Here is a 288358-nt window from a genome sequence, read left to right as displayed (position 1 = left end):
TGCTTTATTTCTTTTTGTTCATTGTTTTATATGTATTTTGAAATAATTGCAGAAATTTTTTTAAAAAATGGCAAAAATCATAGGACAGGTTTTGTGCTTTAAAACATCTTATTCTATTTTTCCTAGCTTTTTAAACTCATTTTTATTTACTTGCTTTAAAAATAGGGACAGGTTATTCACCCTCTCTGCATGGTGTACAAAATCACCAGAAAATTAAATAATGTATTTATTCAAAGCATTTGGAAATGAACCTTTTGCATAGTGCATAAAGTGCTTTTTCGTGTTCCATGTTCATTTCATGAAAAAGAAAGCTAGTGTGCTAACTGAATGTGGAGAAAAACAGTTTTTTTAAATGTGAATCATCTTAATTCATAATTGGCAGCACTACTCTAGGAGTAATTGAGGCTTAAACCCACACAAGTACAGCCCAGAAGTATACTCTTATACATCTTTGTCTGAAATGGTATTGCGTTTCCTGCCTGAGCAGGGGGTTGGACTAGACCGCCAACGTCCCTTCCACTCTGTTATTCTGTTATCTTTACTAAGGCCCAATATAGGTTTTTCTGATTTCAGTTGCATTTCCTCTTGGTATATAGCCATAAGATAGAAAGTTTGACCTTTAATATGATTAGAATTTTCTAGCTAGTCCCAATATTGCCTCTTACATAAATGATCTTCAGATGTGAATAGCACCAATAAGCCCGGCCTCAGTGATGCCATGCATGTGGCAACAGTTTAGAATAGATGCCCATTTTATAGAGCACATGTGAAGAAGCATTTATACGTATAGTATATATTGCTTACTCTTTGAGGACTCCTGGCACTTAGCAAATGTATTAACCTATAACAAAAGATATGCAAATTGCATTTTTAAAAGGCCATAACATTACAGAATCAATCCATTTCAATACCCTGACCTTAATTGCATCCTACACAAGTAATTCATTGCAAAACAATTCCATCCATCCTCTTTAAAGGCATCCAGATGGGCACTATTCAGATTTCTAGCATAGACTTTTCCATAGAAGCAGAAATTAAAAGATCTGTTCTCTTCCCCTCTCTCACCAAAATCCTGACGTTCTGGGCAATTCTCTACATCCCAAATCAGGAACAGTGAACCACACAGATTAGTTCTACCTGAAAGAGATAGCTACCCTGATTTCCCCAAAATAAAACATCCCCTGATAATAAGTCCAATCAGGCTTTTGAGTGCATGGCAATAAGGCCAAGCTCTTATTTCAGGGTTCAAAAAAATATACAGTAAAACAGGGTCTTATTTTCAGGGAAACACGATATCAAAATACTGGTGCCAAGCCATATATGACTTTATAGAAGATTAAGTCACTATGAGCTGTGGTGGTGCAGTGGTTAGAATACAATATTACAGGCTGACTCTGCCCACCACCGGCAGTTCGATCCTAACCAGCTCAAGGTTGACTCAGCCTTCCATCCTTCTGAGTTGGTAAAATGAGGAGCCAGATTGTTGGGGGCAATATGCTGACTCTGTAAACTGCTTAGAGAGTGCTGTAAAAAGCACTATAAAGTGGTATATAAGTCTTAAGTGCTATTGGTATTGCTAAGTGTTATTTTGACTTGTACTTAGAAATCGAAACCTAATAGAGAGCAATGCAGTAACCGCTAAAACAATGTCACTTCTCACCTGTTAATAACAACATTGCTACTGTCATGGCTTCAAAAACACTCCCAAGAACAGAACATTGCAGTGGTCAGCCAGGGTGTGAATTACAGTCACCGGGGCCTATTGCTACAGGAAAGACTGCAACTGGACTTCCGGATGCTCCTTCAGGAGCTCCAGCCCCGTGATTCCGTTTGCCGCTAGAACAGCGAAAATCAGCTGTTCTAGCGGCTTGAAACTCTCCCCCAGGGAAAAAGGGGGTGAGAAGAGCAGAAGGGTCTGGGTAGAGCTCCCCTAGACCCCCAGGCTTTTTTTTTTTTAAGCTTGGGGCTTGCAGGGTGAGAGCTCCCTGAAAGCCCTTCAGTGCTCCGGGTCCGGGACGATTCTGCTTTGTGCAGAACAAGGGGTCGCGACCACACCAGCAGTGCAATTTTAAGGATTATGAGAAAATTTGAATCTGGATGCTGGCAGAGCAAAATCAGGAGAACAGAAAATGCAAGTATTAAACTTTAACTCCGTTTAAAACAAAGAAAAAAAGATGGGGCTTAAGGGCGGCAAAACGAAACTTATAAGTGAAAGTGATCATTAAAGCAGCAACATTGTAAAAGTTACTGGATTACCCAGCAAGAAAAAGGATTTAAAGTGCTAGTGAAATGAAAAAGACTATGGTATTGATTCCAACTACTTTATACTTCTAAATTGTGTGAAAATTATTGGATTTATTGACCTGATAGCTGAATAAATTTAAAGTGGAAATTGAACTATGGCTGACATCAAGGATGGAGGATCATTACTATATGAGCCAGCAAATTCACAAGTTGTGACTGTAAAGATTTTACAAGAACTTTTAAATTTCTATACTTCTGCTATATTGGAATCAATTGAAAGGACTATTCAAAATTATAATCTGGAGAACAACAATGTTTTGCTGGCTGGAAAAGAGGAAGAAAATCAACGTATTTCGACTTTGGAGCAGGGAAAAGAACCAGTCAGGATCACGATGGAAGTTGGCACACTGAAAAAAGAGGTTTTGGCAGAAGCTTCTATGCAGTTAACTGAAAAGCAGCAAATAGACTCTTTCCCGTAGACTGTTTCAAGGAAGGAAGTGACTGATTATATAAGCAGGAAGAGTCGAAATGGAGATTTTGAATTGAAGGAGATAACTTTTAGAAGAGAACAATTTCCAAAGATGCATCAGCCTCAAATCTATATTCAAAAATTTTCGAAAATAAAAGCAGGGGGGGAAGCAATGTTGAAGAAAGTACTATTTCAGAAGAAGGACTGGAAAAAAATATAGAAAGAAAGAAAGAATTGAAGATTAGTTTCTTTTGGGGAGGATTTTAATACTAAATTTGAAAAGTCTACTGAAATTAGCATTTTTTAAGTTTAAGTAAAAATGTTTAACTAAAAATGGATAGCTTTTTAAAAAATTATCAAGGTATTAAAATGATTAACTTTAAACTTAATTGATAACTTTCTGAAAGTTTTGAAACAGATTTTGAAGGATGAACTCAAGAGTTAGAAATAATTTAACTCAATGGATTAATAGTATTTTTAAGGTTATATTTTGAAGAATATTCTATTGAAGTGTTTAAAAAAAACTTACTGAAGTATTAAAATGGTTAATTTAAAATTGAATGGATATGAAATAATATTTTTTTTCTTAAAAGATATGCTTTAAAGAAAGTTTTATAATGTTTAAATTAGAATTCTAAAAGGGGAGGCTGATGAACAATTTTTAAAAGAGGAGTTAAAGAGTGTGAGGGGGTTTTGAATCTTGTAGTAAGTTAGTATATTTTAGCTTATGTTTGTTTAATGCTATACCCTGTTTTTGCTCTGGGAAGTCGGGGGTGGGGGCGGGGAAGGGGGGTTGAAGGTTGTGTGGGGATAAAATGGTTGTCTAATTCTTAATAAAATTAAAAGATAGTTTAATAAATAAATGTATTATTAATAAATGTATTAATAGAGAAGTAAGAAAAGTGGGGGAAATGTTATAATAAAGGAAATGATAATATTAAGATACGATAAATATTGGAAGAACAGAAAGAAGACACAAAAGATATATTCAGAAGATATATTGACTGATTATGTATGTGTTTGTTTGTTTATAAAATAAAAAAACTTTTTGAATTAGGAAAGACTGCAACTGGCACACCAGCTAAATCAAAGCAAAGCCAAGGGTCTCGGAGGGCCTCCAAGTGATGGACTTGCTCCTTCAGAGGAAGTGTTCTTCCTTCCAGAAGTAGAACAAGAGCATTTCAAAAGCCCGATGGTTTTTGAATAAAAGTGACATTGACTTGATATTCAACTTCAGCTTATTACTATACATCTAGTTCCAGTCACAAGGTTGACATTTACTATATTTCCAGCCTGGTCTGAGGTAGAAATCTATAGCTGTGTATAATCAGTATACTGATAACACCTTATCCCAAATCAGTGGATTACCTCTTCCACGACTCCATGGAGACATCAAATAACAGTTGTAAAAGAGCCAAACTCTGTGGAATCCCAAAAGAGGGAAACCCCCAGCTGACCTCTGCTCATTGCCACCAACTGGAATTACACTCTCAGGAAGGAATGGAATGATTACAAAGCAGTGCCCCTAAACCATAATAGTGTGGGTCACAGAACTAGAAAAATAGCATACGTGCAAAAGATTCTCTTCCCCACCCCCCCCCCCACCCCCCATCTACCACAAATCTCACATTTACCATCAGGATGCTCTTTGTTTTCTGATATTAAATCCAATTTTTAAGTCATTGTGTTGGAATCTACAGTTGGATTTTTCCTCTAAAGAAATAGTGGGAAGAACCTAGTGTGGAATAGATATTCCAATATTCTAAATACATTAAGGTTTCAGTGTTCTGTAACATGAAGACAGAAAATATAATATTTGTAGAGCACTGTACATTGCTTGATTAAACTGTGTTATGATTGTTTCATGTAACTAACAATAATTATCCTCTTGCCTCTTGTCTTGATTTGTATTGCATATAAACTGCTCTCTAGATAACCATCTGGAGTCAAAGGAGACAAGAATTCTGGAATCGTCTTTCTCTAACCCAGAGGCTTTCTTCTCCAAATTGACACCACACTTCCCAATACAAGAACATATTTCTTGCCTATCTTTCACAATAAATAAGAGAAACCCAAGATTAATTTTGCAGACCAAGAGTAAAAATAAATAGCCCAAATTCTTTTTAGTTTTTATTTCTGTTCTGGTATCTATTACCCCTTCTCATGGTTTTCAGGCTTTCCTAGAAAGATATTCTAGAAGTCCATGAAATCACGGTTCTTTAAAAACATTTTGCCAAAGGTTGGAATAGGACAGAGTATTTATTGGAAAAGTAAATTTTGCCTCAGACTGTTGACTCCGAGTCTTGTTGTTGAAGTTTTACCCTTTTCAAGCTAGCTAGAGAAAATCTTTGGTGCGTTTCTATCATCCAGTACCTGGATTTTGTAATCCACCCAGACTCTATTAGACTGGGCAGGTGATATCTGTCTGTCTGTCTGTCTATCTTTCCATCCATTTTATAACCAGCAATGTAAAATCAAAGCATCCAGTTCTTTAGCTTTAGCAAACTTTAGCTGAGTTTGGCTTTCGTATACATCAAGTTATTCCCAGGAACCTAGGATGTTGTAACATATCAGCATAGTATAGGTGTGGATCCAAGCATTATGTTCTTTGGTAACTGATAGATGGAAATTTGGTCAATGCATATTAAGGTTGGTTGCACAATCAGCCACATGTTTATACATTTTTATCCACCTCAAGTACTTTCCAAGGATCTGGGATAGGCAGATATTTTGTTTGATGGTGTTAAAGGTATCATCACAGGATATAAGCTGTTTCAAGAAAAGCTGTCTTTCATAATTGACTGAGGGTGATTTGGTAAATGCTGATGGTATTCAAGTGGTGTGCTCTAGGTGTTTTGGGATTGCACCAAAGGCACCTATAACTACAAGGTTTGCCACAATTGTTTTACTTTTATTTGTAGGTCTTTACATTTTGTGATTTTTCTCCAGTTCTTTCTCTTCCATTCTGTTGTCTCCAAGTACTGCAATGTCCATTATCCATATTTTTTGTCTTTCTTATCAACAGTCCTTAAATTTGGTATATTACGTGGCAGGAGTTTTTCTGGTTGAATTGTAAAGTCCCAGAGTACTTTAGCTTCTTCATTTTCTAGCCTGTTCTTTGTCTGTTTTGGTAGTCCCACCAGTTCTTGCTTGCAGGCAAAATGTAATTTCTCATTGATCGTGGGTCCGGCGGTCAGGTATGGGTTAATGCTTTCCGATGTTGCTGGATCGGGTCTGCTAGTTGAGAAGCTCCTCCTCCTCCTCTTGCTCCCCAGCTTTCAGACTCGATCCGATTTGGATCAAGACACGGAATTTGAGCTGCCCTTTGATCGCTATTCTGACAATCATTTCTTTCTCAAATTTTCCCTAATTCCTTTCTAATTTGGCTAGTTTTGGTTTGCAATTATTCCTGCCTGACAGCTCCCCTCTGGGTTGAGCTTACCAGCGAGAAGGGCTTCCGCCTGAGCCCGCTGACGACTGCCTGGCAGTGGGGTTGTAGGCTCCCCTTGGGGTCGAGAGGTTAGGCCAGGCCAGCCTGCTGGAAAAGAAATGTTTTGATGGCACGGCGGAAAGCACGCAGGTCCAGGATCCTCCGTATCTCTGAGGGGAGCTCGTTCCAGATGGCGGGTGCCCCCACAGAGAAGGCTCTCCCCCTGGGGGCTGCCAGTCGACACTGTTTGGCCGATGGCACCCTGAGGAGCCCCTCTCTATGGGAGCGTACTGGTCGGTGAGAGGCTACTGGTGGCAGAAGGCGGTCTCGTAGATACCCCAGTCCTAAGCCATGGAGCGCTCTAAAGGTGGTAACCAAAACCTTGAAGCGCACCTGGAAGACCACTGGGAGCCAGTGCAGCTCGCGCAGGAGGGGGGTCACATGGGAGCGCCCCGTCGCTCCCATAACCACCTGCGCAGACGCATTCTGGACCAGCTGGAGCCTCCGGGTGCTCCTCAAGGGGAGCCCCATGTAGAGAGCATTGCAGTAGTCCAGGTGGGAAGTGACGAGGGCATGAGTGACTGTATTTAACGAGTCCCGATCCAGAAAGGGACGCAACTGGCGAATCAGGTGAACCTAATAAAATGCCCTCCCGGCCACAGCCATCAAGTGCTCTTCTAAAGACAGCTGTGAGTCCAGGAGGACCCCCAGGTTGCGAGCCCTCTCTGTGGGGGCCAACGACTCGCCCCCAATAGTCAGTGATGGCACCAACTGACTATATCGGGATGTCGGAAACCACAGCCACTCGGTCTTGGATGGGTTGAGCCTGAGTCTGTTTCTCCCCATCCAGATCCGTACAGCCTCCAGGCACCGGGACATCACTTCAAGGGCATCATTGGGGTGGTCCGGGGTGGAGATGTACAGCTGGGTGTCATCAGCGTACTGGTGGTACTTCACCCTGAAACCACGGATGATCTCACCCAGCGGCTTCACATAAACGTTGAACAGAAGGGGCGAGAGAACTGACCCTTGTGGCACCCCACATACAAGGGGCCTCGGGGTCGACCTCTGCCCCCCTGCCAACACTGACTGCGACCGGTCGGAGAGGAAAGAGGAGAACCACCGCAACACGGTGCCTCCCACCCCTAACTCTTCCAGCCGGTGCAGCATGATACCATGGTCGATGGTATCAAAAGCCACTGAGAAGTCTAAAAGGACCAGGACAGAGGAGCAACCCCTGTCCCGAGCCCTCCAGAGATCATCAACCAATGTGACCAATGCCGTTTCCGTGTTGTACCCAGGCCTGAAGCCCGACTGGAACGGATCCAGATAAGCCGATTCATCCAGGTACTGAGGGAGCTGTCGTGCTACCACACTCTCAACAACCTTCGCAACAAAGCGAAGATTGGAGACTGGATGGTATTTAGCCAATACTGCCGGGTCCAGGGAAGGCTTCTTGAGGAGAGGTCTCACCACCGCCTCTTTCAAGGCAGCGGGAAAGACACCCTCACTCAGAGAAGCATTTATAATCCCCTGGAGCCAGCACCAACCAGGAGGGACACGGGTCCAATAAACATGTGGCAGCATTCATGATGTTGTCAACCTGAAGGATGCACAAGTATTTGTAGTGAATTTCACTGAGTTTTTGATCTTACTTCCATAGAGCATCTTGATTTCTTTATTTTTCACTATTTTTCCCTTGTTAATGGTAAGTATGGCACATTTATCCAGTTCAAACTCCATTGCAATATTTTGGCTGCATATAGAGATGATGTTGACAGCATTCTATTTCTGATAGTATTTTTCCATATGGTTTCAGATCACTCATTTAATCCTATGCATAGTCAGGATCCTACAACCAACAACAGTCTATGAATGACTAATACAGAAAATGTATGAATTATTTCAACATCTATTTATCAAGTTGCAAGGACATGGTTTATTTATGAATGTGTTAGACAATTGTGGCTTTCTTTTTCCTCTCACTTTGCAGTTAAATAGATTTTTCAAATTATTCTATGAAAGTATCGAATAGCTTTCTACAAAGGCTGCTGGTATAACAATCCTAGAAAGGATTTATGTGATAATAACTTCTTCAGTCTTATTCAGTAGTCCTGATTTAGTCCTGATTTAATATGTGCACCTTTATACTATATGTGCATCCCAGTCATTGCATTCTACAGGACAAACCCCAAGATCAGACCCACATTAAAGGCATTACAGAAATCCAGTCTTGAAGATACCAATACATGAATCCCTATGGCCAATTGTTATAGTACTTTGTAGAATTGTGCTAAAACAGTAACCCACCCTAAAATAGTAATGTAGTGCATTATCAAGAGAGATTCATATCAATTAATAATCCCTCCTCCCTCTCTGGTTGCAGCCCCCAGAGAAGTAATAGTGCACGATTGTGCTATTTCTCCCGTCTTTTTCTTGATCTGATTATTTTGTCCTCTCTTTGACTCCTGCTACAAAAACAAGATTTTAATTTTGTTTCTCTGTTCACATTGTGGAGTTATAGATATTACTGCTTCATTGCTTGGTGCTAATAATTAAATGTCTATAGGACAATATGAAGCATAGCATTTTCCCTATTGCAAAATCTATAATAAGAACAGTAGATGGTGCTACTGATTTAACTGAGGCTTGCAGAGGATCTCTAGATAGAAGACTATTCTCTCTTCTGTTCTCTGCTACTTTCATCAGAGTGCAAACAAGAAAATACAGAGAACAGTTTTTCTGCTTTCTTTACTTTAGTACAACCATGTAACCTGAATTTCCCTCCCTTTTTTTAGCTATGTAGCAACCTGATGCCAGAGGTAAAGTGATACAGTGCTGTCTACTGCTGTAACATTACCATTAATTGATTGATTTTCAAGCTCTAAGGAGACAAGTGGTCTTATATGTTTCATTACATCATGATGAAAATGCCATACAGGTAGTCTTTAGTTAACAATGGTAATTAGGACTGGAATTTTTATCACTAAACAATGCAGTCATAAAGTGCAATGTCATGTGACTGCATCATTTAATGACAGCAATCCTGGCAATCTACTGCTTTCTTTAAGCAAGTTTTGTGGATTGTTAAGTGATTCCCATGTGGCTTGCATGCAGGCCAGCAGATAGGTAAGGCATGGCATGAGGCATGGCACAGTGTAGTGAGACTAGGCGTGGCTGGGTTGCAAGGTGGGAGAGGGTGTGCAGGTAATCAGGGCTGGCTGCTGTCAGGTAGGAGAAAGTGTGCAAGTGGCCCGTTAAGTGTACCATGAGTGTGGCTGAGCAGGAATGGCTCCTGCCAGGGAGGAAAGAGTGCAAGTAACTTATAGGAGTGACTTGTGACCTTTCCTACTGGCTTCCCCATTAACTTTACTTGTGGGAAACCAGCAGGAAAGGGTGCAAAACAGGGGTGGGTTCTAAAAATTTTTACTACCAGTTCTGTGGGCGTGGCTTATTTTGTAGGCATGGCTTGATGGTCATGTGACAATTCTTTAGGATTTAGCAGAGGTACTGGTCTACCAGGCTTTTAACTGCTTGCAGAGCTGTACAGGTCTACTCATTTGTTTTTGGAGGCACTGGTCTACCCATTTATTTTTGCAGGCACCGGTCTACTCATTTGTTTTTGGAGGCATTGGTCTACCCATTTATTTTTGCAGGCACCGGTCTACCACCACACTGCCTTTTAACACTGATCAGCTGTAGGGCGGCCCTTTGAAGCCCCACGGCAAGAGTTTAAACAGCTTTTTCCTTCTAGCCGATCAGCTGGGACTCAGGAGGCAGCAATAGATTGGGGGTGGCGCCAAATAAAAGGTAAGAATAACGCAGGGGAGCGGGGGGGCAGAACCAGTTCGGTGACATCATATCGTCACCGCTACTGGCTCGGCGGAACTGGGCCAAACCGGGAGGAACCCACTACTGGTGCAAAAGGTGATCACATGACCATAAGATGCTGCAACTGTTAAGTTGAGCTGATTGCCAAGTGCCCAGATTGTGACCACGTGACCACAGGGATGCTGAAAGGTTGGAAAACTAAGGTCCAGTTGTAAGTACCATTTGTTTAGCACCCTCATAGCTTTAAACAGTCGTGAACAAGTGGATATTAAAAGAAGATTACCGTTTTGTTTTGTTTCGTTTCATCATAGTCTTCCTTCTGCATAACGATGCTTAAAAATGATAAGATATTTATATGTTGTATGTTATGTGAATGTCATATATGTGTTATAATAAAATTACAAATTTTATAAAAAAAAAAGAGGATTACCTGTACTATGTATCATTTGTATCATTATATGACTGACACAAATTATACAGTTCATATTATTTTCATGATGGTATCGTAAAGCACATTACATCATCATGACTTTTATTAGATGTGTATAAAGTTTGGTATACTTGGCCAGATTTTAGGAAAAACATCTTATATACTGTATGTTGCATTGTTTATCTCCTGCTCACTCTGTTAGAAACCGACTAACTGACCTTGACTGATCTGGAAAGCTAAACTGGGTCAGACCTGATTAATACCTGAGAAATACCAGAACTGTAGCTTAGACTGGAAAGAGGAAGGGAGAAAGAGTGTCTGCCATATTGTGATCAAGAAAATGGCATAGATGTGTCCATGAAGGCACCAGGAAATATCAGGACTGTTCAGATCATTATTGTAGGGTATTTGTGCCCTTGTCAACTAAACCATTTTGGAAGAAAAGAAAAGAAGTGGCACCCTGATTCTATGACAGGTGTTATTTACAGTTTCCTCTTCCAATGAAATACAGTCAGGAATTATAGCCATGATTGACTGACAGCAATGGAAAAAATTATAAACATTCAAATGAGAGGCAGCCATGCATATGCAACTAATTTGGAAGCCTATTTGAATTTGGAGCTATTAATCCTGGTTAAAGCTCGCAAAAAGGATGTTAAATTAAAGTTAGCACTACTACATTCATAGCTATGTTTCATGCATACAATATTTGTTTAATCTACTGTATTGGCTTTGTAAAGTTTAGTCTGTAAGGTAGAATACTTCCACCCTGTATGAAAACCTCATCTGTAAAGAGAGAAATTGGTCTCCAGTCTTGATTCCATGCAGACATCTAGCAAATTTAGTCCAACAGGAAAGGGCTTCCCCTCCTCCTTCCTTCTCCACCATACTCCCTGCAACTAAATAAGGTTGATATTATCATCACAATTCCTCCTTAGCTCTGAAGGCAGTTTCTGCACTTTACTAATCTATATCTGTAGGGCTGCTGTGGGATGTTGCATGCAATTATCCAAAGCTTGTTTTTATTCTGTGCTCTCTCGCCTCACTTGGTTCACATTTACCATAGTAACAGGTCCCTTGTGTTAGCAGGCTATTTCTAGTAGCCTTCTCTTTTGCAAAACAGACTTGAAAAAAAGTATCTAGACATGCTGTGTGACTGTGCATGCAAATAACTTTTAGCAATATCAGTGTGTTCCAGATGCCTCTGACACATGACAGTTGTGCTATCATCAAGCGTGGGGTGGGAAGGATAGCTGCATGTTCAGAGCAGATCTGAAATAACAAAACAAGCTAACGTTGATAGATGGAAGAAAATAAAATTGTCATTTTTGGGTAAGATAGCCGCGATTAAGATGAACATCCTCCCCAAAGTACTATTTCTATATCAAAATATACCAGTGAACTTAGATATTTTTTTTTTCAGAACTAAACAAAATTATTAGGGAATTTGTATGGGAGGGGGAAAAGCCGAGGTTCTCTCTTAAAATTTTAAAGGGTAAAAGAGATATAGGAGGATTCGGACTTCCCGATTGGGAAACATATTATAGGGCAGCTAAGCTAGTTTGGATAAGAGATTGGGCCACCCTGGAAAATAAGAGGATTTTAACCCTAGAAGGCCACGATCTGCAAAGAGGGTGGCACGTATATCTATGGGACACAGAGAAGAATAAGAAAACATATTTCCATAGACATACAATTAGAGATTCATTGATACAAACATGGACTGGAATTAGGCAGCGATATTATAAAAAAGTCCCAAGATGGCTCTCCACGATGGAGGCCCTGATCTATCCCAATAGATGGGGAATGGAGAAAATGTGTAGGTATAAAGACATTTTAGACGAAGGAGGAAATCTTAAATCTAACGATGCCTTGAGAGAGCAAGGAATAAATTTAGATTGGTGGACCTATCTACAAATAAAATCCAGGTATCAGAAAGACAAAGAACAATGTGGCTTAGAACTAGGACATAATGGGCTGGATAAAGTCCTGATGGGAACAGGTAAAAAGATTCTGGCCAAATTATACAATTATTTATTAGATGAAGATAGAGCTGAGGATATAACAAAGAACCAAATGAATGCATGGGAGAAAAATATTGGACATGACATAAATTTTAATGAATGGGAAGAGGCATGGAATAAGAACTTTAAATTGACCAGAGCCGTGACATATAAGGAAAACCATTATAAAATGCTCCACAGGTGGTATTTAGCCCCGGCTAGGCTAGCAAAGATGTATCCTAACATACACCCAAACTGCTGGAAATGTGGCTATGGTCAAGGCACCTTCTTTCACATATGGTGGACATGCCCTGAAGTGAAAGGATATTGGAGTAAGATTAGGGGATGGCTACAAGAAATAATTGGGAAAGACATTGAATTGACACCGGAAATATTTCTCCTGGGAATAGTAAAGAAGCCATATGGAAAGGAAAAGAATCATTTAACAATACATATAATTACAGCTGCTAGATTGGCCTATGCACAATATTGGAAAGAGAAAACCCAGCCACCAGAAGAACTTATAACTAGGAAAATACTGGAGTGCGCAGAGATGACCAAACTAACCCATGAAATAAACGATGACGAGAATTCAGAATACTATACCGTGTGGGGAAGGTGGTATGAATGGGTGAATGATAAAGTGAAAGGAAGAGAAAAAGATGTGTTAAATAAAAACAAAAAGTAGCCTAAATGACACCAGGTATATATTTTGTACATATATATAAACACTGCACATCCGATATTAATGGAAATGTTAATTTATATATGTTTATAAATTCAATAAAATTTCTAAAAAAAACCCAAAAACTAACGTTAGCATCCAAACCATTAACATTTCTTACCATTCTTTTAAGTGAAATGGTGACCTTCTATTGACCCTCTTCTTCAGTTGGGACAAAAAAAAAATCCTTTTCACGATACAGAACTGTGAGAACATACATTGCATAAAACACATAGGTTGTGTTTGAAAACAGATACTGAATCACAGACCTGCTAACTATATTTTGGACCAATGATCTGCCCAAACCAGTCAAATAGTATATGGTTCCACAGCTGCTTTTATACCACACAATTAAACCATTGAAAGAGAAACAATTACTGTATATTCACACAATATACAGTATTAAGCTTGGTAAATGCTACTTATGGCTTTGCATATTGTGAGAATCCAGAGTATTCAGTTGATTTAAGGTTCAGGGTGTTCTATGAAGATAGAAAATAGTTTAATTCACTAACCAGGTTAAATATGCATACTCAAGCAATTGGACTGATGAACTATGGCTAACTTAACTATGAATACTACAGAAGAAAACAGTAGCAAACTACTTCCAGCTTGTTGTCAAGAAACCTCTATAAACACGGACATGAAATCACCAGGTGCTGAGTTCAATTTAAGCGAGTTTTTACTTGTTACTCTTTCCAACCCAATGGAATATTGGAGAAAAGAAAGTATGGCAAGGGGCACAAGACTCCAAAAGCTGAACAGAATGGAACCAAATTTGGTGTGTGTAATTGGGAGAAGCTGGCAAAATAAACATTGAGTATGAAAATACGCTACATTTGCTTTGGGATTGTGAAGCAAAACATTCTACAAAAAAAATCCCCCAATGTATCCTCTTGGGAAAGGCAATTGGGCAGCAGATCAGCATGCTACTAACATTTTAAATTTCCTCCCTTTTTCCTGGTCATGTGACCAAGAGTGGAGCTATTTTTAGTGGTTTGGAAAGAATTTCAGAATCCATGTTTGCTTTGCCTGCCATGTTTGGAATATAATGCTTATTGTGCTAGAGATTGTTGAGCTACTTTGCAAAATCTATCGTTGTAATTTTCTGCAGAAAAACTGAAGTGAACCATTTCATAAGTATGCTATATCCAACTGAAGGCCCACCAATATTGGCATTGTACTATCCCTAGGAACCAGCACATATCTCAATCTGAATCATAAAATATATGAGCTGGAAGGAACCTACAGCTCATCTAATTCAGTCACCTAACTCAATGCAGGTATCCACCAGGCAGTTCCCAACAGGTAATCATTAGGTCTCTTTTGAAAGCCTCCAATGATGAAGAGTCTACCACTAATGTGTACAAGAATGGCATCAAAGCAAGGTGAAGCCTTACACATCATACTTTCCAATCAAAAAGCATGCTATAAAAAACGATGGAATCCTTGTGTCTGACCATTGCACTTGAAATTGTCACATGTGAAACTCATTCATCTTTTGTTATTTTTCTCATATAGTATGTATGTGAGCTATTCATAATGTCTGAAACACACATTTCTACACTCAAGAGTAAAAATTTCATTCTTCCATCTATACTTTTGATATATGAAGCCTGCTATAGACATTCCTTGCTGGGGAGGGCATTCCAAAATTGGGGGGTTACCACTGCAAAAGTCTGCTCTTCAACATGGTGACCACCCAGAACAAGCCCTCCAAATATGATTTTAAGATATACGTTGGAATATGTACAGGAAAAGATATTCCTTCAAAAACTGTAGCCCCTAGCCATGAAGAAATTTATAGAGTAAAACCAGCACTATGAATTGGGATTGGAAATGTCCATATAATCCAGTTTCAGGATAGCTCTGTGTGTAACATTAATCTTAACAAGAAGTTATCAAAAGATGGATCTTTATAGCGAGACTAAGCTGGTGCCACACTCTAATCGGTACTCAAACCACACTAAATACCTAGGTTAAAATACAACTGGCTAGTCCACTGTGGATGGTGCACTGCGTTGTGCAAATACAGCCAACAACTGAATTAAGAGCATCTGGAACTCGAAGCAAAGCAAAGCAGCCCTACCTATGATGTCAGAATGCAGGTGCAGTGCTCTTTGCCAAGCAGACATATTTGGGGCAGGCAGGAGAGAGGGACAAGGAGGATTGCACAGTTGCTTCTTCCTAACCACTACCATAGTAGTTGGTCTGAATCCCATGAAGAATTCAGGAGAAGAAATCTTGGGATAAATAAATCTTGCATTTGATTCATAGCCATCACTGGAATTCTTTAACATCATAACAGAGTTGAAAGGGACTTTGGAGATATTCTAATCCAACCTCCTGCTCAGGCAGGAAACCCTACCATTCAGACAAATCTCTTCTTAAAAGCTTCCAGTGTTGGATTACTCACAACTTCTGGAGGCTGATTAATTGTTCTGACTGACAGGAAATTTCTCCTTAGTTCTAGGTTGCTTCTTGCTTTGATTAGTTTCTATCCATTGCTTCTTGTCCTACCTTCAGGTGCTTTGGAGAATAGGTTGTTAATAATATCTTATTTAAATTTCCTACAGTATATCTGCTTATCGCAGTACACGTGTCCTTAGAAATTTATTCGTATGTTTCCTGTCAGTTTCTTCTCCACCAAGAAAACTATGTATATATACCAGCTCTTTCTTAAAAGTTCCATGGTATTTAATATAAATATTTAGGTTTAGTCAAATGTTATGACCACACCATAAATGGTAACTAAACCATTCCAGTGAAATGCTACGACTTGTAAATATAATTTTAATTTCATAGGAGTATCATCTTAAGAAACCAGCCAGTTTATACAGATTCAGGTGAATTAATTGTTACATTGATAGCCTAGCTGCTCAGCTGAGGACATACTGGTACTTTCACTAGCTCCAGCATGAGTCTGAAAGCTCAGATGATTAAATCCCTGGTCCAGGTGACCAACCCAGATTAGATCCTGCATTCTTGCTTATCTCTATATTAGAGTCAATAACTGATGTGGGGGACATTTTTTAATCCATTATTTAGCAGAAAAATAACGGCAGGGAAGAAGTGATCTTTCACAGAATCATACTATTAAAGAATTAAAGAAGATATTTAGTCCGCTGCTCTGTGCAGGAATCCAAATAAAAGTACCCTCATAGATAGGGCTGCCTAGCCTCTGCTTGAACACTTAAATGAGGGGCATTTCACCTTCTCTCTGGATAATTGGTTCAATTGTCCATAGTGTTTGGACTTTTTCTGCCAAAAAATCTACCTTCCAGTCATTTAAGACTGAGTTCAGCCCTTTGGATAAGAGAAGAAATCTTGACCTTCTGTGTCTCATCTTTTCAAGTGTTTTATATTATTCAAGTACCTGAATAGTACTTCCTTCAGCCTCTCTTTCTCATGGCTAATAATTCTAAGTTTTTAAAACCTTTTTTCATGTGATTTAGTTTCTACTCCCTTCGTCATCCTTGCCCTTTTCCATACCTACCCCACTTTGACTGAAACTTTCTTACAATGTAGCGTCTAGAACTGGACCCAATTCTCAAAGTGGAGTTTAATAATGTAAAATAAATTTAAACACTTGCTTCCTGTGGTTTGAAAACTTTTTTGTAGTCCTATTTTGTAGCTATCCTGCTGACTCATATTCCGTTTATAATATTCCAAGATCTTTTTCACAAGTGCTATGCCAACTGAGACCTATCCCATTCCATACCTACCATATGCTTTTGATTTCTATTAAGAACATTTCATTTGTCTCTGCCCTGGTTCATCTGTTATTTTCATCCAATTTTTCTAATCTATCAAGATCATATAAAATTTTATCTTTTTTGTTATCTCACCAGTTTTGTGTCATCTGCAAATTTAATAAGCTGGTCCTCTTCTTTTAATTTAAATCATTAGTAACCATTCAGAATCCCAGGCTACACTTTGTGGAATTTCTTTTCATATTGATGAAGAGGAAGTATGATGAACACTAAATGTGATTTTTTTTTTTTTGAGTCACCTTGCGTCCTTTTAACCATTTCATTGTCATGCCATCCAACCTGATAATATTTAATGAGCCGGCTAATCAAAATTCAGCAGGTACTTCATTAAATACTTTGTTGAAATCAAGGTATTTCTTTTTTCTGTACAATATTCCCACATTTTATATTGGAAATTACCCAATAAAAGTGAAATAAAAGTCTGACAAGATCCACTTTTGATAAATTCAAGCTGACATGATAATCACTGTCTTAAAATCTGCTCAAATATTTCTTGCCACCTGGACTTAGTTGCCATTTATAGATCAGCCATGTTATAATAGATGCCCCTTCAACCTCTTTGTTGTTTGTCTAATATTCTTTCCCAGCCTCTTCACAAATTGTGAAATAACTTCAAAAGCATACTTTACACAAACCTTTGTTCAAGCAAAGCACCCTCTGAAGCATTGTGCAGTCCTAGTGTGTATTTTTCTTTGCCTTTTAACCTCCTGTGCTTGTTCTTTTTGTTTTCAGATCTTTATTGATTCTTTTGTGACAGGGCCACACAGGGTACTTCTGCTGTCTTTCATTCCCCCCTCACATTGCTATTATATTGTAATATTTCCTTTTTCAAGAATTCCTACCCAAACTTGAGCTTATCCCCCATTCTTTCTCTTGTTGTGGGATCTTTGCTTACTAAACTCTATCTTTTGAAGTTTCCTTAGTTTTATTTTTCTTCAGTCCAGAATCCAAATACAGTAAAATCATTCTCTCCCCCCGCCCCCATTCCAAGATTCAGCCTTATGTTCTTCCCTGAACGGATCCCATTCATAAACTTGAAATATGAATATCTAAACTAGCTTTCCTGACCTGGTGGCTTCCCGATAGGATTTCAGATCTTATAATTCCCTAGCCAGCATGCTGAAGACACCACGGTGGAGGAGAAAAGCTAACTGAAATGTTTCAACTCAGCACTGTGAATAGGCTTCCAGCCTGTGCTCCTTGCTGAGAAGCGGCTTAGGCATTAGTCTGATTCCATTTCTGAGGATCTGGAATCGGAAACCGCGAACTTATCCTCGGAAAACCGCGGCCTTTGAGACCATTCAGAAAGTTCGGCAAGTCATTTTGGTGGCCGCGTCGATCCATTCACCAGTTTTAAGTCACCGCCTGCGGCTGCGAAATCCGAGTGATTTATATATGTACGTGTGTGAGCCAGGATCGCGTCGCCGTGTCAAACGGTGCTCACGGTCCCCGCCGGCACCTTCAGCGTTTGGCGAGGCGAGAGTTCATTCCGTCCGTCCTACCCCACCTCCCCAACTCCCAGCGCTGTGAGCTCAGTTGACCCGTTCTTCGCTTGCGTATGGGATTTGTAGTCCAGCCACTGCTCCGTCCGCGCGCAGCCGCCTTCCTCAAGTCCGTCGCCAGCACACCGGGCTCGCTGTCCTACCTCACCTCACGGAACCGAAGTAGCCGGTGCACCGGCGACGGCTTGCACGTGTCTGCCGCTTTGGGCAGCGCTCGGGCTGCCTGAGGAAAAGCGCGCGCGCGGCTCCTTTAACAGGATGGTACCACCTCCGCCCCTTCCCTTCCCTTCCCTTCCTTTTCTTGGCGGCGGCGGCGGCGGCACAGCAGCCCACTGTCTGCTCCAGGCCCGGGTAAAGTCAAAGGACTGAGAGAGGAGCCTTTGCTGCCCGCTAAAGCCGGCGGCCCGGTGGGGCGCGGCCAGTGCATGAGGGCAGCGGGCGGAGGCGCAGAAGAAGGAGGAGGAGGAGGAGGCGGGGGCGGCGGTGAGTCCCTCCCGCTCGCCCGCCTGGGCACTGGCAGCCCCTGCCGCCGCCTCCGCTCCTCACCGGGCCCCGGGAGACTGAGGCCGCCGCGAAGAGCCCGGGACATGCGGCCTCTCCAGCCACAGCCATCGCCGAGGAGACGGAGGACATGAGGCTCCGCAATGGCACCTTCCTCACGCTGCTGCTCGGCTGCCTTTGCGCGCTCTTCTCGCTTTCGTGGTACGGGGCCTTCGGCGGGCACAAAGGTAAGGAAGGGGCTCGCGAGGGAGGGAGGGAGGAGCGCTCCCGCCTTGCGCACTGCGCCTGGCCCGGATGAGGGCAGAGAACCCCGGCCCATCCGGAGGGGAACCTAGAACAACATCCCAGCCTAAGGGAGCCTGAAACCTGCTGCCTCGTCGGTCCCCTCCTTCTCCCATTGCTTGAGGGAGACACCCTTAACCGGAACTTCAATGTGATCTCGGAATACCCCCCATCCCGAGTTCTTCAGTTGAACCCCCCGAGCCTGGAGCGCACCATCTCCTGTCCTGCTGCTTCCCCCACCTTTTTTTTTTTTTTTTTTTTTGCATAGGGCTGTTCCTCTCCGCATCCGTTTTTCTTCGTAGCACCCAAAACATGATCAGGAGATACTTTTCCCCCCCTCCTCTTTCTTTTAATTTGAGATGAGAGCCCCTGTGCGTTTTCGTGGGGCAAGCAATAGTGATCAATGACCTTTGCCCCCTCCCCATTTAGGAGCTTCATTTGTTCATTTGTGAGCTAGGGTAAAAAATGTAAAAAATTTGCACTTATCTTTTCCTGGAACAGGTAGTTGGTTGTCTCCTTTTTCTTCCACGCTCCTCCGCATTTCTGTTGTGGGCAGTCTCCATTTTTGCATTAATATTTCCCTAGGAAAGCATCTACAAATCTTATTCAGTTATACAGGATGCTTATTAGGTGTACCTTTTGATTTTTAACCCAGATTTGGTCAAGGAAAACATATGATTCTTCCTTTGTGTTCCTGGTGTGTCCCTAAACTTTGAAGCATTGAAAGTGAGCATAAACAAAGCAAGACCTTCAAATTGGGTCCAATGCTGTAGTTTACAGGACTGGAACATTTATCTGGTGCCCTTGATTCTATTTTCCCTCTTTGTTTTTATTAGTATGGTTCTGTATTGAACTGGAATATGTTTATTGTAAAGATCTCTCCCTCTTGTTTATATTATTTTAAATATTTCGTGAGAAATGTCTTCATCAGTTGGAATTGTGAGTTTCCTTGTATCAATAAAAAGAAAATGAAAATTAGTGGCAATGGCCCAAGGAAGAAGCCAGGTATAAGAAGGAATCATGGCTGAGGCGTGTTAATAAGGTTTAAAGACTATATTGCATCTAGCTTTTGAAGTTGTAAATGTGTTAATTCAGGAGTTTTATTCTAAGATTCATGTACAGTAAAACTGATGCTTCCATTGACTAAGTTAGGAAAGTATAAAAATTGGTTCTCTGATTATTACTTGTTTGTTATTAGCTACTTAGGGCTACTCAACACTTTGCACTTTTAAAACTAAAATAAAGAAACATGAAGGACAGTGACTGCCCCTATTTTATATAATGGTCCTGTATTACGTATATTTAGCATTGATATCTACTGCCAGCACAGCTATGTTAGACACCCATGCTACTGTGCCAGTATAAACTCACCATCAATTCTTCGGATGGACACTACAATATTGTCAAACAACAACCACAAACAACCCCACACCATTAACTACATTAACTCACAAGACTTTTAAAAACAAATACCAGTTAATTATCAAAATATATTGACAGTTGATTTGCATCAGCATCTTGAGATTATTGTATCTGCCAGCTCTGAAATTGAATTAATGGACTTTGTAAATATTGCCCTTTTGTATGACTTTTAACACATCCCGAGATAGTAAGTTTTACAATGGAACTGCAGCGCTTTTATTTCATCTAAACACTGAACAGCATCATCTAAACACTAAATGATAATAACAACCTAGAGACCATTCTATCTAGAGAAACAAATACAAGCTTTTTATCAGAATTATGAAACAGTAATTTTTCAGTGGGCTTTTTTTAGCTCAGAAAATTAAAATGGCACAAATGCAATATATTTTCTATCAGTTTTCCTATCAACATTCTCGATATTTACATGAATGTCAATATTTTTAATATTCTATACGAAATATTAAACTATTATAAAGTTTAATTTTTAATGAATTTGGCAAGCGCAGACGCATGTTACATCACAGACACTAAGTTAAATGGCTACATGTATCTTCATGTGTTATGATAAGAGAGTTGGAAAAGCCTGTACAGAGTTGAAGGACAGATTTGCCTTTAGGAAGCAACGTTGTTCAAAGTATCAGGACTGGTATAAATTCTATCAACTCAAGAAAAAAGAGGGGTTTTTTTTTTCTTTTCACTTCCTTCATGTATAGTAATTGTTGCTATGAAGTGTAAAAGGGAATAAAATGAATCTAATTCCCAAATCAATATTGTAAAACATAAATTTATATAAAAGCAATATACCACACAGGTACACATACAGGTAGCCCTCAGCTTACGACCATAGTTGGGACCAGAATTTCCATTGATAAGCAAGGCAGTTGTTAAGTGAGTCATATCCAATTTGACGAGCTTGTTTGCCATGGTTGTGAAGCAAATCACTGTAGTTGTTAAATCACACAGTCCTTAAGTGAATCTGGCTTACCCCATTGACTTAGCTTGTCAGACATTGTCTGGGAAGCTCACAAATGGGGATTAGGTGCTGCAATCCTTGCAAATACATGCTGGTTGCCAAATGCTTGCATTTTGATCACTTGACCATGGGGATTCTGCAAGATTGTAAGTGTGAGGACCACTTGTAAGTCACTTTTTTTCCAGTACCATTGTAACTTTGAACAGTGACTAAATGAATGATTGTAAATTGAGGACTATCTTGTACTAGAGCTGTAGAGTTCTTTGCCTTTGAAGGCAGAAAGTTGTTTCATGCATCTATCTGAATTTCTTATATCACCTCCCTCTGCTTCTGCGACTTCGTGGCTATTTTTCACAACTGATTCCAGGAAAAGGTGTGTTGGACTAAACCGGATTCAGACAGATGCTATGTATGATCCTCCTTGCATTTAGAAATACTTTTTACCTTTCCGTCTGAAGTGATATACACACTCTTTTACCCATGTAAAGCTGACTCTGCTTCTTATATTTCACCGTACATTTTTGTGCTGTAATTTTCTTTATTCTCCTTTACATGAAGATCTTCAATAAGGGTTTTAGGGATGATTTTCATCTTAAAACGTCCCAGTTTAACTTGTTATACCTGCTGCCCCTCTTCTCAAGTAGCATTAATATACAAAAGCAGGTATCGGTGATAATAATCTGTTCTTCATTGCTACACTGGCAATGTTTATACTAGGTAAAGGACTGTTGTATGAGCTAAATTTCTCCATCACTTTAAGATCCAAATTTCCAGTTTACCATGGTACATAATCATGCTTTAGGAACGTGTTCCCTCTGGTGTGTTGTATTTATCTTCAGTCATTATTTCATCCATTAGATTTTCCACTGAAAACACTATCCTACCATAGCTTCAAGGTTTGTAAAATATATAAAGTCAGACCTATGGTCTGATGACTAGGATGACTAGAGCAAAGCTGAAAGAACAAAAAACAATCACTTTGTAAAAAAAAAATCAACAACTGTTGCACCTGCAAATCAGGACCACAGAATTTGGCAGGGATTCATTACAGATACAACAGGGTTGGGGGGGTGGAGAGAGAGCAGACTTTAGGATGGCATCACTTTGCACAAACAGGAAAGTTGCAGAATGGTTTAACTCAATACAGTAGTAGGCAATGATGTGGTTTATTGGTTTTGGTTTGCTTTAATGTGTTGTTGAACCCATCCAGTGATTTCCTTTAGCTTTGCCTTTTTATTGAGCATTATGCTGTTACTGTGCTACTAGAAAACAAACCTTTCTTTTTAATGAATGTTAATATGGTTGTTCTGAAGGTTAGGTCTGGAGGCTGTTGCTAAACCTAGCCTCAGTCAAACTACTTAAGGAGAAGTCCTTCTTGTCAATGGGTTTCATTCTGGCAAGGCTAATGGATACTGTGCTTTGCCTACTGCTTAGCTTCTTTATTAACTTAGTGCCTCTACTTTGGCTGCTAGTTTCTACATTTTAGAAGTCATTAGGGCCATATCATCCATCTGTCTGGAGGCTATTTTACTCCCCCCTACCCATTTAAACAATGTGTCTTTGTAGCTCTGCATAATGGGTTTGGGCTGGGGATGCCCTTCCTTGCTTCCCTTGCATTACTCATCAACTAAAAGGTTCTTTCAGCTGTGGTATAAATCCCATTAAAACCTCCTCCCTACAGAGCTTTAAATAAACAGATTTGGAGAATGATACCAGTAGAGAGATTTCTGTCTATTCCTATCTAGGCCTTCTTGAAAACATTATATGTGCCCTTCTTTGTTCCCCTGTTATTTTAAACACTGGAAAAAACTGACTTCTGCTCCTATCTGTAATGGTTGTAAAAGACAATGGCATGTTCTTATCTATTTAAATAAGAAATGCCGCTTAGGTAATACTCATATGAATGTCAGTGAAATGAAAACAGTCTTTTTACACTTTATTCTTGCTGTTCAATTGGTAATCATTTCATGTTGTAAGATGGTGAATTCTAGTATTTTTCTCCTTTTGTTATTTAGAGTTGTAAGTCTTTCAGGTTTTTTTTATTTAAGTCTCAGAAAAATATGCATGTTATTTTCAAATAACAGAAAACTACTGGTATACATTTAGGTAAATGTTGAATGGTTTATTTAGTTATTTGTTTGCTGTAGTCATAACTCATTGTTTGTCTAGAAACTGAAGCTGTCTTATACAGTACTTTTGCCCTCTAAATGTTCTTGTAAAAAACAGGGTTGAGGAATATAAAGCAGTTAGGCTGAAAGCTAGTGACTGGGCTACAAGTTACCTAGTAACTTTATGACAGAGGGGTTTTCCACATTACAGCCTTAAGCTGATTGGTCCCTGGGTTATTATAAGCCATATGGAAAAAAAAACCTCAGCTTAAAAAAGTCCATTCCAGATTTTCTTCAATTTGGCCACATCATGATGTGTCCTTTGGATTGTGTTTGTGACAGCTCCTAATTGGTGGATTCCCTTGCTTTTTTTTTTTTTACTCTTTCTTAGCTGGTTAAAAAACAGAAAGAAAACAAATACAATACTTTGGGATGGAAGGGTGACTTCAACCAGAGGAAGAAAGTAGCAGAAGTGTTGAGATTTTACTTTTTTTTTTTTAAGGACAGATCCCAAGTTTCACTGCTTTATGGGTGAACTTGCCAAAGGCTTTTTACCCCTGGTGAACCTGTTTTTTTTTTTTTTAAATGATTGTGGACCAGTGCCTGGAGAGGTGGGGTATTCTTGAACAGTAGCTACTTGGAGCGAATCAATTTGCCTACAATGAAATGAAGCAGAGAAGCTAGAGAGAAGTGCTTGAACTGGCACAGACTGGAAAACCCAGCGAGCAGGAACTTCAGATAGAGGTTGCCTTCCATGGGAGCATATAAAGGATTACATCATGCATTCTTTACCTCAAGAAATGGTTAGTGGCAATGGTACAATGGCTACTGATGTGATGGCAAGAAGACCTTGGGGATGACCTGAGTGGGAATTTGAATTTGAGGTCTGCTGATCACTGCATATTAAATAGTTCAAAACAATCATCACAAGAATTAAGTTGCATCTAAGAAAAAATTATTAAGCATGCCTAGGCATATGGGAATGACTCGCTAAAATTAGCTGAGAATACTGCCCTCTATTTTGCAATATTTAGGAGGAGGAGGAGGCAAGTTTGCTATTATAAGAATCTTGACATAAGATATAAAAGCTGAAAGAGATAATGCATTTTATTCCTTTATGACCTTTATATCTTAATATTTGTATACCCACTAGTTAACATCTTTGCAACTTGGAATGAAGTGTTAGAGTTTGCATAATATGTGTTGACAGACTTTGGCTGACAATACTTTTATCAGGAAGGTTTTTTTTAAAAAAAAATTCCAGTAATAAAGCATGGAAATGAGAGCTGCTGAAATAATCAATACCTCTAGCTTGTAACTAAAGCTTACAGAGGAGTCCCAAGTTAGTGGTATGGGTGAGGCTGTGGAGTACTCCTTGCCTGAATTACAGATTGTAGAGACATAGTTAGAACTGGGGAGTAAATACTGTAGACTAGAGGCAGTCTCTCAGAAAAAAATTGGTTTGATATTTATGGGCAAGACACAGGTTAACCAGCATGGAACAAGATAGAAAATAGGTACCGTAACTTTGAACATTACTATTGTTAAAGGAGTTGCAATTCAGTTTTTATGTACTTAAAACTCCAACAAGCCTGGTGTGTATTCTGCTGCTTGTGCAGTTAGAGAATGTTGTGGGAGTTTCCAGAGAAGACTTAATTTTTCATTGTTTGGGCAGTTGGCAAGAAAGTATTTGGAGCAGGTGACAGGAAGCATAATTGCCCTGTTTCTTCTGTTGGTCTACAAAAGAGGTCTTTACTATAATAGTATCTGTGATACTGCAGATTTTCCTTTCTGATGCAGTTTGATATGAAATTCAGGCCTGGTCTATTAGCTGGTTTGTGATTCAGTTTGTTGCTGAAAACATTGCCTGTGAAGTTTTACCTGGTCTCTTTTTCATAGTTATAGACTGTGAGCATGGGGCATAAGAAAAAGGGGATTGTAAGAGGCTGAGGAAATGTAGGAAACCCAACAAAAATAAACTCTACTAGTCCCAACTGAAGGAGAAGCTGAATAGTCTTCTCATTTCACTTTCGTAACAATAGCAAACTTTTATACAAATATGGCTTATGTTCTGATTTTGTTTTTTTGGCTCTACATTGAACACTTAATTCCTCCCCCCCCTTCAGAAGCATAACTATCTAATGAGTTAAAATATTTATATAAGGGGTTTCCTAATGCAGGCAAAGCAATTCAGGTGTGGCATATGAACAGCTCAAACTATCTTCATCATTTCTTTCTATCACTGTTCAGTGTCCTAGGACAGTCTTTTTGAATGCCTTGTCAGATGTGATAGATGACAACTCCCATCAGGCAAGCATAATCAGATTGTAAGAGGCTGTCTGTTATGTCAAATTATAGTTGGAATTTTAAAAAATGTATTTATCATATTTATATGGCCTGTCATTTCAAAGAAAACAACTCTGGGCGGCATAAAACGATCAATAAAAGCAACAAATATGTGAAAACCATCATTATAAACATATAAAAAATCATTATTAAAAATAAGAAACCCTAGAAGTTTAAAATACTGTATATAAACCGCATAGAGACAGCAAAATATTAAATACAATGGAGCTATCTAAGGACTTCTCCAGCTCCCTGGGGATCCAGGCCTGGTGACACAACCAGGTCTTGAGAGACTTCTGAAATAATAACAGGGATGGAGTTAACCTGATTTCAGGGATGGGGGAGGGACAATGTTCTATAGGGTGCACCCTATGATGGAGAAGGCCTCTTGGGGCCCACCAAACTGCAATAGTTTTTTTCTAATTACTCCCATGGACCTATTTCAGGTGACTGGGTATGGATGGCTCAAAGAACCTTTTGCAAGGGCATGTGGAGGAATTTTCCCAGCATCTGTTGGATAAAAGTGCTCGGATTTCTTCTCATTTGGACACTGACTTGGTTGCAGGTCTTGTAGGGATGCTTAGGGAGGAGTCTTGCCCTGTTGTCTGAAAATAGTTTGACCAGCTGGACATGAGGAAGTGGATAGGATTCTTAGGGCTGTGAGCCACTTGCTGTTTAAGATTCACGCCCCTCATTGTTGATAAACACAGCCTGGTTGGGAGCGGGGAAGCATGTGAATGAGTTCTAGCAATGGTTAATGCTTCCTTGAGGGAAGGAATTGTTCCTTTGCCTGTTAAGGAGGCTTTCTTTCACACACACACACACCCCACTTCAAGAAGCCATCACTGGACCCCCACTACACTAGATAATTTCCATCCAGTATCTAATATCCATTTTGAGGAAAGACGATTGAGAAGGTGGTAGCACAGCAGCTTCAGAGAACGTGGAATGAAACAGATTATCTGAATTCCTTTCATTTGGGCTTCAGGTCATGATATGGGACAGAAATAGCATTGATTGCACTTTTGAATGATCTCTGGCAAGGGCGGGGTGAAGGTAGTGCATCTATCCTTACTTGATCTGTCTGTAGCTTTTGATACCATCTACCATGGTATCCTTCAGGATTGCCTCAGGATTGGGGTGGGCAGCACTGTGTTGTGCAGGTTCACATCCTTTCTCCAGGGCCAATTCTAGTCAGTGGTTGTTGGAGAGGAGAGATCCTGACATCAACCCCTGCTCTGTGGGATACTGCAGGGCTTGGTACTCTCCTCTCTCCTATTCAGCATCTGTATGAGACTGTTCATCCATCATCACCACAAGGTGAAGTATTATCAGGATGCTGATGATACTCAATTATATATCCTTGATCCTGGCAAATTAAGCAATACTGCAAAGGTCTTTTGGTGCCTGGGGGTTGTTAGGTTCTGGTTGGGGAACAAGAGGTTTCAGATGAATTCTGGAAAGACTGCGTGACTTTGGATTTTTGGGCCTTCTAGTTATAGGATTATACCATCTTTTGTGCTGGTTGGGGTGGCACTACTGTATGTCCTAGACTCATGACTCCTGCTCAAAAAGCAGGTAGCAATTATGGCTAAGAGGACCTTTGCATGGGTTTGTGTTGTGTGCCAGTTGTGCCCATTCTTAAATCATGAGGTTCTACTCACTGTAACTCATGCCCTTAAATCACTTTGTATTTGGATTTCTGTAATGTGTTCTAAATGAGGCTGCCCTTGAAGAGTATCTGGACGCTTCAGCTGGTGCAAAATACGGCAGTATGAGGAGTTATATATGCCCATAGAGCAGAACACATTACACCTCTGCTCCACAAGCGGTATTATTTGCTGATTTGCTTCAAGGAGCAATGGTAGCAAAGTGGTTAGAATGCGGTATTGCAGGCTAACTCTCACCCTGGCCTAGAGTTCCATCCTGATGGAGCTCAAGGTTGAGTCAGCCTTCCATCCTTCTGAGGTTGATAAAACGAGGACCAGATTGTTGAGGGCAGTATGTTGGCTCTGTAAACCACTTAAAGAGTGCTGTAAAGCATTATGGAGCAATATATAAGTCTAAGTGCTATTGCTATTTGATCTTTAAAGCCCTTCATGGCAGCGGGTTGGGTTATCTGAAGGACCACCTCTCCCCTATTATATCTGCCTGCCCCATTAGGTCCGGCAGAGAAAGCATGTTGTGGGTCCCATCTACCAGGGTGTTATATTTGATAGGTCCCAGGAAGTGGTCCTTCTCTATTGTAGCATCTGCCTTATGGAATATTCTACATCTTCCCCCTCTCCTCCCCCAGGAGAGATTAATTCCATTCTTCTCAACATTCTGCAAGTCCTTGACGACCGGCTATGTTATCAGGCCTGGGGCTCCCATAGGCCCAGGCAAATTTTGCGTTGGCTCTCTTACTGTGGTTGGTATCATCCTTCTCTTATTTTTATAGTTATTTCTTAATTGTGATTGTTTTATGTATTTATTGCTTAATTATGTGCTGTATGCTGTTCTGAGTCATTTTCATGTGAGATGGGCTACACAGATATGGTAAATAAATAAATAAATTTGCCCATCATGAAGCACTCAGAGGGGGAAAAATGTGATGAAATATTTAAAAGAAAATTAGCTAGATTCCAATTTTAGTTTAGCAGCACAGAGTTACAATTATTTTTAATACCTAAAGATTGCCAGAGCTATGTTGACTTACAGGAGAAAAATTATGAGTCACTGACATTTTTTGTGCATCAGGTGTCAAAATGAAGCAGCATGATGGTGCCCACGGTTGAAACTTGTTCATTAGGAACTGGACTGAAGCCATTTAATGGGCTATCAGGCATCCCTGACTTTAGCTAGGCAGCTGCCTGCACTGACAGGTCTGAATGATGATCTAGAAATCGGAAAATACTGCAGTGGCCAGGTAACAATTAAACCCTTGAAGCACACAATTCTATGGTAGCAACCTTTCGTATAAAAGAGTAACTCCCTGCCATGGCTTCTGAAAGATACCCAGCAAATCATTTATCAGAATTAGTACCAGTTCAAACACATTGTATTCTCTCTGCTTATTTACAACTTTATTACTGCTGCTAACTGGTAAACATTTATTATGAATGTCAGTCAGCTGTGTTTGTTTTTACATATACAATTTATTACACAGAATAAATGTACCCATTTATTCAACACTGTAAAACAAAAATTGGGTAGAATTATGCCTCACTTAATATATGATAAGTAACCGACCGTTCTGGAAACACAGAACATTCAGTTTTTGGGAAGATATAATGGATGTATTGCCAAATTACTATTACGGTAGAAAATGAAACAATTGGGAAGGAGCAGGCTACCCCTACACAAAAGGACAAAGGAAACTGTCCAAAACCTGAATGCCAAAGAGAACTGGACTAAAAGTTCCAAAGCACAATCATGTTCCTTTGAATGAATTGCTTGCATTTGCTTAACCCCTCCAATTCTATTGTTTTGGCTCAACACTCATAGCATCCAAGATCCACTTCCCCATGTCACTCATTTCTTTGTTTCTCTTTCAATCATGATCATTCCTTCCCATTTTTTTCTTTCATCTCCAGGAACAGCATCTGCTTTCTCTCCCCAGTTAGGTAGTTCTACAAGCTTTGCTAATGTCTCCCTGTGGTCCGTATATTCTTCACTACTTGCGCCCTAATTCTTGCATTTTCCTTACCAAGTTGCAATAAGTGTTCCTTTTATCAGGACAAACCCATATTCCCTCCTCACCAAGCAATGGTAATTGGATCTACGAGGACACTTTAAAGTGGGGCATTGACCTAGGAATGATTTCCTAGGAATATCTGATCTGATATCATCCAGAGGCATTTTGTATAATTATGAAAGCAGATTATGATTAGATGTTTTGATATTCTGGTGCCTTGAAAAGCTGTCCTTTAAGGTACTATGAAGATTTTTTTTAAAAAAGTCTTTTTTTGGTACATTAGTGCCTATGGCATGTTATGTAATTCCTAATAAGTTGTGAAAACAGACGTTTTATGTTTTCTTAATTTGGTCATTTCTAAAGAACTAATATGAAAACAAAATCTCCTGCAGAATCAGTTTGACTAATGAAGTCATTTTCTCCTCATTTCTCACCTTGTATCTTAAATATGAAATAAGTTAATAACTGAGACATTTATTTTCACTTTTCATTTCAGTATTTTTGTCTATGAGACTTTTCTGTTGCTCATGTTTTTTTGTGTTTCTAAAGTCACAGATTAAGTGGTAAAGGTACTATTTCCTCTTCTGCAGTAAAGTTAGATTTATTAGTAGTGCTTGCTTAATTGCACTTAACTTTTTCAATCAATGTCATTTTTGTAATGAGATTTTCTGTAGCCCATCATCACTGTCCGGAATACCTGCTGAATGAATTAAACCTCTTGCTATCCTAACACTGCATTAATAATCCCCCCCCCAATTCACTGTCTCTTCTAGGTTGGTTGAACCAGAATAATAACCATATCACAATTCTGATATGAAAAGAAACGAAGTTGACCTCTTTAATATTCTGTTATTTAATATGAATGTGTTATTTTACTAACCTCATTGAGATTCCTTACCTGCAGGGGCAAAAGTTATATGAGGGGAGGGTGGTCAGAAAAATTAGAACAAACTAACACCTCTGATTCAGTTTTCTGTAGCAGAAATAAGTATTGATCAGTTTTTGAATGATAAGCTAATAGACAGATGTATATGTTCGTAACTTTAAAGTCATGGTATAGATTCTCCGAATGCCTTCTTACAAGTGATATTAGTCTGGGTGAGAGAAAATTACTTGATCACAGATTCATAAGTTAAAGAGAGTCATTGTATTCAACTCCTTATTGAGTTCAGGAACTCACATTATAGCAGCCCAGACAGCTGCTTAGCTCCACTTAAATATATTCAGTAAAAGGAAGCCCACCACCTTTCTGGGTAATTGGTTTTCATAGTTGAATAGTTCCTTCTGTTAGGAAGTATTTTCTAACATTAAGTGAGAATCTGCTTCCTGTAACTTAAATCCAATATTCCATATCCTGCACACAAAAGCAAGAGAAAATAGATCTTCTGTTCCATATGAGATCCTCTCAGGTACTTGAAGAGCACTAATATATCCTTCTTTAGTCATCTTTTCTTAAGGCTAAATATAATGCCTTCAATCTCTCTTTCTAAGACTCAGTTCTTAAGTTTTCCGATCACTGTTATTGCTATTTTGGTATCTGTTCCAATTTCTCTGAGCATTTCTTTTAATGTGGTGCCCAGGTTTGGACACTGTACTTGAAGTGGAATCTGACTGAAGCAGAGTAAAATGGAATTATTCCTTCTAGCAATTTTGAAATAATTTCTGTTGTTATAGCCTAACATTACATTTGCCCTTTTTTTTTTTTTTTTTTGCAACTACTGGCTTGTACTGAACTGGTAGTCATCTATACTTCCAAGAACTTTTTCAAAATTACCAACTATCAACTGCTGCTAGCTGACCTGGTAGCAAGCTGGAATTGGGCTTTTTTTTATTTTGGCATAGCACTTCGGAAAATGTTCCCCAGAACTGGCAGCCTTAAAAATACACATGTGGCTATATCAGAGGTGAGTTTCAGCAGGTTCTGACCAGTTCTGGAAAACTGGTAGTGGAAATTTTGAGTAGTTCAGAGAACCAGTAGTAAAAATTCTGACTGGCCCCGCACCCATCTATTCTCTGCCTCCCAAGTCCCAGCTGATCGGGAGGAAATGGAGATTTTACAGTATCCTTCCCCTGCTACGCCCACCAAGCCATGCCACGCCCACCAAGCCACACCCACAGAACTGGTAGTAAAAAAAATTTGAAACCCACCACTGGGCTATATGTATGTGTAGGTATAATTATACAGATAGTCTCAACTTATGACCATTCATTTACTGACCATTCAAAGTTATGATGGCACTGAATAAAGCAATTGGTTCTTGCCCTTACAACTATTGCAGCATCCTTGTGGTTATGTGATTGCAATTTGGGCACTTGGCAACTTGCATGTATTATTATGGCAGTTGTAGTACACTCCATAGGACACTCCATAGCTGACTTCTGACAAGCGGAAAAAGCAGTAATAAAATTGCTAGTCACAGTCATATGACGTCTTGTTTAACAACCTGCAGTGACTCACTTAAGGACTACAGTGGAAATGAGGTTGTAAGCTTGTCACAGTCACATGATGTCTTACTTCACAACTATACCACTTAACAATGAGGTTTCTTGTCCCCATCCTGATCATTAAGTGAGGACTACCTGTACTTGGAGTAATGGTTCTAAGTATTAAAACACGAGTAGTTTTATCGATGTGTTAGTTGTCTGTTCATAATATGGAAATAATAATGTTCATGTACTATTATAGAAATGCACTAATTATAAACAAATAAGTAAGGGGTAAGGATCCGAGAAAGCAAAATGGGAAGAAAACTCATACATTAAATGTAGGTTATACATGGAATTACGTGGTTCATGCATTCACACAGCTTTTCAAATATTCAATTGCCTTTGGATAAACTACAGTTGAAATAACACAGGAAGGACGTCAGGTTTAGAAAAAAAAACATTTCATCCTTGTATGAACTATAGATGTATAGTTCAGAAATATTCATTCAGATACCCTGACTCTTTAAGACAGGGATGTCAAACTCGCGTCGTCATGGCAGCATCATGTAATGTATCGTGACTTTTTCCCCCTTTGCTAAACTGTCCGTGGGCATGGCCAGCGTGTGACACATCCGGCCCATGGGCCGCAAGATTGACAGCCCTGCTTTAAGAGGTGTTTAAAGTTACAAATAGCAGGAGGATAATGCTTGATATCAAAGCTGGGGCTCACTGGGAAGCTGCAGCTGGATCTGCAGGGCTGAAGAGCTACTCATTCCCATTTCACAAAAGTAGCTCACGGTTCAGAATCTTTCTACTAGGCACTGAAGCTTTGTGGAAATCTCTGATTGTACAAAAACCATTATCTCCAGATTATAACCTGGCAACAGAAGTACTGATAAAGTCGTCATCATCATCATCATCTAGCATCATCATCTTTTCCTGTGCGCTGCTCCCACTATCCATTAATGGGTTAACTTCTTCAGCCTTTGGCAATAACTGAGTGAGAGCTCAATTTCCCTTTCCTGTTGCCCTGCCACGCCCCTTAATCCCATGATCCCCAGTCTTCACTCAGTTATTGGCAAAGACTGAAGTGTGTTTTTGAGCTCAGGCTTCCAATCATTGCTTTAAGTGCAATTACACTGGAATTTTTAACCTAGTGAAGCAGGAATTTCAGACCAATCTCAGATTCTTGATGATAGAGTACTCTCCTTTGTTATAACTATTTAGGAAAGAAGAAACATGAAATTATGGCAAAATTAAGCCCGCTTGTTACCTTTTCTGAGGAAATAACATTTTCCTGGAGAGCTTTGAATTTGAAAAATTAGGGTTTTGAAAATATGGCAATATACTAAGCATTGATTTATGCAAACATTGAATTTTCTTAAGAATTCTAGGAATGTACCATCAGAAGCCGTAGTAGTGTAAGAGTGGGGGGAGTTATATGAATATTACTTCACAAAGCATAAATATGTAGTGGAAAGTGGTTGGTAATTTTTAATCTTGCTTATTAATGGATTGATTCAATGCTGGGACAGTGGTTTTGTTGGAAGATAGGTAAACAGGCAGCTTCAAAAATGCAATTTCTTGACTGCATTGTTTCAGGCCCTGAAAGATTTATTTTGGCAAATTAGAGGTTTGTTTCCTAAGTGCAAACACTTGTAGCAAATATTCTCATTATAACATTCCTTTCCAAAGCCTCCATGTGAGAGTTAACTTATGACCTGCAACAAACTATCTCTGAGATATGTTACATTAAGCCTGGCTCAGACTCAACTCTTTCATAATTTGTTTTCTCACATTTCAAAGAGCAGAAAAATGCAACTGACATTATTTTAGCTGTTTAGAATTTGATATTATCTGTATAGTTTTTTTAAACTAGTAAGTAAAGTAGGATTAGAGTATTTCTATGCTAATCCTACTTAGCAAGGATGTAAAAACAAGCCTTTTAAAAGGCACTGATAATAGAGTTATATTTTTATACCATTTGAAATAGTGACATGGTTATAAGGTATTTTAAAATTAAAGTAGAAGAAAAGATTGATTCGCATCAAACAAAATATTATGCAATTAATTATAATTACTCGTAATATGTCATAACTGATTACGGTATATCAGGGATGTCAAACTCGCGACCCCCAGGCCGGATGCGTCACATGTAGGCCACGCCCATTTCCAATTTAACGAAGGGGAAAAAGTTATGATACATCATGTGACAACAATATGACACCACAGGTGTGAACCCCCCCTGCAGTATATGGAAAGAAAACTACATGAACATGTAAATGAAATATCTTGGTTATTCACAACATTGTGAAAAGTTGAAAACCATATTTGCACCTAGGTAATAAGGCAGAAGTTAACTTTCAGGGGAATCCATTTTGAACATTTACACATTGGAAAATTATAGTCTGAAATTATTTAACAGTAACAGAGTTGGAAGGGACCTTGGAGGACATCTAGTCCAACCCCCTGCTCACGCAGGAGACCTGTACTAGGGATTCGAACCGATTAAGATGACATACCTTTTCTTTCCTACCATCATGAGCAGTATAAGTTTTGTATCATGCAAAGATGCGTTGAAAAGAGTTGAGTAGAAAATTCCCAGTGAGGATTGACTTGGAAACACCTGGTGGATCAAATGCTTTAGATCTGGAGTCCCCACCCCCAGTCTGTGGACAGGCACCAGTTTGTGGCAGCCTAGAAACTGGGCCATACAAACAAGCAAAGCCCCATTTGCTGAATGCAAGCAGCACGTGAAACCATACAAAGTCTGGTCCACGGAAAACCTCTTTCCATGGAACCCATCCCTAGGGCCCAAAAGGTTGGGGCTGCTGCTTTAGATAACAATTTTCATGTATAGCAACTGCAGAATCAAGGTATACTTGGATTTGGCTACATGTAGTCTACAGATGTCCATAAACAGCATTTGTACTCATTGTTCCAAATCTTTATTATTGTCCTTATTGTTATTATTATGCTGAGACTTTACTAATTTATATTTCTTGTAGATATATTTCTCTAATACTAGTAATGTACCACATTAATATTGTAAATTAACCTAAAGTTACTTGGTTTTAGGAATTCTTCACTATTTAGAATTTATGTTTCAAAGTACAGTATATTTGAGTAAAATAAATGGATAGAATAAAGGAGAAAAAATAATAAATTAATATGCATTTCTTCCTCTCATTTATTCTTACTATTGTTTTTCTTTGAGACTTAGCACACAACAACTGAGACAGGAAACTATTTGCTGTTCTAAAATAGTATTCTGAAGTCACGTACTTTGTGTGAATTCTAATCTCCTGTTCCTCATTTTACTGTATATTTTTTCTGCTATCCACTGTTGAGCTGTTTGTTCAGTTTGGGTGATGGTTGAGCTCAAGCAAATTCTTCCCCAGACACCTCTTTGTTAGATCAAATTGCCCCTGCTCTTTTACTATCCCCTTTGTTCCTCCAATAGTACTATTTGTTTTTCAGACTGAAATTGAATACATTCTTCTTACTCTTCTGTATGATCAAGATACTATTTTTCCTACATTTTTCTCTCTTATAGATGAAAATTCTACATTATCATAAGTCTAAAGGCTGGGAAATCTTTGAATATACTTTGCTTTTCAACTTGCATTTTAAGTGAGGAGATTGTGTATATAAACATCCAATTCCCTTCTTCCAAGCCTGACAATGAAATCTTTAAATTTAAGTCACAAGACCATTTCCCATGACTGTTCTCCTTTTTTAAAAAAAATATATTTTTTTTTAACTTCCCCATTCTTTTTTCCTTCAGAAGTTAAAGGAAAATTCTTGCAGCCTCAGCTGTTCCATATCCCCACCTCAAAACTAAATGTTATTGCTTTCCCAGATCACTAGAATATTTACAAAGAATTCTGTAATATATTCTTTTCTATGATGAATCCTCTTATACAGTGTTGCATTCTAAACACATAATCCAGGGATGGAGCGTCTGCCAAACCCTGTGAGTTGGGACTTGCCTTTCTTTCTTGCACTGCATAATGAAGTACCGAGTATGCTGGTAGCACTTGGCAAACAAACAAGGGCAGAATAAGCCTACTGAGGTAGTTGGATTACTTTAATTTCAGAAGTTCTCTCAGCTCCAAAGCCTTGCCAGCAGCAGGCGAGCAAGGCAAAAATGAGGGAAGAGAGATCTCTGCATCTAAAACTGAACTAAAAGGAAGAAAGCCTTTCTAGACTGGTTCTAGAGCTGGAGTTTTTTTTTTGGTCCAAGTAAGCAGAGGACAAATACTGTATACTGGGAATCCAACAGCTCTTTCACCTATTCTCCCCACACCTTTCCTGCCACACACCTTTTGTCTCTGTCCTTTTCTCTCCTTCAGCATTAGGGAACCAAGGACTTCTGAAGTATCTGCAGAGGTCAGGAGAGAGAATGAAGTGCCAGAATGAAGATTCATTTCTCCGTGTTTGGAGCTAAATCCAAATAAAGGAGAAATTATAAAACATCTTATGATCCCTGGGATGTTTAGCTTGCAGTCCGCGTAGAGTAAATGTGTAAATTACATTTTGGAGTATGTTAGAATGCATAAAATGGGTTTTGTTAAAAACCCAGGAAATAGGAAAGAATTTTCCTTCACTACCCTTGCTTTATACTTTATTAAACTTTACAAATTGGAATTTAAGATAAGTTGGACCCCTACTGATATCTTCAAGTATTTTGCTCCTTTATGTTACCTATTTCATTTGGATTTACTGTAAAAATTAAAGCTTTCACTATAGTGGAAAATGTCAGCCTCACTAGGTAGACCAGAACAGGAAATTAACTCCACAGGCACACTAAAAAAAAACATCCATTGAGATTGGCTATAATAACAATCTTGCAAGTCTGATTGTACTGTATCTCCTCCTCCTTTTTATACTTAAGTGAATTAGGAAGACATCTGCCTGAGCCGCTTCCAAATGTTATATCATTCTACAGTTTAAAAATATTTCAGCTCCTTTTGATACTTCAATATTTTCATCAAGGTCACCTTGCTTTAGTCTCTACAGTAAAGGAGTTCCTTGTTAGAACAAGCAGAGACACGGAAAACAAATGACTCCCTATTTTGAAGCAAGTACTATAGAAGATGGGATGAAACTCATTTCCCAACTTGAGTTAATAAGCAATGGGTAGTTGCAAAAGAGAGTAAGAACATATTGTCATTAAGCTATATTGCAGCACTAGTATTCAAATAGCAGTTCTTCATTGTGCCAATGAAGGTGAATCTTCTCATCTTGATTTTTGTTTCCCATGATTTACAATGTAAATCTTGTGTAACAGTTGGCACAGTTGCATTATAAATCCTTTGCTGGCATTCTAAACTCTGGCTACATTTTCACTAAAATATTGTAGAGGTACTGGTAATTGCACAAAGTGCACTAAATGGTTAGATCAAAGTATTTTGGTGAGCTATGGGACTAGCAGGGTATATTCTGTACATACATAAATATATCAAAAGCAAATAACCTACCATATTTTATGGACAAAAACAATGCAAAACATTTTTATTAGCTTCCTTGTATAGAAATCAAGGAAATATAAAAACATACTGAACCTAATTTCAATACCTGGGAAGATACTGGGGTGGGGGGGGCAGATCTGTAAACATCTAGAAACAAATAAAATTATAACTAGTAGCCAGCATGGGTTTGTTAAAAACAGATCATGCCAAAACAATCTTATTTCATTCTTTGACAAAGTGACTAAATTAGTAGACCAGCGAAATGCTGTGGACATAGCATATTTAGACTTCAGCAAGGCATTTGACAAAGTAGACCACAATCTAGTTCTCTGTAAGCTAGAAAAATGTGAGATAGACAGCATCACAACCAGATTGATTTATAACTGGCTGACAAACTACACTCAACGAGTAGTCCTTAATAGTACTACATCTACATGTAGGGAAGTTAGCAGTGGGGTATCACAAGGTTTCATCTTAGGCCCAGTACTCTTCAATATCTTCACAAATGAATTAGATGAGGGAATAGAAGGGGAACTCATCAAATTTGCAGATGACACTAAGCTGACAGGAATAGCCAACATGCCAGAAGACAAGCTCAGGATCCCAAAAGATCTTGACAGACTTGAACAATGGGCCCTATCCAACAAAATGAAATTTTAATGTGAAGAAAAGCAAGGTTTTACAACTGGGATGGAGAAACCAAAGGTACAAATACAGATTAGGCAAAATCTAGGTCAAAAACTGTAACTGTGAGAGGGACCTTGGAGTCCTAGTGCACGATCACTTAAATATGAGCCAGCAGTATGCGGCAGCAGGCAAAAAAGCTAATACAATCCTTGGTTGTATAAACAGAGGCATAGAATCAAAATCATGTGAAGTATTAGTACCACCTTATAAAGCCTTAGTAAGATCACACCTGGAATACTGCATCCAGTTTTGGTCACTACATTACAAAAAAGACGTTGAGAATTTGGAAAAAGTACAAAGAAGAGCAAGATAATCAAAGGCCTGGAGAATAAAACACATGAAGAACCATTGCAGGATTTGGGTTTGCTAGTCCAGAGAAAAGAAGGACTTGGGGAGGGGGCACATGATATCAGTATTCCAGTATTTCAGAGGCTGTTACATAAAGGAGGGGGTTAATTTATTTTCCAAAGCACCAGAAGACAGGACAAGAAACAAATGGATGGAAAGTAATCAAGGAGAGAAGCAACCTATAATTAAGGAGAAACTTCCTAACAGTAAGGAAAATTAACCAGTGGAACAGCTTGCCTTCAGATGTTGTGGGTGCTTCATCACTGGAGGTTTTTAAGAAGAGACTGGACAGTTACTTGTCTGAAATGGTATAGGATCTCCTGTTTGAGCAGGGGGCTAGACTAGAAGACCTCCAAGGCCCCTTCCAGCTCTATTCTGATTCATTATGAATAGGTACATAGAAATTAGGTTCCTACATTGTACTAAACCTTAGTGTGGTGTTTTTGTTTTTGTTTTGCATGTATGGCTTGTCCCTTATTTAGTAAATCTCATTTAAAACAATCAGTGGCTTAATATGATGCATATTTATGCATAAATATGGCCTAAACATGATCTGTTCTCTACTAGATAACTAGATAGAGAACCTAATTAAACATATAAGTCAAAAGCATGTTACTTGTTCATTTATTTCTTGAACAAAATTATTTAAAGGATATATTTATGGGTGACAAAAGAGCTGTAAAATGTTTGCTTTCAGTAACTAGTGTGCCCTTCTTGGGTAGCAACTGCAACTTTTCAAATAACTGTCAATCAGTCTTGCACTGAATTTTGATTTGAGTTGGATCAACTAAATAGAAAGATTTTTTAAAAATCTGACAAAAATAAAGGAACTGAAAAAGTCCTCTATAGTTGTAACCTTTTTTATAGGATGCTTAGCTATGAGGTGCCTTCATCACATGGTTAGCATTTTTATTTTCATTTGCAATTGACTGTCACACCCTTTGATTGTGGCAAGTAAAATTTCAAAATATTCTTCACTGTATACCTGTGCAATGACACACCTGATAATGACACTAAATATTATGGACAACATCCTATGCAGTCCTTTTGTCAGCAAATGCTTACTTCCACAGCCTTCCCTACCGTGTACCTGGTCTAAAGGTGGAATCACTCACATTCTAAACTGGTTTTTATGCATGTACATATATGTTAACTGATCAGATGATAGAATTGTGAAAGATAGCTGTTGCTCAGTTTTGCTAGTGGAAGAACTCAAAGTTTATGTAGTCGCCAGGAGTCAAGACACACAATTTACTAGATAAGCAACTTTTGGAGTCAAAGGTAAAATTCAATAAACTACTAAACCTCCTGAATACACTGCTACTGAAGCTGAGTAAAAGTGCAAGCTAACCTACAGAAACAGTTGCATTACTGGATGTTTCATACATTTTTGATGTGGATAAACACCTCAAAATGTAGTTACAATTTGCTCAGGTTGCCTATTCAATGTATATTTAGTGGGAAGTGCAAGTTTGTTCTGGAAAATGAACATGGATCTCTGGAATCATTTTTGATCCAGTATAAAATTGCAGTGATTCTTTGTAGAGGGATGGATAATATTCTAAATAATTTTACATATTAACCATGTCAGCTCTTCAAGGCAGTCCAGATCATAGAACCAACACCAAGAATATTAATACTGCCTATTATAAGGTTATTGTAACTCTTGCAAGTCTAAAGGTTCTTTTTCTCTCTTTCCTTTACACTCCAGAATACTAGGGACGTTTCTCTAGCCTATTCCTGGTTTGGACTTAGACTTACTCTGTTGTCTAGGTTGCAACTCTTCCTCCTGCCTCTCAAGATTATTCTTGCAACCTATTAAACTATGTACACGTTATGGTTTGCAGAGATCCAGGGTCAGTGGCAGAATGTGATTCAGAACATGCATGTGCCTGCATGTAGCTTCTGTTGGGAATATCTTAAAAGAGCTGTCCCTTTGGGGGGAGGGTTTTGATTTTAAATTAAAGATTTTAAAATAAACATGTGCAGTGAGGAGAAACGAATATTGTAAACAGCAATAAGCTTTTCTATATTTGTGTCTCTGGAATATGTGACTGAGAAGAAGATTAGACTCCGTTGAGTTAATATTATCTAGACTGACAGACATTTGTAACACTGATTATGTACAAAAGTGTAGAAAAGTCTGCCTATTGCTTAGAATCCAGTCCTCTTCAGCAGGAGTTCCCAACCCCTGGTTCACGGACTGCTACTGATCCGTGGCCTGTTGGAAACCAGGCCGCACAAGCAACAGGTAAGTGTGCAAAACTCCATTTGCACACGTGCAGGATTGCACGTATGAAAATACCCCCCCCCCACACACACACACCGTCCAAGAAAAGGGCCTTTATCACATCAGGAATGCTCCATAACTTTGCCAGGGTCTAAGTATTAAAAAAAGAAATTTGCTGGTCAGGACTAGAAAATACCACCCATCTATGATCTATCATCATACATACACCAGGGGATGACATTTTCTGTTCAGGATTATCTCTGCCATATTTTCATATGTTTGGGTATGTTACTATCACTTTTGCAAAATATATGGTTTTCTCTCTTCTTCCTTATTTTCCAGACCTTGTTTCTTAATATTTTATTAATCTGAGAAGATTGCAACTTTTTTTTTAACATTGTCCTCTCTTCTACATTATCATTTTATCTCCTTTTAATTTTTTTTTACTAACATTACTATACAGAAAACATGTGAGACTGAATGAAAAAATAAATATTAAGCTTAGATTATGTTTTCATATTTTCTGAAAGGTATTTCTTAAAAGAACTATATTGCAATGATTGTTATAAATATTTGAATATGTGACTGCAGTGAGAAGGACATTTTTGCTAGTGAAAATCTGACTATTTTTAATTGGCATTTTCCCAATAATTCTCATGCTTTTTTTAAAAAAAAATTAAGCTCACACTTGTCTCTTTATTTCCTACTATTGAGACACAATCTTTGTCAGTGGAGTTGTCTTCCTCTTTTGTATCTCTTTCTATTGTTCTCGCCTGCTGTCTTGGCTTTCTGTTCCTCCATAAATCCTCATTTCCACCCCTCACCCAAATCTGCCCTATGTTTTATCTAATACATAATTTGATTTCCCAACAACAGTCCTAACAGTCACGTTAGAAGATTTAGTTGATAGAATGCCTGCCAAGGAAATGTTTTATTGATGAGATATAATACATTTGATAAGAATATCAACCAAGATGGAGGGAACCAGTAACTTTTCCTGTGCGCTGATCCCACTATCCATCAATGGGTTAAATCCTTCAGTGCTTGGCAACAACTGAGTGAGAGCTAATTTCCCTTTCCTGCAGCCCAGCCACGCCCCCAAATCCCATGATTCCCCATCTTCACTCAGTTGCTGGCAAACAGTGAGGTGATTTTTGGAGCTCATGCAGTTTTTTGCTTTTTCCCTTTCTAAAGCAGCATTTAGGCTTTTTCTTTATTTTTGATTACTTTTTTCTTCTCGGGCTGCTTCAAGCAGCGAAGAGTGGCGAAGCGCTTATCAGATGGGAAGCGGAGCGGAGCTCCAGCCCGCCCATGCTCCAGCGCTTGGCAGCCGCCTCGCCAATTTAAACAGCGCAAAGAAGCGGCTTGTACAATCGGCGTCCCTTGGCGCTTCCTGGCAACGCGCCCATCAGCTGTGAGTCGGAGAAAGAGTGGAGGCGAGGGGAGCGCTCTGGGGAGCCGTAGATCACCGCGAGGAGCGGTTTCGAGCCCCAGGGGACAGGGGGCCGATCGGAACGCCACGGGCTGAACACGGCATTTGGTAGGACCTTCGGGCTGCCATTGTGAGACCGCAGCCTCCCCAGCCCTGCAGGATCTTGGTGCCACGTGCGCCCGCCATTTTGGGGGACCTTCGGGCTGCCATTTTGAGCGATCCTTAGCAGCAGCCTTCCACGACCAGGAAGAGCACTGCTTTACTCCAGGAGCTTTGGAAACGCCCTGAAATGCAGAATCTCATTTCTGGGCAGTTTGGGGACCCTCGGGCTCCAGCTCACTACAGGACCACAGTGAGCCCCTCCTCCCCCCCTCCAGTCCAAAGCCTCAACACCAGAGGGACTGGGCATATCTGGAGGTGGCAATTATGTCTGACTCCCCTCTGTCGTCAGACTTAGAACTGGAGCTGAGCCCCCCTCGCAGGGAGGCGGGGTCTTCCAAAAAGAAGAAAAAGACTGGCAGCTCCAGCCACAAAAGCAGGGTGGACAAGGCACCTCTCATCCAGGACAAGGATGCTCTGAGGCACCACAAGGCTCTGGAGCGCCAATATGCCAAAGCCCAGAAAGCTGCACTGGCCGCGACAGCCACAGAGCCTAGCCAGGCAAAAAGCATGTGGGCCTCAGGGGAAGCTACACCTGGAACTGCAAGCCTGGCAGAATTGGCTTTATCTCCGGTGATTCCAGACCTCAGCAGGTCGGGCCATGCTCTACTGCGCTGAAAGGGGGTTTCCCTATCGATGCCAGATGTGTCTGGAGCTGGCCTAGCATGTGCTCAGCAACGCACGGCAGAGGCAACCTTTAGCCCAACGGCGGCAGGCCTGTGCTCACCAGAGGTACCTATACCACCTTCTCAGCTGGACTTCCAGGCTATGCTGTTGTTGGCGTTCTCATCCTTCCTGGCTGCAGGATTACAGCAGAACTCTCAAGGCCCATTTTAAACTCTGGGGGGCCAAGGGTCTCTTCACCGTCAACAGCCGCCTGCCCAGCTGCCTCATGCCCAGGCAGATTCAGCCAATGACTCAGACCAAGCGGAGGAGGGATCTGAAAATTTGGAATTTTCTGAGGATGAGGGGCTGATGCCTGACTCCCCAGCCTTCACAGGCCTGTTCCGTCCAGCACTCTTTAAATCCCTCTTCCATAAAGCTTGTTTTACGACTAATCTGGGTGTACCCGGAGAAGTGGAGACCCCTACCAACGTGTCTGCAGGGCCCCATGATGCACTTTTCAAGTCCTCCAAACCAGAGAAGGCTGCATCCCCTGCCCGCAATTGTTTGCGGATGTCATTCAGAACCCCTGGGGGCAACCAGCGTCCTTGTCGACACCCAGCAGTTTGGTTAAAAAACTTTACTGCTCAGCTCCGGAGTTGGAGGATTTGCTAACTCTCCCATCGGTAGACCAACCAGTAACATCATTAATTTCTTCCTTGATGATTTCCACTGACGCCCTGGACGGTCTCAAGGCAGAAGACAAAAAGACTGAGTGGGCCTTTCACAAGTCTCACCAGGCGGCAGCTTGGGCCATTAGATCAGTGACAGCAACCTCCTTTTTCAGCAGGGCGGCCCTCATCTGGCTGCAGCAATTGCAGGAAAGGCTCCCTCCAGAGGACACCAGGCTGCATCAAGATATAAACAAAATCATAGCAGCCACGGAATACACTGCAGATGCCTCGCTAACTTCTGGAAAGTTCACATCAAGAGCGATGGCCTCAACCATCATGGCCAGAAGACTCTTCTGGTTGCGGCCTTGGAAAGCCGATCTTAAAGCAAAGTGGAAGCTAGCAGCAGCCCCCTACAAAGCTCCAGACTTATTCAGGGCAGCCTTGGAACCAGCCTTGATCGAGGACAAGGATAAAAGAAAGGTACTAACCTCAGCGTACCGTCGCCAGGAGCGCAGATTTACTCCTTACACTCACCAGCAGCTCTTTCGTCACAGCTCAGGGTCCAGGGGGCCCTTCTCACAGTGGCCTCAATACCAGAGCGGGGAACACCATCAGGACAGACAGCAATTCAGGGACCGCGGCTGCAAACAATTGTCTAAATGCCCCTTCTGCGGAGCTGGCTTCAAAACCGCCAGGAGAGGGAAGTGACTCACAAGCAGCGGGTCCCATCGGCAGAAGACTCCTCCTGTTCCACCATCAATGGGCCCAGTCAAAAATGTACTTGTGGGTTCAGCGCACAACCTCCTCAGGTCTTTCTATCGAATTCTCTGGACGGCCGCCCCATCGCTTCTCGCGCTGCACCGTCCCCGCCTCCAAGGAGCTCACACTCCTGATGTCACAGGAGATAGATCATCTCCTAGGAATCAAGGCCATAGAACCAGTACCATCGAACCAACGGGGCTCTGGCTTCTACTCAAGCCTTTTTCTTGTACCCAAAAATTTCGGAGGCTGGAGGGCCATTCTAAACCTAAAGCAGCTGAACCAAGCGGTCCAGTATTGCAAATTCAAAATGCACTCACTACATTCAATCCTAGCTGGGGTGAGACAGAGGGATCTCCTCCAGTCTGTCGACCTGCGAGAGGCCTACCTTCACGTACCCATTCACCCGGACCATCGTCAGTACCTGAGGTTCGAGTACGCAGGCCAACATTTTCAATACCGTGCAATGCCATTCGGGCTTTCCTCAGCACGCCGCACGTTCACCAAGCTGGTGGCGGTGGTGGCAGTCGCACTGCGGGCGATCCCAGTTCGAGTTCTCTGTTACCTCGACGACATTTTGGTCCTTTCATCGTCGCAAGACCAGGCGGTCAGGGATATGGAGCGGGTCCTGGAAGCTTTCCAAGCACATGGGTTCACAATCAACTTCGAAAAAAGTCATCTGCAACCCACTACCCGGCTCCTTCACCTGGGGGCAGTAATAGACTCGAACAAAGGCCAGGTCTTCCTGTCTCCAGAAAGAATCCAGAGCATTCGAGATCTAATCCAGCAGATCATGAAACGGGGGAGAGTCCCGGTGCTCAGCTATCCGGTCTCCTGGGGAAGATGGTCTCCTGCTTCGGCATCGTTCCATGGGCACGCAGACACTCGAGAGCCCTCCAATGGTTTTTGCTCCTGTTCCAATGGGCGGGCCAAGCCAGCTTGAAGCGCGAAGTTTTTCTCCCTCCGCAGGTCCGTCTATCCCTCAGGCACTTCTCAAGAGAAGCGTATTTCTAGACCCGACCAGATTGACTCTCACCACAGACGCAAGCCTGCATGGGTGGGGTGCGCACCTTCGCAACCTAGTGGCTCAGGGCCAGTGGTCACTGAGTGAAAGGAACAGCAGCATCAATCTCCTGGAACTCCGGGCGATCAGACTGGCTCTTCAACAGTTCCAAACAGCAGTTCAAGGCCACCATGTCCTGGTGCTGACAGACAACATATCAGCCAAGGCACATGTGAACAGAGAGGGGGGTACGAGGTCACAGACTCTGATGTACAAGTCCGAAGCCCTATTCAGCTGGGCAGAAACACACCTCCTCTCGATCAAGGCGGACCACATCTCGGGGTCGTCCAATGTCAGAGCGGACTGGCTCAGCAGAGAACTGATAGACCCGTCGGAGTGGCAGCTGCACCCCTGACTATTCCGAGAACTGGCCACAAGGTTCGGCATGCCAGTAGCAGATCTGTTTGCGACTCCAGCCAACACGCAGTTACTTCGGTTCGTGACTCGCTACCCAACGCCTCAAGTGGAAGATCACGATGCGCTTCGGTGCGAATGGCCAGAGGCCTTCTATACGCATTCCCACCGATTCCACTTCTACCGCGCCTCATCCAGAAGTTACTGGCGGAGAGGGCCTCTCTTCTACTAGTGGCCCCCAACTGGCCTCGCTGAGAGTGGTACGCCAACCTAGTGGCGCTCTCAGTGAACGAACCTTGGGTGATTCCACCACACCAGGTCATACTGCGCCAGGGGGAGGTCAGTCATCCAGAGCCCCAGTGGCTGCAATTGACCGTCTGGCATTTGAGCGGATCATCCTGAGGAAGGACAAGGTGTCAGACAAGGTCGCCAGCACCATTCAGGCAGCCAGATGTCCTTCAACAACCCGCATCTACGAGGCTTCATGGCGGGCATTTTGTCGGTGGAGCGCAAAACACCATGTGGACCCGACAGCAGCAGCGGTCCAGGATGTCCTGGAATTCCTGCAGTCTGGGCTGGACAAGGGACTGGCCCCCGCGACGCTGAGGAGGCAGACAGCAGCCCTATCAACAGTCATCAGGTGCGCACCATACCAGGCGCTAGCACATCACCCACTCATCAAGGGTTTCCTACATGGCGCCACAAACCTGTGCCCGCCCACAGTGCACCGCTACCCAACCTGGGATCTTACCTTGGTGTTGCGGGCCTTAACGAGGGCTCCCTTTGCACCATTGGACTCGGTGCCTCTCAAGCACCTATCTTTCAAGGTGGCATTTCTCTTGGCTATCACCTTGGCCAGGAGAGTGTCAGAGCTAGCAGCCCTGTCAGTCCGGAAGGATCTTTGTATCTTTAGAGATTCGCTGGTGATCCTGCGTCTGGACCCCGCCTTCGTACCCAAGGTGAACTCGTGGTTTCATCGTGCCCAGGAGCTCATCCTGCCGGACTTCTGCCCGTCGCCTCGTGACCATAGAGAGAGACAATGGCATACCCTCGACACGCGTCGGGCACTTCGCATCTACATCCGGAGGACGGCTTCATTCAGATGCACAGAAGCCCTACTGGTATCATTTAATCCAAGCGCTATGGGCTTGAAGATTTCAGCCTCCACGGTTAGCAGATGGATTAAGGCGTGCATTGCACTGGCATATGACTTGAACTCTAAACCGCTGCCCGGCAAGTTTCTACCACACTCCACATGCAGCACAGCCACTACCGCGGCCTGGGCAACACAGGCATCGGTGGCAGACATTTGTAGAGCGGCGCCCTGGTCCTCCCTATCACCATTTGTTCGCCACTACAAGATTGACGCCTTTAGTTCAGCAGAGGCGTCGTTTGGCCGTAGGGTGCTCCAGAGAGTCCTGTCAGAGGAGGACCCTAGAGGCAGTCAGCCTCCCGCCCATGGGGTTTGAGCTTGGGTATATCCCATTGATGGATAGTGGGAGCAGCGCACAGGAAAATGGACGTTGACTTACCTGAACGTCCCTTTTCTGGGTGCTGCGTACACTATCCATACCCTCCCTAGTTTCGGCTTCCTGCCAATTTAGTGTTCTTGGTTGTTTCTGTTGTGCAAAATAAAATTTGGTTCATTATTTAACGGTGTGGTTACTGCGCCTTCGTTCAGACTGGGGAATCATGGGTTTTGGGGGTGTGGCTGGGCAGCAGGAAAGGGAAATTAGCTCTCACTCAGTTGTTGCCAAGCACTGAAGGATTTAACCCATTGATGGATAGTGTACGCAGTGCCCAGAAAAGGGACGTTCAGGTAAGTTAACGTCCATTTTCATCTACTGGTACTATTAGATGAGATTTTAAATTCTGGATTCTGGAGACTATTCCTATCCTACAACTATCAAACTCTGATCTCTGATACATTGCATATACTTTAATTTATACATTGCATATACTGTAATTTGCTCGGTTCTGCTGATTGCTACATAGGACCAATTTGCAAATACAAGAGAGAGATTGTAGACTTTAAGAAAATGAAATTTAATAGAGTAATGATATGAAGTTTTCTATGGTAGATTAAGATAATGAAAAAAGAAATCTATAAATGGTAGTTTATGAAAAGTCAAGAACTGAAAACACAATTGCAAATAATTCTAAAATGAAAGAAAGACCGAAGAGGCCAAAGTTATTGCAGAAAAAGCTTAGTGAAGATAAAAAAACAAAGCAAAAGAATGCATATAAAAAATGGAAAAGACGGAGGGTTATCTAGAAAGAATATACCACACTAATTCAGAATACTAGAGATACAGTATTGTTAATATGAATTGAATTGTTGAAGGAAAACACAAAAGATGTTCTCAAAATAAAAGTAATAAATATACAGTAAAACTTCAGTAACAAATTTCACTTTCATGGAATTCAAATGCAGTAGACCAAATTTACATTCTTAATTGCTAAAGGAATGGAATGGAGGTCCATTGTTCCTTTTTTTTTTAAAAAAGTCCATTGCTTCTGAGCTCTGTTCAGACAATTTATTCAGTTTCACTGATTTGCATAATTATATGGTTGACATTTTATGTTTATGTCAATGTGTGTATGCCTTTTGAGTCAGTTTTGACTCCCGGTGACTGCCTGGTCAAGTCACTTGGTTTTCTTGGCAAAGCTTCCCAGAAGTGGTTTGCCATTGCCTCCTTCCTAGGGCGAGAGATAATGATTGATCCAAGGTCGCCTAGTTGGCTTTGTGCCTGTGGAGGGACTAGAACTCACAGTTTCCTAGTTTCTACCCAAGTATCTTTACCCACTATATCAAACTGGCTCTCACATAATTTGCATAAACGTGATACAAATGTCATCTTTGTCATATTATATAAATTACTCAAACTCTATATTAACAAACTTTTGGATTTATCAGGTGCTGCTTCTTAAAAGTGGTCACTTAAATAAGGTTTGTATGGTATCAGCTGCTCAATGATGATAGTAGAAGGGCAATAGGCAACAAAGAACATGGGTAACAAAGAAAGGTTCCACCTGGAAGTTATGAAAAGCAGAATAATGGAAGTTTGAGATTGATAAAAGCATGGTATGAGTTTGATTAATGCCATCTGTGCTGGAGTGAAAGACTCTTGTTTTAAAATTTTACATAAAAGACTCTATTTGGGAGTAACCTTATGAGCAGCTGTTTTGAACCCTACCCTATGTCCCTTCTTGAATTGACTTCTTGGGCTCTGACCCAGTTTGTACTTTGCTCCTTCTTATAATTTTTTTGACTGGACCTTATGTGGCTTGGGTGGTTTTTGGCCTATCTATAAACTATACCCGGCCTTTGGCTAGATGTGCAACATGAAGAAATTTTAACCCAACTCTGCTAAACTCCTTGGTTCTCACAAAACATTTTTCTTATTTGTTATGTTTTTATTCCATTTTATCTTTTTCAGTAGTTTTGTCCCATTTTTCTCTTCTTAAAAGCCGGGGTGATAGATTAGGCTGAGAAGTAATGATTTACTCAAGATCACCCAATAGTTGACCTTCATGTTTAAGTAATCATTTAAATCTGAATCTTCCAATTCATAGTCCACTACAGTTATTACCCCTTTCTTACCAATGTATCTGATGGCAGGAAATAGGATGCTGCATATATGACATACAATTTGAAATTAAGACAAAATGGAACATAATTATCTGAGATTCACTGTAGTCTTCCATGCTAAATGGTTATAATGTAAAATAATTGAAATTCTTAATATCTTGGAACCAGGACTCTGTTTTTGTACTCTGTTAAGTATGTTGCCAATCCGATTCCTGGACTGCGACATCAAAATTAAAAACAATTGCTTAGTTTTTAATTGGCTTACATGTTGTGTATTGAACTATGAAAATGAAAGTCACTTAGTTTGTAAATAATTTGCAGGTAAGATACTGTGCATATTAGTACTGATTAAAATCATTCAGGGATATGTTTCCTGTAATTAAAAATATACCCAGTGCTATCAGAAGTTCTCTCCTCACAAGTCCTGCAACTCTAATGAAACCCAAGGCAACTGCTGACAGTATTGCTAATAGGGGACAGTTAGGCTCAGCACCTCTCAATCCAGTGAGAGATTTAAGAGCCAACTGAATTACTGATACACTAGTTTTTCTTCCTGAAGGTTGTTCTTCTATTGATTTCAGGTTTGCTTGTGGAGTGATTTGGAGAAGGACTGCTTACTGGGTATCTGTACTGTATAAGAGTTTACTGCTTATAAGAAATGTCTAAAGAAATGTTCATACTGTAGTTTATGTGGGGAAAAAGAGCTGTATTAACAGTTTTACAAGTGGTTTTGCAGCTTCCTGTGACAGATGGTAAAATAAATTCCTAATGGAGAATTTAAAGGAAACTTGTCTCTGTTATCATTCATACCTCTTTTTCTCTTCCTCCTTCCTTTTTCATTGCTTCAGAAGCCAATATATCTAACTATGCAAATAACTCTCAATCAGATAAAGTTGCAAGGTTGCAGAATATATTTGCTAAATAATGTTCATGATGGGAGAACTCTTGAACCTCTTGAACTCTGTTATTTGATGTAGGCATCTCCTTACTCTAGACTGGTATGTGTATAGGTAAAGCAGAGGTGGTATTCAACAGGTTCTGACCAATTCTGGAGAACCAGTAGCGGAAATTTTGAGTAGCACAGAGAACTGGTAAATACCACCTCTGACTGGCCCCACCCCCCATCTATTCTCTGCCTCCTGAGTCCCAGCTGATCGGGAGGAAATGGGGATTTTGCAGTAACCTTCCCCTAGAGTGGGGTGGGAATGGAGATTTTACAGTATCCTTCCCCTGGAGTGAGGTGGGAATGCCACACCCACAGAACCGGTAGTAAAAAAAATTGAATGCCACCACTGATGTAAAGAAAATCTACTTTTAAAAAATGGGAAGAAGTACATCTGGGATTGTGTTATTTCCTATGGAGGAGAGGGACTATATTTGTGTACTGTATGAACAGTATTATTTCCTGTTATTTAGAAGTTCCATTATATTCAGTGAGGTCTGCTTAATAACTGTATATGGGACTGGCTTCCCCCTTTCACTCCCTTTGCATAGACAATTACAAGGCTGTTCTTCCCCCATGAGATATTAGATGAAAGGTAAGGATTGCACTGAGCAGAGCTCAGTTCCTGTGACTTCAAACGATCACTGAAATCAAAGCAGCTATTAGAACTAGAACGGCACGACCTGAGGTTTGGATGGCATGGCTTTCTGTGGTATGCTAAAGTTAAGGTTAGTGTAGCTTTTAAAAATCATTATAGTAGATGTGCCATATTGAAAAAATGGAATAGATATGAATCTAGATTGTGCCCAAAAATGCCTGCTTGAGTCTTAGCATAAATAGCATTTTATAGAAAAGAAACAGCAGGCAAATATAGAAGTGGTTCACATATAGAGAGAAAGGTAATTTATTTATTTATTTTATTTATTTATTTTAGGAAATTTATATTGCTAGCTATTCACGCATGGTGACTCAAGGCGGCTTACAGTAATATAAAAACCTCATATATAAAACAATAAAACTAATAAAAGAGAATAATCACATAATAAAATAATATAATAACCCCCTACCCCGTCGACAATACATCACAGGAGCCATTTAATGGGCTCCATCCCACTCTGTAATTATCCTCTCTGGGTAATAGAGCCTCCTATCCAAGTGCTATTCAATCCACATCTACCTTCCTGTAACTAAACTCCAACATTCTGTGTCCTGCGCTATGGAATGAGATAGAAAAGAGCTTGATTTTTTTCTGTGTGACATATTTTCAAGTCCTCACAGAGTGATATCCCATTTCCTTGAATTGTCAGGTTTGCTTTGTAATCATATGGAAGTTGTTTACTGTACTACGGTACATCTATGGGGACACTTGGAACCTTCCAGTCTCACCTGCTGCCCTGAGACTCCTTGGTAGTCATTCTCTCAAGTACAAACCAGAATTAAATTTGTTTATCTTTTGCAATCAGCCAAGGCTAACTAAATTATACTGAAAGGTTTCAAAAGCATGTTAATAAAGGATATGCATAATACCTTGGTTAACATTAACATGGCTGGGACAAAAATGAATACCGTCAAGAACCTTCCTCCTACATCTCTTCCACTAAAAATTAGGTTCTTGAGTTAGCTATTCATTAAAATATCAGCATTGTTGCACACTGTGTAATTTAGTAATTAGGTGTATAGTTTATATTCTAGGAAAGAAACAAGAACATGTTTCTTTTGCTAAGAAATACATTTATAAAAATACAAAAATACAATTAGAAGATTCCCTGCACATGTCTCACATTGCACAATAGCTTATCTGCTTTTTGTTTGGAGTAGATTAGCTAAAGGTTAGAGTAAATAAAGTGAAATTATGCAATTAATGGACTCAGAACCTTTCTCCTGAATTTAACAGGATGTATCAGATGTATCTGATAAGATTCCGATGTGAAATAAGAGAGGTAAGCCTTCCCATTTTCCCTCCTTTGTCATATTCTTTGTCAAATTCCCAGGTATTTAACTGGGAATTCAGTGAGTTAGAGCAATACTTTAGCTTCCAGCATTATAAATAAGATGGGCCTCATTGATCTTTATTTTAGATTCAACCATTGGTAAAGCTACACCATTAATTAAAAAGTAAAGAATGGATTTTTAATAGTATAAGGAGTGGAGATCAATAGACAATTAACAGTTTAAAAGTAGCTGATTAAACATTTTTATTTGGCTTTCAGTAACCGTAACGTATTTCCTTATGTATCGTTCTTGATTGCCTACTTTCACAATTAGAATTTAGTCACTATATCAGTACCAATGATACCTGGGTTTATAACTTTTTTTTTTTTTTGGAGATAAACAAGCTTTCTTTCTTGACCTTTTCCATACTTTGTCATGGATGACACCAGGGGCCTGGTGGCGCAGCTGGCTAATAGCCTGTTATTAACATTCAGCTGCCTGCAATTACTGCAAGTTCGAATCTCCCCAGGCTCAAGGTTGACTCAGCCTTCCATCCTTTCTAAGGTAGGTAAATTGAGGACCCAGTTTGTGGGGGCAATAAGCTGACTTTGTATAAATATACAAAAGTATGAAGGCTATTGCTTAACGCATTGTAAGCCGCCCTGAATCTCCGGAGAAGGGCGGCATATAAATCAAATTAAAAAAAAAAGATTGCTTAACATCATCTGGTAAATTTGATGGTTCCTATTCCAGTGACATGGGGCATTTATTAATCCAGACCTTAGTGGTCTCTTGCTTAATCTATGGGCAAGTCCTCCTTTATCCTCTCTTTAACTGAATGTTTTTTTCCCGGTGAGATCGGTCTATCAGGGCAACCTGGTCTACCCAATTATGGGATGGAGCAGGGGTGGGTTCTACTTACCTTTACTACCGGTTCGCAATGGGGAAGAAACCACAGAGTCAGGTAGTGCATTCCAGGCACTGACCACTCTGTTGCTGAAGTCGTATTTTCTGCAATCAAGTTTGGAGTGGTTTATCTTAAGTTTGTATCTGTTGTGTGCTCGTGTATTGTTGTGGTTGAAGCTGAAGTAGTCATTGACAGGTAGGACATTGTAGCAAATAATTTTATGTACTACGCTTAGGTCAGACCAAAGACGGCATAGTTCTAAGTTGTCTAAGCCCAAAATTTCAAGTCTGGTGGCATAAGGTATTCTATTGAGGGTAGAGGAATGGAGAACTGTTCTTGTGAAATATCTCTGGACTCTCTCAGTTGTATTAATGTCCGATATGCAGTGCAGATTCCAGACAGATGAGCTGTATTCGAGAACTGGTCTAGCAAATGTTTTGTATGCTCTAGTTAGTAGTACAATATTACCAGAGAAGAAGCTATGCAAGATTAGGTTAACAACTCTTAATGCCTTTTTGGCAATGTTGTTACAGTGGGTTCTGGCACTTAGATCTTTAGACATGATCTATACAACTGGGGCTTCTTTCTGCTTCCTTTTTGTGTGTTGCTCAGTCAGACTTGCATGCATTTCAGGAATTCAATTATAGAATTCTCTCTCTGCCTTTCACCCCCTCCACCACCCTATCTCACATACCCCGGGTGCATTTAAAAATGACTTAAAAATCTGTTTATTCAATAAAGTAGATTGATCGGTGAAAGTGGTTGTGAGCATTTTCTGAGAATGGCAGTAGGGCTAAATTACTGTAAATTGTATTAGTAAAGTTAAATAGTAGATAGGCTTAGACTTTTATACAATACTATAATACTTTTTATATAATACATTGTGATTTTAGATATATATTGATTTTATTCTTTTTGTATAACTTAACTGCTGCTTAACTTTTATTTGTTAATTTGTACCATGATTGAACCCTGACCTAGTGGAGGGCACCTTATAAATAAAATGATTAATAAAAATATAATATGCAGTTAGCCAAGTCTTCTGTTTTCAGATTTTTTTCTGAAAAAAAGATGTTGTATCCTTTAATTGGATACCCTTCTACTCTTGTACTTATGAAATGACTCAATTATCATCTGTTTCCATTACCATATGCTTCCATAACTTGTATCCTTCAACTTAATGGTATCGTTACAGTAGAATTCTATCACAGATCAAATAGTTCAACAAAATATATTTCTGCCACTAAGATATTGTTCAGATAAAATGACAGTCTCTTAAGAATTTAAATACTATCCTTTCCAAGTCTGTAATTTATTTCTTGAGTCTTAAATTCCACCTTATTTTATTTATTGATTTTAGCAATATAGCTATACAACACTTCCCTTGAAATCTAATGAGGAAGCTTTTAGAGGAAAAGTATTAGGGGAAAAGCTAATCCTGAAAAGTATGTAATCTTTGTCTGATACAATACTATAGAGATAATTCCAATCAAGACTGACTCTACAATAGAAAATAATTCTCAAACAATCCGCTTATAGTGTCCTCAGATACAGATGAAAGTCCTTAATGGAATAAAGAAGGATCCAGATAATTATCTTGGTTGCCTTAACTCTCATCCTTTCAGCAGGTTAGTTTTCACTGATGTAGTTTCCATTGTTTGGAAATCTGTCTTGAGATTTGCAAAATATAAACTGCCTATGTTTTTTCTGAAATATGAAGATGTTTCAAGAAATTATATTTATTTTCTGTGCATGTACTTAACTTGCAAAACTATTACAAGAGCATTAACTTATAAGAATAAACAAACTCAGAAGTGTAAGGTAAAGAAATTGGGAGTGTAGAGAAGTAGATTTATCTAATGAGAAAGTGATTCAGGGAAGAAACAAAAGTGTCTTAAAATAAAATTGTATTTTGGAAGTTTTAAGTAATTAATTTATTATTAGGAAAAGAGTGGTTTGTTTCTTCAGAAGTTTCTATCTTTTTAATAATTATTTTATTAAAGATTGTATATCTCTTTTAATTTAATTATTAAGATAGCTAGTTTCTTTTGTATGCCCAGTGTAATATCCTTTTCTATATCATTCTTGCAGTCTGTCATTTTTAAATCTACTTTCAACTCAGCTTTGATCTTTTAGGGAGAACATCTACCTCTTCCATAACATCTTTTAGACATTATCTGTCTATATCCTTCAATATGTCCAGTTAAAATAGTTTGCTTCATTCTGTACTTGTAAATCAAGTGTGACTATTCTTCTGCTTTAATTATAATCTTTAGTTCCCTCTAGTTCCCAATTTTTAAAGTTTTACTATTGTTTTTAAATTCAAAACAAACACATTTTGCACATTTTAGCAGAATAACAGAGTTGGATGGGACCTTGAGGTCTTCTCATCGTACCCCTTGCTCAAGCAAGAAACCATGTACAATTTCAGACAAATGGTTGTCCAATCTCAGTGTGGAGCACCCACAACTTCTGGAAACAAGTCATTTCACTGCTTAATTGTTTTAACTGTCAGGAAATTTCTCCTTAGTTCTAGGTGTGGTTTAGGGTTAGGGTTAGGTGTAGGTTATTTTCCCAAAAGCATTCTTTATAATTAATTCTAAAATCTTATTTCAAATTTATCTGGATCATTAGTCCATTTGTAACTTTCTAAAATCAAAGTTTCAGCCACCCTTTTGCAGTTTATTCTAATTTTTTTAAGTTCTTAAATTTAAATTCTTTCATTAAGGATTGAAGAAAACTCACTATCAAACTTGTCAATCCAAAGGTTCCTTATAGCTGAAAAGCAGTTCAAGGAATTTCTGAAAGTGATTAGAAAAGGAAATATTATTCAGATTACAGATTAACAGAGTTGGAAGGCACCTTATAGATCATCTAGTCCAACCCCCTGCTCAAACAGGAGACCCTATACCAGTGGGTCTCAATCTTCCTAATGCCGCGACCCTTTAATACAGTTCCTCATGTTGTGGTGACCCCCAACTATAAAGTTATTCCATTGACCATTGAAAATATGTGTTTTCCGATGGTCTTAGGCGACCCCTGTGAAAGGGTTGTTCGACCCCCAAAGGGGTCCCGACCCACAGGTTGAGAACCACTGCCCTATACCATTTCTGACAAATGGCAGTCTAATTTATTTGTTTATATATTTATTAGTCCAATTTATATGTCGCCCTTCTCCGTAGACTCAGGGCGGCTTACAATGCATTATAGCAATAGCCTGCATACTTTTTTGTAATACCTGCTTATTAGGGCTTTCGGTTCCCCCTAAACAGCGATGTTCTATACAAAGTCGGCTTATTGCCCCCACAATCCGGGTCCTAAATTTATCTACCTTGAAAGGATGGAAGGCTGAGTCAACCTTGAGCCTGGTGAGATTCGAACTTGCATTAATTGCAGGCAGCTGGCAGCTAAGTGCTAGCATTTAACAGCACTTTAGTCTGCTGCACCACCGAGGCTCTAATCTTTCCTTGAAAGTCTCAAGTGATGAAGCTCCCACAACTTCCGAAGGCAAGCTGTTCCATTGGTTGATTGTTCTCACTGTCAGAAAGTTCCTCCTCATTTCTAGGTTGAATCTCTCCTTGGCCAATTTCCATCCATTATTCCTTGTCTGGCCTTCAGGTGCTTTGGAAAACAGCTTGACCCCCTCCTCTCTGTGGCAGCCCCTCAAATATTGAAACACTGCTATCATTTCTCCCCTGGACCTTCTCTTCACTAGACTAGCCATATCCAGTTTTTGTAACCGTTCTTCATATGTTTTAGCCTCCAGTCCCCTAATCATCCTGATTGCTCTCTTCTGCACTTTTTCTAGAGTCTCAACTTCTTTTTTATAGTGTGGTGACCAAAACTGGATGCAGTACTCTAGGTGTGGTCTTACTAGGGCTTTACAGAGTGATATTAGTACCTCACTTGATCTTGATTGTATCCCTCTGTTAATGCAATTTAGGATTGCATTGGCTTTTTTTGCTGCCGCTGCACACTGCTGGTTCATATTTAGCTGATTGTCCACTAAGACTCCAAGATCCCTCTCACAATCACTGCTATTAAGCCTGGTTTCCCCCAGTTTATTTGTTTTTTTGGTTTTTCTTACCTAAGTGTAAGACTTTACTTTTCTTTACCTTGAATTTCATTTTGTTAGATAGGGCACCGTGTTCAATTCAATTATTATTATAAATTATTCAACCTCAATAATACTCGGGCAAACAATAAATACAAACTCAAGGTAAACCGCTCCAAGCTCGATTGCAGAAAATACGACTTCAGCAACAGAGTGGTCAACACCTGGAATGCTCTACCTGACTCTGTTGTTACATCCTCAAACTCCCACAGCTTCAACCTTAAACTGTCTGCCGTGGACTTCACCCATTCCTAAGAGGTCTGTAAAGGGGGCATGCATAAACACACCAGTGTGCCTACTGTCCTACCGTCCCCATTTATTTATTTCCTATGTTCATGACCATGTTTATACTCATACCTATTATCTTGTACATGTTTGACAAAATAAATAAATAAATAAAAAAGTACGCAAACTTAGTGTCCTTTCAAAGGCAATTTGAGCAAGATGACCATTCTGTCATCTCCCAGAGTTCTGCTGGAGATTGCTTTCTTGCAGATTCTTTGCGAAGGGCAGCTGCCTGAAGCACTTATGGACAATTTTAAGCTCTCTTCCTGTTTGGAACAGCTGGTTTACTCACTGACTTTATTCACAGCAGTCATAAAGTCTGCTTTTCACAAAACTGTCTCCAATCCATCATTTCTTTCCTAGAAATGCAGATTTTTTTTGTTATTTTGTTATATTACTTTTTATGACATTGGTTAAAGATGATCTCTCATAAATAGATATATTCCTTTTGCACAATATTGCACCACTTTCCAATTTCAGAAAATCCTAGAGCAAGAACAATATGATATATTGGTTACCATGTTGGACTGGTAACAGGAGTCCAGGAGATATTGATTCAACTTTAACTTCAGCTGTAGAAATTTGGGACCAGGGATGCTCTTAACCAAACCTGTTCTGATGAGGACAAATTGGAAGAGTTAAGAACTGTAAGAAAACTCAAAAGAATAATAATGAAAAAGAGAAAAATATGGGAGCATTTCTGAAACAGCAATTTTATATATGTACTCTGAGAAAATTTCCTGCTTCATGTTTAGTTTGGTTCTTTGCTGACTTCCACATTATGATGAAAAAAGCCCTTTCTTTCCCAAATGTGCATTTGATGAATCACCAAAAGCCTCAGATGGATTAAGAATGTTTAGCCGTTCCTTTTCCTTCACTTATCCCTGTAAATCCATCTCACCAGAGTAACACCCCCCCTTCCACATATGGGCTTAATGCTGGTTTTGGAGTCTGGAGAAAAATGCCTTGCCTTAAAGCATGTCTACATATGAAAGGCATTGAGTAAAAAAGAGGTAAAGACCTGACCTGCAAATGCAACTTTATAAGGAAAATAAGATTAAGTCCAACATCAACTGTTTTGTGGCTCTGAAGTCTACATATATCAGTTTTACAGAAACTTGGAGTAGGCTTTTTGATTTGATCTAATTACAGTGCAGAAATTGTGACTCACTGGTTCCTTTGATTTTGAACAGATTGGTTATCTAACAGCTTTTCCCTTTGGACATTAAAAAAATTCATCTATGGTCAAATTGGAGTAGGACGATACACTTTTCATTTGAATTATAGTAATGGTTTGTGTTGTGAGGGCTGATGGAGTGGAGGCCATTGGCAGAGCCAAGTTGGGCAATGCAATTCTCAGTGGAGCCAAGAAATTACAGTACATATTTCTTTTAAAAGTTCCTAAAGAAAGGTAAGCAAAATAGATCACAGTTAAAGAGCAATTAATAAAACATTGGAACAGAGTCTCATTCATAATGATTTAGAAGAAGTAGTCAGGAAGGAAGTTTGCATGGGAAAAACAAATGTAAGACTTCCACCAGTTCTTTCAATCATTTACCTCAGAATGTTTACTGAAACAAGTAAGAGCTTGCAGGGATTTTTTTCTTCAGATTTTGAACCAAAGCTTTTCTTCTTTCTTCTTCATTCCCTTTTCTGTATAGATTGTTACCTGAACAGAGACACTCCCTGAGTTCTTTTAAACAACTTGAGCAAAGAGTGTCTTAAATATGTTGAAAACAATACATAAAATTCAACTTCAGAAAGGTTTTTAGAGTGAAGAAGGAACAATGCATTTAAATTGTTAAAGCAAGTTCTTTAACTATATAGCAACTGTCCTATACATAGAAAGGACAGGAGTGACAGTGATCTTTACATTAAAATATGGATTTTGTATATTGTTTTCCAGAAAATAGTATATTGAAGTACACACACACACACACTAAGAGTATGTGACCAGCACATATGTGAGAAGGAGCACATAGAGGCTCCTTCAGGCTGGTAGTAGTAGCAGCCACAGAACCAGAGGGCATAGCTTGGTGAGTTGCTGGAGGGTGGGCATGAGAAGAAACAGGTGTGCTGTGTGCCAGAAATTTCTATCATGGAGAAATAGTCCCTACTGATTTGTTAGTATCTGGTTCCTGCCATCTGATTGGGTCACTGAAGTTCATAACTGCAAGTACAGAGATTTGCTTTCTCTTCTCTCCCTCTCAGGTTTTCATTCAGCATTGGCCCTCGGTGGCAAGTTTCCGGGTCCCAAAGCTACTGTAATTTGCCAAACGGTTAGGCAGGAAACAAGGAAAGAGGAAGTTGCTAAATGCATGAGATGCGAAAATCAAAACAGCTGCAGAAACTCAGTGTGTTCTCAAATGAGTGCCATGTTACATACCTCCCAAACAAACCTCAGTACAGCATTCCAAAGATACAACACAATTTTAGTGTTAAAATACCTTACTTTATAGTATCAATTCCAAAACTTTTTTTCTGTTTAGTTTTCTCTCCTTTTGCAATTGTGTCCTGTTGTGAGGTAAATGTACATGAAGATCCAGCCTTAGTTCTTGGTTAGAGTAGGCCAGAAAAAGACAGTGGAGTAAATCTAATTATCAGTGTTTGAAGTCTGGCTCAAGTCTAATATTTGGAAGATATGTTATTTCTGCTAGGGTGGAGCTAAAAAACCAGTTGCGGTTTTGGTTTTAGAAGGCATCATCTGTGCCAGGAATGATAATTTTTGAATCTGAGAAGAAAATACTCAGAGCTGGAGACATAGGACAAATGGGAACTATGTCAAGGGATGGAGCTGCTTTGAGGACAAACACTGCTTGCTTCTATACTAGCCTGTTGTCATGCTGAAATCTGTATTTTTAAATTTTTATAAATTTAATTCCCTAGCTCAACAGCCTCCCTGCGAGGAAAAAGAAAGAAAGAAAACTCTTTCTTGAAAATGAAAATAAAATTATTTTTCAGACCTGCTTCACTGACACCATGCTGCCCTCAGGCCAGACTTGCAGATTTTACTCAGTTTTCCCTCACAGAATATCTCTGGCTGCATTGCTTTCCCAGCGCCACCTGTTAACATATCCACAAAATTTCTTGCAGCCTGCTATTTTGGAAAACCTCATTATAGGTTGCTGGATATGGCGGTTATTCCCATCCTGGTGCTGCCAAGAAAATTTTCTTCATCGTGGGAGAAGCCTTTTGACCCATGATTTCATTGCATTTTTATTCCCATCTGCCTGTAAATCCCTTTGCTGCACTGGAAGGAAATATTTAGGAAGTAGTCTGCAAAGAAAAAATACACTTCAGACAGCTCATTAGCTAAAATGGAGAAAACAATTGGGTTCTCAAAGAAGCTGGTAAGAACTGACATTAACACAGAAGAAATTTATTGAATCCATGCCGCTATCTCTTTTTCTGCTACTTTAAGAGTAATTTTTTCATTAAAGGGCCTGTCTTTATCTTGTTTTACAATCCCTTGCAACTGTCTCTCTGCCTTGTTTCCCCTGTTAATTTACAGAATACAGCACTGCTGAGTTTTATACGCATTTGCAAAAGGTCTTAAATATGCTGCTGTAAATAAGAATCTACCTTTCCTCTTGATATATCTTTAGACCGACAAACTTTTTAAAATATTTCTGGATATATGAAACATTAAGAAAATCAAAAGAATAATAGTTTATTAATTGATTTACAAAACCTATATATTCTAATGATTGGTGCAAAAACGTTAATTCAAATTGCTAGCATTTTAATTGCCCCAGCCATCTTTTAGAGAAGTGATTAGGTGCATTCTGTGTGCACAAAATGGGAATTTTGATCCTGTTTTATTAGGACAAAGGTTATTAATTACAGTAGTACCTGTGAGCTTTCTTGTGTTTCAGTGTGATTTGCTGTGCAAGCAGAGCTGTTTTTAAGGAATTGATATTACATTTCGGCTAATTGTTTTAAAAATACAACTTAAAAGGTAAAGGTTCACCCGCATATGCGTGTTAGTCATTTCCTGCTCTAGGGGCGATGCTCATCTCCATTTCTAAGCCAAGGAGTCAGCGCTGTCCAAAGACGTTTCCAGGGTCAAGTAACGGGAGCTCACGCCGTTATGCAGCACTAGGGATTCGAACCACTGAACTGCTGACCTTCTGATCGATAAGCTCAGCATCTTAGCCTCTGAGCTACCACGTACCAAAAATACAACTTATGTGTATCTAATTGTTGAGATCACAAACACAATTTTTTATTATTCTTTAATAAAAAAAATGTAATGGGCTTCTTTGACTAAGCTATGATTAAAAACTTGATTCCAACTACTAATTAGATTTTTATTAGTTCGCATGCAAATTGGAAAAAGAATAAAGAGTGGAATTAAAATATGATATAATGTCTCTATTCTCTCCCCACCAAAGGAAAAAGAATGCAAATTCAGTTGTACAAGTATTTATTTATTTATTCATTCATTCATTCTATTTATATAGTTCCTATCTAAAGTACATGACTCAGGTCAGCCAATAACTAAAAAAATTAAAATATAGAAATATTAAAATAAAATAAAAAATAAACGCATAGAAGCCAAAGAATCATTAAAAAAAAAACCCAACATAACCAAGAAAAGAGTTATATCCCACAACAGAGACCCCAGCCTTGGACACAAAACCAGATTTTAAAGCCTTAGGAAAGGCCAGCGTGATGGGATCCAACCTAATCTCATGAGGGATGATGTTCCAGAGGGCGGGTTCTGTGACAGAAAAGGCTCTTCTTCAGAGCTCTGCCAGCCAATACTGCTTGGTTGATGGAATCCACAATATGTCTTTCCTTCCAGATCAGACAGGACAAGTAGAAACAACTAGAGCGAGACAATCCCATAACTCAGGGGTCCCCAACCCCCAGGCCATGTTCTATCTGTGGTAGTTAGTAGATTGGGGAGCATAAAGGGAAAATAGGCATATTAATCCTTGCACATTTTAATTTTAATTTAAAAAGGGGGAATTACCTGTAAAAATTTGGTGTCTTAATTATACTACATTTAGGTTGAGAGTCCAAATTGCTTTGATAGATTCTCAGTTCTGTTATGTTATCTTCTCAGCATAAAGATCTGTTCAGAGATCCAAGTGGCTCCTTTCCTAAGTACTAAGTACTTGACAAGTACACAGCATTTGAGGGGATGCCATGTGGGATATTTTGTTCTGCATCTGAGCCCTTGTGAAGTAGATTGTTTTCTCTTGCTTTGTGCAGCCTTCATATGTGTTGAACCTCCCCAAACATAGCCAGTCAGTCTGGCTTTGTTAGTTCGAGGTAATGAGGATTGCAGTTCAAATACACTGGAATTGGGGGCAGGCAGGGGCAAATAGAGGTGTTGTCAACCTCATCCAGGAAATGTAACTTTCCCAATTATTTGCCTGTTGCCCTGAGGAGAAAAGTTATGTGGCTGTCACATTTATGTTTGTTCTGTATACTTATCAAATGAGTATAGATGGCCAAAGTAGAAAAGAAATGATTAACTGGAAATGTTTTGGGTGAACTTCTTTATCTTTTTCTTTTCTTCTTTTCATAAAAAAGTTTTAATAAAAGAAGAATATAATGATGGTTTCTTCATTTGGACTTAGGGAAAGCTTTCCCCATACGTCTTAAATGCTACTTCAGCATTTACTAATGCTTGTTCAGTTGAATCTGCCCCTTGGTTTGTGATGGTGATAGGATAAGTATAATGTAAAAAGGCTCCACCCAAGGCCCACTTCTTGGGAATTTCAAGTCTCTTGGCCCTAATTAGAAGTGCATAACATTTTTTCAGACCAATAATAATAATAATAATTAATAACAACAACAATAATGCCTGGCCTGTGATGTGCCAGGAGCTACTCTTCAAGAAATGAATTGGATCAGATGTAGACAGAATCAGAAGGAATATTTTATTTAATAAAATTCAATTAATTGCATAAAATTAATATATACAAATATATTCATGAATATATGAATATATAAAATGAATATATATGAATCATTTGCTCCTGTCATATTAAACTAGAGGCAAATTTTGGAGGGCCACAGATAACTTTAATTAATTTGTATTAATCACCCATCTCAGCAAATGACTCTGGGTGGCACCAGTAGTAATAGGCACCTTGGATACAATCCCAAAACAACTGGAGCACTGGAACACCATTGGCATTGACAAATTCACCATCAGTCAATTGTAAAAGGCAACTTTACTCAGAACAGCTTATGTCCTGCAACAATACCTCTTAACACAATCTGCATCGGCCTTTCCCAGATCCTTGGGTAGAAATCAATAGGCAGACAAAAATGCCAAATCCAGTCTGAACATCTGGCTGACTGTTTGACAAACCAATATCAACATTAAAATACTTAGCTGAGAATAAAATACCCTTAAAACAAAGCTTGAGGATCCCATGGTAGAGTGGAGCTTTTTAGATTGTTTTATGATAGTTAATGAAATGCACCCTTTGTATGTTTTTCTGCCATTTTTAAAATTAATTTTCTGTTGTTTTTATTTTAATTTAAATTGGTTTTAATGGTGTTTTTTATAATGAAACCGGTCTCTGCATACCTTCTGGGCCTCAGAGCCAGGTCTTTGAGGACTTCCAAAATGTTAGCTGGGTTGGGGCCATCTGATCCATAAGGCGGGCACTATGGTAGAAAAACATGTCTTCTAGGTCCCACCAACCAGGGTTCCATAGATGATTGGACCCAGAACATACCCATTCTGCCTAACTGGAATGGACAGGTAGAATCAACTGAGAAAAGATCCGCAAGTAATCTCAAGATTCCAAGCTATGAAGGGCTTTAAAGGTGATCACCAGTATCTTTTTTTTTTTTGAAAAAAGTTTTATTTTAGATTAAAAATAAAAAAAACAAAAATTAAAAAAAACACAACAACAACAACATAAAAATATCATCCTTACAAACAATTATAGACAGCATCTCAATCGGTTGAAATCATTTCGTGCTTACAATTCTCCAGATCTTCTCATATAACAATTATTCTTTACTTAAACTAAAGATAAATATTTAAACATTTCATATATGTTATCTCATCTCCATACTTTTTTGTCAAACCATTGATAAAATATCTCCCATATCAAATAATATTGTTTATCTTCCTGTTCTCTTATTTCAAATGTCAATCTACTCATTTCAGCACAGTCCAACATTTTCATAATAATTTCTTCATCAGTAATTATCTTCTCTCCTTTCCAGTTTTTGGCAAATACAATTCTGGCCACTGTTAAGATGTTCACAATTAAGTATTGTAATTCTTTATTAAATGTCTCTGGTAAAATTCCTAATAAAAATATTTCTGGTTTAAAGTCAATATGTCTCTTTGTCATTTTTTCTAACCACGTGTGTATTTTAGTCCAAAATCTCCTTGCTTCCACGCATGTCCACCACATATGGTAGTACGATCCTGGAGTTTGATGACACTTCCAACATTTCTCTGATTTATTCTTAAACATCCTGGCTATTCTCGTTGGGGGTAAATGCCACCTGTAAAACATCTTATACAAATTCTCTTTATATGCTGTTGACATTGTCATTTTATAATTATGTGACCACAATTTTTGCCATTTCTCTAAATCAATACTATAACCAAAATTTTTCCCTCATGCTATCATTGATTCTTTAACTTGTTCTTCTTCCAGTTTTGCTTCAAGTAAATATCCATATAACTTTTTAATTATATGGTCATCTGAACCCATTAATATCTTGTCTAAACCAGTCGAAACACTATAAATACCTTCTTGTTTAAAGTCTTCTCGATATCTGGAAAGTATTTGCATGTATGAAAACCAATCTATCTTAATTCCCTGATCTTCTAAGTTTTGTTTCAATTTACGTTCACCCTTTTCATCCAATAATTCATTATATCTAACAATTTGCTCCCCTTCAAATACCACTGGATAAGAAAAAGCTTCAATTGTGGATACCCAGACTGGAATCTTCAAATAATGGTATTTTTTGATGTTCTCCCATGTCAAAAACAAAGCTTCATGTATCTGGTGCCTTCTAAAATACCCCTGAATTTTAATTCTTTTATACCATAAGAAAGCATGCCATCCCATCAGCAAATCATGTCCCTCCAAATTTAATAATCTAGTATATTTCAGTGTTACCCATTCTTTAATCCACATTAAACAAACCGCTTGATAGTATAATTCAAAATCCGGTAATCCAAAACCACCCCTCATTTTAGCATCTTGTAACAGTTTGAGTTTTATCCTTGCCTTCTTTCCCTGCCAAACATATTTCAAAACCATTTTATTTAAGTCTGCAAAAAATTCCTTACCCAGCTTTACAGGAATTGTCTGAAAAAGATACAAGATTCTAGGTAAAATATTCATCTTAATAGTTGCAATTCTACCAATCAAGGATAACTGCAAGTTTCCCCATTTCACCAAATCCTGTCCTATCTGTTCCTTGAGCTTATTATAATTATTTTCTTTAAGAGAACTACATCTTGCTGTTAATTGAATCCCCAAGTATTTTACAATATTTGTGGGAGAAATCAGTTAATCTGATAAAGAAGTCTTTCCTCCTGTGATTGATGCCGATGTTGCATTCACCATAGGTATAAATATGTGAATTAATCTTTTGTGTGAATCCACAATACTGCCTATATAAAGCATTGTTTTGTGACATGCAGTCCTCAATTAGCCTTAAGATCTTGACTGTGAAATTCAGGTCATCTTCTTACAATACAGAGTTATTCAGTCGGGTTGTAATTCTACTTTTATATTGTGTTTATTTATTGATCAGATTAACACCTCACCACAATCAGAAAATGACTCTTGATGGACCTTAATAGAAAATAAAATGCAGTAACGACAATAAAATCTTAAATGTATATTAAAAAATATCGAAACAATACATAGAATCAACCCTCTGGAAAAGCTCTGTGTTCCAACTGGAACTTAGTCCCCAGGCTGGCTTTGTCACTGAAAAGTCACACTTTCAGCCTTCACCCCTCTCTCTCTCTCACACACACACTCTCCTTCTAAAAATGGGGGACAACCAGCAGCCTCTCCCAACATAGTCAAAGTAATTTGGTCCTGTAGGTAACTGAGTGTCAAGCCATAAGGACTTTATAAGTTAAAACCAACAGTTTAAATTTGAAGAGTTAATTCATTTCATATTTTCTGAACAATTAAAGTGTTGATTTAATTCAAATTTGCCATATTATTCCAAGAGTGGAGCTGATTCAAGTAGAATGTATGATTCAAGTTGTTAAATTAATTTAGTTCAAACATGCAGTAAGATAAATATTTGTGCGCACATCAAAATCAACGAATTGTTTTAAAGATAATTGGTTTGATTCAATGGATTAAATCAGTTTTGATAATGTGATCTAAAGATTCAATTCAAAGGACTAATTTAAAATGCTTTGTGCAGCTTTAAAAGCCACAGGATTATATATGTTAAACTGCCTGCATTGCTTTAAGGAATGTATGACGTGATGATGAGAGAGAGCTTTCTATTTTCATTCAAAGAATGAAATTTAAAATCATGCTGAACTAAACCAAAAATTAATTGTTTTTATTACTTTTCATAAAGCTTAGTACCATATTTATGTTGAAGTCTCTTACATAAGTTATGCACTATATTAAGAGATATAGCTAAGCTTCTTTTATTGTGAAGTTTGCTTTCATGTAAGTGCTTTACGATTAATGATGAGACATAAAAGAAAATGTGGCATTAGAACTGTGTTTTCCAGCAAAGATCTTGGATTAAATATAATTAGATGATGATGCTGAGTTTTGTTCCATAGTGCATGCTTAGTTACAGACTTCCATACTGATATTATATGGCCACAAGGAAATCCTTAGTAGTGGGTTTTTACCTGTGTATTGTCAAATTACCTTTTTAGCTTCCTCCAGGAACACTCTAGACATCTCCTCTGCCATTTCATCTTCCACAGTTTCTCTGAAAAACAGGGGGTTCCTCAAGATCCATGGGCCACATAGTTATATCTGATCGTAAAAAGTTATCTTTTTTCCTTTGATCTGTAGTATTACTCTTTTTTTTTTTTGTTGTAATGGACACTTTTATAATTATTTTGTTTTTAGCTGTGGAAGGCTTTTAAATGTCTTTCCAACTGGAGTCAAATTTTAATATATTGGGTAATTTAAAAGCTGAAGTTTTTTTTTAAACTTTTCTTTTTCAAAAGAAACTTGTGATTTTTAATTGAAAAATATATTTATCTACAGGTTGGGCTGGTCAAACATCTATTACCCTGTTTCCCCCAAAATAAGACATCCCCTGATAATAAGCCCAATTGGGCTTTTCAGTGCATGCGCTAAAATAAGCCTCACCCCGAAAATAAGCCCTCCCCCAAAATATTTAAACACAGAGCTAGAAATCAGGTAAGATGGCAAGAGAAGCCCCATCTTGCTCCACGCACCCCAAAATAATAAGACCTCCCCGAAAATAAGGCCAAGTGCTTATTTCGGGGTTCAAAAAAATACAAGACAGGATCTTATTTTCAGGGAAACACGGTAGTGGTAATTTCACTTTCTACTTGATTAACAAATCTTTAGAATGTGTAATGGAGTATTGAAATAAGTGATGCAGAACAGTATTATTTAATATTGGAGATTAAATATTTTGTCAAACACACACTGCATTTATTAATTATTATGACCTTTCTAAGGGTCATATGGATGTTTTACTTAAGTGCTTTGAGCATTTTTCTATTATATTAGAAGTTCAGATAGTTTTGGCTGGAGTTTTTAATCAAGTTTTAGATTTGTTGCTAGATTATTATATTGCTCCAACTAAATTTAATTTCTACATATAGAAAGTGCTACAACTGTATATGTTGGAGTATAGGTTGGTTGATATATATTGATTTTAAATCAGTCACAATATGGATTTAAACCAACATTAAATATTTTTGTGATTTGATTATTTATTTATTATTATTTATTTTAGTATCTCAATATTGAATTGATCAGAGGTGGGTTTCAGCAGGTTCTGACTAGTCCTGGAGAACCGGTAGCGGAAATTTTGAGTAGTTCGTAGAACTAGTAGTAAAAATTCTGACTGGCCCCGCCCCCATCTATTCTGGTGGGAATGGGGATTTTGCAGTAACCTTCCCCTGGATTGGTGAGGGAATGGAGATTTTACAGTTTCCTGCCCCTGCCACGCCCACCAAGCCACGCCCACAGAACCAGTAGTAAAAAAATTTGAAACCCACCACTGGAATTGATTGCAGAGATCATTATCATTTAGGTTGTATTACTATATACAATTATGCTCTTGGAACATTTATCAATTACCACAAAAGTGCTGCTTTTTCAAGATGGTACTTCAAAACAAATATTTACATTTGATAAAATAGATGTTAAAATATTATGGTTTTTTAATTCCATAAATTTAATTTAATTCTTTTTAAGATCATCTGTTTAATCACATGCTTCATTGAAAAAGAAAAATAAGGAATGTATAAAAGAACATTTGAAAAATAAAAATTAAGGATTTTTGAATGTACATACACTAGAATTTTGTAAATTACATAATACACTAAATCAGAATGTTATTCCTTTATACACAGTAAAGAATATTCATTGCCATATATAAAGAAAAGTTCTTGAGATCATGGGAAAAAAATCATGTAATCAAGTAATTTCTTGACGTTTTAATTGAAATCACAGCATAGTAATAACTTTATTATTAAAGATAGTCAAGGGAAATATATAATGACTAAAAAATTAGCATTTTTGATATAAACTTTTTAATAGAGTCAAATATTACTGAAGAAGGAATTATTTTTTAAAAAAATATTTTCCCAAAGTTGCTCATAATCAAGACATTTTCTAGCTACCTTCCTATTTATTTTTACAAAATATTAAATGTGTGAAGCAAGTAAAGCTCACACATTGAGTGAGCACACTGTCACAGCGTGACAGATATTCTGCTCAGTATCTTATAGACATATTCTGCTTTCTTTTATATGGTTGTGGGTTTACAAAGGTGCTTTTTTTTTTTTACTCCAAATTATTTTGCAGAGGCTCAGATGTGTTTAGTCAATTATTTCTTGCATGGAAAAAAAAAGCCTAATTTCAGACAATGATGGTGTGAGCTTCCCATGGTTTGATGGAGGCTCATTTTTCTAAATGGACAGTCTAGCATTGCCCATTGTGGATTCAGTACAACTAGAGGCTTATTCATGCACACATTTTATTTCCAAAGGGGTTCTTTTATGCTGTCTACAAAATGAACAAGTTCTGAAGCTTACACTTGGGGACAACCTTTGTAAAGAAACAGTTCAAGTTGTCTAAAATTGCGAAGTTTGCTAATGTAATGGAGCTCTCTGGTCTGCTGTTATTCACTTAATTACTTATAGTGTATTAGGTAATAGTCATATGCCTTGGCAACATATGGCAGACTTTTCTTCCTTTTAGTTGTAAGAATAAACCTCTGAGAACAAAAAACTTTCCTTCCGACAGCCTGAACTAGATCTGGGTTAAATGCTTAAATTTTGTTTGGCTGAGGTCTGCTAGAAGTTGAGTGTTGTTGTTTTTTTAAATGCATTCTTTAAAAATAAATAATTACATAAATTCTAATACACACACACAAAATTTGATTATGATATATATATATATATGTATATATGGTGTATACACACACACACACACACACACACACACACACACACACACACACCCTTGGAGGTAGATAGGCTGTCATGAATCCAGAGCATGTATGCTAAGCTGCTCTCAAGGGTATCAAATCAATATAGCTATTCTCCCTTATAGTTTTTCAATAACAAAAAAAAAATAATGGTGGGACAGCATGGGTAAATATTATAATCTAGATACTTCTCATTAAAGTTTATGAACAACTCAGAGCAATTGCATGATAAATGCCTCATGCAAAAGTATTCCTCGTCTAACTAATTAAGTCTCTAATTTCTTCCTCCTAAAGAAAATCCAAACCCTAACTAGCTTTCATCAACACATATGGGGGTTACCAGATTATGAACTTTTCCCCTCTTTACTGACTTTACTCTGCTAAATGAGAATGAGATACAGTTAGCCAAAGATAACTGCTATGAAAGACTCCTGACATCTAATCCAGTATTGTAATTCACATGGGGGCTCAGTCAGATGGGACATAGGGTCTGTAGGTAAGGAGTATTTCTATTATTCCTTAGCATTAGAGATTTGTATAGAGTAATTACTGCAATATCATATTTATTACCTATTTCTTAATGTTTGCTAATTATTTTCACTAATATTAGTTGTGTTTCCTAATGAAGGAAAGTATAGGTGACTTGTTCCTGACATATATTTAATTCAGTATAAAACTATGTCAAAATATTCCCTTCCTTTCATTTCCCTCTTTTTATGCCATCTGATCTGGCTTTTACCTGAACTATCCCCTTTCCATTCAGCCTTCCTTTCTGTCATATTCTCTAAACAGGTAGTCCTCAATTTAATGATGGTTCAAAGCTGCAACAGCACTAAAAAAAGTGACTTATGACCATTTTTCACACTAATGACCATTGCAGCATCCCCATGGTCATGTGATTTACATTTGGATGTACTCACATTTGTGTCCTGGGGGTCGCACAATCCCCTTTTGTGATGTCCTGACAAGCAAACTCAATGAGGAAAACAGATTCACTTATCACCTGTGTTACTAATTTAAGAACTGCAGTGATTCACTTAGCAAATGTGATGAGAAAAGTCGTAAAATGGAGCAAACTCACTTAACAAATTTCTCACTTAACAACAAAAATGTTGGGCTCAATTGTGGTCATAAGTTGAGGATACCTGTAGCTTGTTTTTCCTTTTCCAGAACTTCAGAAAGATATTTTGCCTTACAAGCTTCTAATTTATCTCACTGTGATTTTTTAAAACTGTTGCTAGCTGCACTAGGTTAATTATTGCAAAGTACAGTTTCTGATTTAACATGATTGTTCTGGTATGCTCTTATACCTTAATTTATTTTTTCCCTGCATTTAATATTGTTCTTCGGGGTATAGGTGGGAGCATAGATAGATGACTTTATTGATCCAGTAGACATTATTGGAATGCATTTTTTAAAAAGTTCCTTCAAAGTGTGGCTCTTTAAATTCATTTGAATCAGTCAACTGTGTGTGCTTTCATGTTGCATTTAAGTATGGGATGTTAAAAATCTTTCATTTAAAGTGGCTCTGAGTTGGAAATGGGGACTGGGCTGACTGGGGAATCATGGAATCAAAAAGTTGATGAAATACTATTTGAAAAACCTTTGATAGAGGTAGTTTGCAGAGTTTGTTAGTGCAAACAAAGCATTTCTCCTTGAATTGTAAAAACACCAGTGCCCTTTGAAAGGCTCACATGCTGCTTCAAAAGCTGTGCCAATTCTCTGTAGGAAGGAAAAATAATTTCATATCACTTCTGGTCCAAGCAGAACCGCTATTGTGCTTGTACACAAATAAGTAAACAACCTTTGAAGGAAGTATAGGAGCCCTGATATAGAAGCCCATAGAATGCAGTATTACAGGCTGACTCTCTGCTCCACAGCCTGGAGTTTGATTCTGATGGGCTCAAGGTAGACTCAGACTTCTATCGTTTCAAGGTTGGTAAAATGAGGACCCAGATTGTTGGGGGCCAATATGCTGACATTTTTAAATTGTTCAAAGTGTCTTGTAAAGCACTATGGAGCGGCATATAAGTCTAAGTGCTATTGCTATATAAGACTTTTTGGGGATATAGCCACCTTATTCCTTTAAGGGAAGTTATGTTTGGAATGCCTGGCTACTCTCTACCTTTATGGCTCTAACCATTCCTGAAATGTAAGTTTCTACTGTATAACTAGCATGTCAGGCAAGAATGCTTCAGTCCATATTGTTAGCCATTCTGCCTCTCGCAGTTCATCCTGTAACCGATCTGGTGCCAACAAAACAAATAGCATTGCCTTAAATTCAGGAAATGTTTCTAGATAAATTAATAGAAAATTGAAGTGGCATACTTTGGCAGGAAGCAAACAAAGCTAGCAATTATACAACTAAGAGATGTATTGGACAAGACAAGAGTCAATTTAATCTGTATTACAAGAATTGACAATTGTCTTTTAACTGGTGTGCGTTTAGCTGCTCTACTTAATTAACAGGTCTACAACAATCAGAATTCATTGGGTAAATTCTTTTCCACAATAGTGGTCTCCATGATAAAAAAATAAATTGTAACACTTCAGGCTGGATTTTGTTTTGTTTGTTTGTTGCTATTGTCCCTTTTTTGTTTTTGCATTGCTTGAACACCAAAAGAGCAATAATATTGGAAGTTGCTTGCACAGCTTTAGATTGGTAGTAAAGATTGTTCTGTAGGCTATTTTGTCATTCTCCAGTGCTACTGTAAACATTTCATGCTATAGCTTTGTATTGCTTTTTATTATTCTTATTGTTGTGCACATTTACAGCACTGATAGGCTGGATGCTTACTTTATAAATTAAAAAGCAAAATAAAATAAAAATATTGCTGTTGTATATTTTCTCAGGTTGGATTAGATGTTTACCAGAATATGCATAGCACTAAAAACTATATCCAAAGGAAGAAAACGCAGAATTTAAGATTACTCTCCCACCAAAGCAAATATTACAAAAATATTTCTGTCCCTCTTACTATATTCTCAGTTAATCTAAAATAATCCTTCCATTTGGGAACATTATTTGGAAAAAAAATAGTTTACTTTTCAAATAAATACACTAAACTCAAACCAGTATTTCATTTCTCTTTCTTATGATTGTACTTAAGCTAAAGAAATACTTACTTGAAAATTTAATACTTGCTAATATCCACTTGTAAATGCTCAAATAGAAAATGCCAAATACCTTGCACAACTAGTATTCCAAACATTTAATATACCAACACATTCCCATGTGAAATTAATAATCTGGGATAATAGGCAAGCACTGATATTATTCTTTGCCTGTATAAGATTTTGCCTGGTTTGCTTTAATATACTTTGTGTCTATAAATTAAGAAGATTTCTTTTCTTTTGAATGATTGAATTTTAAAAATGCATTCTTGCTCATGGAAAATGGCCATTTCAGAACACTCTTAGACAGAGGAAGTTTTCTTTCTGGAAAAATATCCTCTTTTAAATGATGTCTGCTAAACATATTACAGTAGTCTGTAGAATGTCAGGAGTTTGCAAAAGTAAAAATATTATTCAGTAATTTTGAAGGTTAACAAGTATTTAGGAGAGGTTGGGGAGAGAGACTATTCAACTTGTGATATTTTCAAAGGTCAGATTTTCTTCTTTAAAATTTAATTTAATTTAATTTGAATCTATATACTAACTTTTCTTAAAAGCTGTGTTTGCTCGGTCATTTTCACTATGACATTCTATTTCCAACTGATGTAACATGTACTTGCAGAGCCTTAGGAATTCTACCTATGCTACCCTTTTTCACATTTCTGGAATGGTTTATTCCAAATTCTCTATCACCTCCAGCTGAAGGTAACATTTGATTTGAGACTGTGTTCCCTTTTTGTAGACTTTGTGGTGAGTCACTGGCTGAGCACTAACTTTTTTGAAATAAATACATTGCCATGATACCATAATCTACTGTCTATGTACAATTCTACATAGATGTAGATGTACCACTATATTTTTATAGAGCATTTAGAGCCAAGAAAAATTGAGAATTATTAATCTAATTTTAATGCCTTGTTTTACCTTTAGTTTTTAAAACTTGTCTCTTGTTCTGTGCTTTTCCTAGACTGTTACCAATTACCCTAATACATCATTTTTATTTAAAATCAGCAATGATGGCAAAAAGGCAAACAGGCAAACAGCAATGATGGCAAACACACCCAAACAGGGTGTGTTTGGGTTCAATATATCTGGAGGGTGTCAAATTAGGGCAGGTTACTCAGAATGGTGCAAATGACTAAGTTTTTAATGTCAATATTCATCTTTCTTTTATTTTGATGACCAGCTTTTTTCTAGGTCCACCTGTATCTTCTCAGTATGTTTTAATCCCTAATCAAATTAAGACCAGAAAACAAAATCTTTTGAATTGCTTGAATAATGATACTTTCAATGAAGAGCTAATAATGCTGTTTCAAGATACCCAACCAAAGAAGAAAGACTTTCTTAGTATCATCAAACTAAATGGGTCTTAATTCATAATCATTTAGATAATAATGGACTCTCCACTATGTCCTTTATAGTCAGAATGGCCAGTGGACTGAATTTTATGGATTGTAGTCTTAGATATCTAGAGAGCACGAGGGTTATAACAAAGTCTAGCATGAAAGATAGTAGAAGTTATCTTTTAAGAATAAATTAAACTCATTTATACATGTGCTGTTTTGGAAGTATATTCTAATATAGATATGTTATTTCTCTTACATTTGCCTTACTGTGTCTGTCCTGTGCAACCTGCAACTTGACTAAAATAGTAGACCAGCGAAATGTTCTGGAGGTAGTATACTTATATTTCAGCACGGCATTCGACAAATTAGATGACAGACTACTTCTTGATGAGCTAGAAAAATAGACAGTATCACCACCAGATGGATTTGTAACTGGTTGACAAACCATACTCAATGAGTTGTCCTTAGATGACACAAAGCTGGCAGCAATAGCCAACACCTCAGAAGACAACTTCAGGATCCAAAAAGATCTTGACAGACTTGAACAATGGGCCCTATCCAACAACATGAAATTTAATGTGTAGAAAAGCAAGGTTTTACACTTAGGCAGGAAAAACCAATGGTACAAGTAGAGTTTTGAGTACTGATGCAAAACAGTAACTATGAAAGTGACCTTGGAGTCCTAGTGGACGATCACTTAAATATGAGCCAGGAGTGTGCGGTGGCAGCCAGAAAAGCTAATATAATGCTTGGTTGTTTAAATAGTGGCATAGAATCAAAATCACATGATGTATTAGTACTGCTTTCTTAAGCCTTAGTAAGACCACACCTGGAATACTGCATCCAGTTTTGGTCACTGTGTTACAAAAAAGATGTTGAAGCTTTGGAAAAAGGGCAAAAAAGAGCAACTAAGATGATTAAAGGCTTGGAGACTGTAACATTTGAAGGATTTGGGTTGGCTACCCTAGAGAAAAAAAGGACTGAGGGGGGACGCCATGATAGAAATATTCCAGTATCTGAGAGGTTGCCACAAAGAGAAGGTGGTCAATTTATTTACCAAAGCACCTGTAGGCCGGACAAGAAACAATGGATGATAACTAATCAAGGAGAGAAGCAACCTGGAATTAAGGAGAAACTTCCTGACAGTGACGACAATTAACCAGTGAAACAGCTTGCTGTCAGAAATTGTGGGTGCTTCATCACTGGAGGTTTTTAAGAAGAGACTGGACAGTCACTTGTCTGAAATGGTATAGGATCTCCTGCTTGATCGGGGATTAGATTAGAAGACTTCCAATTCCCTTCCAGCTCTATTCTGATTGGATTGCAATAATATCTCATAGACAGCAGCTCTATCTGTCATGATCTGGAGGATAAACTAATTCAGATATAGTAACCCAAGCTTGTACATATGTTCTCATCAGTTTTAGTCATTTTGTATTCTAAACTTTGAGGCAAGAAGTGTATCTGCACAAAAAGTGTAAACATTTTGTAGGAAGCTGTACTGATAGGTTCCATGAATGGAGCATTCTGTCTTCAGTAATTTCTATACGCCGAAACTGCATTTCTATATGTATACTTTACTACTATTACATTACTCATTCATGAAATCTTTGTATAAATATAAAGTATAAAATGGCATTTGGGTAAAGTAATGTATGGCTGTCCTTGGCACTATCTTAATCATACTGTGCTTTGGTAGGCTTGAAGATTAATGAGAGATGTTTGAAAAACATTTTGTTGATTGAAAATATAGAGAAATTCCTGTTGGTCATTTTAATGGTATATTGCTTAGTACAATGTGCACCAATGTACTAAAATTATATTATACATATCTTTTTTACAGACTTGTCTTCCTGCTCTTATACAATAGCATTGAAAAAAATAGCTAAAACTACTAAGAACAGCTTGACAATATTTTCATAAACTGGAAGAAGAATAGTGATGACTTACGTATCTAATTTATTACTGTAAAGTAATTCCTTGAGTTTCAAGAAAATTGACAATTCCACTGAAATCTAACCACAGAATTCAAGCTTTAGCTTTGTAGGATTTCTTTCAGCTTTATGAAAATGCAAGCAGAACTGTCTTTGGACAGTTAGATGGGGTTTGCTTTCTAGCTCAAAATACTAATGCAATAATGTTTTTATTACTTCCAAAAATGGGTTTATTTGAGGTGATTACCTTTGAGACACAAATAATACATTGTGTTTTTTGGTTTGTCTAAATTACCTGGTCTAAATTTAATGCTGAAGCATAAAATATGGTATGATTACCTAACTGAGCAAAGGGTTTTTAAGATCTGTTTCTGGTCTTAAGCAGTCTGGATTCCTACTGAGTATAGTTGGGATTAATTCATGAATTTTTGACTCTTCTTAAATCCGATTTGACTTGTGAATGCCTTGAAATTGCAACTTCATTGTTTAAAATGTTATAAAGTTTACATAATTGTCTTTTTACGTCATATTTCAATATTTTCTAGAGACAAACTCTGAGATGTTCCTGAGACATTCTCAGAAACAAGCCCGCCTAGGGCTATACCAGCTGCTGATTCCAGCAAAAACATGAGATTCTCCACTTCGTCATTGCTTTAGTCATGAGCCTGCTGGTTGATTTGAGACAAGCTACTTTCTGCCATTCTCGGCCCTTTTCCCTATAACAGCTTTTATAACACTATTTAAATATAAGCTTACTGTCCTTTGCATATTATTCAAACTCTTCTTTTAATCTGTTTTAGAGGAAGCTCTACTTAATTGGAAAGTGATACATACTGATATTTTGCCATTATGGAGGAAAGGCTGGAAGAGGAAGTGGTAGACAAGGGTCAACTTCTGTGTCCAGCTCCTGATTTTTAACCCTGTTGTATCGCTGTACCAGATTTTAATTTGTTAAAAATGTACTTAAACAGCATGCAACAGGATTGAAAAGTATAATGAGCTGTTCATTATTGTTTTTGCTGGTTGTGGTTACTGAAGTTTCCCTGTCATGTGTTTTAAATTTTCTGTAACAGTCCAGAGGATCTATTTTAGAAAGTTTTATTAAATTGAGGTTAATATTTCTGAAACAGGCCAGGAGACTGCAACTGCAGTGTTTTCACCTGGACTGTTTAATATTTTAAATAAAGTATATATGAAATGAAGAAAGATCAATAATTAGGTATGAAGAATTTAGATCAAGGACGCTGCTCCTTCTATCTGGGGGTTCGATATGACACCCAGTTAGTCATTCTTTGTGGTTGTCTTTATGTGTTGTGTTGTGTACCTATATATAACTTATATCTGTTTGAAAATTACATTATATGTTTTTCTATTTATAAATAATCAATAAAGAACTTTTTTTTTTAAAAAAAAAGGACGTTGCTCTGTTGCCTTGGGCAGAGTTCTTGGTCCTACTGAAGGACTACTCTTTCAGGGTCCAAGGTCTGTCAGATCTTCTTGTATAAACAGTTCAGTAATATATTAGCCAGGTGGCTGGAGATATTTTGGTCAATGTTCGCTTTGAAATTCAAGGCACTAAAAGCTAAGTAGCAAATGTGCCAAGCTGCAAAACCTGGAACAATGTCAGATGCGTAGGTTTTCAAGTCGGTACAGTTCATTCACTAACTTGCAAAATACTTTGCCTGATGTGCTCCAGATCTCTTTGTATGTATGGACTCTTTCTTGAAATAGTTTATATTGTGATTGGGAAAAAAAACCCTTCTTTGGTATTGTACTTGACATTTAAAAATGCTCTTCTTTTGGGTATTTTAGACATATTTTGTATTTTTTCATTCCCCCCCCCCCAGTTGTATATTATGGTACTAGAGAACAGTACTGTATATTGTTCAATAATACAGTTCTTCAAACTCTATCACCAAATTTAGCTCCAGTTTCATTCTGGATTCATAATGGCTAAAGTGGCTTAACAAAATGCCATACCTATGTTTGTGCAATATAGTATAAAGAAAAGAAATAAAACATGTTATAGCTTAAATTGATGGCCTGGTTCATACAGTATGCTAAAGATTGACTGCAGGTCAGCCCAGGCTGAACCAAAAAGATTCCCATCCCATTTGAGTTAGCATTTTGCACAAGTGCAATTTTTGAAATGACTGTGAGTAGCTTTCTGTTAGTTAAATTATGTTCCCTAGGAATTCTACTTCTCACATCCCTACACACTCACCCTTCTTTCTCTCTGTTATATACATTATTACCTTCCTAATGGACTCTCGGTTCACTATGCAAGTCATCAAGCAGATCCCACTTATAGTACTAATGAGGAAAACAGTGTTCCTGGTGACTATAATATTAACCAGGAGAATACAGGAGCTAGAGGCATTACCACTTAGTAATGATCTAAAGTGAACTCATATTTCTTTGTTGCAAAAAAATTATACTGCCTAACTTCCATCCAGTTCTATCTTATGCTTAGGAACATGCTTTACAAAAGTCAGACATGTATAGGATATGTAAAATATATCTCAAGCACATCCAGAAAACCCTTCTATCAGCTTTTTTGTGTCTTAGGGCCCAGGAGGGCTGGCCAATACTTCATCATTAGCTCTTAGAAAAAAAGAATGTTTGACTAGTAGCAATATCCCTATACTTGCACACACACACACACCTCACCCTCCTTCCCCAGTCTTCCTGATTCATGCCAAGAGTTGGTTCTTCCAGATTAAAACCTTTAAAACCAGCAGAGTTTCACATTTGATGTGTTTCTACTATAGTTAATGAAAGGAAATATTTTGGTAGGTATCTCAGCTTTGCAGTTTAATGAAAAATACAACACTATGTTGAAACAGGCAGACAATGCATGACTGATAATCAGTGACTTTTCCATTCTCTATGTGCTATAGATCTTCTAAAGAATTTGAGACTTTTTATGTTGCTAAATAATCTTGATTTGTGCTACTGTACTCTTTCAAGGATTTGTATAAGAGATCTGGAAGTGAAAAAATAACATTCTTGACTTTATTTCAGAGTCCATCTTTTTTACAAAAATGCAAATTTGATCAAGTAAATATTACTAAATATTACTGTATTGCTCTAATAAAAGCAATTTTCCAATTTTTAAGATTGGAAAATTTATCTTATGAGTCAAGTTAGCAACTTCACTAATTTGAGCTAATTAATATTATGAAGAGCCACTTTCTTTTGTACTCATGAAAAACTGATTTTCTCAATATTTTATTTATGAATTTCCAAAATAGTTCAGACTAAGACTCTAAGAAGCATATAAAAGTAGTTTAAAAATTACAAGTAATATAGCACTTCTTATGCTGGGAGCTTACTGCTTTCAAGTTGCAAAGCATTTCTGGAACAATGAGATGTTTACAAGTCTCTGAAAGGAATGAGAATGAGAACCTCCCTTGCTTGAGGAGGACATGGGGGGAGGGGAACCCCCCAGAGAATGCCTGCTTCAGCCTCTCTTGTCACAGTACTTATTTATTTATTTATTATTTGGACTTATATGCTGCCCTCTCTCCAAAAGGACTCAGGACGGCTCACAACAATAAAACACATAACACTTGTTAGGTGAAGGTTTTCATTAGGGATTCTCTGTGGCCCTGGGCAGAGTTGATATGAGATAGGCATGTGAATGCTCTTCATGCAGCAATCTGGCAGGCCCCTATCTTTTTAGCCTTCTGGAAGGTCATAAAGAGCAAGATCCAGTCCAAATGGACCACTGTAGTAGAGTGAGGTGGGATAGCAGTTAGCTTGTTGCGGAGTCCCAGAAGGGTGGCTGAAGCACAGTATTTTGGTTCTGCTTTTTATGGGTTTTTTTTAATATTTAGGTTTTGTTGTGAGCTTCAAACAGTTGTGTTCTAGGATAGGTGGATAGATAGAAAGATAGATAGATAGATAGATAGATAGATAGATAGATAGATAGATAGATAGATAATATGACAGTCAATCTTAGAAATATTTCACCTGCAATAAATTTCTTTACCATTCTATTTATGGATGAATATATAATAGCTCTTTAACTACCGTGTTTTCCCTAAAATAACACCCAACCAGAAAATAAGCCCTACCATGATTTTTCAGAATGCTTGTAATATAAGCCTTACCCCCAAAATAAGCCCCAGTTAAGATCTGTCATTAGTACCGTATTTTCCCAAAAATAAGACCTAACTGGAAAATAAGCCCTAATGAGTCTTTTGGAGCAAAAATTAATATAAGAACCAGTCTTATTTTCGGGGAACCATGGATAGTCCTTTGGATAAGGAGGACTAATGTGTTAATAACATTTTTTGTGAACTTATGAACTTTAGCTTTAGCTTTGCTGAAGCTATCAAGTATCTGATTGTGCTCCATTACATAGAATTACCTTGGTCATAAATGCTTTGAATGAGGTATACTTCCTTTTTCTATGCCAGTGGTGCCTGGGCAGAGCCATCTTCTGGTTTTCACTCACAGCTAAATTTAAATCAGGGAAGAAGGAACAAGATAAAAAGGAAGACTGTATAACATGAAATCAAGGCTGAGAGGAGTTACAGTTGATCTGCTATCATCTGCTGAAAAGTCATGTGAATTTGATTTTGCTCATCATGTTCCTCTGGCTAAATCAATTATATGGTTTTATTTAGCACAGTTAGGAGAATCCTTAACAGTCTACAGTAATAATTATATACTCACTCCATTCATTGATTTTCTTTTTCCAAGAGCTAACTTGTGAACCATCTGGCTAAGGGGGCAGTCTGAGGTCCTGGATCTTTCTTTAATTATTTATGCTGGCCTGTTTGTGAAGCAGCTGTCACTTCATACATAGCTGGAAAACATACCTTCCACCTCCAGTTTTTTAAACCACAGCTAACCCACCACAGAATACTGATGGTGGAATGATGGATTCTTGTTTCTTTCTTTCTTTCTTTTTTTATTGCAAAAGTTTTACAATTACATTTTCACCCCTTTTTCCCCCCCCACCCCCCCCCCAAACTTCCCAACCTCCCTGTTTCTTTTTTTTTAACTCTTGTACATTTTTAATATTAAAATCCTTTTCCTATAATTTTATTTTAGCCCCTTGGTTTTTTTCCGTTTCTTCTTAAACTGCTCATTGCTAAAATCCTGGACTTCCAAGTTGTACACAGGGTATCATAACTTTAGGAAATAAACAACAAACTGTTTAGATTTTTTTGCAGAGACTATTTTTGTGATTTCCCCAAACAGCTACTCTCAAGCATACTTGTGCTACAGCAATAATAATTACAATATAATTTACCACAAAGAATTCCTCTTTTGAATATATAAGAACTAGTTTAGAACACTTTTGAAAAGTTAATCTTTATTTCAAGTATAGGTCTGTATTGACTCCTCAAAACATCTTGAGTTTTACAGAATGAATTTCCTGTCATAGGAAAGCCAAAAGAATATTTGCAGTACCGTGGGATTTCTCCTTTATCTGTCTTATTTTGAACACTATTTCCTTTTGATTAAAAAAAAACCTTAATAACATCATCACTCTTCTTGAACTTAATACAAGAGAAATTAGGAATATTTAATTAGTTACCATTTAGTATTTTCTAAAATATTTCTTTTGACAAATTAAAAATGCTAGGATTTGCCAAAATGGGTACAATCTTGTCTCTTATACAGTATCAATGGACCTGTCCATACATCAATATATTGTGTATTAACTGAATATATGCTCATATAAACAGGGCAATTTGCGCTTAGGTACTGCTGTATTTATGTGAAGATATTTATCTGCTTATTTGGGTTGCTCATAGTGTTATGTATCGAATGTATAACTGCTAACCCTGCTAAAGTGAAACTAATCTTTAGATGACCCTCACTGTTAGCGCCAACTGTTTTGGAGGGAAACTTTGAACATTCATGTTTGAGTGGGTTTTTCAAGCATTACGATTGGTTAAGACTCTGTGGCAGTGGTGGGATTCAAAAATTTTTACTACCAGTTCTGTGTGTGTGGCTTTGTGGGCGTGGCATGGATTTGTGGGCATGGGTTTGTGGGCATGGCAGGGGAAGGTTACTGCAAAATCCCATTTCCTCCCGATCAGTTGGGAGTTGGGAAGCAGAGAATAGATGGGGGCGGGGCCAGTCAGAATTTTTACTACCAGTTCTCCGAACTACTTAAAATTACCGCTACCGGTTCTCCAGAACTGGTCAGAACCTGCTGAAACCCACCTCTGCTCTGTGGGCCCAGAGTATAAATTACAGGCATTTGCCTGCTGTTCCTCAGTTCCAGTTTTGAGTCAATAAATGCTGTTGTAGTTATGCTGGTCTGGTTCTTGACTACTGAAACCCCCTACACAACACATAGATAATCCAAAATCAGTTTTAACTAGATACTTTTCCTCAGCTGTGCATGCTATTATTTTCCTCCCTGAACTCAGCCTGTTGCAACTAACTGTGCATGAACCAATAACTGGCCCTGTGCACCATTAATAGTTAAACAAATGAATAAAGTGAGTGCAATATCTAATTGTGCTTCTCTCTTTTTTCCCCATAAGTACTCTGACAGAGCAATTATATATATTGTGTGGCAAGCTTGCTGGTCAAGGTGACTTTCAAAGGAATCTGGTTTATATATAACCATTTACCTACAGTATAACTTTGTTGTGGGCTGTTTCTAAAATGATTTGCAATATCTGAACTTCTGCCTAGAAGCACAAAACATGAATAGAATAACATATATTATATTTTTTAAAGAATCTAATATAATTATTAGAATTTACCTGATTTGGAAACACATTGCGCTAATTAATATGTCCCTGTCTGGGCCAAAATATATTTGTTCTTTCAACATTAGCAGAAGAAAAAAAATGTTTTGCTTTTTCCTCCTTGGAAAGAATATAAAAAACTAGCAAAACTGTACATTGTTTAACATTACTCCCCAAAATAATCTTCCTTCCATTTGCAGCAATGTTACTTCTTTCTCGTCTCATTTCAGGTGACGTTGTGGATATCTATCAGCGAGAGTTCCTAGCACTGAGAGACCGTTTGCATGCTGCAGAACAGGAAAGCCTCAAGCGGTCAAAGGAGCTGAATGTAGTCCTAGATGAAATAAAGAGAGCCATCTCCGAAAAGCAAGCCCTACGGGACATAAATCGGACGTGGAGCAGTTTATCTGGTAAATCTGGCTTTTAAAAAGATGAGCTGTAGAGAAGTCTGCCTTAACCTGATGCCAAAGGCTGGAAGGTCTGGCAATTGGAATCCATCAAGCCTGGAAGCACCGGGGGTGGCTGGCCAGCAAAGAGCATTTGCTATGCGGATGTTTTGTAGGTCACTGAATGTAATGACGGGGGCTTAAAGTTTATGAAAATGCATTGAATCATGATACTCGCCATGCATGAAATGATATGAAAATTATTTAAAATATTCTTGGTCTAGTGAAAACATATAGAGTTATGAACATGCAGGCTGATGTTATAGAGGGAGGCTATTCCATTTAAGATCCCATATCAAGGTCCGTAGTTTTTTGCAACAAAATCATTCATTCCTGTGCTGTTATAGTGTTAGTTTTGTGTGAACACTGCTGCCTGATTTCTGTTTCTGCTGAAGCTTTCCTGGTTTTGTATAATTTAATTTAATTTAATTTAATGAATTCAATTTATATGCCGCCCGTCTCCGAAGACTCAAGGCGGCTCACAATACATTTAAAAAAATCATTATAAAAAACATTTAAAAATTAAAAACATTAAAAACATTAAAAACTCATTTACGCCATTCATGGCCAGATCTCGCCAGATCACAAGAGTGAGCTCAACGGCCCCAGGCCTGCTGGAAAAGCCAGGTCTTCACCGCTTTTCGGAAGGCCAATAGGGTGGGGATGGTCCGGACCTTAGGAGGTAACTGGTTCCAGAGAGCTGGGGCTGCCACAGAGAAGGCCCTCCCCCGTGGGCCCGCCAGCCGGCATTGTTTAGCTGACGGGACCCGGAGGAGACCAACTCTGTGGGATCTTACCGGTTGCTGGGAGCTATGCGGCAGAAGGCAGTCTCGAAGATAAACTGGCCCTGAGCCATGTAGGGTTTTAAAGGTAATAACCAACACCTTGAATTGTAACCGGAGATCAATAGGGATCCAGTGCAGCTCGTGGAGAATTGGTGTAATGTGGGTGTACCTAAGTGCACCCACGACAGCTCGCGTGGCTGCGTTCTGGACCAACTGTAGTCTCCGAACACTTTTCAAGGGTAGCCCCACGTAGAGCGCATTGCAATAATCTAACCATGAGGTGACAAGGGCATGACTAACTGTGAGGAGAGCCTCCTGATCCAAGTAGGGTCGCAATTGGTGCACCAGGTGAACCTGTGCAAAGGTCCCCCTAGCCACAGCTGTCAGATGTTGCTCTAATCTTAGCTGTGAGTCTAGGAGGACACCCAAATTGTGAGCCCCTTCTGAGGGAGACAATTTCTCCCCCCCAGAACCAAGGATGGACAATCAACATAGTCTTTAGGAGGCAATACCCACAGCCACTCGGTCTTGTCTGGGTTAAGTCTGAGCCTGTTGACTCCCATCCAGACCCTCACAGTCTCCAGGCACCGGCACATCACATACACCGCATCACTGAATTGACGCAGGGTAGAGATATACAGCTGGGTATCATCCGCGTATTGCTGATACCTCACCCCGTGTCGTCGGATGATCTCACCCAGCAGCTTCATGTAGATGTTAAATAGGAGGGGAGAGAGGACTGAGCCCTGAGGCACCCCACAAATGAGGGGCCTAGAGGTCAACTTCTGTCCTCCTACCAACACCGACTGTGACCGACCAGAGAGATAGGAGGAGAACCACTGTAACACGGTGCCTCCCACTCCTAGCTCCCTTAGTCGTCCCAGAAGGATGCCATGGTCAATGGTATCGAAAGCCGCTGAGAGGTCAAGTAGCACCAAGATGGAGGAATGACCCCCATCTCGGGCTCGCCAGAGATCATCCATCAGTGTGACCAAAGCAGTTTCTGTGCTGTAGCCAGGCCTGAAGCCAGGCTGAAAGGGGTCTAGATAATCTGTTTCCTCCAATGACCGCAGGAGCTGAAGTGCCACCACTTTCTCCACAACCTTTACCACAAAGGGTAGGTTGGAGCCTGGATGAAAGTTCTTTACTTCTGCTGGATCCAGGGAAGGCTTCTTGAGGAGGGGCCTTACAACCGCTTCCTTTAATGGTTGCAGGAAGGCCCCTTCTCTCAAGGACGCATTAACTAAAGCCTGGAGCCAGCCTCGTGTCACCTCCCTGCTTTCCAAAACCAGCCAGGAGGGGCACGGGTCCAACAAACAAATGGAGGAACTCATCACTCCTACAGCCTTGTCCACTTCCTCAGGAGTCACCGGCTCAAACTCATCCCACACAATAGGACTAAGACCTGCCCCCGTCATCTTGGTCGGAATTGCCCAATCAGAGTCCAGGTCCATCTGAATCTGAGCGACTTTATCCGACAGAAACTGCACAAACTCCTCAGCTCTACCCTGCAAGGGCTCCTCCATTCCCCCTACATTAAGGAGGGAGCGAGTCACCCTAAATAGGGCGGCTGGGCGCGAATCAGCGGATGCAATAAGTGCGGAAAAATGAGAACATTTTGCCACCGGTATCACCACTAAATAAGTTCTAATAAAGGCTCTTAAGAGTGTTCGGTCAGATTCGAAGTTACTGGTCCTCCAGCGTCGCTCTAGATGTCTCTTCTGACGCTTCATCTCCCGGAGCTCCTCGGTAAACCAGGGAGCTTTCCTGGATCCACCGCCATATCATTTTTCTCAATAGCTTTAGCCAGCTGGTCTCTAAAGAGAACTTGTAAACAATCCCCCTTTTGCACAGAAAAGTCTTCTTGCCCTTATGTGCTTTAATAATACATTGTTGTGTGTATAATAATAACAGTAAATTTATATGCCTCCTGACTCCCAGAAACTCTTGGGTGGATTAGGGAGAGTTAAAAAAACATTCAAAAACAAGAATACACAAAAATGAAAAACAAAGGAACAAGATAGTGAAGAAACAAACCTAGATAGAACAAGGGAAAGAAAGAAAGGGACTCCAGTCATCCTTGCTAAAGGCCTGGGAAAAAGCCACATCTTCTGGCCTTCGAAATACCAGTAGGGTGAAGGCTATTCGAATCTTAGGGGAATCTCATTCCAGGGTACAATTGCTGCTACAAAGAAGACAGACTTCCATGGTCCTGATAATGGCACTGTTTAGTCAATGGAATCTGGATTGTGTGAACCAGCCAGGCAGACACTGTGGGACACAGGCTGTCTCTCAAGTAACTAGGCTCTGTGCCATGTAGGGCTTTATAGGAAGCAACCAACTCCTTGAATTGCACCCAGAAACAAGCTGCCAACTAGGGCAGCTCCTAAAGCAAAGCTGTTACATTGGCATAGAAGAGAGGCCTTTGGAGAGTATAACCTCTGCTGCTTTAATAGACTGTGTCAAAATGTTTAAAATGAAGTGTATAAAGGATATAATTGCACTCAAAAGGCATATAATAGAAAACTCTTCTCATTTGAATTGAAATGTAAGATGTATGTTTCTAAAACATAAAATAGTGGTGTCATTTACAATTGGATTTCAGATCCTTACATACACTGGGTTCTTTTCCAATTAAAAACTTCTTTTCATGGGTACATTTGGATACAAGTGGCCCAAATTTAGAACATAACTTTGTAGTGTTATAGATTCAATATCCAAAATGTGCTATTAGTGAAGTTTGAAACATTTTTTGGTGAACTAATCTAAACAGCTGCATGGCTCTAATAAATATTAAAGAAAACTAGGTTCTGAGATTTGATAAACTGATGCTGTTACCTAGTTTGGGTAATAAAATCTGCAAGAAAACAACCTAGCTCAGAGAGCACCAGGGACTCCCCATTCCAGCCCTGAGCTACAAATATTCTCCTTTATTGATTTGATAAGTTTCTGTTTCCCTTCTTTCAAACAACCTGAGGAAGAGTGAAGCATGGCTGTTTAGGGCTTTAGGTACTTCATGCTAAACTTAAATGAAATTAGAGGATACAAAAGAAAAATATTGTACTATTTCACAAAATGGTTATCGCAATTGGTTAGACAGTGTATGAAATGGTTCTGTCCAGCAAAAGGGACTGAATATATTATCCATGGGGTTCCCCTGTTTTTCCCCAGATGAAACTAAACTAAAACTGTGGAATATCACTAACAAGAATGTGCTGCATCTTCCAACCATCTTCCATCATTTGCCGCATTTGTTGTCAAAGGAGAACAGTCTGCAGCCAGCCATTCATCTGGGACAAGGGCGCACTGGAGGTAAGTGGGTGCCAACCATTCAGTCAGTGGTTATTCTTTCCTAATCCTAGCTGGAGTCCCACAACAAAGCTCTGCCGAAATATGACTTGCTTCTTTGTGGTTTAAAGTGGGAGCTCTCAAACTGGGTTTTGCCCTCATGGGGATCAAGAGCACTTTAGTCCCAATGCTTAAAGAGTTTTGCCTCAAAGATAGCACTTGAATGTGCATTTTTCCGTATTGCTACAATTGTCTATCTGCCTCCTTTTCTTTGCAGAGGCAAAATGCTCCTTAAAATTACAATGAGGGTAGTACTCGACTTATGACCACAATTGCACCAAAAATTTCTGTTGCTAAATGAGACATTTGTTAAGTGAGTTTTGTCCCATTTTAGGGCCTTTCTTGCTACAGTTGTTAAGTGAATCACTGCAGTTGTTAAATTACCCAGTTTTCCCAAAAGTAAGTCCTATCCCGAAAATAAGCCCTACCATGTTTTTACGTGTGCACCTAATATAAGCCCTACCCCTGAAAATAAGCCCTACTTAACAGCCTGGGAAGCCAGCTGGCTGCCCATTCTGTCTGGCTGCTCACGGTATTGCAGCAGGGTGGTGGTGGAGCTGCCCAATGCATCCTACACGAGCTTACCTCAAGGCCCCCGCAGGGAGGCCATGCTTGTAAGTTGAGGATTACTTGTAATATTAAATGATTATTTAAGGAACAGGACTTCCGGTTTGCTGCTTGTCGCCGCCAGACGTTCTTTCGGGATCGTCAGCCCCACTGCCTGTAAAGAGCCGCCTCACAACGGAATGGCGGCTCGAAAAAACTCCGTTTCCATGAGGAAATGGAGACAGAGCCGGCTGGGGTGGGTAGAGCTCTCTGCATAGTCCCAAAAGTTTTTCTTTTACTTTTGGGACGGAGCGGATGAGACTCCCCATATCCCCAGCCGCTGCTCCGGGCTTTGGGAGACCTCTGCTATATGCAGAGCTAGGCGTCAAGAGCAAGCCTGCAAATTTAACAGAGTAATTAAAGAAGACGTGAGCTGGACCTGTGATCCTGAATCGCAAGTATTTTACTTATTTTTCAAAAGCTATTTAAGAAAGAAAAAAAAAGGAAAAGGAAAGAAAAAAAGATTTTTAAAATGGCGACTGCCGCGGCTTGAGGAGAGGCTGAAAGGGAAAGTCCTTCCGTTTTCTATTATCACAATGTAGCGGAATAAATACCTCTGGCTACAATTGAAGACAAAATTTCACTTTCGTGTTTTTTTTTTTCCTGGAGAGCTGATATTGCTCTTGGTTGGAAAGAAGTTTTCTTCTCTTTTCTAATAAAGTTTGTCTGGGCGGAAACATGGCATTGAGACTTATAAAGTCAGACAAACAAGCAGTGGGGGGGGGATTCCCCCATTAACAAATTACAAGAACAAGTTTTAAGTCTCCAGTCTCAGAAACCTGATTTTAACATAATAGAATTTCTTTTAGAGGAGATTGTAAGAAGGGATGAAATTGTGAATCAGCATCTTGAAAATTTTAAGCAGGAAATTAAAGAATTGGTGAAATCTAAGTTTGACTTTTTGGAGCGAAAGATTTTAAAAATGGCTAATGGTTTTTCAGAATTTATGATCCAGTTGGATGCAAATACTAAGTTATTAGAGTCTAAAATGGAAGAAACTCAGGATAATTTGAACAATAGAATCCAAAAAATTGAAAATGATTTGACAAATACTCAAGATAATAGCTCAGAAGAAAAACCTAAAATGGAGGCTGATCAAAAGACTGGTAATGTAGAAAATTTGCAACAGAGGATTGAAAGAGAAGTTTTAATGATGCAATATAATTTCACTGAATATGCGATTAGACTGAGAGGTTTGCAGGAAAATAACAGAGATGATTCGAGGATTACTTGTAATATTAAATGATTATTTAAGGAACAGAATATCATTTTGTTCAGCTCCCCTTAGCGCACCCTCCAACATTATTACTGGTGCTAGTACATCCACAAACTTCAGAATTTCAGTAGAAAGATATGTCATCATGAACGTTGGCATTTTCATCTGTTATTTTAAAAGTCTAGTCTTTCAAAATGGAAACCTTTTTTTTTTTGGGTGGTAAGAAGACAGCTAAAAGTGACCAGTGTATATGTAATGCTTAAAGAAAATTTTGCATAACAATCCTAGTTATGCAAGTCAGGGTTCTCTATAATTGGTATTACCAAGGAAAAAAATATTAATAGAAAACAAGTGTGGAATGGGAAAAATAAGTATCAGGCTTTTGAGTGCATGAGCTAAAATAAGCCCCCCTCCAAAATAAGCCCTCCCCGAAAATATTTAACCGCATGTGCAGCCGGTCCTCGCCATTTCCTCTGGTTAGTGTTAGGGAGACAGAGCTGGAAATCAGGTAAGATGGCAAGAGGAACCCCGTCTTGCTCCATCTGCCCCAAAATAATAAGCGCTTATTGTGGGGCTCAAAAAAAATATAAGACAGGGTCTTATTTTCAGGGAAACACGATACTCAGATTTCAGGAATTATGCAAAAATAAGCAAGCTCAGCCTTCCCATTGAATACTATAGTTATACAATATAAAAATATATAGTTATAAATTTTGATTTTAAAAAACCCAATGAAACTTCAATTTTTGAAAGTTTTATCACTGTTGTATTTGATATGCAGAATACATTTTAATTAAACAGGTTGTATATTGATATCTTACCAACCTCAATAAAGTTATTAATACTATTCTTAGCAAGAGAATTACACAAATCCATTTATCATTCTAAGGATTGGGTATTGTAAAGTTTTAAAATCCTTGGAATAAGGCAGCTAATCAATTCAAATAAATATTATGATATGTAACTTGTAGTTTAAGGCATTGTGTGTGTTATATATATATATAGTTTAAGGCATTGTGTGTGTTATATATATATAACACACACACACACACACACACACATATATATGTATGTCTTCTCAAGTTTTTGCCGGTGTGTATATGTAAAAAGTTAAAATCTTGGGTGTTTTCCCACGTCATTAAAAGTCTGTTAGTTGAAATGCTTAAAATCCTGGCTAAAATCCCAGTTTAAGATCCTCCAAAATCCCAACAAAACACTTTGTAAGGTCTTTTGAAACTCTGGCTAAAATCCTAACCAACACTTTAGTTTTCTTTTTGGCAAGTTTCGACAAGCTCTCTAACTTGTCATCATCGGGCCCCTACTTTCAGTTTAGAAGCTGTGGGTATGCTGCGAGATCAGAGTTGTCGCTTTTCTTTGTTCGCTGCTGCTGATGTATGCTGGTTAGCCTGCAACTCTATATCCTGATTGGAGGGCAGCAGTTTTTTCTCCTGCTTCGTTATCCTAGCGGCAGCCTGACTGCATGTTAAGGACCCAGCTTTCTCTGGTTCCCTATTACTAACTGTCAACTGCAAAGACGGAAGGATTCTGGTAGGCATCACAACACCGCTGATTACTTGTTGAGATCTCAGCCTAGCTAACCGAGCCAACTGAGCCAAAAGATAGGCTGAGAAACGTTGCCAAAAAGAAAACTTTTAAAGTGTTGGTTAGGATTTTAACCAGAGTTTCAAAAGACCTTACAAAGTGTTTTGTTGGGATTTTGGAGGATCTTAAACTGGAATTTTAGCCAGGATTTTAAGCATTTCAACTAACAGACTTTTAATGACACGGGAAAACACCTGAGATTTTAACTTTATGTGTGTGTGTGTGTGTGTGTGTGTGTGTGTGTGTGTGTGTGTGTGTTTGTAGATTTTCACGGATACAGGTATGCAAGTCTTGGCATATTCGGGTCTTTTCCCGTGTAAGACAAACACAACATCAAGACAACTTCTGCCCTGACCAAAAAATAGCCAATATCTTAAGAAACCCCAAAGACAAGATCCATCTAGAAAACCAAGGAGTCTATGAAATACCATGCAAAATCTGCCCAGCCACATACATTGGACAAACCAATAGGAGAATAAATGCATGTATCGGAGAACACAAGAATGTAGTCAGAAAAGAAGAAAAAACTTCCTCCCTTTTCCAGCACCTTAAAACAACAGGACATGAAATTGATTTTGAAGGAACCAAATTAATCTCCAAAACTGAACAGTTCAACAAGAGAATAATTATGGAAGCCATCGAAATAGAGAAACACCCCCATAACATGAATAAATGTAACAATACCTCCCACCTACCAGACATCTGGAAACTAGCCCTAGTCAACACACGAGCTCCAGCCACAAACATTGACACCAGACCCAGGATAACACATGACACCACCAATCATCCTTACCAGATTCAAACCCACTCCCATCCCATAGATGAAATGCAACCACCGTTCAGGGGCCGGACCACAGCAGCATCTCCAGTTGCTGCGCCCTCCCCCCGATCCCCACACAAAGCAAACTAACACACGCCATGAGCACATGACAAGACCTCAGACTCAGAGCCAAACAAAAGCCCGGGATGTGGCATCACAGCCATCTGCTCAAGACAATACATCACAGAACTCAGAATGTTACATTAAAGCTCAGGATGTTACAACACAGCCAACTACCCAGGATATTGCAGCACAGGACTCAGGATGTCACAACACTAGAGCTCAGGATGCTACCACACAACCCATTATCCAGGTCGTTACAACACAAAAGACTAATGGGCACACAGCTAGGACCTCGACCACACAGGATGGTACGAAACAGCCAACTAATCTGCAAACATCAACTCCATCAACTAATCAAGATGTAACAACACAGCCAACCAACCCGTTTACAACAACAAAACCAGCACTCCCCACCTTCCCACCAGTATTTATAGAAAGACAGCATCTCCGATCACGCTTTGTTCGCACAAGCACAAAGCTGAAGACACCAGCCTGAAGATGACGAGTGGGACCTCGTCGAAACGTCGCCAAGATACTCTCAATCTTACATGGGAAAAGACCCGAATATGCCAAGACTTGCATATATATATATAATCTCAGGCAATTATGCTTTATTCTGCAGAGATGTTTTTAAAAAACTATGGTTTACTATGTGTGAACATGAACAATATCATTTAGATTGTGAATTGCTTTAGTATTATAGAATCAATTATACATATTATAACAAAATATATAAAAAATATATAAATATATTGTATTTCCTACATATATATGTAGAATTTTTTATGGCTATGCTAGAATTGAAGATCAGGATACATTGCACTGAAGCATAAACTAGTTTATTGTCAATGCAAAGACAGGGTATAAGGATGACATTACAGTCCCTCTTTATACATATGATTGGATATAGCAGCAAGGCATTTCATCAAATAAATGATATCATTGCTTAGTAAGGTCATGAAGCAATTAGAGAATCACTGTGGGTCAGAATTGCAAAGGCGATGAGGTTGTAAAAGAAGAGGCAGCATTTCTGAACATAGGTTCTTTCGAGAGAGTTATTTTCTTCTGCTTTCCCAGAGCTCTGTTCATCTCCCAGTTCTTTGTTCAATTTATCAGCCTTCCATGGCCTTCTAAATTGGCCTTAAAGTTTTAAGAGCCAAGAAGACAATTTTAGTTTCCTAATTTGGCTCAATTTGACACCATCTACTGAGCCAGCGCTTTGTTTTCCCTGGGACAATGTATTCAGGTAAGGGCTTAGTCTCTTCAAATGTCCTATATGTACCATATTTACATCAATAAATTTTCCTTAATTACCTATTAATTGGAGGATTTATAGATTAATAGTTGTGAATGGAAGTACAGATAGATGCAGAGTTCCAAAAAGATGAAGATTATTTTTTGCCTGAGAAGGACTACTTGCCTGGTGAATTAACCTTTTTCATAGTAGCCGAATGTTGGTTTCCTTTCCCTTTCTCTTTCCCTTTCCTTTCATCTACTTATCTCTGCACCTTGCTTTATCCCCAACCAATCTTGTTCTCATCCTTTTCTTCCCTCCCCAGTGAGCTGCTGAATTCATACCCAATGCTAAGTCAGGATTTTTAAGTCAGGACAGTGCTTTGTTAAGTAACTCATAATTGCTTGGTTATTGCATTATCAACCAGCCTAACAGAACATAAATGAAAAGTGCACCACAACAGAGTGACACTGCAGAACTTAACATTTTGAAATACTGGTATAAAATAAAAGGTTTTCTTCTTGAGTCTCTTTTCAGGTTTTTTTTTTTTTAATACTGTTGTCTTTTTTTTAAAAAAAAAGAAATTTTCTTTGCAACTGCTGTGATGATCGGCATGGAATGTCCTTATTTATTAGTTCATATCCAAGAATATAGGTCAACTGACAGAACTGAGAATTGAACTCCTTTTGAAAGTGGTGTGAGATAGTGAGAAAGTGTTTGGTTGCTAGCAAGATAATTTCACATCTGCTTTGTTTTGCTCTTTTACAGTATCAATAGTCATGGGGATCCCCAGTGTCAAAAGGGAGGTCCACTCATATTTGACAGATACCCTGAACTCCTTGATCTCCGAGCTCAACCAGCAGGAGAAGGAAGATTCTGTCATTGTCGTCCTGATTGCTGAGGTAACATGAGTGATCCTTTTGCTTTTGAATCTGTCTTTCATAGCTCTATATCCTCATTTTGTGTGCTTGGCAGAAACCTGGTACTGAACTGGGAAGCCACAGCTAGTCATAAGATAGCAGGATGATTTTCACATGATTATGAGCCAACTTTTCTTTTGGCACAGAGAGAGAAGTCTAATTTCAGGCTGCTGTCCGACAAGGATCATCAGCCATATCCTGTCAATGGGTCCCAGTAGACTATTTCAAATGTGAAACAATGCTTGGGCGTATTCAGCTGTGGAGGGTCAATATGTTAGCAGAAGGCTGTTTACTGCCTTATGAACATTTATATATACGTCCTTTTAATCTCAGTTGTACTGGGTTAGTTGGTTGATGTTTGTTCTTAGAGAGTTAGAGGGAATTGTTTACTGAAATGCTATCTCCAAAAGAGCCTTGGTGATATTCTCTCAGGATTTGTTGCAGAAATAATAAGATGATAATAGAACTGAGAACTGAGCTGAAACCTAGGCATGTGCTTTTTCTAAATGAATGCCTTTAATCAAGACAGATTTTGAACTCTAGAATTAGCATGACCGTAACACATTAATAAACAATGGCTGCAGTTTATCTTATGATTTATAAGCATGTGTATATGCGTGTTTTCTCACTGTGTTCCCACTGTGGTTATTTATTCTCAAGTTTGAAATACAATTGTTTTCTTTTCAAAAACCTTTAAAACAACAGGATCTTTTGCATCCTGCTATTGTAGAGAGAAAAACTAATTTTAATGTTCACTTTCAGTTTTCATTTCCAACATTTTTGGTTAGGATGTGATTGTCATGTTTTAATATTTTGCTCCACACCATTAAGGAAAAAATGTTCTCTGTTCAGAAAGCAAAAAATATTCTTAGTGGAAAAGAGGATGTAAAGTTATGTGACCTAATTTGGACAATAAATTCAAGCATATAAAGAAGGTCCATCACAACTGTTGTGGCTCAGTTAGATAGTATTGGCAATAGGGACAGCTGGACTTTGAATAAAATTCTGGATGTGTAACCCAAGTGAACTCACTAGCACAGCCATTTTGATTTTGCCAGCCTTACTCCCAACATGTGTATATCTGGGACACAACAGGGGCAATAGGTTTAGGATCGTTGGTCCAGAACATTCACTGAAAGCCAGATGGCTGACTCTGGGCCAGTCACTCTGTCTCAGCTCAACCCAATTTACAGGATTGTTGTGGGGAAAGGAAGGAATATTATGTATGTAGTAAGTAGTAAGCTTTTATTGTGGTCAGAGACCAAATTAAAATAGACAAAGAAAGGGAGCATATTTTACAAATATGGATAGATCATGTATCAATCCATATTTATGTATGTTTGCCACCTTCAGTTACTTATGAAGTAATAAAGGTGGGATAAAAATCTAATAAATAAATTCGTACTACTCTGTTTCCCCCAAAATAAGACATCCCCTGATAATAAGCCCAATTGAGCTTTTGAGTGCATGACAATAAGGCCAAGCACTTATTTCAGGGTTCAAAAAAATATAAGACAGGGTCTTATTTTCAGGGAAACACTGTACTACTGAACTGTGACAAACACTGAATAATTGCAATAGCTTGCAGGAGTCAGCACCTCTCCACAGGTCTGTCACAAAAACACCCAAACCTTAAATAACTACCTTTCTCTTGTTGAATAGTAAGTAGAATTTCAGTACAGGAGATATAGTATTTTCTCATAACTTTGGCTAATCTTTTATCATAGGAGAAGATAAAGGGAATTGAGAGAAGAAGTAACTATACTTTTAGTTAATTGATATGTTAGATTATACAAATAACAATGTAAACTTTACCATTAGCAAAAAGCCTTACTGTAATGGTATGTGGGAATGACCTTGGGAAACAGGGAGAAGCAGCCAAGGGAACAGTCAGAAAAAAGCCATCTTAGCCCACAGCAGGAAAGGAGATGGGCCAAACAGCTCAGAAGGAACTCTCCATAGTTTCTTAGGCCAGGGGTTCCAAAACCCTGGTTTGTACACCGGCAACTGGCTGCGGCATGCCAGAAACCAGGCCGCACAAACAAGCAAAGCCCCATCCGCGGGATACAGGCAGCATGTGAAACCATGCCTCCTCTGGTCCACAGAAAAATCTCTCAAGAAAAGAGAGGAAAATCTCTCCAGAAAAGAGGAAAAACCTCTCCACGGAACCAGTCCCAAAAGGTTGGGGGGTCACTGTTTTAGGCTATAAAGGGGACATGGGGAGAAATGAACTTTCAGCCAGACAGGATTCTCTTGATGCAACTGTACAATTAAGTGGAATTAGCTCACTTGGCCATGCTTCCTGTCTTGTCTATTTCACAAGGTTAACATCTACTTTGCCAGTAAACATTTAACAGTCATGCTTAACCTCCACTAAGGGTGTTTATAGAGTCAGTAGTGGAAAAACGTGTACTTTAAAAATACTTGAATAGTCACTTGATTAAAGTGACTATTCAAGTATCTTTAAAGTACACTTTTTTTAAGATAAAGTTGCTGGTCTTTATTGCTGTCATCATCAGCCACAGAGTAGAGAAAGATTTGGGGTTGATCTAGTTGCCCAGATACCTGACATTTTATGATTTTTTGGTATTTTAATTTTTTTTCTTTTTACTATACTACATCAACAATGAAAATAATGCAAAACAATGTACAAACTTTTAATTAAATTCAGGTAGTGTATTGCAAAATGTAGAGAATGGGAAAATCCAAAAGCTACATTCCCCATTTTCTAACCATGAGGTCTGCTACTCAGACTCAATATTAAGATGGTATTTGTAGACTGAATGCATGAAGGAAATGCTGGACTGTACCAGCTTTGAACAATCAAAAGCATTGCTCCTGATTTAATAGCACATAGGATCCTAGTGTAGAAGAAAACAGAAAAACAAAAAGAAGTATAAAGTTTTTTATTGGTAAAGCCAGATAAAACTGTTGGGCATTGCACTAAGTAAAAAGTGAGTTCAGCTATATTACTTAGGGGAAAGAATTCTCTTAGCTAGAATTCCCTAATTCCAGCCACTTCCAGATGCATGGTTTAAGTTCCATAATTCTCAGTAATAGCTGAGGAATTCTGGGAGTTGAGTGCACAGGTTGTGCTCTAACTATAGAGTAAGTGTTTAGGTGATAGGAAGTTCTCTTCTTCTGTAATAAGAGCATCCTGCTTGACTGAATGCATATTTAAAGCAGTAATTTATTGGATCTAGCTATGCAGATCTAATAAAACATGAAAATAATCTTATTCATTCCAGCCTAGCACTCTCAATTCCAATCCTAAAATCCTGAAAACTCATATTTTATGTATGAAATGTCCATTGCCATTTTTGCACATTCACAAAGTACTGAAAAACAACTATTAGTATCTAAAACCCTTTATTACAGAAGCCAAAATCTTATCTCTCAGCAACTGTGAATGTGCCTAACCACAGAGAATGGAACCACAGGTAACAAGGAACTGTAGTATTTACTTTTTAGATGAACAATACTAACTACTGAGATTCCTTTGTCAAATCTGACACTTAAAAAGCAACAACTAATTATTACATTACATTACTGCTTACAAAACCACTGATATCCCAGCAGAGTGTATATTAGTTATCTAATTACACCTGAAATGTAGCATTTTATTTATTTTTTCATAATTTATATAGCCAACCATCTCACGAACAAGTAATTCTAGTTATCAGCTATACAATGTGATGACTTGTAATTTGTGTTTGTATTTTAAAGGACAAATAGTAGCCTGCACATGATTTCTGACTGTGTTTGCTCTTCTGGCAGTTCCAGTTCTGCCTTGATATAGTTTGGTTTAGTGGTTAAAGCACAAGGCTAAAAATCAGGAGATTGTGAGTTCTAGTCCTGCCCTAGGCATGAAAGCCTTCTGTGTGACATTGGGCCAGTCACTTTCTCCCAATCCAGGGAGTTTGTCAGACTCTGGTGACAAACTGGTCAGTGAATTCCTGTCACAACCAATGGATCAACATCCAGTTGATCTGAAGAAAAAAAAGAGGACCCTGTACTAGTGCTAGGAAGAGGGAAAAATTAGAAACTCTTTGGCTATAAGTGGGTGCCTTTGTCAACATTATCAAGACTACATGGGTTTGGGAACAATATTAACACAATGATATTATAAAACATTGTGTCTGCTGGTGGAAAGCAGGATAATGAGCCTCAACTGCTGCTGCTTGTCCCATTTTTCTCCCTTAGTTTGATATTTTATTTTGAGAATTTAATTTTGAGTGCTGCTGACATGCCAAACAGACTGTTTGTTTTCTGCCCCAGACCCTGAATGCTTAAGCATCTGGGAAGAATAAACTGCAGCAGATTTTCTGTATTTTTGGAGTTCTGTGTTTGTTTGTTGTTACTCACAAGTCAGCTCCTATCTCTCTGTCTGCAAGGGACTTTGCCATAAAGAGATTCTGCTTAAGGCCATGTTGCACTGTTGCTCATGCTTTTTTCTTTGAAAAATTCCTGGAATGTAAGGAAATTAAGAAGCCAAGAAAGCAAACAAATGGATTATCAAACATATTGGTAATCCAGAGTACTTATTCAAAGCATTAATGCCCAGGCTCAAATTATCTTAGTTTGGACACATTATGTGAAATCCTAGCGCTCTGGAGAAGGCTAAAATACTAGGCAAGATGGAAGGAAAGGTGAGACAACAGCCAGCAGCAAGGTGGTGATGAGTGCACTGTTGAAAATACTGAAGGACCAATTTGGGGATAGACCATCATAGAGAATATAGATACTAAAATTCAACAATGATGTGGTGGCACATAATCCTCACCATACCATGTGGGGGTTCATAGGTCATTAATCTGTTGCTTATTACTAAACACCTTAAAATATAATGTGAATTGGTATTATAGTGAGGGACTACTTTGCATCAGCTTTCCTCAAAGTGTGGTATCCACCTGTATTAGAATACAGTGGTCAGCTTGCTGGGAATGATAGAGCTTGGAGTTCGATTTGTCTGAAAGATAAATCGGGATGGTTGCCTTCTATATTAATGCAAATAGAAATTTCTTAAAATTAATATATGTGTATATTGTTATCTAATGCCTTTGTAAATTACTACAATTGTTAATATGCTTGACCCCAGAACTTTGTTCACATAGTAGCCTAGCAAATATCTTCAATCTTGTTTTAACTGGATTTAAAATGAAATATACGAAGCAGCACTTCCAAAGAAATTTTGGCATAGCAGAACTGTTTATTTTAGATGCAATATCAATACATCAATGACTTCTTAACCTGTGTCTGTTTACTGTCTTTTGTTATTGAAATTTTTCTCACAGACAGATCCACAATACACCACAGTAGTTGCAGAAAATATCAAAAGCTTGTAAGTATTCTTCTGCAATTTCATTGTATGGGATTTTTCTTTGTTTGATAGAAAATGTTTCAATATTGTAAATTGTGTTATTGGTCTATTTAGTAATTTGGACTGAATTGTATGACTTTTTCCTGATCTGTTTAAAACAGTCATGGAACAATCTAGTTATCTTTTCCCTGCTGCTCCATTACTTTTTGTCAGGAAACATTATTAGAAAAAGTAAGATGTCTTTTTATGCTGGTTATAGGCTATATAACGAGTGCTGCTAACCTAGATTTACATGAGCCCGGGGCAAACTGTATTTTTTATATGCATCCCAGCATGAAGGAGATATAGTGGTCAGCAGTCCTGAACTCAGATTGAATTAATGTTTTCTGTAAGGTTCACTTCCATTCTGTTTGACATCAATATTCCATCTTCCCTGATGCCATATCCTCCATTAGATCATACTCTTTCTCCTGTGCTCCTATCAGATCTGCATCTCTGGTTTCTCCTGAGTTCCACATTGATTTAACAGTTAATTTCTCTCTTGGTGTATTTTTTTCAGTGTCATAGTTTCTTCATCTGACCTGGACTTTTTAAAATGATTTGGAAGGAGACACTGGTGGATTATTTTTAATTATTAGCAGAGTTGAAAAGGATGATGGGCAGGAATTAGAAGCCGCAGACACCAGAGGACAGGAAGATTAGAAGATAATGGTAATAGAAGAGTCCCTGACTTCATTACTACTCCTCCATTGTGCAAGTTGCCTATTAATAGCAGTAGCTAAGATCAGAACTTGAGGAGGATCGTGGAGAGAGTTGAGATGACCTAGCTACTGTTCTGCATTGTGGTCAGTTGTAATAACTGAAATGGGAGCACTGTGGTTTCAATACAGAAGAAGCCACCAGTTGTGTTTTGCGGCATGATTCCTGATTGTTCTCTCTGTATCATTTTGCTTCTTGGCACAGCATTACCAAAAAAAATGAAAGAGCAGATGACAGTTCTGGCTAGAAGGGCCATTGTACAGTTTGTTTGTTTTTTAATTTGATTTATATGCCGCCCTTCTCCGGAGACTCAGGGCGGCTTACAATATGTTAAGCAATAGCCTTCATACTTTTGTATATTTATACAAAGTTTCATATTTGTGCAGCAGTTGTGCCCATTCTTAGATAGGGGGAAATCATTCATGATCACTCACGCCCTGGTTACCTCCCTGTTAGATTACTGCAATGTACTGTACATGGGGCTGCTCTTCAAGAATATCCTGAAATTCAGCTGATGCAAAATGCAGCAGTATAAGGAATTGCATGAGTTTCTGATAGAACACATGTTATACATTTCTGTTTTATGAGCTGCATTAGTTAGCAGTTTTTTTCTGGGTCCAATTCAAGGTGCCGGTGTTGACTTTTAAAGCCCTTCGTGTCATGGGACTGGGTTATTTGCCAGAGTGCCTTTTCCTGGTTTTATCTGCCTGTCCTTCCAGATCCATCAGGGAGGTCATATTATGGGGTTTGTCACCTAGGGACCTACATTTGGTGGGTCCTAGATAGTAGGCCTTTTCTTCAGCAGCATCCATGCTGTAGAATCTTCTCCCCCCTGAGGTTGGTCCTGTCATTGTTGAGCTTCCAGAGGTCCCTCAAGTCTTAGTTATGTTAACAGGCCTGGAGACCCCATCGGACAGGTGAACTAATGAATTATTTTTAACATAGCCTTGTCTATTATTATCTATTTTAATTTGGTTTTTACTTTTTAATGTATTTATTAACTGATTTAGCTCTGTTGTACACCACCCAGATTCACTGTTTGTTTGTTGAATAGCCAAATAAATTGGTTTAATAAATAAATAAAACATATAGGATTTATATGTAATAGACACTGATGGATGTTATGGTCTAAGGAAGAAACTGTCTCTTAAGTACTTTTGATTAATAGTAAAAATGACCTTGAATCACTTGACTCCTGATAACTTCATGTATGTAATTTATTTGGTAACAGTAGAGAAATAGTTTTATTTTGCCCTCTTTAGGGATGCTTTGCTCGATCCTAGTCTAGCATGTAACCACATTATTTCTGGTAGTCTTCTATTCATTATTAACAAGAACTAAAACTGCTTAGCTTTCAAATCCAAATAATATTGGGGTGGTGCTACTACCTGCTGAGGTCAAGTACCTCAAACTTTTCCTTTGATTAACTTACCAATTTGCTTTTTCTCCTCCCTGTAAAATTGCTTGCTTTATCTTCTTTAAATTTAATAGGCTGAAGTGCCCTGGAAGGGGAAACACAAGTCTTAGATGACACAGAGAGGAAAAAGAAATTGCTGTGCAGCAAGAAAACAATATTAGCAATAAGAAGTCACAGATCAAATATTGCAGGAAGAAAATTAATTTAAAGGAGCACAAGAATATCAGCAGGAAATAGGAGGGTTGTACTTTTTAATTAGGCTAAATGTAGACAGCAGATTCTTTGTCTCTCAGCAATAGTACTCATTTGTCAGATTAGATATTTAAGACATTAAAAAAAGTCACTGACTTCTTGAGAGTTCAAGGGCTTATTATTATATTGATGTATTTCTACGTATGAACTTAGCCGAACCAAGATTTCTTCTTAATGGCCCTTTAACTGATCCTTAACTGATGAATCCCAGTTTAAATTTTTTTTAAAAAAAAATATACCAGTATATAGTGTTTTTTTCTTCTGAAAGGGAAAAACTTCAAAATCTTTGAATGCGTTTTAAAGTAAAAGCCACTTTGAAAATATAACATCACTGTATTGGATCTTTTATTTCTTAGAACCATATCAAATATTTGTATTAGGATGTCATTTCATGGAAGAGGTACCATTGTACTTTTTCTTGATTTCATTGAATTATTCAGCCACAGATAAAATACATAAGAATAATTTCTATAAAAAATTATTGGAATTGTGTATTAGTAATCCAAAACAGAAGCAATTCATTAATAGAAGGATAATTAAAATTAAATATAGATAACTCTAAATTGATGCAGTAGCTGAAAAAGTTGTGTTTATTGATATATTTGGTTTTGCTTGCCATTTTTATTGAAATGTGATGTTCTCTAATAAATAAATGTTCATATTTTATATCCTTGGGACTTATGTGTATTTATGAAAACTTAAAGAGCATCCATTGTTTAGATATTCCTTCTTCCATTACTGTCCATTACCAATATGACAGAGGTACCAAATGCCTGAGTTATGGTAGGATTTTTTTTTTAATTTAAAAGGTATCTCCATACTTTGGGATCCAAAAGATTTTTTAAAAAGTACTCAAAAGCTATCCAGTTTAGATCTGTATCCTTGACTATACTTATCAATAGGTTTCTTCACTTCCCAGTTTAGCATGTGTAATCAAGTTTGAACACAAATGCAAAAAAGTGGGATTTGTATCATAATGTCACCATGCATATATCATCATTTTAATATAATTTTAGTTTGCAGCAAGCACCTATGATTTTAGACTATTGGTTTTCAATCTGATGAGTTAGAAACTATTACTGGATGGTAATCTAATCTGAAGATTATTGCTGCCTATCGCTAATATATTTTTGTATGTTGGCAAAATATTAAGATGATGGTTTTCAGATACATGCTTGGGTTTATAGGTGGGTACAAAGTCAAAGATTGAAGACTTTAGGCTACCAGACAGTATGTAGGTACTGTGAGGTAAGGAAGAAAAAGGCCATATAGATAAAATAAAGAGGAAACAGAATTTAGCAATAGTACTTAGACTTAAATACTGCTTCACAGTGCTTTTACAGCCCTCTCTAAGTGGTTTACAGAGTCAGCATCTTGCCCCCAACAATCTGGGTCCTCATTTTTACCGACCTCGGAAGGATGGAAGGCTGAGTCAACCTTGAGCCTGGTGAGATTCGAACTACCAAATTACAAGCAGCCAGCAGAAGTAGCCTGTAGTACTGCATTCTAACCACTGCACCATCAGAACTAAACATTTAGCCTGGTCTCTGTGAGTCTGGTTGGGGTTCGATTTTAATTATCCCCTAGTGAGAAATGCCTAGAAAGATGGGAATTGCAGTACAACACAGTTGGAGTACACAAAGTTGGTTTCTCAGTCTGATTCAGTTGACTGAAGGGAGAGATTGAATGCTTTCTGAGCTAAAAACACTCTGATAATCCTTTTGAGCTTTTCCAGAAAAAGGTATTTAGTAAGGTTAAGCTCACTGCCAGTTTTCCTTTTGAGTGGGTATTCCTGAAGAAAAAATAACTGTATATGTATAAGAGGTTAATCAGAGTTGCCATAGACTTGAATGACTATGCTTTCTTTTCCCTGTTTTTAACCATTTGTTCTTTCTGTATACTGTGTGTTTTCTCCTTGCATTTAGTCAGTAAAGATTTAACACAGTGAATAAGCTATTAAGTGATGACCTAATCTTTCAATTCAATTTCTTGTATAATGATCAGGGCAATGGGTATGTAATCTGCAGAGGTTATCATTAAAAATAATTCTGGAGCAGCTCCAAGAACAACAAGCTTTCAGACCAACCAGTATGCAAAGAGGCATGAATATCACTGAAGAATCTAACATCTGCTTCCATCTGGCTTGTTAAATTTCAGCAGCTAAAAACTGAAGGTCAAAGGATCAAGAAAGCTACAGTTGAGAAGAGCAAGCAGGGAGGGCTTTTTTAAAAAGGACATAAATATCCTTATTTATGTTCTTTCAACTTAAAATAGGGCTTCAAAGCATAACATCTCCTGTAGCGCCTTTGTTCAAAGTTGTTAATATTTCCTGGAGATATGTCTTAGGTTTTAGGCTATTAATCATTACCATGGTTAAATTCCATTTTCCTTTTTACAGAAAATGACAATTGTTTTCCTTACCTCTTCGTCTCTCTCAGATTCCCCAATGAAATACATTCTGGTCTTTTAGAGGTTATTTCCCCTTCTCCACACTTCTATCCAGATTTCTCCCGGCTGCGAGAATCTTTCGGTGACCCTAAAGAAAGAGTCAGGTAATTTCAGGCAATTTGATTTAAAGTGATTGCTAGGCTAGCAGGGCTTGTGATATTGTATTACACGGCTTTGTAATGGGTATTTAAACTTGCTTAGAAGAAAGCATATGGCATTCAGAAGAAGTATAGTAAATAGTCATTGGGTGCTTGCTAATATGTATGTTTCCTCCACTTTAAAAAAAAAAACACCTTCATGTACCCAAATAAATTATTCTAATGTTATGTGAATATTTGTTTCTGTGATTTTACATAACTTCAGTGTATGATCATAGAATATGGTCAAATTGCATCTGATGTTATGAATGCAACTGGATTTGCTCGACAAGTTTTGGAAGTACATTGTAGTTGTTGTGGAGGAGCAGAAGATTAAGTTTAGCACAGTAGAGAGATTTAACTCTTTGCTCCTACCACAATCCCACTGTTGATGCTATACATCTCCATCACTTACTGGGGAAAAGCAATGGGAGCAATGGGAATGTCAGTTGAAATCCAAAATAATGTTATAACTCTGGGCTTACAACAGCACTATAAGTCTTCATATTTGACTAAAACCTTGTGTCTGATTAATCTTTTGCCAGTTGTAGCTGATACCTACCCAGAAAATACCTCCCAACAAAATAACAGCAATTTGTTTTGTGTGCTGTTGTAGGTGGAGAACTAAACAGAATTTAGATTACTGCTTTTTAATGATGTATGCACAATCCAAAGGCATATATTATGTTCAGGTAAGTTTTATGATGCTCATAGTTTATGTTTCATATTCGTATCTGTTTTTTTTCCCAAGTAAGAAATATTGTGCCTCAAACCCAGAATAGGCAACCTAGATTCTGCCATATTTTTTTAAAAAAACTATAGTTCCCCTCAATCCAATTTCAAAACAAATGGCAAGGGTTTGTAGGAAATGAATTCAAAAACTCTGGAAGGCAATATTTGCTCAAAATCTTGGATAAAAGAACATTCATTGGAGCAAGGGTTATTGTATCTTGTGGTCTAAAGAGGAGAAAGCAGCTATAAAGAACTAATGAGCAACACTTTGGAGGATTCACTCTTTCCAAACTCTTCAACAGCTATGTGAATAATTGTTGGTGAGCAGGGCCAGAATTATTGGAGGCCCACATAGAATCAGGCCCACTGGAAAAAGGTCACTCTTGCACTGCTGCTAATAGCAGCAGAGAAACTGGTTTTGACAGGGATCTTTTTGTGGAGGAAATGAAAGTCTTTTCTGATAATCCTTCTCAGAGTAATTATGGAGTGGAAAGACTTCAACTTTAGCTCCTTGATTGTACCTCTGATCAATACTGCTGCTTTCCTGCTGCTAATAGTGGGACGTTTCATTTTTTAGCTTCTGCCTCTTAGCTAGAGCATGGGGAACCAATGAGATAATGGACCCACACTGTGTCTCTAAGAACACTTTCAGCTTGCAGATCAGTTATATGGTTTAAATAGTGTTATTAGTTCTTTTATTTTATTTATCCCTAGTAGAAATTACTATAGGCCTCAAATATTATGTTTAGAAACCAAGCATATCAGCACTGATACTATGGGAATTAATTTAAGAAGTTTTTAGATACAATCAAGAAGTTTTAGGTATGTTGGTAGCAGGGGTGGGTTCTGCTTATCTTTACTACTGGTTCACAATGGGGCCGCATGCGCACGCTCTTCTGCGCATGCGCAGAAGCGTTTTGATGATATCAGGGTCAGTGGGCGGAACCTCTCACCGGTTTTACTACGGTTCTATAGGGGCAATCCACCACTGGTTGGTAGGTACCAGCATGTGTACAATATGTATCCAACATCACATATACCAATCCAAAGGAACAATTCTGATCACTTTTTAAACAGCTAGAGTCTTGACTGTCTAGCACATTGACTGAGTTTCAGAAAAATGCTATATTTTCCACATTAGCATATCCAAAATACTTATCTCCAATAGCACACATCCATAGAGAATATACTGATAAGGGTATGAAGAATAGTCTTCCCCATTCTGTCACATACAGTCATGCTGTGGCAAGGTTTTCATTCAGTTTTAAAATAATGTTGACTATTATTATCATTGATCCTACACAGGGCAAAAATATTCCTCTTTCTGATGGACAGAACTTGTTGACTAAAGAGAAGACTAAATGGATGTGCTTTTCCACCCAAGTGGCTTCTAGCATGTTATCAGAAATAGGAAATATAGAAACATACTGTAGTTATATTTTGAAAAGGCAAGTTATAAGAAAGTATGAATAAATAATGTTAAAATAGTGAATGTAAAATGTTTAGGAATTATTTTTGTTGGATGCTATATTGCTTACTTTTCATATTTTTACTTTTATAAGAGCTGTATAAAATCAAAATCTAAGCTTATCAGAAAAAATGAAACTTACACTTAAAAAAGTGACATATGAAAGGAATGACATATCAAAGGAGTTGTCATATCTATTACAACTAGGATATGCTCAAGATATCAGTCTTCCCCACAAAGGCATATGGACATTAATCATGACAGCTGTAACCATAAAGCCAGCATAAATAAACATAAAGAACAAAAAGGCTCAACCATTAGGAAGACAGCCAAAAACTGAGAACAGGTACCTGGTAACCGCAGAAGCGAGGAGGCACTCAACCAAAATAGCAAGGTATTAAATGGTATTAATACAATACAAAGCAGGATCATAAAGCTGTGGTAATTAGATGCGTAACAGTATCATTGATAAAGGGAGATCAAAGGCAAGGCAAGCAAATAATCAGTCTTGCTCATCAGAAAATGAATCTTGAATCAAGGCTAGGGCTCCCTCCCAATAAAACCTGCTGATTGTGAAGTCAGTGTGCTACTATTGATGCCAAAATACATTTTCAGATAATAAAAAAAAACTTTTCAGTTAAAAAAAAAACTAATTTAATGGCTACAAAGTAAATTTCCTATTTGATCAAATCATATTGGGATTTTTCAACACTGAGCTATTTTCCTTTATTCCTTGAAAATAAAAACATAGGTTTAATTCAGGGTCTTTTTGTCCTTAATAAGAGCCCATCTTTAGCCAGAGATATCTTTCCTGTCTCCACCTTTTAGAGAGCTTTTCTTTAGTGGCACACAAGTTCTCGTTCAAGATCTGTCTCTTATGCAGTTATACATTTCCCTCTCTTATGCAGCTAGAAGATGATATTGTAGCCAAGCCAAACTATCTCAGCACAATGAAGAATTTTGCTTTGCAGCAACCTTCTGAAGAATGGATGATCTTGGAGTTTTCCCAGCTTGGTTTTATTGGTAAACTCATTTCCCATGTCTAGCTGAAGCTTTGGGTGTTGTTTTGGGTTAATGCAAGGCACTGTATTGCTCCTGTAATACTGGGAAGAATATTTCTCTAGCCCACCTTGCTAAGGCGAGAAAAGACCACGAATGCTTTCAATTGTGTGACTTTGGCATAAAAATGAAATACAGAGTAGCATTTACTACACTGGTCCTTTCTCAGAACATACAGGAATACAGTAAGACTAACCATCCCTAGTTTATCTTTGCTTTTTATGTGTGACAAATCTTTTATTGCTGGATTTATTAAATACTATAGAAAAGGTTCCTAGGAGGGTTTAGTTAAAAACAGGAATGAACAAGAATTTCTTATAAATACTTATTAGTGGAAATATGAAGAAAGAGATTTTAACTTACTCTGAATCTTCAGCTTTTATGGATGAATCAAACTGGTAGTCCCTGTTCCCACTCTTTGTAAATTATGGCATTGGGACTATTGTGCAACTGAACAAGGAAATAATTTTGATCCTTATGAAACAATTTTATAAGCAGAATTGCCTTCTTGTGAAAAGAAGCATTACTACAGATATAGCTCAAAGGTCAATTATTTGGATTGATTTGGCCACCAATGTCTTGCCTAATCTTGATCAAAATTGAATTACATCTCATACAAAAATGCCTATATTTTTGGGAAAATTGCATGCAAAATTGTAAATTCAAAAATATGCAAAAATAACTTCTGGGAAGATAGCATCATCACATATAGAGTTGTTTAGAACATAAATGACTCCATTTTATATAGAAAAAAATTTCTACTTCTGTAAAATCCTTATTGCCAGGAATTGCAGAATTCCTGTGAGGCAGGAAAAGACATGTGTAATAAAACATAGAACTGTTCCCCCCACAATTTCCTGACCTGAAAACCACTATGCATGAGAATACTGTTGCAAGTCTTTTCTGGTTAGAGCATTTTAGAAAGGTTTCAATGCTGAATCCTAATTCCCTTGACATAGTCACATTAGATGCAGTATACTTGTCTTTCAAGAATTCCTAGAGTAAGGAGGATGTTATTTATCTTTTGTTGTTCTAGACTATAGTTTTATTAAATCTTAAATTATGCTAGTTTTAAGATTATATTTCTCTTTATTTATCCAAAATGTTTTCAGGAAAGATGTTCAAGTCCTTGGATCTCAGTCTGATTGTGGAATTCATACTTATGTTCTACAAGGATAAACCCATCGATTGGCTTCTTGATCATATCCTCTGGGTAAAAGTTTGTAACCCAGAGAAAGATGCAGTAAGTTAGTCCTCTATTAAAAGGAATGGTTTCTTCTTTTTTATGCAGAAATGTTTGTTCATAAATGTTAAATTCTGCATGGTGTTATGGAGTAAATATTTTTAAAATGTGCATTGAATTTTTCCTTATTCCATATTTTTTTATCTTTGTTATTTTACAGAAATAAAAACGATTGTCTCCATCCTTTGTTTTAGTTGAAGGGAGAATAATTCCAAAAGTGATGGGCCATTAATCCAGTCCTAAAGATGTCTTCTTGTGGGAAACTGCTCAGAGTATTAAAAAAATAGTTTTTTCTGTTGGTATAAAGCAGTGGTGGGTTGCTGCCGGTTCGCACCAGTTCGCAAGATTTGTAGTAGTTTGGAGAACCGGTAATAACATTGGCCACGTCCCTGAACCAGTCCCCAGCCTGGTCGCCACTCACTTACCCGGCCCACCTCATCAGAGGCTTTTTTAAAAAAACTTTTAAAAGCATTTTTTCTACAACCTCTTCAGCCGAAAAAATGCTTTTAAAAGTAAAAAAAGCCTCTGTGATCACAGGTCAGCTGACAATGCTAAATTTAAGCTCCTCTTATGACTACAACTTTGTTGCTTGTATCTTTACGATTTGTATTGTTTTATTTAGTTTCCTACTATGATTTATGTTGATTCCTTGTGTGTCCAATCACGCTTGGCCAGTAAAGAATTCTATTCTATTCTATTCAAAATATATTTTAGGATTGAATCCAAAGGGCTGTACAGCCCAAAAAGTTACTAAGTTGAAAATCATTTTCTGTCTACTTGCTTTTTTATTTATTTAAAAGATGTGTTTTCCATTTGCTATGAAAAAGATTGCAAAATGGCTTATAATAATATTCAAGCAACTGAAACAGATTCAGAAACAAAATAAGTAACAAAATAAACCATAAAACAATAATAGAAAAAAAGCACAAATAAAAACTTTAACATATCAATTATTAAAAGTCCTGGGAAAATAAATATGGCTGAGACAATAAAGACAGCGACTTGGGCTTTGCTTTGTAAGTGAAACAACCAACTCCTAGGACCTCAGCACATTTATCTTATACCATTTATCCTATTACAATAGCAAATATATCTTTTTCTTGGGACAAATGATATATTTGCTCTCCCCTGGATAATTATGTTCCATTTATGTTACCATTTATGGTAAAGTTATCTTTACCATAACTAGTTTTTTTCTTTGCCTGAATTGTCCATAAACTAGCTACTATTTTGTCGGGTGGACGTCAGATTGAAAGAATATCGAATAGGATGAAGGGAGATGAGTACTGGAAGTGATCAAAAATTATATTGACTATTACAGATTTTTAAAGGATGTTGCTAATTCTAGAGGCTAACATACAGATGTTGGATAATACATGTACAGTATAGTTTGGGAAACAAGATTTGAATTAATCCTCATTCAGCATAGTCTATCTTGGTGACCCTGCAGGCAAATGCAAAATCTTGAGGGGGCTGGCATGGGCCAATCATTAATATATGTGTATTATATCTTTGAATGTTGTCTTTCAATTCTTCAAGAGTTACAGATCACTTGTGCCCAGCTATAGAACCTGGCATTTCCTATAGAACAAAATGCATACAGTCTTTTAATGTAGTCACGCTTGGAATTTAATACAAGAATTGGATTAATTTTAAGATAAGATCCAAATTTGTTAGATCAGCCCAAAGGTCTAGAAGGTTCAGCATTCTGGATTACATAATATTGCATCTGGGAGGCTCATAAACCTGAACTAGAGGGCAATAATCTCTTTCCACTGTAGTTTCCTACCACCAATTATGCAAAGCATACTGCCTATGATTCAAGAGTTAGCAGGCAGCTATCAATATTCAATATTTCTTCTTATAAACTTGCCCAGCCTCTTTCTAAAATGAACCAGATTGTCCAATGTTACAAAGCTTCTGGTAGTAAATGCCATGATTTATATATGTGCTGTGTGGAAGAAGTATCTGTTTCTTTTGATCCTGAATTTAATTTCAGTTATGGCTGTTCATAGGATAGCAGCAGATGTCATTATGTAATTGCATCATTTGCACAACAACATAAAGACACATGCAACAGCATTTTGAAGTCTTTGTGGCCTGTTACGGATGGTTCCAAGGGATGATTTTGAGTATAATACTGGAAAGAGGGAGAAAATTCTGTTTGTGTTATCTGTGTCACTTACAGTTTTATACCTTGGATGTCTCTTCCATTATCTGCCTTTGTTTCAGGCTGAAGAGCTCAGTTACTGTAATATTTCCTTGTGGAGGGTGTATTATTCAACCCAATAATCATTTTGGTTGCCCATTTTGTCCTTTTTTCTCCCTTTCCTATAATAACTTTCATACTTTTAATCGTTTTCTTCTACAACATATTTTTTCACTAAATAATCTTTTTAAAATCTTTTTAGGTGTAATGAGTAGAATAATAAACATGTATGATCTTGCTATCAATTTGTATAAAGACATTATATTGGCAGTTCTATTTTCAATTCTCTCCCTAGTGACTAAAAGCCTTGTGTTTTGCTAAGTGCCAGAAATGAGATGTTGCTACATGCTTTTTCTCAGTTACAAAGCCTTGAATATAGATAGTATTTCAGTGTCATGATGTATCCAAGCTCACATATTTTTTCCTACCCAGTTATTTTCCTTTATGACACTTTCCAAGGGCTTCCAAGAATTTATAAATCATTTGTCTATTTAAATATATAATCTAGTTCCAATATGGATTTCTGTTTCTTCTTATGTTTATACGAATAAGTTCTCACACTAGCCTTCTTTATTCAGATTTTTCTCTTGTAAATCCTGCTGTTAGCATGAAATCAGTAATTTGTAGGATTTATTTCCCTAATGGAAAATACGCCTGACCTGAAGCTTTGCGATAAGTGCTTTGTCTTCTGTGGATCTCTGTGGTTCCTTTTGTATGAAAAATAACATTAGAGTTTACCAACCCTTGCTTGCTGTCATTACTCCTTTCATTACTGCATAAGTAACAAGGATAACGACAAAACACTAGGAGGAAAATGGATCTGCTGTTTATGCAATGTCCCACTTATCCCAGAGTAGGCAAAACCTATTTGCTTGCAATAGTCACGAATGTTCTTATGAACAAAGTCTGATTTTTAATTTTCTAAAATAATGAGAGTTAGATTAGGGAATTTATATGGAACAGGCCTGCAAGGAATGATTTTGCAATCCCAAGTATTGCAGGTTGTACAGGCATGGGAGGGCTGCGTGTTTTAATCTTGTTCTTTTGAACCAAGGTACGTTTAATACAGGATGCCCTCAGAACCCTAGAATGATAGATTTTAGTGGGTTAACAAGCTTATTCAAGAGGTAAATTCTGTCCAGGACAGAATAGTCTTGTTTCCATTTATATTGAATAGTTCCCTGTCTCCAAGCCTGAAAGGTTCACTTCTGGCTACTAAAAAAGTATATTACTCTTTCTTGCAGCCAGCCATAAAGAAGATTTCATGTCATGGAATTACAAAAAAAAACATGAACACCCTTTATGGATTCCATAATCCAACCCCAGGCAATATCTTTAGTAGGCCAGTTTAGACTTTAAAAAAAAATAGTGTATACACGTTTTTTTCTCAAGTGTTATTTATTAGGTCAGATAGGAAATGAAGGAAAGCGAAGAGTGAAAATGGTTGATCAAGACTACATTTTCATGTAGTTGCAGTGAGACTGAACACAGAAATAGCCAGCAGTAATGTACATTGATTTATGATTTGATCATTTCAGATTGTATCAATGTTGCTGGATGAAGAAGCAACATTCTTCCCTTCCACCTCAAATATAAGAGCTGGTCTTCCATTTTTGAAAATAATTCAAGTCTTGGCTTATTCTAATGAAATGTTCAGACCCTTGGTAGGTGAGGTAAATTCAAAAACAACAAGAATCTAATTTTACTTGAAACTAAATAGTTCCAGCACCACTCACCTATAAACCAGCCCTAGACAGTTCACAGTAAAACCAATTGAATAAAAATATAATGAATAATTATAAAAAAATAAAACAAAGAAACAACAATGACCAACGTTAGATCTGGCTAACCCAGCCAGCCACAATTCAGCAAGGGCCACAGGCATCCTAACCCAAGGCATGGAAGAACATCAAGGTCTTTAAGGCTTTTCAGAATGTCACCCAAATAACTGAAGGAATGTCACTAAACAGGACAGGCACTGAGACAGAGAAGGCACACTTTCAAGGCCCTAATTGATTACATTGTTTATGTGAAAGGATCCAGAGCACTCCAACTGTATTGGATTGAATTAGTCCTGTGACATCACAGGAGATAAGCTGTCCACCAAACAACCAGGCCATGTGCCATGAAGTTCTTTATGTCACAATCAGCATACCTGGAAGCAGACTGACAAGCAATGCAGTTTGCAACAGAGGTGTCACATGGGTATACCAAGTCATGCCCATCACTACCCATGCCACTGCATTCTGGACCATTTGTGGCTTCCCAGTAGTCTTCAAAGGCAGCCCTGTGTAGAGCACATTGTAATAGTTATGAAGTGACTAGGACTTGAATGAAGGGCCTCCCAATCTAGAGAAGAGCACAACTGGTGCACCAGATGCAGCTGTGCAAAGGGTCACAGCTTCATGGGCACGGCTTCTACTTGCTCTTGAGAAGGAACTGTGAATCCAGAAATAATCCCAGATTGAATGTGACCCCATCTAAGGTTAAAGATGGAATATCCCTTGGATTTTTTCCTAACAGGTTTCAGTAGTCATTCAGGTTGGAAAATTTATACTTTATTCCTAGCATACTTAGAGAGTCTCAGTTGGGAAAGTAGATCCTAATATATTCTCAATTTGTGTGTGTGTGTGTCTCTCTCTCTCTCTCTCTCTCTGTGTGTATGGAAATTAGGTAACTAAAAAGGAAACGGTGTAGAAAAGTTTATATCTAATTAGTCATAAGAAAGTTTGGATCTCTTGAATGGGGCAAATATGCTTTCAAAATATGCAAGAAAACAGGGAGGAAATATAGTAGTTAATCTTTTTAAACTGCTACTTAATAATCCCAAAAATTAATAACAGATTTTTGAGACTCTCTATACCAGCTAAATGGTTACAGATGTCAAAGATTTTTCTGTTTCCACTATCCATCTTCTGACAACCCTGACAATTTTTTCCTTGAAAATTAACAATAAATTCTTTTTTTAATATCCACGTAAGAAATCAAAAGTGAATCAACAATTTAAGAGTTTTATACCATGTTTCCCCGAAAATAAGACCAGGTCTTATATTAATTTTTGTTCCAAAAGACGCCTTAGGGTTTATTTTTCGGTTAGGTCTTATTTTGGGAAAAATATGGTATTAAATGCATCTATCTGGCTGACAATCTTAACGGGGGCTTATTTTGGGGGTAGGGCTTATATTACGAGCATCCTGAAAAATCATGCTAGGATTTTCCAGTTGGGTCTTATTTTCGGGGTAACAGGGTAGAAATCTTATCTGAACTGAAAAACTGTATATGTATTTAGGTGCATTTTAACACTAAAATAATATTCTAGTATTAAAATATCCCTAAAGGGATTTCTATGGAATTTTCATTTTAACTGCAATTCAAGTTGGTCAGTTGACCTCAGTACATACAGCTGTTAAAAATAGCTATTAATTGAGAAGGCAAGTGAAAGGAAGAGTTAAGGTTTGTTTGGAACAACCACACCATCTGGGTCCCAATGAAGATAGACCTAACCATTTTCTAAGATACTCATTTCTTTTGCAATATATTTGTGTTCATAACATTTCACCACACTTGGAGTGGAGGAGGATAAACCGGTTTAGTACTGTCATGAATCTGGTGGGTCGGATTGCAAGATGGGGAGAGGAAAGACGAACCTAAGTGAAAGTAATAAACTATTTTCCATTCTGTGCTTTGTTCTTCAAAACGGAAAGATTAAAAGTTTAGTTCCTGCTGTGTTTTTTTTTCTCCCCCAGAAACATTGTGATAGACAGAAGGCAAACCTAAGAATCCGCTTCAAGCCTTCGCTCTTCCAACATGTAGGAACCCATTCCTCTCTGGCTGGTAAAATACAAAAGTTGAAAGTGAGTAGAGAACATCATGGTTATAGAAATGAGGGAGGGGAGAAGGGAAGTAGAAAAGAGCAAGTGACAGAAAAAAATGTTTGTTGCTTTATGTTAGCTATTGAATTATACAAGCAGTATACGTAATCTTCATTAAATGATTGCCTCATGTAGCAACCGTTTTGAAATGACAGTAAATGAAAAAGCAACTTTACAATCAATCCTCCCACTTATGACCTTTGTAGGTCTGTAAAGTAAAGGAAAGTTGAAGTACAATTAGTTTCACTTAGCAGCCACCTTGCTTAACAATCAAGTTGCCAATCCCAATTCCAACTAAATGAGATTGTTAAGTGAGAACTACCTTAAAAGTTCTTGCTTTTATTCCCTGCATTGCTGAAAGTGGCTCAGGTGGAGTAAAAGAATGTAGATTGCATGAAGACAACCAAAATCTGGCTGAACTAGTTGTGCTTCACACTGGCAGACTTCCAGTATTTTTTTTCCCCTCTGAGCTTAAATTTTTACCAAAACTGATTCCAGCGAGGAATCTTGTAATGCTAAACATCTTAGATGTCGAGGAATGGAGCCAATTTCAAGATGGATGGGGGGAGAAAAATGTTTTGAAAGTAAAAATAACTTCCGGGAGGGCAGGAAAGCCCTGATGTAATTCAATTCCCCTGCAGTCACCTATGTGTGAGGTTGGATGGCCATATAAATGTGTTTAATAATAAATAAAATTTACTTGTAAACCTGTATTAGGAGGTATGTATATCCATGTGCATACATAGTTTAGATGTACCTTAATAGGTTTGTGTATAAAATGCAATGGGTTTTGAATATGTGAAGCAGTTTTGGAAAAACAGGTGCTGCCTGATACAGATCTATTCCCTGGGGAGTAAAGGCCACCTGTGCTATTCTGTAAAGAGAAAGTAGATGCTTCAATGTAGAATATGGAGCAAATTGTAAATGGTTCAGAAAGTAAAAAGAGGCATCGGGTCAAGAGTCAAAGGAATAGGAGCTTATCCACTTTGATAAAAAGAGAGAGAGGCTAGGATAAATTAATTAGCTATGTATTTTGCCATTTGTCAAAGCCTTAACACCACAGTATAAAGTCTGAGAGTAAAGCTGGAGAGAGGATGAAGGGTTCTAATATACAAATAGTCCTCAACTTACAACTGGTTATTTAATGGCTATTTGAAGTTACAACAGACTTCAAAAAAGCTACTTAAGACCTATCCTTCAAGTTAGAGTTGCTGTCTCTGCCATACCCCACCCACCCCCACTTACATGATGGTGTTTGTGGTGCTTGGAAACCAGCTCACCTTTATGACCACTTGCAATGATCTATGGTCATGTGACTGATTTCTTAAAGGTTTTTTTGCTGGTTTCTGGCAAAAAAACCCACACCATTTGGGAGATTGGATTTGCTTAAAGGCCACAATGACTTGCTTCATGACATTCATAAAAACAGATGTAAAATTGATCACATAGTCCCTCAACTTACAACTGCAGTGACTGACAACTGACATTCTAGACTCCATTGTGATCATAAGTTGAGAACTCCCTGATTTGGGTTTATACATCTTATCCATACCTGAACTTTGGAAGTTCTGTGAGTGCTGCTTCTTCCTTTTTTGTTGTATAATGATTTAATTAATGAAGGGATAGTTATTTTAGTTCAATTTATATATTTTTTTCCTAAAAATGTAGTTCACATAATAAGAATTAAAAAAAAATATAACAGTAAATATACACTGAAATTTCCCCCTTTACTTCTCCTTTACTAGTAGTAGATCAGTGCCTGTGAGAAAAGGAACACTTCAACATTCTTTCATTTGTTAATGTTGAGGATTTCTACAGACCCAATTCCATGTTATATCAAAAGCATTTTTAAGCTGCCTTGTTGGTGCCTTTTTCTAAGATTATGACTATGATAGCTCAAAAGGAAAAAAAGGAACAGCCCTCATGAGACCGAAGATGGCAGAAATTCACCCTTTGTGCAGGGATATGTGTCAGTGGTGATATGCAGAGAGAAAGACATAAATTGGTGATAGATTGGCCATGCAGAGCAAAGGAGGAGGAAAACTAAAAGACAAAGTAAAGGCTTTGTATCTGACCAACAGGCTGGATAATGCTTTTGTCAAAAGAAACAATGAATATACAGTATAAAGTCATAAAGATTTGGGAGGGAAAAAATGTTAAATCTGTCCCTTAAAATCCTTTCAGAGCATCAGGTAGGAGATAGTTTCCACAGATGTGTAATATAAAAAGGGTATGTTCCTCAAGGAAATCATCTCAGTTTTCCTTTTATCTTGTATATTGAGGACAAAGATTTTGGAAAGCAGTCTCTTCGGAAAGAGCACGTGAACCCTCCTGCAGAAGTGAGCACAAGCCTGAAGACCTACCAGCACTTCTCCTTGGAGAAAGCCTACCTGAGAGAAGACTTTTTCTGGGCATTTACTCCCACAGCGGGCGACTTTATACGCTTTCGCTTCTTTAAGCCTCTCCGTGTTGAACGGTAAGCTTCAACAGCTTTGGCAAGCAAAGAATGGGAAAGTTTAGCTTATGGTTGAAAGTCCCTTGTTCTGGTGAAAGACAATTCAACTGTAAACCAGATTGTATGTCATTCAGTTTCTTCCCAGCATGCTCCAACTGTTGCCTTTTTGTTTTGAGTCTCTGCACTACCTGAAAGACAGAACAATCTTAAGATACATGATAGAATCGTTGGCCTGCTCAAAGTTACTACAGAAGCTGTACATCTGGTTTAGTCAATTCAATTTTTTATTGAATTATAAAGTATTATAAAATACAAAATGCAAAGTAAATGGAAAAGCAGTGGGGGGGGGAAGGAAAGGAGAAGTGAGGAAAGATAAGAAAAAAAAAGAAAAAGAAGCATTGACTTACAACTCTGTGTTACAGTAAAATAAGACATTAACATCAAATCACAACTTTTTGCTTTTTCATAATAATAAGAATAAGCCACTTCTATAAAGATCTATCACTCTAATTGGTAAAACCCAGAGCTTCATTCTTTTCCACATCAAGCCCGAAGGTCAGAAGTGGTCTTCGTGTGGAAACAAAATTACTAATGTTCTTTTCTTTAATCAAAGAAGTCAATTTTGCCATTTTAGCGAACTCCATCAACTTCTACAACCATTCGTCCATAGCAGTGTCCTTCCATTTTTGTGCATACATTAGTCTTGCTGAGGTCAACATATATAATAACAGCTCTACATCTGGCTTGTTGGTGGTGCTCATATCACTTTGGCTTTCCATCCTCCAAGCTTGCTGCTTGGTGTATTTTTTCTTTTATATGAAAGCAGTAATTGCTACTTGAAACTAAGGAGCCTTGATTAGGGTCTTTTTATCTTGCATATATTTTCTCATAATTTGAGTTATTTTTCACATACTGAAACTGCTAAAAATATATAGTGAAGCAACTAGTATACCCTTAGACTCCCAAGTCATGGTGGAATGCTGTTCCTACAGTCTCTAACACAACCTTTGGAGTTAGTGAAGGTTGCAGTCCAACATAACTGGAGATTCCCCAGATGATAAAACTGCCCTAGTGCTTCTGGAAAATATAACAATGAGATATAGTGAGAGAGACTAGCTTAGCATTAGATGAGTCTGGCTCTTGAAATCCAAAAATAACTGTGTGTGAAGTTCTACAATCTTAACTCAACGTGATCAGAAGCTGCTGGGCAGACACAGACCTGCAATAGGAGGAAGGATTCAAGATATTGCAAGAAATGTTTTTATTCTATTCTTCTGCCCAAAATGCATACAAAATGCAACCATGTACTATTTTCAAAGAAGGTATAATTGTTTTCGGTACAGCCATAACACAATGAAGCCTTTCTTGTCCTTCACCTTGTTGAAGGACTTCATGAATGCTTTTTCCTTTCCTGTGTGCCTAATTCAACATTAAATTTATTTTCAATTCTTCAGTCTGAATTTTGGCAAGTAGTCATAACAGATGGGGCCTTAGTGGCATCTATGCTGAGCTGTACCATCCCTAGGGAAATTTGTCTAAACTATAGATTACAATTGTGGCTTCAGAAAGCAAATAATGTTTATTTATTTATCATATTTCCCAAAGACTCGTAGCATTGTACAATTAAAATCAGGACACATAACAATACCTCAAAAATGAACATAGTAAATCAACCAATAACATTAAATATTAATAATAACATTACAGCAAATATGAATAGTATCCAAAGACTCAGTGCCAACCCTCAAATGTTCTTCTAAATAGTTCTGTTTTCAAAGCCTGCTGTAGCCTAGAAGCAAAGGGACTATCCAAATCTCTGGGGAGAATCTCTGTTTTGAAGGGTGATGTTGTCAAAGAAAAGCACAAATTTCCCACTGAATCTCCCATGAGCAAGAATTTACAGTCAGGTCCCCTAGGACAAGCACACTGGATGGTTAGGAGCTCTTTGAGACAGATGGTCAAGCAGGTACTTGAATACCAAGCAATGTAGACTTTGTAGATCAACGCCAGCAGTTTGAATGGTATCCAGAAGGCTATTCACAAGGAATGCAGTGCCTGCAACACAGATGTTATGAGTAACACATGGGCTGGTATTTTGCACCAATGGTGATTATTAAGTAATCTTTAGAGACTTCCCCATGTAGTGTGCACTGCACTAATCTCTCCAGGAGAGGGCAAAGGCCTGAGTCACCTTCTCCAGGAAGGGTACATCAGCTAAAGCTGGGCAAAGATTCCATCAGCCTATCCAACAGCAGCTGTGATTCTAAGGGAACCCCCAAATCATGTACCTGTTCCCTTAAGGGTGAATGCTACCTGAACCAGAGTTATCACTGGAGTAAAATACAGATGATATCTGGCAAAACTCAGTCTTGCTGGGATTCAGTTTCAGCTTGTTTCTCCCCATCCAAAGAAAGAGAGAAAGATGAGTTGTGCAACACACTCTTATTGAAGTAATTAACGGAAAGTTTGGAAACTGTATGGTGGTTGTATTACACAGCCAGTTGAAGGAAGCGTTTCTGTATGATGGGATGCATTAGTTCCTCCTTCAAAGAAGATGGTATCATCGCCTCCCAGGCCATGCCGCAAGACTTTACTTCTATAATCGCCATAGATCCTGCAGAATAAAGGCCTTAAATGAATTTGAGCAACCTTACTGCCAAAATGTTGCCCAAAATTCTCACTGAGGCGTATGCACAAATATTGTTTTATTGGGGGGGGGGAGGGAAGGGGGGAACAAAAAGGAATGAATCATTCTAAACAAGGCTTCTGGGCTATAGACAACCAACTCAATAAAGGTGGAGAATTAGAAATATCCACCACTCTTATCACTAGAATCCATTCCTATGATCTATGCAGGATTCAGGGAAGCAAGAATCTTTCAGGAAACCAGGAAGTAAAGTAGAAGAATTACTATTAAGTCCTCCACTTGTGTAGTGGCATTCCTTTGTTCTACCCTTTTGGGCTTCTTAGGTTATAAAATTATTGCTTTTATTAAAGTTTTCTTGTATTACCGTAGGATTTTCTTTAATTTTGTTATACAAACTGGCTTTCTCTGAAAGAATAGTGGGATAACAGTTACTGTTGGTTCATTTCATACAGACATACTTTCTCGGGGTTTTTTTCTGCAAATATCTTAAAAGTGTTGTCCTCCTGAAAATGTTAGCATAGTTGAGGCTGGTAGGGTCCAGATTCAAGTATTATCTGCAGATAAAAAAATTACTGAGGGCACAGTTTTAAAAGGACAGATATCCCTTGAAAAATATATTTTGTCAGACAATAAATGATTGAGATTTTCCTTTCGCTTAAGTTCAATCTTAGCATCTTGTATTTTTTATATATCTTAGGACTGAGAGCCTGTCTGGTGATTTGATTAAGATGGTAGAGGAGTAGCAGGCAGACACTCTGTTCTTATCCTCTCATAGGCACAGAATTTGGCTGGGAGATTTTGGGCAAATTGCTCTCTTTCAGCCCTAGACTGGGAAATCATAAAACATCTATCTACCAAACAATATTGGCCCATTGAAGCATGGTCCATAACCTTCAATGAAAAGGCATGGAACCTTCAGTGGATTGGATGATGATGATGTTGATCATAATAACAATAGCAATATCACTTAGACATATATACCACTCCACAGTGCTTTACAGCCCTCTCTAAGCAGTTTACAGAGTCAGCATCTTGCCCCCAACAATCTGGGGCCTCATTTTACTGACTTGGAAGAATGCAAGGCTGAGTCAACATTGAGCAGGTCAGGATCAAACTTGGCTGTGGGCAAAATTAGCCTGCAATGCTATATTCATATGCAAATTCTTCAAAAGAATTGTGCACTTATAGAGACAGCTGCAAGCAGATGGAAGGCAGCCCTGTGAGCCTGGAGTAAATTGCAGCTTCTTTATTGATTCAAAGAGAAGAGCCTTGTGCATGCTCCTGCATTTGCAAAAGCATTTCTTTCAAAGAATTTGCACTACAGTGGTATTGGCAATCATTTGCAGAAATATGTATCTTTTCTTCTTTTCCTCTGCCTTGGCCTAATTCCATTATGTTTAGGGCATCCCTCCTCAGTTCTTTTGTCTGATGTGCATTGCTTTGCTAGCTTCTGCTATCTTTGCCTGCAGCTAAAAGTATCTCTTCAGGAACCATAGGAATAATATTAATGTCATTTCTAGAAATCCGTTTGTTTACATTTCTTTGAATTAAATTTCTCTCTATAAATAAAAAAGTGGGAACAATTTCCCTTTGTGACCCTTTTCTTCCCAATGTGTCCTGGATTCAGAACGTAGTTCCAGTAATGTCTGTTTCTCCCGTTTCAGTTTAAGAGTGTAGTTGAAAAGGTCACTTTCATAATGATATTTGTGCTTCTTACTGCTAATAGATCCTTTCAAATGCAATAGAGTGCTTAATTTGTGAGAATGGACAAATAGTTCCTCTGTAACTGGTGATATCGTGTTTGTTTATACAATATAGTATTTTTCTTTCTCAAAAATACTTTACAGAGATGGTTATTATCAAGTTCAGCCAAAGTCATTGCTGAGATGAATTTTATGTTTTACCACTGTGGGGGCTCTGCAATCATTATTGATTCCTGTTGCACAGGTTTTTCTTCCGTAGTGGCAACATTGAACACCCTGAAGACAAACTATTCAACACAACAGTGGAAGTTTTGCCCTTTGATGTAAGTTTGCTGAGTATATTTTTGTTAATTATTATTATTAGATTTTTATCTTGTCGTTTTATATATTTTGGTCAACACAACGCAGCAAACATTCCCAATGCTCCTTTCTCCTCCTATTTTCCTCACAATAATGACAATCCTGCAATGTAGGCTGGCCTGAGAGAGTGATTGAGCCAACAATGGCTTTTAGTCCTAAGGGAGGCCTAGAATTCAGATGTTCTGATTTCTAGGCTAGCACTTTCACCAAAATAGCTCCATGATGGAACTCAAACTATTCTCCTTCAAAAGTTTCTGACTCTCAGTTGCTGGTTCTATTTTGGTTTACTCATTAGTCCTTTTAGGGTCTACGAATAGTGGGGGTTTTTTTAAATACAATATTGCAACATTTATGATTCCCTAAGATTAGGTGATGGCTTTGGAATTCATAGTTATTACAGGTAGCCCTCAATTTATGACTGTAATGGATCCTGCCATTATAAGATTTTAAGTCATAATGCTCATAAAGTGGGCCATCATGTGTCCAATTTGATCTGACAAAATTTTTTGCATCAGTCATTAAGCAAATCACCTTGGTCATTAAGCAGATCCATAATTGTTAAATGAACCTATTGTTTACTATGAGGCATTTTTGCCAAAAACTGGAATTGTAAATTGTAGTTCATGTGGCTGCAGAATGCTGCAAATGGACATAAATGCAGACTGGTTGTAGGTACCCAAAATTCAGTCACATGATGGTAGGGAGGGCCCAGCCCTTGGAACTTCAGAATTGGGTCGTAACCTTCGGGGTGGGGATGGGGTACTTCATGACTTCAAAAGGTCAATAAGCGACCAGTAAATCAAAGACTACAGGTTACCTGTATTGGAATGTTGAAGGCATCATAGATTGTTAGGAGTATAAAGCAGATTATTATTTTGTAGCCAGTTATCAAACTTGGATCGCAAAGTATAATCAGAATCTAAATTCCAATGTTCCGAGACTACATTGCAAATCTCAAAGCAAGTCTATTTCATTCTCAATGTTAAATGCATAGCCTATAGCAGAGAAAAAGGTTTTCAAGTCTGATCCTTATTCGGTATCCTTCAGTAGTCTTTTATGAGTCCTTGAAAGGCATAAAAAGTTCTTCTAGTGACACTGACTGTTAGAATAATGCTCTCTTTCTCTAAAGCCATAAGTATTGCCTGGTGATTTATTGTCATAGCATTTCACACTGTATACACAGCAGGCTGCCTAAATCCTTATAGCTGCCTTTTTGCAAAGATTGTCTGTTTCCCTGAACAGAGTCTCCAGTCAGATAAGGAAGCTCTGCAGGAGGGAAGAGCAACAGCATTCAAGTACCACAGGACGTCTGATGGCTACATACAGATAGGTAAATTGCTGGTTCAAGTCCAACAATACCCTGCCGATTGTAGATGGTTATGTTGCTCTTCATATAACGCAAATACAGATTGTGATGGCCAGGAAGAGGTAGGATAAGCTTTTTCTGAATTCATTAGCATTTGTCATTAATTGCCCTGGCATTTAGAGTGAGAAAAAAATGAATTTATTATCAGTATTGAGTATATTGCCCCATCTAATGATTCCAAGCACCTCACAGTAAAACAAACAATAAAGTCTTGCGACACTCCTAAACATGTACTTAGTTATCTATCTAATAATAAGCTGCCTTGCTGCAGAGTTTCTAATAATCTAATATTTACAACAAGCTCAACAATTCATAGACATTAAGAAAAGAGTAAGTGTGCCACAATGTTAAAAATGGATCCCAGAATTTTAGGAAAAGAGTTCAGTTTTTAACAGTCCTTCTAAAAATACAAAGTGTGGGGGCAGTGCAAACCCCCAAAATCTTAATCCTGAGATCCCACACCTGTCACTTCCTGGAGGGCAAATGAAAGTGGGCAGATTCAATTCAATTGAAATAATCTGTTAGGTATCTGGGAACATGCCACATGGAGCTTTTTAAGTAAAAGCCAGTGCTTTTTATTGTTCTTTGAAATCTTTTGGCAGCCAATGCAGCAAGTACAAAATCAATGGTATAATAGTAGAGCAACTCTCATGTCTTGAACTGTAGTTTACAAGTACAGAGTACTTTCAAAGAGACCCAAGTGAAGCATATTGCAGTAATTGTACATCGGATGATGAGCTTGTGAGTATCTTCACCGTCTCCTACTCCAGGAAAGATCACAACTGGAACACCAGCCAAATTCGGTTAAGTTTCTCCTGACCACCAGTCCACCTACTGATCAAGGAGAAATTGTGAGTCCAGAAGAACATCTAGGTTATGAATTTTAGGGGAAGCCACTAGCCATTAGGGGAAGAAAAGGAGATCAGTGTTTTTTCAAAACACCCATTTTGTAATATTTAAACTTGGTTCTTCCAGTCAAATCTTTTACAGTCTCTAAATCCCTGGTGAAGATTCATCAGCCCTTCTAATTCAGCCTGCAATGTAGATATAATTGGGTGTCATCAGCATGTTAATACTTCTTCACCTCAAACCAACATATGATCTGTCCCAGTGTTGTCATATATAAGTCATAAAGCACGCATGAGACAGCTGAACCTTGTGGCACTCCACAGAAGAGGAGTCAAGTGCTCAGCCACTCATTCCATCGTGACACCAACTGGAACTTCCCATGAGGAAGGAGCCGATCCACTGTAAAATAGTGCATCTCTTCCAGGTTGTCCAGAAATATACTATTAACATGATTGAGAGGATCAACAAGACCAAGAAGAATGTATTTGTCTCATTTAGGTCCTGATAAATATCATGTATTAGAGTGATCGATGCAGTTTCCATCCAATACTCGTAGCTGAATCCTATTCAGAAGAGATCAATTAATTGGCTTCATCTAGAAGCCTCTTTAACAGGCATCACACCAACATCTGCAAAACATTCCCTAAAAATGGAAGATTGCAGACAAGGCAGAGGAGGTCTGAGATACTTAGATTGAAAGATGGTTTCTCCAGGAGGGAATGCACCACTGCTTCTCTTAAAGTAGTCAATACTATCTCCGCTCCCAAAAAACAATTCATCACTTCATGAATCTGTCTCTTACCCTGACTGCATAAAATGGGGCAAGAATCCAGTTCACAAGAACCTGAGCTTATATTACAGCATGCCCTATCCTCCTTTTTGTCAAAATCCAGAAGCTCAAATGAATCCCAAATGACCTTTAATATGCTACCCTAGATACCTCATTGAACTCCAGACTTGGTAAATTAATCAGCAAAATGTTCTGCAGACATGTCTTATCCTTGTCTTTCCCTTAGAGGGAAAAGGACATCAACAGAGCTGTTGTACAACATTTTAACAGTGCAGTCAATGTAGGGAAAAATAATGACACTTCACTTTTATCAACACAGTATAGGTATAAACCTGGGGTTATATTCCTGCTCAGTTTTATTCACCTTTGGATTTATGCCAGGGCAATTAACTATCACTTCTGCCATATATCAGTGTGCTCCCTGCATTCAACAGACAGAGTCTGCTTAGATGTAGTCTCATCCAGCATCCTCAGAACTGTCATAATCTAGAAGTCAGCAAGCACCTGCTTAAAACCAATAAGATACATTAAACATTTGGGGTAGACTATCCTAATCAATCCCCTGTTCTTGAGATTACAGGTAATAGTAAGCCTCGCGCTCATTCGCATATGATAACGATAGACAATATGATAACGAATATGATAACGATAGACAAGTAATCACAATATCCTTCATTTTGAGATCACATGCCAACTGCTCCAAAGTAAACCCTAGATCTAAATACGACCATTTTGTGTGTATTGCTTGAGATCACCTGAGACAAGCCTATGGTTACTATGGTGGCCATCAATATCTACATTCTCCTTAAACTACCTTCACTCCGTTGCATGGCAATTGAAATTCCTCAGAGCCAATAGCTGTGATTCTCTACCACTATCCAAGTAATGTCTATAGAGAGTCTCAGTCATCCAGGGCATGGTTGTCCCAAATGTGCTTTTTCAAGAGGCAACTGGACTTTCTGGCTTTTCTTCAGCTGAAGAAGCTTCTTGGATAGAAGCGAAACATCTTCAAAGAAAAACCAGAAAGCCCATTTGCCTCTAGAAAAAAGGACTTTCGAGATTCCCAAGTAATGAGATCTAGGAGTTCAGAAAGAGACACCAATGGGCAGCAGGATGAGCAGTATAGCATCAATACCAGGGGTGAAATGCTACTGGTTCGCACCAGTTCAGGTGAACCGGTGGTGATAAAAGCTACCGGTTTGGGTGAACCAGTAGTAAAAAAAAGCTACTGGTTCATTTGAACCAGTATTTCCGACGACTAGCTGTGCCACGTGATTTATATTCGCAGGAAATCCGGCTTTCTAGTGAATCTAAATTGCGCGGCACAGCTGTTTCCCCGCCTCGCTGTTCTACTTACCTTGTTAAGCCTCCTTTTTCCATCCAAAGTGTGTGTTTGGTGTGCACTGCGCATGTGTGCATGCAAAGCATGCACTTGGCATGCACTGCGCATGTGCATGCAGTGTGCTCTTGTCACATACTGCATATGCACAGGCAGTGAACCGGTGGCAATCCGTGGAGGATTTCACCACTGATCAATATCCCTAATTGCTTCTACAGCCCAAGCTCACATAGAGGCCCTTGAATCCAGTGACCTGTAGAACATGACATTTGATCACCACTGGGGTGTCTTGTAAGATCAGATGCATCCTTATTCCCCAGCCTGAGGGATGTGGCTATTGTAGCAGCTGAAATTCAAGACATCAAAATGAGAGCAGTCCTTGCTGATAGAACACTGTAAGAGAAGAAACCCAGGGAGATCCGTCATTCCTGATTGTTGCAGAGACCCTTGTAGACAGAACTGGGGAGTCGACTTGTGAGTAACAGAAAGCAAACCTTGGACTCTCTAAAAATGTAGAAAACCTGCTATGCTCTTTTCTACCTAGACCCTTAAGCACTTAGATTGAGGGGTTGTAGCAGGGAAAAAAACACATCATCAGCAATCCAATCCAGGAACTCAGAATTAAATTCTCAAAATAAAATATCAAAGGGAAGTAAATAGGTATGTCAGCAGCATTTTGAGGCTTCTCCTCCTCCTCTTGCAACTAATAGTATCAGTGTATATTCCAACCTCACCTATGCACATACTTTAGAATACTTTATTGGCCAAGTGTGATTAGACACACAAGGAATTTTTCTCCAGTGCAAAAGCTATCAGTGTACATGCAAAACAACAGAGTAATAATAACCATAATAATGATACCAATTAGGGGGTGGTAAAGAAGATGGGAAAGGTAATAATATTACAGCCGTATGACATAGGTAAATAAGACTGTACTGTGAGAATTAGGTGTTCTGCAGAGTGATGGCACAAGGGAAAAAACTGTTCCTGTGTCATTTTGGCATACAGGCAATTCCTTACCTGGGAAGTCTCTTTCTTTTCCTCTAAGTAAGACTTTCCAATATGAGGAACAAGCTCTATTCCGTGCCCAGACAATGAGCCAAATCCTGACCAGGCAGCATAAAAGGTGGGAGTCTGTTTATACAGGCCTATTCAGAGTAATTCCAATAGGCACTTCCTCTGCAGACTTCTCTTTGCTGTTGTCCTGTATCTGTTGTCTCCCTCAACCTCCTTCTCCAACCCCCACACAGCCCTTTAGTTGGAACATCCTTTTTGCTTAGCAAGCACTGCAGGCACTTACAGCCAGGAGCTGTGGCTTACTCCTAAGGGGCAAGAAGCCTTTTCAACACACTGACCATCAGTCTGTTGCCAGTTTCAGTGCAATCCAAGAACTTCAGTGTGTTTGTACAGCCTCCCAATTTGGCCCAAGGCCAGGTCCAGTCCATTCTTTGTCTCCTCTGTGTGTACCTGTAATTTCTTCACCATCCTCTATCCCATTTCTTCATTACCGCCAATCCATTTACATACAGTCCTTCCATTTTTTAATAATCTTTACTCTCTTCACTTTTTGTTCTCTCTTTAATTGTGTAATGTTCCGCATCCTACCAAATAAAACTCTGCTCAAACATCACTCAACAACAACCCAAACTGATGCTGGTTAAAGTAGGTATCTAAAAGGATGCCATTTTAACACTCCTTTTTACCTCCCCCTTTCTTTCTCTCTCTCTCTCTCTCTGTGTGTGTCTGTGTGTGCATGCGTGTGCGGGCATTGATACCTTTACAAAAGGGCCTTGAGGAACAAAAGAAAACATTGTGACAAGTGATTAAGCAGTGCCCTCTGCCGGGCAACTGGGAAGGCTTTGCAAACATAGTCACCCATCCCTTAGCACTCTTCTGATCAAAAATGTTGCAGTAGACAACATTTGCCTGTGTCTTTATTGCCTGCAGCCTTTTTTTTTTTTTGCATTACAGTAGACAATGTTGTCAGACTAACTTTTTTTTGTTTGTTTGCAGGTTCTTTTTACCTCTAGAAATCTGTCATTTGCAAAGGTTCTCTTGATACTGTATTAGAAACTGCAATCTTACTTAACATTTCCTCTTTTGGCATTCATAAAGGATACAGTCGTACAGCACATCTACAAATTTTCCTCCACTGCCAAATGTTTGGCAGTTGTTGGAAAGGAAGGGGTCAGAGGGAAAAAATGCTGGAATCCAGCCCAATAGGGAGCCTTTTGTATAGCTGGTAATGTTTGGGAATTTTGAGTCAGCATAACAACATGCAGTACCTATTGAGGAATGTCACAGAGTGCTGTGTGTTCTATTAACACCAACTCATGACACTATGGCATCCACACAAACAGAGTAATTTGTGGGGCAAAATCACCCCTTGAAATCTCTTCATTGGATTACAATTGATTTTCTTTAAAATAAATAAATAAATATAGTACTAGAGTCCATCATGACAAGATAACTCTAGCCATTGCAGATATTGATACAGTTCTTCTTCAAAAAAGAAGATGGTGGCTTCACAGTTAAAATTGTGCCCAAGACTGATTGAAACTGTAAAGGGCGTGCCAAAGCCTGCCTGGTGATGTAGAAGAATGGCTGCTTACGCTGGAACAGGTTCATAGAGAGCTCCTATCTGGCTAAAGTCCTGCTGTCTGTCTTCTCACAGGCTCATTTTCAAAGGGCATTGCTGAAGGAGAAGTGGACCCTTCCTTTGGCCCTCTGGAAGCAATACGACTCTCCATCCAGACTGACTCTCCCGTGTGGATAATCTTGAGTGAGGTAATTGGCCATTCTGGTCAAGCTATTAAATGAGGAAGGTGGTACAAAGAAAGACTGTTTTCTCCCACAGGGTCCTTTCAGTTGTAGCCTTATCTGCCTGCACAATAAGGAGGAATTGTTTAACCATTCCAGCCATGCACCTAAAATTGCATCTCTTTATCTCTTAACATACAAAGTTTCCAATCAAGACTAATAAATGCCACTGCCTTGGGCTTGGGACAAGTGCAAAAGTCAAGGTGTCGCATGGAGGCCTCGGTTGCTGTGGGTATCTGGCACAATTGTCTCCAGGATATATAAGTAGTCCTTGCTTACCACTTATTTAGTCACTGTACAAACTTATGGCAGCTCTGGAAAAGGAGACTTACAGACAGTCCTCAAAGTTCTGACCATCCCAGCACCCCCACAGTAATGTGAATGTGATTTGGATGTTCGGCAATCAGCTGGCACTTATGATGGTCACAGCGTCATGTGATTGCCATTTGCCTTGACTTGCCTTGCTGGCTAGTTAATGGGGGAACATGGCAGGGAAAGTAACAAGTCACTCTTCTTTGCAGCCTCCCTCACCTGGCAGAAGCAACTCCCAGCCCTAGTTCTCTTCCACCACTGTCTGATTGCTGGCCTTCTTGTAAGATGACTGGGACTTAGTTTACAACCCACAGTCCTCGCTTAATAACAGCAATGGGAAGTGTTGGAATTGTCATAGCTAAATGATGCAGTCACATAACATTGCATTTTATGATCGTGTCATTTAGCAATGGAAATTCTGGCCCCAATTATCGTCAATAACTGAAAACTATCTCTGTGTACTGAACTGGTATATAATATTTGTCCACAGACATTCTCTACAGCTGGAGGTAGATGTTTCTGGTTGGTGCATTCATAGACCAAATTTTATTTCAGCTTTTAAAGGGTTATGAATATGATGAACTTCCAAGGAGTTAAATGTAATCTTGCTTGTTTCCTTATCTTAGAAAATGCAGCCTACCTGGAATGATCACAGGCATAATTTATGAAGAAAGATTTAATAGCAAAATCTACTAGATGGCACATTTACTCATACAATGCCATAATCCAAGGACTCTTAAAGTGTAGGTCATAACTCCATGGGTGGTCATGAGTAAATTAGAGGAGTGGTGTCCCAGTTTTCTGGGTGGCCAGAAGTTGAAAGGTGGAAAGACTGGGAGTGCAGCTTCCCTAGAGTTCTGATTCTCAGAGAAGGTGCCTGTGCTACAGAGCTGATGAGGAGGAGAAAGGGGCACTTCCTTGAAGCCATGATATTGAGCTCACTACAACACTTGGGGTTACCAAGTTGGTCTTGATAGTCTATTATTGTTTTGTTATAGTCACAATACCATAAAGTTTAATACAACAAAATTTAAGAGCGACCCCTATAACATAAACAACAACAACTATAGGAAAGTCAGCAACATACTACATTTTAAGGCCTTAAGTAAATCAGGGCATCATATTAAACCATTGTGTGTTTCATTTGGGTGGTTACGTGGTTTGTAATCATAGTTTATGATTCAACGTGTTCTGCAAACAATCAGTGTTTGGATCTATTTTAGGGTTTACAGTAACCGCATAACTTTGTCAGACAATGACATCCTTCCATATCATACAGAAAGAGATAACTTGTAGTTTGGACAGTAGTTTTGTTATGCAATTTACTCTTTTGTGAGAGAGATAATTTATAAGCCCAAATGCTGATTGACTGAATTCTAATCAGTTTTCTTTTGCTATTCATGTACTTTCAGATATTCCTGAAAAAAGCGGACTGATCTTGAAGATACAGGGAGTAATGTATCTAATGGTTTTCTAGCTCTTCCATTCTTCTAAGACAGTGAAGAGGCATCAGAATGCGTGGGCTACTAATGAAGCGAAGCTAGATGGGTAAAGAGCACCTCCTGCCCCAAGAACAGGAAGAAAAATCTTGTGGTGAAATTTGGGAGAACCTTGGAGTTTTCTTACATTCTTAAATGAGGAAGAGAAGAATTTTTCACACATAGGTGCTGGGACTCAATTACAAGAAGCACCATTGCTGGCTTACCTTACAGTCAGTTGCCTTTGCAGCTAGAACACAAACATAGAAACAAATAAGGACTCTAGGGATGAACTTTCTGTGTAGAAGGTTTGTTTTTTTGTTCTCTTGAGTAAGAACTATGTTGTTCCTCTATTTCTTTCTTCCTCCCTGAACATTAATCCAGAATGTATCATTAAAAGGTACATTTAGAAGTGCAGGCTTATGGAATGTGAAGCTAACGAAAAGGAAACTTGACAATTGAGCACTTATGGAAAAGAATCAAGATGTAATAATACTTGGCCTCCAATTTTTCAAGTAACCTTTGCTATGTCCACACCTGAAAACAAAGTGCAAAAGAGGACCATTCTTTAAAATTGCAGACGTGGTAGATGGCAGGGATTAAAAAAAAAAAAGAAATAACGTGCAAGAACCACCCATGGTTGAACATGCCTCTTTCATAAATACAGATCATGTTAAACTCTCCGGTCTCTTCATGCCTTGGGAATCGGTGCAAAGTTTACCCTTTTAAATCCATCTCTCTGTAATGTACTGGTTGATGTGAATTTTAAAAAAGAAGAAAACTTTAGGTCAATTCTCAAAGGATAGGGGTTAGAGTTGAAAACGAAAACCCAATGTCTCTAACTATACACTGGAATGCATTATACTACTTTCATGTGCTGTATTTTTTTATTATTGGATACATTTGGTTTTTTTCAAGAGTGTGTGCGTGCGTGTGTGTGTGAATATACATACACTCACAGACATATATATATATATATATATAAAGGTACACTGTAGAAAGTGTTTTATTGCATTTTCCTTAAGCAGAGAAATCTGACAAACTGAAAATATTTTGCAGGTATATTATAAGTATGTGAATGATTTGTCTTTTTGCATGAAGGTATAGCTATAGCCAAGAGATATTTTTGCAAGGGGGAAAACTTCTATTAAAAGCAAAACTTAGCCATTTCCTCTGCATGCCAGTGTCTGTGCAATACGAAGAATATTAGCATACCAAAACTGAGCATTTTACTTCCTTAAAAATAACCATTATAAACTAGAAGATAGGTGTTTTTCCCCTAATAAATGTTTTTATAATTTATAATTCACCTTCATCTTTCCTAGGCCATGAATTTGCATAATCTTACTTAACCAGCAGTCTTGCTGGATCCAATTGAATGCCCATCTCATCTTCTGTATTGGGCAGTGGGAAAAATTTTCCACTCGGATTGCAGAACATTTATCTGACATGAAAGTTACTAATCTTTTCAACCAATTTAATCAAAGCAATCTAACAGGCCTTTAATTTATTGAATCTTTTATATTGGTCACTTTTCAGTTCTTAAGTAAAATTCTAAAGACCTGGAACATATTTTGTGAGAAGAACTGCAACTTCACATTTGATATCTTTTAAAACTCTTAAGTTAATATTGTCTGAATCTAGTGATTTCTCCAATTTGTCAAAAAGATCTAGAAGTACAGTTCCCAGCTTAACATCAAGGGATGTCCGTATACTTCTAGGCATCTTTAGGCCACTCACTAGTCTTTCTGTTTCAGTTGACATTTTATATTTCCAAGACATTATTTTAATTAAAAGAAATAGGAAACTGGCATGTTCTGAAATACACAGTTATCTTCCAGCATCACTTTTATTTCTAAAAACCTCCTGGGCCTCAAATGGATATGAAAGGACAAATATAAATAGAAGCAGGTAGCATACAAATGGCAGGTAGTGATTTGGTAAATCAGAGGCTTGTGCATGCTTATATCCTTTGTAGCAGATACTCAGTGATGTGATTTATCAGTAATATGGGCTGCTGTAGTTTAGACTTGCTGAAGCCAAGGGCAACCCCATATAGAGTGAATTACAGTAATTTAAACAAGAGATTTAAACAAGATGACCAGGATATGAGTTGCTGTCCCCACTAAAGTTGGTCCTCGGATTATGACAGTTCTGTTCAGTGATCATTCAGTTATGATGGCGCTGAACAAGGGGGACTTGTTTAGTCACCAGGAGTTCTGGCCATCACAAGTTCCCCCCAATTGTATGATCACAATCTGAGCACTCAGGTGGCCAGTTTATGATTACAATATTGCAGTGGGCTGTGGCCACATGGTCTTCATTTACAATCTTCCCTGACAGCTTCCCACAAGCAAAGTCAAAGGTTAAACTAGCAGGGAAGGCCACAAGTCACCCCCACATTTTTTTTTCTGTTAAGAGTCCTTCTGCAAAGGATGAGATCCCAGGAATCTTATATTCCACAGTACCTAACCATGTTCCAAAGTGCCTGCCATCCCACCTATGTTCATTAGCATCCGCCTGCAGCATTGTTTGCGTAGAATTTCAGTCACCTGAGTCCTCTCTTAATGACCCACATAGTCTCTGGGTTTGCTGTTGCTTTCACAACCCCATCACTCAATGATAGGAATTTCAGTCCTAACCACTATTACAACCCAAGAATTAGCTGTACACCCTATTGCAGGAAAATGGCTGCCCTGTTTGAGTTGCATCTAATTTTGGATTCAGAAGCAATAAGGACACCAGTATGGGTAATCAAGGTTTTATTCCAAGGCAATATGAAAAACAAAGGAGAAAACAATAAAATACAATTTACAAAGAGCACAATACTAACATCTAAGAAAGACAAAGAAATCTTGCACCCCTTCTGTTAGTCAGGAAACTTCTCCAAATCAGCAAGTGTACATTAACTCCCAGATTAGGTCTGTTCTAAAGTTCCGCTTTACAATGGCTTCTGACTGGTTTATATATACTAGGTCATAGGCCAGTGATGGTTAACCTTTTTGCCGTTGCGTGACAAAAGCGGGGGGAGCGTGGGGGGTTGCAGGTGCGGGTGCCCACATCCATAATTCAATGCGCCCCGCCCTCCCGCACATGCGCACATGACCCCCACACACTTCCCCCTGCTTTTGGCATGTGATGGCACAGTGGGCCCGGTAGGCCCGTTTTTCCACCTCCCCAAGCTCCAGAGGCTTTCTAGGAGCCTGGGGAGGGCAAAAACAGCCTCCCCATCCCCCCGGAGGCCTTCCAGAGGCCGGAAACAGCCAGTTTCCTGACTTCCGGTGGGACCAGAAAGCCTGAAAATCAGTTGGCCGGTGCACGCATGCATGCTGGAGCTGAGCTAGGGCAACACTTGCGTGCCCACCAATATGTGGCACCCGTGCCATAGGTTCGCCATCATGGTCCTAGGCCCTAACTCTTCCCTCACCAGATTGGATCCACCCCAGTATGTGGGGCTTTAGTTAAAATAGTACCTATAGTTCTCAATATTTTAACTATTTTAAAACAATATGAATACAAGAGAGAAAATAATAAAATCAAGACAATTTTTTGTGTTGTTTTAATGACCCTGTAATCCTTTGCATCAGGTTGGAGTTGGGGTGACCAAACGGAGCTGAGCATTTAAGTGGCGGGATGCCATTCCTGATGCCTACACAGAGCTCACAGCAGATATTTTCTCTTTGCCTCCACAGAGAGAAATAACTGCTGCTACCTAGGATTGAACTCGCAGCCTCCTGATTTGTGAGGTGAAAGATCATTAGAATTATAATGAAGACAAAATCAGCTTAATAATTGGAAAATATGGTAAAAGAGTAAACCTTTTCATCAACTTATTTATATATAACCTCATTCTGGATGTGTCTTTTCTGAGAGAAGCCCAATAAGGGTTCTTTAAAAGAAATCTTGGTTTCATCCATGGTTCCTAACAATCATCTCTAGCTAATTTGACTCAGGCTTAATTCTGGTTGTCTTCCAGTAGACTAGATCCCATGAGCATAACATCTTAGTACAAGACTTTGATTCCAACTGCACTGAATCCAGACCTTGACTGGCTCTCTTGATGCCTCATGTTTCTTGTTCAAAGCATCAGAGACCAGCTTAATAGTACATCATGTATTATTCAGAATTTTACTTTGTAAGTATGTCTGTTACAACTTAACAATTTTTTAAGCACAGGAAATAAATATAACAATACTACTGTAGAGAAAATTCATAGGAACATTAACAGAAAACAAAAATACATTTCTAGAAAATTATAGTTCAAAAAGGCTGATGTGCAAAACTGCTTTAATTTGGGGGGAAAAGGAGAAATGAAAGTTGAAAACTAAGGCTCAAATCATCGTTTTGTCAGTTGAATGGCTGATTTCAAAGCACATTTGAGGAATCAAAAGTTTCGCACAAAATGGACAAGTAATCCCACCATGGACAAACCAATAAGAATGCAAAGAACTCCAGTGCTGAAATACATGGGGCCCAACCTGTGCAAATAGGAAGAAAAAAAATAACAGCTAGAGTTAATTGAGGCTGGCTGTTGCCACAGTAATATCAGTGTTCTCACAAATAGCTTCCATAGTAACTTGGTAAATAGAGAGACAAACCCTGCAGATACAAGCTGCATTACTGGGGAAGGATTTAAAAAATGCCCTTCTAGCAGAATTAACTGACTGACTTGCAACTACTAGTGTTGTAGGATGGTAACAGTCAAACTGTACCCACATCCTCAGCTTTGATTCTTTTTTCCCCCGACGTAACCTCTCAAATCCAGACATTCGTCTTTCCAAATTCATCAAACATGGGATGGCCTTGAGATGATCTAGAGTTGCACAATTCAGTACCTTATCTTCTTGGACGAACCACAGAAGGATAGGCAGTTTCTGGTGGTTTCTTTTCTTTTCTTAAAATATTATAAGGGGGAAATGATGTAGAACAGGGGTGGGGAATTATGGCCCCTTTATGACTTGTAGACTTCAATTCACAGTATTCCTGAGGAAGTTGAAGTCCACAAGTCATCAAGGGGCCATACAGTAGTTCCCCATTGCTGATGTGGAATGAAAGAGATGTTCCAAGATGCTGTATTTTCTTTGTCTTAATTATCAATGAAGTGCTTAATCTGTGTCAAATCTATACCCTTTGAGAGATGATGGGGTTAAATATAAAATTAATATATTCCTGGGGGCTACTTAGGAGACAGGAAGTTAGAGGAAGGGGAAAAAATATCTACATAATTTGTTTTATGCAAGGGATAGTTTTTGTATTGGAAAACATCTTACACTGTGTTACCTTCCTTTAGCCTAAAGCAGTCAAGTTCAGAGATGGATTTCTGTTGCTCTCAAGGCTACAAAATCCAGCTTGAACAATCAGCAAAATTACTTGTCTGAAAGACAATCTATTTGACATATTTCGCAGAAGGATTACTCACCTTCTTTCAGCAGAATGCATATAGCCTCTAAAGTATTGATAGCGAGCATACAGGTAAATTACTCCACAGAATGCAGCCAAAACTACAGAGAAGGCAGTAATCAGTTACTTAGAAAGTTTATCAAATACTAATTTCAATAAGAAATACAACAAAGGAGGGGCTTTTTTTCTTTTTTAAAAAAACTATTTTCCTGAAGCAACTCAACGGCAGGACACAAGTACAGCAAATCAGGTTTGCAGACATTATCATTTTTGCATTGATGGAGTGATAAAGGAGGCATAACTGCCAATATTAAATATATATACAGTGAAGGAGGTAGTCCTGCCTTTCTCCAGTCCTCCAAAAAACTTTACTTAGATACGCATCTACCAGCTACTTGGAATGGTGGGAACTTTTACAGCTTAAGGAGACTCCCACCAGCCTTGCCTTAACAAAGAAACAGACAATAAAATTCTGCAAAAGTCATTGCTTAAAAGGATCTTTTGCGACAACTGAGGACTAATTAATAAAAGAAACCTTAAATCACAATTTCTCAATCAACCTTTATTTTTTTAATTAATTTATTTCTAAACTGTCTCAATTGCCAAAGTGACTCTAAGTATACCTTTCTGAAAAATTAGGAAAAAAATCATGAACAGAACCAATATTATAAACATATTTGGAAAGAAAATCACCAAGCCTGTTCTTGCTTTGCTGCTTGCTTTGTCAGACTTAGTGTAGCCAAGGTCTGTGGAATTTAAATCATGTAAAGGAGCACTATTATCTAGATCCTCCCATTATATATTAGCACAACTGTAAAGAATTTTAGGCAGAAGCAATAGCATTAATTCTTGGCTTCCCATGTAGCTTGAGCCTATAGAATATAATACTCATTCTTACCTACACTAGCCTGATCCAGATGGGATCTGTTTTACCCAAACTTCTCATGAAACATCTGCCAAATCTGAGAGTATATAATAACTGTGTACTTCAGTAGTGATAGTATCTAATTGTACCGCTTAGAGAGGGCTGTAAAAGCACTATGAAGTGGTATATAAGTCTAAGTGCTATTGATATTTCACATATACAGGTAGTCCTCGACTTACAACAATTCATTTAGTGTTCAAAGTTATAACAGCACTAAAAAAAGTGACTTATGACTGTTTTTCACACTTACAACTGTTGCAGCATCCCCATAGACACATGATCAAAATTCAGATTGGCAACTGACTCACATTTATGACAGTTGCAGTGTCCTGGGGTCACGTGATCTCCTTTTGTGACCGTCTGACAAACAAAGTCAATGGGGAAGCCAGATTCACTTAATAACCATGTTACTAGTTTAACAACTACTGTGATCCATTTAACAACTGTGGCAAGAAAGGTCGTAAAATAGGGCAAAATTCACAAATGTCTTGCTCAGCAACAGAAATTTTGGACTCAATTGTCGTAAGTGGAGGACTACCTGTAATCAGTCTTCTTCAGCTTCTTCTCAGTGTATTGGTCTGTTACATCATTTACAGATGGTGCATTTTAGATGAACAGTGGAAAGCATCAGATTGGCCATAGATGGACCTCAGCATTTTGAGGCAAACAAACGAAGTGGGAGCCCCTGTGCTGGTGATACCAAAGTCAGTAGTAGATACTGAAAACACTCCAGGGAAACCCAAGGTACATCATCTCTACCACTGCAAGGGTGAGTTCCTCCTTAATGAAAACTCTACCCGCCTACCGGATTTTAATGCTTAACTCTTTATTTACAATGCAGTTACATTAGATAAACATTAACAATAAAAAAATAAAAAGCTGTGGAGGTCTTTTAAAAAGTTCTCCAGTTTCTCACATATTATTCCATATTTTTTACTTGCAGAAAGGACATCACAGTAGAGAGATTCTGAATTAGGATTTTATTTCTTACCTTGATGGGAAAAGACTCCAGCCACCCATAAGAGGGAGAGAAATATTGGGAAATATTCTGAGCAATTTGCTCTGATAAAACAAAGAAGAAAACAATCAGATCACCGCTGATGGGGAAAAATAATTGGGGCTGAACAAATCTGTCAAATTTGCTCTGATTCTCATTTTCTTGACCTCTATATGTTCATTTCAGCCCATTTCTGCATCCATTCACAATTTCATCTCAGACCACTATAGATAAATACGTGTACACATTTTCAGAACATTTCTCCTCTCTGCTGTTTTGCAACCACAATATTTTTGCAACCCGTGCATTATTTCCCTACTTCTGGATCTTTTTGTTCCAGTCTAAAAAAAAAAAAAAATCACTATATTCGTGTCCTTATTGCTGAATTGCATGTCGGGTGGTAACAATTGAAAATTCCTTTTGATTATAGAAATAAAAGGTTTTCCTTTTAAAACTGGGCTTACATTCTAAAATCTGACCAACTAGAGACAAGGGGGAAAAATGGGACCGAAATGGAGATTAAAAAAACCTGGAAGATGTGATAATTACAGTATTGAGGTATAATTACACAGAAACTGGACATTTGCCTCAGAAGTTTTATGGAAAAGATAAGTTTTGAAGAGGAATTGCTTGTAATTGGTTCTAATCGTTATCATTCTATAGCAGAATCTCTTCTGGCAACAAAAATAAATTGTTACAAGGAAGCATCACAAAAATAAAGTATCACACTGCATACAAGGCAATTAAAAGGTGAAGGAAAAGAAAATGAGCTTTGTCTACTGCCGGAAAGATAAAGTAAGCATTAGTAGAGCCATTGGAAGATGGTATTCCCTAGCGGTTGCAGGTTGGGGATGGCGAGGAGGAGGTTCTATTACTTTTTTAAAATGCCATATTCTAGAGTTTATTGCTAAAGCATGTGAAGGCACTCAAAATTGAGTCTATAGGTAAGGTACCACTATATGGGGGAGTGATATGTCTGTAAGATCATGGTGTCTAGCATAGAGGACCTTGTAGGTGAATAAGGTAGACCTGGGATCTGATCCAACATTTGGCATAAAGGAAGCAGAACTTCTCACTTCCATGTATAGCCTCCTACCTACCTCATTTTATACCACCTGAACTGCAATAGATCAGATAGAAGGAGTTTCATTATCACAAATAGATCATTTTCTTACTGGATCTGACCTTTTGATCAGTTCCTCCCTTCAAGGGAAAGTAAAACAATTTTAACTAATTTAGCCTAGAGGGAGAGGTTGAAAAGTGTGAGCATTTCCAAGAAAAAAAATCTCACCCTAACTATATACCCAACCAAACCACAAATAAAACAGGAAACTGAAAACAGAACTTCATCAGCTGATCTCTGAGTAAAGATGAACTGCAAAGGTTCATAGCAAGTTAGATGATGTCCAGAAATAAGCAAGAAGTCCGTGTCAGGGTTCCAAGTAATACCCCCAATGAAAAAAGACTATGAGGCTTGAAGTTCCTCAAAGTTCCATTTTATTAGAGATGTCATATTGGCACATATGGGAAAAACCCGAGTCTGAAAGTTTCCCCAACCAAAGGAAAGTCCAAGTTCCTGTCCAGCACCCACAAGTTCATCACATGGTCAAATCAAAACATTGTCTCAATGGGAGATGCTTCCCAGCCATACCCCTCCAAGTGCATGACAAGATGTCCTTGACTCTCTGAGAAAGGAATGTTATTATGACTATATATCACCCTTGCTCCATACAATTCCCCTCCCAATTTCCCACAACAGTAAATGTGGCAGGCCTGAAGATCCAATGCAAAAGATGGTTTCCAGGCCTGACAGGCCGCCCACCTCCATCCCCACCCGATCAGAAGATCGTGTCCTGCAACAAGAGTTGCTAATTCAACAGACTAACCACCTCCTCCCCTCCCCCAGGGGGACCCTTTGGTTTATCAGGATATTTATCATGGAATTGTTTTACTAGCCTGTCTGCTTTCACATCCCAGCTTTTAACCCAAGTTGCCACAAAGGGTACCCTTTCCAATGCATTAAATATTGCAATCTACCTCTATATAACCTATAGTCTAAGATCTTTTTTACTTTGTAATGGGGTTCCCCTTGTACCAGCATAGGCTTGGGATGTGGTTGATCTTGCGGTTTTAATCTGGAACCCTATGGCTGACTTCAGCAAACTACAGTGGAAACAGGATGTACTTTCCCTAGAATGCGGGGGAGGTTAAGCCGAACTGTTACTGGGTTAATTACTTTCACCATTGGGAATGAACCTAAAAACTTTGGTCCCAGCGTTTTACTAGGCAGCCTTAGTCTTATTTATTTAGTTGATAGATAAACCCAATCTCACACATGGAAAGGAGGTTGAAGAGATCGGTGTTTGTCTGCCTGCTTTTTGTATGTTTCTGCAGCTTCCACTAGCGCTTTTTTAGTATTTTACCAGCCTTTACTCAGCGACTCCATCCACTCGATCAGGGTCAAGGAGGAGGGGGGCATTCTCTGGGCAATTTGGGCATGGGTACAAAGTCCATGCCGCTGGTGACCTGGAAGAGGGTTAATCCAGTGCTACTGTGCATGCCATTGTTGTAAGCCACTTCTGTTTGATGAACATCTTTGCCAGTTTTTTCTCTGGTGGTAATCCTGAACAGGCTGTGAAGTGGGCTTGTTTTGAAAACAAGTTGATTACTGTCCAAATGACTGTATTTTCCTCACTCTCTGGGAGCTCAACTGTAAAGTCCATTGCAATCTTCTCCCAGGGTCTGCTGGGGCTAGCCACTTGCTGGAGGAGCCCAGGAAGTTTCCCTGGTCTCATCTTCATGGCAGTGCAAGTGGCACAGCTTTTCCCATAGTCTTCTACATCAGCTTTCATTTTTGGCCATCAAGATTGCCTCCTGGCCAGATGTAGGGTTTTCAAGAACCCGAAATGGCCGGCCAGTTGGGAGTCATGGCTGCCAGTCTCAGATTGGCAGGTGCATACAGTTTTGATCCTTTCCAAGCAGTCCATCTCTCATGGTCAAGGCGTCTCTATTATCTATGAGCCATGGGTCAGTTGGAAGTGCCGTTTTCAGTGCCGCTATCAGTTTGTCTCACCCAGGGTCGGATTGTCGCCTGGCTCCAATGCAAAAGATGGCTTCCAGGCCTGACAGTCCGTGCAGTTCACTCAATATAAATAGAATATATATTCCCTCTGGCAGCATTTTGAACCAATCAAAACCACATTTTGGAGCTGCCAGTCATCTCAGGAACATCTTGTGGCAATAATTCAAACAGTCGATTAGCAAGTGCACATATCATTGGAAGAGCCAAAGTCAGAGGATAGTAAGTTGAAAATTCAGTCCATTGATTTTAAAGTTAATGTGGGAAGCCCCTCTCCCAAGAATGAAATATTTTGGGGAATATTAAAAGAGGCAGAATATTATATTTCCCCAAAGGAGAAATTGAGAAAAAAACAAAGGCAGAAAGCAGCCCGTCTTCCTGCCATAGGAAAACAGCTTCAAACCAAGTAATCTATTCAGAAAGACTGGGCCAATCTATTCATAAACAAAATGCTTTCAGCCAAAAGGCTTGTAAAAGACACAAGGCTCACTACATTAGATGGAGCATCTCAATCACAAAACTCCAGAACCCTATAAAGATCCATCCATTCAGCCATTTTGTGAGCCATCCTAGAAATATGCTGCTGTTACTGAAGTATCTGGAAGCCAAATAAACAGAGACTTTCTTTTCAACCAGCCAGCCTCCATTTTATTTCTAGTGTCTTTCTCCTGGCTTGGAACTGGATTGGATTTTTCTTCCCACAATAGCAAACAGCAAATGCTTCTGTTTATGAACAGATGCAAGGAACTGGACATTTTTATTTGACTTGGTGGGTCTGGAGATGTGTTTCTCACCCTGGCCACCCTCCAGAAGTGTAGGCATCACCCCCCAGAATTCTCAGCAGAGGTCATTCTGGCTAGGGAATTTGAAGGGCCCATGTCGGAGCAGGTTATGTGGAGCATCTCATATTTGGAACGAACTATGGAAAGCTATGGAAAACAGGTTACTCTAGCAAAAAAGCCACACCCTTGAAAACAAAGCTCTCATTTCCTCTCTCTTTTTGCTCAGTGTAAATCAGCCCCTCCCACTGGTACTTTGGAAAAGAGATGGATGTTTGCCTGAAATGTGTAGAATGCAGTTAGTTATCGCAAAACAGCTTTTTGTTATGAAAAACCTTTATGTGTTTACCTTTTCTCACAAAACACAGTTACAGCCATGTGGAAATTAAGCAGGACAGCTACCATTAATCACTTGTGAAAAGCTTTACTATGCCTTTGAATATTTATTTATTTATATCCCACTTTTATTATTTTTATGATTAACTTAAGGCAGTGAACATACCTAATATTCCTTCCTCCTCCTCTTTTCTCCACAATAATCCTTTGAGATGGGTTGGGCTGAGAGTGGGTGACCCAGCCCGAAATCTCCTGCCAGACTTCATGCCAGGGTAGGATTAGAAGTTAGAATTCATAGCCTCCTAGTTTCTAGACTGATGCTTTACCCATTGTTTTACCAATTTTAGCTTTGCTTCTGAAATTATGCTCTCTCATAGAAAATGTAAGGAAGGAGCACATTTTCTAGTGAAAAGAAAGACTGGGGTGACATGCTAGCAGTCACCAAAGCACCAGAAGGCAAGACAAGAAATATTGGATGGAAACTAATCAAAGAGAGAAGCAACCTAGAACTAAAGATACATTTCTTAAGAGTGAAAACAACCAGTGGAACAGCTTGCCTTCAGAAGTTGTGGGTGCTACATCACTGGAGGTGTTTAAGAAGAGACTGGAATGCCACTTGTCTGGAATGGCATAGGTCTCCTACTTGAGCAGGGGGTTGGGCTTAGAAGACTTCCAAGGTCCCTTCAAACTCTGTTCTTCTAAACTTCTGAACATTGTGTTTCATTTTATGTTGTTAGAGAGAATTTTTACAGGCATTTTCTGCTTAGAATGTGCAATATTCTAAAACAGTTTGAACACATTTGTGGAAACCAAAACAGAGAAAGAGACCAGAGGCATTCTCCAGACCTCCCAATAACTCCACATAATCAATATTTGTCAAGATCCTCCTCTTTGTTTAGAATTAGAAGGGTGACATTTTAATGCCCAATGTTCATTGCAAAACTACACTCTGAAAATAGATTCATGAGAAAAGTGAAAGGAAGTTGCATGTAGTGACAAAGGCATACTTGAAAAGAACATGGAATAAAGAAATATTTGAAGTGGCTCAACCATGCAGAAAGAATGAATGAAAATGAAACCACAGAGGAAATACATGAAGAGAGAGTCAACTGACTAAAAGGAAGAAAATTGAGACAGTCACAATTGGATGGAGTGGATGAGATGGTAAAAAAGAGAGAAAAGAGAACTTTTAAAGAACAAAAAGCATGAGGTCACCAAGTCAGAAAGCCATGGAAAGCTCTAGTAAATATATTACTATAAACTAGATCCAGTTATGCTTTCTTCTCCCCCTCTCCCCATTTCATCTTTTATTTGAGTTTTTCCTTCTATGAACTTTGCATAACATCATTTCCCTTGAAGGAAATACCTTATTTCTTCTAAATGCATTTCAAAGGCAACAAATATTCTTTTAAAAAAGGAAAAAAAGAATTTAACTTACTGTGCTCTGAAGATCCTTTCAAATTCTGGTGGGCCTGAAGTGATGGGAGGAGAGATTTTGAACTTCCGCCGAAAGGTGATCACTTGGACGGCAAAATAGGCTAGATGTGAACAAAAGATAAAGAGAAGCTCATTATTTCTTCTGATGAAAGAAAACAGCTCAGTCATTTGTATCAGCAAACACTGCTCATACTGAAGACACAAAAGCAGAACCCAAGAAAGCCTCAGAAGGACCCACAGACATCACTTGATTCTTATCGGCTTCTTCCTCCCTTTCAACATTAATAGGATGGACAGAATTTTACCTTCAAGTGGTCAGAGTACTCACATTTCCCCAAAAGGATTCTATTTTACATTGTGCATATTTATTCTATTTATTTCTATAGGCCTACTGGTGAAGACTCTTGCCTCCCACTCGGAAGGTTGAGAGTTCAATTCTAGATGGCAACAGATTTCTCTCCTAGGATGCAAATAAAAAATATCTGCTGCGAACTCCCATGTAGGTGTCAGGAAGGGCATCTGGCCAGTAAAACTCATCTCCATCCAGTCGCTTCAACTCTACCCTGAATAGATACTACAGGGTCATAAGAAGGGAGTGTTTTTATTTGTATCCTGCCTTTATTATTTTTATAAATAACTCAAGGTGATTAACATATCTAATACTTCTTCCTCCTATTTCCCCCACAACAACCCTATGAGATAGATTGGGCTGAGAAGGACTGGCCCAAAGTCACCCATCTGGATTTCACATCTAACGAGGGACTAGAACTCACGGTCTCTCACTTTCTAGCCTGATGCTTTCATCACTAGTTCAAACACTTTTGCTTTGGCTTACTTGCCATGGGGACATACATGGCAGATTCTTCAATGGCTAGGAAGATAATTGACAGATTAGAGCCCCAGTTCTGTAAGGGCCTCTTACGTTGAGCAACCGTGAAAGGTTATCTTCATCTCTCTTTTCTGCTGCTGTTCTATGATGTTATTTAACTTTATCTCTGCAGTATTTTAAAATATTTTTGTGGCATCTATTTCAATAGTTTATATTTTTAAAAAATAAAATTTAAAATAAATTGTGTTTCTTTTGCATGTAGTCTTATAGCAAATAGTTATGGAGCCTTTAAGAAACACTTGAAATAAATAAAACAATGTATTTTGTCATCCCTAGAGCCTACATGCCATTTTTAAAGGGTTAATGTATTTTTTTATTATTGTATACCAACACCACCATCAAGATTATGTACAAGTAAAAATTAAAGAAAACGTAACGAAAATACTGACGAAAGTATCCCTAGAAATGTTAAATCAAGTGTGTGTCTGTGTTTCACCTAACATTTTCACCAACCACTTCATATGCTAATATTCAGATTGTAGGAACAAACTGCAAGGAGTGAATTAAAGAGCTTTGACTCCACACCTTTAAAATCTGCAATCTTCCCTCAGACTGAGGGCAGTTCTAAAAGACGTGCATTCCACATTCCACCGTTTGGGAGCGGCAGGAAGACCTTTAGTAACCTCTAATTAGCAAATCAGTCAGTAAAACATTCCAAGACAAAATGCTGAAATTAAAATACCTAACCGAGGCCAGAAAACAATTTGCAATTTGCAGCCTTACACAAATTTATGGTGTGATTTGATCTATATGTCTTTCCACTTTTAATCCTCAAATGGAAATTAAAACCATAGAATTAAAAAAAAAATGCAATATTTGAGTATTAAAACACCACAGTATCAAGCCCAAGTAAAAAAAAGAATATTTCTTTTAAAGATGCATTTTATTCATATGTTTTGAATTGCTGTTCACTGTGATGTGCACAGTCATGTTACACTAGAAAATGTTAGACAATTTATTGTTATATGCGAGAAGAAGGGAAACAAAGGATATCAAATACATTATTACACATGGATCAATTACTGTATTGAATTGGAAGTCTGCCAAGATATTGTAGGAAACATATAGCATATTTCAGGATAGCTTTCCTTATTAACTCCTCTTGGTTGTCACCTGCCAGGGAAGCATCAACAAAGCACACTTAAGGAACTTTGTCCCAAATCAATATTCTCCTCACAACTTCCACCTTTTCTTCTTCGTCAGCCTTGTAATCTTCCCAGGGCAAATATGAGAAAGGGTAATAGAAAAATGGTTGTTCTTTGTCCTTTTGATTCTGTATTTATTAAACAGCACCAAGCACATTAGGGCCAGTTGTGGGTCCAGCAATTTAGGAAGAACATTTGACCCACTGGAGTGGGTCCAGAAGAGGAGTAACCAAGACAATAAGAAACCTGGGAGGAAAAACTCAGGAGCAGCAGTTGGAGATGTTTATCTTGCAGAAGAGACGAATGTGTGAAGACTTGATAGTTATTGAGTAACTGAAAGGTTCTTAGGTAGAAGATGGGGCAGAAGTGCTCAGAGTACAGAATAGAGTGGGTTTCAACCATAAAGAAGTAAATTTTGCCTAGATAGTAGGAAAAATGCTAATGTTAAATTGTTTGGCAACAGAACAGACTGCCTTGGGAAGTGGTGGTATCTCTCCTCAGGACATTTAAGTGGTGGGTGACTGGGTAGCCTTCTGCTAGGGATGCCCTGGCAATGGATTTCTGATGTTGAGCAGGTACTTGATGATCTCCAAGGTAAATTCCAACTCTTCCAGTCTATGATTCCATAAAATTATTTGTTAAACACACCGCCCATCTCAACAAAGGTGACTCTAGGCAGCATATAATCATTCAATAAAACTATGGTATAAAACATTAACGCAATAAATAGAAATCTTACATTTAAAATTAAATTAAAATTAAATTGACCAAGGTGGATAGGAAGGGAGGGAGGAGGTGGGGTGACTGGGGTGTTATCTACCCCATTAGCCATCTCCAAAATGCCACACTCCTATTGGAGCGTGATGCACAGCCAGGTCTTCATGCCCTTTCAGAAGGCCAAAAGGGTGGGTGCGGATGTCGCCTCAGGGACCACGATGTCCAGAAGGCAAAAGCCACAGCAGGAAAGGCTCTACTTCTGGATTGATGGGTTCCACAGCATGCTCCTTCTGCCAGTACAAGTAGGGCAGGTTAGTCCCATTGGAGTGAGACAGTAGTGGGGAGAAACAAAGCACATGGCAGAAAAATATTTTGCAACATGAGGGAGGCTGCTTTTGCATCTCAACTTCACACCAAGAGTTATGTTTATCTTACTGAATACAATATAATAGTTGGGTTTACCTTCTGGGGCTTGTCCCTTGCTTAAATTGTGTCCCATTGAACTTGAGAAGATGCTTTATGGAATAAGTTCACATTTAATAGCAAAATGTTCCCTTGATTTTGGGAGAAGTAATTTCTTTTTCTAGTTTTTGTTCTTGTGCTAGACAAACTAAACATCTCTACTACTAGCAATACACAATCACTGTTTCTATAACCCAGTCTTTGGCTTTTGCCCTGCCAAATAGCTGAAATTAGCTACTTTTTATTTTATAAAAGACTTACTAGAATACCCCAAATCATTTTGGCTTTTTGGCTACCCTACTGCTAAATTTCTTATACATGTACATTTCCTAGCTATCTTTTTTTTAAAAAAGTTTTTTTATTTTTTACACAAATACACAAACAAACATACAATGTATTTTTTCTGAACAAAGTATTGGCCAGTTCACAAATTTATATAATCTTTAGTCATCTCCAACACAATTTAAATATTCACTTTTTGCCATAGTGTTTATTCTCTCTAGTTTTTATAGACCAATATTACCCTTCACCCTAATCGCTAATCTTAATAAAATTCAATTTTTCCCTTTTCGTCTTTAAGTTAAACTCCTTAAATTTAAAATCTCAGAACATAAGATAATCCCAATATTTCCTTAAATTCCCTTATTATAATCACAAACATTTTTCTTTATCAGCTGTTCCAAATAGTGCAATCCAACATGTTAATAAAGCTCAGTTATATATATAACATTCCAATCATTCATTTCTTTTCTATTATTTTTCAAATATATAATCTCTTCTTATTAAATAACAAACCAAATTACTTTGTATAGTACATTTTCTTAAGTTTTAACTCCAATTTTCAATTACTTTATCAAATATATATTTATAGCTCTTCAATCAATATCTTAATCATTTCTAATTTCACAACATATCTAATTAATTTATACCATATTATTTCCAATTTTTTTTAGTTGTTCCAAACTTGCAATTAAAAATATTACAATTATTACAATTTCCCTAATTACAATCAAAAATATTCCACCTATTACAATTTCATATATTAAACTTATTCATATTTCTAAATCTTATTTTGTTCCAAATAGTACAATCCAACATCTTAATAAAGCTCAGTTAAATATATAACATTCCAATCGTTCATTTCTTTTCTATTATTTTTTCAAATATATGATCTCTTCTTATTAAATAACAAACCAAATTACTTTGTACAATACATTTTCTTAAGTTTTAACTCCAATTTTCAATTACTTTGTCAAATATATATATATATATATATATATATATATATATATATATATATATATATATATAAATAGCTCTTCAATCAATATCTTAATCATTTCTAATTTCGTAGCTGTCTTAACGACCCAGTTTTTTTGCAGTGTGTAAAGCTATGTTCAATTTGTTTCTGTAACAGCAGAATGCATCCCCTTACCTTGTTCCAGCACAGCCAAAACAGTAACAGTGGAGAGCAGAGCTATATTGTGCAACATCTTAATCTTCAAAAGACACCAGGAAAGTAAATCCGCTCAAAGCTAGACGCTCCTTGAAACTTCTCTGCTTTTAGTCATAATTCTGCAGTGCTGTCAGTATAATTAGACAGTGGATGCCTTCATTTCCTCTTTTAAAGCGTTGGTTAGTTAACTCCTTGTTTGCTGGTGCCGTAAAGGGATCCCATCAAGTACATCAACTACATTTCTCTTTGGAGAAAAGATAAGCCTTGTAGACCCATAAAAGCAAAAAGTTTCTTGCAACTCACCCTTTTATGACTGGGAAAAGTGATCATCTAAACGTTTTATAACATTGCTTATAACCGGCCCTTTTATGGAGCAGATTGCAAAAAAACTGGTCCATTTCTATGATATCTTTTGGAACATAGTCTAGTTGCTCAACCAATCACACAAAGGAAGTTGAGGAACCAGGCAAAGGGGAGGATAGGGAACAGTCTTCCCCCCACCTTAACCTTGTTATTCTTCCTGGCTAAAGCAATGCAAATTCCATTCAAAGTAGTGTGTGTGGGATGGTGGAGATGGAATGAAAAGACAAAATGTACACATTTGAATATGAGAACGACTAAGAAGTATTGTCTCCCTTTTATGAATGACCTGAAGATGGTTTATCACCACAGAGAAACATTTGTTTAGCCTACCACATAGCTTGATCTAATTTTCTCTTTGGTTTTTACTTGCGTCACTTCCCAAAGTTAGTTTGGTCTTCCCCCTCCCCTTCTCTTACACACATTGGCAAACGTGAGGAAATTGCCTACTTGTCTGAAGAAACTTTACATTAGCCTCTCATGTTAACTGGGATCTCCTCTGATGCTTTTATAATTTCTGCTATTTTATTTAAGGCTCATCTTTGTGTATCTCAGAGTATTTCTAAACAATTTATTCTCTCACAGCTTTTGGTCCTTATACCTGTGCTCCATGTGAAATTTAACTTTTATTAAGGAAGTTGAATCTTCCACTGAAACTGTGGATACTAGTTTGAGCACTTAATTAGTAATTAGATAGTCTTAAAATGTATATAACCTGTGGAACAACATATTTAAATGTTCTGGTCTTTTGCAATAGAGTCAGTTTGCTTTGAAAAGAAAGTCTTTGTTTTTAAAATTAAAACTTTAATTAAATTTTTAATTAAAATTTTTAATTAATTTTTTTAAAATTTAAATTTAAAATTAAAACTTAGGTAAGAAAAACAAAAAATACACATATAAACTGGGTGAAACTAGGCTTAATAGCAGTAACTGTGAGAGAGATCTTGGAGTCTTAGTGGACAACCAGCTAAATATGAGCCAGCAATGGGCAGTGGCAGCGAAAAAAGCCAATGCAATCCTAAATTGCATTAACAGAGGGATACAATCAAGATCAAGTGAGGTACTAATACCACTCTATAAAGCCCTAGTAAGACCACACCTAGAGTACTGCATCCAGTTTTAGTCACCACACTATAAAAAATATGTTGAGACTCTGGAAAAAGTGCAGAGGAGAGCAACCAGGATGATTAGGGGACTGGAGGCTAAAACATATGAAGAACGGTTACAGGAACTGGACATGGCTAGTCTAGTGAAGAGAAGGACCAGGGGAGACATGATAGCAGTGTTCCAATATTTGAGGGGCTGCCACAGAGAGGAGGGGGTCAAGCTGTTTTCCAAAGCACCTGAAGGCCAGACAAGGAATAATGGATGGAAACTGACCAAGAAGAGATTCAACCTAGAAATAAGGAGGAACTTTCTGTCAGTGAGAACAATCAACCATGGAACAGCTTCCCTTTGAAAGTTGTGGGAGCTTCATCACTTGAGACTTTCAAGAATAGATTCGACTGCCATTTGTCAGAAATGGTGTAGGGTCTCCTGCTTGAGCAGTGGGGTGGGTGTTGGACTAGCTGACCTATAAGGTCCCTTCCAACTGTTTATTCTGTTGATATGTTAATTATTTTAACACTTTGGAAAAAATATTTAATATTCATTTAACACCTCAGTAGGGATAACTAATATGGAGCCTTCCCTGGTGCCTTTCAGGTTCTTGTTCAGTTTTTTTTTAATGTAATGCTGATTAGCATGCAACTAATAAGCAGAGCAATATATCTTTAAAGACTTAATGAGACTACTTCTGAATCCTGTGTATCTTTCTTGCTCATCCTTTGTTGGACTTAGAGAAGCCATCACTGCTGGCCAAAGTTGAGTGCTTTGAAAGGTGAGAAAAAGGTCATATATTTAGCAAGATATATGCAATATATACGTATATTTAGCGAGATATATTAGAGAGCCTTGGTGGTGCAGCAGACTAAAGTGCTGTTAAGTAGCACTTAGCTGCCAGCTGCCTGCAATTACTGTGAGTTCAAATCTCACCAGGCTCAAGGTTGACTCAGCCTTCCATCCTTCCGAGGTAGGTAAAATGAGGACCCGGATTGTGGGGGCAATAAACTGACTTTGTATAAAAAAGAACACCGCCTGGGGGGCCCGAAAGCCCTACTAAGCAGGTATATACAAAAGTATGAAGGCTATTGCTTAATGCATTGTAAGCCGCCCTGAGTCTTCAGAGAAGGGCGGCATATAAATTGAACCAATAAATAAACAATAAATAAACAAGAAGCTGGATAGAAACATTCTCAAGTTTGTGTTGCACATTAAATAGGTTCCAGTAAATTCAATGTAAGCAGTGAATTTAATTCCGTTCTTATTAGCCAAACCAAAAGTGAATATCCTTAGAAAATAAAAATTGGAAAGTGGTAATAACTTGACACATTGAGTTTGAGAATGTATCTATCTGCCCGGAAAGAAGGAAATATGGAGTGATAGCAGTGGTGGGTTGCCCCTTGTTCTATAGAAATGGTAGTAAAACCAGCGGGAGGCTCCGCCCACTGACCCCAACGTCATCAAAATGCTTCTGCGCATGCGCCGAAGAGCACATGCGTGGCCCTGTTGCGAACCAGTAGTAAAGGTAAGTAGAACCCACCCCTGAGTGATAAGTATTATGTTAATTAGGTATATTAAATATTACTGCTTCTCACTTATTTCTTCTTTAATAATATGGAGACTCACAGATTATGCTCCTTTGCTGTACAAAAAGTAAGTTGTTAAAGATACTTATATTTTACTCAAGGTATATCCTTAATATATGGAATTGATCAATGCCATAAAATCTTGGTTTTACAGACAAGGTGAGAGGAAAAAGTTTGAACAAGAATGTCCATAAGTGAAAATGTCTGTAACTGACATTATTTACATAATTTGTCAATTGCATTATTACAAACTTTTACATCATTTTTTTACGCAAGTTAAATAAATTATGTAAGTTGTCCACGTTGTCATCTGGGAGTTGAGAAAAATGGAGAAGTTTCTGCACAGCCTAGTACATAGTACGGTAGATTTTTTTAAATATAGTACATATTTTTTCTAATATGTATGCTTATTTTACCATGACTCAAATGTATCTGAGTACAGAGTTGCTGGACACTTTACTTGTAGCCAATTATCTGTTTCTAATGTGAGTCCCTTTGTTCCTGTAAAGTAGATGTAGCTTGTATTTGGTTACCAGAGGGAGTCTTTCACCTTGAAAATGTTGCTAATGTGTTTCGTGTGTGAGGCTCTGCAGACCCTCACAAATAAACAATTTGGAGACTGAATGTTGGGTTTGTGGTTTTCACTGAGCAGGCAAATGAACCAGAATAAACCTCACTGTAAAAATAGCTGAAAAGGAAAAGGTAGCTGTGGTTATCCGGAGTTTTTTCTCCAGCAAGTGTGAAGTCCGAATTAAAATGTTTTCAGTTTCATCTGAAGCCAGTTGAATGGAGTTCTAGGAAATGAAGAGCAAGTTATGGCTCCAAGTAAAAGCTGTATCTAAGATATTAGTACGTTGGAAGAAAACAATCTATTGTTCATTTGTAGCAATTAATAATTAACAAATATTTAATGAATATTTAAATTGACTCTCTTCTGAAAGGAGAAGCAAGGAATACTTGTTATTAATTCATGAAATTAACAGTATAGCATGGGATTTTTCACATTTGTTTGTTCCTTTCTTCCTTTACTCCTTTTAATTAAAATATAATACAGTGGTCATACTTTCTCAAAAGAAGCAGTTTCACAGTCCTTTGGGGAGGGTTAAAGGGATAAAATACCTTACATCTTTTTAAGTGCGGGGTCCTTGTTGCTCTCTGAGCTTGGTTGTTTTCTTGCAGATATTTCATTACCCACACTAAGTAACATTATCAGTGCTAGTAAGGAATGGCGTTTGCTTTCATTTTATATTCTAATGTTTTTTTTGTTCCCTTTGTGGCTTGTTAATGATCTCTTTTGCACAGTATGTAGATGTATGTATATATACTGTGCAAAAGAGATAAGCCAAAAAGGGAACAAAAAGAACAAAACACCTCCTGACCAGTAATCAACACCCAGATGACTAACACCAAGATTTACCTCAGACCAACAATCAAGAGATAAACAATACCCAATCAAGGAATTGTCAAACAAGCAAACAGTCCAATCAAAGAATCTCGGAGACCATCCCCACCAATATTGAGAGGGCAAGCCACTAGTATATAAATTGAGAGTAAACCCCATTCCTTACTAGCACTGATGATGTTACCTAGTTTGGGTAATGAAATGTCTGCAAGAAAATAACCAAGTTCAGAGAACACCAAGGATTCCTCATTTCAAACTACAAATATTCTTCCTTTATTGGTAGCTTTTTAAGCCTTAAATGTTCCAATGGATTAAAAAAAAGCTTGATTCACCTTATGATGCCATCCTTTTAGCGGCCACTTTCTCTGTGGCCCTTGGCATGCATAATACATACAAAAAGAAATGTACAAGTGTTCTTTGATGGGAAGTTATTCCTGGGTCAGAAGGATACTATGGTCAAGAGTATCCAAAGCCACCAAGAGATCAAGGAGCACAAGGATGGATGCGGCAATGCCTTCCAGGCTCAGCTGCAGTTCCCTCAGGCATTTGATTTGGGAGTTTGAACCAGCCCTGATGGTGAATTTGTTTTGTTTATGGTTTGAAAATGGAATAGTTTAGATGTGGATGTGGGTTATTTTGCATGTTATGTTATGGTTTTTTGCTTTTAATCTTTTGCGTGCTGTCCAGAGTTGGGTGGCTATACAAATGGTCTAAATAGAAAGAAAAGAAATAGTACGTATTGTTCATTGTCTCGATGCAAAACATTATTCCACAGCTTGAAACAGGAAATAATGGATGAAAGTACAGTACAAGCTGTACTGCATACTTAATTTTCAGGAGTGTCCTGAAGGAAGGTCAGAATGAGTATTAGGTCTGCAACATAACTTGTAAGGGGTGTGTGTGTGGATATTCACAATACAGGCATTTGCTACTGAGAAGCCGTCCCAAAGCTCTTCCAGCCCATACTTCACAGAAATCGGAGACCAAGTTTTTTTTCGGGACATCTGAGTTGGGTTTACGATTCCAGTTGGGAGTCCTGCAGATGCCCTGATGCCAAACCATGTTATTATATTTCAGAGATGACAGCCAGCACATTGAATTGCATTTGGAGTCTAAAAGGAAGCCAGCACAGAGCTTAAGAGCACAGGTATAACATGCATATAGCAATGCGTGCCAGCTAAAAGGCAAATTACTGCATTCTAGATTAATTGAAGTTTAAAATGAGAGCCAGTTTCTGTTTCCGAGAACCCCCCCCCCCCAGCAGTTCTCATTTATAGTTATCTTCTGATTATTTCCCTCCCTTACATTCTGAAGTACAGGGTTTGTTTGTTTTTTTTAAAAAAATGCAAAACAAGGCTTTTCCAAAACAGTTGCATTAATCTTCATGGCCAAAGATATAAGAAATTGGCATTAATCATTGTCTAGCACTCTGTTAAAAAATAAAAATGCATATTTAAAATATATACGCAATGTTGACATGGAAATGCATACACGACAAATGGCAGCCTTAAGCCAGTGCTCTGCATTTGGCCTTGCAGCATCTTTCAGTTTCAGATCAGCCAAGGAATAGAATGGAATGGAATGGAATTGGCTTCTGGCAGAAAAAAAAAAAAGGATCAAGATCCATACCAGTTCCAAAGATTCATCTCAGGATATTTTTTTTTAAAAAAAAAAACCACAACAATGTGTTCAGTACACTAGCAAAATATTTATTTTTTTTAATAATGACATAACAGAAGTGAAAGGTTTTTGGTGTGCCACAATAATTGTAGTTAAAGAAAAAAAAATGGGATTAATGGACTCTTTATACATCTTAATGTAAAAAAAAAAAAGTTAGCATCAAATCTCAACTGTTCACCATTTAAACAAATGTAAAACGTATAACCGCCCCCAACATATATATATATAAAGAATTAAAGTTTTAAAATCTATAAAAAGTAAAAAATATACACTCAGAAGATCTAACTCTTATTCAGTCTTTAATATAAAACTGTAAACATTTATTTACACAAAGAAAATGTGTAGAATAGAAAAACTGAGCACCCTTTCCATTTTGCCGGGGTTTAGGAAGGCAGGGGGGTGGGGGGGAATCTTGGACAGGTATGATTTGTTTTCACACCTTTTCACCAGCCCAGGACTGCAGCCTATAAATAAAACTGAGGCAACAGGCCAGGCAAATTGAGGGGAGGGAGGGGGTCTTATTGCTCTAAAGCTGCAGCAAATAGAAAGCACAAGTGCAATTCAATTATGAACTGCTACTAGTGATTGATGGGAGTGCCCTGCACTTAGCCCCAGCTAGCTTCCGTGTTTAAGGATCACTGCACGGCACATTTTACCTCTTTTAACATTATGCTACATCTTCAAATCTGAAAGAGTTTTGTATCGACTGAAAGCAACAATTGAAATCAAGTTGAAGATACAACTTGACTTAAATTTTAAGAAAATTTTAATTTTTTTCAATTTTGAAAGGGCACAGTCAATCCAAAATTATTTCCAGCTAATTTATTTCACCAGAAGGCATTTGTTACTCTTGAAAGGTTCCAGATTACAATTCTCATAAATCCAGTAGCAGGGCAACTGTGTGGGGAGTTGTAATCCAGGATACCTAAAAAGCAACAGGAGGTTTATCCATAGTTGTATGTGCTGCAGCTGATAAAACCTTATGTAAATAAACAAAGACAGGAGGTATCTGCCTATAGCACTTGAAACACAAAGTGTCTGTTACATTTTCTTCTGACCAAAATTTTATCTGATAATTAAGCTAGAATGATATAAAACTTGTAATTTTTTTTCTGCACTTAAAGAAGAAATAAGAACTCAAATAATTAAGAAGTAGGAGGCCCCAAGTACCTCCACAAACAAAAGGAAGGCACACTGGTGCAAGATTACCAAAACACATAACAAATATACTTTATCTCCATTTCAAATCTCTTCCTCCCAGACTCCAATAATTTTTCCATGGTCAAAAAAAGCAGCTACAAAGATTACAATATTTTCCAGCTGACATTCATTTTGGATCAAATCTTTGAATTGAATTCACTGAAAAAAATTAACTCAATTGCTGATTTATGGAAAAGATTAGTAAATTTAACTCTAATCTAATTTACTTACAATATAGTGACACCTATATTTTAATTATTAAATTAAGCAACTCTTATTATAAAATGACATTTTAAAAATATACACTCAATGCAATTTGCTTCAGTTTGGACATATCAGTAGTGGAACCATTCATTAACATGCAGTTTTCACCATTATCCCCTATCAATTATCCACCAAAACACAAATGTCTCTTTAGCGCGGCATACTTATCTTGATCATGGATGGCAACCATATACAATGAAAGGAACGGGAAAATTAAATTAAAAGTAGTGTTAAAGCAGATTGTTTTCCAAAGTGCACATTTGAGAGGAACACTGCAGATACAGTAAAATATTTTCCTATTGTTCATCTTTTTAATCTCTTCACTGTTCCCCTGTCCAAAATATCCCAGATTCAAATATCTCTGTAAACTCTCCTGAACGTATCTGAGGCAAAGGAAATTCTATGATTTTCAGTTGCAAATGTTATGAAGTAAATTAAGAATCCTTATAACAGGAGGTAAATAGCCGTGTTCAATAAAGAACAAAACAAAACCCCGAGAAGGAACAGAGAGGTATCTATGCATCTAAAACAACTTTCAAATTGATTACCTTTATAACTAAAGGTTAAGGCAAAAGGTGGTTTGTTGGCAAGCAGAAATTTTTTTTGGTAACATATTAAAAAATAATTATCTTTTCCTTGCCATAAAAGAACTAATTTTACACATCCAGGAAAGTATCTCCATGGAACATGATGAATTAGCAGCATTTATTTCATTGGAGATTCGTCTTTATATTTCTAAAGAGCTTCAATCACCATTTTCCCCAAGGGTCTTAAAATTCTTCAATTTTTTAAAAAAGTATAGTGTGCCCCCATCTTCCTGTGCCATTATTGCAAAGTTTTCAGTCAATAACTCCAAGGCATAAAACTTGCTTCACCTGCTTGACAAAGACTAAATCATCCTATCCACATAGTACAGTATGCACGTGGCAACAAAACACTGCTAAGTATAAATGCCCTCTGAATCAGAGAAATGAGGTGTGATCAATCCAATTTTAATGAATGCAGCAAAGGAGATAGAAAAAGTGCACACACTTGACTCTAAGTCTGTTTCTCCAATTAAAAAATAACTAAAAAAGAAAGAACTCCCCCCCCCCCATAGCAGAGTGCAAATTGCTTAGTTCAGTAAGCCATAAGCCAATTAAGACCAGGTTCCCCAGTTTAGATCTACAGCAAACTGCTGCTGGAAATGTTGTAATAGTTAAGGATCTCCAGTAAGTAAACCCATTATCAGTTATTGTGAATTCTTATATCTGGTTTGCTAAGAATGTTGGCACACATTGATTAGAAGATTACCCTCCCTAAACTAAGGAGGATTCCAGAAAAGAACAAGGGCTGTACACATTTTCCTTGAAAATGGTGGCAAGGTGGCACTTTTTACTATTTAGAGATCCAAATTAAGATAATGAAATCTATCAAGTACTACCTGTAGGAAAGAATACCTTAACACTGAATACTTACAGCCTATCTCTTGCTGGCTTACTTTCTGCACTGCAACTGCATGGGTTCACATTTAAGTCTTCAAATGTAAAACACTGGAAAAAAAGTTACATTTTTGCTGGGCTGTTTGGGGTATGCACCAAACTGTTTGCATATGTTGTGTTCCAGACACACTACAGAAATGACATTTTTTCCTAGCAAGCCGGTGCATCTTTTTTATGTTCTTAGACCCAGAAAGAAGCAACTCCAATACATTCCCACTAGAGCCTGTGAGTTTTCAATGACACAGGTATTTGGTCCAAAGATAATTTGTAATTTTAAAAAAATGACTCAGGGAAGAAGAAAAAAACAAATCTCATTTCAGTGATTCCCTAATAACTCATCCAAATCATTCATCCACTCTTCTGAAGTCCTGTTTTTCAATAAAGTGTCTATGAGGTCTGTATCCCCAGTTAAGTTCTGTAGTCCATTACCTCCAGATGGGTTACTGTAGGCAAAAGGCAATTCCTGATTAGCTGTCCTCACAGGATAACCTTGAGTACAGTGTAAGTTGGTTCTGCTGGACAGCTGCTGATTCTGATTCTGGCTGAAAGTCAGATCTGGGACAGTTTGACTCATGCCTGCCAAGACCTGTTGTGACTGGACTGGCTGTTGAGTAGGAGGGTTTGTCCGCTGCTGGGCTCCTAACGGCAGTATCTGTCCAGAGACAGCTGAATTCATGGGTGCTATTGTCCTGCTGGTGTTGAGGCTTACCTGAGGCATTCCTTGGGCAAACTGTTGACTGGGCAACTTTAAGTGAGTCTGCTGCATATGGAACGTGGAGCTGGCAGTAAACGTCGCTAAACCATTATTTCGTTGAGCCGGATTGTTCATATTTGATATACCTTGATGCTGCCAAGATGAATTTTGGGCCCCAATTGCTGGCATTCTTGCCATCTGAGGCTTGGATAATGTAGCATTTAGTGCTCCTTTATTATGTTGGTGAGAAATGCCTGAATTTCCTAGTGTGTTCTGTCCGTATCCAGCAGGAAGAGCAGTGCCCTGAGCCAAATTGGGTTGTCTTTGCATCTGTGGCTGACCATTGGCAGTTGGATTTGCATGTTGTTGAACCATCTGGGTCATACTAGATGCCATGCTGTATAAATTATTTCGCTGAATATTCTGCAGACCAGTATATTGATTAACCGCTCGATCTTGCGGATTACTGCTTGATGAGACAGAATTGTGCCCTGTTCCAATCTGAATCATGTTCTGATTCTGAGAAAACACTCGTGGACTGCTGGAGTTGGACTGGCCTAAATTATTTACCCCTGTCATTGATGGAGATGAGCCTGTAATATAAGATTACCAACGTTAGTGATTTTAAAAATAAATCCAAACATTCTCAGAATATTTGATGCAACATTTTATATATGTAACGTGCAATACAGTAGTTTCTAGCTATATTTAGGGCTTGCTGGCTTAGATCCTGAAAAATTCTAGTGGGATAGGACTTAGGAAGGTTATTTTCTTCTTCCTGCCAGCCTTCTGAATAGCCTCCTTTAAATGTTTTGTGTGACTCTGGAGGCTAAGGGAAGAAGTCAAATATTAAACAAAGGTAGCTTTACTGAGCATATCTTTCCTTCTATCATAATGGCATGCTTTATGTGTCATACACATCTCAAAAAACATGACTTCTCATAAAATTTACTGTTTTAAATGCAACTGATTAATCTGGAATATATTGTACAAAGATACAACTATTTAACAATGTTGATTTCTATTCTAACTAGTTAGATGGGCATTCTGTTTAAATCTGTTTCAGATAGAAGATTAATCTATACTGCATATGTGGGTCAAATCACTATTAGCCATCCTTAAACACATATATATGTAGGAATGCATATCTGCAAACTGAACCGTACAGGGATATTGCTCCAATGCTTTTTGTAATTGTAGAGTTGTTGCAATAATGAGAATTTCAAAAGCTGTTTAAAATATGTGCTCATGGTGAAAAAGCAGCTGTGTTAACCAGTCTTAGTTATTTAAGATAAGAAGGACTGCAGCTGATGATAGAGTACACAGAAGAACCATCTAGTTATCCTCTACCCCACTCTCTAAAAACCAAAAGTCACACTAGGGAGCAGGAATAATTTTACTATTCATTTCATGCATTTATATTTCATCTATAACTATTCAGAGGAGTTCAAATTCTATGGAAAAGGATTCACATGGCACATGGGGAATAGGAACTGTAGAGTTAAAAAGCAGTTCTGCAAATCACTTCCAGCTTGTACAACCTGTGGTTACTCTACCTATGAAATACACACACACTTCTGCAAGAAAGCAGGAATATCTTTAATGATTAAATATGCAAAACAATATTACAGAGATTCCTTGTTGAATGACTTGTTTAGCAACTATTCAAAGCAATGATGGTATTGAACTTATGACTGGACCTCAAGTTGTGATCATTGCAGCGTCTTCATGATCACATGTTTGCAATTTGGGTGCTCAGCAACCAATTGTGATGTTGCAGCATTCTGTGGTCATGTGATCACCATTCGTAGCTTTCCTTGCTAGTTTCTTACAAGTAAATCGATGGGGAAGTTGTTAGGAGGTTGCAAATGACAATCATTGACCATGGGATGCTGTGACCATGTGAGAGTTACTTGATGGCAACTGAGATTGCCAAAACTGCCACTGTAACTCATAGTGGTTGTATGATGTCATGCCTTATGATTGCATCACTTAGCAACAGAGTTCCTGGTTCCAATTATCATCGATAAGTGAGAACTAGCTGTATTGGACAATGCTTGCTGTGACACTGATAGAGGCATTTTTTCAATGGAGAATGAAGCAGCACTGAGATCAGGACAACTTTTTCTATTACAAATTAATGCATTTAATTATGAATCTAATACTTAGTCCAGAGCTAGGAAACAGAGAGGTTAGCAGGCAAAATGTGAGATATGACACAAATCTTCTGTTAGTACATGTTTGTTTAAAACTATTAAACAAGGGCAAAGAGAGAGATAGTAATAGTGCATTTTCTTTATTCAAAAGATGGTTTCAAAAGTACTTTTCATGTAGAACAGGATGTCAAACTCGCATCATCATGGTGTCATTATGTGACATATCAAGACTTTTCCCCCTTTGCTAAACCAGGCATGGGCGTGGCCAGGGCATGATGCATCCAGCCCGCAGGCTGCAAGTTTGACAGCCCTGATGTAGAAGGATGTATACTTATATAAAGATACTCTGTTTCATGCAGTGTGCTATTTCACACTGAAAAGTTAACTTAGACAAATGAACACAGCTTTAAAATTCTTAGAAAACAAACAGGAGTAAGACAACTATAATTATTCCAAAGAGCCTCAATATGAAATGTTTGTGTAAACCAATATCTTGTGTGCTAACAAGGAGAGAATCAGTTATTATTACAGAAATATTAAGAGTGTCCCAAACAATGTAACATTCTTTATTCACACATGCTGCAATATAAAGGATTTGTTAGTTTCGTGAATGCTGCTTTTAAAACTTTAAGAATTTAAAAGGATGACATTTACTTGATTCTTGCCCTCTGGGGGAAGGAGATATGACAACTTGAATCTGACAGAGGCCCTGAAAGGTGGTGTGCCCCTTACTCAAGCTCTCCCTGGATCCCTGGATAATTAAAAACTATCACCTAGTTTTTAACCTTCCCTTTTGGGTTATTAAGTGAGTGATGGAGATCCAGCTGCAGAAGGGGCATTGGTCCTACCTGATAGACCCAGTTTCTGTCAGTGCTGAAAGACTCCAGGCATGGGTATCACTCTTGTCCTATAGCTCTACAGACTGGGTCTAAACGGAACACAAGCCCTCTGCTGACGCTTCCCAGTTTTGATGATGTTACAGCAATGTCTCATGACGTACTACCTGCAACGACACCCCAAGTATACCCCGGACCAGACCCTACTTAGGCTGGGGCTGGAGTCTCTCAGCACCGACAGAAAATGGGCATATCATGTAAGACCAACGCCCCTTTTTCTGTATGGTGCCTCAAGACTCCAGGCATGGGACATACCAAAGCTGGCTGTCCTCACGGGAGGGTACCTATCTGGTCCTGCTCACCGGTCGTTCCCAGTACTCACTGAAGAACTCTCCTGCCAAAAGCTGCCTTTTGAATCCAGGAAAATGAATCCAGTCAGTAGTGCTGAATGAAAGGCAATGGCGAAGACTAGGTCGCCACATGACAAATGTCCTCCACCGAAGCCTGTGTCGCCCAGGCTGCCATTGTAGCAGCACTCCTGGTAGAATGTGCTGTGAGCGCCTTGGGTCTCGGAAGGGCCTGCAAGTCATATGCATTGGAAATGGTTGTGTGAAGCCACCTGTCTACTGTAGATGCTGTAACTTTCTTTCCCATCATAGCCGGTTGGAATGATAGAAAAAGTGCCTCAGACTTCCTGAATATCTGTGTGGAAGATGCATAAATCCTCCCTTACAGAAAGAGCGGCCAACTCCAATATCCTCCTGGCCGATGTTATGGCCACTAAAAACACCATCTTGTAAGTGAGAAATTTTATGTGGGTAGTTCTTAGGGGTTCAAAGGATGCGCTGATGAGGGCCTGCAGCACCTTGGTGAGATCCCTGGTGGGATATCTATGAGCCACCAGTGGCCTTAAATTGGTGGCTCCCTTAAAGAATCTCTGCACCTCCAGGTGGTGCACTAGGTATGGATTCTAGATTCCCACAGGATAAAATTGATGCTAAGGCCGCTACCTGCCTCCGATGAGTGGTCGGAGCTAACCCCTTATCCAGGCCTTCCTGAAGGAAGTCAAGCAATTGGGGAACTGTTACTGTGGTGGACTCCAAGTTACGCCCGTACACCACCTTAAAAAAATCCCCCACGTAGCGTTGTAGATCCGAGTAGTGGATAGTCGTCTGGCAGCCTGGATAGTCTGTATGACACTGGTGGAGAAATTTCACTCCATCAGAAGTCTCTACTCAAGCGCCACACAGCCAAATGGAGCCACTGTGGTTCTAAATGGGATAAGGGCCCCTGGCTGAGGGAGACTTTGTCCGGAGGAATCTTCCATGGCCTGGCAATTGACAGGCTGAGCAGATCTGTCTAGGCCAGTGTGGTGCTACCAGTATCATCTCCTCCCTCTCGGCTAACATCCTCCTGAGCATCTGTGGAATCAAGGCCAGTGGTGGGAAGGCATAAAGAAGCCCTTGAGGCCACGGACAACGAAGGGCATCGATTCTCTCCGCCCCCTGCGCCGGAAACCTCAAGAAGAAGCAGGGCAGCTGGCTGTTTGCTGGGGAAGCAAAATGATCTAATATTGGAGGGCCAAACTGATTTGATATTTCCTGGATAAGTCCAGGTGCAGACACCACTCCAAATGGTCAATGGTGGCTGTGCTCAGCCAGTCTGCCCATACGTTCTTCACCTCTGAGATGTGCTCAGCCCTTATGGAAAGCACGTTATTTTCCACCCAGTGACAAAGTCGCTCTGCCTCCTTCATGAGCACCTTGGAGTGCGTGCCCCCTTGCCTGCTGATGTGCGTCTTAGCCGCCACATTGTCGGTAAGGAGAAGGACATGCTGTCTGGCAATCTGCTCCTTTTTTTCTCTCAGGGCCAGATGAGCTGCCTTCAGCTCAAACCAATTGATCTTTTGATGAAAGTCTCTCTGTGTCCACCTCCCTTGGGCCACCAGATTCTGGAAATGGGCTCCCCAATCCCCCAGACTGGCATCTGTGGTGATAGTCAGACGTTTCTGGTCCCTGTACATGCAACCCTTATTCATACAAGTCCACCAGAGGAGCGACCTCAGGACCGCCCTTGGGACCCTAACTTTCACAGGTGATGTGCCTCTGCCTTTTTTCTGGAAAGGGAGCAGGAACTACTGTAATGGCCTACCATGGAACCTAGCCCAAGGAACTATTCCTATACATGGTATCATCTTTCCGAGCAGTGTGGGCAGCAAGACGGGGGGGTGGGGGGGCCTCTCTTTTCCAATCTGATCTGATCTGCCTTGCTAATGTCCTAATGCTCTCCAGGCGATCTGGAGATAGAAACACCTGCGCTGATAAGGTAACTATTATCACCCCTAGGTGTAAAAGGCAACTAGCTAGTTTGAAGTGGCTCTTTTCCACATTGATGGAAAAGCCATGGCTCTGCAAGAGCTGAACCATGACCGCAGGTCTTCCTCTGCTCGTCTGAGAGATACTGTATTTAATATGTCGTCAAGATAACATTGTATCCTGACTGGTAGTGTCCTGAGAAAGGCTCCTAGCACTGCCAATAGTTTGGTGAACACCCTGGGTGCTGATGCCGATCCAAACGGTAAGGCTCTCTACTGCAGGTGTCTGCCGTTGTAACAGACCTCAAGTACTTTCTGTCTAGAGGTGAAATTGGTGTGTGAAGAAACGCCTCCATGAGGTCGATGGAGGTCAAGAAATCTCCTTCTCTGACATTCTCCAAAATCGATTGTAGAGAATGCAACTTGAACCTCTGGTACCATAAGTATTTGTTGAGGCTTCTGAGATTGAGAATTGGTCTCAACCCCCCCCCCCGAGTCTTTCTGAATCACGAACAGCATGGAATAATAACCTTGTCCCTCCTGATCGATTGGGACCACTTCCATGGCCTGTATATCCAGCAAATGCTGGATGGCGGCTTCCATGCTTTTCCTCTTGTTCACGTCTCTGGAGACGGGACAACGGATAAAAAATTTTGGGGGACGGGACGGAGGTAAATTCTAGGGATAGACCTGATCTATGGACTCTTTCCTGCTTCAACCAAAGCAATGGCACTCTGGTGAAAAATGAAGCGGCTGTGGCAGACTTGACCACCCGCTTGGTGGGCCTTGCAAAGCGTAAGCTCCACCTTCTTCTCGTCTGGTTTAAGCACGTCCTCCGCAACAGAGAGAAGCTGAGGTGGATGTCAATGCCATCACAGGCTCATCTACCTCTGGAATCTGTAGAAGCTCAATGAGATCCAGGATGACATTGTAGAATTTTTTGTCAAAGGACATGGGATTGGGATAAGCCCCAGGAGAAACCCACTGCCTCTGAATTACGTCCATAAATAATATTGGCGCTGGAATGGCCTCTGTTTCAGCCATGGGTTCTGAAAACAGGAGATCAGAGGGATCTGCAAGCTCCTGAGAAGCCTAAGGCTTTGACGAGTCCGTCCCTAGTTGGGTTGAAATCTTAGCCTTAAAAAGCAGTGCCTTAAACAAATGAGGCCGGAACAACACTTTGAAGCTAGATTGTTCAGGTGCCATACCCTCATCTTCTGATAACTCCTGATCAATCAGGCCCTCTTCCTCCAAAACCGAATCTTCACTCCTTGAGGAAGAGTCCGGAGAACCGGAAGCCTGGTAATTCGGCAACTCCCTTGGATGCTGAGGTGAACTCTCCTGCACCTGCATTTCCGATGCCATTGGTGCTATTTGCAGGAAATGCTGTCTGCCAGCTTCAAAACCTCTCTTAACTGCCTCAGAAATTCATTGTTGGACTAAAGGAGGCATTTCTCCTTTAGAAATGGACGGAGAAAGGAGAACCTTCCCCCAGTGGACGGAGCCCCACCACCGTGGGAGTGAAGGTAGCCTCGGATGGATGCCTTCTCCGACTTGCCACCCCACTCTCCTGTGGTAAAGGTGTGAGGCCCTTCTGGATGCCAAATGCCACTTGTAGATGGCCCAGGATCTGGGAGAGAGATTGAACCCGGCTCTTCCTGCATAATCAAGTCTCCTGCAGCGCTGAGATTATCAGACTCCAATATCTGGCTGAAAGCAGGTTCAGCCCTAACATCCTCTTCTACAAAGGGGCTTAGGTGCTTCCTTTTCTCTGCTGCTTTTGCCCCTTTTTTCATCTGCTTCTCCAAGGCCCTTTGAAGCCTTTGCTCCACCTTCTCCTGGGCCTTAGAAGGCTTCTTTTTGGGGACAGTATTGGATCTTGTCGTGGTTGCTACTCCCCTGGCCCCACTCTTATATCTAGATGATCCATGCTTAGAGCTGCGACTGCTAGCTCTGCTTGCTTGAGCTCTTTCAACCATCTCTCTGTGCACATGAAAACACTGCGCATAATACCTGGTCTACTAGTCAGCTCTCTTTTTCTCTTTCTTTTTTTTTTTTTAAGCTTCCTGCCTTACTTCCCCCCATATTACTCCACTTTCAAAATGGCACCTGGCTTCTTTGCCGTTTTGCGCCAACAAGAAAAAAAAGGCCGCCCGACCCTCCAGAACGCACCCAATGGTGCTGGCAGCCACGAGGAGTCAAAATGCACCATTAGCAATCTTTCCTTCCAGCGATGCCTTCCAAACCTCCCTCGTTACGGGGGAGCAGGCTTGAGCCACTGGCTCTTCATGCAGGCCACCGAAAATGGCTGCCGCAGTTAGTAGAGCCTTTTCCAGCCTTCCTTTCCTACAATACCAAGCCTCCAATAACAGCGGGCTCAAACCTAGGGCTCTTCATGCTGTAATTTTCTTCCTCTCTTCCTTGCACTTCCAAATTACTGCTGAATCAAAAGCTGTTTTTTGGCAGAGCTCACTCTGCCACATCTATCCAGAGCTACAGACTGAGTTGAAACTGAGGAGCATCAGCAGAGGACGTGTCTTCAGTTTAGACCCAGTTTATAGAGCTATAGGACAAGAGTGATACCCACACCTGGAGTCTCGAGGCACCGTACAGGAAAAGTCAAGGTTCAGGTCTGGACTAATTACTGAATGGCCTTTGACACTGTGATAGATAATCTTTAGGGCCAGGGGATCCTTTTGGATTACATGCAAAAATGGGAGGTTCTGTTTTGGAGGGATTCTAAACCTTCCTGAGTAAGAACTTCCACTTCCAGTTGGTGATTGAGGGAGAAGAGTAATTGATCCAGTGGCTACTCCTGTGTGGGATGGTGTAGAGTTTGATTCTCTCTACTTCGCTATTTAAAATCTATGTAATGTTAAAGACAGGTTATCTGATCACTTGGTGTAAAGTATCAGCAATATGGTAATTATTTACTGCCACTGGGGGCCTGTCAATGAGGCTGTTAAGACCCTGGATAAAAGAAAATAAGCTTAAATTGAACCCAAAGAAGGCAACATTGCTATTTGTTCACCATGGCTCTCTGCCACCTCTAATGGTAGAGCTGCCCCTGCAGAGCAAGCCCATGTTTGGATGATTTTCTTGGATCTCTTTGGGTGGGTAGCACCTATTGAAAAAGTCATGATCAGAAGTTCTTTTCTTCAAGCTCCATTAGTGTTCCCATTATAGACTGAACTAGAACACAAAACTTTCTTACAACGGCTGCCCTCAACACTGCTTACTTATAAGAGGACAATGCACATTACATGGGACTGCCTTCAAACAACACTTTGAAACTCCAGCTGACCCATCTTTAATGGCTTGCATACTGGCAAGCATTTAGCACAATAAATACATTAAACCAAGTTTGCAAAAACTACACTGGTTGCCAGATTTCCAAGAACAATGCTAAACCATACTTTTAAGGTATGAAGTTCTGCCCTTTATGATTTGACATCTAGGTACCTTCAGGATCATCTCCTCCAACCAGAAAATGTAGCTCCTTGATTCATTCAAGACATCTTTCTCAGGAGAACATGTTGATATTGTGTGTGGGTCGGGTGGGGTGGGGGGAAAGAGAACAATAGAACTATCTTGTGTCCTTTGATAAAAGATTGACTCACTTGGGAACAGCTTTTTGGAAGCTAATTAAAATCTAATTATTTGGAAGGCATTGGGGTGAATGTCATATTATCAGAGCTGTTATATGATTTTATTAACTTGAACAATTAATCTGCATTTTATTTTGGATATTTTAACCATCTATTTTGTAGCTGTTGTCAATCATTAGGAATCACACATTGTAATAGCACATGTATTTAATAAATAAAATAATAGTATCAGACTATATTTTGACTACAAAAGAGCATTTTAAATATAATTCATGTGCATACTAGTCCTTCATATTTCAACCCCACATCCCCTTTACCTGGGAACTGGCCAACTTGTTGTTGATATGTGTTTTGTGTCTGATCTTGGTACTGAGGAGGTGGTCGTGTCAAATGCCTCTGGAGTTGTTGCTCCTGATGATGCCTTTGTTTCTCCTAAAATGGAAAGCCAGGTTATCAGAAGAATGTTTCTCCACACAAAGCATCAGATATGAAGTTTTATTGTTGAACCAACCAACCAACCACTGCTTTGATTGTAATATAACACCAATTTTAGAAAATAAAATATGGTTTATATGTAAAAGGTAATGTGTGCTCTTTAAAACATGCAAAACAAAAGGGATCAGAAAATGTTCTGAGAAAAAAAAATACTTTATGTGACATTATACTTAATGTGAAGAAATTAGTGTAAACATTCCTTGGGTCAAGCTTCATTTGGAATAATTTCCTCCATGCAGTTCTCTTAGTAGTTTGTCACTGCCTTCCTCCAGCATTCTTTTTCCACTCAATGTTCAAATGAGACTTATTAGTCTCTGGTTTCATAGTAGAAGCACAGAACTACTTAACAAAAGGATTAATATTGTAGTTGACTACATTTGGTACTGTGAACTGTCTACATAGTCTATTACTTTGTATTTGCTCTTTCTGAATGCAATGATAGATGATGGGGATTACAATTAGGTACTGGCTATCTTTCTCAATAACTAACAGTCTTACTTTAATCAATCTGCTTTTTTGATTATGTTTCTCCTTGTCTATCTAAAAAAATCAGGAAGAACAAGCAGATTTTGCAATAAAAGCAATAATCTGCAATAATCTTATTCAGCATTCTAGCCAGTGAACTGTTCACTTTGGGTTTAGGACAACTCAGTGAGGCCAGCCACCAAGTTCTCTCAGGACAAGTCAACACAGCCAATTTGCCACAGGGACAACTTGCTGTGGGCAGCCAGAAGAAGAGCTGGGTGGGCAGGCAAGAGAGCAGGTGGGCAGAGCAGAGCAGCAGCTGAGGACTTCTCCCTGGAAGGAGCTGGACAGGTGGGTGAGCGATCAGGTTGGCAAAGTGCAGGGTGGTAGTAGTAGCCAGAGGCTTCCCACTAGAGGGAGAGCTGGCCGGGTGGATGAATGGATGGGCAGAGCAGTGGTGACTGGGGGCTTCCTACTTTCACATATACCCATACTGCCGCTGCCCTGAACTGCTTGGAGTTTGGTGGCGGCACTATTTGGGCCATTTGGAGTGGCCCATGGTGCCATAGGTTCGCCATCATGGTCCTAACCTGTTTTTGAACTGTTCACTCCTAAAGTTTCTTCTTTGGTTTCTTAACACTTCCTTTATCAGCAGAAATGTGCAATTGTAGCCAGATAAGAATCCATACTCATCCCTAAATTATGGAAAGAGGGATCATGTAGCAATTACCCTAACCTTCTGCTTAGACCAATTTTCAAGGCAGCTCACAATAATGAGCACCTATCCCCAAGGATGTCTGAGTGCAAGTCTTCCTAATCCTTTCTGAATTAAGGGCATGTGTTTAAGGGGTGGGTGGGAATCCTACAAAATTTGCAATAAGCAGTACTAGGCTACTCTCATGTGGTAAACATAATATGCAACCTGATTAACATAATCAAGTACTGAATATTCCACTACATTGGCACAATCATTGTGATAGCAATATGTTTTACCTGTTCAGCAAGAAGTTGCCTCTGTCCCATTAGAAACTGTTTCTGTTGTTCTATTAACAACTGCTTTTGTTGCTGCTTATGATCTAGTAGCATCTGGTGCTGCTTCATTACAGCAGCTTGCTGCTGACTGTTGAGATAAGCTGCATTACCATGGTTACCTGCCATGGAAACATTGGGAGGCTGTACATTTACACCAGTGCCAGGAACAGAAACAGGAATGCGAGGAACACCAGCAGAATGATTTTGATCCTATAAAAGCAGAGACAGATATTGGCTATGCAACAAGGACATCACTTGAGAAAAGCAGTATCTCCACATTTTTAATGACCACAATAATGGAAAACTTCTTCAGTGTTTATTACTACACAGCAATTCATGAAAAAGTATAATCTAGCATAACTTTGTTTCTAAATGAAATGAGCCAAGGTGAATGAAATGGCTTGTACAGAAGAGCTGCCACCTAGAGGCAATCTAAAAAGATTTCATTGCAAGAGGCAATGAAGGATATCTCTCTGTTTGTGTATTTCTTCTTTTGTTAATCAGATTTAATAAAATGTTATATATTATTATATTATATATTCCCTATTCTGTTATCTTATCATGGGGCAATAGGAGAACAGGAAAGTGAGCTATGCGAGAAGTATACATGCAATGAATGCATAATAACAACAATATGTATGTTAGTGTGTCATTCAATAGGAGATGTAAACACGGATATGTTATTCCAACATTTCCTTGATTACCACAAGCACTTCATTCTTCAAGGTAGACAAGAGATAGATATCTAATGAAATTTTACAGCAATTGAAACAAATAATTTCCCTGCCCTAAATTTCATTTGGTCTTGAACATTTGCTTCATCAATAACATTTAATGACATGTGTAGGATTATGGTAATATCCATGGAGTTTTTTCACAATTAATAAAAAGCATATATATTGAGTTTTACAATTAATAAAAAACTATAATCAACTGTCAAAATTCAGTTTGTTTTCTACAAGACTAATAATCTTCATTTAAAAAAAAAGATATCAGAAAAACAGAAAAAAAGAAATTTCCTTAATATAAATTGCATCTTGGTTAACAGATTTTGAACTGTATACTAATCCTGAAAGAACAATTCAGAAAGAAGAGCGAAAAACTATATACTGAGCAAGCATTTTAAGTAACTTTTCCCATTAAAAGATTAAACTTTTTTAAAGGACAAGGTATAACATGCTGTTTTTGAAGTGAAAGGCTGATTTTAGTAATTCCATTATCCTCTTACAATGAAACTTATAAGGCTATTTACAGCATATATATGAAATTAGTTAGTATGTTTATTCAGCTTATTCAGCCTATCTCATTTACTACACCCAACCAGCTGCTAGAAACACTTACCTGATTGTGTGGTACTAAAGGCCTATAAGCAATATTTCCAGACTTCTTCATTACAAATATCCCACTCTGCTCATCGCTCATATGAGGCAGTGTAGGCTGCTGATGTTGCTGAAGATATGCCAACATAGAAGACTTGTTTTGTCCAGGTACTGTGATTCCTTGCCCACATTCTTTGTAATGTGAAAGAGGTTTTGTATTCCCATAATCTAGCACAGAGTTTTGATTAGATGCAGAATTCTGATTTATGTTGCTTGGCTGATGGCTTAGCATATTTCCACCATGATAATTACCTCCTATTCTAGAATTCTTGTTTGGCATATTGGGTATCAGGAGTTTTTGGTTACTGAAGTCTTGCTGGTAAACAGAAGGACTAGTTGGATTTTCCATAGTGTATGAGACAGCCAGTGGACTGTGAGAAGGTCCAGATTGTTGCCAGCTAGAAATCTGATTGGATGGGTGGACCTGCTGTTGGTTCTGCAACAACTGATCTCTCTTTTGCTTAGCAGCTATTTGCTGTAGCTGTTTAGCAGATGACATCTCTTTGGCACTCCCTGTAGTTTGTCCAGATAACAATGAATTAGATAGAGGCCTCTGAACATTTTGGGCCTGGCTTGCTGGTTGCATTATTGACTGGTTGGGATTTTCAGGCATGGACTGATTTGAAGGCTGAAACATTGTTTGAGAATTACTAATTGCTGGAGAAGCAGCAGTAACAGGGATAGAAGATGTACCAATAAATGTTGTGCCAGTAGAGGTAGTTCTGACTTGTGGAGACCCTATCTGTTCCTGTTCAAAGTCTGCTGGGGAAAATTCAGTCTTTATAATGATATCTTGTGGTAAAGGAGTTTGTGCAGTTGAATTTGAAGGATCAGCATCTTTCTTTTCCTCAAAGTCTTCAGTAAATAGGTCTTTCATATCCTCATCAGGCATTGACCTGTTTAGTTCATTCATTAGCTCCTCCCACTCTTGGTCATTAAGGTTAAGATCAGACATCAAATTGTTTTGTGATATCGAACTTCCTGGTCCCGTAATCATACAAGGAAGATCATCTGGTTCTTGTTTGAGTTCTTTGTTAATAACCATAGCAAATGAGTCATCAGCATCACTGCTTCCATTCAACTGAAGTGTAGTATCTGGCAGATCCTTTTTGCTCATTCCATCTAGGCTTATGGAATGTTTTCCATTAAGCTGTAAATTTTCTCCACTGGAAGGTTTGCTGTCAGGCTGATGTAGAGGGGATACAGGAGGTATTCCATTGGAGGAGCCGTTCAACCCACCAAGACCATCATCATGACACAATTTCTTGGGCACGGGAAATATGTCCCCAAAGCCATTTGGCTGGTCGCCATTTTGAGGTGAAACAGAATTATCAAGTTTCCTTTTTACAGTTTCATGAAGCTGCTGAAAGAAAAATAAAGTTAAGTTAGTTTATTGCTTCAGCTGTCTAAATAATCTAGTTTTTTAGGCTAGCAATTTTCACAGAAATACAATGGATTAACACTTCTTTCAAGCAACTATTTTTTAACTTAGATGATTAAAAAATTATGCACATTCTGCAGTAAGGAAATGAAGGATGTTTGCACATGTAAAAATATTTTTTAAAAAATAAAATATTATTTTGGCAATATTAACTAACTCTTTCACTAGACTTCACTTCCAGGGCTACTACTAAATTTCCTTGTAGCTGAGGTACTCAAGGAAAAATCTGAGGTCATCTAAATTATAGTAATGCTGAAATGGCTTTGAACTGATCAGATGTGGAATGGGAGATGACTGAAAACATCATATAAAAGTGATAAATATTGATAAATAGTTTAAAAACATATAAGCAAATTTTTGTACTCTTAAAAGTCTTTATGCTAAATGTGGTAACACGATTGCACGTGATTCTTCCATAAAACATTTTTGTGATAAACAATCAAACAATTGTACTCACAATATGCTCTTAAGATTCAATTACTCTTAAGATTCTTACTCAGGCTTTAAGGACAGAAGAGAATGTACTATAATAGTTCACATATAACAGAGCTAACATGGAGCTCTCTATAGAGAAAGCAAACTGCATGCAATACAAATTCAGCTGTAAACCATCTACTTTCTGGGGATAATCCAAACTAAGAGGCAAACGTCAATCAAATTGATATGTAAAGATTATGCTTTCATAATTAAAAAATAAAGAAAAACTCCAGCTTCTAAAAAAACCCCAAAACAATAATTAAAAAATTAAAATAAAATAATAATAATAAAAAACAGCAAACTTTCTCTCTTCAGAATTCTTTAAAAACATTTTTATTTTTTATTTTACAGTTAGCAGTGGAGTTGCTTTTCTAGAAATAACAAACAGCATCTCTCTCATAAATCAAGCCTTAATGTATCTGATGCTTCAAAACCTCTACTTTTTAGTAAAATTCTACCCTCTCCTTTGATACCAGATATAAATTTTATAGTTGTTCATTTGAGATCTTCCTAAATCTGGCATGGGAAATTAAACAGATAATTGTACTGGAAATAAAACATGAAACTACTATAAGTGAAAGTCATTTTGGTCCTGATGTCAGCAAAAGTCCATTAAAGTTACCAGAGATAACATCATATATTTTTTAATCAAAGAAACCATCTTTATATTCCTTCCTTTTACATTTAACAGTCTTGATCTTTAGTCCCTTCAAATAACATTCTACCATTTGATTTCCTTTTTTTTTTGTCCCTTATCATACATTTTTTCAAAGCCTTAAACAAGCCTCTTTTGTAAATCCAATATAGGAAAATTATCCAAGCCACTCTCTTGGTTTATTTATATACCTCTTTTAATTATTAAGACGTCAGCTAGTTTCTTTTGAATGTCCTATATGTATCATATTTTTCATATCATTGTCATTTTTAAAACCACTTTCAAGTAGCTCTCAATTTTGCTAGTTAAAACTTCTTCCATGATGTCTTTTAAACAGTATTATCTATAGAGGCGGGACACTCTTTAAAAGAAACTTCTAGGTTCGTTATTCAAAAATATGTCAAATGTTAAAATATATTGATTCATTCTGTATTTATAAATTAAATTTAAGTGTTTTTTTTAATTGTAATCTTTAGTTCCTTCTAGTGTCTAATTTTTAAAACTATACACCATTTTTTAAGAATTCAAAAGAAAAGCATTTTCCTATAGGAAATATTCTTACTGTATGATTATTTCCAAAATCTTATTTCACATTTATCTGGACCCAACTCTTTTGCTGTTTATTTCAAATTTATGATTGTCTTTAAACTTGCATTTAAAACATTTTTTCCTAACGACTAAAGGAAACTCAAGCTATGCTATAAAACACATAAAACTCATCTAGTGCTATAAAACATTGATTCAAAGCAACTTCCAAAAGTGATTAGAAAAGAGGTATGTGAACCTATTGTCTTTTTGAAGGTACTTTGAAGGTGCTTGCCCATTTGTGAAAGATGATTGCTCCCTCATCACGCAGAGCATTAAACCTATTGCAGATTTTTGTCCTGCAGTCTCATCACGAGGAACAATTGTCTGGAGCACTTCTGGGCAAACTCAAGTCCTCTCCTTATCCAGGGAGAATTACGAAGAGCCAGTCTACTTGCCAGCTCTTCATTCCTCTGAGGTCATTGGCTCCACTTTTAGAAGAGCAGTCTTCTTCTGACATTTCTTCCCAAATGAATGTACATTTTGTGCTACATCACTGGAGGTTTTCAAGAAGAGATTGGTCAGCCATTTGTTCAGAATGGTATAGGGCCATGATGGCGAACCTATGGCACGCATGCCAGAGGTGGCACGCAGAGCCTTCTTTGTGGGCACACGTACTGTCGCCAGCTGCTCTTCTGGTTTCCGGTATTCCGGCGTGCATACGCACGCTCTGGATTGGGCACTCGGTGCCAAAAATATTCACCATCACTGGTATAGAGTCTCCTGCCTAAGCAGGAGATTGGACTAGAAGACCTATTATGTTTTTTATATACCAGTCACACATTTTTTCATCACCCATTCATTCTTGATTTTATCTGTTTCATCATACATACCTCTGAGATAATCTACCCCCATAGATTCAATTCACTTTTATGTTTTACTCGATGTACCCAACTCTCGCTTCCATGTACCAAAGTGGGCAGAATGGATGTTGCTTACCTGAACATCCTTTCTGGGCGCGCTGCTGAAGAATCCAAGAGCGTGGGTAATATCCCTCAGGTAGCCTGAAAACACTGAGTGCATATCACTTTAAATTAACTGTTGACTCCTCCCCTAGGGACTGGCTGAGGCTCAGTTTCTTTCACGAAGGAAGACCTAACCAAGAGTCACGTCCATCCATGATCAGGAAGCAGAAGCCGTAACGGGAGGGTTGGATTCTTCAGCAGCGCGCCCAGAAAGGATGTTCAGGTAAGCAACATCCATTCTCTGGCGCGCTGCTTGGAAGAATCCAAGAGCGTGGGATGTACCCAAGCAAGTATTAGATGGGAGGGGAGGCTGAGTGCTCCCGGTTGGCCGTTGCAGAGATGACGGATTGCAAAACTCGCCGTCCGAAGGACGCCTCAGCCGAGGCAAAGGAGTCAACTTTATAATGTCGCACAAAGGGAGTGAGAGAGGTCCAGGTGGCTGCACGACAAATGTCCAGGATGGATGCTTGTGTAGCCCACGCCGCCGAAGTCGAGGCGCTCCTGGTCGAGTGCGGCAAGATGCGTCCAGGCGGGGGCTTGTTGCGAAGGGTGTATGCCGTAGAAATACAAGCCTTAAGCCACCGCCCAATGGTGGCCGAAGAGACCTTGTGCCCCATCGAAGCTGGCAGGAAGGACACGAAGAGCGCTTCCGACCTTCGAAACTGGGAAGTCCGTTTAATGTAGTACCGGAGAGCGCGCCGGACATCGAGTTTATGCCATTGGGCTTCTCTGTGATGTCGAGGTTGCGGACAAAAATCCGGCAGAACTAGCTCTTGAGCTCTATGGAAGAGCGAATTAATTTTTGGGACGAAGGCAGGGTCGAGCCGGAGGATCACCCTGTCCTGATGAAAAATGCAAAGGTCTGAGCGGACAGAAAGGGCTGCGAGCTCAGAGACCCTCCTCGCTGACGTGATTGCCACTAGAAAAACAACTTTAAGCGTCAGAAGTCGGAGCGAAATGGAAGACAAGGGCTCAAACGGGGGAGACATGAGGGCCTGGAGCACCAGCGACAGGTCCCAGGATGGATACCGATGAACTACTGGTGGACGCAGGTTGGTGGCCCCTCGAAGGAAGGTTCGGACCCTCCGATCCAAGGACAGTGGACGGTCCGCTGACTTAGACAAAACCGAGTTCAAGGCAGCCACCTGTCGTCTCAGGGTATTCGGGGCGAGACCGTCGTCCAAACCGTCCTGGAGGAATTCGAGAAGGACGGGAACCGAGGCGTCGGCCGGGTCTACGTTGTTCCTCCGACACCAGCGGCGAAAGGCCTGCCAGGTAGCCTCATAGATCCGCACAGTTGAAGCCCGGCGCGAGGCTTGCATGGTGGAAATGACGCGCCCCGACAGGTTGTCCTTTTTCAGGAGGGCCCTCTCAAATGCCAGACGGCCAGTTGGAGCCACTCCGGTTCCGGGTGTAGGATGGCCCCCTGGCTGAGAGAGACCCTGTCCTGGGGAATTCTCCACGGCCGGGAAATCGACAGCTCCAGAAGGTCTGCATACCATGGTTGTCGTGGCCAGTGCGGGGCGACCAGAAGGACTTCTGCGGCCTCCGACAGGATCTTGCGCACTACCCTGGGGATGAGGGGTATCGGGGGGAAGGCGTACAGCAGGCCCCGGGGCCAAGGACATCGCAGGGCATCCGTCCCCTCGGACCCCGGACTGGGGAATCTGGAAAAAAATCGAGGAAGCTGTGTGTTGCAGGGGCTGGCAAACAAGTCCAGGATAGGGCGACCGAATTTGGCCGACAGGAGCCGGAAGAGGACCGGGTCCAAACGCCACTCCGAATGGTCGATTTGAGAGCGGCTCAACCAGTCCGCCCGAGTATTGTCCGTTCCGGATATGTGTTGAGCTGAGATGGATAGAATGGTCTCCTCCGCCCAGGAGAGGAGGGAGATCGCCTCGTCCAGCAGAGCTTTGGAATGCGTGCCGCCCTCTCGATTTAGGTGCGCCTTGGCCGTGGTGTTGTCGGTCAAGACCAACACGTGTCGACCCCGGATGTCGGGATGGAAATGCCGGAGGGCTAAATGGATGGCTCTCAGCTCCAGCCAATTGATATCGTGCTGTAGGTCCGAGGATGACCAGAGACCTTGGGTCATTTTGGAGTGCAGATGGGCTCCCCACCCCAGTAGGCTTGCATCTGTTGTAACCGTAATCCGTTCTGGCTCCTGAAAGAAGCAACCCTTGGAGATTGCGGGGGAGGTCCACCAATGGAGGGACCGGAGGACGGGAACAGGGAGCCGGACTTTTAAGGTAGAATTGCTGCCCAGAGACTTTTGAAGGGGCAGAAGGAACCATTGGAGGGGGCGAGAATGGAGGCGAGCCCACGGCACTATGTTGATGCATGATATCAGCTTCCCGAGGAGTTGTGACAATTGCAGGATAGAAACTGTCCGGGAAGACTGAACCCGAGAGATTGCCATGGCAATGCTGAGGGAACGATCCGGGGCCAGAAAGACGTGGCAGGAAGCTGAATCTATGATGGCTCCCAAGTGCTGGATACGATTGGAGGGCTGAAGATGGCTCTTCTCCATGTTTAGGGAAAACCCATGCCGTTGGAGGGAATCTCGAACTGCCTCCAGGTCTCTGAGGGCTCTGTGGCGAGAATCGGAGAGGACAAGGATATCGTCCAGGTAGCAGAGGACTCTGATGGGGATGAGACGAAGGGAGGCTGCCACAACTGCCAGGACCTTCGTGAAAGTCCTGGGAGCAGACGAGAGACCGAACGGCATGGCCCTGTATTGAAAGTCCTGGTCGTCGTAGGAGAAGCGGAGAAATCGGCGATGGGAGGGCCTGACCGGAATATGGAGGTAGGCCTCCTTGAGATCGATGGAAGACATGTAGTCGGCTTGTCTGATGGCGGCCAAAATCGAATGAAGGGACTGCATTTTGAATTTGTGATAGGTGATCAGTTTGTTTAACTCCTTTAAATCCAGAATTCCCCTCCAGCCTCCGGCGTTTTTCGGAACTAGGAAAAATATTGAATAGAAACCTGTCCCACGATGTTCTGTGGGAACGGGCTCTATAGCGTGAATGTCCAGGAGGTGGTGTATTTCTAAGGACATCAAGCGCCTCTTCTCTGGGTTGCTGGAGACCGGGCATCGGATGAAGCGATGAGGGGGACAGGAGGAGAATTCCAGAGTGAGTCCTAGACGAATGGTTTGCAGGACCCATTCGTCCGTCGTAGTTTGGGACCATTGTTGGGAAAAATGGTGTAGGCGGCCGCCGATAGGGTAGGGTTCGGTGCAGTCATTTTCCCCTCCGGAAGGGTCGGGAGGCGCCTCCGCGAAAGGGACGTTTCGATGGTTGTTGCCTCCTGTTGCGGTCTCGAAAGGATTGTCTGTCGGACGAACGGTCGTAGGAGAAGGAGGAGGGACGATAAGAGGGAGCGGTGCTGGGGCCAGGGTCAGCCCGAAAGGAGGAACGCTGACTGTATGGTAAGTAGCGTCGATCCGATCTGCGATAGGAAGAGGGCATGATCTTCCTTTTATCCTTATCCTCAATGAGGATAGGATCGAGCGCCTCTCCAAACAACCGGGATCCCTTATATGGAGCAGAGGCCAGCTTCCATTTGGATTTTACGTCCGCACGCCAATGCCGAAGCCACAGGAGGCGGCGGGAAGTAACAGTTGAAGCCAGAGAACGCGAAGCGAACCTGGTAGCTGCAAGGGCCGCGTCCGCGGAATATTCTGTGGCTGCCACCAGCTTGCTAACGTCCTGATGGAGGCGCCGATCATCAGGCGGAAGCCGCTCCTGGAGCTGGCGGAGCCAGATCAGGGAGGCCCGATTGAAAAAAGAGACCGAGGTGGCGGCGCGTATGGCCCAAGCCGCAGTCTGATGGGCCTTGCGGAGTACAAGTTCGGCTCTTCTGTCCTCAGATCGCAGGCCGTCCGCGATGTCGTTGGATAACACTGCAGAGGACGTCAAGGCTGCAATGGGAGCGTCGACCGATGGGAGTTCAAGTAAATCCTGCAAGCTGGGCGCTGAGCAGAAGAGTTTTTTGTCAAGACCACTGGGCGCTGCGAGCGCCCCCGGCTGAGCCCAGGGCCGTTGTACGGTTTCAGAAAACAGTTGTGGACAAGGAATGAAGTCCTGGTCGGGGTGAGGAATGGCAAAGAGAGCCTCGTGAGGGTTAGAGGATTTCTCGGGGTCTGGCAAGGGCTTGGAAGATGCCAGTTGTGTAGTGGCAATGGCCTTGCGGAGCAGGACCTTGAAAAGGGAAGGTCGAAAGAGGCCTGTAGACGAGGGCTTCTCTGGAGGTTCATCCTCGTCTTCCGAGAGCTCCATGTCATCCGCCTCATCCCCGTCAAATTGAGAGTCCTCGCTGTGGTCGGACTCCCGAAGTGAATAGGCCTCAGGATCGATAGTGTGGCGATGAGTTGTAGGTCTGGGAGGTTCCGAAATGTATGACAGCGGAACCCCCTGAGGATAAGGGGCCTGGGGAAGACCCCCCGCCATCATCCTAGATACTGTGGCCGTGATCATCGCCTGAATGTCATGATAAGAAGGCGAAGGACCTTCTGGTGGACGGAGACCCGCCGCGGTGGGCGTGAAGGTTGCCTCCGGTGGTCTTACTGGAAGCGAAGGCTGATAAACTGCCGATGAAGTCGAAGGGATAGCAGGGGGTTCAAGCTGACAGGGGTAGAGAAACCCCTGAGTAGCCGGTTCAGCTCCAGCCGTTAATCCTTGAGGCAGATCCGGATGAGGTACTGGTTCCATGAGAGATGTCGCAGGAAGCTCCTCATCAGGACGACTGGCTGGGGGTACGGGAGGTGGGACTTTGCGTTGTGCCTGCTGGAATTGGCGTTCAAGAGCGTCGTGGCGACGTTTAGCGGCCTTATCCTCAGCCGAGGAAGACTTGTGGCCTCTGGATGAGGTAGATTTGGACGAGCGTGAAGACTTTTTTGATGCTTTCTTTGGTGCCTTACCAGACGAGCGGTCAGAGTTTTTAGGACGAGGTGGAGATTGGTCTCGTTCCGGGTCAGAAGAAAAGTCCAGATCTGCCATGGTAAATGAAGTTTTTTTTTTTTTTTTTTTTTTTTATACAAGGAGGGGGGAAGGGTAAAACGCTCACACACCCCTTCTGAGGAAAGATTCTTTTTTTTTTTTTTTTTTTTTTTTTTTAAAGGGAAGGATCAACTAGGAATGGAGAAGCAGGCGTAGTATCCAGGTAAGTGATAAGGGAGAAGGGGCAGGAAATCATATGCCCCTTGGATGGCCAAAAAGTTCCAAAGGGTCCAGGAATGTTGTGGAGATCAGGTTCTGGAGAAAGCTAAATGGCGGCCGACTCAAAATGGCGGCCGCGCGGGAAAAAAACGCCCAGGAAGCCTCGTCTGCTGGTCCCCGGCAGGAAAGGCCTCTCAGCAATCAACGAGGAGCCGCGGAGGCGATGAAATGTTCTTGCGGCTGAAGATAGCGTTCAAATGCGCGCGAGCGCTAAGGAGCGCTCCAAACGCCTCTGAATGGCCTGCAAGGGTGGTCTGGAGCAGGCGCGGTTGGGGCGCGATGGCGGCCAACGGATCGGCCGCGAAACGATCTCCCGCTGTGTTCGGGCGATAAGGGCGCTCCTGGCGGCTCTCGAAGCTGGCGTGGGGCGGCGGCTGACGAAGCGGGCCGAGCAACAATCCCCAGGTTCGTGCCCGCGCTGACGAGCGCTCCTGACGTCTCCCTTAAGCCGTCCAAGCCGAGCGAGGTCTGACGAGGCTAGGGTGCGTGGGCGGCTAAGGAGACGGGCCGCGGTAAGGGACAGGAGGCCTTCTATCGCCCAGCACAAGTAGCGCGCAGAGATGCCGAATAGAGGCAGAGCTCGGCGGCGAGGGCTGTAAAGGGCACACAATAGGCTCGCAGGGATGCAGAAATAAGAAGCAGGGCCCTGCGGCGGAGAGAGGCCCAGGCGGGGCGTCTGAAGGCCCGCGCCTTCAGAACGCCGCTGCTCTTGATGTAGGAGGGTTGGCCAGACGAAAAAATTGAAGACAGTAAAACTCACAATAATAAAGGTGGAGGTAAGAAAAATAATAAACTAAAACAAGGAAAATGCACAGGAGAAATTGTAATGAAGGAGGAAGTTCCAAAAGACACTCGTTCAGGCTGCACTGAGTGAAAGGAACTGAGCCTCAGCCAGTCCCTAGGGGAGGAGTCAACAGTTAATTTAAAGTGATATGCACTCAGTGTTTTCAGGCTACCTGAGGGATATTACCCACGCTCTTGGATTCTTCCAAGCAGCGCGCCAGAGAAATATACACTTCTTTCACCAAACATTCTTCTAAAGTTTCTGGGACCATTTCCAAGTTATCTGCATGACTGGTGTTGTTACAAAATGGGTTGTACTTTAAAAGAACTGGTAATAACTGGCAATAATCTGAGCCTCAATCAGAATGGGAAGCTAGATCTTGAGCCTCACGGAAGATAAAAACCATGAAATAATAACCTCAGGTAAATACTTGTACACTATTTCAGGAAGTGAAACAGCTGCTGTAACAGGCCTATTAAACTATTCAATAAAAGATCAGGAAGAGCATTATTGGACAAGGTTTATGACACCTATTGTTTATATTGAGCATAGGAAATAAACAGGATGAGTCTGAACTCTTAATAAATAAATATTAAGTTTATTATACATTTATTAAGTTTATTATAACATTATATTTATAGAAATATAATTTTAAAAATATAACAGTGGCCTGGTTATAGCTAAGATAATTTCCATGCCCGGAATACTGCAATTCAAGGATATGATTTGCTCAAAGGGAAAGTTTAAAGGCAGAATTTGTAATGTATGTTAAACAAAAGCATATCTACACAGTAACAAATTCAAATGAATGGAATATTATAGAACAGGAATCCCCAATCCTCAGTCCATGGACTGGCACAGATCCGCGACATGCCAGCACCTTGGCCGCGCAAACTAGCAAAACCTTAACCCCATGATGCAAGCAGCACATAAAATCATGCACCCTCCAATCCGGGAAAAACCTTTCTCCATAGAACTAGTCCTTGGTGCCAAAAGGTTGGGGGCCACTGTTGTAGACTATATATTTGAATTAAAATAAGTGGGGAAAAAAAGTAAAGCCAAAACTGTTTTAGTTTACTATACAGGTAGTCCTTGAGATCCAATTGTAATGGAGCCTGCCCATTACAGTTACATTTCGCAGCAGCCGTTAAACGGTGAAATGTATTGCCTAACAACCCTCCATTCCTGCTCTCCCCAGTGAAATGTAAAATGATTCTCAGTCCATAAGGAAGAACACCCTCCTCACATGTTACCTTTTGAAGAGCTCTAAGCCTTTCTGGAGTGCTAGGATGACTTATTCTTTGTGCGGCCACTTTTTGTCCTGCCCACAAAATGGTGTCTGTTCCGGTCACACTGCACAGCCTAGGGACACATGGCTTGCCCACCTTCCATGAGATCTGGAGTGCTTCAGAAGGTAAGTTTGGGGTGTGATGGGCATGTGGGAAGAAGGCCCAAATGCTGTAAGCTTCTGGTGAGATGGGAGGGGAGGGGAGGAGAGAGGCAGGAGCGTGCTGCAGCAACCGTGTGGTGGGTCATAAAGGCAAACAATTGCAGGCCTGTTGCAACCATCACAATTTTGAAATGGGGTCATAAGTAGCTTGTGGGGAGGTCAGTTATAATTTTGAATGTTAAATAACCTGTTCTATTATTTGCCCAGCCAAAGAAAAATATAATAGGATATTTCCAGTACGAAAATGCAGTTCTTCAGTAAGTGATAAAAGCCAAACTTTATTCCGACATCTGTTGAGAAACAACCTTGCCAAGCACAGAGTTTCTAGGAAATTCCTAACTTGTCTTTTTGACAACTTTTTCCTTCAGAGAATGAATCACACATGTGCACACAAACACAAATCAGCTGCTTTTTTTTATTAACCAATATGGAGGATGTAGTTGAGAAAATTAAAGCACAGGGACAAAAATTGGGAGAAATAATTGTGCAATGTGAAATGTCAAGATTTTCAAGACAGCTAACATTATATGTCACTGAATGTATTTCCTGAACTTCAAGAATTGGATTTAAATAGAATGGTGATAAGGAGGATTCTTCAGCAAAAGAAGCTACTGACTAAGGAAAAGCATGGAGCATATAACTTCTGCAATTCATTCTAACTATTTTGTCATCAGTGATCATAGGAGGCATTTTCTTTTGTGTAATGAAGACAGAACAGTATCTGTGTTGTTTTTGCTCTCCCCTCATGCCGTATTCCTCTAAAGTCCAAACTCCAAAAATGCTAGAGAATTATTGGAAACCTGGCACTCAGACAAATTGGCCATCAACAAGCACATAGACATATGTAACATCTACACACCGCTAAAAAGAAACAATAAAAAAGCCAAAAAGGAAACAAAGAGACCAAAATACCTCCTCAACCAGTGATCAACATCCAAATGAACAGTGATAAATACTAAGATTAACATTAGACCAACAATAAAAAAGCAAGCAAAATCCCAAACAAGGAACTACCAAACAAGCTAACAGTAAACAATAGCTCAATCAAGGAACCACTAATATCACTCCCACCAACACTAGTAAGCCACTAATATATACAGTAAAATGAAAGCAAGCCCCACTCCCTACTAGCAGTGATGATATCAACTAGTTAGGTAATGACATGTCTGCAAGAAAACAACCAAACTTAGAGAAAATCAAAGATCCCATAATTCAACCTTGAGCCACAAATATTCTCTTCTATTGGTACTGAATAATTAGTCACAAGATTCAGTAAAACAAACTCTTTTCTTTCACTGTGTTATCATGCCTGGAGGGAATAAAATTCTTATGAAAGCTTCTGACCATCTGTCCTAACTACTCTGTAAAGTGAATTACAACTGAGGTGAAGTGAGAGGTTTGATTCTTGACATGGCATACCTTGAAAGGCTCAAAGTTTCACTGCTCTCTAATCAGAGAGGCACTGAACTCTGTGATCGTGCAGACAGTAGCAGATTCTTGGAGACCCACTGCGAATAGATATACAAATGGCAAATCTACACAATGCTATGCAAGACTATCAGAGCAATTGAACAAGGTTTGTCTCATTCAAGAGCATTTTAACAGACTGCAGGTCAACCAATACCCTTCAATTTCATGGAAGTTTACCAGAGAAGTTTGAGGGAGCCCAGGATCAATTTCTAAGCTTCTCTCCTCCACATGAATTATTTATGGCGAGTCAGCCAGCAAGATTTTCTACAAATCATTCCAGATAACTTTCAAGGTCACTGAAAGGAGTAGTAGTCAAATGGGCTATGCCCTGCATCAAAGACAATGATCCATTAATGATAATTACCAAAATGTCTTGCAAATGTTGAATTGCATTTGACAATCAGACAACAAATTAATAATTTGCAAGCTGAAACAAGATTACAGCAGAATATAAACTGCGGTTTCAACTGTATGTCAGAGTGTGAAATAATGAGAGTGGCGGTTCAATCTCTGACCTTGTGGGTTGGTTTACGAATGTTTGATTACCAGGCTAGATTACATCTTCAGCAGAATTTAGTGAATGCCAGTGTTGATGTTCTGCTGCTTATAAGGGTTTCATGTGGTCAATAGATCTTATGATGGGAGGTCACGTTAGGTGAGGCTATAGTGATGGGTCTTTTAAGGGGTCAGGTGAAGGTCTTATGCTGGGTCTTGTGAGGGGGTCAGGTGTGGGTCTCGTAAAAGTGCAGAGATAGTGGTTGAGGATTTGGTGTTGCTTTCCACTAAATTTGTACCTTATGCCTGCTCGTCTAAAAAACTGAATTTGAACTCCCCTGATACTTGACTTCTGAAACTGTTCCTCTCCCATCCTATACTGATAGTTGTGGGAGAAGACCATGATGCAGAATATATTCTGGATTCCGCATTTAAGAGGAGTCATTTATTTTTTTTTAATTTTTAATTTGATCTATATGCCGCCCTTCTCCGGAGACTCAGGGCGGCTTACAATGCGTTAAGCAATAGCCTTCATACTTTTGTATATTTATACAAAGTCAGCTTATTGCCCCCACAAACTGGGTCCTCATTTAACCTACCTTAGAAAGGATGGAAGGCTGAGTCAACCTTGAGCCTGGTAAGATTCGAACCTGCAGAAATTGCAGGCAGCTGTGTTAATTACAGGGTGCATTAAACCACTGTACTACCAAGGCTCTTAGAGTATCTAATTCTAATTTAGAGTATCTAATTCAAGGCCACCTGAATCTGAGAGATTGTGACAGTACACAACAAGATATTCATGCCTCATACTGATACATTAGTTCTATATGAAATTCCTGCACAAACTTTGCTCCTGTGATCTGTTCCCACTATCAATAGACAGTGAATCCCAGGATGAAGAAAACTCTGTGCTCTCCAATATAATAGACTTTCTGATATTGGTTACTGTGCAATAGGAAGAGAAGGGAGGACTTTCCAGATTCATTTGACTGTGTGCTGGCAAGACTTGTCTGATGACCTTGAGGAGTTGCCAAGTGAGAGCCTGGGGAGTGAGTCAATGGTTGGTTTACATAGTAACTTCATATATGGGAGATGAGACAAATTCTGATGGGCTAATTGGTGTAAAAGAGTATGGAAATAATCTTGAAGAAAAATACAAGAAATAAATGTCAACTTAGTCCTAGGAAGGAAGAGGGGATGAAAAAGAAACCCAAGCTTAAGAGAAGGCAGAAGAAATCTTGACCATTTTTCAAGATTCTGTTATACTCTATAAAATAATATTTCTGTGGTTGTCCCAAATTCTGATTTCTGACCTGGCCTACTTTGAAGGCTGACAGCACTGCTTGACTGACAGATTTGTCTTCTCTGTAAAAGCTTTTACTAAAAATAACAGAATTTGCCAATTCCTATTCTAAAACACATGTAAGTTCCTCTTATTCATTAAAAGGTGTTTTGATTTAAGAGCTTTTGTTTATTTGCAATGAGATTTTTTAAATGAGTATAAGATCCTATTATTCACACACACACACACACACTGTAATTACTAAAATATGGTATATTTATTTCTTGCCTAGCCTATTTTTTTAAATGAGGAAAATCACATTAATTAATGTTAGGGTACTGCAAACTATGTAAAGCAGTGTTTTTCAACCTTGGTAGCTTGAAGATGGGTGGACTTCAACTCCCAGAATCCCCCAGCCAGCAGCACTGGCTGGGGGATTCTGGGAGTTGAAGTCCACCCATCTTCAAGCTTCCAAGGTTGAGAAACACTGATGTAAAGGATGGTAATGGGCCATTAATAACACTGGACAACAAAGATTTTGCTTCCTGGACATTTTTAGGTAAAACTTATAGATTTTGGCTGCTAATCACAAAAATACCCCATAATTTAAACTATCACATACTGTTTTATAGCAACTTTCTGTTTTTACACAATGACAATGTACACACTCTTCAGCATTTTTTGGCTATGCTGCACACTTGAAACATATGAAACATGAACTGTTGTTGAAGCAAATCAAGTATACCAAGAACAACTGGAATATCTGTAGAGATTTAAAAGCAGTGGCTCTTCTGCCTGGAATGCAGCTTGGATATACCAAGTATTGTTGTTACATATGCAAACAGAACAACCGGGCAAGAGAGTCACATAACATTAAAAAGAAATGCCCAATCCAAAAAAATTTGGTCCCAGGACAGAAAAATGTGGCACATGAACCACTTGTCGACCCAACTAAGATATTTTTGCTTCTACTTCACATAAAATTTGGACTGATGGAAAATTTTGGGAAAGCGATGAACAAGGAAGGTAAAGGTTTTTGTTATTTGAGAGATGCTGCCAAGGTTAAAGAAGGCATTTTAGTTAGTCCACAGATCAGATACACTGTCAATGGTAAGCGGTGCAAAGATCTGTTATTGGGGCCACAGAAAATTTGCCTGGAAAGCATTCAAGAATATTGTTGAGAATTTTCTTGGCAACTACACAGCAAAACTAAATTCAGATGGTTGACAAACTTCTTATAGCATTCAAGACCATGAAGTGCAACATGTCATTGAAGATTCAATTTCTGCATTCACACTTGGACTTCTTTCCTAAAAATTTCGACAGTCAGTGATGAATACGGTGAAAGGTTTCACCAGGACATTGCCCAATGGAAAAACAGTATCAGGGCAACTGGAATCCATCAGTGTTGGCTGACTATTGTTGGACACTGCACTAAGATACACTGAATACAATTGAAAATCAGCAGAACACTTTTAGCCCTATTGAACTTATGCGATGTATTAGAAGCATGTGATTAAATACATTATAATAATTAAAAGTTAATTTCATATTTCTGAAAATTCCCAGTGATATAGTCATTCTGAAATTATATTTGTGTTCAATTTGAAGGGATCTATCACGATCACCAAAAGTTTTTCAAGAAGCAAAACTTTTGAAAAAATGTGTTATCCAGTGAACCAATGCAAACAAGATCAAACAAAAATGGTTAAGAGTATAGTGAAGTTCTGTATAAGAAACATATCAACATCTAAGATATTTTAGATATTTTCTACTTACAAGAACCTCCAATACTAGAAGATGAAGTTAGACCAGTGCTCTGATCATTACTAATTGGAAGATTACAGGAATTATTGGAATAGCTTCAGAACTCTAACAAGCAACAGAAGAAAAATCAGTAAAGACTCTACTCAAGACTATGTCAAGAAAGCTGCAAAATTATACAGTGGCAAATTGTGGAAGAGGTCAATTTACATACTGCTATCTAAGAGATTTAATAGTCTGTGCAAACTACTGTATTCTATCCTTATTTTCACACAATAGCAAAATTATACTTAAAATCATCCAATGTGGATTATTAGAGTTCTACACAGAAAGGAAATGTGGACACTTTGGTGGTCTCTGAGCTTAGTTATTTACTTCCAGATGCTTCATTACTAGATTAGGTAATCACGATCAGAAAACATCAAGGACTCCACAATTCAATCCTGAGCTAAATACATTCTCTATAAGGAGGGGAAATGCAGATGTTCAAGCTGGATTTAGAAACTAACATGCAATAATTTCACAATCAAATAAAAGCTCATTACTGAATAACAACAGCACAAGAATATATACTATTAGCAAACAGCACAATCTATGAAAAGAGGAAGCTAACAGCTGGTAGGGAAGAAATCAAATGTTTCAAAAGCATACACACACAAAAGGAAAGGGGAAAAGAAAGGAACACAACAACCAAAAACAGTAGCCACAGAACCCAGAGAAATCCAGAGAAAGGGAGAAACTAAGGGGGACTGAATGAGGGTACTGCTAGCCAGCTCCTTCAATAAAAATATTCTATAATGAAACATTTTGTAGCAAATTCTATGTTCAGCATTGCAAAACAACTAAACTACAAATTTAAAAAGAAACGAAGCAGGATTTTAATCCTATTTTTTCCACTTTAGCAAGTATACTGTGAACTTTGATTATCTATTTGGGTATGTATTACATTTTTAACTTTTGTGCTTACATTAGATTCATAATTGGTAAACTACACAATTTGACACAACCTAGTTATAAGAAGCCTCTCTTGAAACAAGAGTTTACAAAAGCTTAGTAAATGAGTCAGTTACCGCCCCACCAAAGTAGCGTCAAGACAAGAAAAACCTGTTGTAGAACAAAATCTCAAAGGAAAGGGAACTCTCAAAAAGAAATCAATACTATTTGTCAACCTATAAAAAAACCTTTATTCTATTTTAGGCTTAGCTCATAAATAACTACAAATTGAATGAAAAAGTAGTGAAATTACATAGTGGGCATATATACAAATTGGAAAACCTTCTCTTAAGGACACTGAATAGAATAAGAGAAATATAGAACATATTTAGAAAAGCAATCAAATTGTATCACTTGTTATATTTCCATCATTCATATGAAATTATCTTAGTTTCTACCAGCATTCAACATGAAAAAAATTATGTATCTGGAAATATAGTACATGAAGTACATGACAGATTCAAGCATTAATATTAGAAGACTAAAAATACTCAGTCACAATGAAATGAAAAAAAATTATGACTTCCATACATTTTCATTATTGCCAGGAGAATGTTTGGTCTAGTGGTTAAGGCACCAGCTACCATGTTTCCCTTAAAATAAGATCCTGTCTTATATATTTTTGAACCCTGAAATAAGTGCTTGGCCTTATTGCCATGCGCTCAAAAGCACAATTGGGCTTATTATCAGGGAATATCTTATTTTGGGGAAAACACAGTAGAAGACCGTAAGTCCTACTCTTGCCTAAGGCATGAAAGCCAGTTTGGGCAAGTCATTCTCAGTGCAGCTCATGGGGTTGTTGTGGAGAAAACAGCAGGAGAAAGTGGTATTAGTTATGTTTACCACCTTGAATTATTTATAAAAATAATAAAGATAGGATATAAATAAATCAATAAAAATAACCTCTCACATACATACATACACACACAGAGATAGATATGCTGTATTAAAAACACTATACTTCAGGCAGTCAAAAAAAGAAAAAAAATCATTTTATATCCATAATATGCACACATCCTAGGCCCGTGATGGCGAACCTATGACATGCGTGCCACAGGTGGCATGCAGAGCCATATTGGTGGGCACGCGAACGTTGCCCTAGCTCATCTCCACCGCGCATATGCATGCAGGCCAGCTGATTTTCGGGCCTTCTGGGCCCACCGGAAGTTGGGAAACAAGCTGTTTCCGGCCTCCGGAGGGCCTCCAGGGGGTAGGGAAGGCCATTTTCACCCTCCCCAGGCTCCTAGGAAACCTCTGGAGCCTGTGGAGGGTGAAAAACAGGCCTACCATTCCCACCGTGCCATCGTGTGCTAAAAGCAGGGGGAGCGCAGGGGAGTTGCGCGCACATGCATGGGGTAGCAGGGTGTATTGAATTATGGGTGTGGACACATGCGCGCGTGACTCCCTCCCCGCTCCCCCGCTTTTGGCACGTGACAGCAAAAAGATTAGCCATCACTGTCCTAGGCATACTACATGGACTTGCCCCAGATATCACATGACTTATAAGTGATATAATTGTTATTAACATAGCCATGTTTCAAGATCTTAATTAATTACAATATCTTCCAATGAAGACATCTGGCTGCTGGGATGTTACCATTATTTTTGCAATATAGATAGTCCTTGACTTACACCTGGTGGCTTAGCAACCAATCAAAGACAGGGTTCCCTAGAACTAATGACCCAGTTTTGAAGTTCCGTTGGTGGTCCTCCCCTCTGTCACATGCCTGAATTTGGATGCTTGGCACCTGATTTGCATTTACAGCTGATTGCAGTGTTGCAGGGTCACCTGACCGCAATTTATGTTTTTTTGTCAGAAACCTGTGTTGACTTCTGGTTTCCAGAAAAAAATGCCCACTGGCAAAAATGGTTTTGCTTAATGACCATCATGTTTACTTAGCAACTGCAGTGTTTCCTTAATGATTGCTGCAAAAAATCTCATAAAATTGCGTGCAGTCACATGGTGACTCATTGAAGGCACGACTTACAACCGTAACTCTGAGCTCAATTACAGTTGTAAGTTGAGGACTACCTGTACCTGGCCCCCAGGTATGCTTGATGCCATCTGAACACAGCTGCCTACACTATGGGAAGAGAGAAGTAAAAAAGTGTACATAGTGCCTCAGTGCTCTTTTCCTGATATTTCTAATAGAAAGCAAGTTAAGAATAGATTTTTCTTCCTAACAATGTAATCAAACAATGGTTCCTATTAAAAGTTGGATATCCAGAGTTCATTTTTGAAATGCTAAATACAAAGTAACATTTTAATTGTTCTTTATGCAAAATTTTCAATAATTGTTAGCATGCCAAAAATGTACTAGCTTTTCTAAAAAAATGTGAACACTTTGGATTTTAAATTCCCACAAACAGAATCCACTTATTGTGGGGAAAAGGTACTTGGTACTTGCTTTTGCTGGCTGGGGAATTCTGGGTGTTGAAGTCCGCCAGGCTTAAAGTTGCTAAGGTTGGAGACCCCTGCTCTAGACAGTAAAAAGACAACTCTGGATTCAAGGCAAGTTTGAGTTTTACATTTTCAATTGGGGTGGCATTTTGTCATTAGACTATCCATCAGCATAGTATGCTTTGTTCTTTCAATATAAACTTATCAGAAATCTGACTAGAGACGTTACTAATGAATTTTTTAATTGTACATATTTGCCAATTCAAACTATCCTGTCCACATTTGGAGGTTGGAGAAGGCAGAAAAGGGCCAGCTTCCATCACGCAGCATATATATGCAGCGTGCAAGAAACCAATCCTTCCTGTCCTCTCCTGATTCCCAGGACCCTCTAGGTTGGGAGTTCCATGCATGGCAGCACTGAAGCCAAACCTGATGGGTCCAGTAAACCCTGGGTGGAAGTGGGAGAAGATGGGAAAAGAAGTTGAGAGAAGGCCAGCTTCTGGCACATTGCACATGTATGCTGTGTACCAGAAACCTACCTCCCCTGTCCTCCCACAACCTGCCTCCCAAACCTACTGGACCACCATCCAGTACTGAACTGAAGTACACAATTTTTTATGCTTATTGACTTGAGAACAAAATGGACTTATGAAGAGCCTCTCAGAATATAACCTGTTCATATGTAAGGGACTGTATATACTGTACCTAATAAAAATATTGAATTTATCTTCTGTATTAAACATTCTGAAAAGTTATTGACAGTTAACAGAAAGAGAATTCTGATATTTTCTTTATATTATTATTTGATGCCAGTTTCTTTTAAATTTAAGTAAGATTTACCAATTATAGTTCAGCCTCCTGGTTTCTAGGCCAGCACCTTAACCACAATAGCAAATGAATGAAACAACACTGACATATATTACTCATAGCCTAAACTTTACTATTAAAGGATATAGCACTCTCAAACTGTTCAATGCTGCATTAAAAACAACTCATCTATAAAGTATCATGTACAGTCAGAGAATATATTATCTAGTCAGGTTTTATTCAATTTTCCCAATATATAACTAATTGAAAAATTCAACAGCTCAAGTAAGTTATCAGAAAAGCTTGGAAATCCTGACCAATGACAGGAATATTGGATAGATAGATATAAAAATATAGAAAACTTTCCTGAATAGATTTGATAGGTCATTATGTGACACAGAATAGCTGAACTAGATAGGCCTGATTTTTCCAGTGTGGATTATAGAATTATAGGGTTGGAAGAGGCCATTAAGCCACTGAATGTAACAACGCATAAATCTCAGCTAAAGGAACCGAGAGAGAGAGAGATGTTTTCCTCTGAAGATATGACTAGTCTATTTAACACTGATTATCTTACATTAACTTTATAAAATGTATTGCTACATTTTGTTTTGTTTTCCTCTTTTAAGCACAGAAGTGCCATATAACTTTTACTCTCAAATAAAAATTAATGTGACCAATCATTTGGACTATGACCTATCTCTGTCCAGCTACATTCTAAACAAAGAAATGACTAATAGATCAGACAACTTCCGATTCTACCATGTGAAAATATCACAATTTAAAATGACAGAGGAAACTTTTTCCCCTTCTTGTACCCTAATTTATTAGGAACATAAAGATAATTTACATGCTTTAAAATCACAGGCAGCTATTCCAGCTCATTTCCACTTTACCTACATATTTCCTTCACTACTGACAGGAAGAATATATAGGATTTTACTTGTAATCAATTTGTAACAAATTAACAGCATTCCACTTTTCCAGTGTATTCTGAATTATACTGAGTTGTGCTATTAATACAGTACAGACATTACGTGAGTCCTCCAATTCCAAAATAAATTTGATTAAATTTAGAGAAAACATTGATCAATAAAATGCCTATATTCTATCTCCAGTATTTGTAGATATTAAACTTTAAATGTTCATCTAGAAAACATGTTGAAGGCTTGGATCCTGAAGCACTGTCACATGAATTAACAATTTTAGCTAGAACACCTAAGTATCTAAAAGACAATTATCTTATAATTTGTTCTTGTACAATTTAAAAAAACCCCCACAGAATTTGCTCTATTTCTAGTATACCTAACTCAAAGGTAAATAGTTCAAAATGAAAATGGAATATATATTGTCTGAGATAACAAACTACAATAAAGTTGCTGTAGATAACCAATCCTCCCTAATTGTTCTGGATTATATAGTGCTGCTCCTCTAGCAACCCAGAAAAAGTTAATAAATATATGCTGATACAGACACATTCAAATACATCTTTAAATCCTAATTTAGGAGAGAAATAGGCATAAACAGCCTTATCAATTACTCTTACAAAATATTATAGAAATATTTGTTTAGAACACTATAAGAAGGAAACTAGATTTCCTTGAAAATCCCACATAGACATTACGTTTCTGTTTTCCATTTATTTTCTTAAGATGCTAGTAATATATATCCTACTTTATCGCCTATCTAGTGCAAAAAAGCAGAAGAGGTTCAAATCATTTGTCGTTGAGCAACTATTGGAGGTTCTTGTAAGTAGAACAGATACACTTTCAGGCAAACCTATTGCTCATATTGTCGTAAAAATAAACCAAAATAACTCCCAGGTGAATCACTTTCCGATCCTTGGGGAAAGATTTGTATTTAAGTGAAGGAAACAAAGCCATTATGTATTATTTCTGCCTTCTTACAGAGGTCATATACTTAAAAGCAAATACGTTCATTTGCAGTTTTAAATAAAATAAATCTGCTTCAGTTTACTTTTAATTTTATATTAAATACTACAGATGTCTACTTTGCTGATTTTTCAAGTTCTTAAAAAAAATCTCACGGGCCATTTAAAACTGCTTGAAGCAGCAAAATGAAGAGATAATATGCATAGGTAAAACAAGCACAAACAGTGATTAAAGTATCTTTTGCTCAAAGTATCAAACGGAAGACGGGGAAAAATGTTACTGCTACAATTCTGAAATTTTAATGTGAAGGAAACAAACCCATACACACGGGAGTGTAAATCTTTTCCATTTTAAAAGTTTCGCAACTTTCCTAAAGTATGCTAATATTTTGACAAACAGGAACCCGCCTAAATCCAAACTACAAACACACAATTTATGTTAAGGGCGGGTGGGCTGTCCGCGAGCTGAAACAAACCCCTGGCCCCGACATCTGGAGCTTACCGCGATGAGGGCGCTGCTACGGCCGTGCTGTTGCTGTTCACCGCCCGCGGTGTCACCGTCCAGACCATTGACTCCAGGCCGGTCGGAAGAAGTGGAGGTAGACGCAGAGCCCCCGGCCCCAGGGGCCGGAGCAGAGGAAGGCGGATGCGAAGGAGCCGTCGGAGGTGGCGCAGTGGGGGGAGGAAGGGGCGGCTGGCGGTGCTTCCCCGCTCGCTTGGCCTTCGCCTGCAAGCAGCGCTGGTGAAGGGCGAAGGTCTGCTGGCGCTCCAGCTCCAGGCGCTCCGGGGACACGGCCTGGTAGCGGGACTCACAGGCACTGTGATGCCGCCGGCAAAGCTCGATGCGCCGGCGGAGCCGCTCCATCACCGCGCTGTGCTGCGACACCACGAACTCCGCCATGGGGCAAGGGGGCAGAACCATGAGCCGCGAGCGGGAAAACGGCAGCACCGGGAGCAGCCGGCTCTTCACTCCGCCATAGCTGGCGGCGAGGGACACCGGGCACTTCGGAGCCCAATTCTCCCTCTTCTTCTGCCGTCACCACTACCTTTCTCAGGCGGGGGCGCCCCAATGCCGCCCGACCCGACCGAGCCCGCCTTCCCGATGCAGGCCCGGTGATTTCAATCCCCTGCCCCAATCTAGCTCAGGCCCAGAGCCACCCAAACCTCCCGTTTCCCATTGTTATCCGCGCCTCAGCCGCCGCCATCTTGAAATTGTTTTACCCCTTTTCTCCCCCACTTGGGAAGCCTGCCCAGTCCGGAGCGGGTGGCCTTTCCTAGGTAGTGGCAGACGTCACGGCGCACGCACTCACTGGCAGTAGGCGTTAACAGACTGCTCAAAGAGCCAATCGGAGATAGGAATGGAAAACAAAAGGGCGGGGGAAAAGCTGGGGGAGGGGATTTCCCTTTCCGTTTCTCTCCTCCCCCCACTTCTCTACGACCTTTCCGGAAAAGTAGAAGGGGTGGAACTTTATGATTGACAGGAAATGTCCCCGTATGCAGCTTGTGCTGGGATGGCTGAAACTTATAGGCCTGCCCCTCGCATACGTATTGGGCAATAAGTGTAGGAATACATAAAAGTAAATACTGAACGGTAGTTGGGTTTTACACTGAAAATATGCAAATGAGCAATAAAGGCCGAACCAAGCGTTTGAATTCTCACCAGCCTTTCCTTTAAATTAAGGACAACTGCCATTTTAAGTGGCTTCTTCCATGTATTCCCTGATTTAAAAGTTTTCTTTGCCGGACTAACGATTAACATGGTATAAAAAAAAAATAACCTAAGTCTGGTTCCTCTTAAAACATAGAAATGTTTACGGCTACTAATCTCCTGATTATGTAATATAGTAACGCTTTTCCCCGACAATAATAAATTAAGTGCCGCCCAACTCTCAACAATCCAGGGCGTTGAGAATAGTCTTAGATTAACCCATGGGATAACATAAATAAATGCTAACTGGAGAAAAGGAGAAAAATTTTCACCTCTCACTGGAAAGCACGAAAATATTAAACTTTCTTTTCCTCTTGCTTGATGGTGCAGTTCTGCTTTCAAAGGGCTTAAGTACACCAATGGAGGCTAGGTCAAAAGACCATCCAACAACCTCAAAAACCAGCTACCAGCAAGAAATTTGATCAGGTCAGAATGCAAACTCTTTTGTATGTTTGGGGAAAAAAGCCCCAGTGTATTTGGAAATGTGTAAGCATCTGCAGATTTTGACCGGATTCTAAAATACTAGTGAAAGTGTCAACTCTTGAACAGGTAGGTAGGTATACATACATTTATGTAACTTCCAGTGTATCTATAATTTAGGCTTTTTAAATTGCTGGTAAGTTTTAGTGTTGTTTCTAGTTTAAGCATATTACTTGTGATTTATGTTACAATGTATTTAGAGAACATTTGTGTGTTTAAACCTAACGTTGAAAAAAGAATGAATCCAACAATTTATTGGATTAAAAGAAGCAATTTATTGCTTTTCCTTAAGGAAAAGTATCTTATACGTTTAACACACAAACAACTTTTAAGGCCACATTCTTGGGGTATTTCATAACATTTCTGAAATGAAGACTATTTCATTTCATAAAAATATTCCAAATAAATAGAATTATTTTGGCATACAAACTTGCACCAAGCTATCACAGCATACTTTTAAAGTCACAATTACTCTAGGAAGCAAATTTGTAACTACCAGTAGCAGAAAGTTTGAAACGTAAGAAAGGCTATTCATTGATAATCATTCCATTTCTTCTATAATTAATGGTTCATATCTTAGAAATATGTGATATGTAAATCAAATGTGTATTAACTATGTATCAATAATTAAAATATTTTCTACGGTAGTCAATTTTCATATTGAAATTGTGCATGTTATACTAGAACAACAAGGTTATAAACAGTGATATGAACGTGTACTTTGAACACTTTACAAAGATTAACACATTTCATGAAGGCTCATGTTTCTAAACGCAAGATGCTCACTATGAAACCAATTTGGAACCACTACCTCAATATGGTATTATTCATACCTTTTAAATTTCCACTCTTTTAACAATCCAATATTTAACAATCAAAATATTCTCAGTAGGATGTTTAAAACATAATGCAAACAATTTAATCACTTTGCATTTTGTTCAGTTTTTTCACAACATAGTAATAGTTCTGAAGGAAGATCTATCAACTCTTCTATCTATCAACTCTTTAGATTATGAAAGCCAATCCCCCAAAATATTGCAGACTAGACAGTAGAAAAATAGTGATCTATGTTTCTTTATTGATCAAGTAAGCTTACATTTGTTTATAACTTAACCAATATATTTATATGCATACTGCATCTTCAGATTTTTACAACAGTCAGGACTTAAGTCACAATCTTGTTTACCAACACTTGAACCCTGCGTCAAACAATACTGGCATTTAGAAAATTATAATAGAGAAGGCAAAGAGGTGCGAAGAAATGTATTCTTAGCACCATATTTAGTGTCACAGGAGAGCTGGGGCCACATTATGGAGATCTAGGATAACCTTTGTCATTTATGGTTAATCATGTTCTGCTCTCCTGTCAACCATAACATCCCCATATGAAATGGGGTAAGTATTCTAAGACAGAACACACATTTAGTTAAGATCTTTATCTTTTTTTAAAGCATCTATATCTTCATATGTTGCATATGAACTGTGACTGATTTGAAATGGCTACAATGCACTTTCTTTTTCAAACAGAAGTAGTCAAATATCTTATTCATTCTAAAATTCTTTAGAACATTTCCTAAAAGTCTGTTATAAGTCTATTTCTTTCCAACCAAGAGTTCAACTATGTCAGTGTAAAAATATTTCCTGCATCGGAATGGTTTTCCATAGTTTTTTAAAATCATCCATTAAGTTACCAATTCAGCACCCCAAATTACTTGGAAATTACAAATTACTTTTTATATTAATTTTTTGCTTTATTATTCTTAAATAGCAGATGACAATCTTCTCCCAGTACTAAGTAGTCTTAATAAGGCTTCAGAGGTTACACTGGGCATTTAAAAAAGTACATTTCACTAACATGAAAAAAGGCTAAAACATGCAAACAGAGGAGTATTCTAAAGAGGTCTTATGAGTTCAGATTCATTCTTCCCAATATCCTGGAGAAAGGAATATATGTTTCACAAAAAGTGAAGACGATGATCAAAAAACATTAACCCAAGCACATTAAAATTAGTACTAGTATTAAATAGCCACTGCAAGTCAATGATGTAGAAAAAAATAGAAGAAACTAGGGGGAATAATTTCATTTAAACATCCTGACTAGACAACAGAAACTATGGAAGCAAGCACTGACTGTATTAAATTGAATCTACCAGTGGAATGGATGCCAAGTTTATAAAGCTCTCTGGAGGACACAAGGAGAAAAATAAAAAGTCTCGCACAACTATTATAGATGTGCAAGGAATGATGCTGGAATGCAAGCCAAAGGCTGCAAGCACTGTAGCTTCAAATGAGGATAATTCTGCTGTTTTGGAAAGATAACAGAACTGAGGGTTCTGCAAAATAATCTGCAAGACAGCTGTTAGTCTTGTTTTGAAAAAGCTATGTATATAATTATATCTGAACAAAAGTATAAAATCTTAGTTACTCTGAAAAATTCTTACCCACCAAGTAGAAACTGGGAGTGTTTTAATTCAGTGCCATATATTTAAATAAAGAACAACAGGTGGCAAAATATTTCTTTTTCGCTTTCCTCCATCATGCACTTCAATATAATATAGAGGATTATGCTTTTCTTAAGTAAACACTCTGTATTCTACATAAGATTTCTGAATAGCTAGATACTCAATGCAACATATTTTTAAAAAAATTATTCATCTGGAACCCCCTAGATTCACAACATTTTGATACATGAAGAGCACTGAGATTCAAAATGTTACATATGCCAAGTTTTCACATGCTTATTCCTCAGCCACAAATACTGACATTTGCTTTCAGCACAAATAAAACTTGAAAGATCAGCTTGCCTGTGCCTTTTATCCTGTGCATAAATGTACATAAGATGGCAACAATAGGAAGGTTAGCAACACTGTCCTGTTTCAATGTTTGGACCCAGAAATAAGTAGTGTTACCTTCTGAGAATAAGAAACACAATTTTAACAGTGAGCTAAACAAGTGTATTCTCTAGCAGGAAAGCTGCATCTGAAAAAACTGTACAGGAGAAGCAACAGCTGGAACAGAAGGAAATGTTTAAAAAAACTGGGGGAGGGGGGACCACAAAAACTGAAAGCAAATTCCAAATTGAGAAAAAGTTCAAAATCTAAATGAACAAAACAATCCAGTCTCACTAAAATCTGCTCCTAAATTCAGACTAGTGCAAACACTGTTTTAACTGAGCTGTATCTATGACCAATCTGAGTATTTCATGGCCACAGGCTTTTCATCAATAAGAAAGTTTGAGCACTTGAAGATTGCTTCAAATGGATTTTAACTTTATCCTACATTTAACATGATCATACTATGAGAAATAAGAGTTGTATAAGAATTTCCATCTTTGTAAGAAAGAAAAGACTTATAAAAACTTTACATCTGGCATTTGTCTTTAAGGTTTGCTCTTCACTTCCATTGATAGATTAATACATTAATTTAAGCCAAAAGTTTTGAGACTGGTAATTCTATCATCTATTTAAAAACAAAATAAAAATGTTAGTTTTTGTAACATTCCAGAAATTCATAGCCGGGTTGTGTTAAACGCATTCTTTTTCTACAGGAATATTATTTAGAAACACAATTGCAAATATTTGACTGCTAAACACTTTTCACTGCAGAGTATTTGACAGGAACCTATGGATGGTGAATTTTGAAGATTTTTGATTTTCAGCAAAAGGTATCCATGGTCCTCTCCCAAAACCATATCAGAAAAAATCATCAGATTAAGTTTTTAGGATATTTCATTCTCTTCTTGGTTTTCTATTTCTGGGAGACCTATTCACAGTTTCTTCCTCCTGCAAACATAAAACAACATATAAATAATCCAGCTACATTCAGATATTTAGCTTTAAAAGTAGTAAGTAGATATTTTCAAAGGTAATTTATTGAGATCTCAAGAGTAATGTACATCAGTAGATGTTGTTTGTTTTAACAATTGTTAGCACTGCTGAACAGAGACAAGCTACTTCTTAAAACCCTAAGCCTGACTTTTAAGATATCAATCAAATTGATCCTACATGCTTATTTCTTTCAATATTAAAACAATAAAAATGTTTCAACTCTAACATACATATTAGGGTAACAGAAAAATCAAATGCAGGGTTATTTTTGTAAACGGCATTACAAAACCTTAAGATTTAATATTTTTAACATTTGACATTAGCATCAACAATGTATACTTCAAAAAATATCAAATACGCTCATATGGGAATGAACTCTGTGAATATATCAGATTGCACTTGATAGCGTTCAATGTCAGAATAATCTAATAATTTGTACAGTTATATGTAACTTCATTTAGAAATATTACTAACTGGAAAAAGTTGCTATAAATAAAATTTTGTGAAGATTAGTAGGAAGTTAAAAGTGTAGGAAAGGTAACAAAGTTGAATTACTATCTTGATTTGCTACAACTTCATGTAATGAGCTCATAAAAAGTTGTACAGGCTAGGGCTTAACCACTGGGTGGTTCAGTGGATAGGAAGTTCACTCAGGGTAGAGCCCGGTGTGTGATTATTAATGGGATACTGTCTGAACAGAAACCAATCACACATACTGTGCCACAAGGTTTAGTTCTAGATTCTATTCTGTTCAACATGTTTGTAAGTTATATAACTGAAGGATTGCTTGGTAAATTTGTTTTTTTGCTGATGACACAAATTTGTGTAATAGAGTTGATGTTCTTGGAGGTATTCGTAACATGGAAAATGATTTGGCACTGCTGGAAAATTGGTCAAATATGTGGAAAATCTAGTTCAATGTTTCTAAATATAAAATCATGAACTTGGAGAAAAAGAATCCTCTGGCAGAGTATAGTATTGGGGTACAGTGTTAGAACAGCAGAAGAAAAGCATTTAGATTTACTCATAGCAGATGTCTGCAAAATGAGTAAACAATGTGGCCAGATAACTGTGAAGGCAAACAAAATTCTTGGATGTATTGTTAAGACGATTACCAGCATGAAGAAGGAGGCCCTAATCCCACTATATAAGGCTTTAGTCAGTCCCCATTTGGAATATTGTGTCCAGTTCTGGAAACCTAACTTACAAAAAAGTAGAAGATTGAACAAGTCCAGAGATGGACAACAAAAATGGTGCAAAGTCTGAGGGACAAAACATTATCAAGACAGATTGCAGGAACTTAATATGTACAGCTTGAAGGACAGAAAGGAAAGGGGAAATGATTGAAACATTTAAATATATTAAGGGAATGAATAAGATTTAGGATTTTCAATATTAAGCAAAAATCAAGAACATGGAGGCATAATCTCAAACTGACAGGAGGGAAGTTCAAAAATGTTAGAAAATATTACTACACAGAAAGTGTAGTGGAAACTTGTAACTAACTTCCAGAGGAGGTAGTGGGTCAATCTTTAATAACTGATTTTAAACATGTCTGAGATAAACATAGGTCTATCATTCAACAAAAATAAAAATAATAAAAAACAATAAATAATAAATTAAAAAGAAAAACAAACGAACAATCCAAAAATCAAAGGGCAGACTCAATGCACCACTGGGTCTTTTTCTGCTGTCTGTTTTCTATGTTTCTATATTTTCTTTTAGAATTATCAACTTTAGAACAGAGAAAACATTCAATCCTTGATTATCTGCAAATTACAGAAACTAGTAAAGTAAGTAAATAAGTAAGTAAGCAAGCCAGCCAGCCAGCCGGTCAATGTCATCTTGTAAGACCCAAGGAGACCTGCCTTCTCTGCTGCACTTGCTCTTTGAAGAATATCCTCTCACCACCTGAGTTCCCAATTTGGGTCTTCCTGCAGGCATTGGCAAAGGTTTTATTGGATAAAACCATCCAATAATATGAATTTGCATTTTACACACAGCATGGGTGGGTGGGGGGGTGCATGTGGGGAAGGTTGGTGTATGTGCTGCATTCTTTCATATTTTTCTCTTTGCAATGGTTTGTTTTTAATTCTTTATAAGCCACTCAGAATCATTTGACAAACAAGCAGCCTAAACTCAAATATTTTTTGAAAAAATAATGGCTTCATTGGCTTTCAGAATTTTGTAAAATTGGACACCTGTCCGTTGAGTATATGGATAATGCATATATGGACTCAAACCCTGCAGCTGCACACAGTATTGGAAAAAAAAATAAGAAATGCTAATCTGCCTTAACAAATTTGTATCCCAACATGTGATGTTAGTACATAAATATTTACTGTTTCATTATAGCATACTTTTTGTTGTCTCTCTTGATTCCCATGGAAAAGTTGTGGTTATAGATTTAGGAGGCAATGTACTGTAAACTAGGCTTATTAAATATACTAACGGCCTAATAGCTTGTATTAATATTTGTCTCAAAGTTTATGTAATTAAATACTTGCCTCTGTAATGTCCCTGCTTTCTTCTTCCTCTTCCATCTCTACCTCTTCTTCTTCTTCCTCTTCTGCTTCCTCCTCTTGGCTCACATTTTCTGTATTTCCATCATTCCTCTCCTTCTCTTCTAAAGAAAGTATCACAAGGGTATTAATATTTTTTACAACAAAAGTGTCAGTTTTGCAGACCTCAATGCAACAGACAAAATTCCTGACCACCGTTTTGCGGTGGTTCTCCTCCTACCTCTCTGACCGGTCGCAATCTGTGTTGACAGGGGGGCAGCGGTCGACCCCGAGGCACCTTGCTTGTGGGGTGCCACAAGGGTCGGTCCTCTCGCCCCTTCTGTTCAACATTTATGTAAAGCCGCTGGGTGAGATCATCCGTGGCTTCGGGGTGGAGTTCCATCAGTACGCTGATGACACCCAGCTGTACATCTCCACCCCAGGCCACCCCAATGATGCCCTTAAAGTGATGTCCCAGTGCCTGGAGGCCGTGCGGGCCTGGATGGGGAGAAACAGGCTCCAACTCAACCCCTCCAAGACTGAGTGGCTGTGGCTTCCGGCGTCCCGATATAGCCAGCTGACGCCATCGCTGGCTATTGGGGGCGAATCACTCGCCCCCACGGAGAGGGCTCGTGACTTGGGCGTCCTCCTGGACGCACGGCTGTCGTTAGAAGATCATTTGGCGGCCGTGGCCAGGGGCTTTTTATCAGGTCCGCCTGATACGCCAGTTGCGCCCCTTTCTAGATCGGGACTCCCTACGCACAGTCACTCAGGCACTCGTCACTTCCCGCCTGGACTACTGCAACGCTCTCTACATGGGGCTCCCCCTGGGGTGCACCCGGAGGCTCCAGCTGGTCCAGAACGCGGCCGCGCGGGGGATTTTGGGGGCGACGAGGCGCTCCCACGTGACACCTCTCCTGCGCGAGCTGCACTGGCTCCCGGTGGTCTTCTGGGTGCGCTTCAAGGTGTTGGTGACCGTCTTTAAAGCGCTCCATGGCTTAGGGCCGGGGTACTTACGAGACCGCCTTCTGCCACCAATAGCCTCCCACCGGCCAGTACGCTCCCACAGAGTGGGCCTCCTCAGGGTGCCGTCCGCCAGACAATGTCGGCTGGCGACCCCCAGGGGGAGAGCCTTCTCTGTGGCGGCGCCCGCCCTCTGGAACAACCTCCCCCCAGAGCTACGTACAATAACAGACCTCCGGATTTTTCGTCGGGCCCTAAATTTATTTCAACTAGCTGGGCTGGCTTGAGTCAAATTTTAAACGGATTTTAAATTGGAATGTTTTAATTACGGCCAAAATTATTTAATTATTTTAAACAGTTTTTAGATTTTGTATGTTTTGTATGTATGTCTTGTTTTTACTTTGGCTGTTCACCGCCCTGAGTCCTACATTGGAGAAGGGCGGTATAGAAATTTAAACAAATAAATAAATAAATAAATATAATTTTATGTCATTTATGTGAATTTGGGTAGTAACTATACCATGGATGATATAACAGATAACTGGGAATAATCAACACCTTTGAGCTTTTGCTGTACTGCAATATTCATCTTCCCTTTCTCAGAAATCGAGAGGTTTTTTGAAGATGGGGAATTTTCCAGAACGCTTTTAGTCATTTCCAAGCTTGGGACACTTTTATTTACCAGGCTTTTTTTCATTTGATTCTTCCTCTTCCTCCTCCTCCTCCTCCTCTTCTTCTTTTTCTTTCTCCTCCACCTTCTCTTCTTCATTTACATCTGGTTGAGGAGCATCTGTCTTTTTGTACTCTGCAGCACTAGGTTGTTTTGTCTGAAATAAGATGTTGAAAGGGTTTTCAAGTTCAGTTCTTCTAAAATGGTCTGTTTTCTTTCTCAGTTTATCAAACAAAATGTTTAAAATCAACTACATCCATACACACCTTTCCAGAGCAACAGAAAAGAACAACAAGAAAAACCGGCAGAGCCACTGTCAAGATATATACTATCCAAAGCCAGGGACGTTCTTCAGCAGCAGCCATCATTTGGGTCACAACACCAGGCTAGAAGATAAATTTAAATCTAAATATATGCATATCCATTTGGTATAGTAAACAATATAGTTGCCAGAGAGATATAAGTCCACTGAATTATTAACACATACCTACTACAACTTTTATAGCATGGTACTCAAAGTTACATAGTTACTTTAAGTCATATAAATTAATATATTTATAGAACCCTCACCCTATTTATGCAGCTTTAAAGTGTATTAAATATTTAAGATGATTGGTAATTTCTAAATCTAACAACTAACATTTCCAAATATTAATTACTGCAACAGTTTCCGCACTGTTGTAACTAATATATTCTATGAGAGCAATCTTAAGGGTTTTTCAAGAAGATTAAGCATGCATATTTGAGAGTTATCTCACCATTTAGTGTTTCTTGAAAATACCTAATGGAAAGAATGCTAGAGCATGCTGACTGAAAAACTCAGGTCTGAAGATCTGTAAAGCTATTGCTAGCAATGGTTTTTCACAGCCAGTTGAATCAATTGGCCAATAGTCTAGCAGCTTTCACCTGATAGGATTCAGCTTTCTTCTGCCTTAAGTTTAAAGAAAATACTTTTGATCCTAAGATCCGGTATTAAACTAGTACTTTATCTAAGGCTACAAATCTTTAAAAAATGCCAAAGTTACTTAACCTAGCCATTAAAAAATAATGAAAAATGAAAATGAGTTAGCACACTCCAACTAACAACACTCGAACATTATGAAAAAACTGAATAAAGCTGTGCTTCTATTGGCCACAAAGAGAAGTTTTGTTTCTCTTTTCTCAAAGAGAAAAATACAAATCAATCTGTTTAATAGAAAAGAAAAAATAAGAATTTCTAAATTCCGTTTTATGCTGCACTATTAGAAAAAAATTAAACTTTTCTTTCTCACCTCAGCAGCACCATCAGCTGCTTTCTTCAGGCCCCATCCATCATTACCCCAATCATCTGCTACTGCTCGCTCAGTACAGATAATGAAATTATCAAAGAATATATCTGAAGTCATAGACCACAATTCAAGTCCCACAGCATTAAAGGGGGTCATTTTGAATGGCTGTAAGTCTTCAAAGAAGTCAGGGTTTGGAATCTTCCTTGGCTTCCAGATGCCCTAAATAATGCACAGACATCACTGAATCAATTCTGTAAGTTTTAATTACTCAGACATTTTAATTAATACTTCAAAAATTCCTAAACTGAATAGATTAATAGAAATCTTAATATCCAATTAAAATGTTATGAAGAAAGCTGTAAAAACACTGTGGTGATATTTGGGGAGACATTGCCTGAGCAGACATTGACAAAATATAAATCATAGTCTACTGCCATATAAGGCAGCTTCTATAGAGGTACTTAAATTATTCTCTGTAGCATCACAATCTTGTGGCACTTTATAGACTATTAATTACAATTCATTGAGAAGTTACCTGGATTTTAATGGAGACAACAGCTTTATTTTATATTTTGTATGGGAATGTATTATACAAACACAAACAGAAACTAAGATAGTAAGAGAACAGGGGAAGGGAAAGAAAGGGAAAAGAATGCAAGGTAAAAGGGGAGGGGAAGCAGTGACTTCTAACTTTTTTCAATGCAGTAAAATTTTAAATAGTCTGAAAATTTTCCCTTGCATATTTAGTAAGTACTAGGAATTTCTACCATAACAAATTAATCTAATCAACAAAACTCAGAAACAAAGTTTTATTTTTTTTCTCTTTTGGATATAAAGTCCAGAAGCAGTTTTCAAGTAGAAAGAAAACTGGATAGATTCCTTTCTTTAATTATTTAAGTAGTTTGTTTTGCCATCTCCCATCGCTTTTTTCACCCATTCTTCCCTTAGGAGACAATGGCTTCATTTTAGTTTATATTTTTGTTTTATTCCACCTTTATTATTTTTTAAGTCACTGCAGTGAACATACCCAATACATTTTTCTGCTACTTTCCTTACAACAACAAACCTGTGAAGTTAGTTGGGCTGAGAGAGCTTTCATGCCTAAGGGTGGACTAGAACTCAGTCTCCTGGTTTCTAGCCTAGTGAATAATCTCACCATTGGTACACTGATTGTGTTGTCACCTAGTTGCTTGTAAACAAATGTTAATTTTTATGCGTACATTCAACAACAGAATGGTCCCTGATTATATTTGTTCCATTCACTTCCCTATGGCCTCGCACCTTCCAAACCACATGAATAAACATACTAACATCTGAGAGCAGAATTTCACACACTGGATGAAGTAGTCTTGTAAATTTATGCTGTAGCAACTTTTAAGGTGCCACAAGACTATTTCTGCTTTTTCATGTAAAATTTTCTGAAGGGACGAACTGGAACTGTTACGGAGGGCTGAATCAAGAGGGCTGCAATTGCAGCCCGTGGCACCACTGCAGGCCAGATACCGATAGCCAAAGGGCTGGATGTGGCCTGTGGACTATACAGCCTGTGCCCAGGGCTGATGTAGAGGTAAATTCACAAGCTTACTCTCTATAAATAATCATCCACCTGTATAAAAGTGTTATAATTTAGTTCTGCATAATGACCTGACAATATACCTAGTTTAACATTGAAATAATACCTAAAGAAACATTCCTTGACAGAGATTTTTAAAATAATATACCTGATAGTTGGGGTTGTCAATCATAGTAGGCTTCCATTTGCCTTTATAGTTTGGATTGTCAATTGTGGGTCGTTGCCAGGTACCACAGCCAGGAGCAGATTCACATTTGGGATTTGCAATCTGGGGTGCCTCCCACTCTCCATCCATATCTTCATCCCTAAAACATGAATCTCTGCTTTAGGATTTTCTCTTTTTCATAAATGCAGAGTATGTGCATGGGAGAGACACTATCAATAGCAATTAAAGTTATAGTGATTAATCCAACATAAAAATACAGTATAAATTACTGTGTTGAAATGTTATAATTTTATTTAGGTTAGCATAAAATACATCATCACTGAAAAATTATCATGTAAAATAATTTACTAGTATTATACGGATTGCTTCCATTTATTGACACATAATCAGAGAGAAACTTTGTGCTATAATATACAGTTGAAATTCAATTTATATTGGCCTATGCTATGAGAAAGTATTTGCCCTTTTCAGTCTTCTGTATCTTTGCTACTATTACCAGAATCTCACGGGTCCTATTGAAATAGAGAAAATTTGTGTTAACAAGTAACACTAAACTTAGATGCTTGCTTGATTTATTTCACAAACTAAATCATCCATCATATGATATTTGAGTATGAAAAAATAGTTGTCTCCTGCTTGAGCAGGGGGTTGGACTAAAAAGCCTCCAAGGTCCCTTCCAACTCTGTTACTCTGTATCTAGTAACTGTTTGCAATCAGCTTTAACTGCAACAGAACTCTTCCAGTAATTGGTGATCAGTCACTCAACTTTGCTATGTATTAGTTTTGATCATTTGTCCTGGTAAATTGCTCCAACATGGAAGCATTTGAGAGCACAAACTATTCATTTCAAGTTATGCTACAAAATTTCTGGCATTTGTGGACTTTGATTTGGCCATTTCAAAACGTTGTATCTGTTACTCTTCAATTTTCTTATAAACTTGTGTGGACATGTAGTCGCCATTTGTTTAGTGACTGTTCAAAGTTACAACAGCACTAAAAAAAAAGACTTCTGACTGGTCCTCACAATTATGATCACTGCACGTGTATAGTTAGGACCATGGCCTAAAGCTAAATATATTGTGAGACCAATATTAACTTACCAATCCTCTGGTTTTTCTGCATCAGGATCAGCTACATATTCTGGCTCATCATCCAACCAACCTTCTGGCTTCACAGCATCTTCATCTGGAATTTTAGCAGGAGCATCCTCATCCCTATAAAAAATTAAATAACAATCAAAATTATATTATTTTATTTACAATATAACATGGTTTAAAACCAAAATGCTAGCTTTTTCAAATATTAGTTGTTCTAACTAAATTAGTCCTCATTTACTGACCATTTGTTCAGTAACAGTTTGAAGTTATAATATGCTGAAAATTAATCTGACGGCCATTTACAATCATGTACAATCTTCCAAGTGTCCCTTAGTCATGTGATTATTAGTCAGTACATGCTGTCCTATATCTGCCTGGTTTTTTTTAGCCCTTGCAGAGAAGAGATTGGAGGAACGAATTGGAAGAGTAAGCTATTTGCTTTTCCACACACTGAAAGCAATGCAAATGCACCACCAGCATGAAAAGACCGATTAGAGAAATCACTTGCTTCAACCATGAACCTTGCAGAGCAATGATTGGAGAGGGATCATGAATGTATTTTAAGCTGTTTGCATAGCATGTTTGCTGCATTGCTTTTGATGTTGGTAAGCAAGCACTCCTGCATTCCAAAGAGTGGGAAAATGATTAGGAGGCACATAAGAGGCAGCAGAGAACACACTAGGCCCGTGATGGCGAACCTATGGCACGCATGCCACAGGTGGCACACAGAGCCGTATCTGTGGGCACGCGAGCATTGCCCTAGTTCAGCTCCAGCAAACATGATTTTCTGCCTTCTGGGCCCTCCGGAAGTCAGGAATCGGGCTGTCCCCAGCCTCCGGAGGGCCTCCAGGGAGGTGGGGAAGACAGTTTTCGCCCTCCCCAGGCTCCTAGAAAGCCTCTGGAGCCTGGAGAGGGTGAAAAATGGGCCTTCTGGGCCACTGGAAGTCAGGAAACGGGTCATTTCCAGCCTCTGGGGGGGAAGCCGTTTTCACCCTCCCCAGGCTCCAAGAAAGCCTCTGGAGCTTGGGGAGGGTGAAAAACAGGCCTACCGGGCCCACCGTACCATCATGTGCCAAAAGCGGGGGGAGCGCCGGGGGGTCACACGCACATGTGCGGGCTGCATTGAATTATGGGTGTGGGCACAGACACATGCAAACCCCCCGTGCTGCCCCCGCTTTTGGCACGCGACGACAACAAGGTTAGCCATCACTGCATTAGGCAAACAGCCAGTGCAGTGATGGCTAACCTTCCTCTTAGGGTATTAGCAATAGCAATTGGAATTGTTAACTTTAACCTCTGTGGCTAAATGATGTAGTGGTAAACCACAATGTCATATTATGACTACATTATTTAGTGACAGCAATCCTGGCACTCCCTGTTGCCATTGTTAAGCAAGGACCTTCTAATTTCCAGCAAGCCAGGTTCCAACAGGCCAAGCCAAGGCGGAAGCCAGCAGGAACTTGCAAGCCCCTTACAAATTGCTTACAAGTCAGACAGTAAGTGACTGCTGTTAGGTGGGGGAGTATGCATGAGAATGTGCAGGTGGGTGTCAAAGTATGGCATGACATGGCACAGCTAGCCGGGGGAGTATGAACATGTGATTATGAAGGTGTGGTAAAGTGGAATGGCTGCTGCCAAACGCGCAGATGATTCTCAAGGTCCAATGAGAGCACAGCAGGGGTGGATGCTGTTAGGTGGGAAAGGTGACTGAGTGACTGATACATCTCCTTGCACAAGAACTGGAGTGGGTTTTTCCAGGTATAGGACTGGCTGTTGAGGAACAGAAGAGTGTAGTGGGGTTGACTGTTACCAGATGGGGAAGAGTGTGCGAGTGAGTGATGCAAAAAGATTGGAGGTGGCTGCTGAATGGTGGGAGAACGTGTGCAAGTGGCTGCGGAGACATGGATGGAGCATGTTCATGGGAGAGTGTGTGTGCAAGTGACCACCTCAAATTGATGGGTATTGTGGGTGCCATAGCCAGGCTTCTTGGAGGGAAAAAGCTATCAGAATACAAGCAATTTACAGGAATGACTTGCCAGCTTCCTATTGAGTTTGCTTCTGGCAAGCCAGTAGGGAAGGTTGCATGATGTAGGATGTTGCAATTGTTATTAAGTGCAAGCTGGTTGCCAAATGCCTGAATCATGATCATACAACTGCAGGGCTGCTGGGACAACCAGAAGTTTGAGAACTGATGTTAAGTATCATAACTTTGAATGGTTAACTGAGGAGCAGCTAGAATTCTATGTGCATGTCCTTAGTGTACCTTTCAAATGTCAACTATGTTTGCTAAAGAGAAAAGCCAGAATAGTGTGCTGACGATATCCCAGTTGTACACCCTAACTCTGCCAAGAGCTGTACAGTTACTTTAGCGAGTGTTTGCAATTCAACAGTGATAAAAAATAACTGCAACCAATCCTCACATGTACAAACCTTCACAGGACTGTAAATCAAAGGAAAGCTGAAGTATGATCATAAGAACAATTGCAGTTTCACCTAGCAACTGCTTTATTTACTGAATTGCTAGTTCTATTTGTGGTTTCAATGGGTACCTGTACAAGTGATGATGTACAAGGACTTAAAGGTGCTTGCGGACTGGATGTACGTGAATAGATGTGTCTCAACTCTAGCAAGACTGGATGTCACTGTGTTTTGGGGCTGTTTCTGGAGCCATTTCAGTGATAGCGCTCCCTCAAAATAGAGCTGGTATGCAATCTGGGGGTCTTCCTGAACCGATAACTACTGTTCAAGGAGTACATTAGAGCAATGGCTAGGACAGCCTTTGCACTGATCCATCTCATTTGTGCTCAGAATCAGCAGGCTCTGCTTATAGTCATTCATGCCTTAGACACTTCCTGTCTGGATTATTGCAATATTTATATAGGACTGTCCTTTAGAAGACTCAGAAGCTTCAACTGGTTCAAAATGCAGCAGCACAGACAGTTCAGGATGCACTGAGGTTTGGCAAAGTAGTATCTCTACTGTGCAAGCCGCATTAGCTTCCAATAGATTTCCAGGTAAACTTCAAAGGGCTGGTTATCACTTCTAAGTCCCTACATGACATGGGACCTTATTTCCAATTATTTCTGTGATCCCACCATACGAGGAAAAGTGGTTATGTTCCAGATTCCCTCAGTGAAACACTATCATCTTGCAGCAACAAACGACAACATGCCTTCTTTGTTGCAGCTCCTCTGTGGAACAGGCTCTTCCTGGAGATTGGATGGCCCTGACATTGTTGACCTTCTTGAAAGCTGTAAAAGCCTAGAGCCTCATATAAGTCTATGATTGAAAATAACTAGGTCTCAGGTACCTTAGTTTTTGTATTCCATTTGTACAATGTTTGTTTAAATTTGTATTTGTTTTTATCACTGTCTTATAACCTGTCCACAGTTGCTTCCAATTAGTAGCCATATAAAGTTAAATAAAAAAATGCAAAGAGTTACTTAATTGATAGATGAAACTCCCTAGCTTCAACACTCAGTATTTTTACTCCCTTTACCTTCACTACAGCAAGGACTGCAAGGCAATATATATAAGAACATTTCTGAAAAATTCTCAGCTTGCTTGTTTGCTAATGCCCTTAACAAAGGGAAACACAACAGTGCTGATTTACAAAATTCATGAAAAAATGTAAAATCACAACCGTAATATTCTCATCCTACAAAAGCCTTTCCCAGATTGCAGGATAAAGCTGGGCTCAGTGCATGTCACTAATGAAGCTATTAAGCAAGTCTATCAATTAGTACACAGTGGGATTGCCTCCAATTCCATAATATAATTTATACCAAAGAAGGCTATTATAGAAGAGATGGGATTATGCTACAAAAAAATGAACTCCAGACTCACCTTCTTTCATCCTTTTATAATCAAAATCAAAGGGTTTTCAACAACTACTTACCAATCATCTGGTTTAACAGCATCTGGATCTGGAATCTTAGCTCTCTCATCCCAATCTTCTGGCTTCTGATCATTTGGGTCTTCTATCTCACGTGGAGGATTCACAGGAGGGGTCATATCAGATAGTAGATTCCCAGTGTTTACAACAGTTTGATCAATCAAAACTTCAAAACTGTTGTCTGGATTCAATACTATGATAAAAATCCAGAAATATAAAGATAAATGAGTTCAAAAAAACCTGTCATTATCTTTTGGTCTACTGTCTTCCTATTTATACAGCATTGTGAAGGGATCTTGTGAATGGAATGCAGCATTAAAAAATACTTCACCCAAATTCAAGCAAGAAATAATATTTTGGTTTCCTAGACTACTCAAAAATTTCATGGAAATCATATATAGTCAGTCCTTGACTTACAACCATTTTTTTAGTGATTGTTAGAAGTTAAAATTGAGTTGTGACCAGTTTTCACATTTATGACCATTGCAACATCCCCATGGTGGCATGATCAAAGTTTGGGCACTTGGAAACTGGCATTTATTTATGACAGCTGCACTGTCCCCAGGTCATGCAATCACCATTTTAACTTTCCCAGCCAGTTTCCAACAAGCAAAGTCAATGTGGGAAGCCACAAGATTCACTTAATAATTGCAGTGGTTTGCTTAACAACTGGCAAAAAGGTCATAAAATGGTTTGCTTAACAACTCTGGCAAAACTCACTTAACAACTGCCTTGTTTAGCAATGGAAATATTGGGCTTAACTGTGATTGTAAGTCGAGAACCACCTATAATCTATTAGAATCCCCAGTTATCCTTATCAAAAACCAGTTCTGCCAAATAGAGTGCATTGTAAGAATCATGAGAATGTAAAGAAGTTATTCTCTACAATATAGTCCATATGTTAGGCCCACTGATAAACCAGAACAGGAAATCAACTCTCCATGAAGGCAAAAACTAGCTTTATCGAGATGAGCCATAACAGAATTGTTTAAGTCTGACTGTGCTATACTTCTTATACGCCCATGAATCGGAGAGGTCTCTGACTGAGTTTCTCAGTCATTAAAATTGTTTCATTCCTTTTTTCATAGGCAACATTTTTGCATATTTTCATCAAGGTCACCTTCCTTATTCACTCACTATACCATAGTTGAAAATGCTCCTCCTCTCTTGCCTTCAATAATTAGTATGTTATAATTTCACCCACAAAAGTATCTAAATATGTGTCTGCTTTACCCAGCGTATAAAGATGTGTCTTCTTATCAGTAAAAAAATTCTTTAAATCTGCTTCAGGACGTTTGGCATGTTTTTCCTCATATTGGCCAGTCTTTGGATTCTTGTGGCGGAAAATGAAGTGTAACTTGTAATCTTCACCACACTTGTCTGGACCAAACATGATTGTGTATGGAGTCTTATCATGGAATTGGTCCTATGAAAGATATAGATAGGAAAACCTTCAAAATATAAATTAACTTTTAACAAAGCTTTCATTTTACACTTTACTGCACACCTAGATTATATTTAATTGAGCCTACCAACCACCTCTAAGATAACAGTTTTAAATCAATTGGGGGGGGGGCAGAACTCTTTGTTAGGATCCCTTTTTTAATGCAAAATAAGCTACAAGTGCGCAAATCAAAAAAGAATGCTATTCCAACTAATGAGCAATAGTTTTCATTTCTTAGCAGTTTTCATAAAAATTGCATATATAACCTGAATGTAATTGAAATAATAGGATTTATGATAAACAGTACTTAGTGTTCAGTAAACTGACATGCAATCATTTTAAAGTAATAAGATGATTTGCAAGAGTGTAAACCAAACAAATAAACATTAAGATCTCAAAATCAGAAGATTAACAATACTCACCAAGTTTAAATCATTAGATTTGGTAAGCAGTTTCACATATGCACCACCACATTCAATTCCATTTTGGAAGCTGACTTCATACCTAAGTTTGCAATATAAGAGGTTACAGTCATTTTAAAAAAAATCCTATTGGAAATGATTTCACACGCCACTACATTAACATTTGACTAGCAAAGCTTACATTTTCGTTTGCTTTCTTCCCTCCTCTCAATTCCTTCCTAGGGAATTACATTTACTTACTTCCTTACACATACACACACACCCCTCCAATTTCCAATTCTATCATATAAAATAATGGTATAATATGCATATACAAACAATGAAATACTAAATTTATTCCTTATTTATTTTTTAAATTTTTTAAATCCCGCCTTTATTATTTTTATAAATAACTCAAGGTGGTGAACAAACCTAACACTATTCCTCCTCCTATTTTCCCCACAATAGCTCTATGAGGCAAGTTGGGTTGAGAATGACTGGCCCAAAGTCACCCTCTTGGTTTTCATGTCTAAGGTGGGACTGGAACTCAAAGTCTCCTGGTTTCTAGCCTGGTGCCTTAACCACTAGACCGGGTGTCGGCAACCTGCGGCTCCAGAGCAGTATGTGGCTCTTTCAGCCCACTGCTGCGGCTCTCGACACCATTGCTGTTGCCACCTCCATGGCCTGTCTGCTGCTCTTGCAGTGCCTTGCATAGCACAGTGAAATTTAGAACGCTTCACAATGGGGGAGACGGGGTCCACTCCTTCTGAGTCCATTACGACGTGGAGCCACAACGCGACCCTGCCCCACTTGCCCCTGGCAACACCAGTGGCGACAGCTTGTTCTCGCCTCCAGGATGTCAGTTGCTTTTCCTGAAGGACCGGCAGGCTGCCGGTGTTATGATGCCCCCTCTCCGCCGACTAGGTGATCCGTCGGCATGCTGCTCATAGGCTGGTCGGCCTGCAGATGTCAAATTCCCACCACTCAGCACCAGTTCAGGGGTTCCTTCCCTCCCCCCCAGGTATGGCAAAGCTATGTGAGGTTTGACAGAGGTCAGGCCAGTGTCTCACGCACACCCAAGACCAGGTGTAGCAAGAAGTGGTTGGGGAAGGGTCAGGCGGGGCCGGGCATGGCAAATAATTTAACAACTATTCTCCGCCTAATGACTGGCTGGGTAGGCATGGTGTGTGTGTGTGTGTGTGTGTGTGTGTGTGTGTGTGTGTGTGTGTGTGATGTGACTGGGTGGGAGTGAGTGATGTTGAGTTGGCCACGCCTACCCAGTCATACTGGTTGTTAAATTATTGGCTCCCAATGTTTTATTTTCTGTGGGAAAGGGTCCAAATGGCCGAGTGTTTACTGTTCCAGACCCCTGCACTAGACCAAAGTGGCTCTAAATTACATTGTGAGCCCTTATCTATTGTTTATGCATTGGTACAGTATTGCTGGTTCAGTGAAAAAGACAGCAAAACATACTTACTGTACAATGAGAGGCTTGGTGTCAAAGATAAAAGGCTTATTAAGTTTGGCAGAAATTGCATGATGTTTGGCCCGTGAAATCAACACAAGTCCTTTATCCCCAGGAAGTTTAGTATCCTTCATTTCCTGTACTTCCCATTTGCCTATAGAAACAAGACAGAAATAACACAACTTTGCTCTTTTGTTTCTGTAACAAATATGATGGATATGTCAAACACAACATTTTTCAAACTCTTCAGTTATCATGTGCTTGCACTAAATGCTCCTCCCTCTTTTTTCCTTCAGAAACTTATCAGCAATACCTTTTGCAGACAGTAGTTTTTTCTTCGATAAAATTATGGTTTTTATATTGTTAGAAGCTACTGAATATCGATACATTTATGTGAGAACTAGGCATAATTATCTGTTCATAACTGCTTTTTGCAAAGTAACATTATGATTTTGTTGGAATTATTAATCTGGATACTTGTGAAAAATTATGCTTGTATTCTACTTTCATGGAATCATTTTTTCTAAGACTGCAATAACCATCACTTTTAGTATAATTTTATATAAAGCGTAGGACAAGAATTTTTCCTCTTACTAGGGGAAAAAAACCTACCTTAAAAAAAGTACATAAACAAATACTTTGGGAATTGGCCAAACAAATTTTCTAATAAACATCTAGACTAAGTTTATATGCTCTAACGGAACTCTGATTTAGCTTATATTAAGGAAATAAATTTGTATCTTGGCTGCAGATTGCAAATTGAGCCTTATATAACTGAATAATCCTCTCTAATACTCTTTCTGTATTGCACCTGTATTGCAACATATTGCAATAAAACTTCCTATATAAAGAATAAGATGTCATACAAACCATCATATTTGGCAATCTCATCATCCGTATCATCCTTCTTGGCTTTAGACAGAAACCACCTGAAATGTTTTTTAAAAGTTTACATGAAGGTATTGTAGAGCAAGGAGAATTTATTTTTCAATTTTATATAGCTACCCATTTGCACAATTTTGATTTTGGATGGTACACAATAAAACAATTAAGAACAAATCTAAAAAAATTAAAATCAACTTAAATAATAAGAAAGACTGTGGGAGAATGGATCAATGTATTAAAACAAAATACAATCACCTTGCACCTTTTCCAAGCCTGCTAGAAAAAAAAAGGTTTTGAGAGATTTCCAGAAGGCAGACGTTATGGCAGAAAAGGCTACACTCTGATCCCACACCATTGCAATTGATACATTTCAAAACATAGTAAATGTGTACTGCCAAACTTCAACTCAAATTACTTAAAAGAGACTATAATCTCCTATAATTAAAAAAAGTAATTTACCAGATTATTTATGCATATAATATGTCAAAGTTTGGTAGGCATGCATAACAGCCATTTTCATTTTAGTATCTGGACTGGAATGTTATCTCTGGAAAGTCACTCTTAACTAAGACATTAGTGAACAAGTCATTTCTTCATAAATGTTTAAATGTGTTTTTCTTCTTTCTGTATCAGGGATGTCAAACTCAATTTCATTGAGGGTCGCATCAGGGCTGTGGTTGACCTCGGGAGGCTGTGGCTTACTGGGTGGGCATGGCCAGCTTGACGCCACACACTAGGCATGGCCAACTGGGTGGGCATCGCCAGCTTGATGCCACTCCCCAAACTGCTGGCATGTTTCCTCTTTGCACTGGGTAGACTGGCCGAAGCCACACTGGCCCAATGTTTCCTCTTCGCATTGGGTAAACCGGGGTGAAGCAACGTGGGCTGGCTCCTTACATTTTCCAGGACAGCCCTGCAGACCAGATCCAACCACACTGCGGGCCGGATCCCGCAAGCCTTGTGTTTGTCACCCCTGTTCTATATGATCCATTTTTTTTCAACTGTTATCAGATGTACTCTGTATTAGGTATTTTAGTTGCACTGATTTCATTTCCTTGATTTATGAATTGATTCATAAAATTTTTTTAAAACATATTTTAATTCAAGCTTTCCTCGTGTATATCTACTAGTACTTGTTTAGATGAATGCTTACCCTTCTAAAGTTCCTTTATCAAAGTTTTCGGCAAAATAAACTTCTCCTGTTGGTACTGGGGCCGTATAAGTTACCTGAAGACAGAAATTCAATATTAGATGATATTCTGAATAATTTTTTTACTACCGTGTGTTTATAATCAAGTGCAATATAAAAAGTTATAGTTATATGTTAAAACTCCTAATCATTCAACTTCCAAGTTAAGATCAGAATTACCAGAATACCTGTGTAATAAAATATAGTCTTGGGATTTACACATCAGGTAAAGTTATGTTTGATGAGAGGTTTTCTAAAAAATTAAAAGCAAAAACCAAGCTACAGTATGGATGGATTATATACACACACACACGCACCATACTTCAGTCTTTAAATGTATGATTCAGAAGATGATTTCTCCTAAATTTTGAATGATAATGGAACACTGATATTCCTTTGGTTTGAAAATAGGCATTAGAGATCTTTTTAAGAATAGATGCTATAATGCAAACTCACATAAGAATTTGTACAACATCCTGTGAGAGCACCCAATGTTGTGTGATTTGATTGCATGGGAAATCCTCAAATTATGCATGCTGTTTCCTAATCCTTCATGAAATCTTATATAAAATACTAAAAAATGCAAGCTTAATTCTAATTTTACAAGACAAAAGCTGGGTTTTCTTTTTGTAGCTTTTGCTGATTCTTTTAACTGGAAAAATATTTAATCAAACCTTAGGTAATGGAGGAGCACTGGTTTCATGCTTTAATTCTTCTACTTCTTCAGCATCATTATCCAAATCATCTTCTATATCTATTACATCTTCACCATCATGATCGTGATCGTGATCATCACCATCATGTGCCAGGAGACTGGATGTTCCAGCTATTAGCAATAAAGCAAATAGCAAGCACTTTCGCTTCATGGTCTATGGCAAAGAGAGAAGAGAGTGTTAAATTTATCAATAAAATGCAGTTTAACTGCCAAGACTATGACCTTTTGCTTGTCTTATTTAATCCTGCATCTCTATAGCTGTCTGGTTTGGTTCTGCAATCCAACAAGAGAGACACAGACTTCAGAGGATAATTAGAACTGCAGAAAAAACAATTACTACCAACCTGCCTTCCATTGAGGACCTGTATACTGCACGAATCAAAAAGAGGGCTGTGAAAATATTTACAGACCCCTCCCCTCACATCCTGGACATAAACTGTTTCAATTCGTACCCTCAAAATGATGCTATAAAGCACTGCACACCAGAACAATTAGACACAAGAACAGTTTTTTCCCGAACGCCATCACTCTGCTAAACAAATAATTCCCTCAGCACTGTCAAACTATTCACATTAGGCTGCATTACTATTGCTATTGGTCTTATCATCGTTCCTGTTGCCCTTCTCCTCCCACTTGTGACTGCATGACTGTAACTTGTTGCTTGTATCCTTGCAATTTATATTGATATTGTTTCCAAGTATGATTTGATTGCTTATTGTACCGTAAGACTAGATGTTATGGTACAATAACTAGGTGTTGTGCCTTGTGATTCTTGACGAGTGTATCTTGTCTTTTTATGTACACTGAGAGCATATGCACCAAAGACAAATTCCTTGTGTGTCTAATCACACTTGGCCAATAAAGAATTCTATTCTATTCTATTCTATTCTAAACCCAACCTTTACAAATACAAGGCATGCACCATGGCTGGGTACAATAAATTGCTTTAATGTTGATTATTATAACAAAGAATTTACACACCAAATTAGGTGTGATGCAGATATTTCATCTTGTATTGTCCATGGTATCCATTCTTTCTAGACAAGGATTAATAATAACATTTGAATATAAGAAAAATAGGAAACTTTAAAATAAATGTTAATACATTTATTAAAAAGAGGTTACATTACTGTAATATTTAATTTTGGACTTTGAGTAAATGAGATCTGATTTTTACATGAGTTACAGTTTTATAAAACATATCAAATACTGGGAACACACATGAGAGGACATGGCTTTCATACTTCCATGGATGTTTTCCTAAGACACTAGGTTAACAATTATTGGAAAGAGATATTTATAGCATTCAATCTTTTCAGAAAATTCTACCTTATCTTAAATTTGTTTAAGGAAAGTAACATAATTTAGGGGAACAACTAGATATGAAGGATTGAAAATATACAGCCACAGATGTTATACATTACTCAATTGCCTACTATACTTTAAATCATAATATAATTTATGTACAAACATTACTGGGTTCAGGAAAGTTACCAATTATATCATACAAATAGAAGTTCCTGCAATATGTCCAACAATGTCATCTTTTCTGTCAAAATTTTAAATTTTATGGTAACTGAAAACTTTGATTATTTACTCATTTTTTTCATGTTTATTCTATTTTTTTAATGAATAAAAATTTTAAAGGTGCTTAGTTTTACATTGTTATTGCCATTTTTCTCTTCTAAACTATCTTCTTCCTTTAGCGATCCAACTATACAAACCATTTTTAAAAAATACGTAATAAATGCTCCTTTTAGCAACTAGTAAATAGAATTTTACCAAGTAGCTAAGTATTTTTTTCAAATTATCACCTAATTATCCGTGTTAAATGTTAAAAGATCAAAGCTACTGAAAAGATCACAAAAACTGCCTATTTTGAGAATACTTACAGAAATATTATGCACATTTTTAATGTTTGGAGTAATGTTGTGTTATGGATAGTGTGAGTAAACAGGAGAGTATAAATTACTTTGGCATGACTGAAGAACAGTAAGAACTCTTGTTGAAATTGAGTTCATGACTATCTTTCACATACAGGTAGTCCCTTAGGTTATGAACATTTGTTCAATGAGTGTTCAAGTGATGATGGCACTGAATGAGTGTAGCTTATGACCGCTCCTCAAAGTTCCAGCCATCTCAGAGCCCTGTAGTCATGTGATTGGGGTACTTAGCAAATAAATCACACAACAGTAGCCGCATCCCCTGGTCCCATGATCGCCATTTGAGACCTTCCCTCCTGACTTACCACAAACTAATTCAATGGAGACATCAGACGGGAAGGTTACAAATCACTCCTGAAGTAGCCACGTAAGACATCCCAGAGACCTTGTATTCCATAGCAAACACTGCCCGCAGTCGGTAGCATGCACCCATTTGTAGCAACCTCTGCCCTGAGGAGGGCTCTGCTATGGCCCTCCTGCGTTCCATAGCACCCACCAGCACTCTACAGCACTCACTCATGGTAAAAGACTACAGCACCCACACACACCCTGGACTCCTTGCCTGGGACTCCAGCCTCTTTCCGCTTAATGATCCACGCAGTCCAATGGTTACAATGGTAACTGGGACTGCTATCGCTAAACAATGCAATCATGTAATGTTATGTTTTACAACTGCATCACTTAGCGACAGATTGCTGTTCCAGCTGTTCTTGTAACCTGAGAACTAACTGTAAATTGCAATACTAGAAATTTACACTAAGGGGTAAAAATGAGGATTTTTTTTTTAAAAAATAAAAGATTATATTGTTGTATCAGCATATTTAAATAATTAAACATTTTCCACTTTTAAGATCACATTTGTTATTGAAATCCAGAAGGTAAACAATTAAAGTGAAATGAGGTTTGATGAGGGTCCCTTGGCATTTATCTTTAGCACAGCTATGCTGCATTTTGGACTAGAAAACTAAATGATGCCTTAATTTGTGCAGAGATTTGAACATAATGCCTATGTGAAACTCTTTGATAACAGTCCATCTTTGTCCTGTTACTCCAAGTCTTAATTTAAGCAGCTAAAAAGAAATACATTCAAGTAGACCATATCTTCAGAAGCAGTTTTGTGCCTTCCAACTTGAAGTGTTGCACAGTCCTATTATTTAGCTACCAGTACATTCAAACTACTACTCAAACAAATGAGCAAGTTACCAAATATCACCTAATAGGGCCCGTGGAAATCATTTAAAAAAATGTTTTGTAGAGCCGCCTAGAACAGCTGATCAGCGCTACACCAAACCCCCTTCTCCCCCCCCCTTACAATATTCACTCTATAAGTTGCACAGACATTTTTGCCCACTTTTTTGGGGGGGAGAAGAGTGCGTCTTATAGTCTGAAAAATACGGTATACAAGTATGGCATTTTTACCTAGTCTAGGGGCCAAACACCTGCTAGAACACACATTTGTCTGTATTCAAAATATTTGTCGAACAAGGCAAGTACTTGTGTTTTAAATATTTGACTGACATATATATGCATCACGATAGCCTGCTTTTTTGTTAAAATCATTTATTCATGTAATAAAATTAAAAATTACATTAAATCACAATGAAACATGAACAAAAAAAATTTCAACATGAACAGGAACGCCTGTATGCTATTCTGTAATTTTGGAACACAATACCCAGTACAGTAGTTACAAAATCTTTTGCCAAATTAAAAAACTGTCAATCACATTTAAGACAACACATAGATATTTCATATATACTGAATTGTCATTTCCAATTCAGTGTCATTCCATTAAGAACTAGAATACTGTTTTGAAAACATTATTGCTTTTGTTGAGAATGGTATAGAATTGCTTAGTCCACTATGAACAATATGACTTCTTCTGCAGTCTGTTTTATGGTCATTTGGGAATTATTCCTTAATATTGTGCCACTTAATACACTTGTATTTTTATTTCTGTAGGAGTTTTTATAGCACTCAAACATCACTTTTGATGTAAAAAAGGCATTTATAACTTAGACACAAGGAAAATGACAAATGTAATTATGGAAGGCTATATGCCTGACTTGCAGATTTTAAATAAACTGCTACTTTCAAATACAAAGAGGTATTTCCTCATTCTTGTGACCATTATCCTTTTGAAGTTCAAGGTTTGTTAGCTCATTACACCACCTATATCCTGCACTCACATGTTAACCTTCGACCTGCAGAATCATTCTACTCACACACAAAAATTAGATTTCTTCATGCTCAAACTGTGATTACATTAGCTCATTTTTTAATTAGACCATTTTTTAATTAGTCCAACTCCGTTTAGCTTTTCAAAATTGTAAAATCAATTCAAATTGAGCAGATGCCCTTATCCTTCTATCTTATCATATTGGTTTTTCAATTCATAGTAGGATAGACTTGATCAATTTTTCTCTCCCTAGTGCCATCTAGATTCCGTGGAACACAGATCCAAAATTTAATTTACCCATATTGTATGAAAATTATGTATTTGTCATTAAGTCCTAAGTGGCAAAAGGCCAATTCATCTCAAATAGGAATAAAATACGTATTTCTTTCCACTTTTCTCAGGGCTGCACAGGCAGAGAACCCACTTTTGATGCAGCTGCTGATATCAGTACTAATGCCACATTATACGATTTTCACAATACCCACAATAAAAGATCCCACGAAAATACAACATCCGTTTTCCGCTTCATTCACTCAAATGCTCCCGTCCACTGCGCACCCCTTACTGAAGGGGCCCTGGGCCAAATTCGCTCATTCTCCTTTTCACCTCATGACAGAGCAAACTTCTTCCGTATAAAGTCACGCGTATTTTCAGACTCCCAACGGCTCCGGAGGGCTTTTTTAATTTTTTTTTTTTTCTTCACACGAGGGAATGTTACCTACACTTCACGGCTATGCGTGTCCGGATCTTCTCCCTACTTTAGGGTTCCCTTCTCTGCCCAACCCGCTTCACGGGGTCCTTCGCCCTGCAGCGACACCTCCTCGCCCTTAACGGCGGCTATTCGTAACACACCCGCGACTGCAAATGCTAAGTCATTTACACGCATGTGGTCCTCTCCACCAGCAGTCACACCGGCCCCACAGGCCCCAGGGCTAAAGAGCCAGCCTCGGGCACCTTCCACCCAACTCCTCCTGAGCGCCGCACCCACAAACCCTCCAGCTCCTTCTGGGGTCGAGCGAAAAAAAGGAAGAAAAAAAGAAAAAGAAAAAAAAAAAGAGAAGCGACGGGGATGACTCTCCTCATTCAATTCCTCCGCTTAGGCCTCACGGGGGCAAAGGCGGCAATTGTCTGCCGCCTTTAGGCCCTCGCCACCGTTCTCAGACCCTCTAAGTCTCGGAATCCCTCCAGGAGTTCTCGATTCGCCGCCTTCGGGCTCTTTTTCCACCCGTCGCCCTCCCTCAGCCAAGACGCCCGCCTTGGCCGCTGCAAGTCCCAGCCCCCCCCCCCCAATATCCCCCCCTCTCCCCCCGCACACGACAAAGAAGCCCAAGGCTCTGTGGGGAGGACTCCCCTCCGGCTCCTGACAGAGACGGGCGAGCCCCAACTCACCTTACTCGCGCTCCCACCGGGCAAAGAACTCCAGGCGGCCCGAGTGCCTTTTATCACGTGGTCGCTTCCAGAGCGCTGCCGCCGCTACCCGCTCGCCTCTTCTCTCCCTAACACAAACCCCGCCTCTAACGCTGAGAGACTCCTTACCCCATTGATTCAGAGGGGCACGGAAGCTCCGCCCATAGGATCGCTCTTGGACTCCATTGGTCAGCCCGCGCTGTCACTTAACTTCGGTCTATCCTGAAGCGACGTCCCCACGACGCTACCTTCGTGGAGCGCTTCCATTGGAGGGTTATGAGAGAGGAAGTGGCGCCGGATTGGCAGTCGGTTAGATAAGGGGATGTTTGAATGAAGAGTTCCGATTCATTATTAAAGTGACATGAAACTCCTTAGACGGTTACTTTTAGTTTCAACCCGCAAGCGGAGTCCTTCTTTATTATTTCATCTACTGTATAACTTTACCTCCTGCAGTTAGACATTACTTAGACAGGCTCGCATTGAATATTTTTGACACAGTGTGACGGGAAAAAAAAAGAAGGAAATGATTAGCAGCCAAATGGATGGACTCAGTTACAGCGATGAAGGGGTACCTTGTTGGAAAATCTGAAGGAACAGATTGAGAACATCATCCTGGAGAAAATGTGTGGTCACTCCAATAAGAGTACCAAAATCATCACCATCACAGTTAGACATATACTTAGAAAACGATTTTAAAATGAACAGCTTTCAATGTTCTTTTAGAAAACATGGAACTCTTCACAGAAGAGGGCAGAATAGTCTTGTTATGTAGTTTTACATTTTATTTATTTATGAGATGTAAGCCCAGAGCCTGTGACTGGATGCTTACATGCAACAAAAAGAAAAATACAGTAAAAACAAAAATATTGCTATATTATCAAGAAGTCTGGAAAAAAATAATAATCACTTTTTTTAAAAAAGAAAAGAAAATTGGCAAGGAACCCTTCTCCCACTCTAACCCAGGGCCTGGGGATAAGGAGACCTGGAGTATGCCCAACTCTCTCAATTCATATTGGTTGAGTAGAAACAATGGGTGATAGGTAGTCCCTTAGATAATCAGGATTTATGCCACAAAGAACTTCATATGTAATAATCAGCAGCTTCAATTGCATCTGGATGCTGTGGCTGGGCCATAATTGGTCCTGGTGCAGCTTTTGAGTGGTTTTCAAAGGCAATCCCACATAGAATATATTGCAATTGTTCAATTAGAAGGTGACCAAAGCATAGGTGACTTTATTAAGAGTCTCCTGGTCTAGATATGAATACAAATAGTGCCTTAGATGAATTTGGTTTTAGTCATGATCTTTCAGTATGACATAGCTATATGAGAGGTGTTCCAATTCTCATGGGTAATAAGGAATTAGCAGACTCATAAATTGTAGCACAGTCCACAACTGTGAGCTCCTTAGAGGCTTTCCTGAGATAATTTGATTTATATCTCTAGACTGATGGTGTTTTCCATTATTTCAGTCTAATGCAGTATGTTGCAATTCCTTATGAGGAAAGTTGCTTTTTGATATAGACTGAAAAAGCTGCCTATATCTTTAAAGATAATTCTCAACCCTTCAGAAATGGTTTTGCAGTATAATTATTTCATATATAGTCATGGCATATAGGATAATCCTACATCTCCCTACTCGTTTCAGATACCAACACTGCTACAACATATAATGTCAGATTCTATGCTGCAGTATTCAAAATTTATTGAATGATGACCTGTACATAAACAAGACTTAAGCACCTAGTTCACATATTATTAAACTGTATTTAATTATATATAGTCTTTCCCTTTATGCTCCCCTATGCCAACACAGGGGCTCAGTGGCTAAAACACTGAGCTTGTCGATTGAAAGGTCAGCAGTTCAGCAGTTCGAATCCCTAGTGCTGCATAACAGGGTGAGCTTCCGTTACTTGTCGCAGCTTCTGCCAACCTAGTAGTTCGAAAGCACGTAAAAAATGCAAGTAGAAAAATAGGGACTACCTTTGGTGGGAAGGTAACAGCGTTCCGTGCGCCTTTGCCGTTTAGTCATGCCGGCCACATGGCCACGGAGACGTCTTTGGACAGCGCTGGTTCTTCAGCTTTGTAACGGAGATGAGCACCGCCCCCTAGAGTTGGGAACAACTAGCACATATGTGCGAGGGAAACCTTTATCTTTACCTTTATGCTTGCCTAACTAATGTTCCTACCCTTCTTTTAGATTCTTAGACTTTTATATATGCTTCCTGTTTTAATATTTTCGAAATTTTCATAATTTTATGGACCCTGTATGTGTCTTACTTAGACAGGCTCAAGTTTCTAATAGATAGAAAGCTTATAATTCACCTACAAGTGTTTTCAGGCACAGGTAAGTGAGTCAGTTTGGAGAGAAGAATTTCTGGAATGATGATATTGAATGCCAAGTTGAAATCTACAAAAAGAACCTTTGCATAGGTCCTTTGGGATTCAAAATATTGTAAGATGTAGTACAGTGCCATGTTAACAGCATCATCTGCTGATCTATTTGCACAGTAGGCAAATTTCAAGGGGTCTAGCAGTGGATCTGCTACATACCGTAGATAAGTCTGGATATGTCACTGGACTTCAAAACAAATTTATCTCTTATTATGTACTGCAAAGTGATATTTGATTATTTTTCAACTTACTAGACTTGTCTTACTGCCAAAAACAATTTTAATAGCATTAACAGGCAAAATGTGTATTTCACAAGTACATTCCTAGTTATATATTTCAGAATTAGCAGTTTACAAATGGCAATTGAATTAAGTCCCTTCTCTATTTGAAACCCTAGATAAACTACTCCGGATTGTGCAATCATCAGCAGAATTTGTAAATAGTCACTGTGCTTATTTTATACATATTTAAGTTTCAATATAATTGTCATTCCTGTATTGCAGTTCTGAACAGTGAATTCTCAACATATTTTGAACAGTGGTACCTGTATGAAAGTTACTACTGTACTGTAAGACTCGGTTCATCCAATATACTTGGCTAAAATGTATTGTTTAATTTTGCACAGTGTGCTGTGTGAAACCAGGAAATTGTATTAATGTAGTACATTGAGGTTCAGTAAAGCATACATGAGTACAGTTTATATTAATGACTTCAAAAGTCTCAATAAAAGTAAGTATTTTGGGAAGAAGCTGAAATAGGAGGTAAAATTGTTTAACTTATAAACATGTTCTTTGTTAATAGGCCATTTGGTATGTGCACTTGACACATGAAACTTGTATCAACTTGCACAATACTAATTGTATGCAGTGGGTTAATTAATACCAATTAATGTAACCAGCTAAACACTGAAGTGTCATTTGACAGTCATAAAACAAAACCATCTTCATTTAAGTATTTATTGCATGCAAAAACATGATTGGATAAAACAGGAACAGCAATTGTGAGACATTGCAAGTCACATAGTGACATTAGGTAAGTTAACAATATGATGTGAGGCATAATTTCAGTGAGAGTGTATATACGTATGTGAATACACTCAAAAGGAATAGTTTATCTCTCTTGCCAAACCTGTTTATGTCTGAGGTTTTAGCTGAAACAAGAACTTGAACAGCTACAACAAAATACTATTTGGTGAGCATAGCTTTCTGAGAACAGGAAGAACATTTTGCCTATTTTAATGGCTAGTACTGTCTACAATCTGTCTCCATATGCTTTCTTCCAAAGCCCTCAACAACAGCCTGGGACTACATATTAGACTACTACAGTTATTAATACTTCAGTATTAATAACCAGGGTAACTGCTTATATCCAGAAAAGTGCAGTCCTCTTCTTTCCAGAAGACCATACAGGGGGAAGGGAGGGCCCATCTAACTATTCATTGTGATAGCATTGTGATAGATCATTTCAAAGTTCCTTGTGAGGCAACTCTTTGAGAAAGATGATCTATTCTTCTACTTGTGCCAAGGATCACCAAGACCAAGAATTAATGTTATGATTTAAACTTTAAAATACTGGAAAAAGGGAAAGAAGAGAAGAATCAAGCAAGCAATCAGGTTTCTGGAATATTGAGACTAATGGCTACACATCCAGGTCAAACTCATTTTTCTTTCTCTCATTTAGAAGCTATTGACCAGGACAATTTTCTCTACCTGATGCAGATGTGGACTATAACTCCTAGAATTTCCATCATCATGACCCTTCTTAAACTATAGTTCAACAGATCTGAAGGACACCAAAGGTACACCTCTTATTCATGTTTCAATATCCTATGATTTGCTGAAACAATTATGGTATAATTAGATTATTGTCATGCTGCTATTATACTCAAATAGAGCTTGGGACAAGGAAAAGAATAGGATATTAATAGTATGACAAGGAAATTTTCAGTTACTGAAACAGTTTTCAGTTACTGAAAACAGAAAAACAGTTTTTAGTATGAGCAAACACAATAACACTGATAGACGAAATAACAGATACAGAAGAAGGTATGGTCCATAAGGTTTTAATAGTCATTCTCGTTCTGGGAACCATTGACCTGAGACTAAGTTTTGTATTCTATTTAGAGTCTTTAGATAGTTGTTTATGCTTTTAATAAAAAAAAAAGATAGAGATAGGCAGGGCCAATAAACTTCATAAACAAACAAATAAATATAGAAAATTCTTATTTTTAATAGAGTACTTCTGGGAGAATATAAGTTAAGCAAATGGTATTAAATTGGGGGAATGATGTTCTAAAGGGTGGGTATGATGATAGAAAAGGCTCTTGCCTCAAATCCCATCATGTTGTCACTTCATCCAACATTAAATGAGGATGATCACAATGAAAACATTACCCTATATATATATTACTATAAGGGATCTTTTTGTTATTTCAGTAATCTGAAGACTTGTTTTTTCTACACAATCCTGTCAGATCATGAGTGGCCTTTTTGACGGTTTCTGTACAGTGTGAGATAAGGTGACATTTTACCTGGGGTACAGTTCTCCTTGGTTTGGCATCCCCACTATGAAATTGTTCCCAGAGAAGCTTGCAGAAATTATTTCCACCATTCTTTTAAACAGAATGTTTACTAAGAACAGAAACTAGTTCTTTGATTGAAAGGCTGTCAGAAGACAGCTTTCATTTTATTGACTATTTAGAGGCTTTCCAACCCAACAAGGACAGCAACAAGGCGGCTTTGAAATTGGCTGTTCATATCATCTGGCAGCAAACTGAAAATACATAACTGGTTATCTAATCAGAATCTTCTCCACCAATAGCAAATGAATGCATGGTTAAACCACATCTTCTAGCAGATTTGGCCAATATTGAGGAGTGTTGGGAGATGCAATTTAATATCATTGGGAAGGTCACATTTAGGAATTCTTGCTTAGCATCTACAGTATAGCTTTAAAAAGACATATATTCCTTCTTGACTTCTTTTTAGATGATATATTTCCTTTTTATATCCTGGTTTCAGCATGCATTTTTCTTTTTACCTGGGCTTTTAAAGATAGATGGCTTGGATGAATTTGACTGATTTTTAAAAATATAATACCGTGTTATATATTGCATGCTTCCAAATTAATAAACCACTATGGGAAAAGCTAAGCAGCATTTTAAATAAAGAAATTATGAAATTATACATCTAGCCAACTTCATTTCTGATCTAATAAAGCTATATAATATCCCAGTCTTCTCTTTAACATTGGACATGTTGGTTTTCTATTCCAGAACTTTCTTCTCTAGGTTTCTTACTGGTATCCTCCATCTCTAATTCTCCTTGTCATGGAAACCATTTCTAACATTCTACAGGATGTGCGTGATTACTGGGCTGATCATTTTTCTCGTAAATTCTATCCAAGAAGGCCAACACTTCGCCAAGCAACTTCATTATCCACCTTTTATTTATTGGACTACAAAACTCGACAAGCTGAACTTGGAATGGACTATGACTATCCATGTGCTCAGCTGAACAAATCAAAATTTGTCTTCCACAATGGTGAGTGGAAAAATGAGAATATCCCCCAACAGATGCCCTTATTACAGTTATTCCCCTCTCCAGATAAGGAATCACCCAACAAGGCCCTGAAGAAAGCAAACAAATCCTTACTGGAAGAGAACAATTACTTGAAGCTGCAGCTTGAGCTGCTTATGGACATGCTGACGGAGACCACAGCACGACTACATTTAGTGGAAAAAAAGCTGGACACTACTACTTGGCATTCAAATACGAAAAAGTCAAATAACAAGGTGCTTATGCTTCGAGCTTAATAAACAGCTTAGATATAAGACCTAAAACAATTGTATTTCTGAAGTATTGGCGTCCAGACCCTTAATACAATCTTGCAAAAAATAATTTTGTAATGGCTTTGATTGTGTTTAGTGTGTTTTTGTTTTGACTCATTGAGGTGTTGGGGAGCAAGGAAATCCTGCCTTTATATATTCACTTCTGATGATGGCTGGACTCACAATCAGCAGCAATTGCTTCTTGAATAGTCTTTGCTTCTGATGTGACCACCTGTCCCAGAAGCAACTCTCCAGCATGACTTTCAGGATACCGAATCCACTGTTTCTACTCTTATTTCCTAGCAGATATATATAAATGGGAATTTTCCAGGGTCTACAATAGGCTAACAGCAGAGGCTGGCAGTGCCACCTAGCAAACTGCTTCATGGGCCACTGCTAGAAGTCATCTGTTCCGTTGTGTGACTGTCACCTTTCTCTTCCTAAGAATCCAGTATCTGCTATCAGACAGCAATGCAATTAGAGCAGCAGACTTGAAGAAAATGCAACAATGTCCCACTTATTCCCTTCTGCACTGTGGCTTGCTAGTTACCTGCTTGTGCATAGATAACTTGACCAAATTAGAGTCTCCATTTGTCCATGGAAACTGGCATTGTCCACCCTTATGGCCAATGGCTTCCCAGGTTCTTTGGCAGAAAAGGCAATCTTATTACTTGTGACCTGATTCTTTTAAATCAAGGTGCTGGAGATTAAATCTGAGGTTCATCATCATCATGTACTGTAGATGTGTATTTTAGTGTACTGTAATCAAGTATAGTAACATACTATATGCAAATGCAGATGTCTCTTCAGCTGGACTCCCATTGTTTATATGTACTGTATGTATATGTGTGTGTCTCCTGTTTTCTGTTCTGTAATATTTGTGTTTTCAATTTGTGCTCTTGTGCAGTTTTTAAAATTTCCAATATTTTGTTGATCATTACATGTTTAATTGAAAAAAGCTGTCTCTGACAGAGTAATTTATATTGTTATGTCAAGAAATGCATTTAAGATGAGCACTTTGTAAATATTCAGCCTGTTTATGATTCTGCTGATTTTGTGAACCATTAAATTTGGCTAATTGAGTACATCATATTTAAATTAATTTTGGATAAACAAATCACACGCATCTAACTCCAGAGACTTCTCTTGAACTCTTCTTTTTTGGGGTTGTAGATGAATGGTTGGCAAAATGGAAAAACCTGACACTCTTGATTACATTTGTATCCTGCAAATGTAGATACCTGAACTAATCTCAAGTTCGGCTCTAGTCTAGAGCATGATACTGTGCTTCTGATCCAAGGCTAGAAGTACCCAAGTATCATTAGCATAGGTAACGGGGGTTGGAGGGGATGAGAAACACACACTTCAAGAAACCTGCTAGATCAAGTGAACAATTTATTCAGCTCAGCATTTTGTTTATACAAAGGCAAAGTAAGGCACATGTAGGAAGGTTCGCAAATATGAACAAGAGGATAACAGCTCTCTGCTGCCTGTGATTTCAAACAACAAACACATTCAAAATTGTCATTAATAGCTTAACCCATGAATTTAGCCAATCTCCATTTAGCTGCAGTTAAGGTGATCATATTTTCAGTTCTTCCTTTCCCCCCTTATCTTAAATTACAGAAGCTAAATCCAAATGAAAATTAAAAAATTCAGAATAAAATAAAAAAGCAAATTCACTCTGGCCTCCATCCGCCTTTGGGTTGAGTGGTATCATAAATTGGAGTTGACTGTAAGAGAGCAGCTTTCTCTGAAAAATTTGGGTTTCCTAACTTCTACTTTTCTAAGCAAGAAGAAACAGACAACAATGCTTCATCTGCAAATTTCCCAGGTGGCAAGCTGGTTATAACTTTGCTTACTTTTAGGTGTTCACAGATCTGTTGATCATCTTTTCCAGGATCTTCCCAAGTATTGATATCAAGCTGATTGGTCTGTAGTTTCCTAGATCTGATATATTTCCTTTTTTTGGGGGGGGGGAAATGGTAACTACATAACTATTCATTCTCCTCCTCTTGTATTCCAGCGCCCAAATACAAAGACTCTGGGATTTAAAAGGAAAGTGGGTGGAAACGGTGCCTTCGTAACCAGGCGATTGGTTAGCTGCAGAGGACGGGCCTGGGGAGGGGTTATTTAATCTGATGTCACAAGCCTACAAGGGGAAACAAGTTACTTGTAGAGGCGGAGAGCAGCTGCGCGGACGCTCGGTGAGCGCGGGGGCAGGTTTCGGAGGTTGGAGTGGGTAACTCCGGCAGTCAAAACCGAGCCTTTCCCGGTAGCGGCCCCTTGATTTAACAGCTTCATAGCTTCCGGGTATTGTTTTAGCATCCCACTTGACTCAGCAGAACCGCAATGATTCTCCGTTCAAAAATCCCGCTTCTACTCGGCCAATCCAAGACAGCGCTGCCAAACCCTCCTCTTTTGTTTTGGCTACTGATAACATTTTGCTTTCTGTTCCCGCTTTATGACATCTACCGGTAATCGGATCTTGGGTTCAGATTTGAGTAAGCTTCAAGTCGCTGCCTATTTCTCGAAGTGTAGCTTTGTAGAGCCGCTATTTTTTCCTTGTCCTGTGTAATTTCTGAGTACATTTTATCCAGAGGATAAAAGGTCTACTTAAATTAGTTTTCTACATACGGGATAAAAGTGCTCTTCTGCCTTTTGAGCGCAGTGTGGACGGTACCTGAAAGTCTAAAACGTTTGTGTATGATTTCGTGGATCCGTTCGTGTCTTCAGTTGTATGTGAACCTAGTTGCTTATTTTTACGATGGTAGTTGGCCTAAATGGGCTAAAAAGAAAAAAAAAGCCTGAATGGAGGTTTGATGAAAGATCATGTATGTGTGTCTTTTTTGATTGAGCAGCAGAGAGGACAAAATCTGAGTTTTGGGAGCAGGATAAAAACTTGGTGGGCTTTGTCCTCAAGAGCTGTGGGAATGGTTTTTCCCGGTCTGGGAGATTGCACGCAGTGGGAACGATGGAGATTGCAGGAATGGGTATATGCTACAATAAGGTGGAGGCGACTCTAGTTTAATTCTGGGAAGCTTTATTTCGAATTACATTCAGTAGGGCCTTCTTTCAGAAGTAAAATCCACTTAAGATTTATGCTGTAAGGTGGGGTGGCACTTAAAGATGGAGTGGGGTGGGGAAGAGAAGAAACAATCTTCAGAACACAGGTGCACTATGGAAGTTTACCTGTGTCTGTTTTCTGTTCCATTTTCAGCCACGATGCAGTTTTGTATTTGTTGGTCCTAGGAAGGACTTCTGAATTTTCTATCTCTTCAGGTTACTAGGAACAGTAGAAACATGTTTTTTGAGATGATTATGATATCATAATCACATTTTTCATAATCACATAATTAAGAGACTGGTCAGTCACTTGTCTGAAATGATAGGGAGCTGCTTTGTCTTTAAAACATGTTTCTCCATTTCTCATCCAGGGAAATATATTCTGCCTTTTTAATATTCCCTAAAATATTTCATTCTTCTAGGAAAGGGGTGGGTGCTAACTTCCTACAGTTCCTTCCAGGTCTATTCTGTCTGATTGATTATCCATTCAAACTCTGTGATTCTATGAGCTAGATCTCCCCACATCTTTCAGGGTTGCAAGTACTTCTTTGAGTTGTGGTCGGTGTCAGCTTTGATAGTGTCCAGCCACTGTGTTCTTTGGTGGCCTGGTTTCCTTTTACTGCTAACTTTTCCAAACATAACTGATTTCTCCAGAGAATTCCTCCACGACATGGCCAAAATAGGTGAGATGCAGTTTTGTGGTTTTTGCCTTCCAGTTATACTGGAGTGATGTTATGCACTCCAGTACTTGCTTGTTAGTCACCTTTGCTTTCCGAGAAATACATAGGAGCCTTTTCCAGAACCACAGCCTTTTTAAGGTCGAACTTTCACAACCATAGGTAACTACGGGGAATATAATACAGCGGATTAATCTATGTTTTGTTCCAAGGCTGATGTCCTTGCTTTTCAATATTTGGCTCATGTTCATCATTGCTGTGTGACCCAGTGCAATCTAATGCTTTATTTCTGCTGCATTCACCGCCTACAATGCTAGGAAGAAAGTGAATATGCCCACGCATTCTGTAACTTCACCATCAATATCTATTTTAATGTTTCTATTGGTTGTAGTGGTGATGAGCTTGGTCTTTTTGATGTTCAGAAAAAGACCAAAATTCTCATTTTCTTCTTTGATTTTCTTGATCAGATGTTCTAGGCCTTCTTCTTCTATTGTTGCTATTTCTTCCTCCAATCTTAACCCCAACGTTTGATTCTTCAAGATCTAATTTCCTCATGATCATTTTGGCATAAAGGTTGAACAAGAAAGGAGAGAGAATGAAACCTTGCCACACTCTTTTCTCTACCTTAAACCAATTGGTGTCTCCATATGGTGTTCGCACAGTGGCTTCCTGATTTGTATACAGTGATTGTACCAACATGACCAGATATGCTGGTTCCCCCCCCCACCCCAGATCTTGTAGGACTATCCATGGCTTCTCATGATCAACACAATTGAAGGTTTTTGTTTAGTCAATGAAGCACATGTAAATGATCCTGTGATATTTACAAGATTTTCCCATAATCCAGCACAGATTTGCCATGATCCCTTCGGAAGCTGGCTTGGACATCTGGTAATTATCTTGATAGTTAGCGGTAGACTTTTTGTTGTATAATTTTAAGTAGAAACTTGCTCGTATGAACTCTTCCTCAATGATGGTTGATTCTATTTCTACTTCTGTTTCCTCATCATCTTGAGGCTGGGCCCCTTTGCTACCTGCGTACATCTCTTTTGTATATTCTTGCCATTTGCTCTTGATGCCTTGTTGGTTGAACAGTTCCCTTGCTTGTTTTTAATGATGCCTATAAAAGCAATAAATGGATGCCTATAAAAGCAGTAAATGGTGTTTGGATCTTTTTGACTTGCATAAATGCATTCCTGAGATTGATCCTTCATCTACAGGTAGTCCTCAACTTATGATCACAATTGAACCCACAATTTGTGTTGCGTAGTGAGAAATGTGTTAAGTGACTTTTGCCCCATTTTACAACTTTTCTCACCACATTTTTAAGTGAATTACTACAGTTCTTAAATTCGTAACACAGTTGTTAAGTGAATCTGGTTTTCCCATTGATTTTGCTTGTCAGAAGGTCACAAAAGGGGATCACATAATTCTGGAACACTGCAAAACCGTCATAAATGTGAGTCAGTTGTCAAGCATCCAAATGTAAATCATGTGAACATGGGGATGCTGCAGTGGGTGATCATAAGTGTGAAAAATGCTCATGAGTCACTTTTTTCAGTACTGTTGTAACTTTGAATGATCACTTAATGAACTGTTGTAAGTCGAGGACTACCTATAGTCCACTTCAAGCTGTTTACATTGCTCATCCCAAGAAACTTCATTGTCCTTCCTTGCTGCCCTCTGGAAAGCTGCATTCAGTCTTGCTTCTTTCCGTTTGCCAAGCTGCCTTGGCTGTTTTTCTTTGCTCAGCTATTTTGCAGGTCTCATCTGGGAGCCACTTGCACTTTTTCTCTGGCTTCTTGTATGGTACGTGTTCTCCTGCAATTCCAATAATGGTCGATTGAATTTCCTGCCACTGTTCATCAGGTGTCCTCTCATCAGTGTCCAATAGTTCAAATCTGTTTTTCACCTCAATTGTATATGTGAGGTGAAAGCAGAAATAAGGTCCGGCTGAGTTCGCTGCCATTTCCTAAGAACGCAGCACGTACTTCTACAGCTGCCTGGCTTTCTGTGTTTGGAGAAGTGAAGTGACACTTCAAACCATTTCCGATGTCCTGGACTAGGATTTGGGTCGCCATATGTATTTGGGATAGACGTTGGAAAAGCAAGGGCAAACAGGAAGACAGGAGGAGGGGGGAGTTCTGAAATTTCTGCTCCATTCAATGTGGCCATGTTTCTGTTACCCCTAGCAACAGAAAGCGAAACTGAAGCCACGCTCATTTCTAGAAAGATCTCAAATACTGAAGGCGTTGAGGATTATGTTGAGAATTATGTCATTAAAGTGCAGGGATTGCCCTGGTCCTGCTCTGCAGATGAAATGCAAAGATTTTTCTGTGGTAAGTTTTCTGTCTTCTCGTTCTGGCTAAACCCTACAATAAACCTTTCCTTTTGTGTGGAGTTTTCCCTTTCAGATGCTGTAAAAGTGTGAAGTATTCTCTTTCCCCTTTTTAAATTGCATTATGTTGGGTGACAGTCTGTAGAGATTCTCAATCATCTAGGTCATGGTTGTCCCAAAGGTGCTTTTTCAGGCTACTGAAAGGGTCACTTGAGCACTACTCAGGTGACCCTGAGGACACAGATAAACCTCCAAGTGCTTCAACACCCCTCTAAAAGAATGCAAATGACCAGCTGTCTGCAAGGAATATAAATCATTTTATTCCCCACTATCCTGTCAGAGCTGAAGTTTCTTGGATGAGAAGCGAAACGTCTTCAAAAGAAAAAAACAAGAAAGTGCAGTTGCAGTTGAAAGATCGTGCTTTTACATTTCTTTAATAGCACCAATTATGCCTCTGATTCTAAATGCACATAGCCTTTTATTACCATAAGAAAGTGTGATTATTAAACTTGTTCTATATAAAATTCTTCTGTAATTTTTCACATAAAAGGATTAACTATCATTATGGTCATTAATGTGCTAGGCCAGAGATCTGCAACCTTAAACACTCAAAGAGCCATTTGGACCCATTTCCCACAGAAAAGAAAACACCGGGAGCCACAAAACCCTTCCCTTGCCTGACTATTTCCTGAGCGGCCACAAAACTAGCATATGTAGTTGAATTAAACGTTCTGTTTTCTTCTGAAACTTTTCTTGGATTTATCCATGGTTGGCCTACCGGGGGTAGAAAAGCTCAATAAATCACATGCGGCGCATTGGTAGTTATGACACATATTTTGAGTGACAGGGAGCTGCAGCAGAGGGGTGAAAGAGCCACATGTGGTTCCAGAGCCACAGGTTGCTGACCCCTGTGCTAGGCTGAAGAAAACAAAATTTGTTTTCCATAATGGTGAGTGGCAAAATGAGAGCATCCCCCAACAGATGCTTTATTACATTTATTCCCCTCCAGAGAAGCAATCCCGCAACAAGGCCTTGAAGAAAGCAAACAAAGCCTTACTGGAAGAGAACAATTACTTGAAGCTACAGCTTGAACTGCTTATGGACATGCTGATAGAGACCAGAGCAGAACTACACTCAGTAGGAAAAAAACTGGACATGACTGCTTTGCATTCAAATATGAGAGTCAAATAATAAGGTACTGATGCTTTGATGAACAGCTTAGATATAAGACCTAATTGTGTTTCTGAAGTACTGATATCTAGACACTTAATACAATCTAGCAAAAAATAATTTTGCAATGGCTTTGATTGTGTTTACTGTATTTCGACTCATTGAGGTTTTGGGGAGAGAGGAAAACTGTCTATATATATTCAGTTCTGATGATGGCTGGACTCACAATCAGCAGCAATTGCTTCTTGAATAGTCTTTGCTTCTGATGTGACCACCTGTCCCAGAAGCAACTCTCCAGCATGGCTTTCAGGATACCAATTCCACTGTTTCTTTTCTTATTTCCTAGCAGATATACATAAATGGTCTACAATAGGCTAACAGCAGAGGCTGGCAGTGCCACCTAGCAAACTGCTTCATGGGCCACTTCTAGAAGTCAGCTGTTCCGTTGTGTGACTGTCACCTTTCTCTTCCTAAGAACCCAGTATCTGCTATCAGACAGCAATGCAATTAGTGCAGCAGACTTGAAGAAAATGCAACAATGTCCTGCCTATTCCCCCTCTGCACTGCGGCTTGCTAGTTACGTGCTTGTGCATAGATAACTTGACCAGACCAAATTAAAGTCTCCATTTGTCCATGGAAACTGGCATTGTCCACTCTTACGGCCAGTGGCTTCCCAGGTTCTTTGGCACAAAGACAATCTTGTTTATTAACTGTGACCTGATTTCTTTTAATTCAAGGTCCTGGAGATTAAACATGAGGGTCAACATCAATATCATGTACTGATAAGTGTACTGTAATCAAGCATATTGATATGTATACAAATGAAGATGTTTCTTCAGCTGAATTCCCAGTATGTGTGTGTATGTGTGTGTGTGTGTGTGTGTGTGTATACACACACAATATACTGTATATCTTGTTTTCTTTTCTGACTTGATAAGCTGGCTGTAACTTATGCAAGCATTTATTACTATAGCCAGTTTACATAAACCTGATTCTAGCAGTTATGTGGTATTATCTTCACAGGAAGATTCAAAGGAAGCTTCTGCAATTAGTCCTTGACTTATTTCAGTCACTTGCTTACTGACTGAATTTACAATGGCACTGAAAAAAGTGACTTTTGACTATTGCAACATCCCCATGGTCACATTATCAAAATTCGAATGCTTGGCAACTGGTTTATATTTATGATGGTTGCATTGTCATAGGCTCATGGAGTCAATTCTTGTGACATTTTGAAAGCAAAGTCAATGGGGAAGCCAGATGCACTTAACAACCGTGTTATTCATTTAAAAACTGCAGTGGTTCACATAACTGCAGCAAGAAAGGTCATAAAATAGGGTTAAACTCTTAACAAATGCCTTGCTTAGTAACACATTTGGGGCTTAACTGTTATAAGTTGAGGACTACCTACATGGGGGTGGGGGAAGGGTGAGTAATGTTTATACAGAATATACAGAAATTAACTAAATTCCCAACTAGACCTTCCTGACTTTAGTGGAAAGGTATTAAGTCACTTTTGTGGTTGTTGCTTGGCTTGAATCAATTTGCATGAAAATTCATGGCTGCTTTATTTGTCGTTCTAGGATTTAAGTGTAGCTAAGTTGACAAAGATGACTGATGAGTTGGTTCTGGAGAACAAAAAGGAGGATCTTAACTTTCCACTTATGTGCTAAATAATAAGGCAATAGCTTTTATAATAAAATTTACTGTATATAAAGTGAATTGAAGTCCAAGTCAGTAAAATATATTTAGTTCTTTACTCCAATGCACCCAGTGAGCTTCTTGCTTCCTTCTTTGTGATCGTTCTGCTTTTCTCTGGTTATTTCATCTTAGAGTTTATGTAATATTTTGTTGAAAATGTTCTTGCTGATAAAAAAGTATGTTCATATGCTAAGCTTATCTTTTGCTGACAATTTTACAGGTTCTATTCCTTTCTCAATTAGATAAGCAGCAGTGCTCACTGAACTATCTGCATGTTTTCTCCAACTTTTCTCTAGCCCCTGACTATAACAGAGGTATTACAATGGTGGAAAGTTTGAATATAAAGCTCAAAAAGCACCATCTGAATTCTTCTACACTTTCACCTAATTTGAAAAGAGCTGCCATAATGACACTGTGAGATATTTTTGGATCTGCAAAACCTGCCACTAAAGTTTGTGATATTTAAATACCGAAGAAGCATACATCGTTCAGTAGAAATATCAGCAATCTGGTAGAATCTTTTCAAATTGACACATTTATTAAAACCCATAAGTGTTTGTGAGCTGCTGCTTACTTCATTACGTAGATAACATGGTAGAAGTGAGCTGCAGTGCACAAAAGCTTCTGCTTTTTGGCTAACGTAGTCTAATGTGGCTCTTCTGCTAGTATAGTTTTATTTCTTATTTTTGTACTTTACGATTTTGGTTTTTTAATTGGCTGGCCGAATTAAGAATGACTGGAAAATAATGGGAGTTGAAGTCCACACATCTTAAAATTGTCAAGGTTGGGAGACACTGTGCTAGACAGATATTGTAAAGAGAGAGGAAAATCAAGGAGAGAGGACGCAAAGAGAAGAAGAGAACAAAAAGAGGAAGGAAATAAATGGGAGGAGATAAATCCAGATACAGGGAGAATAAAGACAGAGAAAATGATATACATACTGTACATACATACACTGACAAGGCATTAGCAGGAAGCTGTTTTGTGAAAGGCACAAGGCAGCTCCCTCCCCCTATGTTATATAGAGCCATTACCGTATTTTCCGGCATATAAGACGACTGGGCGTATAAGACGACCCCCTACTTTTCCTGTTAAAATATAGGGTTTGGGCTATACTCGCCGTATAAGACTACCCCTCTTCCAACGCACACCAAATAAAAATTAAAAAACATCAGATTTGATTTCAATATGGTAATTTTAATTCAAATGCTTATGACATGCAGGTACTTAGCAGGAAAACTGTCACTTATAAACATAAGGCTGTTTGTCATCAAACATGTAAACATAAAACAGTGCAATTGGATTAAATTTTTCCTAATTCACTCTAAAGCTGAAAGGAAGGATAAGACAATAAACCCATGGGAGCTGCCATGCTGTTTGTTTTCTAAGCTGTCAACCAAACTGGAACTGATGATGATAGGAGGAAGATAACAAACAATAGAGAGCCAGTGCCGGGCAAGTCCCTGGCGAGTCAGCAATGCCCATCATAACTGCAAGCTATTTTTACAGGTTTTGCTGGCGGGACAGTTTCCCTTTAAAAGCCTTCAAAATCCTCCTGTTCGTCATCTGATATCGTAAGTACATCAATGACATCTTGTGATACATTTGTAAGGCAGTCATCATATGGATCTAATTCCGTATCAGATGGTGTGGTCTCAGCTTCGGCTTCCTCTTCATCTTGCCACAAGTAGTTGTCCTCCATAGCATCTAATGAATTTGATATGCCACACTTCTTGAAAGACTTGATTACTGTTTCTGCATCAATATCATTCCAGGCTTTTATGACAAACTTGCACAAAACATCCAACTGTGGAGCACGCATGTTTCCTCCTTTTGTGAATGACTTTTCACCGCTAATCATCCATTCATTCCACTGTTCTCGAATGCGATCTTTAAATGGCTTGTTTAGGCACACATCCAGTGGCTGTACCAATGATGTAAATCCTGCAGGAATAACTGCTGCATCTGTGTTTATTCTTGCAAGCCTTTGCTTGGTGCTGGGAGTTAAATGAGCCCTGAACATATCCCACACCAATAGACTACGTTTTTGAATAAGTCCACCTGGTCGCCTGCTCCATACATTATCAAGCCATAGCTTTACCCCTTCTTCATCCATCCAGCCTTTTTCATTCACATGTACAAAACAACCAACAGGGAACTTGAGTTTCGGCATTGTTTTTCTTTTAAAAATAATCATTGGTCTCAGTTTGGAGCCATCAGCTGTGCATGCTAGTACCACTGTAAAACTGGACTTCTCATGTCCTGTTGTTTTAATTAAAATTGTTTTTTCACCTTTTGGATGGACAGTTTTATTTCCAATCATATCAAAATTCATTGGAGTTTCATCCATATTTCCGATACTACTTAACACATAGCCATGTTTATTGTGCTGTTTTATTACATATCGATGGAAACTATTTACTTTGGCATCAAGATCTGCAGATAATTTTTGTGCAATTTTTGTCTTTTGCCTCGGTACCAAATTATGCCTTTCCAAGAATCTAGTACACCAGGATACAGTGGCCTTAAATCTGTTGCTGTGATCTGGGTTAGATTTGGCCCACTGAAGTGCAAACAAACGTATTTTATTTCGTGTCACTACATAACCGTTTTGGCGATGCTCATTCACCATGTCTGCTACATGTTTTTCGAGTTCTGGCCAATGTGGGGTGCCTCTTCTTAATGCACACTTACCCCTTGGCATACTCTTTAATGCTTTTACATTTGCTTTTCAGTCCCGAACCAACTTTTCTGTTACTCCATATTGTCTTGCAGCAGCACAGTTACTATGTTCCATGGCAAAGTTTACAACTTTAATTTTAAAACTGGCTTCATATTTCTTTCTTCTTGCTGGTGGAGCCATGATGGGGTCTTGACTGTTAGCTATTTGTATACTGTACTGTATGTACTGTTGCTGTACTGTATGTATTGTTGCTGTACTGTAGAGATACCTATGAGCCAGGCTGCACATCTGCCTGTCAAGGTAATGGGCTACGCTAGGTGTAGTGGCAAGAGGGCTATTTTGTACCAGGTTTTTTTCCTTCACCCATGCAGCCTTGACGAGATCGGCACAGCTTCATGAATCTGAGTTGCTGGCGCTGACTGATGACGCTACGGGAGCGCCGACAACATTGATAGGAAGCTGTGCCGATCTAATCAAGGCTGCATGCCGCTGAATGCTGGACCCAGCTGGTTGCTGAGTGGAGCTTCCCCCAGGCATCCAGGGGGATATTACCGACGCTCCGACTTCCCCAACTGACCCCCACTGATGGCGAGCCCCACTGGTCTGGGGAAGTTGGAGTGTCGGTAATATCTCCCTGGATGCCTGGGGGAAGCTCCGCGCAGCAACCAGCTGGTTCCAGCATTCAGCAGCATGAAGCCTTGAGATCGGCACAGCTTCCCCTCAATGTTGTTGGCGCTCCCGTAGCGTCATCGGTCAGCGCCAGCAACTCAGATTCGGGTACCCGGCATATAAAATGACCCCCGACTTTTGAGATCATTTTCCTGTGTTAAAAAGTCATCTTATACGCCGGAAAATACGGTACTTCATTCCTTTGCACACATGAAAAAAATGACACTATATAAAGTAGCCATTGATACTGCCTTAGGAAGTTCAGCACTGAACATTGTACTCAATATTTGGGTATATCAACTATACCATCAACTTATGTTCCTAGAATTCACTTTTCTAACATACACACTTGTATTGACACTTCAAAGCTACAAATATACTACATATCATATAGGCAGGGTTGCTAAAAGCACATAGATATTTCTGTGAGAAGCTGAACAAAATAAGGTTGTAAATTAATGTAAAGAACACTATTTTTTTGCCAGTTCATACAACTGATATGCCTCTGGTAAGGAAAGCAAGTTAAAAGTCCATTAATAAGTCTGCTAATGCTGAAAACGGCTCACTTACTGGAACAAACCTTTTGAAAAATGTACAACATTCCCCTTTTTCAATAGCTTATGTGTTTCTAAGAATTTTCAACTGATAATGTGAAACTTCAGCAATGGAAGAAAATCCAATACCATTTTCATGGTGCAACATGGTTAATTCCTGGTTCAGTAAATTGTGAGGAGTTAGGCAATTGAGTTAATTTAATGGCTCAAGTAAACAGAAGTTAGTATATTGCACAAACATGCCAATCTTGACAGTTATCTTCAAATTAATGTAGCAAGAAAAAATATTGGAAAACCATTGAAACAATATTTTGTCTTCTAGTTACATTAAAGTAATTCAAACATATCTTTATTTTTAAAAATATGTTGTGAAAGGCTGAATATGAATACATTCTGGTATCAGAAACTCTCCAATACAATAATAGTTGGAAGGGACCTTGGAGGTCTTCTAGTTCAACCCCGTCCAGGCAGGAAATCCTATGGTTTCCTGCCTGGACAGACAAATGGTTGTCCAATCTCTTCTTAAAAACCTCCAGTGTTGGAGTACCCACAACTTCTGGAGGAAAATCTTTCCACTGATTAATTGTTCTGTCAGGAAATTTCTTAGTTATAGGTTGCTTCTCTCCTTGATTAGTTTCCATCCATTGCTTCTTGTCCTGCTTTCAGGTACTTTGGAGAATAGTTGACCCCCCCTTTGTAGCAGCATCTTAGATATTGGAACACTGCTTTCATGTCCTTTTCAATAAACTAGACATATCCAATTCCAGCAACCATTCTTTATATATTTTATCCTCCAGCCCCTTAATCATCTTTGTTGCTCTTCTCTTCTCTGAACTCTTCCTAGTGTTTCAGCATTTTTTTTCACACCATGATGATCAAAACTGGATGCAGTAAGTGTGGTCTTACCAAGGCATTATAAAGTGATATTAATACTTCATGTGATCTTGATTCTATCTGTTAACGCAGTCTAGAACTGCAATGGCTTTTTTTAGCAGCTGCAGCACACTGCTGGCTCATATTTAAGTGATTGTCATTAGGATTCCAAGATCCCACTTGCAATTACTACTATTGAGCCAGGTATCACATATTCTATACCTGTGTACTTCGTTTTTCTTGTCAAATGTAGAACCTTTTTTCAGCATTGAATTTTATTTTGTTAAATGGGGTCCAATGTTCAGGTCTGTCAGGATCCTTCTGTATCTTAAGCCTATCTTATATTTACACATTATTAGTTTTGTTTCTGTGGTGTCTGTGCTTAGTATTGTCCTCTTGTGTAGTTTTTAAATTTTCCAAAATTTTGTGGATCATTACATCTTTAACTGAAAAAATAAATAAAAAACCTGACAGTGATTTATATTATGTCAACATATATATTTAAGGTAACACATCACCCTGCAAAGTAAACATCACTTTAGATGAGCATTTTTTTAAAATAGCCTGGTGGTCCATTTATGATTGTTGATTTTGTGATCCATTAAATTTTGCTAATTGAGTACACCATAGTTAAATCAAGTATAGATAAACAGGCCACACACACCTTCCTCCAGAAACTTTTATTAGTCTTTTCTTTTTTGGGTTGTAGATGATTGGCAAAATGGAAAAACTGGACACTCTTGACTATGTTCTAAATCTATGCTTCTGATCCAACGCTAGGAGTATCCAAATATTAGCATTAGCTGAGATGGGATGGAGAGGATGAGAGACATGCATAACACATTTCAAGAAACCTGTTAGATTAAGTGAACAATTTATTCAGTTTAGCATTTTGTTTATACAATGGCAGAGTAAGCACAAATATGGATAAAGGATAGGAGCTCTCTGTTTCTGTGATTTCAGACAAACACATACAAACTTTTCATTAATAGCTTACCCCATGAATCTGGCCAATCTCCATTTAGCTGCAGTTAAGGAATAAGATGGCCATATTTTCAGTTCTTACTCCCCCCCTTATCTTAAATTATGGAAGCTAAATCCTAATGAAAATTTAAAAAATCAGAATAAAATAAAGGAAAAATATTAACAAACTAAGCTATTCCTAGTGAATAGAAGAATTTGCAGAGATTTGCTGTTTTACTCTGTTGGAACAAAACTACTACAAAGGCTTTAGCATCTTAAAAAGAAATGAATTAGAGTCTTGTATGGCATACATGCTAGAATTTTGCCAAAAACTAAGTATGGAATACTGGATTCACTCTAGCCTCCATCCATTTGTCTTTGGGTTGAGTGGTGTCATACACTGGAGCTGGAGGTAAGAAAGCAGTTTTCTCTGTAAAATTTGAGTTTTCTAACTTGTATTTTTCCAAGCAAGAAGCAATGCTTCATCTGCAAACTTCCCAGGTGGCAAACTATTTCTCCTAGTAATTTGTAGACCTCCATATCCACAGTATGAACTGTTTTATCCTAATACCCTCTATTCTGATGAACCATCATCTCTCAATTCATTCATAACATATTCCATTTTTCCTTTTTATGTACACTGAGAGCATATGCACCAAAGACAAATTCTTTGTGTGTCCAATCACACTTGGCCAATAAAGAATTTTAATTCTAATTTTAATTTTAATTCATTATGGTTTAACAATGGATATTTGAAAATAGAGGCTTTATGGGAAGGGGAGGCCCTCCATCTTGGAGCTATTTGGTCAACTGGATTAGGCCTATAGCAGGGTCCCCCTTGGTAGACTCATAGGCTTTAGCAAAATAGTAGTGCAGCCTTCATCTGGCCATGGTAATTACTTTTATAGACCATGACAAAACAAGGACAATACAGTCTTGTATATATTGCCTTGGCAGCAAATCAACTGCAAGTGTCTTATGAGCATGTTTGAAATAGTATATTGGAAACATGCAAGAAAAATATAGCAATGGGGATCCAGATGTTAACTACTCCGGACCCCATAAGCCTGAGTGAAGAAAGTCTTTACAAGCGAACCTGCAGAAGCAGACTAAAGGTGTGCACCAGAGAAGATAGGACAGCACTGACAATATTGTTTTGAATATAGATTTCCCAGGAAAATATGAAAGGAGACAAAGGTTTTATTTGCATGGCAGCCTTTTGGAATTTAGTCAGACTTCCTTTTCCCTCTTCGGAGAGCTTCCCAGAGTGGTTGTCTGTCGCGGCCTTGTGAAACCAAACTATTCGCTCCCCTTGTGGTTTTCCAGCGCCCAAATACAAAGACCCTGGGACTTTAAAGGGAAGAAAGAGGGGGTGAAAATGGTGCCTTCGTAACCAGGCGATTGGTTGGCTGCAGAGGACGGGCGTGGGGAGGGGTTATTTAATCTGATGTCACAAGCCTACAAGTGGGGGAACGAGTTATTTATAGAGGCGGAGAGCAGCTGCGCGGACGCTCGGTGAGTGGCGGGGCGAAGGGCGCTCGGGGGCGGCCTTCGGAGGTTGTGGGGGGGGAGGGGGTAACTTCGGCGGTCGAAACCGAGCCTTTCCCAGAAAGCCGCGATAGCGGCGCCGTTGATTTAACCGCTTCATACCTTCCGGGTATTGTTTTAGCATCCCACTTGACTGATTTATTCGTCGCCCTTCGCATCCTCCTTGATCGTCCCCGGCCGCAAAGCAGAAGAGAAACAACGAGAGAAAGCGATGGATCCGTGTCACACCGAGGAGACTGGCCCAGAAATCCCCGGCCTTGGTGAGAGGGCGCCGCTGAGCAGCGAAGGGAGGGAGGGAGGAAGGAAGGAATCTGCGGCCTAGCGACGGTTGAGGCCGTTGCTGCGGGTTTTCGTGCGTTGGCGCAGATCGGGGAGGGGGAGGGGCCTCGCTTCACACACTTCGGCCCGATGCGAAGTCTCCTTTCCCCAAACACGCGGCCGGCGAAAGGGATTCCCTCCTCGCGTCGGTGAATTGTCCCCGCGTGGCTTTTTAAAGAAAGCACCGGGGAGGGAGGGAGGGGGGGCTTCCCTCCCAATTATCCTGAGCGCCTATTCCTTCCCTTCCCCCGCCCTTTCTTTTGACCACGTCCTGCCTCCGCCATTGTCGTGGGTGTTTCCTCGAGGCGCCCCTCGCGTCTCGACTGGCCGGCTGCAGCGAGGAAGTGGCGGCTAGGGTTGATTCGGCCTTCTGTTCCCTACCGGATTGTAGTAAAAAGAGGGAGGAGGTAAAGGATCTCTGGACGGAGGAAAGATCTGCAATGGTGGTTAGGTTGGAAATCTCCGAAATGGAAGGCAACGGGACACGTGACCGACGGCAATAACAAAACCGAGCGAACGGATCTCGCTCTGGTCGACCCTCGCCCCACTGCGCAATATAACGCCCTTTGGTCGAGCTCTGTTTTGAGCGGCCTTCTCGTGTATCGTGTCGCCCAAAGAAACGAAAGCTTTGCTCTTCCCACGAACTGCCCTGTTCGTAATTAGGCCCTGTAATGGTAGTAATGATGGAATGGTAAAAAGACGGAATCGTGGGGCTCCCTCGTAAGCAATGCTCTGCTGGACCGGACTCTTGAGCCGTCTAGCCCAGTGGACTGCTCTCACCTGACCAGCCTGCTGTATAAGGAAGCCCGCTAGTCTCCCAGCAGATGGTCTTGAGAGCAACCACACTGCCATTAAAGCTAATTGTTTGTTGTGGAAACCGAGGTTCTTGTGTAAGAAAAGGTACAAATTAATGTCAAGAAGGGGTCCCTTATTTTAAAGCTCTTAATAGAGCAGGGATGGGGAACTATGGCCCTTTTATGACTTGTGCACTTCAACTCCCAGAATTCCTGAGCCAGCCATGGAGTTGAAGTCCATAAATCATAAAAGGGCCATAGTTCCCCACCTCAATAGAGCTTGATTCTATTTCTATTACATTAATCAACATTGATCAAATTCCAAATGAGAATTACAATACTCCAACTGCTAATTTTAGTCTACTATTTTAAGTCTAAATTAAGTCTTTAAAAGTACTACGAAGTGCAGTTTTGGGGTAATTTAAGAAGTTTTCTTAATGCATCTTGCGAAAGTTTCCACTGCCTTAAGGATTAAGAATGCTATAGTAGAGGCTAAATGTGTATTATCCTTCAGCTACCTGAAGAAGAGCTGTGCTCTTACAATTTAATTAGTGCAGTGAGCTGTGTTAATCAGTTGTAAGAATCTCTGACAAGTTAGGATTTTAACTTTGGTTCTTTATATAAAACACAGCAGCCTGGTTTGGGCATAACATTAAGCCTTAATGGACAAGTACATATATTGTAAATCAACAATAAACCAAAACTGTTGCTGATGAAAAAATCTGTGAATTTAGATTAAATATGTTTTAATGGAATATTGGATTAGTACAGTTTTTCCTTCTGAGAAATTGTCTTCCTCAACTTGCTCATTAATAGACAAACTGAATATAGAATTAATATGGCTGATAGCATACTTGTGACATTAGTTTCAAAATGCATTTGTCAGATTGGCCCTAATGAAAAAGGTAAAGATGTTGTACTTAACAAATCTTTATTGAAATTAAAGTACATATAAAATGGTAATAATTGGATTTGTTCACTGAAAATATTGTGCATGTTGAAATCTATTATTAGTGTAGTAATTTGTGCTCATTAGATAATACTTAGTGTGTTCTCTGAGCAATATCTTGATTTACTAAGCAGTCAAAAAAGCCTTGATCTTGTGAAAACAAAGGTACTCAAGACAAGATATTTGAAGCTTATTAATGGAAATATTGAGGGTAGAATTGTGTTTGTGTATTCAGTAGCCAGTTGAAAATGGGTTTGACTGATTGGTCAGATAAGGAAATCTATTCAAAAGAGTGTTCTGGGCCTTCATTAGTTGGTGAACTGGTCTTATATTTTAATAAGTATGCTTTTGTTTTTTGTTTTTGTACTATACCCACAAGAGAAGTAGAAACTATTGTCCTTACATTTTCAGTAATATACTTTAATATTGTGTTGTGTGTTTGCAATAAAAAATAAGTTTGTTAATGTATCTCTATGTAAAAGACAACTGTTATGTCTTATAAGATGGTTTCCTCCACTTTGGACCTATAAGTAGCCACTATTGCAAATTGCATCAAATTCCTAAGAACTGCCCTCTAAAGCATCTGCTTACTGTTGGTCATATAGATACATTTATAAACAAGTCTCTATTTAAATGGAGATAGTAGGCAAGATACTCATATGAAAATTTTGAATATAATTAAAATATAGTGCAGATTATAAACCGAAGAATTTGCCAATATAAAAATGAAAAGGATGGAGTGCCTTGAGATATTTGAAGTTTCTTTGGCTACAAAACATAAATGATTTATTATGGTTATTCATGTATCATTCTGCTTCAAAATGAGATGTATTTTAACATGGCATGATAAACAAATCTATTCTAAGAATAGGTACACACTACAAAGTTATGAACTGAACCCCTAGTAATGAGTTTAAAAATGACAGTGTAAATTAAGGAGAAATAATGCTTACTTACTCTAATTGGTATTCTTGTTTTATTGCATCATTTCTGAAATTTTCATTCACATCTAAGACCAAAATGAGTATGTCTTTCAGATTGTCAGAATCCATTCTGCAAACGAAAATTAGATTGTATTTCACTTCGAGTTCAATTAATTGTTTTCACTTAATAACTAGGATTGCACTCTCTCAGATGAGTATTTTAATATATTTTTCATGTCTTAGTACTTGCCTCATTTTCATGTTATTGGAACTTTTTCCAAAACCCTTTAACTAAAATGTATTTCTACATATTTCATTCTTTATAAATATTCATGGAATTCGTAGTTTTCAGAAACTTACATTAGAATTAGAAAATATTTCTTGTGTCCATATTACTTTTTGTCTTAAAACTGTCGTAGCCTTGAGTTTTGCATACACTGAATTCTTAAGCTTGATTAAAATTCAACCAGACATTGCTAAGATCTGCTGTTATAAACTACCAAATGCATCTGTTCCTGAATCTTTAAAGATTCATGAGTATATAAGCATTTATGGCATTGTAATATATCATTTATATTCCTTACAAAGTGGCACTGAGAGCTAACCTTGAATATGTAATATTCAAATACATGATTACATTCTTCTCTGAAGGATTTTTTAATTTTTTTTCTCTAGCATTAAAAAAATGTCTTAAGTAGCAAGAAATACATACCTCATTGTCCTCTCATAAAGCCAGATTTCATGTGAAGGTTTTCTAGATATTCCAGTTGAATTCCTTTTCTTCTCTTCCTTTATCCTATAGTGACTTCATGCATTTCTATATTTTAAAAATAGAGAATAGAAAGTATACTAATTAAATGTTTTGCAATTGCTTTCAAGTACATCTAATTCTAATTCTTCCCTACATTTTACATCTTTCTACTTACTTAGAGCCTAATATAAAGCATATATGTCTATTGAGATTTTCAGTCATGGTTGTCCCAAAGGTACTTTTTCAAGAGGCAACTGTGGACTTTCTGGTTTTTCTTTGAAGACGTTTCACTTCTCATCCAAGAAGTTTTTTCAGCTCTGACTGGGGAATGGAAGGATTTATATAAATAAATAATAAATAACTTTATTGTCATTGTATGTGTATACACAGTATACCCATACAACGAAATTCACTTAACACCCAAAGACCAGGTCCAACACAAAACAATCCCCAAACACACTCCCACCCATCACAAGAGTCCACTTGGAGGTTTATCTGTATCCTCAGGGTTACCTGAGTAGTGCAAGTGGATATGGGTGTGGAGCCTTCTTGGAACTGTTGAAAAGACTGTGTTTGTGGAGCTGTGCTTTCTGCAGGACGTTTTCTGCCCTGTGTCCCTTCACTGTTGAACACAGGCGCAGGCTGTTGGGGATGAGTCTGTTGTCTGCATCTCAAACTTAAACACAAATGATTCCTGCAGACCACAGGAACACAGTCATTTCAGCAGTTCCAATAAGGTTCCACACCCATTTGCACTAATAATCGGGTGATCCTGAAGAAATGGACAAAACTCCCAAGTGGCTTCAACAATTCTCTAAAAGAATGCAAATGTCCAGCTGTCTGCAAGGAATATAAATCCTTCCATTTCCCACCATCCAGTTAGAATTGAAGAAGCTTCTTGGATAAGAAATGAAATGTCTTCAAAGAAAAACCAGAAAATCCAGTTGTCTCTTGAAAAAGCACCTTTGGGATAAAGTATGTACATTTGAAAATAGGACCTAATTGAATTGTGGATGAATTTGCTTAAGTATAGATTTAGGATTGCAGTCTTAATATTTAATTAATTAGAATTATCAGTGAATAGATTGCAGATACCTATACATTTAATATATCTATTACAGATAATATAAGTGTCAAACTAGGCTAAGTATTGAAATTTCTATTTTAATAGCAATATTTTACCTTCAATGTTTAAATCAACATCAGAATCTCTTAACTGAATCTCCATTGTTGTTTCCTGGCAACAGTGAGTATGTACAGTATATGGAATCTTGACATCAGAACCATCAAAAGACTTGAGTCTACGGTTTAGACTTGTCAGGACTCCCAACTGCTGTAAGCAATAATCGATTTTTTGCCTATATACCTAAAATTAAGATATTCTCTAAAGGTGTATCAGTTGAATTAAGAAATTGTGTTGCCGTAGCAAGATGGTGATGTGGAACTCTATGGAGGTCAGGATACAATCTCAAATCTATAAAGGTTATCACCAAATTATAATTTAATGAGATAGAAAAGGGAAACAAAATACTTGACTAGGAAGCAGGTATTTTAAATTACATTTGTATCCTGCCACCACTGTCCAAACAACTTTTTTAAATCGAAAGATGGTTATGACCTATGTATAACACAGATATAGTAGGTGGTGAAATCAAAATGTACTATGCATACCGGTACAATTCAATGATTTTGTTTTGTGTTAATCCATTTTGGGAAGTGACTGCATCTAGATTAAGAGAATATATGATCCTAACTTTGTGCCTCAATGGGATCTCTGCCAGCGTATATATCCTGGTTTGTATATACTTTTTGAAAGATCTAACTTCAAGAGCTTCCAAGAGGAAATCTAAAAGTTTCAAGTTTGCTTAAATCTTTCAGTTGTCATCAGATTGTAGTCTATATTATCTACATATGGCTGTAATCTCAATTTAATACCAATAACATATTTAAAATCATAACTAGTTTTGGCAGAAAGAAACATATCTCAGGAATTCTATGGAGATAGATAATTCCCTCTAGTTCTGTCAGACTCAAAACTTTCAATAGCCAGGCAAGCCAGTCCAGATAAATTGCCACTGTTTCAGTGATGTCTTTTGATTAAAATGAGTTGAGAGCAAACACATAACCTAAAGTAAAATAGATGCAAGTATATATTGTAGTATTAAAGTATACTTTTTAGATTTCTCCCTGTGTCAAGTCAAGTAAATGTTTGGTCTAGTGGTTAAGGCACCAAGCTAGAAAGCAGGAAGCCATGAGCTCAAATCAAGCCTTAGCTATGAAAGCCAGCAGGGTGACTTTGGGTCAGTCAGTCTCTTTCTCAGCCCAACCACCTCACAGGATAGTTATTGTGGGAAAAATAGGAGGAGGAAGATGTGTTTGATATGTTTGCTGCTTTGAGTTATTTATAAAAATAACTCAAAATAAGATGCTTGCTGAACCAATCCTTCCAGATGGATTGGACTTCATGCTGGTATTTAGCAAAACTATTTCTGAAGTAGAGTCAGTTTGACATAGTGGTTAAGGCACCAGACTAGAAATAGGGAGACCATGATTCTAATTTGGCCTTGGGCACAGAGCCAACTGGGTGAGCTTGGACCAGTCATTCCCCCTCAGCTCTTTGAAAGAACCAATGGAAAAACCACTTTTGAAAAATCTTCCCAAGAAAACTGCAGGGACTTGCGAACATACATATAAGCACAATTAAAACCTGTTTCTGCTAAGTTATATGAAACAAAACATGTGCAATGTTAAGGTGCTACATAAAATTACTTAAATTATTATATCTATAGACTCGGGCAATTCATATGTGTCAATGCCTAATCCTGAAATAATTCATGTTGGTTTGAATTTTTAGGAACTGATCTTTAGTCCCATTCTCATTTCAGTCAAAACTTTCTTGATACTCAACTTCAGGTATTTGAATGTTCACCACTTAGCAACTGATTCAGGAATTATTCCAATTCATCATAATATTTTAATTAAGTGGACAACTGTAGTCCCAAATGTGCTTTTTCTTCTTGGATGAGAAGCAAAATGTCTTCAAGGAAAAACAAAGTCCAACTGCCTTTTGAAAAAGTACCTTTGGGATAACCATGACCTATGAATCTCCATAGACATTTAACTGGACAACTGCAGCTGTGTAAAAGGTTGTCATTTATATTTAGCTATACAGCAAATGTAATATACAAGGTAATAGGATTTTCTGGTACATGACTGTCTTCTAAAAATCTGACTCTTGAAAATTACTAAGATTGAACTTAAAATTGGCAATGAGAATTGGCAATTTCCAAGAGGTTAATACTGTAATTGCAATGCAGCTTGTGTGGAAGTTGGGGTGGAAGACAAGATTTTTCTTCATTATTAAAATACATTTTAATAATCCCTATCCTTGCACTTAGAGATGTCGGTGTTAAAAAAATATGGGCACTTTTCAGTATAAAAAGCTTTTGGAACCATTTAAACTTTTCCTTGATTTTTTTTTTTAACTAAGTAAATTTATGACTTGTTAATTAGAAATAATTTTAAAAAGTTCACCCAAAGCGAACTAGCTATTTGGTACTTGCATGTTTTATTTTGGTCGTGGTAAGGTGGGGAAGAATTGTGATGCTCAAATTCTTAACAGAACAATTAGTCTGGCTCTCAAGAAGAAATATTTCTTGGACCTATGTTGCAGGACTTCATTTGCAGGATTAATAAATAAATAGAAACGTTGTTGTTTGGCCTAGAAGATAATCTATTATAAGACGCGAAGCTACTTACGTATATTTCATGCAATTGAGGCTTTTTGAAAGCTGTAATTCAGTGAGTTAAGACTCAGGCAGTGTCGTTTGGCGGGAGGATACATGATTAAGGTCTTTGTCCGCTGAGCGGAATCGAAATGAGTTTCTCTCGCGCCTTCTTCACCCCTTCAAGGATACCGCTTCTACTGGGCCAATCTCTAACGGCGCAGCCAACCCCTCCTCTTATCTGTTTTGGCTACAGATAACTTTTTGCCTTCGTTTCCCGCTTCCTTAGCGTCTCACCCGTCACCGGATCTTAGATGCGGATTTGAGTAAACTTCAAGTCGCCGCCCATTTCTCTTAAGTGTCGTTTTATAGAGCCGCCATTTTTTCCCCGTTTCTATGTACTTTCGCAATTTTTCTCTGGAGGATCAAGTCTACTTAGTCTTCTATATACGCCGTATATGGGCGTATAGGCTACGTTCTGAGCGCAGTGTTAAGAGGTACTTGAAAGTCTAAAATTTGTTGCGCATGCTTAGCGGATCATTTTTTATTTTATTTTTTTAGTTGTGAACGTAGTTGCGAAGTCTCGCGATCGACACTTATTCTGAGAAGTTAGCGATTGGCTCAAATGTGTTAAAATTTGCTTTAAGATAAGGTTATAAAAGAGAAGGCTAAATGCAGCTTTGATAAAAGGCTTTGGATGCGTTTATTAAATTGAGCAGCGGAGAATACAAAATTTGAGTTTCGGTGACAGGATAAAAACGTGGCGGGCTTTGTCCTCAGAGCTGCGCGAGTAGTTTTTCCCCTGTCCGGCAGGTTCCTCGCAGTGGGAACGAGGATGATTGCAGGAACTAGCAAATGCTTCAAATAAGGTGAAAGCGACTCTAGTTTAATTCCGGGGAAGTTTTATTTCGAATTATATTCAGTAGGGCCTTCTTTCTCAAGCAAAGTCGACTTCGGATTTGTGCTGTAGAGGGCGGGGTGGCGCTTAAAGATGGGAGTGGGGGGGGGGAAGGGAAAAGGGAAGAAACAACCTTAAGGACGCATGCGCACTACGGGAGGTAATGTACGCGCGTGCGTTTTGGGCTCCATTTTCAGCCACGCCGCGGCCGACTTAGAAGAAGGTGAGCTTACTTTTAGTTTAGTAATTTGTTGGTTGCAGACTAGTTCGAAGGACTTCCGAATTTGGGATCCATCTCTTCAGCCGGTTGTTCTCTTCAGGTTACTAGCAGCAGTCGAAGCGCGTTTTTTGAGGTGAAAGCGGCACTAGGGCCTGGCCGAGCGGAAACGCATTACTCGTTCGCCGCCATTTCCTAAGAACGCAGCGCGTACCGCTACAGCCGCCCGGCTTTCTGTATTTGGAGAGGTGAAGTGACTCTTCAAACCGTCTCCAGTGTCCTGGACGAGGATATCGGTCGCCATGTGTACGTGGGGTAGGCATTGGAAAAGCGGAGATGGGCAAACGCGAAGTCTGGGGGGCGTTATATGGGCCGGGTTGCGAAATTTCTACCCCACTCAGTGTGGCGACGTTTTTTGTCTGCCCCTAGCAACAGAAGGCGAAACAGAGACCACCCTCACATCTGGCATGATGTTGAACACGGAAGGCGGTGATGGTTATGTCGTAAAAGTGCGGGGATTGCCCTGGTCCTGCTCTGCAGATGAAGTGCAAAGATTTTTCTCTGGTAAGTTTTCCGTCTCTTGTTCTGGCTAAACCGTACAATAAAGCTTTCCTTTTCCCGGAACAGCTTGGTATTTCCGGGGGCGAGTTTTGTGGGGAGTTTTCCTTTTCAGATCCGGTAAAATGTGAAATACTCCTTTTTCGTTGTATAATATTTCATTATGTTGGATGGAGACATTATTTTAGGGAAGTAAGAGAATTGTGGTGGTTCTGAGTATACCTCCCTTGGTGAGAAAGAAATTCCTGTTTCGAGAATATAATCTTTTTGATAGCAATGTACTTTGTGATTAATGGGTTGTGCCTATTACCTTAATTAGAATCATTTCCTCACCGGCTTAAATTGTTAATTAATTTGTTCTTTATGTAGCCTGTAATATATACTGTAAATAGTATCTTTTCCTCTTCCTATTTCAGAATTGTTTGACAATAATTCTTTTTTGCTTAATTTTGTTTCCAGTTTTATGGTTTGGATAATAGCCTTAAGCACTGTTGTATACATTTGACTTTTGCTAGAAGTCTCCTTGTGTGTTTAACTCACTCCACTTTTTCTTAGAATGCAAAATATTAAATGGATCTTCAGGGGTCCGTTTTATCTACACAAGAGAAGGAAGACCAAGTGGAGAAGCATTTGTTGAATTAGAAACAGAAGAAGATGTGAAATTGGCATTGAAAAAAGACAGAGAAACAATGGGACACAGATATGTTGAAGGTTTGGATTAAATTGACCTAGTAACTGATCAGTTATTTTGGGTGGAATTTAGATGCATGAGTATTTTTTGTGTATATAAATGTGATCCTGTTCTCCAAATGATTGTCGTGCATTAGCCTTTTTATGCCAGATTCCAGAATTCATTAATTCTAAGTGCCTCTTGCAGTCTTCAAGTCAAACAACGTTGAAATGGATTGGGTTCTGAAGCATACTGGTCCTAACAGCCCTGATACTGCTAATGATGGTTTTGTACGTCTTAGAGGACTTCCATTTGGTTGTAGCAAGGAAGAAATTGTTCAGTTTTTCTCAGGTATGTGGGGTATAAGTCCTAGCTGTAAGTATGGGTAAAGATTAGAATGTAGTGGCTCTGAAATAATGCCAAGTATTAATTTAGTAATAAAGTAAACCATAACCATGCTTATTAAACTCTTAATATTGAATGGTTCTTCCTTTTATGTGTTCAAAAAGACAAAAACTTGAACTATAATTTGAAACATTTACTAAAACTTCAGTTCTTGTTTGATGTTGATAGATTGGAGGGAAAATTATTTTAATTGTTCCACTCCACTTAGACAAGTATTGTAAATGCTTGTTAAAATTGACCTGAGTCTCTAGTTAATTAAACTAAACAGTTGATTTTAAATTGGCTGAAAGAGTGGAAAACATTGTAGTGCCCAACTTTGGATATTGTTAATATATCAATCAGAATATCAAAGAATATCAAAGAAGTTTTAATCAGGTGAAGTGTTTACAATGTGGGAGGAGGGGAGATGGATGGGGAAGTGAGAATAAGATAATATGTAGTGTAAACATTTGTATTAAATTTTTGATTTAATATAATCTCTGCTATGTGCTAAAGATATATTACTTTGCAGAGCTGAATATTTTGAAATATTTTCTTTTTGATATACTTTGTTTACATTTATCTACTCTAAAATAAGAAATAGAACATTTTCTGACATTAAATATCAATACATAAAATTATTTTTCTATGTTTATAAAAAGGACTGGTTTCATGTTTTGCAATGTCTTTATAGTTGTATAAAATTGACTTAAAAGTTCATGCATTTATATAGCAAAAATTAAGAGTAAAACAAATATAAAAATTAGTTTTACATTTAAATGATCTGAATGCACGCAGTAGTCCAAAGAATCTTAAATGTATTTCTGAAATATGAGATCAACTTGCATTAACTTCAGATTTTATTGAAAAATGTCTATTATAAAGGTCTTGCTACAAACCTTAAAAATGTTTACATTTTAGTTACTTGAAATAATATACAAATCATTGTCATTTTAGAACTGTGAAATATTTTACATAACTATCTTTGAATTATGTATTCTGTAGAATTATTCTTGCTGTGCTTTAATTTTAATTGAAAATTTTAATTTGTTTATATAAAAAATGGACTATTGCTTTTCTTAGCATATCCTGCATTAACTTGAGAGAGTATTGTTATTAAAGCTGCAGAAATGTGGCTTTATATAAGCAGGATAAGTTAAGAATGTTATATTTGCTGCATTTATATTGACATGTTTCTGTTATAGAGTTAATACTACGGTGTACTGATTCTAAATATAAAGTATAACTTCTGGTATATTTTTAAAGCTATAAGAAAATCTTGATTGGGCTCGTGATGTTAATATTACCCCCTACTGGGGTTATTTGTCCTTGGGTTGAAGGGTTGGAAATCGTGCCAAATGGGATAACATTGCCGGTGGACTTCCAGGGGAGGAGTACGGGGGAGGCCTTCGTGCAGTTTGCTTCACAGGAAATAGCTGAAAAGGCTCTAAAGAAACACAAGGAAAGAATAGGGCACAGGTGGGGATGGATGGTTGGTTGGATATGTCGCTCTTCTTATGGTAAACTGTTGTTAAATCCATATTCTCTCTTCTTAAGTGCTCACTTTACAATATATACTTTCATATTCTAACATCTCCTTTGTTTTCATAAATATTACTTTCTTTTAATTCATGTGCAGACTGGCTGATGTGCTTGTTTTGCTCTTCCCTATTTCACATTATCTTGTTAATTCTGATTTAGTTTAAAGTTATTTACAGAAGTTGAGAGATTATGGCTTTACATTTCTTTAATAGCACCAATTATGCCTCTAGTTCTAAATACACATAGCCTTTTATTACCATAAGAAAATGTGATTACTAAACTTGTTCTATACAATGATGTAACATTTTCTTGTGTAATTTTCACATAAAAGAATTAACTTTCAAAAATGTCACAAAGGGTTATTCTAAATTTTGTGACTAATTAAAGCATGCATCTGTTGCCTATGCTAATTTGCTATGCAAACGCATAGGTCTTGTGAGCACATAAAGCTTATTGTAATGTATTGATGGGTTAAAGTTCTGGCGGAGGCTAGCTTTTTAACCCTCCTCTCAATTGCCATATGAGCAAAACATGGGTGCTGTTGAGTGGACATGTTTCCCTCCAGAGCATATTTTGATTATTAGCTGTCATTAACCCTTAAGGTTGGGATAGCTTAATTAGCACATACTTCAAACTGTTTTTTTAAAATTAGCCTTGGATAATTCTTACTAAAATCTGGCCTATAATTGTCAGTTCCAAGGCTGCAGGGTTATCTTTTGTAATTTAGTGTGTGTGTTTATAAAAAAAAACTGAACTATTTTTATGTATGTAAACTTTCTAGGTACATTGAAATCTTCAAGAGTAGCAGAGCAGAAGTGCGCACTCATTATGACCCTCCTCGCAAATTAATGGCCATGCAGCGGCCTGGTCCTTATGACCGGCCAGGTGTGGGAAGAGGCTATAACAGCCTTGGCAGAGGCAGTGGTTTTGAAAGGATGAGACGTGGTGCTTACGGTGGAGGTAAGGAAGCACAACTTTTTTTACTGTACAAATTGTCTACAATGAGTGCAGTATTTGGTTCATTTCAATAAATGTTGAATTATGGTTTGTAGGCTATGGTGGCTATGATGACTACAATGGATATAATGATGGCTATGGCTTTGGATCTGATAGGTTTGGAAGAGGTAAGTATTCTTTATACGGGTAGTGAAGAAACGTAGTATACATACAAAAGATTTAGAGTGGACTCTCCTCTCTGCAGGAATGTCAGATCATAGATATGGTGATGGATCCTCTACTTTCCAAAGTACAACTGGTCATTGTGTACATATGAGAGGATTACCTTACAGAGCTACTGAGAATGATATTTATAATGTAAGTAGGTTTTTAAAATTGATTTGTTCCCTTAATTGAATCACAAACTGATTCTTAATGTATAAGCATTTTTCATAGACTGACAGCTTCTGTATGATGTTCGTTATTTAGTTCTTTTCGCCTCTTAATCCGGTAAGAGTACACATTGAAATTGGACCTGATGGCAGAGTCACAGGGGAGGCGGATGTTGAGTTTGCTACTCATGAAGATGCTGTTGCTGCAATGTCAAAAGACAAAGCAAATATGCGTAAGTTGTATGCTTGATCTACAGCAGGCCTGTCAAACTGGCGGCCAGCGGGCCGGACATAGCCTGCATAGGCCATGACCGGGCTGGTACAGGCCACACCCACCCTGGCTCCAGAAAGGCAAAAAACATCCCGATACATCGTGATACGTCACATGGTATGGCCCGTGATGCGATCGGGTTTGACACCCCTGATCTACAGCATTACACTATTTCTATCAATATTAGATAGTTGAATAAATTGTATTATTTCTTAATGTTGAACAATATATTTGCAATGAAAAACCTAGTTACTTAGCTCACACAAATCCATCAAATTTTCAATGAAGACCTAAGTGCATTGTTGTCTTTGTATTTCTACAGAACACCGATATGTAGAACTCTTTTTGAATTCTACAGCTGGAGGAAGTGGTGGTGCATATGGAAGTCAAATGATGGGAGCAATGGGTAGGTGTAAACAATTTAGTTTCACGTTAGTGCTGCTGATATTTAACAAAACTGGCTGATGTAGTGATTTATGAAGTTCCTGTTCGTTCTAAATTATCTGAAACTGAAATTCAACTTTGTTTTAATCACAGTCAAAGAAACCGAAGGGGTGGTTCAAGATTGGAACACTAACACATTGGCAGGTATACAACTTTTAGATATACATTCCAACAATTAAGTTAAATATTGTGTGTGTATGAATGGAGCAAAGAATAGTTCTAGATTGGGGAGTGGTAATAGTGGGGAATGTTGGTATTTATCAAATTTATATTGCCACTCATCACAAGAGAAGTAATGTTGCTATTTCCTTGTTGAATTAAGAATTTATGATAAAACACAAATTGTACTATATTTGGCACATGAAACAAGGAAAATAAAAATTGACATCTGCTTATATCACCACTAATTCCTTACAACAGATTAGCAGCTATTAAGTTACAGCAGATATTAATTTTAGTAATGTCCTATTAAATTCCTAGATCTATTTGATTTTCAGCATATACTTTTCAGTATTGCATAGAGGCAATTTCAAATGCTGAGTTTGCTTATGGAAATTCTTAGTAGTTTCATCTGGTGTAAAGGGTATGTGTGCTGTTTTTATAGCACTTTGCAAAATGATTTTATTTTGCCAAGTAAAGTTAAGAAAACTAAAGTTCATAAGGAACAATAAAATCACTTTCCTTACAAATTGACCAACTGGCAATACTGAATTTAGAAACTACATTTTCAACTGCAAAAATGTTTTGCAGAGAAATTAAATAAGTGAACTTTTAATTAGAACTATGATCAGCTAAATTTTGTGTATTTGCTATTTTGATGTAGATTATAGTATTAGAAGCAATAGAAGTAGAGGAATTAGTGGTGATATAAGCAGATGTTGATTTTTATTTTCCTTGTTTCATGTGCCAAATATAGTACAATTTGTGTGTTAGCAATGCAAGCCCTAGCACATGTCAGTATCTTATTTCCAGACACCACTTAATATTTAGCCAATTCACTTGAGATGAAGGTAAAGTATGTAATCAAAGAACAATAAAATCACTTTCCTTACAAATTGACCAGCTGGCAATATTGAATTTAGAAGCCACAAAAGTAAATTATTTGAATGCTGGTGTTTAGAGAGGTCTTCCCTGACAGTTAAGGAAGAGAAAGTATTTATTAACAAAGCTTATATGGCTGCCCAAGTTCGCTCTCAGTGACTCTGGGCAGCTTACAAAGAATTGCTACAAGAAGACAGTTTTGTGTTTCATGTAGACCTCTGGGCAAATGAATGAAATTTGTTTAGGTGGACTATAATTCATACTCTTTATAAAATACAGTGATAGTAATTAACATACAATATTCTTAACTTTAAAGGAAGCCAATCCAGTTATGGTGGTCCAGCTAACCAGCAGTTAAGTGGGGGTTATGGAGGAGGCTACGGTGGTCAAAGCAGCATGAGTGGATATGGTAAGATGTTTTTATTAATCTTTAGAAGGCTATTTAGAATTGCATTTGAATTATTTAGCCATTTATATGAGGGTCATCATGCTTCAGCAAACAAGTGCAGATATTTTGAGTTTGTCCCAAGTATTTGGTTTTAGCTTTAGAACATCAAAATCTAGAGGAGCAAGATCAATGGAGAGCCACTGATTGAGCATAGATTTTTTTTTAAATCTGAAAATAGTTTGGCAAATGCCGAGTGATCAAGATTTGGATCCAATCCACATGAAACTAGTTCTGGCATCTAATGGTATGTAATGTGGTCATGTGTATTATTTTGTGCAGTAGAGGGAGGGCATGAAGCTATTCCAGGATTTGATTCTATTCTGTTTTGCAAAAATCTGGGAAATTGTTTGCAGTTGGCTTTATAGACATCTTAAAACATACAATGACATAGAAGGAAGTTTGTCTTTTTAATAGTACAGGATTATGCAAGGTGATATAAGAGGGGAAACTTGGGAAGAGCATGTTGCCTTGGAAATAGCACTGCACTTTTGTACTAAATTGTATAATATGTTATCTGCTCTAGGTAACCAGAGTGCAATGAACAGCAGCTACTACAGCAGTGGTAATCGTGCATCCATGGGGGTGAATGGCATGGCTGGAATGTCTAACATGTCCAACATGAGTGGTGGCTGGGGAATGTAACTTGTCACCTGATTTTTTTTGTCAACTTTTTTAAGAAAACAAAAAACTAAGTTTAACAGTTTTGCAATACAAGCTTGTGATTTATGCTTTACTTGTAAGTGAAATCAGGATCATTTTAAAACATTCAGGTTCAGTATTTTTGAATATGCTGAAACATTCATCTAGGGTGTAAGTCCAGTAAAGAAGTTCCTGTTAAACAACTCTCAGCTTTTTCCAGTTTTTGTTGTAGGAATGTATTTGAGCAGTAAGTGTATTTAGGTTAAAGCTGTTTCAATTATGTTAAATGTTGCTCTTATACCACATAACACCAAACACTGTTTTCAATGCATGTTCAGGAACATGCTTTTTGTACAAACAAGTTATAGGAGCTGTGTTGGAAATTCAAGTGAACCTTTGGCATGTTAGTTCTAGTTTTTTCTTTTAATATCTTGTAAGGCACATTTACGCTTTTTAAGTTAATAGGGAAATGTGAGGTGCAATACAGCTTACCTTTAGGATTTTGGTCTTAGTGTTCAGATGACATCTGAGACCTTGGTTTAATCTTTCATTGTGTTGTGATTTATTTTTAGGTGTATTGCGCTAAGTAAAACTTGTTCAAATAAAACTTCCTTTTAAAAACTGGGAACATCTCTTGATTTAAGTGAGCATTATATTTCCTGGCAACAATTTTCACATATGCATTTTGCTGCAAGAATTTTTAATCTGCGAAACCAGCATAACAACACTGAAATCAGATCATGAAGAAAGTATCTTAGCCAAGTTAGTCATAAATGGCAGTTAAAATAAAACTGCATAGAAAAGTAAATGTTACTAAAACAAAAATTGTATACGGATTATCAATAGGAAATATACTTTGTGTATGAAATTGTTTTGCATAGTTTAAGGAAAGCAGATAATTTGTAAAATATTTTTGCCCACATAGTATTTTTTTAAATTGACATTTAAGAGTACCAAAATACATGATTACTGTACTGTTTTAAAGTAAGAGATGTGTAAAATGTTGGTGCATAGCTCCTTCCACTTGATGCAAACTTACATGTTTTCTGATAAAAATAGTGCACAAAGGACATGGAACTTTAACAATATTTTGAAATACAAATATTTCATAGGGCGTCCCCACAGGTTGTGAAATACATGTACAGGTACTCATTTAACATTTGCTCATTCACCAACTGTTCAGAGTTATAGTGGTGCTGAATCATGAGTACTTAACACAGGTCCTTGTACTTATGGCCGTTGTATAGGGTACAGTCATGTGATCACTATTGTGATCTTCATTGCTGGCTTCTGACAGGCAATGTCAATGGGGATCAAATGACCATGGGAAACTGGGACTTTGGGATTAGCCTAACAGTGGCAACTGGGACTCTTAGAATAAACATAAATTGACATGGTTGTGTGATAATGTACCTTACAATTGCATCATTTGATGTCAAGAATTCCTAGTCCCAATTACTGTCAATAAGCAAGGATTATCAATACAGTGTGTTAAATGTTGGGGGATGGGGAAAGGAATGGCTGTCCGTTAAAAGCGATGTTTTGTAAATCTGAATGGGATTTTTCTAGTTTTATCAATTTCTCTTCAATATACAAATGGTAGTTGTAATACTCAATTGTTTACAAGAGTTGTGGGTGGGTGAATTGAGAACCTTTGCCAAATAAGAAATGCAGGATTGAGCTAAGGAATACTATTATTTGGACATTGGGTTTTAACACACGGTAGAGTTTAGACTTACCCATTGCATCTGAAGAGCATTCAACAGAGGTCTTCTAAATCAAAGATTTGTTTGACTGCTGCACGAAATACTAAACCCTGAACTGGTTGTACCTGAAAAAGCCTTATAATTGCTTGAAGGCCATTAGTCTCCAATATATTTACATGTATACTGTATCTGAGGAAGGAATTCCAGTTTGCCTCTTAGTAATGAAATTTATTTTACCTTTCCTGTTCATGTTGTGGTTCTTTCTATACCATCACTTTTTAATTCTGTCTTCCTCGTCCAACCTTTCCTCTGAACCATGTTATTGCTTCAGCCATTTAAATTTATCTTTTTGCCTTATTGAATTTCAAATATGCCTATATTTTTTTTATCCTCAAATTGTTTTATTTCAATTTCAAGTTGTACAAAATGGCATTTCCCATTTTATTTTTTCCAACTTGATTCTGAACTTAATACATAACGATTATTTATTAATCTTTAATTATTCCAACTTAAATGAATAGTTTCTTTACACTGATCCCTCTCCATATTCTATTAGACTAGTACAGGGGTGTCAAACTCCCGGCCCATGGGCCAGATGCGTCACATGCTGGCCACGCCTACACCTGTTTTAGCGAAGGAAAAAAGTCATACGTCACGTGATGATGCCGTGACGACACGAGTTTGACATCCCTGGACTAGTACAACATACAGGCAATGTTTATAATGATGCTACTTAACTTTACCCCTTTTAGTGATTTCCATCTAACAGATCCAAATTAGTAATTGAAGACTCAACTGCTTGCTTTTTCGGGATGTTCGTTTCATAGTCATTCTTTTCTAAGTCTCTTAAGATACAAAGACATGACAACATTTACCATATGTGATTTATGCAGCTTTTAATGCTTTGCAGTTACTCTGTAAAGCTATGTAATTCCTGCCTAATTGTAAAAAAAAAAAAAAAAGCATTCAAAGTTATAATAGTACTGAAAAAGTGACTTCATTGTTGCAGCAGCTGTGCAATCATGTGATCCAAATTTGGGTGCTTGGCAGCAGACGTGCATTTACAATGGTTGCAGCATGGGGGGGGTTGTCACATGATCACCATTTGCAACCTTCCCAGACAAGCAACGTCAATGGAGGAAGCTGAAATTGCTTAACAACCAAATGATTCAATTGGCGAGTGATTAATTTACTGACTTTGGCAATCAAGCGCAACTCAAAACTGCTTCATTTACTGACAGAGAATTCCATTCCAATTTTGGTCATTAAAAATCTGCATTTCTATAAACCCTTGAAGGAGAGATCCATTAGTTTCTGCAGCATCCTCTTTGAAGTTCACGGACAATACACCTTAAAAGTGTGCAGTACTTTGTTAATTTAACAACCAAGAAGGAAATTTACTGATGAATACATTAAGGAACATGTAACAAGTATGGATCAACTTTATTGCGTAATCACAGATAACTTACAGTATGTTATTCTGTTCACTTTTGAAAGATTTAGAAGGCACATCCAAGCATACATTCTTTAAAAATGCTTCCATAGATTTAAGATAACATTTTCATTTTTTTACTATATACAGATCAACAGAAATTTTAGTCAACTGTTACAGAAGATAGATCCATGAAGTGTTCAGAAAATCAATTTGTTTTAGAGCAAATCTATAAACCTGAAGTATAAAGTTAACATTCAAACAATAGATTTTTGAGCTTAAAAATAACAAGTGTGTGCATCTGAAATAGTGTATTTTTGAATATGACATTTTGCTGGCACTTAATCTATAAAAAATAGTTTCCATGATTTTGGTATCCCATTTTTATAAATTAAATCTTTTCCTGTTTGAATACAATATACAGTGCCATATATGTTAATGGAATTTAGAATATTAAAAAACTATTTCATGTTAGGTTCATTCCCTGGTCTTAACATTCTGGAATATAGATTTTAGGAAGAATTTGATGAACACCTCTGAAGCAGTAACGTATGGCAGGTATCACAAACTCGTACGGGCTTTGGATATGATGGAAGTGCAAGTTCGTTGCCTGAACAGGTGTTACAAAAGATGTGGCCACAGTTTCGACAATGGTGCTGCAAATACAGAAAAAATTAGTACTACTAATATCTTAAAATATTAACTTAGATTTAACATAAACCAAAATGATTTCAAAAATAGCTCCAGCTCTGAAAAATTTGCATGGTAATCCCATAAAAACAATGGAACTAGAAAATTTTCAAGTGCTGCTTTGGTCATCCTCTGTTCAATGTAGGCCTCCAAATAAAATGTTCTGGGAACATAAACTGGAAATGGACCACCTCCAGAATGTCCCCACATACATGTTAAATTAGAATATTCCAGGAATGCTTTTATCCCTTTCAATCTTCTAAATATGTTAGTTCTCTCAATGTCATCTGGGACACCATCCCGTCTCTTCCTGCTCACACTGGATATGTTCAAAAGACCTAAGAATCTGGCTTTTTCCCAAGCCTTTGATTAGAGTGGGTGTCAAGTCCTGCATGCTTATCTTCTGTTTTATGTCATTTGAATGTGTATTTTTGATAGTTTGCCACCAATAGATGTAGAATTGGTCATCCTTGTAAATTTCATCAAATACATCTATTTGTCTTCATAGGACTTTGCTTTTAGTCCTCTGATAATCCTCATTGCACTTTTTGAACCTGTTCCAGTTCTCTGAAGCTTTAAGTGGGGAATTCAGGGGGATATAGTACTGGGCTCTGACCAGTGCACAAGAAATGTGCTGCTGATTTCTCTGGACTGTGAAACAGAAGAAACTTGGATTGAATTGAAGTCAAAGGGACATTTCAGGATCAAAAAAGGAATGTGAGGTGTCCTTGCTAAAGGCCTAGATAAAGAGCCATAAGTCCCTTCAAAATTTCAAGGTGGGGAACTGTTCAAAATTTTAGGAGAATGTTATTCCAGAGGACAGGTACTGCTATAGAGAAAGTATGTTTCTATAGTCCTGGAACTGAGAGTGAAACAACCTTGCTGGATTGAGTTGTATCGGAACACCCACCACTACTTGGTCTTGATAGGAATGAGTTGGAGATGACTTCTCTCCATCCAATCCCACAAAGACTCCAGGCATTAGGACAGAACTATTTGGTTGACCCAGAGTCAAAAGATATAACTGGTTTCATCAAGAGGATTAAGACAGCTCCTGGAAAGTAGCAACAAACTATCTGTTTGTACCTCTTACCCATTCTATCGATTCAATCATCCAGGTCATGGTTGTCCCAAATGTGCTTTCCAAAAAGCAACTTTGACTTTTTTTTCTCCCTTGAAAATGTTTCACTTCTCATCCAAGAAACTGCTGCTTGGATGAGAAGCAAAACGTTTAAAAAAACAAACAAAACCAAGAAAGCCTAGTTGTCTTTTGGAAGGCATCTTTAGGATTCTTACTCATTCTATTTTATCAGTGGAGAAAAGCAATGATAAAAAATAACTCCTGTCATGGAGCCTGGTATTACCTTTCTTCTTGAAATGGAGAACTCTTTCTCACACTGCTTACAGTTGGTTGCTTCATCATCTTTTAGCCATGCATGGCCCTAATGTTTAAAAATAATATTAGCTTAATTGAATTTATATAGGCTTATAACAAAAGAAAAAGATCTAGGCAAACTTTTGAAAGTTTTTGTAAATTAATTACACATCTAACTTCCCAAATAGACTTATATCAACCCTTAGCTATACATTAGAACAAGCCCAATTGAATGTTGGGCAATTTGCTTCAAAATAAACATGCACAGGATTGTGTTGCACATTGGGAAAGAATATACAGACAACTACATGCCAGAAATTGGTTGACTGACCCATAAATATTTAAAGAACAGAAGATATTAAGATGTTATGTCAATACTTTTCTAGTTTTACTATTTTGTCCATGATATTCCCTATGCCACACACTGATAAAGGGAAAGATGTTAATAAAACGAGTTACCATTTTTTAAATGAACCTAAATGTATTACTGAATCAACAGTACCTTTAATGCTTTATTTACTTCTTTAATATCTTCCATCTTAAGTTTTGATCTGAAAAAAAAAAAGAATAGTGATATTTTTAGTTGCCTGATATTAACCACTACAACGTTTCTTCCCATTAAAATATTGACTTGCCTAAAGAAACATCACTGCTACTGATACAGCATAGGTAAAATTCAAATAAGGAGTTCACAAGTCAGATCCTTCCTTTATTATATTACACTAACTTTTTGACACAATGAAGTATCTACCAGGAACAATTCCAAGTCCAACAGACAAAAGCCCAACAACAATCACCAATCGCAGCTGCATTTTCTTTATTAATAATACATTAACTTCAAAACAACATTTAGGCCATTTCATACTTCAATTACAGCCAGAGCATCACTCACTAAATTTACTGATTTGTTACAATAGGTCTCTCTCTCCTGGTGATTCTAGGGTTATCAGATTACTGGTGACCTTAGTCTCAAGCTGCTGCTTGAAATGGTACCACTTTGCAGCAAGATCCACCCTGTTGAGGTGGGTCTCTGGTAACAATCCATTACTCAGAAGGGAGGAGGCTAAACGCCATGGCTCTTTTTCTCTCTGGCCTTTCCCTGGAGACAATTCGGTTCCATTGGCGAAAATCTTTCAGAAATTATCATGAAAGGCTTTGGAATAGTAAGGCAATGTTGCCAGAACTGTTTATGTGATCTTAATTAACTTTTTATTGTGTGAATACTTTAATTGTACCTAATAACTGTTGACCAAACAGTTGCAAGATATGGTGGTACAATTAATTAATTAATTAATGACACAAATTATTGAAATATACTTACTGGCTTAGATGAAGCCCCATTTCTTGAAGGGCTTGTTCTTGTTCTTCACATATCTTTTCTAGTTGTTGCTTCTCTTCCTGCAGTTTTCGCAATTCCTACGCACGCACGCACACATACACACACAGACAAATGAAATGGACTACACTACAACTCTATTAATTAGTTTCCCCACTTTTCCTATTTTAAATGAAGTCTTTTATAAAACCTACTGAAGTTAAAAATAAAGATAATCTCTCTCACTTATGAATCGATATATTTTACTGGAAACTATTCTATGCTCCTATAGCATTAATGAAAGACTAGTGGTTTCTATCATGAAAACTCAAATAGGCCAAAGAACCTGTAAGTAGATAGGCCTATTGTACTAGCCACAAAAGGTCACAAATGCAATACAACTTTTTAAAACATGAAGCTATTTATCATCCAGTATTTTTTTAAACTTGGCAACTTTTTTTATATTTCAGCTTTCAGAATTTCCCAATAAATGTGTTGAGTGAGGAATTCTGGGAGCAAATGTCCACACATCTTAAAAGTTGAGATTCAGAAACACTGGCTCAGAGTGATTGGTCCTTCCCCAAATTACATTGTAATTAGCAAATGTCCTATAAAACATTAAAAGTGAGAGGATGGAATGAAAGGAATGGAGTGATGTAATCTATTGACCTTCAACGTAATCCTGCTATACCTCTCTTAGAAACCCCCCCCCCCCTGCTTTTTTCACTCCAGGGCAGAACATTTTCTCTCTTCATGAAATATCTTGCTGGCTTAAGCATCCCACCATCTCCAAAACACTGTGATTTCCCATTTCAGTTCTCCCATCCTTTTGATCTCTCTTGTTTTCTTTTTTTATTGCACATCCCTTTACTCTGCTTGGGGCTAGAAGGGGGAGGCAATGATTCCCTTATGAGTAAGCAAACAAAGACCATCATTTCTAGATAGAAAGTAATCCAGCTACTATGAAATCATAAACCTAACCTACCCTCTCTCTCTTGAAAGAAACTAAATCATGACGTGCCTTACTTTTTTCAAACCTTCTACTTGCTGCAGTTCAGCTTTCAGCAAAGCTGTCGTGTCTTTCTCATGGTGTAACTCTCGCTGCAGATTCTGTCGCTGTTCTTTCTCAGATTTTAACTCTCTTTCAATAACTGAACTGTGCAAATTAAAAGAAAGAAACACAACGAAGTTAGAAACAAAACCTATTTTCAAAAATAATTTACCTTATTAGCATTATGGAATAATTTTGAAAAATGGCAGGAATTTGTACTTTTCCTGAGGTAAAAAAAATAACTTTTTTGGGGGGGGAGGGGGTCTGTGAAAATAGCCAGTAGGATCCAGATAGCTACTTCAAGCATGTTCAAGAGCTTGTCCAGAGAGATTCTGGCTTTCATTTTGGTTCAAAAGCATACCCTCAAAACCCTTTTTAAAATTGCTTCTAGAATTTTCATTTATCATGAAACTTTGAATCAAAATCCAAAATCTCTTCTTACTTCTTGAATACATGGTGTGGAATCAGGAACCAGAATTGATTTACAAGTTTTACCTATCTGAAAAATCCTCTGAAAATTACTTTTGAGACTGACTATCCCCCCCAAAATTAATATTTTTAAAACTAACGGTTACATTACCATAATCTCCAAACAGATGTAGGAAACACTAAATTTCTTAGGTTTAAACATAGCGATAAGATTGCTAGAAATGATATTTCCCAAAAAATCATTGCTCATACCTCAGAACAGAGACTTGGCAATGTAACAACAAGAACCACATTATCAAACAAAAGGATTGCTAAGTGAAGGAAAGAGGAAAAATTTTGGGGTGATGATTTGCAAACCTGTTGCCCTATTACAGGTAGTCTTTAATTTATGATAATTTGTTTAATGAGAGTTTGGAATTACGACAGCCAGGGAACGGGTGTTTGCAAAGTACTGCTGTCAAAAAAACATTGTACCACCATCCTGAGGTCACATGATTGTAATCTGAATGTCAGTTGTCAAGCATTCCACAATTGTGTGATTGCCATTTGCAATCTTCTCTGCCAACTTCCCCTGAAAGTCAATGGGGAATACAGCAGGGAAGACTGTAAGATGCTGCCTGCTTGCTGCAGAGCTGAGATTCCCTCCTAGCAGGTAGCTTTTTAAGAGTGAAAGGGCTGTCTGCCACATGCCTGGAGGAAATCTTAGCTCTGCATGGAGCAGAGATTCCCCCCTGCCCCGTAAGCAGCCCTTTTGAGAGTGAAAGGGCTGCTTGCTGAGAGGAGAGAACTCTGGTGGGCTGTGCTAATGGAGAGCAGATCCCTAAGATCTGAGCTCCATTCCTGCAGCTCTTTGGAGGAGTTTCACTGCACAAGGAGGGGAGAACTTCTCTGAAGGGCTACAGGAACTGAGCTCAGACCTTTAAGATCTGAGCTCCGGTCCTGCCATCCTTCAGAGGATTTCACTTTTGCGTTTGGAGGGGACCTGAACTTGACAGGCAGTTCTTCTGCTCTGTCTGCTTAACCTGGGAGACTGCTTAATGACCACAATCTGGGCTGCCAGGATTACAGTCATTGAGCGAAGCAAACGTGTGGGTGTCTCATTTAATGACTGCCTCACTTAGTGACTCAGTTTCTGGTTCCAATTGTGTAAGTTGAAGACTACTTGTAGCTTCAGTGACAAAAGTATTAACTCTACTGGTTCCAGTTTAAGAAAGTAAGTACCCAATCTTTGGAGAATACAATTTAAGGAAGTGAAGTCCCCCCCCCCCAAACTCTTGGAACACCTCCTATTGAAGCTGCCCTATGGTAGCACATGCATAAGCCTCTATTAGGTGGGCACTGCTAGAGCAGAGATTCCTTCTTATCAGGAGTACTTATCCCTGTGGGTGGAAGAACACTTCTGCTGTCTAATTGATTTTGTGAACCATTAATTGTAAACAGAATGTGTTTCTTCTATTCAAAAGAATACGAACATAAGGGTAAGCTAAGGTTATATAAAATAACAGTACCAGTTGTTATCCAGTTGGAGTAGTTGCTGCTTCAGAGCCTCAATTTTGCTCCCCAATTCTTGTTTCAATTTGACATTTTTCTCTTCTGCAAGCTTCTTGGCCTTGTCTGCATGCTGCAGTCTAAAGTACAAAAAAGAGATATACTGTACCAACCTGGTTGTGAATGTTATTTTTTGTACCACATCAAAAGGACAAGTTTAAAGGAAAGGCCATTTCATGTCTCATCATGGAAAAGTGTTATTCTTAATGGGAAAAAGTTTCCCGGAAAAAAACCCAAACAAATTGACATATGACTCTGATAATCTTTATTTGAGATGAACCTTTGGGTTCTACCCTACTAAAATCCTGAGGTGGTCTGCCAGGAGCTTCTAAATAGGCCAACAGTAGCTTCAAGAAACTGCTAGGGAGTGCAGAAGAAAAGAACTCACCACAACAGTTCCTATCATAAAATGTTATGATTAATTACAGTAACCCACCCCCAGTTCTATATAAATGCCTTGGTTGAAAACAGATATAACATTGAATAAATGTTTATAAGATATGGTTCTGATTAAGCCCTGTCTCAGTTTCTTGTCCCAGTGCTGATCACTGATTCATCCTCTTTTGACCCCTTTTCCCTTCTCTTCCATGTATCAATCTTCATCATATCAAATTAAGATTTTGGCCTCTCCAGTTCATTTGTGCATTCTGATCTATGAAATTCTGTATCATTACAATATAGAGACTAGTCTGCCTAAAATACTTCTCCATTACCCATTCCATTTGACAGGGAAGCAAGTAGGACAATAGGCCTTTCCAGGTTTTCTTCTTGTCAGAATATGCCTTACAAGACTCTCCAAGACTTTGTGGAAAAAATCCACAAAGGTCAAGGGTCAAGAAGCACTGTGAAAAACTGGCATTCATGCTTCACTAGAAAACAACCTGCCTGAATTCTGATATGCAGAACACTGCAAAACTGCTAAGGTCACACCTTGACCAGATATGTGGAAGAAATCACCTGTCCTCCAATTGTTTCACAGAAGACATCATTTGATCTGTTTTGCCTTCAAAGGATGATATTGCTTCTTTTTTCTGTTGTAAAGAACTCTCTGCACTCTGGAGCAAAAACAAATTCAATTTAAATTAATCACTTCTTATAGCTTGGAGAGCTGTAACAGTTCAGAAAGATCCTTTTACACATCTCTTTTCATATTCTTGTCTCTTCAAAGGTTCTCTTAATTCTAATATAGCAGAGTTTATAAACCTGATGGCAAAAACCAAGGAACTGCCTTAGCTGCAGTACTTCAAAAGAAAAAAAAAGGGAATTAATCCAATACACCTACATTTATACCCAGATTGTAGCAATAAAAATAACTTTATGTTTGTAGTGCAGAAATGAGTGCTTAATTGATGGCTGAAGGACATACTTGTCTTTGTTTGCTTGGCAAAAGGTCTGAAGTGGGTGGAACTTTAATTTATATCACAGGGCTACCTGATAAATATGAGTGGAGTATTCCTTGAGGGGAAGTTTAAGAAACTTTTTTTAAAAAGCCCCTCCATTTAGCTTTTTAAGATCGACAGTAGGAATTTGTGCTTCCTTCTAGCAAATGGCAGAAAGCCACAACATCACGTGTTTGCGATTGCTAGGAGCTTTGGGACTGCATGCTTGTTTGGCTACCTTATTCCAGAGCCTTTGGCCATCTGCTGCCTTTTCAAGTATTCTATTTAAAACAGTACCTGAAAAGAAAATAGTGCATAAAAGCTTCTAGTAATGTCTTGGCTAGATGAGTGATGGATGTTGAATAGGGCATCCCCACATTCCCCAAATCAAGAATAAGGATCTAATTCTTGCAATTTTCATCTTTTCCAGTCACAAAAACAATGAAGTTAGGAAAACACACATTTGCTCCCTTTTGCTTCTGTCATGAGAATATCACAATTAAAAAAAACTGGGGAACTGAACAATTATTTGCTTTTCAGCTATGTGTGAAGAACCTCCTTGTTTGCCAACAGAAGACATCATACAGGTGAGATTGAAGACCAGGTTAGATACAATGATCCTGGTTTCATAATCTTTAGTTTATGAAACTAGAAATGAATTCTTGGCCTGAATGCTTTCTCTTACCTCTCACATGACCATATATTAACAAGTCATAATTCCTTGGTATTTCCATGAAAAAGAATTCTAGCACAAAATCCAGAGTTATCCTAACTTAATATCTTTATTAGTAAATTGATCTTAAGCCAGAGTTCCCTATTTGGAATATAACAATTAGGATCTCTAAGTTAAAATTAGCAATGGAAGTGAAGATGAGGTGAGACAGAAAAGAATATGCACATTTTCAGCTTCATAAATAAGAGTGAATATTGTATCAAACTTGATCAAACAGACCAGACACTTTAATTCCTGAATTTTAGGACTATTTGTGGCCATAGCAAAGAGACTCTTGAATACCTGAGATTTATTGAACATCTGCAAATTGATAGCCTTAACTTCCTCCAACTGCTGGCGAAGAGCAACCAAGGTATCTTGTTTTTCATGTGTATCTTTCTCTAGAAGTTTCATGGCAATTTCCATCTCTGTTTTCATTGCAATCTGAAGCTCCAATTCTTTTTCCAACTCCTTAAAATTACAATACAAGCTGCATACATAAAACACTTCATGTACATCTTGAAAGCTCAATGTATTATTTAGGGCAGCCTTCTCAATTTTATGCCCTCCTGGACTGCTGAATTGGCCTACCTTTTATAGCTCAAGGCAATCAGGGAAGGAGATTTTACACTAAATAAATAAAAGGATCTTTTATATTTACTAGTTACATAGTACATTTCCTCCCAAATTGTTTTGGCTAGGATCCAAAGTGATTTATATGCATATTTGGACTTTTCATACTCTCCAACTCTTTCTAGTACCTCCCAGGCATAATTGGTTATGTTCAAACAACAACATATATTCCAGAGACAAGCAAAAATAATGACTTCTGCCTAAAGGGGCATAAGAATTTTTGAACCTTTACTAATATATTCCTGCAACCAACTGGAAAATCTACTCTTACATTCAGTCCTAATAAAAAAGCCAGGTTTACACAAGTCCATTTTTTGCTTCATTACATCAATCAATATTTGTAAATGATCATTATTTTATATGCAGATATATTTATTATATAAAATAAATTTAAAAGGGAAGTCTAAGGACTATTTAACATTTCCACTGCCATTTGTTAAATTATAAGCTCTCACCATTCGAATTCTTTTCTCCTCTTTTAATTGCTTCCAGACATCACTGTACATTTCATCTAGGCCTTGTCGTGATTGTTTATAAGTTTCCAGTTCCACTTTGGTGTCCAGTTTAGTTACCTAGATTAAAAAGTGGATGAATAATCTACTAATAGAGTGAAGACTCAATGTTTCTATTAGAGAAATCAGAGGTGAGATTATCAATGGATACTGCAATCAACAAGTTATTTTATACATGTGAACAATATGAGCAACAAAATGCTAAAGACTCAAAGACACTGATTTATGTTAATTTATGAAACTGTTGAAGTTAGCTGGGGAAACAAAGCAAAATACTCATTTCCATCCATTCATTTTCTTGGGAAAATGTCAAAGAAAGTTGATTTCTGCAAGAGGGAACTGGGAAGCCCATTTTTATAGGAGCTGTTATGCATTTCAGTATGTACAGAAGAACTATGGATGAGGAAAGTAGCTGGAAATTAAACCTTTCAATGTATGCTTAATGGTATTAGTTTTAATGAGATGTATTTATTTGTTAGATTTATATCTTGCCTTTCTTTCAAGAACTTAAGGTAATTTACATGGAGAATGCTCTTTACTTTGTCCCTATAATAATTAATCTATGAAATAGGTTGGGCTAAAAGAGTGTGACTAGTGTGCCCCAAAGAGATACCATGGCTAGAGGTGATCTTTGGTCTCTCCAGTCTTAGTCCAACATTTTAAGCATGCCATCATTGGATACAGGCTTGCCCTTCTTCAATTTACAGAAGGAAACAAGGAGCTATCCATCTGGAGATAGCTCAATAATTATCTTCACTTCCTCCATCCTCTATGGCACTTGGCTCTCTAATTGCTCAAATAACACGGGACGTTCCAATGGGGCTTTTAATGGAAGGGAAAATCAGTGAAGAGTCCATTCTTTTCAGTCAGATGTGCAGAGCATATTAATTGAAAGCATTATCATCGTCTTTCTCTTCTTATCAAAGGAATAACTGAGCACAAACTTGTGTCTAACTTACTACTACTTTATCAAAATGAGGATTATCTTGTTGCAGGTCACGTATATAGGTGTACCTTTTTCTGCCCTAAGAGATTTTACATATGTATGTTCTGTGCATTTTTTATGTTAGAAAGAAAAAACAGATAATAAAAATAAATAAGCAAACAATAAGCAAACAATTAAGTACAGTCTTAGGAGATTATGTAGGCTTTTCATTATCTGACCTCAGCATACTTTTCACTGCGTTCACGAATTAATTCATTTTCCTGTTTCAGGTCCTGTTGTTCTCCCTGAAGAGCTTTGATTCGATCTGTTGCTGCTGATAGCTGGCCAAAAGATGGTAGAGGGAGAGTGATTAAAAAATGAGAAGAGTGCCTTTCCCCAAACAAAACATTCATATATTATCCTGCTGTTCATAAAAATCTGCTACTCAGTAGTGCCTCAAATGAAGATCTGACAAGACCGCATTTCAAGATTTAACTGAGTAATTATGTTCCTGTTCCAAAATAGGAACTAATTACTATTACGCTTTTTCATAAAGCACATTTATTTATTGGTTCGATTTATATGCCACCCTTCTCCGGAGACTCAGGGCGGCTTACAATGTGTTAAGCAATAGCCTTCATACTTTTGTATATACCTGCTTAGTAGGGCTTTCCCCCCCCCCCCAGTGGTATTCTTTTTTATACAAAGTCAGCTTATTGCCCCCACAATCCAGGTCCTCATTTTACCTACCTCGGAAGGATGGAAGGCTGATTCAGATGACAACAAGAACTTATTCTGCTCTTAATAATCACTTAATAAGATAGGTTTATAACTTAATGACCTGAACTTTTTAAACACAAAGTATTTGTTTTCTAAAAAGCCTGATGGACCTACATAGCTTGTTATAAAAGTAGCTTCCTACTGTTGCTGTACCTAAAAGTTACAATCGGTCTACAAGTTGCAATATGTTACTTTCTTTATTTGTATCCTGTCTTTATTTTCTAGGTTTTTTCAGATACATGCCTGAGCTATTTAATTTAAAAAGTAATTGAAAATATGTCACAGTGTCCACAAACCTCTTCCTGGAGCTTGGAATTCGTTTTCTCTAAGCACTCTATCTTGCTCTGAAGATCTCCAACAGTGCAACTATAATGAAAGAGACTGAGTAGCTGTATAATAATTCTAACCATTTCATCCCAAATAGAAAAATATGTTCCTCAAAAAATTAGGGTCCCCAAATAATAAAATGGTGTAATCCAAGGCAAAATTTGGGGATCTAACTAGAGGTAAGGGGAAGAAGGATATAAGATCTAGAGATACTAAAATTCAGAATAATAAGAGAAAAAGCAAGCTTTTCTAAGTAGGTACAACATCCTTTATGTAAGAATTGTGGTCTTCATATGAGGGTGGGGGGAATAAAGTATTAACCAACAAACTATACCTTAAATGTCGATTAAGTTCTTCTACATAATGTTTCTGGTCAAGCACAGCAGTAATTCCTTCATCTCTAACATTAAAAGAAAGTTCATTGTCTTTTCAAAACAGCCAACTCTTTCAAGTGCTATGTTTATATTTAGAATGGTTGTTGCATAAGAAGATATATATTCATTGTACATGCTACAAGTACAAATCCTGAACACCATAATAAGTAGGTATATTAATTTATTTTTATCCCTCCCTTTATTATTTTTATAAACAATTCAAGGCACTGAACATACCTAACAGTCATTTCTCCGCTTATTTTCTTCACAACAACAATACTGTGAGGTGAGTTGGGCTGAGAGTGAGTGACTGGTTCAAAGTTGCCCAACTGACTTTCATGCCTAAGGCATTAATTAATGCCTAATTTACTGCATTTTAAAGGTTTTTCCTTTTTTAATTTCTATTCTGGTTTCAATTTTTCTCTTTCTAAGATAATTAGGGAAGTTTAGACTTAGCTCATCTCTGATAGTTTTCTGCTACACAATTTTGAAAAGTAAAAACTTAACTATACATACCCTTTGTCATTATCAATGCACTGTGTATCCTTAAGGTACAGAGAAAAATCAATCACTGCTACCTGACAAGAAAGATAAATTTCATTAAATTATATTGTCTCTCTAATACAATTCACTGTGATGTACTTTTCATACCATTTTCACATTCAAGGGAATTAAATGCAAGGGGATTCAGGCCATTAACATAGTCCATTGATTGTCATTGTTCCAAGATGAGCTCAAATGCTTGTTTTCCTGATATAGTACTTTGGAAAGCACCAGTGTCCAGTGCAAAGAGCCATGCAAACAGAGAGGCTGGTAACAATCATAGAGCACACCAGCTAGCTAAGCAGAACTGCTCCAAAGAAGGAAAACATGACATGACTAATGACACTCACTACAATCAAGCAAGAAAAAGGGTCAATAAATTGCATAAATGAACTCTGCAGGAGAAAGAGGATGAGCACAAGATCCAAAATGTGGCCACCTACTGTATTTTTCGGTGTATAAGACGCACCGGTGTATAAGACAGACCTACCTTTTTTGGTGAGGAAAAGAAGAAAAAGAAATCTCCCTCTGCCTCTGAGCAATTTTGCCTCTTTGCAGCAAACAGCCTGCTTTACTTTCATTTTCATTTTCACCATAGCTTGATTAGCACAAGGAAAAAAAATATGCTCCAGCAATTTACCTCTTTGCAGCAAGCAGCAGAGCCCTGCACAAAACAGCTGAGAGCAAATCAGCTGAGAGTTGGGAGGCCGATCCAATCAACTTGTGCTAATTAGCCTATGCTGAAGCTGAAAGGAGCTGTTTTTTCTTGCTGTTTGCTTGCAAGGAGGTAACTACTGCGAGGCAGAGGCCAAAGGGTGGGGGCCAGTGGATGGGCGGGGCTACATTCGGTGTATAAGACGCACCTAAATTTTCACCCCCTTTTAGGGGGGGAAAAGGTGCATTTTATACTCTGAAAAATACAGTAATTTGCATAGATTCAAACTATTGCTATTTATTATTCATGGTTTTATGCTGGAACAGAACTTAAATAAGCCAGTTGTAAATGAATTATTACATTTTCACAATCATCTAAAACAATATGAATTCAGCCTGATTACCCTTGGTTCAGGCCTATAGTTGTCACTTGAGACTTAGTTTACAGGAGACCATTTTCACCTGGGAATCCAAGTCTTCGCCTTTTAAACAGAGATTTGCATCAATGACATTTAGTCCCACTAAAAGGCCCACAATCACAGCTCCTTCTTCTTCCATCATCAAGGCATCAGGCTCGTAATATTCACTAGGAAAGGAAAACATAATGATTTAGAGAGGAATATTTTACTGGTCATCACAGTGGAAGATTCACTTGACGATAATTCAAAAGGTTTTTTTTTTTTCTAAACCAAATGTCTCTTATCCAATTAATATTCTGAATATAAACATTGGGCTGGATTTAGCCCAAATGGAAGAGTTTCTTCTTTTGCCAGAAGTTTTAGTTGCAACAACACTTTTCTGTCTGCATAAGAGTGATAGGGAGAGGGAATAGCCTGTTCCTATTTTTCACTTGGCAGGACTGATCCAAACTGACTTCTAGATCTAATTTAACTCTTTCTCTTTCTGCACAGTAATAAATGTTCTTCTTGAAGAAAAATCCAAAGTACCTCAAGAGACACTTGTGGTCCAAGAGTACTTTTAAGTAGTCTGCCAGTTTCTTTTGCATCACGGCAAGATAAAGCCAAGCTCTGCCTCTTCCGATTGGAGTCCTACAACCCACAGGAAAATCATTGATTAAATGTCAAATCGCTCAGCATAGAAAAGGAATGAGAAACAAAATATTGCCAGGTTAAATATGAATAATTGCTAAAAATATAAACCATTTCCCACAGAAGATAATTTGTCAGAAGACCTTAAAATATTTAAAGTCTGTCCATTTTTAACTTAATACTTTTTCTTTAGTTTGAATAATTATGCCACTCTATCATTAGTATTAATACTTTACACAGATGATTTTGAAAGACAATAAAAATACAGGTTAGTAGTTTTAGTCTAAATAATAATATTCTGAATTCTTGTGAAAAAAAAATTGCTTTTAACTGATGATCAGCAAAGACCATCTGATTATTACTACTAACAGTATTAAAAAGATAAAAAGCATGCATTCTTTTAAACAATCCCAATTAAAGAACTATATTATCTGTGTCTACTCACTTTAATTCTGGCAGATTTCTGACACTTGTTGCTAAATCTGATGCCTCTGGACAAAGTTTCTCCACTAATTCTAAAGGCCCAAAAAATGATTTGTTCTGCCCAATAAAACTCTTCTTAGCTAGATAAAGGTAGAATGGAAGGAAAAACGTATTATTCTACTTCAATTCATATAACGCAGATATTTACAGATGTAACCTAATTGGACTGTACTTTTAGACAAACACTAAAAAAAGTCGTGATATATTCTGAGTGGATACATCAGACTGTCCTATATTTTAAAGGAATTTAATATAAAAGTAACATACTTGGAATGTCTATTTTCATATATGCCTTAATATAACTTTTGCTTCCTTAATGCACAGAATTAGGCAAATAGGTCAAGCTATGCAGTCAAGTTTAAATATGTTTTTTTTTCTTTTTTCCATTGCTTCTATGCATTTTCTCATGGTTCAATTATAGGAATTTAACTACACCATTCTAGGTAAGTTCTACAAATATCTGGTGGCTATTTCGGTTGAATGGGGACAGCTAAATAATAAAAAAAGCCTGGTGTCCTTCAAATATTCTTAACCAATAAAAATAAAGTGAACAAATAAGAAAAATATTATGCTTTCAACCATACAAACATAAAATCAGATTTGAAGCAAACTCACCTTTAAGTCCATGCTTGAGACAATGTTCTAAAACAATAAAGAACTGCTGCAGAGGAGGGAAGTCAGAATCAAGAGTCCTCCCCAAACTCAAAGCTGACTGGATTAAGATTTTAATGCTCAATTTCATCATATTCACAAGATTGGAACGCTCTTCCATTGTGTGGGATCTGGCTGCTAAACACATATAGACAAGCAGACGTGTGTATAAGAAAGCAAAGTCTTGTAATAGATCTGTAGGCTTATTTTGAAAATGTGAATCCACACAAATAAGCATTTTCCTGTCATGCTAAAAAAAAAAAACGCACCCCAGCACCTGGAATAACATACATAAGGTACTATTCATAAAAAAGCCCACAGACTGCAAGTATTTTTAGTTCCTGTTTATGCAGCAAAAATGCATAACAATAATGGACTCTAAATCAATATGTTAAAACGCACCCAGGTACATGTGTGCAATGCATACCCAAATGTGAACAATAAGAACTATGTCACTATCATTAAGTTTCGGTATCTAGTGCAACAATCCTTAAAAGCGCACAGGTACATTTGTTCCACTCTCCCCAGAAGGATGCTTGCAGTGCAACATTTTAATCCCATTTCATGTTCCCTACAGGAATGGCCATCATGGTTGCTTATAAACACGAGAGAGAAGAAATCTTTGTAAGCATGTTAGTACGAAAAACAGTCGTGGCTATAGAATATAGTCAAAGTTACAGAAGAAACCCCCATGATTCATTCTCGGCCTTATTCAGACGTTACAGCGAGTAAGCAAGCATTGCAATTTCCTCCGAAAATCGGGAGCAGAAGCAGTTTTCCATAGCAAAGAAGGCAGTCATGGGCCTCCTCGTGCATGGGTTTTCTCCAGGGTCCCACACTTACAGACGTACAACGGGCTACTCAGTCCTGAAAAGCTTCCCCGGCGGCGAATCCCCGTCTCCACCTCCCGGAGTGGATCACGTGTATACTCCAGCCTTCCCACAGGCAAAACTGTCATTTCCTTCCACCTCCCCCACCCCCACTGGCTTCTCACCTGCACCTACTTTACCCGAGCAACACTCCCCACCCCCTCCACGTTCAAAGAGAGGCCTCTCATTGGACAAAACACACCGACTCTCTTATACCCTTTCAGCGAGCCAATTACAACTCTGCATCAACCATTCCAAGGGCCCGGATTGGCCATGCTCTCTCGTTTGCCTTCTTATGTTTTGACAGGGGAGAAAAATGTTCACATTCTCACCCCCCCCTCCCCAAACTCGCTTCTCATTGGACACAGAGGCAAATTGGCTCAACAAACACCCGAGCCATTATAAACAAGAAAGCGGAGGCGCCATTTTAGTTGTTCCTGCTTCTGGGGGTTGTCGCTTTTTAGGCTTTCTCCTCACGCGACCGCTGGGGGCGGGTGGTGCAATGAGCGGCGGGCTTTAGCTTCTATTCCCATTAAGAGTCGCTTCCCTTTTCCTGGGAAAACGGAACGTTTTAAAATCCATTTTCTAAATGGAGTTCAGTTCTGCTTCCCCAATTTTAAGGATCTCGGAATCACAGAGTTGGAAGGGGCCATTCTGTGCCACCTCCTGCTCAATACAAAGTAAAGCATATCTGACGGACCTCTCGCCGGCCTCTACCTAAGACAGGCTGGGAGGAGAGTCCCCCCCTCCTTCCCCTAGACTAGTGGGACTTCGCTCCATTATTTGCGCTGTGTCTTGCAGGATTGCTTATACTCCCCCACTCCTTTTTCTGAAAATGAACCATCTCTCTAGCTAGGTTAGCATGCTGGCTGGGGAATTCTGGGGGTTGAAGTCCATATGTTTTAAAGTTGCCAATTTTTTTTTAAAAAAACCTGATTTAATACAACATAAGTACCCTGAGCAGCCTAAATTAAAGCACTTCACAAGCACTATTTGTTTCACAAGCACGACTCATGGGCGAATGTGACCACCTGGACTACAATAATAGCTGTAAGACATCGTAGACAGAACCTACGGTGGCAATGATGTTCTGATTTTTGCCTATAATCTGTGGCTGGGATACAGCTATCGATTTATTTTTCCTGCCAGACTGTATAGCCAGAATGATAACATATGAGTGAGAAGTACCATTTCTGTCAGTTATATGATGCACCAAGTGTATTGGTACGCATGTGGATTGTGCAGTGGACAAACTGAAAGGTGAGCAGAAATCAGAAATTTGATTTTAGAAGCTTGCAAGCTTTCTGAAATTGTTAAAAGTCTTATCTTTAAAAGCCTATCTGTTAAAAGCCTATCTATAAAAGGTCATGTGTTACTTTTAAAACTTTAAATAAAATACATAAAACCTCTAAAACAGACGTGATGGATGTGCAGGGAGATGATCCGTTTTTCCAGGAGGAATTTGAATATATACTTCAGATTTAATCCTAAAAATATTTGTAGCATGATGTTATGCTAAATCGTCACTTTAATATAGTTTATTCTAGAGTATGGGTGTAGTTGCTGCTTTGTTTAGAAGCAATTTTCATTGCTGGAGTTTATGCATCATTGTGCACAGCATATCAATCTTAATGTATTAAAACTTGCTGAGTATTTTCTTAAAATGTGGCTGATTATAAAGTAATGACTCAGTCTTTTAAACCATATTCTCCACCAAGAACCTATTTCAGAGAGGTTACTCAATTTTAAAAAATATGAATTTGAGATGTAGTATATATTTTTTGCATATCTTGTTTTCTCTTACTTGAAAACATTTTTCTATTTCTGATAAATGTGAAGTTCTTTGAATACAATACTATTTGGTGAAAATAAACTCTTCCTGATAATTTTTTTTTCTTTTGCCTTTTAGTCAATCTTGATTCTAGCTATCTGCAGTTTACTTGGGAAGATTTTTTGGGAAGCGGTTTTCTATTGTATGCTTCCTAGGTCTGAGAAAGAGTGATTGGCCCAAGGATACCCAGCTGACTTTGTGCATAAGGCAGGACTTGGACTCCTTTTTAGCTTGGTATCTTAAACCACTATACCAAACTGGTTCTTCAAGACAAAACATTCTAATTAGTTAGTCTAATAATGTATGTTATATGAACCCAGCTTAGGGGGAAGGGAATCAGCTTATAACTTAATGTCTCATTCAAAACCAGAACACTGGCTTAACTGAATAAACTATGATTTAGCTACCATTGTTAATACGAATTTTCCCCAAATCCATAAATCAGTTAATGCAAGATATCCTGCAAATTTAGACATAAGAACAATACCAAAATAAGGTATTAGTGTAATCCAATACATTCAACTGCATATTTGCTAAAGTATAAATACAATAATCTGTTGTTCAGTATTTCCTATTATTGGAAAGCATAATTATAAAATAGGATGACGTGATAAAGGATTAAATTATAAATAAGAAAGTAGCAATGTTTAGAAGAAAATTATTGAAAGAATATTTTTTTCTGACTGAAGTATGAAGAATAAAACATTTTAGTTGTATTATATTTTTATCTCAAAGTAAATTTTTTGAATTGAAATTAAAGAATTATGATTCCCTTGATAAAGTTGAATTTATTAATATATTTACATTTTTTCTCAAACCCTTGATGTGCTTTTTTTATTATAAAAAAAGTACATTACTTTTCATTGGGATGACAACTTTATAGTTTAATGTTCCAGGAATTAGGATATGCTTCATACATATGCACTTAAAATCATTAATACCCATTAAATCTTGGTAAGTACTAGTACTTCTGAAATACTCTATTGTATACTACTTTAATCCTCAGATTCTGATGAATATATGTATATGAATTTACATTCTATTCAACTGATTTCTCTGCATCATTAACATGCTTTATTTCTGCCACATAATTTATACATGGAATTAATTCATTCTACTCATGCCTTTAGGACTAGAAATATATTTATATAATCATTTCACTAGAAAATTTGCATTGATAGGACAATGCTAAAATTCTTGTAGGTAATCAGTTTTATCAAATTTATTTTTGAAGTTAATTATTGTTAACACATTATTTATTGTGAAGCAAATAAACCTTTTTTTTTCTTCCAATCAAACACATCAGATTCTTAGGACTGCCACAAGTCCCTGCAATATTCTTGGCAAAGATTTTCAGAATTGCTTTGCCATAATCTCCTTCCTAGGGCTGAGAGAAAGTGACTGGCTTCAACCAGATGGTTTCATGCCTTGGGCAGGACTAAAACTCATGGTCTCTTGGTTTCTATCCAGTTGCCTTAACTACTACACCCAACTGTCTCTAAATAATGCTTACATGGGAGTCTTAATAAACACAATGTATCTTCCTCCATGAAAGTAGAAATCTAAGACTGAGCACTTTTGACCAGACTGCTATTTTTCCAGATGGAGAGATTAGGGCTGTGCAGCAATATACATTTGAAGGAGAATTTGATTTGAAAATGTGTGGGGGTGTTCATGTTGCACCCAACACCTTTTAAAGAAGCTGTACCTTTTCCTAGGGTCCCTGGGATTTATCCCATGAAAGTTGTATTTGACTTAAGGAGGCTGACATACTCTAAAACAGGGGTGTCAAACTCGCGGCGGCCGGATGGCGTCATGTGCTAGCTCCACCCCCGCCTGGTTTAGCGAAGTGGGAAAGAGTCCCGATATGTCATGTGACGCGAGTTTGACACCCCTGCTGTAAATAATCCCTTTGAATCTGAATCACTGCACAATCTAATGATTATATCCTAAAGTGCAGGGCCTAAGCTAAACCATATCTTCTTAAGCACCATGTTTTGTCTCTCCCATTAGTAACTCATACTTTATTCCTTTTCAGTTTATTTAAGTTTGTATATTAAAAATTTCTCTTTGGAAATGTACTGTGATATGTAAGCCTAGACACAATGTAATTTACAACATACATTTCCCAGCGTTATTTATAATTTGTAAGGCTTCAACATTTAGCAAATAAATATAAATTGCCAATTTATACACAGAAGTGTTTTCTTTTGGTATTTTAATTCAAGTAGAACTGTACTATAGAATTGTACTGTCATATAAAGAAAACAAGCCCAAGTCATGTTATGGGGGGGGGGAAAGATGAGTATAAAACAGAGAATCCCTACCTTTTTGTCCAGCATTCAAGGATCAATTCACAATAAGCTGTATTAGAAATATCTAGAAATAACTAGAAATGTTTTCTAGAATTTGCCACTGAATCTATTTTTATAGATTCGACCTTCAACATGTGAAGATCATTTCCAGGCATGTGCAGAAAACTTAACAAAATGAAGATAGGATACAAGGAAAAGCTCCAGATCCAAGGAAAAACGACTCCCAGAGCCAAGACCTGGGCATTTCTTCTAGAAACTGCATTTCTCTAGAATACATTCTTAGTCGGACCCTGAAAGTCAACTCGCCCTGAAAGTTTTCTTTACCCCAGCCCCTCCTCTACGGTGAGAAAAGCCACTCACTCGCTTTACACCCCACACCACCATTACCAAAGACAAGCAATAAACATAGCCATACTTTGTTTTGCTGGGCTGTCATTGCTGAGTGGTTTGGGAATGAGCCCTACCGAGGCTGCAGACTTCAGAGCGTTTCCGTAGCTGACTGCTAAGTTTTCCGAGGCTTTCTTGGCCAGGGAGAAGATGGGAGCAGACCAGCTGGCATCTGGGCCCCCCTTCTCTTTGCCATCGCTTTTCAGCTCAGAGGCGCTGGGGATCTGGGCGCGATCAACGACTTCAAAATCTTCTCTCGATCCAGCCGCAAGTTCCTCGCCGCTCTGCCCGTCTTCGGCCATCTTTCCTTGGGTCATATGACACCCGTCACAGCCAGGAGCCCCAGGACTTCTTCCGGCAGTGGCGCTGCGAGTTGGCGGCCGAAACTCGGTAAACAGAAGCAAAACCCCAAGAAGCTCCTTGAATGAAAGTTTACGTAATTGCCCTGCGTTGCTATCTCCCTGCCGTTGATCTACTCTGGGTGGCCTCTCCCCGATTTTATCAGTTTAAAAAAAAAAAAAAAAAAAAACTCGGAAGAAATCTCACTTATGTTTAATGAGGTTTATTTCCCAGTAGGTTTCCTGGGAGACCGTCTCGGTTTCCATCGAAACTGGTGGGAGTTTGGGGTCCTCCCTACACACACCGCTTTTCTTATTACCGCCCCCGCCGCCGCCTTTGACTAAAACCCAGCAGAACGATCAGTTTGTATCAACATAACATTGGTGTCAAAACAAACCATAACTCCCTTTGAAAGCCCAAATGAAAGAAATGGGCCCGAATACCTTTCCTTAGTGATGACGTGTTATGGAGGGAAGGGGGGGGGAGAACCGTCCGAAATAATACATTTTGATTTCACGTGCAAATATTTTACTGTTTTATATTTTGTTGGAAGGAAAAAGAAGCCTTTCCCTTTAAGGATTGTTGGAAGGCACAGCTTTCCCTTCTTGAATTCAAAACTCCCTGCTGGGAGATTACTTCCAAATGATTGGAGGTCAGTTGCTTGAGAGCAGAATTAGTTTATTGTTTATAGGAAGGCAGGCAAGAAACAAATACAAGCACAGGATTCTGAGGCTAGCTCGTTTGAGCTGTAAGAAAAACCCTTTTTTATATCCTAAAAGGTCTTTTGATTTTTCTATGTGACCCTTTAAAGTCTTTTGAAATTCTTTTGATTTGGCATGTGAATCCTTTGATTTGTGTGTGTGATTGTTTTATGGTGTTTAAATCCTGCTTTTTTGTGATTGGGTTCTTCCGTCCTGGATCTGGCAAATAAGTAATTGTTTTATAGTCCAATCTCTTTTTCCTAGCCCTTTGTAGTTGTTCGTTCCCTATAATTAATCAGTTTGTTATTACTGTGTTTTAGTGAATATCTCCTTTTCTCATGTGTTTAAAATTCTAATTACTTTGGCTTGATTTCTTTTCCTTTTTGGGTGTTTGCTTTCTTCTGTGTCCCATACCTGTTTGGATGTTGCAGGCTCCTGTAATTTTGTCCTTCCTTTGTTGTGGAAAATAGGGTGGCTTCAGCTTCTTAATGGCCTATTGACAAAGGTTGGGGCTGAAACTCTGCCTAAATTTCTGCTTATTTTCTTTTAGAAGAATTTTCCTGCTCTTTTAATATTTTTTGAGTTTCTTTTCCTTTTTCTAGGAGAAGAGCGAATTATATCTTCCAACAATTTTGCATGGTGATCCGTGTAACCTTTCTTCTAAAAGCGCCTACATTATGAGTCATCTGAATTAAAGACTAAGCCTGTGCCTTGTTCTAACTGCAGTAAGGTTCTCTTTCTCTTCTTAAGATGTTTACCAAACAAGAATCCTGGGCGTGGGGAACTTCCTTTAAATCTTCTAGGCTGGTTTGTGTAACAGGTAATACCATCAGTTGCAGAATGAAGTTTCGCTGCCATCTAATGGAACAATGTGGTAAATGATGAATCTGTTGATTCAAATGTTTTAGAGAGCAATTAATTGGTTATAATACCAGGGCTGGAGATCTTTAGAAGGGAGATGAAGTGCATATGAAGCACCTCTTTCGAAGATCTTTCATAGGGAAGAAGTACGTTTCATATCCTTTTATTTTTGTGAGTAGTAAGTCAGGCTGTACTTTGGACAATTAGAACATATGATTCAGATCTCATTTAAGCTATTTCTTAAAGTATCCCATCTCACTATAATTATTCAGCATTCAGTCAGTTTAGATTGGACTTGACATTTTTGTCTACCTATCAAGTGTTTCCCAAGGACCTGGACGAGGCAGATGTTGTTAAATGTTGTTAAAGGTACTGTTGCAGGATGTAAGCTATTCCAAGTAAAGCTGCCTTTCGCAGTTGATTGATGGTGATTTTGTCAATGCCAATGGTGTTCAAGTGGTGTG

General features: G+C 38.6%; 8 protein-coding genes and 2 long non-coding RNA genes across 69 annotated transcripts; 5 read left to right on the top strand and 5 right to left on the bottom strand.

Moving 5' to 3' along the window:
• Positions 1 to 18641: 18641 nt before the first annotated feature.
• Positions 18642 to 132205, top strand: MGAT4B (alpha-1,3-mannosyl-glycoprotein 4-beta-N-acetylglucosaminyltransferase B). The gene is made up of 15 exons (XM_034402762.3): positions 18642 to 19134; positions 83683 to 83862; positions 87855 to 87995; positions 94341 to 94474; positions 99787 to 99833; positions 104679 to 104792; positions 105442 to 105517; positions 107934 to 108048; positions 109197 to 109327; positions 115283 to 115390; positions 117691 to 117884; positions 122458 to 122536; positions 123816 to 123903; positions 129592 to 129704; positions 131462 to 132205. Exons 1-15 carry the CDS (start codon positions 19038 to 19040, stop codon positions 131483 to 131485), a joined length of 1641 nt encoding a protein of 546 aa, XP_034258653.1. The 5' UTR covers positions 18642 to 19037; the 3' UTR covers positions 131486 to 132205.
• A 2069-nt stretch (positions 132206 to 134274) lies between these two features.
• On the bottom strand, positions 134275 to 149692 carry LTC4S (leukotriene C4 synthase). Its single transcript, XM_034402777.3, has 5 exons — positions 149129 to 149692; positions 144482 to 144581; positions 138844 to 138914; positions 136947 to 137028; positions 134275 to 136005 (listed from the first exon to the last, which is right to left on the bottom strand). The coding sequence occupies exons 1-5, from the start codon at positions 149184 to 149186 to the stop codon at positions 135912 to 135914; spliced, it is 405 nt and encodes a 134-aa protein (XP_034258668.1). The 5' UTR covers positions 149187 to 149692; the 3' UTR covers positions 134275 to 135911.
• Positions 138449 to 139303, top strand: LOC148115474 (uncharacterized). Its single transcript, XR_015731664.1, has 2 exons — positions 138449 to 138621; positions 138796 to 139303. It is a non-coding gene; the product is annotated as an uncharacterized LOC148115474 (long non-coding RNA).
• A 5594-nt stretch (positions 149693 to 155286) lies between the features above and the next one.
• MAML1 (mastermind like transcriptional coactivator 1) lies at positions 155287 to 195320 on the bottom strand. 2 transcript variants are annotated; one of them, XM_034402796.2, is made up of 5 exons: positions 194387 to 195320; positions 171165 to 172565; positions 169785 to 170033; positions 168149 to 168263; positions 155287 to 159510 (listed from the first exon to the last, which is right to left on the bottom strand). In XM_034402796.2, the coding sequence occupies exons 1-5, from the start codon at positions 194804 to 194806 to the stop codon at positions 158540 to 158542; spliced, it is 3156 nt and encodes a 1051-aa protein (XP_034258687.1). In that variant the 5' UTR covers positions 194807 to 195320; the 3' UTR covers positions 155287 to 158539. The 2 variants fall into 2 exon arrangements, with proteins under 2 accessions (XP_034258687.1, XP_034258695.1); XM_034402804.2 differs by having other exon boundaries at positions 171165 to 172562.
• A 1810-nt stretch (positions 195321 to 197130) lies between these two features.
• CANX (calnexin) lies at positions 197131 to 231934 on the bottom strand. Of its 4 annotated transcripts, none has more exons than XM_034402835.3 (16): positions 223643 to 223681; positions 219113 to 219168; positions 218091 to 218285; positions 217381 to 217454; positions 216213 to 216271; positions 215355 to 215496; positions 213899 to 213980; positions 213266 to 213458; positions 212036 to 212225; positions 208141 to 208254; positions 207023 to 207179; positions 205305 to 205520; positions 204300 to 204419; positions 204046 to 204190; positions 202407 to 202525; positions 197131 to 199854 (listed from the first exon to the last, which is right to left on the bottom strand). In XM_034402835.3, the coding sequence occupies exons 3-16, from the start codon at positions 218280 to 218282 to the stop codon at positions 199801 to 199803; spliced, it is 1857 nt and encodes a 618-aa protein (XP_034258726.2). In that variant the 5' UTR covers positions 218283 to 218285; positions 219113 to 219168; positions 223643 to 223681; the 3' UTR covers positions 197131 to 199800. The 4 variants fall into 4 exon arrangements, with proteins under 4 accessions (XP_034258726.2, XP_087739828.1, XP_087739829.1 ...); XM_087883702.1 differs by lacking the exon at positions 223643 to 223681 and adding an exon at positions 222739 to 223535; XM_087883703.1 differs by lacking the exons at positions 219113 to 219168; positions 223643 to 223681 and adding an exon at positions 231744 to 231934.
• CBY3 (chibby family member 3) lies at positions 224003 to 230964 on the top strand. 2 transcript variants are annotated; one of them, XR_015731663.1, is made up of 3 exons: positions 224003 to 225556; positions 227733 to 227850; positions 229327 to 230964. XR_015731663.1 is itself a non-coding variant. In XM_060688526.2 (3 exons), the coding sequence occupies exon 3, from the start codon at positions 229381 to 229383 to the stop codon at positions 229864 to 229866; it is 486 nt and encodes a 161-aa protein (XP_060544509.1). In that variant the 5' UTR covers positions 224006 to 226005; positions 227733 to 227850; positions 229327 to 229380; the 3' UTR covers positions 229867 to 229951. The 2 variants fall into 2 exon arrangements, 1 of the variants encoding a protein (XP_060544509.1); XM_060688526.2 differs by having other exon boundaries at positions 224006 to 226005; positions 229327 to 229951.
• A 319-nt stretch (positions 231935 to 232253) lies between the features above and the next one.
• LOC148115473 (uncharacterized) lies at positions 232254 to 238854 on the top strand. The gene is made up of 4 exons (XM_087883704.1): positions 232254 to 232385; positions 235817 to 235963; positions 236972 to 237157; positions 238716 to 238854. The coding sequence occupies exons 1-3, from the start codon at positions 232346 to 232348 to the stop codon at positions 237151 to 237153; spliced, it is 369 nt and encodes a 122-aa protein (XP_087739830.1). The 5' UTR covers positions 232254 to 232345; the 3' UTR covers positions 237154 to 237157; positions 238716 to 238854.
• A 5423-nt stretch (positions 238855 to 244277) lies between these two features.
• On the bottom strand, positions 244278 to 246311 carry LOC117655492 (uncharacterized). Its single transcript, XR_004588685.3, has 2 exons — positions 246226 to 246311; positions 244278 to 244466 (listed from the first exon to the last, which is right to left on the bottom strand). It is a non-coding gene; the product is annotated as an uncharacterized LOC117655492 (long non-coding RNA).
• Positions 245853 to 262644, top strand: HNRNPH1 (heterogeneous nuclear ribonucleoprotein H1). 50 transcript variants are annotated; one of them, XM_087883674.1, is made up of 16 exons: positions 246042 to 246090; positions 246245 to 246383; positions 254802 to 255013; positions 255134 to 255262; positions 255812 to 255967; positions 256134 to 256277; positions 257651 to 257789; positions 258634 to 258812; positions 258905 to 258976; positions 259054 to 259166; positions 259278 to 259413; positions 259774 to 259857; positions 259989 to 260039; positions 261253 to 261345; positions 261563 to 261628; positions 261908 to 262644. In XM_087883674.1, exons 3-16 carry the CDS (start codon positions 255001 to 255003, stop codon positions 262024 to 262026), a joined length of 1494 nt encoding a protein of 497 aa, XP_087739800.1. In that variant the 5' UTR covers positions 246042 to 246090; positions 246245 to 246383; positions 254802 to 255000; the 3' UTR covers positions 262027 to 262644. The 50 variants fall into 50 exon arrangements, with proteins under 50 accessions (XP_087739788.1, XP_034258820.1, XP_087739804.1 ...); XM_087883670.1 differs by having other exon boundaries at positions 246050 to 246090; positions 255128 to 255262; XM_087883665.1 differs by having other exon boundaries at positions 246059 to 246090; positions 259033 to 259166.
• Positions 262645 to 265153: 2509 nt separating this feature from the next.
• RUFY1 (RUN and FYVE domain containing 1) lies at positions 265154 to 286765 on the bottom strand. 6 transcript variants are annotated; one of them, XM_034402879.3, is made up of 18 exons: positions 286022 to 286765; positions 280556 to 280729; positions 279903 to 280020; positions 279356 to 279457; positions 278871 to 278994; positions 277728 to 277789; positions 277172 to 277237; positions 276807 to 276876; positions 275970 to 276071; positions 274749 to 274865; positions 273964 to 274131; positions 272527 to 272624; positions 271530 to 271649; positions 269568 to 269697; positions 268548 to 268642; positions 267729 to 267777; positions 267216 to 267293; positions 265154 to 265817 (listed from the first exon to the last, which is right to left on the bottom strand). In XM_034402879.3, exons 1-18 carry the CDS (start codon positions 286308 to 286310, stop codon positions 265674 to 265676), a joined length of 2106 nt encoding a protein of 701 aa, XP_034258770.2. In that variant the 5' UTR covers positions 286311 to 286765; the 3' UTR covers positions 265154 to 265673. The 6 variants fall into 6 exon arrangements, with proteins under 6 accessions (XP_034258770.2, XP_034258777.2, XP_034258801.2 ...); XM_034402886.3 differs by having other exon boundaries at positions 280556 to 280726; positions 286022 to 286608; XM_034402910.3 differs by having other exon boundaries at positions 286071 to 286315.
• Between the last annotated feature and the right edge of the window lie 1593 nt (positions 286766 to 288358).

The sequence above is a fragment of the Pantherophis guttatus genome, chromosome 2 (assembly GCF_059756535.1).
Source record: "Pantherophis guttatus breed Tessera chromosome 2, ASM5975653v1, whole genome shotgun sequence".
Lineage (NCBI taxonomy): Eukaryota > Metazoa > Chordata > Lepidosauria > Squamata > Colubridae > Pantherophis > Pantherophis guttatus.
This window is presented reverse-complemented; position numbering and strand designations above follow the sequence as displayed.

What these genes read in the sequence shown, in the direction of transcription:
- LOC148115473 (XM_087883704.1), top strand. Translation starts at nt 232,346, where the DNA reads ATGACATCTACCGGTAATCGGATCTTGGGTTCAGATTTGA. An exon ending in GATCTTGGGTTCAGATTTGA is followed by an intron (nt 232,386 to 235,816) that starts GTAAGCTTCAAG and finishes TGTTACCCCTAG; the next exon opens with CAACAGAAAGCGAAACTGAA. An exon ending in AATGCAAAGATTTTTCTGTG is followed by an intron (nt 235,964 to 236,971) that starts GTAAGTTTTCTG and finishes ATTCCCCTCCAG; the next exon opens with AGAAGCAATCCCGCAACAAG.
- RUFY1 (XM_034402879.3), bottom strand. Translation starts at nt 286,310, where the DNA reads ATGACCCAAGGAAAGATGGCCGAAGACGGGCAGAGCGGCGAGGAACTT. An exon ending in TGCATTGATAATGACAAAGG is followed by an intron (nt 277,238 to 277,727) that starts GTATGTATAGTT and finishes TTTTAATGTTAG; the next exon opens with AGATGAAGGAATTACTGCTG. An exon ending in TCTCCATTTCAAGAAGAAAG is followed by an intron (nt 265,818 to 267,215) that starts GTAATACCAGGC and finishes CTGTATTTGCAG; the next exon opens with CACCATTGTCGAAACTGTGG.
- CBY3 (XM_060688526.2), top strand. Translation starts at nt 229,381, where the DNA reads ATGGAAACCATTTCTAACATTCTACAGGATGTGCGTGATTACTGGGCT.
- HNRNPH1 (XM_087883661.1), top strand. Translation starts at nt 246,335, where the DNA reads ATGGATCCGTGTCACACCGAGGAGACTGGCCCAGAAATCCCCGGCCTT. An exon ending in GGGACACAGATATGTTGAAG is followed by an intron (nt 255,968 to 256,133) that starts GTTTGGATTAAA and finishes TGCCTCTTGCAG; the next exon opens with TCTTCAAGTCAAACAACGTT. An exon ending in ACTAGTTCTGGCATCTAATG is followed by an intron (nt 261,629 to 261,907) that starts GTATGTAATGTG and finishes TATCTGCTCTAG; the next exon opens with GTAACCAGAGTGCAATGAAC.
- MAML1 (XM_034402796.2), bottom strand. Translation starts at nt 194,806, where the DNA reads ATGGTTCTGCCCCCTTGCCCCATGGCGGAGTTCGTGGTGTCGCAGCAC. An exon ending in CTTTAGTACCACACAATCAG is followed by an intron (nt 170,034 to 171,164) that starts GTAAGTGTTTCT and finishes CTGCTTTTATAG; the next exon opens with GATCAAAATCATTCTGCTGG. An exon ending in GGCAACTTCTTGCTGAACAG is followed by an intron (nt 168,264 to 169,784) that starts GTAAAACATATT and finishes TTTCCATTTTAG; the next exon opens with GAGAAACAAAGGCATCATCA.
- CANX (XM_087883703.1), bottom strand. Translation starts at nt 218,282, where the DNA reads ATGAAGCGAAAGTGCTTGCTATTTGCTTTATTGCTAATAGCTGGAACA. An exon ending in GTGCTCCTCCATTACCTAAG is followed by an intron (nt 217,455 to 218,090) that starts GTTTGATTAAAT and finishes TTCTGTCTTCAG; the next exon opens with GTAACTTATACGGCCCCAGT. An exon ending in TTTTCTGTTGCTCTGGAAAG is followed by an intron (nt 204,191 to 204,299) that starts GTGTGTATGGAT and finishes ATCTTATTTCAG; the next exon opens with ACAAAACAACCTAGTGCTGC.
- LTC4S (XM_034402777.3), bottom strand. Translation starts at nt 149,186, where the DNA reads ATGTTGCACAATATAGCTCTGCTCTCCACTGTTACTGTTTTGGCTGTG. An exon ending in TGGAGTCTTTTCCCATCAAG is followed by an intron (nt 137,029 to 138,843) that starts GTAAGAAATAAA and finishes CCTTCTCTGTAG; the next exon opens with TTTTGGCTGCATTCTGTGGA. An exon ending in ATGCATTCTGCTGAAAGAAG is followed by an intron (nt 136,006 to 136,946) that starts GTGAGTAATCCT and finishes CTATTTGCACAG; the next exon opens with GTTGGGCCCCATGTATTTCA.
- MGAT4B (XM_034402762.3), top strand. Translation starts at nt 19,038, where the DNA reads ATGAGGCTCCGCAATGGCACCTTCCTCACGCTGCTGCTCGGCTGCCTT. An exon ending in GACGTGGAGCAGTTTATCTG is followed by an intron (nt 83,863 to 87,854) that starts GTAAATCTGGCT and finishes GTTTTTCCCCAG; the next exon opens with ATGAAACTAAACTAAAACTG. An exon ending in GTAAAATACAAAAGTTGAAA is followed by an intron (nt 115,391 to 117,690) that starts GTGAGTAGAGAA and finishes TTGTATATTGAG; the next exon opens with GACAAAGATTTTGGAAAGCA.